At 45.9% G+C, this 235,875-nt stretch overlaps 1 protein-coding gene, 1 long non-coding RNA gene and 1 other non-coding gene across 5 annotated transcripts; all 3 read right to left on the bottom strand.

Annotated features, from left to right (window-relative positions):
- Nucleotides 1–1,884: 1,884 nt before the first annotated feature.
- On the bottom strand, nt 1,885–4,690 carry LOC137232951 (uncharacterized). The gene is made up of 3 exons (XR_010947245.1): nt 4,544–4,690; nt 3,293–3,969; nt 1,885–3,157 (listed from the first exon to the last, which is right to left on the bottom strand). It is a non-coding gene; the product is annotated as an uncharacterized lncRNA (long non-coding RNA).
- Nucleotides 4,691–10,296: 5,606 nt separating this feature from the next.
- Nucleotides 10,297–10,358, bottom strand: LOC137233167 (U7 small nuclear RNA). Its single transcript, XR_010947337.1, has one exon. It is a non-coding gene; the product is annotated as a U7 small nuclear RNA (small nuclear RNA).
- Nucleotides 10,359–34,205: 23,847 nt separating this feature from the next.
- Nucleotides 34,206–187,371, bottom strand: CDYL (chromodomain Y like). 3 transcript variants are annotated; one of them, XM_067751893.1, is made up of 9 exons: nt 186,931–187,371; nt 159,651–159,754; nt 159,409–159,520; nt 103,551–104,217; nt 46,382–46,638; nt 44,970–45,142; nt 40,344–40,554; nt 36,636–36,779; nt 34,206–35,839 (listed from the first exon to the last, which is right to left on the bottom strand). In XM_067751893.1, exons 1-9 carry the CDS (start codon nt 186,952–186,954, stop codon nt 35,681–35,683), a joined length of 1,851 nt encoding a protein of 616 aa, XP_067607994.1. In that variant the 5' UTR covers nt 186,955–187,371; the 3' UTR covers nt 34,206–35,680. The 3 variants fall into 3 exon arrangements, with proteins under 3 accessions (XP_067607994.1, XP_067607993.1, XP_067607995.1); XM_067751892.1 differs by having other exon boundaries at nt 36,609–36,779; nt 186,931–187,369; XM_067751894.1 differs by lacking the exons at nt 159,409–159,520; nt 159,651–159,754 and having other exon boundaries at nt 36,609–36,779; nt 186,931–187,369.
- Between the last annotated feature and the right edge of the window lie 48,504 nt (nt 187,372–235,875).

Raw genomic sequence — 235,875 nt, 5'->3', positions numbered from 1 at the left:
CTTTGGTAACCATAGTTTGTTTTCTATGTCTGGCCCACTAAAGACTCTTACAGCAGGTGTTACTCACATGCTGCTGATAAGGCTAGAGAAATCTTCCCTAGGCCAGGTAGCTACGTAAGCAGGGAAATCAAAGTTGTGAATTACGTTTGTGTAGCTGGAGATTTTAAACAAACTCCCTTATTCATGTTTGAGATTTGGGAGGACACAAAGGAACTGCTTCAGTTATCCATCGTGAGGTCGCAAATCTCCCCCAAACCTAGTGGCTTATAACAATAGTAATTTATTATTTCTCATGACACTGCCAGTTGACCAGGAGGTCTTGTCTCCCCTGATGGTGAGTTGGCTGGAAGGTCCAACATGGGCTCACTCCCGTGGCCGGCTGTCGGTCCTGGAGGCCAACGGGTGCTGTTAGCTGGACACCTCAGTTCTCTCCTACATGAACCTCTCATGTGGCTGCTAGGGTTTCCTCACAGCAAGGTGACTGGGCTTTAAGAAGGAACGTTCCAAGAAGACAAGCCCCATTGTGAAAGTGCTTAGGAAAACTTCACTTGCTCACGGCCCATGGGCCAAAGTTGGTCTCGTGGCCAAGCCCTGGGTCGATGTGGGAAGCTTTACAAGGACATGGATCCTGAGAGCTGGGGTTCACTGGGGTGGGGGTCATCAGTAACAGCTGGACTACAGGCATGACGGGATATTATTATTATTATTATTCTGCTTGAAAAGCATCCTTCTTTCCCCTTCAGGCTAATAGCAAAGCTCACCAATTAGCATTTCATGTTGCGTTTACAGCCCTTCGCATATAAGTTCTGAAATTTTGAGCAGTGATGTTTAGGCTGTTAAACTGACCAGTAGTTGGCTAATTCATTTATTAATTTAGTGAGAGTCTAGTGAGAGTTAACTTATTAACACACTTGATAGCTTGTGTAATAATCACAGAACCCTAGCAAGAGGTGTTATTGTCTCTGCTTTACAGGTGAGGAGGTGCAGTCACCTGGCCCAGGTCGCACACCTGGTTCTCAGCAGATCTGGTCAGAGTGTCTGCTGGGCCCCAGAGCCGCGCTCCTTGTTGTGTCCCCCCCCCGCCCCCCCCCCCACCCGTGCTGAACACACACTGGGGAGCTGAGGAATCAACAGCACAGGCCGCCTGAAGGCTGCGGGGAGGAGTAAAGATCTTTTAAAAGTGAATCGCAGTTAAGTTGAGGAGGAAGCTCATGGCAGCAAACGTCTGTAGCCTTTGGCTAATTTCTTGCTGATGTGTTAGACTCGTGGGCCTGGTCTTAACCCTTCTGCATCTCTGTTTTTAAAAACAACATATAAAAAGGGACTTCCCTGGCGGTCCAGTGGTTAAGACTCCACGCTTCCACTGCAGGGGGCGAGGGTGCAGTCCCTGGTCGGGGAACTAAGATCCCACATGCCGTGTAGTGCGGCCAAAAAAATTTGAAAAAAGAACAACTACACATAAAATATACGCAGCATAGGGCTTCCCTGGTGGCGCAGTAGTTGAGAGTCCGCCTGCTGATGCAGGGGACACGGGTTCGTGCCCCGGTCCAGGAAGATCCCACATGCCACGGAGCGGCTGGGCCCGTGAGCCATGGCCGCTGAGCCAGCGCGTCCGGAGCCTGTGCTCCGCAACGGGAGAGGCCACAACAGTGAGAGGCCCGCGTACAGCAAAAATATACATATATATATATATATATATGTATATATATATATACGCAGCATAAAATGTACCAGCTTAACCAGTGATAGGCATCCAGCTCAGGGCATTACGTACACGGGCACTGTTGTGTGACCACCACCACTGATCCGCGAACTCTTTCATCATCCCAGATGGAAACGCCTGGCCCTCCAAGACTTCTGAGCAGAAGAATTATTGGTGGCTTTTGAGACTTTATTTGGAAGGGAAGTGCTGGGTAAGTGCCCTTCGTCTGGGTGTCCTGGGCTGGTCAGGAATGGGCACCTCAAAATCCCATCAGGTTGCCTCTGGAAGTCTTCCTAAAGTTCAGAGGTGCCCCGTGGGGTTCAAGGTCAGTGAAAAGGAAGCCACGGTCGGGGGTGTCAGGAGGTCGCTGGAGGGAGGTGCTCGTTATGGGCCGAATGGCGTCTCCCAAAATTCACATGTTGAAGTCCTAACTCACCAACTCCACTACCACCACCTGCACCTCAGAAGGTGCATGTGCTTGGAGATTAGGCCTTTAAAGAGGTGATTAAGGTAAAATGATGTCACGTGGGTGGCACCTAAAGCCAGTGTAACTGGCATCCTCGTTAAAAAGGGAAATTAGGACTGACATACACAGAGGGAGGACCCTGTGAGGACACAGGAGACGGCCGTGTCCTGTGACAAGCCCAGGAGAGAGGCCTCAGAGAAACCAGCCCTGTGACACCTTGATCTTGGACGTCCGGGCTCCAGAACTGTGAGCACGTAAATTCTGTGGATTGAGCCACGCCGTCTGGTGGTGCTTTGTTTTGGTCCACGCAGACTAACGTAGTGGGGAAGGACCCGGAGGCTTGGGGGCCGGCAAAGCCGTGGACCTCAGTCCTAAGAGGGGCCGAGGGGGAGGCACCTGGTGGTCACTTGGTGAGCAGTGGTTTCAGGGAAAGCGGTGGAGGTCATTCTTAAACTCTCCTACTGCGTGGTTCACTTGCTCTCGGTCAAAAGACCAGGATGTGATTCCAAAACCTGGATGCAGACCCGGCGGGCCATGGATTTCTGAGAGAGGCAAACTCTGAACTGTGGTCCCCCCGACAAGGACAGAAAGACGGAGCAGTGACTGTCAGCCCCGAGTCCACCAGCTGGGCTGCAGCCCCTCGGATTTTTTAAAAATAATTTTAAATTGTGGCAAAAAAACACAGCATAAAATCTACCTTCTTAACCATTTTCAAGTGTACAGTTCAGTTACGTTAGCTACGTTCACATTGCTGGGCAGCACATCTCCAGGAAGTCGTCATCTTGCAAAACGGAAACTCTGTACCCACTGAACAACAGCTGTCCTTCCCCTCCCACAGCCCCTCAGGTTTTAAAGGGCGAACCCGTTGAGCGTGGAATTCTGCCAGCCTGGAGAGGCTTGGCTTCGGGGCTGCTGAGTGTCCTGGACTTTTCTTCTGTACGTCGTGCGGGTCCACGTGTGATATCTAAGGACCGAATTCTGACCAGTGCCTGCAGTGAGGGAGATTAAAATCACAGTGGTTTACCTGCAGGCGTCGCTCACTTGGTTCCCAGCGACCCCCTGCGTAGAGACAGGAATGGGGTCCCTGTTCAGCAAGTCTGTGCATCGACTGAGCTTCTCTTTACCTGTCATCCCGAGGCCGCAGGCCCCAGGCCCTCGCCCTCGCCGGAACCGGAGGCACATCGCGCTGCCTTCCTGACTCCCAGGAACCTGCCTCGGTGTCAGTGAGACAGAACCTGGCAGCGGCCGAGCGCGGGGCTTGGTCCTTAGCTCAAGATGCAATCACGCACGCCCGTGTGATGGGGTAAAAAAAAAAACAAAACGGGGGTCACTTCCCTGGCAATAAATGAAGCAGAGACCCAGTGGCCGCAGGTCTCCGCTTCCCACTCCTGAGGGAAGCACAATGTGCAGGAGGATGGGGGAGAAAGGAGCGTGTTGGGGATCAGAGCTCCTGGATCAGAGCCCCTCGAAGGGTCGTCTGGCCAGGCCCGTCGTGGGAGGGGTCTCCAGTCCTCAGCGGGGCAATAGGGGAGCAGCTGGGATGGCGGGAGCGAGGGGACCACTGGGCCCTTCTTGGATGCCATCCCAGAAGTCCCACCTGCTCTTTCAGGGCTGGGCTTTGGCCATCGGGCTCCTGGGATTCGTGGGAGGGAAGTGGACGAATCCACACCTGCCCGGGGATGCACTTCCATCGGCCACTTGTCCATGGTGTTGGCAGCAACTGGCCGGAACAGACACTCGCGGTGCAGGCCCAGATGCCAGGACGGGTTGTGGGGAAAGCAGCTTCACGTTTCTCGACCCTCTGTAGGTAAAGCAGAGGGCGGAAGGGGAGCCACTTGAAACACCTGAAATATCTGAGGTAGGTTTATGGGTAAAAGTTTCTTTCACAAGATGCAGTTTTTCAAGAGGAAGCAGTTTCTATTCTCACCACGAGGGAGACTTCCCAGCACTTGGGGAAGGTCGTGGTCACCTCCTTGCTGTCCTTTAGCCTAGGAAACTGACAAAGGGGCAGAAGGGGATTGTCGGCCGCCTCCTTCCCTAGAGACAGCAAGTTGCCACTTGGCCTGAACCCAAGGCCTGTGTGACCAACAGCTTAGACCCAAGCGAAGCCGGCAGGACAAGAATTGTTCCTGCACGAGTTCGCTTTCAGCCGTGGGGTCGGGGGCTGCACCCCCCTTCTCTGGGGCCTTTCAAAGCAGCTACCTTCCTGCCTCAGGCACTTTCGGGAGGAAAGAAATGCATATTTAAAGGAGGCTGAATTTCATGCAAAAACAAGGCACAGGCCCAGCTGTGAGGGCCCAGCCGGAGAGGGAAAACATCCATTTAAATATTTGGTTTGCATCCAAAATCCACTCCATCGGAGACCTGGCACTCACCACAGCCTGCTGACCTGCCTGAGAAATAACGCAGACGTTTCTGGAGTGCCTGAGAGGAAGCCTCGACTCCTCGGGACCCCAGAGCCAGAAGAACCCGTCCGGCCCAGGATCCGGTCAGCCAAGTTCAGCCGAAGCCAGAGCTACCCCAGCCGGCGCTTTCGCTGCTCTGTGGCCGGAGCTTCCTCGGTCACAGCCAAGTAGGGCCCTGAGGCTTCAGGGGGTGGGGCAGAGCTTCCCCATTGTTTTCTGATGCTCCCTTTGGATCCCCGAGCAGCAGATTTCTGAGTTTTCCTGCCCAAACCCAAGACCACCCGTGAAGAATCAGCCGCAGTGTGCAAAGCCATTCCATTTTGCAACTGCTGTTTTCATTCAGAGTTTTCTGGAATTCCAGCGGCTGCCGCCAGTAGGTTCGTGCCTTTTGTCCTCAGGCTTGAAGGGCACTGGGACCTCTGAGGTGAGGATATGGGGGAGAAGGGCCTGACTGTATCAGAGATCAGGGCAGCACCCCAAAGTGGAGCCTCCCAGACACTCAGCTGCCCCTCAGGGGCCAAGGTACCATTTGTGAAAAAGCAAAGCACGAGAACTGCAGATAATACAAACCTCCTCCCTCCTCCCGTGCCTGGCAATAACAGGTGCCCAGTAAATGGCAGCTGAACTGAATTTTTTGTTGGAAAGAACCGCTTCACCGACTGCAAACTCCTTCCCCCTCCCTGCAGGGTTCAGGAAGGCCAGGTCACTCTCGCCTCCTAGACTGAGCGCTACCAAGTCCCTGCCACGTGCATTTTAAGAAACATTTTGCTAATCAAGAGTGCTGGAGACATTTTGTCCCCGATATTCAAATATGCGTGTCAAGGAGGAAAACAAACTCTACAGAAGTCTTTTTAAACTATTTATTTATTTTCATTGTGGTAAAATACACAACATAAGACTTTCCATCTTAACCAATTTCAGGTGCACAGTTCAGTGGCATTAGGTACATTCACACTGCTGTGCACACGTCACCACCATCCACGTGCAGAACTTTTTTCTTCTGGCAAAACTGGAATTCTGTCCCCATTAAACCACACACGCCCTCCTCCCCCAGCCCCCCGCCACCACCCTTCTTCTTTCTTCTCAGTGAATCTAATGGCTCTGGCAATGTCATATACGCGGAAAGAAAACTTTTTTTTTAATTTAGAAAAGATCTTGAGGCTAAGGAGAGGATAATCTTTTCAGGCACAAAATCAAAATTTCTGTTAAATCACAGTGACGGAGTCCTGTGGTGCGCCTCCCAGGCGCCAGCCTTTCTCTTGGTCACAGGAGAGGCGGGAGTGAGGGTGACCGTGGTCTGTGTTTCTGGGGCCTCTGGGCCCTTGTCTCAGAGCCTGAGTCTCTCCGCTGGAGTGCTCTCACCCAGTCCACCTGCTCCACACACGGTGACCCCGTGGCCCTGACCTTTCGCTCCCTCCCTCCCTCCCTCCCTCCCTCCCTCCGGCCCGCATACTGCAAAAACAAAACAAAACAAATCCCATCCGTGTTTCCCTGTCACAGGATGGAACTCTAGCTCATTAACTTGGTGCCAAGGCCCTCCAAGACCCCACTGCATGTCCCTTCACCTCAGCTCCAAGCTCCACACTCCAGCCCCTCCTGGGACCCTGGGGGCTGCCCGCTCCTCCTGCGCTGTCTCACAGTCCTGGGACTCTCTTGTCTGTCCCGACTGCTCTTCTGCTTTTCTGTCATATCCTTTTTTTTTTTTTTTTTTTTGCGGTACGCAGGCCTCTAACTGCTGTGGCCTCTCCCGTTGCGGAGCACAGGCTCCGGATGCGCAGGCTCAGCGGCCATGGCTCACGGTCCTAGCCACTCCGTGGCATGTAGGATCTTCCCGGACCGGGGCATGAACCCGTGTCCCCTGCATTGGCAGGCGGACTCTCAACCACTGCGCCACCAGGGAAGCCCCCAGACTGGGTCTTGATGCCTCCATCGCATCCTGGGCGCTCTGGTTACAGTCATGCAGCAGAGCCGTGTACTGAGCAGTTCCTCAGTGCTGGGCGCCTGGCTGACTGGCTGGTCTCATTTCATCCTTACAACCCTGGGAGGCGGGTACTGTCTTTGCCCCCAGGTCACAGATGAGGAACTGGAGGGCTATTTGAAGCATTGTCCAGAGCGTTCGTATCATCACCTTGTATTCTAATCTGTTGCTGTAGCGTCCTGCCTTGAGAATAGGAGCCGTATCTAATTTATTTTCGGATTCCCAAGGCTTAGCATTGACCCTGATAAGAAGTAGTTGCTGCATAGAACAGAGCAGAATAGAACAGGACATCTCACCAGGCCAACTGGCCCAGCAAAAGCAGACATCTCAGCCTCCGGGCCTGCATTCTGCCCTTGTCCTGCCCAGGGCTGGCCCTAGGGGTAAACTCAGAACTGGGGTCCGTATGGGGTCAGTTCTGGCTCTACTAAAGGAACCCTCCCACGATACAAAGCATCTTTCCTATCGTCTCTAGCAAGCTTTACAGCTATCTCTTTAACTGGATGAACACCTTCATTCCATGAGTAAAAGTAAAGATTTAAAAGAAAATATAACCATGTCCCCCCTTTCTCTGCTTGGTATTTCCCAATTTTACCCACTGTTGAATTTGTTGATTTGGAGACTGACCCTTCCCTTTACCCATGTATTCCAGAATCCATAGTGCTCTGGGTTTGTTTTAAAGCCACGAAGAAAGCGTATATCTTTGAAAGATGTGTGTATACACACTACCTGGGGACCAGCGTACTGAAAGCATTTTATTATTTTATTATTTTATATGGTGCACGAAGAGGCAGTGAGGCTAATTACGAGGGTTTGTTTTACATACAGTGCTTCTTAGTAAGAAGCACTATAGGAGTAGGAGGTTTTTACAATAAACTTAAAAAGTGGAAGTGTAATGTACATACAGAAAAGCCCCAGATAGAGTACAGCCTGATGTCTTGTACGAAGTGAGCATATCTGGATCACCGGCACCTAGGTCAGGAGATGGAGTATTACCACAGCCCCTCCCCCCAGGCACCCACCTCCAAGCACTAAGGTAATCGCTCTGCTGACTTCTAACACCATAGGTTCGTTTTGCCTGGTTTGAACGTCCTGTAAATGGAATCATGCAGTATATGCATTCCTCTGACTCTGGCTTCTTTTGCTCAACATTATGCTGGTGAGAGTCATCAGCTATGCACAGCTGTTGTTAATCCGTTTCCATTACTGTAAGAATCCCTTTCATAGATATATTATGATGTATGCATCCACCATTCTGTCGATGGACATTTGAGGCTATTGGAAAGAGCGCTGCTGTAGATGTCCTAGTACACATCATTGGTGGCAGTCCGTACACACTCCTGTTGGGTCTATGCCCAGGAGTGGGTTTCTGGGTAGGAGGGTGTGCCCGGCCTTACTGGATACTGCCAAAGAGTTTTCCAAAGTGGTTGTGCTATTTTACATTCCCACCAGCAGTGGATGAGCGTTTCGGTTACTCCAGATTCTCCCCAGCACTTGGCATGAACGGTCTTTTTCATTTTAGCCATTCTGGTAGGTGTGCATTGATTTCTGGCTGTGGTTTAAATTTGTCTGATGACTTGTGAGGTTGGGCATTTTTTGTATATTTCTTGGCCATTTGTATTTCTTTCTTTTTTGGTGAATTCCCTGCTCTTTTCTTTCTTTAATTAACTTGACTATGTTACTTTACTGTGGTAACATATACATAACATCAAGTTTGTCACTGCTAAGCGTACAGTTCAGTGGTATTAGTATATTCATATTATGCTGTAACCATCACCACCATCCGTTTCCAGCTGTTTGTCTCTTATGCCCTTTTTTCAACTGGGTTACCAGCCTTTTTCTTATTAATTTGTAGGAATCCTTTACATATCCTGGATACCAGTTCTTTGTCTGTTTTATATATATTATGAATATGCTTCTTCCTCTGAATCACCTTTTCACTCTCTTATGGATGAAAAGAATTCCTAATTTTACAATTGGAAAGCTTCTGCACAGCAAAAGAAATGATCAACCAATGAAAAGGCAACCTATGGAATGGGAGAAAATATCTGCAAAACACACATCTGATAAGGGACTAATATCCAAAATATATAAGGAGGACTTCCCTGGTGGCACAGTGGTTAAGACTCTGCCTGCCAATGCAGGGGACACGGGTTCGAGCCCTGGTCCAGGAAGATCCCACATGCTGGGGAGCAACTAAGCCCGTGCGCCACAACTACTGAACCTGCGCTCTAGACCCCACGAGCCACAACTACTGAGCCTGCGTGCCACAACTACTGAAGCCCGTGCGCCTAGAGCCTGTGCTCCGCAACAAGAGAAGCCACTGCAAAGAGAAGCCCACACACCGCAACACAGTAGCCCCCGCTCACCACAACCAGAGAAAGCCTGCAAATAGCAATGAAGACCCAACACAGCCAAAAATAAATTAATTAAAAAATATATAAGGAACTCATACAACTCAACAGCAGAAGGACAAATAATTCATTTAAAAAATGGGCAGAGAATCTGAATAGACTTTTTTTTTCAAAGAAAACATACAGATTCCAACAGGTACAGGGGAAAGGGTGCTCAACATCACTCATTGTCAGGAAATGCAAATTAAAACCACAATGAACTATCACCTCACACCTGTTAGAATGGCTATTATCAAAAGACAAGAGATAACAAGTGCTGGAGAGGGTGTGGAGAAAAGGGAACCCTCCCGCACTGCTGGTGGGAATGTAAATTGGTGTAGCCAATATGGAGAACAGTATGGAGGTTCCTCAAAAAATTTAAATAGAACTACCATATCATCTAGCAATTCTACTTCTCAGTATTTATCTTAAGGAAATAAAAACACTAACTGAAAAAGATATCTGCACCCCCATGTTCATTGCAGCATTATTTACAATAGCCAAGACATGGAAACAACCTAAGTGTCCATCAGTGAATTAATGTGTAAAGAAGATGTCATAAACAAACAAACATACAATGGAATATCATTCAGTCATAAAAAAGAAGAAACCCTGCCATTTGTAACAACATGGATGGACCCTGCGGGCATGCTAAGTGAAAGATGTCAGACAGAGAAAGACAAATACTGCATGATCTCTCTTATACGTGGAATCTAAAAAAAAACAAAACAGCAAAGCCAAGTTCATAGCTACAAGGAACAGATTGGTGGTTGCTAGAGGTGAGGGAGGTGGGTAGTGTGTGGGGAGGAGAAAGGGGTAAAGAGATTCAAAAGGTGCATGTTTCCAGTATAAAATAACTAACTCCTGGGGATGTAATGTGCGGCATGGTGACTATAGTTAACAGTACTGTATTGCATATATGAAAGTTGCTAAGAGACTAGATCTTTAAAATTCTCATCACAAGGAAAAAAATAACTGTGGTGACGGATGTTAACTTAACGTGGTGATCATTTCATAACGTGCATATATCAAATCATTACGCTGTGTACCATAAGCTTATACAATGTTATATCTCAATCATATCTCAATCAAACTGGGGGAAAAAAGAAATTTTTATTGATCTTTTCCTTTTGGGTTAGTCTTTTTTGTGTCCTGTTGAAGAAATCCTTACCTGTCTCCTAAGGAGTTTTTAAAATCTGCACATGCCTATTAAGCCCTACTTTGTTTCTTTCTTTTCTTTTCTAAGTGAAAGCAGGTTTATTGAGAGAGATACCCATTCCATAGGCAGAATGTTGTCCGTCTAAGAAGGTGACAGCCGTCAAACCCTACTTTTCTGATGCTTTTTTTTTTCCCCCTTGGGTTTCCCAGTGTGGACCAGGAAACCTGCTTGACATCTTCTAAAAGAGCTGTAACGCTCTGATGCTTATTTGTGTCAGAAGCGAACTAGGCCTTTCACAGGTGTAATTTCTTATTTTGCGGGAAAACACTATGTTCCTCATCATTAGCCCAAACCCGGGCACGAACCATATGCTGGACCATTTCCACGGCCACCACACGTCCGGACAGGCTTCCTGCATTGGAGGGGACGGGCCTGGGTACAGCAGGGAGAGAGCCAGGCGGTACCCGTTCCCGGCCCCACCTGCATCCTGCAAGCGTGGGGCGCCGGTGGGAACAGGCGTGATGTCCTCGGGACACAGCCAAGCCAGAGACATCCTTGTGCAAACAGATTGAGGGTGGAGAAGAATCTGTTTACGCTGACCTGGAGCTCCAGGGGCCGCGTGGACTGGAAAAGGGGTGAAACCGCAGGTGATGAGTCAAACCCATTTCACCTGCCGCCGTTGCTAATCAAGGTCGCTTGAAGACTTGCGTGTTCTCCACGCAGCACGTAGCCTTAAAAAAAAAGATGTTGGCCTGAGTTTTCCAGAATCTTGGAGTCACCTGTGTCTAGTTTGAGCTCAGCTGGTTAAGGCTGGATGGGACCACCGGCCCTCCAGGTGGGCATGCGCGAGTGTCCGCTCGATGACCTCTTGAACGTGCAGAGGCCTGTAGCTTAGTTACGCCTGCGCAGAACCTCGGTTCCGCAGCTCTTTCCAATCACCTTTCCCCACGCTCCCCGCCCTCTACCGCCCGGGCTTCTTTATTCCGCATCCCATAAATACCCCAGCCGCTAGCCCTTCAGGAGGCGCGTTTGAGGTTTGTCCTGCTGTCTCCTCGCTCGGCTGCTGTGTGAGTGAATCCTCGCTTTGCTGCAGGCCTCGGCGTCTCAGCGTCTTGCCTTGCTGCGCCTCGGGCCAGGCGGACTTGGTGCGGTAACAGGGGCAGATGGAGGGAAAGGTCCAGCAAGTGGAGGGGCAGAGCTGCCAGGATTGAAGCTCTGGGGGAGAAGGGAATGGACGTCCTGTTAAGCAGCTAAGTGATGTAGGAGCGAGAGGCAGGTTGCAGCGGCGGCTCCCAGCGTCCTCTCGCTGAGGTTGGTTGGTTGGGTGCCAGAACCGGCCGGGAGTCCCACGCGGCCGGGAGCCTGCTGGGAAAGGAGGGGAGGGTTGCCGCCACGTGGGTAGAGGCTGGTCGGGCTGGCCTGCAGATAGGGCTGTTCTGGGGGGGAGACTCCCGGGAGCCTGGCCCCACCTGCATCCTGCAAGCGTGGGGCGCCGGGGGGAACAGGCGTGATGTCCTCGGGACAGAGGCAAGCTAGAGACATCCTCGTGCAAACAGATTGAGGGTGGAGAAGAATCTGTTTACGCTGACCTGGAGCTCCAGGGGCCGCATCGTGGACTGGGAAAGGGGTGAAACCGCGGGTGACGAGTCAAACCCATTTCACCTGCCGCCGTTGCTAATCAAGGTCGCTTGAAGACTTGCGTGTTCTCCACGCAGCACGTAGCCTAAAAAAAAAAAAGTTGGCCTGAGTTGTTTTCCAGAATCTTGGAGTCACCTGTGTCTAGTTTGAGCTCAGCTGGTTAAGGCTGGCTGGGACCACCGGCCCTCCAGGTGGGCATGCACGAGTGTCCGCTCGATGACCTCTTGAACGTGCAGAGGCCTGTAGCTTAGTTACGCCTGCGCAGAACCTCGGTTCCGCAGCTCTTTCCAATCACCTTTCCCCACGCTCCCCGCCCTCTACCGCCCGGGCTTCTTTATTCCGCATCCCATAAATACCCCAGCCGCTAGCCTTTCGGGAGGCGCGTTTGAGGTTTGTCCTGCTGTCTCCTCGCTCGGCTGCTGTGTGAGTGAATCCTCGCTTTGCTGCAGGCCTCGGCGTCTCAGCGTCTTGCCTTGCTGCGCCTCGGGCCAGACGGACTTGGTGCAGTAACGGGGGCAGATGGAGGAAAAGGTCCAGCAAGTGGAGGGGCAGAGCTGCCAGGATTGAAGCTCTGGGGGAGAAGGGAATGGACGTCCTGTTAAGCAGCTAAGTGATGCAGGAGCGAGAGGCAGGTTGCAGCGGCGGCTCCTAGCGTCCTCTTGCTGCGGTTGGTTGTTTGGGTGCCAGAACCGGCCAGGAGCCCCACGCGGCCGGGAGCCTGCCGGGAAAGGAGGGGAGGGTTGCCGCCACGTGGGCAGAGGCTGGTCGGGCTGGCCTGCAGGTAGGGCTGTTCTGGGGGAGACTTCCGGGAGGTGGCCCCGCACTAGCCTTTCACCTGCATCTGTCTCTTGTTTCTGTCGCTCTCCGGGAATTGAGAATTTTAAACACGCCACGCAAGGCCCAACCTACAAAGAGAAAGTACGTATTTGCTCGCTGGGCTGGGAACTGGTATGAGACGTGGTTGCAAATCTTATTTGTGATAAAAAGCGCATCGGTGGCTTCTGGGGGAGAGGTAGGGTGGGGAGGGGCAGGAGGGTGGGTTACAAGGAGGCTCGAGGAAACTTTGCGGTGATGGAGACGGTCACACTTGATTAAGGTGATGTCGTCCCTGGCGTACATGCTGAGGGAAATATGTCAGAGAAAGACGAATACTGTATGATCTCACTTATTTGTGGAATCTAAAAGAAAAACAACAAACCAAAGCTGGTGTGAAAACGTATCAAGTCGTACACTTGAAAGGTGCTGTTTATTGCGTGTAAATTACCCCTTGAAGCTGGTAAACCTCCTAACACAGGTGTGGGTAGTTTGCGATGAAGTGGTTCAAGTTACAGTTCAGTCACTTGGGTACACGCTTTTCTCCCCAAACCTGCTCCCTTCCAGGAGCTGTAGGTTCTTCCAAGTGTCCTGGTCACAAGAGACCAACACCTAGAGGCTGATTCAGGCGCTTCAGTGTGATTGCCGACACCTGCCGACACCGCTTTTATGTGTTAGGATTCCAGGAAGGTCCGAGTTAAGGCGAGGCCTTGCCGGACGTACATGGTAGGAAAGACACAATCCCGCGTCTCCCGCGCACCTCCAGCTACTACGCACGCAGTCGCCGGAGCCTGTGGCTTGAACTTTAAAATCTGTAGGGCCCACGACCAGCATTTCCGTCCTCCTCACAGGTAATGGGATGGTCTTTCCTCCTTCCTGGGAAAATTGGAAATTGAGAGATGGGGGATGGGAGTGAAAACCCTATGGAACGAAGCACACCTGAGTCCCTGGGCAGCTGAGGGCTGGTGCTGTGATAACCACACACTTTGACTGAATAAGAATTACAGGTCATTTCTCCTCTCCAAACTGTGTTTATATGATAGTTTCTCACTCCAGGATGCTGTAAACTCCAGAGTAATAAAGCTTTCTAGTAACAAAGGAAGTAAGTGGTAACTGTCGCAACTAACAGACTGCTCCTAACAAAAATTTACAGCAAAGTGTAAATCAACGGACTTTTTTTCTTTTTACCCAAATTGTGTGGGTCTGGGAGAGTGCTTGGGAGGGTCCCTGATGGGCTGAACTGCTGCCGTGGGGGGTTTGCCCCAGTCTATTTGAGCTGTGCTCTCCATCTTTCTGTTGATTAACAGTTGCTACCAGGCAGCCGGCCCAGGCCTTTGGCAAAGGCTCAGAGGCAGGCAGACGGGTCCCCACGTCAGGATCAGAGCCTCATCAGCGCAGCCCTCAACCATCTGAGCTTCACCCCCAGAGCAAAAGGAGGGAGAATGCTGAGCCCCCAAGCAAGACACTAGAAAGGTCCCCCCCATCCCCAAACACCCAGCGGTGAACTCCAGCTGACCAAGAGCCTGAGGTGTGAACTGTCTGCTTCACAGTGAAATCTGAAAAGGTTACGTGGTATGCCGGTGGCTCATGCCCCAACATGAGGACGTCTAGCCCAGCAAACTGGAGGCCGTTCTAAGGAAGGACCCACTGGAGCCGTGAGTAGGAACGAGGCTGGTACTCGTATTTCTGAGGGCATGGGTTTCCAAATATTCAGGCAGGTGCCCTTTGGGAATCTGGGTGACGTTTCTCAAGATGGGGACAAAAGGGGCATTCCACCAGCAGGTGTATTTTATAAGAACAGGTTATATACACACTCCTGTAAAATTGAAACCACTTAACGCTAATTTGAGAAGTAAGTTTCTCAGTGGCACCTACTAGAGATAACAAGTGACAGCAAAACCAAAAGGTTGTATGTTCTGTGCTTTTGTTGTGGGTTTTTCTGGCTGCACCGCGTGGCATGTGGGATCTTAGTTCCCTGCCCAGGGATTGAACCACAGCCCTTGGTAGTGAAAGCGCGGAGTCCTAGCCCCTGGAGCGCCGGGGAATTCCCTTGTGCATTTGTAACTATCCCTCACCCCCCACATCGCCTTGGTTCTTGGTTTGGGTAATGGGAGTGAGATGCCAGGCTGGAGTCAGGAGGGAGGGTGCATATTCCAAATGAGCTTGGTTCCTGAGTTTAAGACGGTGAGTAGCAGAAGTTTATGTAACAAAAGATCTAAAAACTGACTGGCTTCTGAGCTCTTGAGAGCAAGGACACCTGTAACGGCATATGAGTAACACATGTACAAACGCTTTTAAATTCAAGAGGCAACATCACGTTCACATCTGTTTCCAGGTAGAATCAAGTCTAGTTCTCAGCTGCTTGTTTGCAGAGGGCGTGAAAGTGCAGGTGCTCCTGGCTCCTTCCCCAGCTACATGCACCTGGCCCCTGGGGTGTGCGGAGCCCAGGAGACAGTGTGGGGCAGAGGACCCTGGGGTATCTGGAGCCCAGGCGACAGTGCGGGGCAGAGCTACGCTCCTGGGTGTGATTTGGTTGCTGTCAAATATCTGCTCCAACCCTTACTAGGCGGTGACTTTAGGGAAATCACGTAACCTCCCTAAGCCTGTTTTCTCACCTGAAAAATGGAATAGGTTGATTCTAATATAATTAGAGATGGCTGAATGATTCCTACTGTAAGTAGTAAACACTCATTATATGAATATACACTATATCACTGTCACTGATAACATCTCGAGTTGCACCAATGTCCGTTGTACAGGCATAAAACCATCTATGTATCCAGTCCCTTATAAAGTGATGTGTGGTTTTTTGGTTTTTTTTTTTTTGCTTGCTTTTTGGGGTTTTTTTTGGCCGTGCAGCATGGCTTGCAGGATCTTAATTCCCCGACCAGGGATCGAACCTGTGCCCCGTGCAGTGGAAGCACCGAGTCCTAACTACTGGACCGCCTGGGAATTCCCCAAAGTGATGTTAAAATGCAGAGAATAAACAGGGCCTCTCTCCTCACTGGCTCCAGTGGTGAACGACCCTCAGTTCCCTGGTTCGTGGGTGGCTCTTCAGGGCCACCACAGCTCGGCAGCAGGCTTCCCCAGAGTGAGCAGGGACAGGCAGAAAGAGCAAGTCCCAGTATCTCAGTCTGATCTCAGGAGCGACACCCTTTCACTTCTGCCGTTTTCCACTTGTCTTAAAAAGTCGTTGGGTCCAGTTGCCACGGAAGAGGAGGGTGCGAGTCCCCAGAGGCGCGATCAGTAGGAGGAAATTTAGGAGTTTCCGTATTCACACTTAGAAACTCGAAAAAATAAAACACAAAACCAGTTACGTGACTGAATATCCCACCTCCGTTGAAAACGCAAGAAGGTCAGATGCTATCCATTGCGGAGACGTGCCAGCATCTCCCTTGATGGTTTTGCACTTGTCTGTTTTCTGGAGTAGCAACGTCAGTTTTTGCTTTATGTGTTGAGGATAGATGAGTAGGTACACACTTGGAATTGTTTTGTCTTTTAGTAGAACTCAGCTGTCATTTCGCAGTAAAGCTTTTTTTCTAACATGCTTTTTTAACAGATATTTTGGTGTTAATGCGGCTACACCAGTTGTTTTGGGGTTTTTTGGTTAGTATTTACACAGTATATATTTTCCACGTTACCTTCAACTCTTCAGTTGTAGATGTTTGTAAAGAGCGTGTACGTATATCTAGACTTCTTCACACAAGCATTTAGGCTCCCTTCACTTAACATATTGATACTTTGAGCTAAAAGCCACATCAACTATGTTTATTATTTGTCCATTTTCATTATTTTGGATCAATTAAATATTTTCCCACTTTTTCCCTATGTTGAGAGGATGTGTACATTTTAAAAAAGAGAGGGTTTCCCTGGTGGTGCAGTGGTTGAGGGTCCGCCTGCCGCTTCAGGGGACACGGGTTTGTGCCCCGGTTCGGGAGGATCCCACATGCTGTGGAGCGGCTGGGCCCGTGAGCCATGGCCGCTGAGCCTGCGTGTCTGGAGCCTGTGTTCTGCAACGGGAGAGGCCACAGCAGTGAGAGGCCTGCTTACTGCAAAAAATAAATAAAAATAAATAAAATAAAAAATGGAGAATCCAAATACCATAAAATTAACTATTTTAAAGTGTAATATTCAATGGTTTTTAGTGTATTCATAAGGTTGTGCAAAAATCGCTAATTTCAGAACGTTTTCACTCCCCAGTTAAAACCCTGTACTTGCTAGTAGTCACCCCTCTTGCTCTCGCCCGCTTCGGTCCCTGGCAACTACCAATCTTCTGTCTGTTTCTATGGACTTGTCTGTTCGGGCATCTCATCTAAGTGGAGTCATGTAACACGTGGCCTCTTGTGTCTGCTTTTTCCATTTAGCATGATGCTTTTGAGGCTCAGCCACATCGTGGCGTGTATCAATACTTCATTCCTTTTTATTGCCAACTAGCTTTCCATTACTTGGCTATACCGTATTCTGTTTATCCATTCATCTGTTAATGGACATCTCAGTTGTTTCTACTTTTTGACTAATGAATAATGGTGCTAAGAACATTTGTGAACAAGTATTTGAGTATTTGTTTTTAGTTTTCTTGGTTATATAATTGGGAATGGAATTGCAGAATTATATAGTAACTGTGTTTAACTTTTTTTGTGGAACTATTGAGCTATTTTTCCACAGTGGCTGCACCATTTTATATTCCTGCGAGCAGTATGGGTTTCCAGTTTTTCCACATTTTCATCAATGTTGGGTATTTTCCATTATAGCTATCCTAGTATATTGAAGTGGTATGTGATTATGGTTTTTTTAAAAGATGTTTATTTATTTGGCTGTGCTGGGTCTTTAGTTGCAGCATGCAGGATCTTTGGTTGCGACATGCAGATCTAGTTTCCTGACCACGGATCGAACTTGGGCCCCCTGCGTTGGGAGCATGGAGTCTTAACTGCTGGACCACCAGGGAAGTCCCTCATTAAGGTTTTGATTCGCATTTCCCTAATGATTAATGATACATTGAATATCTTTTCATGTGCTTACTGGCCATTTGTTGTATATCCTTGGAGAAATGTCTACTTAGATCCTTTGCCCATTTTTAAATTGTGTTGTCTCCTTACTGTTGAATTGTAAGAGTTCTTCATATAATCTGGACACTAGACCCTCGTAACATAATTTGCAAAAACTTTCTCTAGTCTGTGAGTTGTCTTTTCACTTTCTTGGTAGTGTTATTTGAAGTACAAAGTTAAAAAAAATTTTTTTTGACGAAGTCCAACTTACTTTTTTCTTTGGTTTTGCTTTTAGTGTCATACCTAAAAAATTATTGCCTAATCCAAGATCATGAGAAGTTATACCTATGTCTTCTGAAAGTTTTATATTTGTAGGTCTTAGATTTAGTTTTGTTTTTAATCCATTTTGAGTTTTGTTTATGGTGAGTCCAGTTGATGCTTTTGCATGTAGATATCCAGTTGTCCCAGAATCATTTCTGAAAAAGACTATTCTATCCCCATCGAGTGATCTTGGCATCCTTGTTGAAAATCAATTGATTATAGATGTAAGGGTTTACTTCTGGACTCTGTTTTATTCCATTGATCCATATGTCTTTCCTTATGCTAGTACCACACTGTCTTGATTGCTGTAGCCCTGCAGTTAAGTTTTGAAATTGGGAAGTGTGAGACCTCCAACTTTGTCTTCACTTTCAAGATTGAATTGGCTCTCCTGGATCCCTTGCACTTTCATATGAATTTTAGGACTAGCGCATCCATTTCTGCAAAAAAAAGGCAGTTGGAATTTTGATAGGGATTTCACTGAATCTGTAGACAAATTTAGTTTTGCCAGTTTAACAATGTTAAGTCTCCCACTCCATGTGAATGTCTATTTATTTAGGTCGCCTTTAATTCTTTCAGCAGTGTTTTGTAGTTTCCAGTGTATAGGTCTTGCACTTCTTTGGTTTATTCCTAATAATTTTATTATTTTTGATTCTTTTGTAGATGGAATTGTTTTCTTAATTTCATTTTCAGATTTATTGCTAGTGTATACAATAGTTAGCGATACAATTGATTTTTGTATATTGATCTCGTATCCTGCAACCTTATCTACTCTCTTGGCAACTTACAGATGTACAACATAGCATTAACTATAAGTTGTTGCTGTACATCACATCCCCGTGACTTATTTATTTTATAACTGAAATTCATACCTCTTGATCCCTTTCATCCATTTCACCCACCCCTCCCACCCCCATCTCTGGCAACCACCCATCTGTTTTCTGTATCTGTGAGCTTGGTGGGTTTGTTTTATTTTGAATTTCACACGTAAGTGAGATCATACAGTGTTTGTCTTTCTCTGACTCATCTCACTTAGCATAATGCTCTCAAGGTTTATCCAAATTGTCACAAATGGCAAGATCTCATTGTTTTTTCTGGCTGAGTAATATTCCATTTTTCTTGTGTAATTGTCCTGGCTAGAACCTTCAATAAAATGTTGGATAGAAGTGGCAAGAGCAAACATCTTTCTCTTGTTCCTGATTTTCGGGTGAAAGTTATCACACTGTTAAGTATGATGTTAGCTATGGGTTGTTCATAGATGCCCTTTATAAAGTTAAGGATATCCCTTATATCCCTGTTATTTTTTTTTAATTTTATTTTTTTGGCTGTGTTGGGTCTTTGTTGCTATGCGCGGGCTTTCTCTAGTTGCAGCGAGCAGGGGGCTACTCTTTGTTGTGGTGCACGGGCTTCTCATTGTGGTGGCTTCTCTTGTTTTGGACCACAGGCTCTAGTGAGTGGGCTTCAGTAGTTGTGGTACGTGGGCTCAGTAGTTGTGGCTCGCGGGCTCTAGAGCGCAGCAGGCTCGGTAGTTGTGGCGCACAGGCTTAGTTGCTTCACGGCATGTGGGATCTTCCCAGACCAGGGCTCGAACCCATGTCCCCTGCATTGGCAAGGAGGATTCTTAACCACTGAGCCACCAGGGAAGTCCCTATCCCTGTTTGCTGAGTGTTCTTTATTGTGATGACTGTCAGATTTTTCAAGTGCTTTTTCTGCATTTGAGATGATCATGTAGTTCTGTCCTTCATTTTTATCAATATTGTATATCGATTTGTGTGTGTGTGTGTTGAACTGAGCTTGCATTCATGAAATAAATCACACTTGGTCATGGTGTGTGATTTTTATATGGTGCCAGATAATTTTGTAGAGAATTTTTGCTCTTATATTAATGTTGATTTGTAGTTTCCTTCTCTTGTGATGTCTTTGTGTGATTTTGGTATTAGGATAATATTGGCCTCATAGAATAAGTTAAAAAGTGTTCTATTTCTTGGAAGCATTTACAAAGGAACTGATTCCTCCTTTTTCTTTAATTTTATTTTTTATATAGCAGGTTCTTATTACTTAATCTATTTCATACATATTAGACAATACATGTCAATCCCAACCTCCCAATTCATCCCACCACCACCCCCCCGCACCCCACTTTCCCTCCTTGCTGTCAATACGTTGGTCCTCTACATCTGTGTCTCTATCTCTGCCTTGCAAACCGGTTCATCTGTACCATTTTTCTAGATTCCACATATATACGTTAATGTACGATATTTGTTTTTCTCTTTCTGACTTACTTCACTCTGTATGACAGTCTTTAGGTCAGTCCATGTCTCAATAAATGACTCAATTTCGTTCCTCCTTATGGCTGAGTAATATTCCATTGTATATATGTGCCACATCTTCTTTATCCATTCATCTGTCGAGGGGTATTTAGGCTGCTTCCATGACCTGGCTATTGTAAATAGTGCTGCAACGAACATTGGGGTGCATGTGTCTTTTTGAATTGCGGTTTTCTCTGGGTTTATGCCCAGTAGTGGGATTGCTGGGTCATATGATAATTCTATTTTTAGTTTAGTTTTTTTTTTTTTTTTTTTCCAGTATGCGGGTCTCTCACTGTTGTGGCCTCTCCCATTGCGGAGCACAGGCTCCGGACGCGCAGGCTCAGCGGCCATGGCCCACGGGCCCAGCTGCTCTGCGGCACGTGGGATCTTCCCGGACTGGGGCATGAACCCGTGTCCCCTGCATCGGCAGGCGGACTCTCAACCACTGCGCCACCAGGGAAGCCCTATTTTTAGTTTTTTAAGGAACCTCCATACTGTGCTCCATTGTGGCTGTATCAATTTACATTCCCACCAACAGTGCAAGAGGGTTCCCTTTTCTCCACACCCTCTCCAGCATTTGTTGTTGGTAGGTTTTCTGATGATGCCCATTCTAACTGGTGTGAGGTGAAACCTCATTGTAGTTTTGATTTGCATTTTTCTAATAATTAGTGATGTTGAGTAGGTTTTCATGTGCCTCTTGGCCATCTGTATGTCTTCTTTGGAGAAATGGCTATTTAGATCTTCTGCCCATCTTTGCATTGGGTTGTTTGTTTCTTTAATATTGAGCTGCATGAACTTCCTTGTATATTTGGAGATTAATCCTTTGTCCGTTGATTTGTTTGCAAATATTTTCTCTTATTCTGAGGGTTGTCTTTTCGTCTTGTTTGTGTTTTCCTTTGCTGTGCAAAAACTTTGAAGTTTCATTAGGTCCTATTTGATTATTTTTATTTCCATTACTCTAGGAGGTGGATCAAAAAAGATCTTGCTGTGATTTCTATCACAGTGTTCTTCCTATGTTTTCCTCTAAGAGTTTTATAGTGTCCAGTCTTACATTTAGGTCTCGAATCCATTTTGAGTTTATTTTTGTGTATGGTGTTAGGGAGTATTCTAATTTCATTCTTTTACATGTAGCTGTCCAGTTTTCCCATCCCAGCACCACTTATTGAAGAGACTGTCTTTTCTCCATTGTATATCTTTGCTTCCTTTGTCATAGATTAGTTGACCATAGGTGCATGGGTTTATCTCTGGGCTTTCTATCTTGCTCCATTGATCTATGTTTCTGTTTTTGAGCCAGTACCATATTGTCTTGATTACTGTAGCTTTGTAGTATACTCTGAAGTCAGGGAGTCTGATTCCTCCAGCTCTGTTTTTGTCCCTCAAGACTGCTTTGGCTCTTCGGGTTCTTTTGTGTCTCCATACAAATTTTAAGATGATTTGTTCTAGTCCCGTAAAAAAATGCCATTGGTAATTTGATAGGAATTGCATTGAATCTGTAGATTGCTTTGGGTAGTATAGTCATTTTCACAATATTGATTCTTCCAATCCAAGAACATGGTATATCACTCCATCTGTTGGTATCAACTTTAATTTCTTTCATCAGTGTCTTATAGTTTTCTGCATACAGGTCTTTTGTTGCCCTAGGTAGGTTTATTCCTAGGTATTTTATTCTTTTTGTTGCAATGGTAAATGGGAGTGTTTCCCTAATTTCTCTATCAGATTTTTCATCATTAGTGTATAGGAATGCATGAGATCTCTGTGCATTAATTTTGTCTCCTGCTACTTTACCAAATTCATTGATTAGCTCTAGTGGTTTTCTGGTAGCAGAATCTTTAGGATTCTCTATGTGTAGTATCATGTCATCTGCAGACAGTGACAATTTTACTTCTTCTTTTCCAATTTGTATTCCTTTTACTTTTTTTTCTCTGATTGCCATGGCTAGGACTTCCAAAACTATGTTGAATAACAGTGGTGAGAGTGGACATCCTTGTCTTGTTCCTGATCTTAGAGGAAATGCATTCAGTTTTTCACCACTGAGAATGATGTTTGCTGTGGGTTTGTCATATATGGCCTTTATTATGTTGAGGTAGGTTCCCTCTATGCCCACTTTCTGGAGAGTTTTTTTTTTTTTTATCATAAGTGGGTGTTGAATTTTGTCAAAAGCTTTTTCTGCATCTGTTGAGATGATCATATGGTTTTTATTCTTCAATTTGTTAATATGGTGTATCACATTGATTTGCGTATGTTGAAGAATCCTTGCATCCCTGGGATAAATCCCACTTGATCGTGGTGTATGATCCTTTTAATGTGTTGTTGGATTTTGTTTGCTAGTATTTTGTTGAGGATTTCTGCATCTATATTCATCAGTGATATTGGTCTGTAATTTTCTTTTTTTGTACTATCTTTGTCTAGCTTTGGTATCAGGGTGATGGTGGCCTTATAGAATGAATTTGGGAGTGTTCCTTCCTCTGCAATTTTTTGGGATAGTTTGAGAAGGATGGGTATTAGCTCTTCTCTAAATGTTTGATAGAATTCACCTGTGAAGCCATCTGGTCCTGGACTTTTGTTTGTTGGAAGATTTTTAATCACACTTTCAATTTCATTACTTGTGATTGCTCTGTTCATATTTTGTTTCTTCCTGGTTCAGTCTGGGAAGGTTATACCTTTTAAGAATTTGTCCATCTCTTCTAGATTGTCCATTTTATTGGCATAGAGATGCTTGTAGTAGTCTCTTAGGATGCAATTCTACAAATACAAATACAGATTCTACAAATACAGATTCTACAAATACAGATTCTACAAATACAGATTCTGTGGTGTCTGGTGTAACTTCTTTTTCATTTCTAATTTTATTGATTTGAGTCCTCTCCCTCTTTTTCTTGATGAGTCTGGCTAATGGTTTATCAATTTTATCTTAAAGAACCAGCTTTTAGTTTTATTGATCTTTGCTATTGTTTTCTTTGTTTCTCTTTTATTTCTGCTCTGATCTTTAGGATTTCTTTGCTTCTGCTAACCTTGGGTTTTGTTTGTTCTTCTTTCTCTAGTTCCTTTAGGTGTAAGGTTAGATTGTTTACTTGAGATTTTTCTTGTTTCTTGAGGTAGGCTTGTATAGCTATAAACTTCCCTCTTAGAACTGCTTTTGCTGCATCCCATAGGTTTTGGATTGTCGTGTTTTCATTGTCATTTGTCTGTAGGTATTTTCTGATTTCCTCTTTGACTTCTTCAGTGATCTCTTAGTTATTTAGTAACATGTTGTTTAGCCTCCACGTGTTTGTGGTTTTTACATTTTTTTCCCTGTAATGCATTTCTAATCTCATAGCATTGTGGTCAGAAAGATGCTTGATGTGATTTCAATTTTCTTAAAGTTACTGAGGCTTGATTTGTCACCCAAGACGTGATCTATCCTGGAGAATGTTCCATGTGCACTTGAGAAGAAAGTGTAATCTGCTGTTTTTGGATGGAATGTCCTATCAATATCAATTAAATCTCTGGTCTATTGTGTCATTTAAAGCTTCTGTTTCCTTATTTATTTTCATTTTGGATGATCTGTCCATTGGTGTGAGGTGTTAAAGTTCTCCACTATTATTGTGTTACTGTCAATTTCCTTTTTTATAGCTGTTAGCAGTTGCTTTATGTATTGAGGTGCTCCTATGTTGGGTGCATATATATTTATAATTGTTATATCTTCTTCTTGGATTGATCCCTAGATCATTATGTAGTGTTCTTCCTTGTCTCTTGTAACATTCTTTATTGGAAAGTCTATTTTATCTGATATGAGTATAGCTACTCCAGCTTTCTTTTGATTTCCATTTGCATGGAATATCTTTCCATCCCCTCACTTTCAGTCTGTATGTGTCCCTAGGTCTGAAGTGGGTCTCTTGTAGTCAGTATATATATGGGTCTTGTTTTTGTATCCATTCAGCAAGCCTGTGTCTTTTGGTTGGAGCATTTAATGCATTCACGTTTAAGGTAATTATTGATATGTATGTTCTTATGGCCATTTTCTTAATTGTTTTGGGTTTGTTTTTGTAGGTCCTTTTCTTCTCTTGTGTTTCCCACTTAGAGAAGTTCCTTTAAATTTGTTGTAGAGCTGGTTGGTGGTGCTGAATTCTCTTAGCTTTTGCTTGTCTGTGAAGCTTTTGATTTCTCCATCGAATCTAAATGAGATCCTTGCTGGGTAGAGTAATCTTGGTTGTAGGTTCTTCCCTTTCATCACTTTAAGGATTATCATGCCACTCCCTTCTGGCTTGTAGAGTTTCTGCTGAGAAATCAGCTGTTTAACCTTATGGGAGTTCCCTTGTATGTTATTTGTCATTTTTCCCTTTGCTGCTTTCAGTAATTTTTCTTTCTTTAATTTTTGCCAGTTTGATTACTATGTGTCTCGGCGTATTTTTCCTTGGGTTTATCCTGTATGGGACTCTCTGCGCTTCTTGGACCTGGGTGGCTATTTCCTTTCCCATGTTAGGGAAGTTTTCAACTATAATCTCTTCATATATTTTCTCGGGTCCTTTCTCTCTCTCTTCTCCTTCTGGGACCCCTATAATGCGAATGTTGTTGCATTTAATGTTGTTCCAGAGGTCTCTTAGTCTGTCTTCATTTCTTTTCATTCTTTTTACTTTAGTCTGTTCCGCAGCAGTAAATTCCACCATTCTGTCTTTAGGTCACTTATCTGTTCTTCTGCCTCAGTTATTCTGCTATTGATTCCTTCTAGTGTAGTTTCCATTTCAGTTATTGTATTGTTCATGTCTGTTTGTTCTTTAATTCTTCTAGGTCTTTGTTAAACATTTCTTGCAACTTCTTGATCTTTGCCTCCATTCTTTTTCCGAGCTCCTGGCTCATCTTCACTATCATTATTCTGAGTTCTTTTTCTGGAAGGTTGCCTGTCTCCACTTCATTAGGTTTTCTGGGGTTTTATCTTGTTTCTTCTTCTGGTACATAGGTCTCTGCCTTTTCATTTTGTCTGTCTTTCTGTGAATGTGGTACTGATTCCTCCTTGAGTGTTTGATAGAATTCATGAGTGGAGCCATTTGGTCCAGGGCTTTTCTTTGTGGGAAGTTTTTGATTACTGACTCAGTCTCTTTACTTGTTACAGGTGTATTCAAGTTGTCTATTGCTTGAGTCAGTTTCAGTAGTTTCTTTCTAGGAATTAGCCCGTCTCATGTCACTTACCTAGTTTGTTGGCATACAATTGCTCATAGTGCTGCCTTATGTTTTTATTTCTGTAAGTTAGGTAGTACTGTTCTCTCTCTCCTGCTATTAGTAATTTGAGTATTTTTTCCTTAATCAGTCTAATTTTTTCTAAGAACTAACATTTGGTTTCCTTGATTTTTCTCTACTATTTTTATATTCTCCATTTTACTTATTTCTGCTCTAATCTTTTTTTCATTTCCTTCCTTCTGCTTCCTATGGGTTTAGTATGCTCTTTTTTCTAGTTTCTTAAGGTCTAATGTTATTAACTTAATATCTGTTTACTTTTCTTTTTAACAGGTGTTTTGTTATATAATTTATTGAATGTGTTTTTCACTTTCATTTATCTCTGAATATTTTCTAATTTCTCTTGTAAAAGTTTATTCTTTGTTTAGGAATTTAATCTTTTAATGTCCTCATATATTTTACTTTCCTAAATTTGTTATTGATATCTAATTTCATTCCATTGTGGTTGAAGGACATAGTTTGTATGACTTCAATCCTTTTAAGTTCAGTTTTAGAATATGACATAAAATTTAGGGAAATAGGAATTAATGTTAAAACTCATTAGACCTTAGCCTTTGTTTAGTACAGGCATTTGTTAAAAAAAAAAAAGAAAAAGTCACCTAAGGACATAATATGGCTCTAAGATCAGAAAGTCAACTTTTAGAACAGTTTAGTCTTTCAATCACAGCAAAAAGTAACTTTTAAACCAATGTTCAAATCACCCACTGCCATTGTTACCAAGCAGATATTTGTCTGCATCTTCAGAGACACCATCATAATGTTCCCTGGAGGACAGGGAGTTTTCTGGAATGTTGCCAGCCCTTCCTCTGTTGCCAAGCAGTGAAGCTGTTTATTTTTTTTTATAGAGGGGTGATTTTTTAAAAAATTAATGAATTTTTTTTTTTTTTTTGGCTGTGTTGGGTCTTTGTGTGTGATCTTCCTCTAATTGTGACAAGCGGGGGCTACTCTTTGTCACGGTGCGTGGGCTTCTCATTGCAGTGGCTTCTCTTTTTTTTTAACATCTTTATTGGGGTATAATTGCTTTACAGTGGTGTGTTAGTTTCTGCTTTATAACAAAGTGAATCAGTCATACATAAACATATGTTCCCATATGTCTTCCCTCTTGCGTCTCCCTCCCTCCCACCCTCCCTATCCCACCCCTCCAGGCTGTCACAAAGCACGGAGCCAATCCCTGTGCCATGCGGCTGCTTCCAATTAGCTATCTACCTTACTATGTTTGTTAGTGTGTATATGCCCATGACACTCTCTCGCCCTGTCACAGCTCACCCTTCCCCCTCCCCATAACCTGAAGTCCGTTCTCTAGGAGGTCTGCGTCTTTATTCCTGCCTTACCCCAGGTACTTCATGACATTTTTTTTCTTAAATTCCATATATATATGTTAGCATACGGTATTTGTCTTTTTCTTTCTGACTTACTTCACTCTGTATATGACAGACTCTAGGTCTATCCACCTCATTACAAATAGCTCAATTTCGTTTCTTTTTATGGCTAAGTAATATTCCATTGTATATATGTGCCACATCTTCTTTATCCATTCATCCGATGATGGACACTTAGGTTGTTTCCATCTCCGGGCTATTGTAAATAGAGCTGCAATGAACATTTTGGTACATGACTCTTTGAATTTTGGTTTTCTCAGGGTATATGCCCAGTAGTGGGATTGCTGGGTCATATGGTAGTTCTATTTGTAGTTTTTTAAGGAACCTCCATACTGTTCTCCATAGTGGCTGAACCAATTCACATTCCCACCAGCAGTGCAAGAGGGTTCCCTTTTCTCCACACCCTCTCCAGCATTTATTGTTTCTAGATTTTTTGATGATGGCCATTCTGACTGGTGTGAGATGATATCTCATTGTACTTTTGATTTGCATTTCTCTAATGATTAATGATGTTGAGCATTCTTTCATGTGTTTGTTGGCACTCTGTATATCTTCTTTGGAGAAATGTCTATTTAGGTCTTCTGCCCATTTTTGGATTGGGTTGTTTGTTTTTTTGTTATTGAGCTGCATGAGCTGCTTGTAAATTTTGGAGATTAGTCCTTTGTCGGTTGCTTCATTTGCAAATATTTTCTCCCATTCTGAGGGTTGTCTTTTGGTCTTGTTTATGGTTTCCTTTGCTGTGCAAAAGCTTTGAAGTTTCATTAGGTCCCATTTGTTTATTTTTGTTTTTATTTCCATTTCTCTAGGAGGTGGGTCAAAAAGGATCTTGCTCTGATTTATGTCATAGAGTGTTCTGCCTATGTTTTCCTCTAAGAGTTTGATAGTTTCTGGCCTTACATTTAGGTCTTTAATCCATTTTGAGCTTATTTTTGTGTATGGTGTTAGGGAGTGATCTAATCTCATACTTCTACATGTACCTGTCCAGTTTTCCCAGCAGCAGTGGCTTCTCTTGTGGAGCACGGGCTCTAGGCATGTGGGCTCAGTAGTTGTGGCTCATGGGCTCTAGAGCGCAGGCTCAGTAGTTGTGGCGCATGGGCTTAGTTGCTTCATGGCATGTGGGATCTTGCTGGACCAGTGCTCGAACCCGTGTCCCCTGCATTGGCAGGTGGATTCTTAACCACGGTGCCACCAGGGAAGCCCCGAGGGGTGATATTTTATTTTCATTTTTTAAATTGAGGTATAGTTGATTTACAGTATCATATAAGTTTCATGTATACGACATAGTTATTCACAAATTTTAAACCTTTAAATAACTTCACTTATAGTTATTATAAAATATTGGCTATATTCCCTGCACTGTACAATATATCCTTGTAGTTTATTTTATACATAATTTGTGCCTCTTAATCCCCTACTCCTATCTTGCCCCTCTCCACACTGGTAACCGCTAGTTCTCTACATGTGTGAGTTTGTTTCTTTTGATATATTAACTAATTTGTTTTATTTTTTAGATTCCACATATAAGTGATATCCTATAGCATTTGTCTTTCTGTCTTATTTCACTAAGCATAATGATCTCCAAGTTGTTGCAAATGGCAAAATTTCATTCTTTTTATGGCTGAGTAGTATTCCATTATATGCTGCTACCACATCTTCTTTATCCATTCACCTGTTGATGGACACTTAAGTTGCTTTCATATCTTGGCTATTATAAACAATACTGCTGTGAACATTGGAGTGCATGTGTCTTTTCCAGTTAGTGTTTTCATTTTCTTTGGATCTATACCCAGGAGTGGAATTGCTAGATCATATGGTGGTTCTATTTTTAGTTATTTGAGGAACCTCCATACTTTTTTCTGTGGTGGCTGTACCAATTTACATTCCCACCAGCAGTGTACCAGGGTTCCCTTTTCTCCACATCTTCACCAACATTTTTTATTAGTCTTTTTTTATTTTTGGTTGTGCCACGCGGCATGTGAGATCTTAGTTCCCCGACCAAGGATTGTGCCCTCTGCAGTGGAAGTGTGGAGTCTTTTAACCACTGGACTGCCAGGGAAATCCCTTAATGGTCTTTTTGATGATAGCCATTCTGACAGGTGTGAGATAGCTCATTATGGTTTTGATTTGCATTTTTCTGATTAACAATATTGAGCATCTTATGTGCCTGTTGGTCATCTGTATGTCTTCTTTGGAAAAATGTCTACTCAGGTCTTCTGCCTATGTTTTAAGTTGTTCATATATATATATATATATATATATATATATATTTTGCGTGTGTGGTACACGGGCCTCTCACTGTTGTGGCCTCTCCTATTGCGGAGCTCAGGCTCCGGACGCGCAGGCTCAGCGGCCATGGCTCACGGGCCCAGCCGCTCCATGGCATGTAGGATCTTCCCAGACAGGGGCATGAACCCGTGTCCCCTGCATCGGCAGGCGGACTCTCAACCACTGTGCCACCAGGGAAGCCCTAAGTTGTTTATATTTTTGATGTTGAGTTGTATGAACTTTTTATGTATTTTGGACATTAACCCTTTATCGATCATATCATTTACAATTAATTTCTCTCATTCCTTTAGGTTGTCTTTTCATTTTGTCAGTGGTTTCCTTTGCTCTGCAAAAGCTTTTAAGTTTATTTAGGTTCCATTTGTTTACTTTTGCTTTTGTTTCCTTTGCCTTAGGAGACAGATCCAAAAAATATATTGCTATGATTTATGTCAGTGTTCTGCCTGTGTTTTCTTCTAAGAGCTTTATGGTTTGTGATCTTACATTTAGGTCTTCAATCCATTTTGAGTTTATTTTTGTATATGGTGTTAGGAAATGTACTAATTTCATTCTTTTACGTGTAGCTGTCCAGTTTTCCCTGCACCAGTTATGGAAGAGACTGTCTTTTCTCCACTGTATATTGTCTCCTTTGTCATAGGTTAATTGACTGTAAGTGCATGGGTTTATTTCTGGGCTCTCTGTTCTGCTCCATTGATCTAGGTGTCTGTTTCTGTGCCAGTACCATACTGTTTTGATTACTACAGCACTGTATAGTCTTAAGTCTATACAATTCTTCCAATTCTGTTCTTTCTCAAGATCGTTTGGGCTATTCAGGGTCTCTTGTGTTTCTGTACAAATTTTAAAATTATTTGTTCTAGTTCTGTGAAAAATACCATTGGTATTTTGATAGGGATAGCATTGAATATGTAGATTGCCTTGGGTAATTGGTCATTATAACAATATTAATGCTTTAAATCCATGAATATGATGTATCTTTCCATACGTTTGTGTCATCTGCAGTTTTTTCATCAGTGTCTTATAGTTTTCTGAGTACAGGTCTTTAGCTTCCTTAGGTAGGTTTATTACTAGGTATTTTATTCTTTCCTGATGCAATTGTACATGGAATTATTTCCTTAATTTCTCTTCCTGAGTGTATAGAAATTCAACAGATTTCTGTATATTAATTTTGTATTACAAATTTACTGAATCATTGATGAGTGCTAGTAGTTTTCTGGTGGTGTCCTTAGGATTTTCTGTGTATAGTATCATGTCATCTGCAAACAATGACAATTTAACTCCTTCCTTTCCAGTTTGGATTCCTTTTACTTTTTCTTTCTTGTGTGAGTGCTGTGGCTAGGACTTCCAATACTGTGTTGAATAAAAGTGGCAAGAGTGGGCATCCTTGTCTTGTTCCTGATCTTAGAGAAAATGCTTTCAACATTTTACCACTGAATATAATGTTAGCTGTGGGCTTATCATATATGGCCTTTATTATGTTGAGGTATGTTCCCTCTATACCCACTTCTGGAGAGTTTTTATCATAAATGGATGTTGAATTGTATCAAGTGCTTTTTCTGCATCTATTGAGATGATCATATGGTTTTTATTCTTTAGCTTAATGTGGTGCATAACATTGATTAATTTGTGGATATCGAAAAATACTCGTATCCCTGGGTTAAATCCCACTTGATCATGGTATGATCCTTTTTTTGTGTGTGTGTGTGTGTGTGTGTGCGGTACGCGGGCCTCTCACTGCTGCGGCCCCTCCCGCCGTGGAGCACAGGCTCTGGACGCGCAGGCCCAGCGGCTCCGCGGCATGTGGGATCCTCGTGGACCGGGGCACGAACCCGTGTCCCCTGCATCCGGACTCTCAACCACTGCGCCACCAGGGAAGCCCGGTATGATCCTTTTAATGTAGTTGCGTTTGGTTTGCTAATATTTTGTTTAGGATTTTTCCATGTATGTTAATCAGTGATATTGGCATGTAATTTTTTTTGTGGTATCTTTGTCTGGTTTTGGTATCAAGGTGATGCTGGACTCACAGAATGAGTTCAAAAGTGTTCCTTCCTCTGCAGTTGTTTTGGAATAGTAGGAGGATGGGTGTTAAGTGTTTTTCAATGTGGAAGAATTCGCCTGTGAGGCCATTTGGTCCTGGACTTCTGTTTGGGAGGCTTTTTAAAAGTTACTGATTCAGTTTCATTACTGGTAATTGGTCTGTTCATATTTTCTATTTCTTCCTGGTTCAGTCTTGGGAGGTTGTACATTTCTAGGAATTTGTCAATTTCCTCAAGGTTGTCCATTTTATTGGGATATAACTATACAGTATAGTATATACTATAGTTTGTAGTAGTCTCTTATCCTTTATTGAAGGGCAGCAGGGCTGCCCTTTACGGTGTAGGTTTACGGTTTCTGTTGTAACTTCTCCTTTTTCATATCTGATCTTCTTGATTTGGGCCCTGTCTTTTTTTTCTTAATGAGTCTGCCTAAAGGTTTATGAATTTTCTTTTCAAAGAACTAGCTCTTAGTTTCACTGATCTTTTCTATTGTTTTTTTCTGTACTTCATTTATTTTTGCTCTGATCTTTATGATTTCTTTCCTTCTGCTAACTTTGGGTCTTCTTTGTTCTTTTTCTAGTTCCTTTAGGTGTAAGGTTTGGCTGTTTGAGATTTCTCGTTTCCTGATGTAAGGTTGTATTACTGTGAACTTCCCTCTTAGAGCTGTGACCCATAGATTTTTGGATCATTGTTATTTTCATTTGCTAGTGGGCAGAACCGGGGCCCAGCTGGTCCCAGGACAGGTGCTGGTCTGCTGGTTGAGGGGCTTTGGATGTCCTGTGGCTGGGTCTGCCTGCCAGTGGGTGGTCCTGAGGCTTGCTGGTGCGCGGGGCTGGGGATTCTGGGGCTGGTACCCACTGATGGGTAGAGATGGGCCGAGATGGGCCTTGGGGTCTCTGGCCGCAGGGCCCTGGGTGTCCGTGGTGTAGTGCATGTGTGCTGGTGTGTGGGGCTGGGTCCTGGGCCCTCTGGAGGGGCAGGACCATGTCCAGGGATGGCTGTGGGCTCAGGGGGGTCTTAAGGCAGCTTGTGTGTGCACCCAGTTAGTCGCGTGGCCTGACACACCTCAGTCCTGGTGCCTACAGGCTGGTGGGGGGGGGAGGGGCTGGGTCCTGAGGCCAGTAAGCTGGAGGGAGATCCAAAGTGTCACTTGCCGTCACCAGGGTCCTCGTGAGGTTTCGTGTGTTCCGTTAAAAGAGTGAAGTCTATTTCCCCCCACCCCGGGACTCCTGAGAGCCCTGCTGCCCTTCAAAGCCAAATGTCCTGGGGGCTTGTGTTCCCGCCACAGACTCGCAGAGTGAGGAGTCTGACGTGGGGCTCAGACCCTGTGTCCTCTGGGAGTCTCTGCAGTTGCAGTGACTCTCACGTCTGTGGGTTGCCCACCTGGGTGATGGGACTCGGCTACGTTGCGGCTCTGCCCTTCCTACCCACGTCGCTCGTTCTTTGTATCTTTAGTTGTAGAAGATACTTTCTGGTAGATTCCGGGCTTTTTCATGGACGGTGGTTCTGCAAATAGTGTTGATTTTAGGCCTGCCTGTGAGAGGTGAGCTCAGGGTCTCTCTACTCCACTGCCCTGGCTGACCTCCTTGAAGATGTTTACTTCTGTGTGTTAGCATAGAGATCGCTTGTTGGACTGGTCCAGCTCCTGCAGATGCAGAAGAGTTTGTAGACCATCAAAATTCTAGGGTGGTAGGTCCAGCCTCTGCTTGAAAAAGCCCTAAATCCCGAGCTGCCAGGCAGCCTCAATCAACACCCCCCGCCCCCGCCTCCACCCACCACTTCCATGCACAGGACTGTGGGCTCACAGGGTGCAGAATGGACTGGATTCTCCAGGCCACCCTCTGCCCATCCGCACTCCAGGCGTAGAAAAGCCAAGCTACTTGTCCTGGGCCAAATACCCTAGATGTTTGAGTCTCAGCCCTGAGGTGCTGATTTAAATGGTTTTGTGGGCATCCAGAGTTTTCCAGGCTCTCCAGATGATTCTAATACGCAACAAAGTCCAGCAACCACCGCTTTGCACTCCCCATGGCCAGTTTCTATCTGTTTGGTTTTGGTGAGTCAGGGTGCTGGGGGGAGGAGCGGTGGCATCTGGGGAGCATAACTGCTCCTGGGCCCAGACACTCACAGGCTCTGTGATGATGAGCAGGCCCTTGGCCCCTCTGAGCCTGTTTCCTCACGTATAAAGCTGAACAAGTGGGCTTCCCTGGTGGCGCAGTGGTTGGGAGTCCGCCTGCCGATGCAGGGGACACGGGTTCGAGCCCTGGTCCGGGAAGATCCCACAGGCTGCGGAGCAACTAAGCCCGTGTGCCACAACTACTGAGCCCATGTGTCACAACTACTGAAGCCCATGTGCTTAGAGCCCATGCTCTGCAACAAGGGAAGCCACTGCAATGAGAGGCCCACGCACTGCAATGAAGACCCAATGCAGCCCAAAATAAATTAAAAAAAAAAAAAAGCTAAACAGGTACATGCAATGTCACAGTCACGATGTCACTCAAGTTCCGGGCTTTGCTCCAGGGCCTAAAGGCACTTGGAGGACTGTTTAATCTGCCTGGAGTCTCTCCCTTACCGTGGAGGGTAGGGCCCCCCTGGCACGTTCTGGAGGTCACCAGAGCATCTAGGACAGTAAGGGCAGGGCTGGGGAAAGCCAGTTGCGGAAGGGACAGAAAGGTCAGTGACAAGAGGCCACCAGAGGGGCTGAAGCAGATGAGGGCAGTGACAGACCCAGCAGCCAGGAGCCCCATGCCATGCATTGTCTCTCTCGTGATGTGTCACTACTTGGTAGAGCCAGTTCTCTAACACAGTTTCTGTCTTTTGCATCCATTTGTTCGTATTAGTATAAGCCAACTGAAGGACGAGGAGGTTGGACCCCTGAGGTGGCCGGGAGGCGAGCCCCTGGCCCTGGCCCTCTGGGCTCCTGCCGGGCCCAGAGGCTTTCCCCTTTTTCCGCTCTCTGGCCAAGAGGGGCAGTGGGGTGGTCCTAGTCGGCTGCCTTCCACCTGCTTCTGGTTACATTGTGGGTGTGGGTTTCCCTTAAGCTGTCAAATGTGATATGCCCGTGTGTATATTTCACACAAAATGTAAACGTCTCATGAGGAACTAGAGAAGTGAAGAATTATCAGAGAAACATTTCGAATGTGTTAAGAAATATTAGTTTTATTTAACCAGTTTTCACAGCTGAATATTTATTCTATAAAAACTTTACAGATTGTACAGTTTATATATAGTTCAAACTACTGAACGAAAAAAGTAGGTCCCACAGATGCAAAAATACTGCACCAGCCAATCCATGGTAAAGGCAGATTTACACGCTGTACAGCTCTCCACGAGGCCGGGAGGTGGTCGGTTCTAAGTATAAACTTCAAAACTGTACAAAAATAAGGTTTTGATTTTATTTCATTCTTCATACATTCAATATGATTGCAAGCTCAGAAGCCTACCGAATGATAGGCGTCTGGAATCAGGAATCAGTCCTCACTCCTGGCGGGAATGCGGACGTCTATTTACACAGGGCACTCTTGGACAGCATCCTGTACTTGGTATATTGTGTAGACATGAAAGCAGAGACCAAGAACATTAAACGTCGATATAAGGTAGTTCTTTCTCTTAAAAAGGAGTTTCTGCATTTAATAGTGTGCCAAAAGAATTTTAACTTATTAAATAAAATATATTCTAAGTGAACCTAAAAATTACACTTTATAAACATAAAAATACTTTATTTTTGGTGTAATACATCAATCATATCTGCAAATAGAAAACCAAACCTGTATATAAAGGAGTTTTCACCCAGTAACAAGAAGCGCTTACACAGTTATTTTTTCAAATGGGTCAGAAAAATTAATTATAAACCCCTGTAACTTAGAGATCATACTTAGCTATTCAGTGATTCGCTAACTGCAACACAAGCTTTCCCCTAGAGAGAGTGGTTTCTTTCTGTTAACTGGGTAAGAATCGGACATATTTAAGAAAGAGGGCAGAATTAACTGATTTCTCAGCGTGAATCCTAGGCGTGTTTTAGTCTGAGGGTATATTCAGCAGTGGGTGTTTAATCAGAAATACTTATTCTTTTAGGATAAGTCTTCCTTTTGATTGAGAATTTTCCATCTCTGAGGTTTTGTACCTTCCTGGAGACAAGGGCATGCCTCGGATCTTTCCGTATTTCTATTTGGGGTGGGGTGGGGGTGAGGCGGGCTAACACCTCTTTAGATTCTGTTTTCTAGAAGGAAAAAACAAGGAAAACAAACAATATTCCAGACTTTTCTGACACCCAAACCAGGAAAACACACTTCTTTTTTATACAGTACTAGCCAAAGATAACAAAAAGTAGAGCCTCAAAGAGCAGCCCAGAGCTCACAATTTATACTTTTATACTTGTGTGTGTATTAAGTATAAAATAATGACGTTTGGACAAAGGAGCTTTGTAGTTATTTATTTTAAAGTTACAGTACTTAAAAACTCCTTGGTAATAAATAGCTTGGCTGTTTCAAGTCCTGCTCCCAAGCGTGAGCTCCACGTGAACCTGTTTCAGGCTGTGAGGGTGGGTCCGCGCCCCGGGGAGCCCCAGCCGGCCTGCGCGATGCGACTCCAGGGTCGTCTGGGGCAGCCCGGCCGTCAGAACTCGTCGATCTTCCTCTGCAGGTACTTGAGCATGGAGTCCATGCCCTGGGCCGAGCCCCAGATCTTCTTCAGCACCTCGCACTCCCGCTCGTTGGCCTGCTCCAGCTCCAGCTTCATGTTGCAGCGCACCAGGGCCTTGGATTCCTCGAGCACCTGTGCCAGACAATGAGCTGTGATTAGCGGGGACTGTGGCTGCAAGCGCTGGCTCCTCGCTGCCCCCAAGCTTACGGAGGCAGTTAGCAAACCCGACAAGCCACCTGGTAAGAAGGTGACCAAACATCTCACGATACGTGTCAGGCCGGATATAGGTATAATGTGTATCTCATTCACTGTGGATACTGGACAAATTGTTCACTTCAAAGGGCTGTTAAGCTAATTCACAACAGAGCTGTGCTGCTTTCCATGCCCTGGTCCTGCCCCAGCAGTGTGACCAGGCTCGGGCCTGAGCTACGGCTGTGGGGCCCCTGCCCCCAGCGTGGACCCTGTCCACGCCTGTGATACTCACTGAGAATACCCGCCCCGGGAGTTTTCTAACCGGAATTTAATTTCGGTAACGAGTTGTGGGAGGCCTGGGACAGCCTAGATGGGAGTTGTGTCAGTTAGTATTGAAATAACATTTCACCCAATGCAGTTTTGTTATAAGACTGTTACCCAGCACACTTACTAAACAAAAACCAAAGTCCACTGAGGGAGAAGTAAGTGCGGTTGTGCGAAAAGGGCTTTGGAAACAGTAAAGAACTTTAGAAACGTTGCTTTTTGCAGACTTGCACAGGACACTGAGGTGACTGACTCTCAGCTTGACCTGCACTCCTCGGCTCCCGGGTATCTGCAGAGGGAGGGCAAGGTCAGCAGCGGCCCGAGCCCAGCCTCCGGTGCCCCCTGTGCGTGCCCTGCAGGGAAAGGTCGCGGTGAGAGCACTGACACGCGGAAGAGAAGGAACTGGACGTACGACCGGGTTACAGGAGGCGAGCTCCTTAATGCGGACCATGACTTCCTGGGTGAAGGTCCCGGGCCAGAACACCTGGGAGACGAGGCCTTTGCCGCATGCCTCCTGCGCCGTCAGCTTCCGTCCACTGAGCAGCATTTCGTTCGCCTGAAGGAAGAAAGAGCAGAGGGCGCGTGAGACGCGGGAGGGCACGGCAGGGAGGACACAGCCCGAAAACTCAGCCCTGAAATTTCAGACTGTGCGCGAGTAACACACGGGAGATGCCATCAACGGGGGACGCAACTACCGGCCGGAGAGTTTCAAGATGTAAAAGGCTTATTTTGTGACGTAGAACAGAACCAAGGAATCTAAATTAAAGAAGGTCTCTCTGCTATAGATCTGAAGTTACTGGCATGTCCCTCCCCGCCTGCCGCCGCCCAGTGCCAGCCATTCCCACGTGTGGACTCATTCAGCACACGAACCGGTTTCCCAGGCAACAGGCGTAAGCAAGGCTAATGGCAATTGGTGGTTTTAAGGATTTGCACCAGGCACAGAACTGCTACCCAACGTTTTCTATGTCAGAGAGGCCAACGGTCAGAGCAAGGTTCTAAGGGCAGGGATGTTTCTGCTGCAGGGTAACTCGGCAGCCATGGTTAACATCCACACGGTAAAAATAAACTCTGTGGGACCTGGATGACCACTTAGTCTGCTTAAGAGGGTCTGATCACAGTTACTTCATGGAAGAAGTTCACATCTGCAGATGTGAAAATCAATTTCATACACACTTTTTTTTAAAACTTGGTCCTGGACTTAGGTCACTTTTCAGGTCTCAACACAAGTATGGGTTTTATCTCATTCGAACGACAGGCTCAGGTACTCCAATAAGGAGAAAGGAGAGAATCTATCTGACAAAGAAACCTCACCCTATTCTGCTGTGACAATTTCCTCTCCGTAGTTTATCCTGAAGACTCATGAAGACTTGACAACGAGCTTCTAGGCTCCGGTAAAACATACTTTTTTCCAAAAGAGGTAAAACCCTTGTTACGAAAGGCCCTGCTGGTACTGAGACGTCTCAGCTGACAGACCTGTGCACCTCCTGGAACCCACCGGTGCGGCTGGAAAGCAGATGCCTGCGCATCTACTGGCCTTTCAGCGTAGGGCGGGGAGCCAGGTCCCGTCTCCTAGCTCGTGTTTCTATGCATTCCACTGCATCGTGCAGACAGGACCACAAGCCAGGCACTGAGCGTGGAGCACGTTCTCAAGACCGACGTGAACGCCAGGGTCTGAGCTCGGATGGTGGACGTAGACACTGCCGGCCCTGGGCCGTCTGGAGTGCGAGTGACGGGGCAGGCGTCCTCAGCCCCTCGCCGTCACTTCCTTGAACATCGTTTTCTGCCACGTGGAGGTCACTTACTGCTCCCCCTACCCCGTCTCTCCTTCCCTTTTCTGGATGCTGAGGCCTGGGGCCAGTGACGGCCAGTCGTGAGCTGTCCTTGCTGCCTGGCTTCCTTCACGAGAACCGGCTCGCCCCTACCTGCTGTTACGGGAAAGCCGGCCCCTACTCGGCCTTCCTACTCCAGGTGGGGGGATGCACAGGGCAACGCGGGGCAGGTCTGCACAGACCCCAGAAAGTGCAGTGCCTGGCTGTACGCGGCTCCCCCGGGCAGGCCTGGTATGGGGGGGGCGGCAGGGGGCATCCACCACGTGAACCTAGTGGCCGGTGCAGCTGCTGTCTCTCTGCAGCTCCAGCCGGACACCAGGGCCAAGCTGGCAGGTCCTGAGGAGCCCAGCCGCTGGCCACGCTGCTCCTCACTCCGGCCTCGGACTGTGCCCTGCCTGCAGGGCCCCGGGGTCCCCGGCCCAGAGACCCTTCCCGTGCTGGCCTGCGGAGCAGCGGGTGGACACGCACCCTGGGAGGATGGGCGCTGGCCTCTGCGTCCCTGCGGGCTGGGAAACAAGGGGCAGAGGCCAGCACGGCCCCGGCAACCCTCCTTCCCCCTGATCCGAAGGGGTGCTGTCTCCCCTCCTCACAGCTCCGGGCGTGGCGGTCCCAGAGGGGCCACAGCTGCCAGCAAGGGTCCCACTGGCCTTCAAGCCACGACTGCTGCCTGGGCAGGCCAGGGGGGCAGGGGGCCCCCAGAGCCATGCAGTCCTCCCGCCTGACTGCAGCCATCCACGGACCAGGGCAGCTGGCAGGGGGCTACAGCAGGAAGGGAGACGAGGGGGAGCGGCCCTGAGACCAGATGCGGCCACGGGCGCTGCGGCTTGTCCCACGTCACTCCTTTTACGTTTCTTTAAACCCTTTAAACGTTCTGTTTGGGAGTGAGTAGACTTACGGAGAGATGATAAAAGCAGCACAGAGAGCTCCTGGGCCCCGTCCCCCAGCTGGCCCTCACGGTAACACCTTACGGAACACCTCGCGATGACCCAAACCAGAAAATCAACATGATGCTCTTACGACTGAGCCGCGAACTGTCTGCCAATCTTGCCAGGTTTCCCAGCGACGTCCTTTCTCTGACCCAGGCCCCCTGCCCTGAGCCGTCAGGCCCCCTCCAGGCCGCGATGGTTCCTCGGCCTTTCGGTGAGTCGTCCGACCGGGTGCCCTAGAGGGCGCTGTGCGGTGTTTGCGGGCAGTGCCAGCCGCCAGGGCTGCTCCAGTGTTACCTGGGTGCCCAGGACGCCTACTTCTCTCAACTGCACTTACTCTTTTTCCACCATCAATAACGAGCGCATGCAAACATCCTTTTCCTCGTGAGCTGGGGGCCCCCGCCTGAGGCAGCACCCTCTGTCTTGTTGTCCTCTGTGTCTCCCCCAGGAACGGGGGGGGGGGGGGAGTCCTGCACCCAGGTGCGCGGCCCCACACACGGGCAGGAGGAGGTGGCGCCCACGGGACAAGGGCGACGGCTGGACACGGCTGTGCCGCCCAGATCTAGCTGCCCGGCCGCTGGAGACGGTCAGCACAGACGCCAGGAGCCCTGGGGACCCTCTGCTGCGGGGTGACACCACAGCCCGAGCTGAGACGACAGCCATGGCAGCCAGCCACTCCAGCCCACGGCAGGGTGCGTGTCCCAGGCCACAGGTGCCCCAGGGCTCCCCGCGGGGGCGGGGGTGAAGCTCCACAGGGCCTGCCATACAGCTCGGCTCCTGCCGCCGCGTGCCGGCCTCCCCTTCAGCGTCTGTGCCTGCAGCCCCAGGCCAGGACCCCAGCCCGTACCAGATTACGGCTCAAGGAGTGAGGAACGTCAACGTGAACTTTCTACAACCCACAAGCTGCAACACAAACAGACTCTCGTTACGGGTGGATTTAACAGGTAAGACGAAAGCCCCCCAATCCTGGGGGGAAAGGCCCAGCTTTGCTCCTTAGTGCTTTCCCCTAAAAGGGCAGCTTTCAGGTTATGAGGGCAAGAATCTGTTGATTGCAAACTCTGGTTCGTTTGGGTCACACTGGGTGTTTACTACTCGTGGGCGTCGGTGTTAATCACGCAGAGACAGAGATTCCTCATGGCAGGAGGGCCTCTTCCCTAAACAGTCTATGAACCAAACCGTGAAAACCTTCCACGAGCTCCTGAACTAAGAGTGTGATTCATGATTTAAGAACAAGAACTGAATTACAAGTGCATTTGATGCAAAGTCCCCCCAGAATGACACCTTGTCTGTATTTAGAAAAACACTAACTAAACTAGACTTCTGCAGGACGTTTTCTAAGATGATTTTTTAAAAAGAGGTACTCACAGATGCTCCTCCCATAATCCTGGGAAACATCACGGTGGAACAGCCATCTGGACTCTGTCCGAAGGTAGTGTAGGGTGTTTGGAACCAAGCCTTCTCATTGGCCCAAACCACGTCACAGAGAGGCAGGATGGACGCTCCTAGCCCAATGGCTGGGCCATTTACGGCTACAATAATAGGCTTCTTAAACTGAATGAAAGTATTCACGAAGTTTCTAAAATGGAAAATAAATGAGGGAGTTACTCAAAACACTGCATGGTTGAGCAACAGAAAAATCTACTCCTACGGAATTCAATACACCAAGATGTGATCTCTGGGGGCATCACCGTGACTTGGAATTCGCTAATGGCCTTCTCCCCACTGCCAGGGGCCCTGGCTTTATGTACCGTGTGCTGCAAAGGCTTAATGGTGCCTTGGACACCAGGCCAGGGTGGCTGTCGCCACAGGACCTGTGAATTCTGCGGGAACAACACAGCGGAAGGTGCTCTCGGCTTGGGCTCCAGGGCCAACCTGTCTTCCCCTGACGGCAGGAGGAGCCCAGGAACCACGATGGGCTTCGGAGGGCCAGTCCCGCAGCTCTCCCGGAGGAGGCCTGGCGTCACTGCGGTAGCCTGTGCTGGGCAGGGACATGGGGCCTGGGGTCAGGAACCCCAGGGTTCCAGTCCCTAGGTCTGGACTTGGTCTGTGATTTCAGACGGCTTACTGATTAACTCGAAACACAGAAATTTCCTGAGTTTATATAGAACTAGATGGAATGAGTTGGGGGACATAGGGACAAGAAGCTCACAGGCTCGTGTGAGATGTGAGACCTGACGAGAGCATCACACCGCTGGGACCTGCTGGAGGGTCAGGCTGGGAAGGCGGGCTGCTCTGCTCTTCGGTTCAGGGCCAGATGGTGCATCTCCCTCCCCTGCACGGTGAAGCTAACGATGATCAGAGGTCGCGTCGTGTGAAGACTTAACGTGGTGAAGAAAAGGACAAACCCACCCAAAATGAATATAAGATAATGCCTTTAAGGCCAGCTATGTTCTCGATCAGAAGTCCAGAACTCCAAATTCTCAACCTGACGCCCCCCAGCTTTGGGGCCAAAAATACCAGTCTGGGTCCTGCTCCCTACAATTCAGCAATTTAAAAATAAGGCAAATCTGTGCAGATCGTCTCTATCATCTAGTCTCTCCTCCTCCCCAAATACTGACAGGAAGGGTTGTGTCTTCTTTGGATGGTGGGGGGGGGGGTTTTGGAGGGAGGGAGTGTGTGTAGGGTGTGTGTGTGCGTGTGGGGGGGAGGGGACCCTAGAGTTTGGCAGCCTGCAGGCCTCACTCTGGGAACTCTTCTCAAAAGCCCCTGTAGTCAGCACAGACCTCAGCCTGCCCCGGGGTCCCCAAAGGTTGGGGGGATTGAGAATTAGGTCACTCGAATGAGCTGCAGAGACTTTTAAATGAGAGCCTGGGGCACTGTTAGGAAGATCACACTGGGTTTTAAGGACGCAGAGAGCCAGACACCCTTTACAATAGGTCCTTGAAATAATCCTAGACCAGTACGTGAAGCTACTTCAGTTCCGCCACTGTTTGAGGATTCTGGGTCAACGAGTCGTGACGGAAATGCATTTTCTATGCTCAGTTACCAACGACCCTTGAGAAGGTAACTGCTGTCTCCCTGGTTTAAAGCAGACGTTTTCCCCGAGTAGCCCCACATTCATCTGCTCACGTGAACAGGGGCAAAGTGGAAGCTCTTTCAGTGCTGACATCTGGAAACCATGGATGGGATGGTAGCTTAACATGAAAGAGGTGATCAAAACAGTGTAATAAAGGGATTCTATAGAGAAACGGTACAAGGAATGAATCCTTCTCATATGTCAGTATAAAAGAAAAAAAATCTGCTTCTAAAGTACATATTGCAAAATCAGGCTGGAGAAATTGGAACTGAATTTTTCCCCCCTAAGAAGATTTTTATTTTTGCTTGGATTGATCATCTAAACCCGGGGCTCTTTCTGGGCGGAGTATGAATTAACCGACTCCCTCTGGAGTGAAGGCCATCGCCCCTTCTTGGAGGACTCCACCACGCCATCTGATGAGCTCTGAGACGCCAGAGCGAGCACGGTCCACAGAGAAACCCCTCTCGTGTGAAAATTAAAAAAAAACAAAACCCCCCAAAAACCCCCAACGGAAGTTCACAAAACCGCTTTTCTGTTTTGCAGGAACTTCCCCGAGCCAAGCAGGCTTAGCCACACGGCAGCCAGAGGCGGGAGGTGCCTTCGGGCCCCGGGATGGCTCTCGGGGGCCTGGCAGCCAGGGACTGTCTGTCCACTGCTTTGCGGGACGTAAAGTAAGTGTAGTTTAGAACTTACAATGCATGAACGTTCAAATGTGCTCAGTGCAACATACTGAACTTAAACTTCGCTTTCCTCTGGATTGCCTGTGAAGTGAGTGAGAGGCTGTGCTGGGAACAGCAGGGAAGGAAAGAGATCATATTTGCCACAAAAAGACTTAAAACCGAAATTCTCTCCATTCTTTTGAAGTACATTTACTACCCCACAGACCTCACCAAGGTAGAAAATCACCTAAGAACAACAGTCCAGGAATTGTTTGGGGGAAACCAATAACTGACCTGTTAAGGGCCAGTTCACTGCCATTTCTCAACTGATCTCCCCCTTCACGAGAGTGCCTGGAACGGGAGTGAATGCGGAAGAGGTCAGGTTCCAGGGGACGTTTCCTCTCTGGCTTTGCTCCCTCCCCAAATCTCTGCTCCTCTCGCCTCCTTTTGGGGGGAGGAGGCTCCTGGTCCTTCAGACACAAAGCAGCAGCTACTGGTCCCCACAGACTGCAAAAGCCTAACGTTATAAATTGATCCCTAATAACTGTTTTTATCACTAATGTGCTGAGTATTTTTATTACAATTAATCTGCAAACTGGTTACTGCCATCCCAGCAACGGAATTAGCCCCTACAGATACTTAAGAAGCTAACAGTTCAGACCTGACCTTCCTATTTCCCACCTTTCTTTCGGAAACTTGCTGCGATTGATGTTCGTTGCCCAAAGTTTTAAGGAATTTGAGACGAGACACCACAGAAACAAAAGATACACGTAGTAATAGCTTTATGTGTATAAGCCAACCTTACACACATAAACATGAATTTCAATGCAAATGAGCAAAAGTAAAGGTTAAGTCAATCTGGTGGAACTATTTTTGGATCCTGCCTGAGTGCATTCACAAAAATTCACATTGACAAAAACATATCATTTAAAGAAGAACTGATTTCCTAAAGCAAGATTCGGCTTTCCCCTAGGATACCAATTCGGCCTTTTGTGGGGAGTGAGGAGAGCCTGGAGTTTCTGAAATGGAGCGGGTGGCTGAAGAAAATTAGCATTTAAAATTACCCAGAAGTTCCAACACATGAGATAGCGCTTGATCTATCCTTCCTCTACTTTGTCTAATCCCAACAATACGAGCCTTTGCGCCCGTCAAGGGCAAACCCACCCTGGAGAAGCGGCCCAGAACGTTCATTGGTGGAACTCAGGGAACCGTCTACGGGGGAGTGAGCCAGAACCCTGGCTTCTCACTCAGCAGAGCCCCCAGATCACACAGGTGGAAAGTCAGTGTGATCTTACAGAGAATACACAGTCACCACCTGAGGCATAAGCATCTGTATTTTAAAAATGAACATTAAGTCCCTATAATTCATCCTGAAAGGGTGGGATGGGTCAATAATTAGGAATATCTACAAGTTATCCTAAAGTTACTGATGACTTGTCAAGGAATTACGTGCATTGATCAAGCAGTTTACTTTGAATAACAAGATGGTCCCGTCTAGTACACTGCAAGTTTGAAATTATTTAGGAAGCCAGAAGCAATGCTTAATAAAATCAGATTATAAAATTTCAAACTAGTTTTGGAGAAACAACTACCCTACGATAGCCTAAAAAATAGTAATGTTCGAAAAGATCAACGAACAGATAATGCCTTGTATACATGCACACGTGTATATAGTGTGAGAAAACATTAATTGAGAATTATTAAAAATATTCTGAAAGGCCAAGGCAATGCCCGATAGTCCCAAGGTGTGGGGTTCCAGGGCTCCTCTGACGGGCTGTTTGGGGCTGTGCCCATCGGAACCACCTGGGGAGATCTTTTGGAGAGAGATGCCCTGCCTACTCCAGGCCAAGACAGGAAAAAGGCTTCCACCATCCTGCTGTGTGGCTGGAACTCAGGATGAACTTGTGTGTACTGCTTGTACTGAAAAAACCTGCTCGTGTGATGTTACGGAACTAGTGTGTCATGAAGTCCAGCCGATTTAGAGTCAAGCAAACGGTAAGTTACCACATGAAAAAGTGTCTTTATCCCAGGGCTGGCGGCAGAGCACACGGAGCGTGGACGGCCGAAGCCCCCGCCACGTGCTACCCTGCGCTCTGCCCCTGGAGTGCCCCCCATCGAGCGTGCTGGGCTCCAGCCAACCTTGACATGCGTCATCTGCTCAAGGCAAGTGGCCCACAGCAGAGACAGAAGGTCCGATCAACTCTGCTACCAGCGAGTCTCAGGGGCGGAGACGCACGCCCTGCTCGCAGGCCCGTCCAGACCCGCCCCGCGGGGCCTGGGTCACGCCGGCGTTCACGGCGGACCAGGTGTGCGTACCTGATGGCCTCGGCCATCTTCGTGCTCTCTCTCTTCCGGTCATCCGTCAGGCGCCGGATGAAGTAGATGAAGTCAAGGCCGCAGCAGAAGACGCTGCCCACGGCGCTGAAGAGCACCAGCTTGCTGTCGTCGGCGGCGGCCGTGCTCAGGGCGCTCTGCACTTCCTTCATCACCTGAAAGGCACCGGGAGTCACGGGCGCGAAGGGAACGCTAAGAGCATCTCATTACTGGACCATCTCGATCCACGCAAAGTGAATTTACAGCCTGATACTGTTGCCTGTACCTACCAAGTAACTCACAAGTTTCTTATTTTGTGAAACCAGGGATTGGGAATAATGGGGACAGAGTCTCATCACATAACAAATTACGAACAGAGTATCATAACTAGAGAGATGTGTGAATCTGAGTTACTCAACGGTCCCGTCCTTGCGGCTCTCGGTGGGTGAGTTACGTATTATATCCCCTTGGCATTTCTACAGTGTGGACAGCAGGTGGCGCGTGCAACCAGTCCAAACAAACTACTAGTCTGGTTTCATTTGACACCAGCCTCCGTCCTTGGGACAGAAACCCCAAGTTTAGTGCGTACGGGTAACGAGTACAAGCACATCAGCATGGAGGCATTTTAGAAGGGCACAAACTACTTAAAATGGTCTCTCTGAAGGACTTACAAATAACCAACGGTCTAACGATGTACCGGGGACCAGCCGCCCTGAGCTGGTCTGTCCCGTGATCCTGGCCAGACACACTAGCTTTCTGTGGTTTTCTCGTCCAGAAAAGGCGTGACCTAGCTGTTCACAAGCAGGAAACAAGAGTGCAGGTTCAAACACTTCCGATTTTAGATACTTCACAGAACTAAGTTTCGAGCCTTTGCGAGCACCAGTCTCCCTCGATCCTGGGAAGCTACCTTTACCGGGTACGATCAGTAACAACTGCACTGGCATCACTGCAGCTGTAAGTTCCACTACGTGGAGTGCTGGGACCGACTGGGAAGGATGGTGAGATATTCAGAAGGCTGGACCTGGGGCTCTTTAATCTTGTCTGAACAGAGAGCTCTGGGACCTGACGAAAGCTACAGGATGGCGTGTGCACACGCTTTACGTGCGACTTCAGGGAGGCCCTCCGTCCCCCCCGGTGGATGAAGAGCTCCTGGCCGGGAGATGGAAGCACAGGGGCACCACCGCCACCTCCCTGTTCACAGCCAGAGCCCCGAGCAGGAAGCCGGGTCCTCGCCGGACCACACTGTCCCCACGTATAACGGGGAGCAGGCCTGCCGTGCTGCGCTGGCTTCCACCGTCGGGTGAAACAGCCCGGGGTGGGGATGGGGGATGAGAAAGGGCGCAGGAGAGCAGGGACCGGGCCCCGCAGGCCCAGAGAGACAGGCGGCCCCGAGCAGCCCCAGGGACGGTGCTCACCTCTGGGTTGAGAGAGTTGTTCTCGGACGACTTCGTAGACAGCAGGATGTGGGTGAAGCCGTCCTGCTTCCGGACGACGATATCCCTGTACCTGTAGGCACTTTCCGTCTGCCTCACGCTGAAACGCAGCCGCTTGTCAAAGGGCTGGTCTCGTCTGTCATCGATGAATTTCCTCTTCCCGGCCGTCACGCCCGTGACTGACGTCTGCAGGTTGGTCGTCCCGTTGGCCGTCAGCGCATCCATGAATGGAGAGGAACCTGCCAGGGGTCCGAAAGCACAGCAGTCGGTGAGGTCTTGCCATCAACTCGCCTTTGAATTAGGGAAAAATGCTTGCGACAGACCCAGGATCGACTGTGTTAATTTAAGAAGCTTAAAAAGTAGAACCTTTGGAGAGGATAGGCGTTTGTTTGCCTCCCAAGTCTGACGGGGAAATCGCCCTCGCACTGATCCCGCCTAATAAAACGAGAGATGGGAAGGAACGTGCTGAAAGGAAACTGCGAAATTTGAGACTTTTGAGGAACGGAACTGAACTAGAACGGGTCTCATGAAGAGGACATATTCCGGGCTTGAGAAGTTGAAAGAAAAATGGAAACTGATTCAAAGAAATGTTATTAGAGCCGAGCTATCTGCCGTTTTAGCCGAAATTTCTTCTGGATGAAGAGCCGCTCACACAGGCTCACGAAGCAGCCCCGCCCCGTTTCTGCGGGTCCGCCACGCCCTCGGGCCACTCTGCCCCCTGGTCCCAGTTCTACTACATTTTCAAACAGCCTTTTCAATGGCTGGAGACGGCGCTCTCTCCTGCCACCGAAAGTTAGTCCCGCTGATTCTCCCTTCTCTGTCGGCTGTTCTGTGTCAGGCTAGCTGCTGTGTTTCACTCAGCCTTAAAGACACGGCCTTCCGAACTTGGTGTTTCTTACTACGATAAAGTCAAGAGTTTGATACTTTCTTAGAGTTACCAGGAAATGTCAGGCTAAGGGTTCAAGTGTTAAAGCAAATAATTATGCTCCTATGGGTGTGAACTGTCTAAATATCATCTAACCTGGTAATGAATGTATAGAGCCTTTGGGTGGAGGAAGAAAGGGAAAGAAATGCAAGGAACTGGATCGGGCTTTACTGATAAAATGAGCAAGGAGAGAAGTTCCCTGAGGAGAAGAGCTGGAGGAATTACGAGTCAGAACTGCTTCCTGCAAAGTGAAAGAAGATGAGCTGAAGCCGCTGGAGACGACTTGTGAAGGGACGTTTAGAGAAGTCAGATCGTCTCCCTGGTTAAACAGGTTGACTTCCATTCAGTTAGTAGAACTACTTTGGAGGTTTTTAGAATTGAAAATTCATTTTTGGGAAAATCTGGGAGAGGTTCTAATACATAAATGGTACAAGACTCTGAGACTATAAAAAGGTCCATGGTACAAGGCCTCCCCCATCAGCCCACGACCCCCTGCCCTCCACAGCCAGTGTGTCTGGTTTCCAGGTGTCTTACAGCGTGCCCTATGTGTATATCAGCAAATATGAATTTAAATGCTTCTCTCTCACCCGCCTTTAACAAACACACATGGCAGCACATTAGACACAGCGTTGTGGATTTCTATAATGCATTTTACCAGCAATTTTTGATACTACAAATGATGCTGCAACGCATAACCTTGGCTTGTGTTGTCCCTTCCAATGTGTGTTGTCCCTTCCAATGTGCTGGCCAACCTGTAGGATAAGTTTCTAAAGGATCTGTAATGGAAAGAGCATTTGATAAGCTGTTACCAATGAGACAGGGCACTGCTGAATCTTTCTGAGGAAGCCAGCAGGGATCCTCGCACTGCCCTCTCTTCTCAGGCCTGTCACAGGCCCGCCTGGGCTGTCCTTGCTGTCCCCACTTCTCCCTCTGCCCATCGTTCCTCCACCCATCTGCCCTGAGCTGGAGTCTACGCGAACGGACAACTTCTCGGGTGCAGGGAGGAACGGGCCATGGATGAGGCTAAGCCACTGAGCCTGGTGCCCAGGAGACGGGGCATCTGCAGGGGAGTGTCACAGGGAACTGTGGTTTTCTCCAGTCACTGCTGAAGTGAAGAGTGAAGAGGCTCCGGAGCCCAGAAGCGGGGCCTGTGGTAAGCGGAGTGGGTGTCCAGAAACGACAGCAGAGCTGAGAAGTAGAAGCAGTGAAGGAGAGGGGGAGCCGCGAGCCTGCCTGGGTGCGGGGAGGGTCACGCGCAGGGCCAGGGGGCTGCCCAAGGGAGGGAGCGGAGCCACGCAACGAGGCTGTGTCAACAGTGGCGTGTGCCACAGAGAGGAGGGGAATGGAGAGGTCGTGGGGCGGGGGGGTGGGGCACGAGGGGCCGCTCTTAAACCCGGGAAGTTGTCTCACTGGAGGGCAGAAGCCAGAATGGAGAATTCAATGTACGACCGACAAAAACTGTCACATGCAAAAAACATACATGTTCAAACCAGGAATCTCTTAAAATGTGGCGGTAAGGGCCCCAGAAGAGCAACTGCAGCTGAGCGGGACCGGTATTTACGGGACTGACAATGATTCCCCTGCCTAAAAAGAGGTCCCGTCAGAAATAAGCCCACGCAGAGGCAGGCAGGGAGGCCGCCCGCCCCGGGTGAAGGGGGAGGGCGATGAAGGGCCACGGGCGGCCCGGCTGGGGCTCCGGCACATTCCGGAGGAGCAGGTTCTCGGGGAGGCGCTTGCTGGTGTGTCTGGACCTTGATGTTACCAACCCTGAGTGAGTTAACAGGTGCTGTGTCAAAGCAGCAGAAATTACTCTGGTGACACGGGGAAGCCCTCTGCGTGCTGGGTGCCCGCCGCCCACCAGGGTGAAGTCGCCGGCTTCGGATCAGCCCTTCCACCCGACCTGCTCCTGCTTCGCAGGGTAAGTAAAGCCACACATTCCTCAACGCTCCAGGAGTTTCCCTGGTGGCTTCCTTCCGCAAAGGCAGAGGGTTTCTAGGCTATGTAGAAGCCTAGATACGTACGTATCTACGTAGCCTTGATACGTGAGCTCTGGAAGCAGCTCAGCCTACTGGAGGCAGCGCGTCCCCCGGAGCTCTCCGTGGTTCTGCAAATGTAGCCGTGGATTTCTGTTGCCTCACGCCAACCAGCACTGCTGGCTTTGGCCTTCGCGTCCCTGTTAGAGCTCTGCTGATTGCAGAGCCTGTGATCTTGCCAGTGGCTCAACCCCCAAGCCCAATATGAGCCCCACCTGCAGGACCCTGTTCAGGTGGAGAAGTGCTCACGGCGGGACTGCCCTCAGACTCGCAGGCGCCAGCGCTGGGCCACGCCCCTCGTGACGTGCGTCCCCCCGTTCAGGTCTGTGCTCCCCCAGGGCCTCTGGACTCGCCGTTCCCTCTGCCTAGAACGTTCTGGCCCTAGAGCTCCAGACGGCTGCTTGTTTCTGCTCATCTGAGCGGCAGCTCCTCGGGAAGCCTCGGTCCCCACGCGTGCGGCCCTCCCGGCAGCACCCACGCGGCCCAGTCTGTCTCCCTCGCAGCGTGCCTCACCCGGCTCACCCTGTCCCACCCGACTTTTACTTACGCTCCGTGGCTGGACGTCACCAAGCTCCCCGTCTGTCTCATTCACTGCCGCACCCCCAGTGCTTGGAACACGCGGTCGCCACTGACCAAGCAGATGAGGGGCGGGGATCCCAACGCCCCTTCAGCCCAGCCCCCTGCACCCAGAGGAGGAGGCCTGCAGCCCACCCAGCCTCGTGACAATCGGGGGCAGCAGTGCCACACTTCAGAGCAGAAGCCACTGCTAAGGACTCAACTAAAAGGCAAACACTGAGATTCAGGAAAAGACGTCCTCCACGATGGAAACCATCGTGCGACACGCAGTGTGACCCAGGCTCTGAGGGAAACACAGGAGGCAAAAGCTCCAGGGAACCGGTATGAAATCCAGCTAGGAAAACCTCACTCAGCGTCTCCGAAAAACGGTTTTCTTTTAAAACATTCTAAGAGCAAAAAAGTTACTCTCAGGGGCCTCCCTGGTGGCGCAGTAGTTAAGAGTCGCCTGCCAATGCAGGGGGACACGGGTTCAAGCCCTGGTCCGGGAAGATCCCACATTCTGTGGAGCAACTAAGCCCGTGCGCCACAACTACTAAGCCTGCGCTCTAGAGCCTGTGTGCTGCAACTACTGAAGCCCACGCTCCGCAACAAGGGAAGCCACCACAATGAGAAGCCCGCGCACCGCAACGAAGAGTAGCCCCCGCTCGCCACAACTAGAGAAAGCCCGCGTGCAGCAACGAAGACCCAACGCAGCCCCCCCCCCAAAAAAAAGATACCCTCAAACATGTACTGCTAACCTGTTAAAATTCACGGCTTCAAGGGACTTCCCTGGTGGTGCAGTGGTTAAGACTCTGTGCTCCCAATGCAGGGGGCCTGGGTTCGATCCCCGGTCAGGGAACTAGATCCCACATGCATGCCGCCACTAAGAGTTTGCATGCTGCAACTAAGGAGCCTGTGAGCCGCAACTAAGACCCGGTGCAACCAAATAAACAAAATTTAAAAATTCACTGCTTCAAAAAGCATGTCTCTAACGTGAAATGTGCTTCCAACCATGATAGAGAAACGGTGTCTGGATTTCCTCATTGGCCAGTGAGACCCAGAAAACAGAACAAACCACCACATGACCATTTCAGACACCAGACAACAGGCAGGGCACGACCGTGTTGCCAGCATGAAGGGGGCAGGTGAGCCCAATGACACACTGGGCGTTCTGCCTGGAGGTGACTTCCACGCTGTGGGGAAATGCTGACCTGGGAACGAAGACTGAAGGTGAGGAGGCCCAGGAGGCTGGAAGAAGAAAAGGACCCGGGCCTCCTGGATGTTCATGGCCATTACTTTCTTTAGTCTGAAGTCAGAGCGCAAGCACTACAGTGTCTACAGAATCATCCGTCCTCCTTTATGGAGTCTAACGTTTCAAAACGCTGTCATCCACACTCACTGAACCTAATCCTGTTTAATGATATAAAAGCCGACCATTTTATTCAGATTATATAATCTGCAAACTGAATTCATTAACAGAAAACTCTTCAAATGAACGTGGAACTAAAGGTAGGCTTTAAACATTAGCATCCCTGGTTTCCATAACACATTCAATGACTCCTCTGTAAGTCATTATAAAAGTCTCTGCTGCAACTCCTTCAATTACACTTCCCTGTCCATGGGGATCTCTGGATTTAAAGTTTATAGGCTCACTCTTGGCTGTCTCCATAAGAGACATTAACATATCATCGGTGCTCCTATAATGCTTTGCTCCAACACGACTGATACGTCAGGAACGATCTGAGCACCTGTGCACGCAGCGCCCACTGTGAGAAAGCGTGGGCTGTGCCTCTGGGCCCCAACCCGGACTTGGTCCCCCCCTTCACCCCCGCTGAGCCCCCTGGACGCTCGCCACCTTGGGATGTAAGACGTGACTCCCCAGAGCAGGAGGGCACCCAGCACTGCCTCTGACACTTGGGATACACCTGACCCAATAAATAAGCCTGAGATTCGAGCCCTCGCCACCCGGTCAGCATGCCTCCTGCTTTCTCAGCAGCATCAGCAGGGTGTCCCTCGCTGGCTGGTGCCACCCTGGGAGGTGGGTGGCTGGAGAGGAGAGCAGGCTGCCGGGTCACTGTCCTGACTCTTGGCTGAAGACCTGTGGGGTGGGAGCGGGCAGGGACAGACCCGTGATCACTGCCCTGCACGCTCACGTCACGTCCGGTCCCTGGCCCCTCCCTGCCCTGCTTTCTCCACCAGCCCGCTTTCCAGTCTTTCACCTCTAGCTTGACCTCCATCAGCCTCACTGCTTCTCTGCCTTCTAGTTTTGACAACACACTGGCTGTGACCAAGGCCACAACCACAAAAGCTCTCCTCTAACCTTTCATGAAAGTATTTTCCCTACAAAACAAGAACCAAAAACAACAACCCCCCCCCCCCAACTTAAATAAAAATGCATCAGGTGAATAACCAAGATTTTCCATAGTTGGGTCTCTTTCATGTCTCTGACATCCCCTCTTGGGAATCAATCAGGTACCACCATCTGCTCCAGGATCCAGGCAGGACCACCTGCATCCCAGCTTCCTAAGCTGAGCTGGAGCCTCACTGAGCCAGGGCCAGGGCGCTCCACAACTCTGTACCGAGTAGCCACTGGCACAGAATCTGCACTGGGGAAAACATACTGCGAACAACTCATTCTTTAAAGAGCAAAAGAATGCCTAAGGATGGAGGGTGTATAAAAGCCATTTTAGTGCATGAAGCCCACACAGAGTTCCTTGACACCACGAAACAGCTCATGAACGCTAGAAGTATACTGAAAGCAGATGAGTGGAAAATAGTGAAATGAATTAGTTAACAAATCTAAGAGTACCTAGAATTAGGAAGCATTCTGAAAACTGACCAAAAAACGGACACAAGCTATGATTTCTTCATTTGAAATCATTCTGTTAAATAACTAAGTTTCCAGAGGGAACCAATCTAGGAATATTAAGTATGAAAAAGCAATGAGGAGACTTAAAAAGAAAAATAACATTTTGAGATAAAAGTGGCAATTAATGAGACTATGCAATTTAAAATAAAGTTTAGCTAATTAATTATAATTTCCTAAAACCTATGTAAGATTAGCCCCCCCAATTAAACCAAAGATTATGAACCAAGAGGTATACAGTAGTGTAATATCTGACACGATAAGTGCAATGTTCTGCCGTCCACAGATTCTCAAACTGACTCACAACAGCATCACTGAGCAGCTTAAAAACAAATGCTCCTGGGGCTACATTCCCAGCCACCTGGGGTTTCCGGGGTTTCTGGGAGGGGAGCGGGGCCCCTCTCACGCGACTCTGTTGCGCACTGACAGATGCAGCACAACTGCTGTCTGAAAAGAATGCTCACGATTCCCAGAGGGAAAAGCTTAGGTCAGAGGACCAAGACCCGGTCAGCAGGAACAGTTCCTCCCAAGCAGAAGAGGGTCCTTAAAGTCCAAATGACTGAAAGAGACAAATAAGGAAATGAAAAGAAGAGAAAGAATACGTGATACAAGAAGTGATGACCACTGGAGAGATGACAGGGAGATGCTAGAACAGTCAATCAGGGTATCAGAAATGCAGAGAAACTCGAAATACTCAAAGACAGTCAACACGATTGCTTTTCTCCATTAACAAATTTAGCGAGTGAATCAAAGGAGACAGCAGGGACGTCCCTGGTGGCGCAGTGGTTAAGACTCTGTGCTCCCAATACAGGGGACTGGGGTTCGATCCCTGGTCGGGGAACTAGATCCCACATGCATGCTGCAACTAAGGAGCCCACATGCCGCAACTGAGACCCGGCGCGGCCAAATAAATAAATATTTGGCGGGGGGGGGGGGGGGGGGAAGAGGAGACAGCAAAGGCTCAAGGTCTGGGAACCTGCAGGGAGTCTGGAAGTTAAGACGGATGAGATCTCACCGCTGACCTTGTTAAGAGCTGCATTACATTAGAGGAGACAGGCCCACACGTTCACAGCTAAGTAGCCCAATGGTTGTGTTTATAATTTTGTAACTGTTTGCAGTTAGTATCATTAAGGAGAGTAAATACTTCCACATCCTGAAGATTTCCACACCTCCCCTCAGAAGGGCTTCCCATTCAGTGACAACCCTCCCTCACTTTTTCCCTTATTCTTCCCCCAAAGCAAGGGGGTAGATGCCAGCGAGCAATCATACTGGTTTCTGAGGAGGCGCTCAGAGGTTGGGACGCGGAGGCCAAGGCAGGACAACGGACACCACAGGCGCATCGGCACTTGGGGTCCTGGCATCTCACTGAATCTGTTCCACAAGATGAAAGCCGAGGTCCAGAGCTCAGCTGCCCTCCTGGGGTCATGGAGCCCCCAACCAGCAGGCCAGGGGGCCGCTTGCAACTCCCCTCCCCCACCTGCCTGTCCTATGAAAACAAACCACAGAGCTATCTGTCACCTCGTAACTCCTGCCACCAGGCCAGGCATGGGGAAGGGGCAGTCTAGTACCCCCGAAACTGCTTCAGCTTAGCTTTGCTTCACACACACACATGCATGTATTTTGCGGGGGGAACAAAAGTCCTAAATAAAACATTAGCAAACAGATTTGGGAACATAATTTTTATTATGGTAAAAACACATAAAACTTGCCATTTTAACCACTTCTAAGTGTCCAGTTCAGTGGCGTTAAGCACATCCACACTGCTGTGCAAACATCACCACCATCCATCCACAGAGCTTTCCACCTTCCGACCTGCAACGCCGACCCCGTGAAACACTAACTCCTCATTCGCTTGGCAACCACCCTTCTACTTTCTGTGTCCGTGAATTTGATGACTCTAGCAACCTCATGTAAGTAGAATCATATGACATCTGTCCTTCTGTGTCTGGTTTATTTCATTTAGCGTAATGCCTGAGGTTCACCCATGTTGTATGTACCCTGTGCAAGAACGTCATTCTTTTTTAAAGGTGAATAATATTCCATTCCAGTATTTTTTTTTAAAAACACCACTTTTGTTTATCCATTCATTCCCCAATGGACATTTGGGTTATTTCCACCTTTTGGGTGTTGTGAATAATGCTGTATGGACATTCGTATTCACATGAGCGTACAAATACCTGAGTCCCTACTTTCAATTCTTTGGATGTATACCTAGAAGTGGAATTGGTAATTCTGTGGATTCTATACAAACCTGTACATATACAAGTCTGTATCTGTTGATATAGAAAGGGATCATATGGTAATTCTATGTTTAATTTTTTGAAGTTATATTTAGTATTTTCCCAAATTAGCTAGAATGTGTTTAGTTAGAAATTATAATCAAACTCTTGGAGAAGATCTGAATCATGGCCTGGACTGTGATTACTTCCATCTTCTTGCTAAATTTCTTTGGTTTTCCTGGGATACGGAAGCAGAGGAGACAAATGTTGGATGAGTTAATACAATCAAGACGAATTGCACAAGGATTTGTAGCTGATTCCGAGGCTTAGTCTAGAGATAAAATCTTCATCAAACACATTATTTGTTTCTCTTTTTATTGCTGGGAATCGCTTTCTCCTGGCCAGTCTTCCAGCTTGAAGATACACGTGAGGCCACAGGCTTCCCCAACGGTGGGACCCAGGCCTCCCCAAGCCTGTGCCTTTGGCCCTGAGAACTAGCCTTTTTTTTTTTTTTGGGCTGTGTCTCATGGCATGTGGGATCCTATTTCCCTGACCCGGGATCGAACTCGTGCCCCCTGCAGTGGAAGCAGCGCAGAGTCCCAACCACTGGACCGCCAGGGAATTCCCTAGCCTTGCTTTTACTCAGAGGGTTTCCTGATGACATTTTGACAGGAGGAGAGTAAAAGGAGCTTAAAGATTTTTGTTCTTTGGAATAAAAACACTCCAATTAGCAACGTCACCATAAACTATGCAAACGTCTACAGTCAGTTCAAGGCACAACCAGAAACCACTGAGAGTCCCTGCCTGTGTTGTGAAGTTTCCTGGTACAAAGGTCATTCCTCCACATCCCCGTCATGTATAGAAGAGCCCTCTGTCAGCTCCAATCTTCACTGTGAGTTGAGCTGAGCTCCTCAGGAAGCACTAATCCCTAAGGGGATTTGGATTCCTAGATCCAGAAAAGCACAGGAGTCCTCAGTAGACTAAAGGAAATTTAAGCGTCATCTTTACTGAGTTCAACAGAATTGGCAGTAAAGCAGGTGCAAAGCTATTGGCACCAACAATTCAGAATCAAAGTTAGGAACACGGAGGAAATGGAAACCCTTACAAGTGAAGTGTATTCTTTGAAGAGGTTAATGGAAAACTTTCAAGTGTGATTCAAGATTTAGTTATAGATGCAAATTCAAGCTATTAAGTTTAGTTTTACTTATGACAAACTAAAATAAAAAATTACTAGCGATATAAATCCTATCATTCTAAATAAGCATATCAGGATAAGTTCCCAAAGTAAATCTAATAAGACAGGTGATGCTTTAAATGTAGTGCATTTTATTTCCTCACTAACAGCCTTGAAACTAAGTCAAATATTGGAGAGAAAAAAACCTAGCAAAAACCTTTATACTATGTCACTTTAAGAACAAAAAAAAGGAACAGAAAATGATCAGACCCACATTCCTCTTTAGTGCTGAGAAGAAGGATTAACACAAATATATACATATAAGAAGGATAACAATAACTACCTACATGGTATGATTCCTCAGCAGTGGAATCTTATTATTCATCTACAAAAATTTTATTTCCCTCAAAAATGATTCTACCTTATTTGACACAGGACTGAATTCTCTCAACATTTTCCTTTTTCTTTTTTAAAGTAATTTTATTTAATTAATTAAGTTGTTTGGTTATTTTTTTGGCTGTGTTGGGTCTTCGTTGCTACGCACAGGCTTTCTCTAGTTGCGGCGAGCAGGTTTCTCATTGTGGTGGCTTCTCTTGTTGCAGAGCACAGGCTCTAGGCGCGCAGGCTCCAGTAGTTGTAGCACATGGGCTCAGTAGCTGTGGCTCGTGGGCTCCAAGGTGCATGGGCTTCAGCAGTTGTGGTGTGCAGGCTCAGTAGTTGTGGTGCATGGGGTTAGTTACTCCGCGTCATGTGGGATCTTCCCGGATCGGGAAACAAACCCAATCCCCTGCACTGGCAGACAGATTCTTAACCACTGCACCACCAGGGAAGTCCCTCAACACTTTTCTTTATAATGCTTATTTTGACTTTTAGAACCAACCAGTTTTTGCAACTATTGCTTTAGTAAGAGAACTAATCAATTACAAGCTGATTTCCCCATTTCATTTTAACAGTGCATGCCCATTAATTTCAAGTCCTCCATATTACAGGAAGACACGCTCGTGGTTAGGTACATGTAGAGTACAACCAAACTTCTACTCCAAATAAAATTAATTCACAGTCTATATTTATTGTGCGTAGCACAGTCTAGGCTAAAATGTTCAAGTGCTAATTTCCTAGCGCTGGTGCAGGGGCGCCTCACAGAGCGCAAGACTTCAAACCCCTTCTTGGGACGCACATTATCACCCAGAGTAAGGATAAGTTCAAGGTGTTTGCTGATATTCACAGTGAGGTCTTCTTCGGTCTTCCATCTGCAATGTCAACAGCAACAGGCCAGGGATGAAAACCTGTCATCTAAACTTTTAATCTTTTCCACGTGCTCCCAGCACAGTCAGTGTCTTACGTATTCAAACGTCAGAGCACTGCAGAGGAGAGTACTCTTAACTTCTTCATGTGAACCGTCACTGTAAAGCAGCCCTCCTTTCCACGCCTCACCTCATCTCTAAATGAGCGACAGCTTCAACCAGAAGAGCACCTGTGTTCATTCTAACTGTGTTCTCAAATGCTGCCATGACTCTCTAGGTTCGTAGTTCCACACCAGCGTATGTTCTAGACCCTGACTGGCAGGAGAGACCACTAGAGCCACGAAGGCAAGGTCTGCTGGAAGCACACCGTTCGCCCTCAACAAGATGAAGCCGAGGTGACAGCACCGCAGGAAAAAGGAGGTCCTGCGGCCGGTCACTAAAAGCGGAACACAGACTTCGTTCTGGCTTTCTGGAGGCCAGAGCAAGGCTGGAAACCCCAGTAAAAGAAGATTCTAAATAAAAAAAACAAACTTACCGCTTAAGACGACAACCTGCTACTTCTAAGACGCAAGAGAAGTTACTCCCTGAGGGTCTTTGAAAGACCAAGAGACCCACACACACAGACACTCGGCCTCCCCAAACCAGAAGCAACGAAAACAATAAAGGCAAAGGACAACACACACAGAACAGACTGCGAACTCAGCGGGGCCCCCCAGTGCATAAAGGCCACGGCTTTCCTAACATTTCCCCACGCACGGATTGCCTTCCCTACCTAAACGAGATCTAACATGGAGCCTAAAACGCAAAGCTGATCAAAGCAGAGGTGCTCAGTGGGGAGGGGTGGGGGGCACTCACTGGCCCCTTATCAGCCCTCAGACCAGCCTGGTGCAGACGTGGGGCTGGACGTCCATCCAGACAGCTCACCCAGCAGACGGAGAAACACCAAGCTTCCTTGCATTCAGGAAGCGCCATAAGAAAATGAGAAAAAATGATTTTATTTTAAAAGGAAAGAGGCTGTGAGGACTTGAGAGGCGCCTGTCCTCAGAGCTCAGCCGCTGGCCTAGAATGAAGCCAGAGGAAGGTGAGGTCAGACTGGCGGCAGGAGCAGAGGCTGGCCTGGGGAAAAGAGACGGCCACCTAGAGCTCGTCATCCGCCCTTCCAGACACGCTTTAACTGGACTTTCAGTTAGTTTTCAGACCATGAGAACAAGGTCAAAATTCAACCCAGAGTGAACTTCCAGGAACTGTTCTAAGTATTTGTGATGCTCACTCAGAATTACGTTTAGGGGCTTCCCTGGTGGTGCAGTGGTTGGGAGTCCGCCTGCCGATGCAGGGGACGCGGGTTCGTGCCCCGGTCCGGGAAGATCCCACATGCCGCGGAGCGGCTGGGCCCGTGAGCCATGGCCGCTGAGCCTGCGCGTCCGGGCCTGTGCTCCGCAACGGGAGAGGCCACAACAGTGAGAGGCCCGCGTACCGCAAAAAAAAAAAAAAAAGAATTACGTTTAGTTCTTTTTGGTCAAAATTTCTTTATCTCACGACTACTTAAAGGAAATTTACTCACAGGAACATAGAGTAGCTTTAAAGTTCAAAAAATCTGGTGTGAAGAATCACCTCCTCAGAGAAAAGTACGCAGTTTGTGCTAAAAAGGCAGTTACCCCAAACACGTCTGTGGTTTTATTTTCTCAACAGAATTTAAAATTAATGTCCACACATTGGAAATTTGAAGCAATCAAGTTAAGCATTCTAATATGAAGAGAAACACATGAGACTAACTTCCAAAATAGCAAAACCCCTACCATCAGGCCCACACAAAGCATGTCCTCTTGAGAGCAGAGTGGTAACATGCTTTCGCAAGGCAGTTTGACAGCTTGTATCAAAAACATTAAAACCTCTGATGAACCCAAATCTAGGAATTAATCTTAGAAAAGTAATCATCGATATCCATTAGAATTTGACCAAATGCAAGTTCTTCAAAAAGAAGTAGGGAGTTTGCTGTAATTAAGGACGGTGTGATTATGCCCCATGACACGGAAAGGTACGCGTGACCTATGAGGAACCAGGCCTGGCACACGGAACAGGGAGGTGTGTTCTTACACACCACACGCAGAGCCCATGTAGCATCTTCTTGACCTCTCACCTCCTGACCCCTTTCCTGGTCTCCCAGCTACAAGGTCGATCTGCCCTCTTCCCACTCTGGATGCAGTGGTTCAGCTGCCGGGCTTCAGTGCTGCAGTGAAACGCTTCTACACCTGAGCAGGCGCTGACCGTCCCGGGAAGGTCAGTGGACCACGTGGCTGGTGGTACGGCCCGGCTCGGGCTCAGCACGGGCGGGGCCCTCTGTGGACCTTGCTCTAAGAAAGCACGTCAGAACCCGCTCCCGTTAAGCACCAACTCTGCAAACGCTGCGCTCTATCATACACAAAAGCCAATGGGGAAAAGAGATCAACAGCTCAGAACGAAGAACGACCTGTCCGCGGCTGAAAGGTTGGTTAAAGAGCTGGACAAACTACACAGTGGCAACTTTCCTTGAGCTCATCAGAGACCTGAGGTTGTAACTGGCAACCAAATACACTGAAATTCTAGGAAAGACAAGCCTGTCAGGGGAAAGATGGGGTGCGCGGGCTGCGTCATTTGCGGCAGGGGAAGGCAGGGCCTCTAGAAACGAGTCAGAAGCCATCAGCTGAAACTCTCAAGAACTGCTGACAGCTGAGCGTGAGCTCGCAGGACAGTACAGCAGCTCATTCGTGAGACAGACCCAGGCGAAGCGGGAGGTCAGACACAGCCTCGCTCACAGCAACACAGGCACAGAGCAAGAGGTCTGCCACCCCCAGGGGAAAGGTATGGAGACTGACCTGCCTGCCCTGACCTCTCAGGCTTCTGGAGAGGGGCAGCAAACACTGTGGGCCCTTAGACCTGAGGGAAGGAGGGTGTGGGGAGAAAACCCCTTTTTACCCCTTGGGTAGGAGAAAGAATCCTGAGAAAGCTCCACCCCCAGGGCTGAGGCACATGGGGCCCAAGGCGGAGGTGACACGGGAACCAAGAACACCCTGACCCCACTCCCCTTGCAGCTTCCCCACTTCCCACGACCCCAGCCTAGAAAAGAACTAAAAAGTCACCAGCACTCTGCTCCTAGGGGAGGGGCAACAGCACGTGAGAGAGGTCCTCCCTGACTCAGGCATGGGGACAGCTGAAAGCTGGTAGCAGAGCACACACACTGAGAAGAACCTTCCAGTAACCACAGCAAAGGAAAAGCCACACCCAGCTCAACCACTGACAAGCACGACTCAACCTCTGACACCAGCTGCCTGAGAAAAACCACGCCCATTTCTAGGCACAAATATTACTTTTCTTAGACTCTCGTGTTCCATACAAGATGTCTGGCAGTCAATCAAAAATTATGAAATACAGAAAAGATCAAGAAAATAGAATACAACTCATTGTCAAGAAACAAGGCGATCAACGGAATGAGACTCAGAGATGACCCAGGAACGACACTATCATACAGGGACATTAAAATAACCATGACACATGTAAAAGGAACTAACAGAAAAGGTGACCAACCTGCACTACTAGATGGGGCATTTAGGCAAAGACCCAGAAACTATGAAAAGTCAAATGGTAGAGCTAGAAATAACAAAAAACCCTGGGGAGGGGAAGAATCTGATTCCTAGAGTTGCCACATTTTTCTAAAAAGTCCTGTTTTCAATAAAAATAACGAATCAGAAGACAGGCAAAGACACAAGAAGGAATGACCCCACACATGGGGGAAAAAGTAGTCAACAGAAACTGTCACTGAGGAGGCCCAGACAAGAATGCACTTTCCTACGGTCTTTAATCAGCTATTTCAAATACGTTCAAGAATTAAAGGAAATAATGTCAAAAGAACTAAAGAGAAGTATGAGAACAACATGCCTCACTAAATACTATCAATAGCAACAGACTACTTAAAGAAACAGAAGTCTCTGAGTTGAAAAGTGTAATAACTGAAACGAAAATTTCCCTACAGCAGTTCAGCCGCTGTAGACTGGCGAAAGAAACGATCACCAACCATGAAGAGAAGTCAGTTGAAATTACCCAGCCTGAGGAACAGAGAAGGAAGGAAAAAAGTAAAACAGAACTTCAGAGACCTCTGGGCCACCATTAAGAACACCAACACACCGTGTGGGAGTCCCAAAAGGAGAGGAGATAAAGGGAGAAGAATATTTGAAGAAATAATGACCAAAAACTTGCAAAATTTGATGGACAACATGAATCTTCATATCCAAGAAGCTCAAGGGACTCCAAACAAAACAAATGTAAAGAGAGCCTCATGGAGGCACATCATAAGCAAAATGCTGACAGCCAAAGACAAAGAGAAGCTTGAAAGCAGCAAGAAGGACCAACACGTCATGTTCCAGGACCCCTGGTAAGATTAACAGCTTATTTCTCAGCAGAAACCGTGCAGGTAAGAAGGCAGCGGAATGACATATTTAAAGTGCTAAAAGAAAGACTACAGCCAAGAATTCTAAATCCAGCATAACTATCCCTTGACAATGAAGGAGAAATTAAGACATTCCCAAGTCAAACAAACAAAAAACCAAGGAATCGGTGGCGAGTTGACTTACTTTACAATAAATACTAAAGAGAATCCTTTAGGCTAAAATGAGAGGACACATTAGATAGTAACTTAAGTCCACATGAAGAAATAAAAGACACTGGTAAAGGTAAGTACATAGCTAATTATAAACAACAGAGTAGAGGGGAAGATGGCGGAGGAGTAAGATGCGGAGATCACCTTCCTCCCCACAGATACACCAGAAATACATCTACACGGGGAACAACTCCTACAGAACACCCACTGAACGCTGGCAGAAGACCTCAGACCTCCCAAAAGGCAAGAAAGTCCTCACGTACCTGGGTAGGGCAAAAGAAAAAAGAATAAACAGAGACAAAAGCACAGGGACGGGACCTGCACCAGTGGGAGGGAGCCGTGAAGGAGGAAAAGTTTCCACACGCTAGGAAGCCCCTTCGCGGGCGGAGACTGCGGGTGGCGGCGGAGGGGAGCTTCGAAGCCGCGGAGGAGAGCACAGCAACGGGTGCGGAGGGCAAAGCGGGGAGATTCCCGCACAGAGGATCAGGGCCGACCGGCACTCACCAGCCCGAGATGCTTGTCTGCTCACCCGCCGGGGCGGGCGGGGCTGCGAGCTGAGGCTCGGGCTTCGGTCGGAGGCAGGGAGAGGACTGGGGTTGGCGGCGTGAATACAGCCTGCAGGGGCTAGTGCGCCACGGCTGGCCGGGAGGGAGTCGGGGGAAAGTCTGGACCTGCCGAAGAGGCAGGAGACTTTTTCTTCCCTCTTTGTTTCCTGGTGCGCGAGGAGAGGGGATTGAGAGCGCTGCTTAAAGGAGCTCCAGAGACGGGGGCGAGCCGCGGCTAACAGCGCGGACCCCAGAGACGGGCAGGAGACGCTAAGGCTGCTTGGTGCCGCCACCAAGAAGCCTGTGTGCGAGCACAGGTCACTCTCCACACCTCCCTTCCGGGAAGCCTGTGCAGCCCGCCACCGCCAGGGTCCCGGGATCCAGGGACAACTTCCCCGGGAGAACGCACGGCGCGCCTCAGGCTGGTGCAACGTCACGCCGGCCTCTGCCGCCGCAGGCCCGCCCCGCACTCCGTGCCCCTCCCTCCCCCAGCCTGAGTGAGCCAGAGCCTCCGAATCAGCGGCTCCTTTAACCTTATCCTGTGTGAGTGAAGAACAGACGCCCTCCTGCGACCTAAACGCAGAGGCGGGGCCAGACCCAAAGCTGGACACCGGGAGCTGTGCGAACAAAGAGGAGAATGGAAATCTATCGCAGCAGCCTCAGAAGCAGCGGATTAAAGCACCACAATCAACCTGATGTACCTGCATCTGTGGAATACCTGAATAGATAACGAATCATCCCAAATTGAGGAGGTGGACTTTGAGAGCAAGATTTATTATCTTTCCCTCTTTTCCTCTTTTTGTGAGTGTATAAATGTATGCTTCTGTGTGAGACATTGTCTGTATAGCTTTGCTTCCACCATTTCTCCTAGGGTTCTATCCGTCCGTTTTTTTTCTTAAAAATTATTTTTTATTCTAAGAACTTTATTATATTTTATCTTATTTTATATTACTTTTTTTCTTTCTTCCTTTCTTTTTTCCTTCCTCCCTCCCTCCCTCCTTCCTTTCTTCCTTCTTCTAAATCTTTCTTTCTACTTTTGCTCCCTTTTATTCTGAGCCGTGTGGATGAAAGGCTCTTGGTGCTGCAGCCAGGAGTCAGTGCTCTGCCTCTGAGCTGGGAGAGCCAACTACAGGACACTGGTCCACAAGAGACCTCCCAGCTCCACATAATATAAAACAGCGAAAATCTCCCAGAGATCCCCATCTCAACACCAGCACCCAGCTTCACTCAACGACCAGCAAGCTACAGTGCTGGACACCCTATGCCAAAAAACTAGCAAGACAGGAACACAACCCCACCCATTAGCAGAGAGGCTGCCTAAAATCATAATAAGTCCACAGACACCCCAAAACATACCACCAGACATGGACCTGCCCATCAGAAAGACAAGATCCAGCCTCATCCACCAGAACACAGGCATTAGTCCCCATCCACCAGGAAGCCTACACAACCCACTGAACCAACCTTAGCCACTGGGGACAGACACCAAAAACAATGGGAACTACGAACCTGCAGGCTGCAAAAAGGAGACCCCAAACACAGTAAGATAAGCAAAATGAGAGGACAGAAAAACACACAGCAGACGAAGGAGCAAGATAAAAACCCACCAGACCTAACAAATGAAGAGGAAACAGGCAGTCTACCTGAAAAAGAATTCAGAGTAATGATAGTAAAGATGATCCAAAATCATGGAAATAGAACAGAGAAAATGCAAGACACATTTAACAAGGACCTAGAAGAACTAAAGATGAAACAAGCCATGATGAACAACACAATAAATGAAATTAAAAATACTCTAGATGGGCTCAATAGCAGAATAACTGAGGCAGAAGAACGGATAAGTGATCTGGAAGATAAAATAGTGGAAATAACTACTGCAGAGCAGAATAAAGAAAAAAGAATGAAAAGAACTGAGGACAGTCTCAGAGACCTCTGGGACAACATTAAATGCACCAACATTCGAATTATAGGGGTTCCAGAAGAGAAGAGAAAAAGAAAGGGACTGAGAAAATATTTGAAGAGATCATAGTTGAAAACTTCCCTAATATGGGAAAGGAAATAGTTAATCAAGTCCAGGAAGCACAGAGAGTCCCATACAGGATAAATCCAAGGAGAAATACGCCAAGACACATATTAATCAAACTGTCAAAAATTAAATACAAAGAAAACATATTAAAAGCAGCAAGGGAAAAACAACAAATAACACACAAGGGAATCCCCATAAGGTTAACAGCTGATCTTTCAGCAGAAACTCTGCAAGCCAGAAGGGACTGGCAGGACATATATAAAGTGATGAAGGAGAAACACCTGCAACCAAGATTACTCTACCCAGCAAGGATCTCATTCAGATTTGACAGAGAAATTAAAACCTTTACAAACAAGCAAAAGCTGAGAAATTTCAGCACCACCAAACCAGCGTTACAACAAATGCTAAAGGAACTTCTCTAGGCAAGAAACACAAGAGAAGGAAAAGACCTACAATAACAAACCCAAAACCATTAGGAAAATGGGAACAGGAACATACATATCAATAATTACCTTAAATGTAAATGGACTAAATGCTCCCACCAAAAGACACAGATTGGCTGAATGGATACAAAAACAAGACCCATGTATATGCTGTCTACAAGAGACCCACTTCAGACCTAGAGACACATACAGACTGAAAGTAAGGGGATGAAAAAAGATATTCCATGCAAATGGAAACCAGAAGAAAGCTGGAGTAGCAATTCTCATATCAGACAAAACAGACTTTAAAATAAAGACTATTACAAGGGACAAAGAAGGACACTACATAATGATCAAGGGATCGATCCAAGAAGAAGATATAACAATTGTAAATATTTATGCACCCAACATAGGAGCACCTCAATACATAAGGCAAATACTAACAGCCATAAAAGGGGAAATCGACAGTAACACATTCATAGTAGGGGACTTTAACACCCCACTTTCACCAATGGACAGATCATCCAAAATGAAAATAAATAAGGAAACACAAGCTTTAAATGATACATTAAACAAGATGGACTTAATTGATAGTTATAGGACATTCCATCCAAAAACAACAGAATACACATTTTTCTCAAGTGCTCATGGAACATTCTCCAGGATAGATCATATCTTGGGTCACAAATCAAGCCTTGGTAAATTTAAGAAATTTGAAATTGTATCAAGTATCTTTTCTGACCACAACGCTATGAGACCAGATATCAATTACAGGAAAAGATCTGTAAAAAATACAAACACATGGAGGTTAAACCACTACTTAATAACGAAGTGATCACTGAAGAAATCCAAGAGGAAATTAAAAAATACCTGGAAACAAATGACAATGGAGACACGATGACCCAAAACCTATGGGATGCAGCAAAAGCAGCTCTAAGAGGGAAGCTTACAGCAATACAATCCTACCTTAAGAAACAGGAAATATCTCGAATAAACCACCTAACCTTGCACCTAAAGCAATTAGAGAAAGAAGAACAAAAAAACCCCAAAGTTAGCAGAAGGAAAGAAATCATAAAAATCAGATCAGAAATAAATGAAAAAGAAATGAAGGAAACGATAGCAAAGATCAATAAAAGTAAAAGCCGGTTCTTCGAGAAGATAAACAAAATTGATAAACCACTAGCCAGACTCATCAAGAAAAAAAGGGAGAAGACTCAAATCAATAGAATCAGAAATGAAAAAGGAGAAGTAACAACTGACACTGCAGAAATACAAAAGATCATGAGAGATTACTACAAGCAACTCTATGCCAATAAAATGGACAACCTGGAAGAAATGGACAAATTCTTAGAAATGCACAACCTGCCAAGACAGAATCAGGAAGAAATAGAAACTATGAACAGACCAATCACAAGCACTGAAATTGAAACTGTGATTAAAAACCTTCCAACAAACAAAAGCCCAGGATCAGATGGCTTCACAGGCGAATTCTATCAAACATTTAGAGAAGAGCTAACACCTATCCTTCTCAAACTCTTCCAAAATATAGCAGAGGGAGGAACACTCCCAAACTCATTCTACGAGGCCACCATCACGTTGATACCAAAACCAGACAAGGATGTCACAAAGAAAGAAAACTACCAATATCACTGATGAACATAGATGCAAAAATCCTCAACAAAATACTAGCAAACAGAATCCAACAGCACATTAAAAGGATCACACACCACGATCAAGTGGGGTTTACTCCAGGAATGCAAGGATTCTACAACATATGCAAATCAATCAACGTGATAAACCATATTAACAAACTGAAGGAGAAAAACCATATGATCATCTCAATAGATGCAGAGAAAGCTTTCAACAAAATTCAACACCCATTTATGATAAAAACCCTGCAGAAAGTAGGCACAGAGGGAACTTTCCTCAACATAATAAAGGCCATATATGACAAACCCACAGCCAACATCATCCTCAATGGTGAAAAACTGAAAGCATTTCCACTAAGATCAGAAACAAGACAAGGTTGCCCACTCTCACCACTCTTACTCAACATAGTTTTGGAAGTTTTAGCCACAGCAATCAGAGAAGAGAAGGAAATGAAAGGAATCCAAATCGGAAAAGAAGAAGTAAAGCTGTCACTGTTTGCAGATGACATGATCCTATACACAGAGAATCCTAAAGATGCTACCAGAAAACTACTAGAGCTAAGCAATGAATCTGGTAAAGTAGCAGGATACAAAATTAATGCACAGAAATCTCTGGCATTCCTATACACTAATGATGAAAAATCTGAAAGTGAAATCAAGAAAACACTCCCATTTACCACTGCAACAAAAAGAATTAAAATATCTAGGAATAAACCTACCTAAGGAGACAAAAGACCTGTATGTAGAAAATTATAAGACACTGATGAAAGAAATTAAAGATGATACAAATAGATGGAGAGATATACCATGTTCTTGGATTGGAAGAATCAACATTGTGAAAATGACTCTACTACCCAAAGCAATCTACAGATTCAATGCAATCCCTATCAAACTACCACTGGCATTTTTCACAGAACTAGAACAAAAAATTTCACAATTTGTATGGAAACACAGAAGACTCCGAATAGACAAAGCAATCTTGAGAACGAAAAACGGAGCCGGAGGAATCAGGCTCCCTGACTTCAGACTATACTACAAAGCTACAGTAATCAAGACAGTATGGTACTGGCACAAAAACAGAAAGATAGATCAATGGAACAGGATAGAAAGCCCAGAGATAAACCCATGCACATATGGTCACCTTATCTTTGATAAAGGAGGCAGGAATGTACAGTGGAGAAAGGACAGCCTCTTCAATAAGTGGTGCTGGGAAAACTGGACAGGTACATGTAAAAGTACGAGATTAGATCACTCCCTAACACCATACACAAAAATAAGCTCAAAATGGATTAAAGACCTAAATTTAAGGCCAGAAACTATCAAACTCTTAGAGGAAAACATAGGCAGAACACTCTATGACATAAATCACAGCAAGATCCTTTTTGACCCACCTCCTAGAGAAATGGAAATAAAAATAAACAAATCGGACCTAATGAAACTTCAAAGCTTTTGCACAGCAAAGGAAACCATAAACAGGACCAGAAGACAACCCTGAGAATGGGAGAAAATATTTGCAAATGAAGCAACTGACAAAGGATTAATCTCCAAAATTTATAAGCAGCTCATGCAGCTCAATAACAACCCAATAACAACCCAATCTAAAAATGGGCAGAAGACCTAAATAGACATTTCTCCAAAGAAGATATACAGACTGCCAACAAACACATGAAAGAATGCTCAACATCATTAATCATTAGAGAAATGCAAATCAAAAGTACAATGAGATATCATCTCACACCAGTCAGAATGGCCATCATCAAAAAATCTAGAAACAATAAATGCTGGAGAAGGTGTGGAGAAAAGGGTACACTCTTGTACTGCTGGTGGGAATGTGAACTGGTACAGCCACTATGGAGAACAGTATGGAGGTTCCTTAAAAAACTACAAGTAGAACTACCATATGACCCAGCAATCCCACTACTGGGCATATACCCTGAGAAAACTGTAATTCAAAAAGAGTCATGTACCAAAATGTTCATTGCAGCTCTATTTACAATAGCCCGGAGATGGAAACAACCCAAGTGTCCATCATCGGATGAATGGATAAAGAAGATGTGGCACATATATACAATGGAATATTACTCAGCCATAAAAAGAAACAAAATTGAGCTATTTGTAATGAGGTGGATGGACCTAGAGTCTGTCATACAGAGTGAAGTAAGTCAGAAAGAGAAAGACAAATACCGTATGCTAACACATATATATGGAACTTAAGAAAAAAAATGTCATGAAGAACCTGGGGTAAGACAGGAATAAAGACACAGACCTACTAGAGAATGGACTTGAGGATATGGGGAGGGGGAACGGTAAGCTGTGACAAAGCGAGAGAGTGGCATGGACATATATACACTACCAAACGTAAGGTATACAGCTAGTGGGAAGCAGCCGCATAGCACAGGGAGATCAGCTCGGTGCTTTGTGACCGCCTGGAGGGGTGGGATAGGGAGGGTGGGAGGGAGGGAGATGCAAGAGGGAAGAGATATGGGAACATATGTATATGTATAACTGATTCACTTTGTTATAAAGCAGAAACTAACACACCATTGTAAAGCAATTATACTCCAATAAAGCTGTAAAAAAACAAAACAAAAAGAGTAAATTTATTTTGGTTCACAATTCTCTTCTCTTGTCCGATTTAAAAAGATAACTATGCAGTGCAATAATTATAAATCTGTTGATGGGTACATAAAACAAAATGACTGTGTATGACAACAACTGCACAAAGAGGGGGGAGGGAATAAAGTTACATAAGAGCAAATTGCATAATACTGAACTTAACATTTTCATAGATAAAATGTGAATTGTAATCCCTGGGACAACAACTAAGAGCTAAAATTATATAGCAAAAAGAAACAACAAAGGAATTAAAATGGAACATTAGGAAATACCTATTTAACCTGAATGACAGAAGGCAGTAACAGAGTAATGGAGTGGGTGGGTGGGGGAGGGATAAGGTATCAGTGATTACAAACACTCCGTTTAAAAGGCAGAGATGGGCAGAAGGAATAAAAAGACCTAGTTCAACTGTATTTTGTCTATAAGAGAAACACTTTGGATATAAAGATACAAACAGGGTGAAAGTAAAAGATCAGAAAAGATAGATGGTTCATAAACCACCACCAAAAGAGACCTGGAACAGTTACACCATATGAGGCAAAACAGACTTTAAAACAAAAGTTACCAGAGAAAAAGAACGTTTTATAATAGTAAAAGTGCTAAATCATGAGGAAGACATGACAATTATAAATATACATGTACCTAACGGGACAGCCCTAAAATGAAGCAAATCAGATAGAACTGAAAGGAGAAACAGGCAATTCAACAGTAATGGTTGAAGGCTTCAATATCCAACTTCCAATGTGGATGCTGTGCTAGAGCGAATGGATAGGACTAGGCAGAAGATCGGCACCAAGGGAAGCCCTGAACAGCACTGCAAACCAACTAGACCTAAAAGACATCTCCAGAACAACCTACTGCACAACACTGTGACCTCTGAACACAGTGGAATGAAATTAGAAATCAATAACAAAAGGAAATCTCACATTAAAAAAGAAGATCTCAAATTATTAGCCTAAGCATCCTCCCTAAGAAACTGGAAATCAAAAAGTAAACTACACTCAAAGCAAGCAGAAAGAAGGAAACAATAAAAATGAGAGCAAAAAATCAATGAAGTAGAGACTAGGAAAACAATAGCAAAAATCCAAGCAATCAAAAGTTGCTTCTTTGAAAAAATCCACCAACCTTTCAGACTGACCAGGAAAAAAGAGAACAGTCAAGTAATTGGGAATGAAAATGGGAACAGCGTCAATGACCTTACAGAAATGAAAGGACTATAAGGGGATCCTGTGCCGACAAATTAGATAACCTACATGAAATGCACACATTCCCAGAACGATATAAATTCATGAAACTAAACCCCCCCAAAATAAAAAATACAAATAGACTTATGATAAGAGATTAAATTAGTAATCAAAACACTTCCTGCAAAGAAAAGTTGAGGACCAGAGGGCTTCACTGGTGAATTCTCCCGAACATTTAAAGACTTAAAACTAATACTTTAGGGCTTCCCTGGTGGTGCAGTGGTTAAGAATCCACCTGCCAATGCAGGGGACATGGGTTCGAGCCCTGGTCGGGGAAGATCTCACATGCCGCGAAGCAACTAAGCCCGTGCACTACAACTACTGAGCCTGTGCTCTAGAGCCTGCGAGCCACAACTACTGAGCCCGCGCTCTGCAACAAGAGAAGCCACCGCAGTGAGAAGCCTGCTCTCTGCAACTAGAGAAAGCCCACTTGCAGCAACGAAGACCCAACACAGCCAAAAATAAAATAAATAAATTTATCAAAAAACAAAAGAACTAATACTTTACAAAGTCTTACAACAGGAAGGGAGAAAACACCTCCACACTCATTCTATGAGACTGCTCTTACCCTGATGCCAAAACCACATGAAGGTATCACAAGAAAACTACAGACCAATATCGCTTATGAACGTAGGTCCAAAATTCCTAACAAAATGTTAGCAAAATGAATCCAACGGCTTATACAGTGGATTTCCAGGCCACGGCCAAGTGGGATTTCTCTCAGGAGGCAAGGCTGGGTTGGCATATAAAAATAAATCCACATAATAAACCACATGAGAAGAATGCAGGATAAACCACATAATCATCTCAATAAATACAGAACATGTATATGATGAAACCCAACAGCCTTTCAGGATAAAAACACTCAAAAACCTAGGAATAGAGGGGAACTTCCTCTATCTGATTTTTCTATGAAAACTCCTCAGCAAGTATCACACTTAATAGCGAAAGACTGAAAACTTTCCCTCGAAGATCAGGAACAAGACAAAGATGTTCACTCTAGTCACTTCTATTCAACACTGATTGCAGGTTCTAGCCAGGGCTATTAGGAAAAAATGAAACAAAACATTAGAAAGGAAGAAGTAAACGATCTATTTGCAGATGACATAACTGCAATTATAGAAAACCTTAAGGAATATCACAAATATAAACACATTAGAATGAATGAATGAGTTCAGCAAGGTAGCAGGATACAAGATCAATATAGAGAAATCAGTTGTATTTCTATAAAGCAGCAACAAGAAACTGAAATGAAATTAAGAAAAGCTACATTTACAATAGCATGAAAAAGAATAAAACATGTAGGAATAAATTTAGCCAAAGCGTAAGCTCTGTACACTGAAAATAACAAAACCTCATTGAAGAAATTAAAGACCTAAATAAATGGAGAGAGAGTCCATGTTCGTGTATTGAAAGACTTAATATTGTTACGGTGGCAGTTTTCTCAAAATTGATTTTCTTTTTAAACATCTTTATTGGAGTATAATTGCTTTACAATGTTGTTAGTTTCTGCTGTATAACAAAGTGAATCAGCTATATGTATACGTATATCCCCATATCCCCTCCCTCTTGCGTCTCCCTCCCACCCTCCCTATCCCACCCCTCTAAGTGGTCACAAAGCACTGAGTTGATCTCCCTGTGCTATGCAGCTGCTTCCCACTAGCTAGTGTATATATGTCCATGCCACTCTCTCACTTTGTCCCAGCTTACCCTTTCCCCTCCCACTGTCCTCAAGTCCATCCTCTACATCTGCGTCTTTATTCCTGTCCTGCCCTTAGGTTCATCAGAACCTTTTTTTCTTTGTTTTTTTTTTTAGATTCCATACATATATGTAAGCATACGGTATTTGTTTTTCTCTTTCTGACTTACTTCACTCTGTATGACAGAATGTAGGTCCATCCGCCTCACTACAAATAACTCAATTTCATTTCTTTTTATGGCTGAGTAATATTCCATTGTATATATGTGCCACATCTTCTTTATCCATTCATCTGTCGATGGACACTTAGGTTGGTTCCATGTCCTGGCTATTGTAAATAGAGCTGCAATGAACATTGTGGTACATGACTCTTTTTGAATTATGGCTTTCTCAGGGTATATACCCAGTAGTGGGATTGCTGGGTCGTATGGTAGTTCTATTTGTAGTTTTTTAAGGAACCTCCATACTGTTCTCCATAGTGGCTGTATCAATTTACATTCCCACCAACAGTGCGAGAGGGTTCCCTTTTCTCCACACCCTCTCCAGAATTTACTGTCTGTAGATTTTTTGATGATGGCCATTCTGACTGGTGTGAGGTGATACCTCATTGTGGTTTTGATCTGCGTTTCTCTAATGATTAGTGATGTTGAGCAACCTTTCATGTGTTTGTTGGCAATCTGTATGTCTTCAAATGTCTGTTTAGGTCTTCCGCCCATTTCTGGATTGGGGTGTTTGTTTTTTTGATATTGAGCTGCATGGGCGGCTTGTATATTTTGGAGATTAATCCTCTGTCAGCTGCTTTGTTTGCAAATATTTTCTCCCATCCTGAGGGTTGCCTTTTCGTCTTGTTTATGGTTCCCTTTGCTGTGCAAAAGCTTTCAAGTTTCATTAGGTCCCATTTGTTTATTTTTCCAAAATTGATTAACACAACGTTTATCAGAATCCCAGCTCATGTTTTATAGAAATGGACAAGCTGATTCTACAATTCATCTGGAACTGCAAAGAACCCAGACTAGCAAAACCACCTTGAAAAATAAGAACAAAGTAGGACTCACATGTCCTGATTTCAAAACTTACTACAAAGCTTCAGTCATCAAGGCAATGTGGCACTGGCACGTGAAGAGACATAGAGACCAAGGGGAACAGATTCAAGAACCCAGAAATAAACGCATGTCTATGGCAACTGATCTCTGAAAAGGGTACCAAGACCATTCAACGTGGGAAAGACGACTCTTCCATAAATGGTGTTGGGACATCAGGATATCCATATGCAAAAGATTGAAGCTTGATACCTACTGTATACCAGACATAAAAATTAACTCAAAATGGATCGATGACCTAAATGTAAAGGAAAAAACTACAAAATTCTTAGAAGAAAGACAGGCAGAAATCTTAGTGACCATGGATTAAGGCACGGGTTTCTTAGTTATGACACTAAGAGCACAATAAACCAAAAATAAATAAATAAATACATTAAATATCACTGAAATTAAAAACTTTTTTGCCTCAAAGGACCCTATCAAGAAGGTAAAAAGACAACCAACAGAATGCGAGGAAATGCTTGGAAATCCCGTTTTAGAAGGGTGTAATATCCAAAATATACAATGAGCTCGCACAACTCAACAATAAAAAACAATGCAACTTAAAAATGGGCAGGGGGCTTCCCTGGTGGCGCAGTGGCTGAGAGTCCGCCTGCCGATGCAGGGGACGCGGGTTCGTGCCCCGGTCCGGGAAGATCCCACATGCCGCGGGGCGGCTGGGCCCGTAAGCCACAACTACTGAGCCTGCGCGTCTGGAGCCTGTGCTCCGCAACGAGAGGCGGTGACAGTGAGAGGCCTGCGCACCGTGATGAACAGTGGCCCCTGCTCGCCGCATCTGGAGAAAGCCCTCGCACAGAAACGAGGACCCAACACAGCCAAAAATAATAAATTAAAAAAAAAGCTGACGCAGCCACAGATAAAATAAAAATAAATTTTAAAAAATGGGCAAAGGATCTGAATAAACGTATCTAGAAAGATATGCAGATGGAAAACAGGCACATGAAAAGATGCTCAACATCATTAGTCATTAGGGAAACACAAACCAAAACCACAACGAGATACTACTTCACACCCACTACGATGGCAATAATGAAAAGGACAGCCTTAATAACAATGACGAGTGTTGGTGAGAATGTGGAGAACCTGGAACGCTCCTACAGTGCTGGTGGGGTACAGAATGGTATAGACGCTTTGGAAAAGCTTTGCAGTTTCTCAAATATTAAACAAAGAGTTACTATATGACCCAGCAATTCCACTCCGAGGGATATAACCAAGAACACTGAAAACACGTCCACACGAGAGCAGGTACGCAAATGTTCACAGCAGCATTGCTCTTAGTAGCTAAATGTGGAAGTAACCCAAACGCCCATCAACTTTGGGATGAATAAATAAAATGTGGTATATTCATACAATGGAGTATTATTCAGTCATAAAAAGGGATGAAGTACTCATTCATGCTATAACATGGATGAACTTTGAAAACATGCTAAGTAAAAAACGGAGACACAAAAGCTGCACATTTATATGAACTTATATGAATTGTTTAGAATAGGCAAATCCATAGAGAAAAGAAGTAAAATTTTTAGTTGCCAGGGGCTGGGAGGAAGGTGGAGAGGAGAGTGACTGCAGTGGGTACAGGGTTTCCTTTGGAAGTGAAGACAATGCTCTGGAATTAAACAAATATAAAATATAAAATCTGAATTGTACAACACTTTCAAAGGGTGAATTTTATGGTATGAGATGTAGATCTCATTTATATTCAATGCAAAAAAAGTACCTACCAAATAATAGAACCTCAGGAGATAGCTGTTGATACAAATAATTAATATAAATGTTTACATTCAAATTATATAAGGTATCACCAGATTAAAAACAGTGAAATTAAAAAAAATTTAATAGTCAGATTACTATTACAAGAAGGGAACATTACAGGTCAATGTCTACAGTACGTTAGGCTCTTGTGTCTACAGCACAATTTAGGGAAGCAAGTCCAGCCATGTATAAAAAGCATAAAACATCACCAGTAAGTTGGGTGTATTCCAGGAATGCAAGGCTGACTTGGTGTTTGGGGGGAGGGGGTGAGGAAGGAAGAGAACCCAGTGTAACTGAGCTGCTTAAAGAAATAAATAAGAAAGAAAAATCTCAGTAGATGTAAGTAATTCAATATTAACAAATGATAAAATACTTTGCAACACATTAGGAATAGAGTGAAACTCCCTTAACTAGCCATGGTCCTAATTCTTAACTTCTTTGTACCCACACCCTTTGCTGTGGAACTTTACATTTTCCTCCCATTGTGGACTGGCAGACTCTTGCAGCCCTTGAATCCGGAAATAGAGGTTTGAGATGGGCTTTGGACAGGAGCTTGCCCTCTGTGTCCCTGACATCGCTAAAAGAATGCAATCAGATTGGCCGGCTGCAGGAAGAAAGAACCAATCCGAGTCAGTCGGGCTGTTCCAGCTGAGGCCATTCCAGACCCGATGGAGATTTTAAATATTTACCCTCATCTGAAGCACTTATAGGTCAGGCTCCTGAGTCCTTTTCTGGCCCGGCTGCTCACTAGTAGCTACCCCACAGGGCTATCGTGGGGTCAAGTGACTAACGTGTAGAGCACTTACAACAGGTCCGACGTGCCTCGGACACTCGATGGATTCACGCTACAGTTACTACACACACGACATTTCAGCCTGCTCCCTTCAAACCTCCCTTGGAACTGGTGTTATTTCTCATCTTCTCAACTATCTTTCAGTAACAAGTATGTTCGTCTTTTCTAATTCTAGAATTAGAAAAAAGAATAACTTTAAAAAGACTGTTACTGTGGGTTTTTTGTTTGTTTGTTTTGCGGTACGCGGGCCTCTCACCGTTGTGGCCTCTCCCGTTGCGGAGCACAGGCTCCGGACGCGCAGGCTCAGCGGCCATGGCTCACGGGCCCAGCCGCTCCGCGGCACGTGGGATCCTCCCGGACCAGGGCACGGACCCGTGTCCCCTGCATTGGCAGGCGGACTCCCAAACACTGAGCCACCAGGGAAGCCCTCTCACCTTTTTGATAAGAGCCCATTCATGAGGTGGTATCTCACTGTCGTTTTAATTTGCATTTCCCTAGTAATTAGTGATGTTGAACATCTTTTCATGTATCACTTTAATTTTTACCCTTGGGTTACACCTTTTAAAATAAGGATCAACCACCCCTGCTAGAGAAATGGAAATAAAAACAAACAGAAAAAAATGGGACCAAATGAAACTTAAAAGCTTTTGCACAGCAAAGGAAACCATAAACAAGACGAAAAGACAACCCTCAGAATGGGAGAAAATATTTGCAAGTGAAGCAACTGACAAAGAATTAATCTCCAAAATACACAAGCAGCTCAGTATCAAAAAAACAAACAACCCAAATCCAAAAATGGGCAGAAGACCTAAATAGACATTTCTCCAAAGAAGATATACAGACTGCCAACAAACACATGAAAGAATGCTCAACATCACTAATCATTAGAGAAATGCAAATCAAAACTACAATGAGGTATCACCTCACACCAGTCAGAATGGCCATCATCAAAAAATCTACAAACAATAAATGCTGGAGAGGGTGTGGAGAAAAGGGTACACTCTTGTACTGCTGGTGGGAATGTAAACTGATATAGCCACTATGGAGAACAGTATGGAGGTTCCTTAAAAAACTACAAATAGAACTACCATATGACCCAGCAATCCCACTACTGGGCATATACCCTGAGAAAACCATAATTCAAAGAGTCATGTACCACAATGTTCACTGCAGCTCTATGTACAATAGCCAGGAGGTGGAAACCTAAGTGTCCATCAACAGATGAATGGATAAAGAAGATGTGGTACATATATACAATGGAATATTACTCAGCCATAAAAAGAAACGAAATTGAGTTATTTGTAGTGAGGTGGATGGACCGACAGTCTGTCATACAGAGTGAAGTAAGTCAGAAAGAGAAAAACAAATACTGTATGCTAACACATATATATGGAATCTGAAAAAAAAAAAAAGGTTCTGATGAACCTAAGGGCAGGACAGGAATAAAGATGCAGGTGTAGAGTATGGACTTGAGGACAGTGGGAGGGGGAAGGGTAAGCTGGGACAAAGCGAGAGGGTGGCATGGACATATATACACTACCAAACCTAAAAGAGATAGCTAGTGGGAAGCAGCTGCATAGCACAGGCAGATCAGCTTGGTGCTCTGTGACCACCTAGAGGGGTGGGATAGGGAAGGTGGAAGGGAGACGCAAGAGGGAGGGGATATGGGGATATACGTATACATATAGCTGATTCACTTTGTTATACAGCAGAAACTAACACACCATTGTAAAGCAATTATACTCCAATAAAGATGCTTAAAAAATAAATAAGGGTCAAATTTAATACTAATATGTCCCTCTATAAAAGAGGCAGGTGCTAAGAGAATAGGTCCCGTGGAAGTGTGCAGTGCTTCACAGACTTGTGGATCTTAGACAGGCAGGCAAACCTAGACCTGGAAGGAAGCCCACTCAAGACCACAACTGCCCACCCAACAACCCCAGATGCGTAAACAATAAACGCTATACGCCATGAGGTTGTGAGCTCGCTTTTTACAGCAGTATATGGTGATAACGGATAATGGATACGTCCGATACACAGTACTTTTAAACGCTACAGCAACCATTCTTAATGGTGAAATCTTGAAATTTTTCTTCAGAAGATTAGGACAAAGAGAACAACAAACAGAACGTGAAAACAAAAATTTAAATGATACCAATTATAATTTAAACCCCCAAAGGAATCAACTAATGAAAGACATGCAAGGTCTCTACTCAGAAAATCGTAAAACACATGTACTAACTGTAAAGATGCCAATTTCCCTAAACGGTCAGAGTGAATGCAATCTCAATCCAGATCCCAGTGGGGTTCTGTTCTCCTGGGGAGTGAAAACTGAAAGCTGACTCTATACTCTATGTGGACATGGACGTGCAAAGGGCCAAGGGTAAACGAGGCAACTCCTGAACAAGAACAAGGGGGAGGACTTTCTCTACCAGATACCAGGACTTCAAGTCACTGCAATTAAGACAATGTGTGACTGGCAGGATAACAGAACAGAAACCTGGAGACTGACCTGTATAGAGACAGTCCCTGGGCTTACACCAAAGGCGGTTATGCAGCAGGCGTGGAAGTGGTATAGAACTTGACAGTTACACATCCTCCGAGGCAAATTAGAGATGTCAACATGAAAGCTTCTAGAAGATAACATAAGGGCATGGGGTTGGAGATCAAGAAAAGATTTGTTAAACAGCACAAAAAGCAAAAGCAAGAAAAGATGGATAAATTGGAGTACATTAACAGCTTCTGATCATCAAAACACCATCAGAGAAAAAAAAAATCAATCACAGATTGGGAAAAGGCCTTTCCAACACCCCTGACAGAGGGACTGTCTCAGGGGCTGTGTACAGAGCACGCAGGGCTTGTACGTAGAATACAGAGAGAATTTTTCAAATCACTAAGAATAAGCCATTGGAATATCACTACATGTCCTGTTCCTACAGATGAGAGACTGCAGGGGAAGTGAGGGCAGGGGTCAGAGGTGAGGGCCCTCGTTCTATGACACCAGACTGCACCCCTCCAGGTGAAGGGGTGGTGAGGACACAGGAGGAAAGGACTTGGCGACCAGCCCACGGGCAAGACCAGGGACCTGCAAACAGTGTCCAAGGGCCAAAATCTGGATCAGAACCCAGCTACAATGCCTGATCCCTGCTGTTGGTGGCAACTTTCATGCTCAACGGTACAGCTGGGCATTGTAGCAGAGACTGTCTGGCCCCAAAGCCTACAATACCATCTGGCTCTTTCCAGAAAAAAATGTGCTGACCCCGAAGCTGGAGTGCCCTCCTCTGTCCCTGTATTCGCCTAGTGAGGAACTGAAGAGAGAATTCCCTGGAAGACTTGAAGGGGATCATTGTTCAGCATCAGGCATATTTCAGAGCCGAGAATTATTTTTCAAAGTGTAAATCTGTTTTGTCAGTTGTGCAACCAGACTTTGTGTTCTCTGTTAAAAGCAAGAAGTATGGCAATGTCACAGAATCACCAAAGCAAACTACTTAAGACACAGAATCATGGCTTGTGTTTAAAAACTCTTCGCTGCTTGAAAGAAACCACATTTGCTCCGAAACAGATGCCTGTAACTGATCTCTTTTCTTAATCAAAGCAGAGCCAACAAAGTCAGGTGCCGGCAAGGTTGAGGGATGAAGCACCTCCAGCTCGGCAGGTAATTCGGTGGTGTGTACCTTGACATGATGCTGGCTATACTCTGCACACACGCCTATCTGAGGGCAGGTATAAAGTTCTCGTTAAGAACAGTCCCCAGTCTCCTCCACAGCCCCGCACCAAGGAAGTCATTCCTTCTGACGCCCCCCACCGCTATTCCTCATTCTTTTTTTAAAAAAAACAATCCAGGCTCCCCTCTGAGTTGTCTCTTTCTTGATTGTATTTGAAACTTCAAAATTAATATCATGATTAAAAACTAATGAAAGCAATGGTAAACTTAGGAGAAAAAAATGTATCTTGAAAACCATGTAATTTTGACTTTGATCATTATCAGTGCCAATACTGGGTCTGCTTATTTTCCACAAACTTAGACAAAAAGAAAAACACAAAACAAACAAACAAAAAACCTGGCTCATGGGCAGCATTACACAGGCAGTTTTCGAAATCAAATACAATTTTGCTGCTTCTCCCCAACAAGATTCTGATGTCTCCTGGGAATGGAATAACTTCTATGCACTCAAATGATGAAAACTAACTTCATACTCCTCAAGACTCCTATACATCTTCTGGAAAGCTTCTTCTTGTATTTCAGCTTTCTACCCACACTGTATGTATCTTCAGAGCCCTCAGCACCCAGATGTCCACTCCAGCAATCTTACGACACGTCATACCTTCCAAAACACACTGCAGAAGAGCCAGCCTTCCTTTTTGTACACATGGAAGTGAGACAAATCAAATCAGTGATTGCTTACCTCTTGATATTAACAGGCATGTAATCTTTGAAGATACAAAACCACTTCCTGAAAACTGAAACTATGAGTCTGTTTGATGCTTAGAAGAGGCTCTCCCACACTGATTACTAATAAGGACTTCTAAGAAATTAGGTACATGTCAACATACTTTATATAGGTGGCTCTAAAGCCCACTATGACTGGATCCTTTGATGGCAGAGTTCTAAAATCAACAACTTTGATAGATAGACATGGCCACTATGGAAAACCACACGGAGGTTCCTCAAAAATTTTAAAACACAACTACCATATGATCCAGCAATTCCACTTCTAGGTATTTACCTGAAGAAAATAAAAACACTAACTCAAAAAGATACATGCACCCTTGTGTTCACAGCAGCATGGTTTACAATAGCCAAGACAGGGAAACAACCTAAGAGTCTACGGATGAATGGATAAAGAAGATGTGGTACATATATAAAATGGAATACTACTCAGCCATAAAAAGGAGGGAAATCTTGCTGTTTTCAACAACATGGATGGACCTTGAGGGCACTATGCTCACGAAATAAGAGAAGGACAAATACCATACGATCTCTCTTATATGTGGAATCTAAAAATAAACACATACATACATAACCCAGCTCACAGGTACAGAGAACTGATTGGTGGTTACCAGAGACCACGGGTAGAAGGTGGAAGAAACGGGTGAACTGTTTTTGTTTTGTTAAGTTTAAATAAATTGGCTTAAAAAAATACAGATGACCCTTGAACAACATGGGTTTGAACTGCTCTGGTCCACTTAGATGCAGACTTTTTTTTTTTTTTTTTTGCGGTACGTGGGCCTCTCACTGTTGTGGCCTCTCCCGTTGCGGAGCACAGGCTCCGGACGCGCAGGCTCAGCGGCCATGGCTCACGGGCCCAGCCGCTCCGCGGCATGTGGGATCTTCCCGGACCGGGGCACGAACCCACGTCCCCTGCATTGGCAGGCAGTCGACTCTCAACCACTGCGCCACCAGGGAAGCCCAGATGCAGACTGTTTTCAATAGTAAAGTCTACAGTATTACACTATCTGCAGTGTAATCCTGTAGAATTTACTATTCGCAGATACAGAAGAATCGCGAATATGGAGGAACTGTGGACACAGAGGGCCGAGTACAAGCTACAGGTGGATTTTCAACTGTGCAGAGGGTCGGCGCCCCTAACCCCCATGTTGTTCAAGGATCAACTGTGAATAAAAATAAATATCAACCACCTTGAGATACAAATGCGTCTCTGTCATTGTTAGATTTGAAAAGGTGATTTAAATTTTTACGTAAGATGTTTTTATGTTAAAAGCACACATCTAAACAATATCTTTAAAACTAGCCAACTTTAGGCCGAGGAGCATGGCAGGCAGCCACCCAGCATTTGTTACTTGATTCCACAGCCCCCCAGGTCTCACGGTTCCCTCCCCCACACATTTACTCTCCCCCAATTTCACGCCACGCCACGTTTTTGGAAGGGATTATATCGTTTCTACTTTATGGTTTCCAAAACCCCACCAAGTCCTGTACTAAAGGGAAATGCCTGCAGTTGAGCCAACTTTTCATTCATAAAACAGAGCAGCACAGTTAACGTGTCATCCTCCGTGGCAACAGGAATCAGGCATAATGCTGAGAGCCTGGAAACGGGGAAACAAAGATAAGCCTCGCTCCTGCCCCACTTCCCTTCTCCTTTACTCCGTCATGGTTTCGTGAAGGCCAGTGCCAGCTGGACTCCGGTGGTGCCCCGTGTGTATAAACGCCGTGTTGACTGTCGCAGTCTGGCCACCCATGTGTGACATGCTCCTGCTTCTTGTATTTCTTGGCTCCCAGGACCAGGGTCTGCTCTGAAACGCGGGCTTCCTGTTTGGGTCGGGGAGGCTCCTGGTGAACCCCGACCCACCGAGGCAGGCGGACCCCTGCCGTCTTACTCAGAGCGCTTTGGCCCTGGTGGCGGAGGACCTGGCCTCAAGCCTAGTTCTGTCATTTACCAGCTCTGTGACCTCAGACACCTAAGGGGCAGTAGCATTTATAACATTTGCATCACAGGGAAACTAAGAGTTAAACAACAAAACAAAAGTGATTGAAACCATACAAACGTCAGTAACTATCACCAATATTATTAATAGATGCGCTCTTCCACAGAACAAGGCCAAGGGCAGAGACGTGGTGATACAGGTCTGCATGGGCACAACGGACCCCAGCCCACCCCGCCCGTCACTCTGCACGCTCCCCACGTGCACAGCATTTCTAGTCCACCTTCCTGTGTGACACAAAGACACTGAAGAGCTGCGTGAGAATCCTTGAAACCACGGACTTATGTACAAACGTGACAGTCCGCCGAGAGACACGCTCACTCCTCTTAAAAACCACCCACAGCAACGAACACAAAACCTGCCACCCTGCCGGGCTCGGCTCAAGCTCCTTTGCCACCATGGGAAACTGCTCTGGTTGGGACTTAGGACCTGCTTCTTCCCAACACAGTGACTTCCTTTCGTCACATCAGTGAAATGGAACCTGGGTGCAGCTGTCGCTTGGTTTTTCAAAACGTGAAATCACGAAAAAGGCCGGGCTGGACACCGGCCCTTCGCGCAGGTTCAGGCCAACCTGAAGTGTCCTCAGATCCTCCCAGCAGCGCAGACGCTGACGCGGGCCGCTCCCGCCCCCGCCCCCAGCTGCAGGGCCAGCGCTGCTTCCGTCGCGGTGGGGCTTCATGTCTCGCCGGGGGCTCCCCAGAGGGTGTGGGCTGGCCCGGCGTGCACCTGCGCTAAAGCTCAGGGACCTACGGTCTACGTACAGAAAACCCTGGGGGGCGAGGCTCTCTCCTTGGGAAGGCAGATACCGGAGGCACACCACCGCTGAAAGAAGAGAATTCACTTCACCACCCTTCCACCCAAGACCACAATGACCCTGCAGGGTCTTTTGATGACACAGAATACGGCTGTCAATTTGTATTATTTGCATAATGAACACTGTACTTCTGCATATGTCATCCGTGAGACGTCTTACCTGGCGCTTTGCTCAACAGAAAGCTTCACAAGACGGCACTTGAGAACAGCTCTCAAATAAACAACCCTAATTAACAAATGAGGAAACGTGTCAGGGACTGCAGCCACAGTGAAGAGACTTATTCACTCAGAGGTGTCTGAAGCTCTGGGGGCGACAGGCCTCCAAAGACACGACCAGGGCTCTCCCAAGTCACTCTCGAGGACAGGCAGAAACGTCTTTCCTCTCGGATGGCCCATGACGCCTGTCCCCATGTCCAGCCACCACTGTCAACAGCCCGGGCCCTGCTGGCCCACCTCCTCCGCAGTCACTGTCCTTGGGGCAGTCAGCGATCAAGGTCAAGATGTGAGACAGTCCACAGGCTTCCGCTCCAACCCCCACTGGAAAGGGGAGGATCCAGCCTCCCCGCCCTGCCCGTCAAAGCCGCACCGGATCCAACTTCAGCTCCTCCGCCGGCACCCCCGGTCCCTTTCTGGGTCAGCAGGATGCTACCCGCCCTCCCTCCCAAGTGGAGCTGCAGATGAGAGAAGACCCTCAAGGCCACATGTGGGTGATGACGGCGTGGAGCTGTCTGAACAAACGAGGAGTGGCCCTGCTATCATCCACCCCAGAAAGGATGGGCTGGATAAAATTCACCCAAACCAAAGCCAACACTTTTTCCTAACGGTCAGGGGAAAAAAAAATCTCCAACTTGGAAACAGGCTAAAGGATGCCCACGTACCATCCCCAAAGCCACAGTGGAGCTCTGTGGGGTGTACCCGAGGGTGCTGGCACTCATGACCTACTATCCAGCAATGATTAAGTATCTTATCACTCCATCAGGGCAGATGTCAGCTTTAGAAAACTGAGAGCAACAAAAAGGAATAGCGTTGTGGCTCTATGTACAAATGAGGCCTGTTCAGGACAAGAGGCGACAGTCTCGCGGCCCGGGGGACGTTAACCAGCCCTGTAATTTCCCTCTATTCCGGCGCTCCTCCAGTGCCTCCACGTACTCAATCTCTTGAATTTTCTTTGAATCAACTTGACCATCCTTTGATTGCTTGACTGAGTTAAATATCTGACATGTATTCATTCTGTATTTATGATTTTACTTTTTGAAAATGGTAACTTGACGGGAGACGTCCTGTAGCACCCACCAGTTTAAAGCTAACAACCCTGCACGGTAAATCACTGCAGCTGGGAAGCTGCTTAGACATCACCTAACGCTAAACGGATTCTTCCCTAAGACTGTATTTATGTCTGAGGTGGGCTTTTAGGGGCACCGTCCTCTATGACACAGAACTTTGCTGCCTTGAGCTCTCGTGTATCTTACGTGTCCAGGCACAAACAAACAGCCCCATGACCCTCACATTTATTGTGAAGAAGGTGGTATGGAGAGATTTTGTTGACTTAGCCAAAATTAAGGATTTTGATGACAATCCAGGGGAAAATTCCCTTTTATGTCTCATCACTGTGGCTACCTGCCCTTTTACCGGGCAACGTGTGTGTGCGTGTACACGCGTGTGCCGTCACCGTGGATCTGACTCATTGGTTCCTAGGATGTGCTAAGAGCCTGACGCCAACCTTGTGGTCCAGCGGCATCACTGACGTCACGGTGGGCACCCTCTGCATCACCACACCCGTGGCTTCATCAAGCTTCAGTTTCCACGTGTCTTGATGTCTTCACTTGGGAAAAACCAACCAACCCACCAACTCTGTAGTTCCAGACTGTAATCTGCCTCCAGTCCTTGGTCACGTAAGGTCTGAGAGCGTACAACCCATGAGGAACGGTCCGCTGTTGCCTCCTGGACCTCTGCTCTGCTCTTTCCACCCAGACCATCTCCTGCGGCTGCCGAGCCAATCCTGCTAAGCCTCCAGGCCCACGGAGACGCTGTCTCGCTCTTCACAAAGCCAGATGTGCTCTCCCCTAGACCCTCTGGGCCCCTGCGCTAAGCCGCTCGAGGCACTGCACATCACTGCGCGTTCCAGCTTCTTCTGTAACTGGGTTGTCCTCATCCTGGCAAACACCAGGCCTTGCGGAACGGAGACTAGCCACATGTGTATGTGTCACCGGCTGGACCTCCTGACACTCAGCACACAGTGTGCAGTGTGCTTATCAATCAAACTGAAGGAAGAAAGGATAAAGGTAAATGGTCATTAAATGCCAAGCATCTGTTCATCACTGAGCAGCTCCTCTGACCAGGAGCACAGAGACAGAACCATGGAGTCTGCCCTAAAGGTACTTCATCTGGGAGGAAGATGGAAAGTCAGAAGCACCATTTAACAAACCTGAGTGCAGGTGGCCACAGCCGGGCACTGTCCAGGTGCTGAAGACACAGGGGTGAATAAACATATGTGGTGCCTGACCCCCTGCAACTTACATTAATAAACACACTGAGTGTGCAACTAGGCCAGGGCGTGTGCTGGAAAGTCAGAGAACAGACTGTATTTCAGATGGTGGGGGAAGGAGCGGGGAGGAACTGCCATGTAGGTTGAGACCAGGCAGATAAGGAATCAACCAGGTAAAACATAGAAGTACACGTGCAAAACCCTGCGAAAGGAGAGAACTTGGCAAATTCTAGCAACTGGAAGAACCCCCTGTGTCTGAAACAGAGTAATGAAGAGCCGGCCCTGCAGGTCACAGTTGAGAAGTCTGAATCTCATCTCAACCTTCAGAAGGACGGTACTATATGGATTACAACATCTACAAAAAAAACCCGGTAGCCAAGTGAAAATGAACTGAGAAAAGACAATAAAGACGACGTGGGGTGCTTGGTCTAGGTGGTGGCATGGCCAGAGGCTGGGGAGCAGAGGGACACGGGCACACTTCGGAGTGGAATGAAGGGCCTGGCGGCATGCTGGATGGTCAGGGTGAGGGAGGGGCGGGCCCAGACGACGCTTAGAGGCAACACTCACTGGGGTGGGGAGCCTGGAGCCCCTGCCAGGATGGAGGGGGCGATGATGAACCCGGAGTCCGCAATGCCCATGACGAAAATGACCACTTTAAGAAGTCCAGGGTTTCCCTGGTGGCGCAGTGGTTGAGAATCTGCCTGCCAATGGAGGGGACACGGGTTCGAGCCCTGGTCTGGGAAGATCCCACATGCCGCGGAGCAACTGGGCCCGTGAGCCACAACTACTGAGCCTGCGCGTCTGGAGCCTGTGCTCCGCCACAAGAGAGGCCGTGATAGTGAGAGGCTCGCGTACCGTGATGAAGGGTGGCCCCGGCTTGCCACAACTAGAGAAAGCCCTGGCACGGAAACGAAGACCCAACACAGCCAAAAATAAATAAATAAAGCAAACTGTCAACAAGTAAAAATAAATAAACACTATTATATTAAAAAAAAAAATTCCAGTCCAAGGACAGAGGCGACGACGTGACAAATGACCTTCTCTCCCACTCGTGCACTCGCGTCCCCTCTTTCTCGGCAGCTTCCTTGAAAAGGTTTCTCTGTCTCACGGAACCACAACACAAACGTTTTCAGATGGCAGAGGGCACCAGCTCCCAGCTGGGAATCACGAGGAGCGCAGCCTGCGTCTGGGAGGGCGATGCTCCTGCATGCTCGAACCCTGTACCTCTGTGCACGGGCGGGGACACTCAAACCCACATCTAGCCTAAGCACAGAACCTTTTGTACATTAACCAGGGAAGCAGAACCCAGCAAAGAATAGAGCATCTAGACAGACACAGGATGGGACCACGTGCCCTGAAGGTGACCTCCAGTTAGTACGTGTCACGGTCTTAATGATGCGCAGCACACTTCTACGTGGATGTAAAAAGCTGCTGGTTGGAGGATTTATAGTGAGTCAAAATGTCAAAGGACTACGTGTGGGCTACCTGGAGACCGTGATGGGAGTTAAAGTTTCATTTTTTCAAGGATTGAGGGGAGAAAATGAGGAAAGACAGTGGTAACCCCACAGGCCAGGCACTGTCATAACAATACTTATAAGTAGCACAAGGTTTTGTGCTTAAGAAAACACAGCCCAGGGACTTCCCTGGTGGCGCAGTGGTTAAGAATCCACCTGCCAATGCAGGGGACACGGGTTCGAGCCCTGGTCCGGGAAGATCCCACATGCCACAGAACAACTAAGCCTGTGCGCCACAACTACTGAGCCCGTGCTCTAGAGCCCGCGAGCCACAACTACTGAAGCCCACGCGCCTAGAGCCCTCACGCCACAACTACAGAACCTCGTGTGCCACAACTACTGAAGCTCACGCACCTAGAGCCCGCGCTCTGCAACGAGAAGCCACCACACCGCAACGAAGAGTAGCCCCTGCTCGCCTCAAGGAGAGAAAGCCCGTGCAGCAACAAAGACCCAACGCAGCCAAAAATAAATAAATAAATAAATTTATTAAAAAAAAAAAAGAGGGGCTTCCCTGGTGGTGCAGTGGTTGAGAGTCCGCCTGCCGATGCAGGGGACGCGGGTTCGTGCCCCGGTCTGGGAGGATCCCACGTGCCGCGGAGCGGCTGGGCCCGTGGGCCATGGCCGCTGAGCCTGCGCGTCTGGAGCCTGTGCCCCGCAACGGGAGAGGCCACAAAAGTGAGAGGCCCGCGTACCGGAAAAAACAAAAACAAACAAAAAAAAGAAAACACAGCCCAGATCCTTGGAGAGCCAGGGCTGAAGGCCAGCTGACCCGTCACTCCGGCCTGCCGTTAGCAGACTACCTCGGGGAGAGAAGCCCCAAAGCCGTGTGAGGCTGGGCCACAGGAGGACAGCTGTTGGGAGCCCCGGGGCCGGCCCGCAGTCACCGAGCAGCCAGCTTGGGCTGCAGAGCTGCAGGCTGAGCAAGCCAGCATCTCCTAGAGCACGCTTCTAAGGCAGAGGTCTAGCTTTGGCCAGGCACTAGATGAGTGCTTCTCAAACTAGGGTCCAAGGCCGCACTATTCGAGTCTGTGAGGTGAAAGCCGAGCTGTGAATCCTGTGCTTTCACCCCGGTGACCACCTGCAGGGCCGATGGCCTGCCTGCCGTGGGGCTCACAGGCCCCTTTCCCATCCGGCTGGATCAGGCTGTTGCCAAGGAGCCCCTCTGGCTGCGATGCTTAACCCGCTTCCAGGGCAATGCCGGAGGCGGGACCACACCCACCTTTGCGAGAGACCCAGGTATTCACCGCGCGTGGCTGGGCACGCGCCTGCCCTTTAGAGGGGGCCGCCGGTGCACACTGAAGAGGGCGGCCCAGAGCCCCTGACTGCGGGCAGGCGTGTGCATCTCTTCACTGTGGACCCCCAGGAGGGAGGCCTGGAACACGGAACTCAAGGGCGAGCCAGACTCAGAACTGCGTGCTCACCTTACACAGACCAGAACCACAGGCTGAAAAGCAAGAGATCAAGAGAGAAGGTTTAACCTGACACATCATTTCACAGATGAGGACAAGAGCTACTCAAGGGTCAAGAAGGAAAACTGACCTCAGCACAACAGACTCAAAATACAAAGCAAACACCTGCTCAGTTACATAAACACTGTATAAAAAATAACAGCAATTTCAGAGTCCAGCTTTGAACATTAAGACTACGTACTTCGAAACTGTACTAGGGCCAAACTCCCACAGTCAGCTTTTCTCTCCGTTCTCCCCCGAATCGGGGAAACAGACACCACAACTGCCGTGGCTTGTTCTGCATTTTCCAGCGGCTCCTCTTTTTGCAGCAGGACATCTGGGCAACATCCCAGCTCTCGGGCGGCACCCACCTGACCCACTAGAGCCCCGGGTTCTAACGTGGACCGGATACGCGGTCATGGCTGTGGCTCTGAAGACCCTGCCAGCATCTCCCCAGCCGGCCCAGGACCACCCAGGGGCAGACCCCAGGACACCCAGTGTCCCCCTGCTCGTGAAACGCACAGCAGGGGCCCCCCGTGAAAACTGGATTACTCTGCAAGCGGGGAATTTACTGGGGTAACTCCTCCTTCCCCACAGGAAGCCAACAAAGCAAAACTCAGATGCAGACTGTTCACGCCACTCCCGCTCGCGGCTGCCGGCAAGCTGGGGCGACTGGGGCCCATCAGGTGAGGCTGGGCTGCAAAAGCGAAGCACGGAAGTCAACCTTCTGACAGCAGGACGGAATGCTTCCACTCTCCCTCTGAAGTCCACAAGGTAGTGTGAGCGCCAGGCAACGGAAACGCTGCAGCTGCAGTCACACCCCGCGTAAGACGTCACCCGTCCCAAGGCTGGTGTGGGCTGTGGGCTGTCCTCTTCCTACAACCTTTACACTCGTGCTGTGGCCGGTGAGACCAGAAGCCATGTGAGCAGAGTACTGGCGACACGTTAATTAAACAGCATGCGCTTCCGTAATCCCCCGATCATGTTCACGTTATCATAGGATTCCCTCAAAACCAAGATGTCGTGTAACCTTCAGAGCTAATGCCAAGTACAGGAAACAGCTGTCCAGCTTTGCTGAAAGTGTTGTCCGGAGAAGAAACGCTACAATCAGGATGCTGATTTAACTGTACCAGCAAGATCGCAGTGCAGCGCGAGAGCTTCAGGTGGTAACGTGTTACATTTCATGAAAATCACATCATACGTCCGTGGGACGGGTGGACCCACTGGATGAAAGGCGAAACCTTCACCCCCCGTTACCAACATGAAACTTAATTAAAACTGTGGGCAGGCCTCCTCACATACCACATCTTGTTACTTTGACTTTAAGATTTAATTAGAACCAGCGACTTTTTTTTAAGGCTCCAACCCCTGTAGAGTTGCAGGAATTGCCACGAGAATGACCTAGAAATGGTCCTGTGGGCTGGAGAGGAAAGGTCTCCATCGTAAGGGGCCCAGCACTTGAGCTGCCAGCCCTGGGGAAGTGAGGGGCTTCCAGACACGAGACGTGGTTCAGGCTCCAGGGTCTTTGCCCCCAACCCAGACGGAGCCAAAGCCTTCACTGATTTAATTCTCGAAAACAAACCTTATGACTCCCTTTATTACCTCCAGATAATACAGCGGTTCACCCTCCCACAGGTGGCTCCCAACTGCACGTGCCCTGGATGAAGCACGTGCTGAGATTCTGTCCTCCTTGGTGACAAATCCTGTTTTTCAAAATCGGCGACTAGTTTAGGAGACAATCCAGGCTCGTCTCGGGCAACGGGGGAGGCCAGCACCCACACTGGCATCAGATCCCAAGGACTAAGACCTGGGACCGACGCTGACACACGGGCAGGGAGCTGCCAGAGACCAATCAGGACGGTGCCGTCCAGCAGCAAGGATGCCTCAGTGGGCTTCACATTCCTCGTCTGGTCTTGGGGTTGCAGAGGACGAGCCCACCACGCAGACTCAGGGTAGTCAATCTCCTAATCATGTGAGCCCAGAGTCAGCGAGACCGGGATGCACCAGCATTTCCACAACTGTCCTCACAGGGGCGCACTATCTGCTTGACCCCGTTTGACTTCTGGAATTCAGGTGAGGCTGGCGGTGGGCTGGGCTGGGACAGTGGTAAAGCCTTAAAAGTGCAGCTGAGGACGGGGTGGGCCCTGACCTCCTGGTGCAGCGGACGACACAGGGACTGTGAGGTCCGCTGGGGACCCAACGTCTCGCTTCTCGCGTGTGGACTTTGTGATGGTGACCTCAGCACGGAGCTGGGAGAGCTGCGTTTCGCAGTGGCTGACGTGGCCCTAAGGCATCTACCTCTTTTCTCCTGACGTAAGAAAGAACTGCCCTCCCCTGGCCCTCCTCGTGTCACCCACACGTAAAAAAGAACTTGAACTGCAGACAGAAATGAGAGATAACTGTGACTGAGATAACCGGCCAGAAAGGGGGTTGTTTTAAGGTATTCTGAGAACTTACTATGTCCCCACTAGAAAATATTTTTAAGCACAAACAACTCTTCACGAATGAAGCAGGGGAGGCAGACGAGACGTTATCATAAAGAAACCTGATTATGACATGCATCTTCCCAAAGGCGGGGGCTGGAGGCTGGGGGAGTTGTGCCCGGTGAACAGAGGAAGGGCTAACAAAGCCCCTTGCCTTGAGGAGCACGTACACAGTTCAGAACACAACCTGGAACAAAAAAATCTTTCCGACGTCTCGGCAGGTCCCGTTTATGGTTCTAGACTGAGAGGCAGTTACATTAGCTCCTTATCACTAGGGGAGATGGGTATTTGCTATAGGAGGGTAACTGCTTTTTTTTTGCGGTACGCGGGCCTCTCACTGTTGCGGCCTCTCCCGCTGCAGAGCACAGGCTCCAGATACGCAGGCTCAGCGGCCATGGCTCACGGGCCCAGCCGCTCCGCGGCATGTGGGATCTTCCCGGACCGGGGCACGAACCCATGTCCCCTGCATCGGCAGGCGGACTCTCATCCACTGCGCCACCACGGAAGCCCGGTAACTGCTTTTTAAACAGAGACAGTTTATCTCATTAGGTGTCATCATTTCAGCAAGAGCAGGTCTGCACAAGGGTAAGTTTATTACCATCTCCTTATCGATAGTCTGGTTTACTGCTCTTGCCTTGAGGAACACCGCCTAGACCCCAGGGCTCAACTTTGAACACTGCGGCCTGGAGGTGGCCGTGCTCTGGCTCCATCCGTCCTGGACCAGGGACGGAGCTACTTTCTCTGTCAACCACCGCGCCATTCAACGGAGCCCCGTAGTCAGAAACGAGGGCTCTTTCACCAACAACTGTCCCTCCGGGCTACGCGCCCCTGGAAGTCAGGGGCTGTGTTTTATTGAGCTCTGTGAACTCCCAGCATCCAGCACGGAGTCTGCACACGGGAGACGCTCGCCACGCGTGTGATGAGGACGCACGGAGCTTCCAGGACCCCCTGCCCCCCGCCCCCGTGTGGAGACAGCTGACCGTCAGCACGGAACACCTTCAACCAGAAACCATGTCTGAAGCCTAGTGAGACGAACCCAGCACAGCCAGCTCCAGCTTCAGGGCCCACAGCAGCCACGGAGAGGGGGAGGGGCAGGCGAGCCAGGAGCCCCCGGAACCAGGCCCCGGGAGAAAGCACGCAGAAGCCTTCTTCTCCCCGGAGCACCCAGATGATGGCAAGCACTTTACAGCTAGAGGGAGTGCTCTGTCCTCACTGCGTTTGTTTGCTGAAGTTGAATGAATTCTTTAATTAGATTTTTGCCCAGACAAAACAATACTCTATTAATATTCAGTAAAACGCTAGTAATGAGAAGCCATGTTAAGATGAACCAGGAAAGAAAATGCTTTTATCCACTCCACACATTCAGCTCCCACCATGAGGCCAGGCAGGTGGTAGAAAAAGTAGGACGGGAGTCTTGGTTCTTACTCCCCAGAAGGCCCCTGTCCACCGGGTACACCTATGAAGAGGAGGGTGTCACCTCCATCTCAGGGGACCGGAGCTCGGCCTGCTACCTTGGCCCCTGAGTGTGCAGGCAGCAGGGAGTGCCCAGGCATCGGAACCCGAAGCAATGCTCCCAGCACCAGCAGCTGCTCCGCGAGGGTCACCTTGACGGCCCGGCACACCAAACATCCCTCTGCGAACAGGTGCCACGGCGAACAGCCCCGGGGACCGTGCCACTCAAGGGGGGCAGAAGAAGAGCACGAAGCAACCGAAAAGAGAACGAGAGGTAAAAGGCGAACGGGGAACAGCAGCGCTCCAGAACAAGTGTTTTAAAAACAAAGATGCAACAAGCGTTGGCAAGGACGTGGAGAAATGGAAACCCTTGTGCACTGCTGGTGGGATGTCAAATGCTGTGGTCCTCAAAAAATCAAAACCAGAATCACCACGTGAGGCGGCAATCCCACCTCTGGGTATTTAGCCAAAAGAATTCAAAGCAGGGTCTTGAAGAGATGTCTGTACATCCATGTTCACCGTAGCACCATTCACAACAGCCAAGAGGTGGAAGCACCCAAGCGTCCATCGACAGATGAATGAAGGAAAAAACACATACATACCATGGAATAGTACGCAGTCTTAAAAAAGGAGGAAATTCTGACAGGCTATAACACGGATGAACTTGAGGACATTACGCTCAGTGAAATAGGCAGACGCAAAAGGACAAATGCTGTGTGACTGCACTATATGAGGTCCCTAAAGCAGTCAGTATCATAGAAACAGACAGTAGGATGGTGTTGCCAAAGGCTGGGGGGAGGGGCATCCGTGTTTAGTGGGGACAGAGCGTCACTCTGTAAGAGGAAGAAGTTCTAGAGCTCCGCTGTGTGACAAGGTGAACGCACTTAACGTTTCTGAACTACACGCTTAACGATGTCTCAGATGGTAAACTTAGTGTTTGTTACCACACCTGAAAATGAAAACAAAACTAAAAGACGTGATAAGCCATACGAAACATGTCCTCCGCTCCACATAAAACACTAAAAGGCTGGAGCCCCGACTCCGTGGCTGGGGTGGCCAGAGGTCCGGGTGCCGAGAGCCAGACCGAGGGCAGAGGAGGAAAGGAGAGGACCAAGAAGGTGGCCCAAGAGGGAAGCGAGGATCAGGGTGGCAACAAGATCGTTTTTAAGAGATCAAACCCCGAGGAAAAGGGGTTGTGAATCCTGACGTTCTCCATCAGTCCAACGCTGGGACAAGTGCCAGCCACTGCGTCGTGAGGACCAGTGACGGGTGGGTGGGATGAAGCGGGGGACTGGCCGCAGAACGCCGGGCCGGTGCTCTCCCGGGGTCAGAAGTGAGATGTCAGGCCGAGTCCTAGGGTGGGAATAAAGGTGTGAAGCCCGTCTCTGAGGGATGCTGGAGCACCACCGGGAGGTCGGAGCATCAGTCAGTGACAGGGGAGAAGACACAGACCCGGAGGAAGCTGCCTGGCACCACGGGCCCCAGAGCCTGGGGGTCAGCACCTCCACCCCAGAGCCGAGGGCAGGAGGCCCGGGGGCAGGAAGGCGGGCGGGACATCCCCTCCCAGGAGGTTGAGGACATCGGGGAATCTGACGAGGACACAGCAATGAACGCTGCTAAGCTGGGGGCAGATGAGAAGGGAGAAGCCAGCTCCACGGCGGAAACGCACAGAACTGAACGCCGAGGTCATTTCCACCTCGAAAGGACCTGGGCCCGAGGCCCGGGACAGGCTCCACTGGTCTGAAGCTCATTCTGGCGACCCGGGGTTCTGGAAGTGGGTGCATCTCGGGAGAGGCCCGAGTCATTACCTATCAAGTTGCCTCCTGCACGCTGTCATACAAAGTGAAATTATTCACTGGTGTTTTAAAAAAGATGTTCTACACCACATTAACCTACAGATGTTTTCTTCCGCTTTTCCAGCTCGAAGAATCACCTCTCACTCCATATTTGCACGCGGGCTCCAAACCTGCCCTGGCTCTCACTTCCTTGGCAATCTCTCCCATCTCCCCCGACAGATCTGCTGTTGCTTTTTCACCCACACTCTTTTTAGAAGACAAACACTAAGGGTGAAAGCAGAAGAGACAAAAATTCCTCCGGCAACTCGTCCACTCATACAAATGTTCATCAAGCACCTACTCTAAGTAAACAACCGGACTGGACGATACAGAAGGTTCCAGAGGAGACTGAAATGCTTTCACATCCCACCGTCTACGGTGTTATCGAATTCGTCCACCTGTTCTGGATCTTCCCCACCAGACTTTCCTCTCAGAGATTCCTCTAGGGAATCGGCTCTCCTCCACCCAGTCCAGGTTCCCGGGCCACTGCAGACCTCTCCGCCCACAGCGAGGGCATCCTGGGGAACTCGACTCCTAATAAGGGTCTTCCTTCAGGTGGTACCTGATAACCTGACTTATGAAAATCACCTTCTCTCATGTGTAATTAAAAATGTGACCGACTTTTAAAAGGTGACATCAAATTAGGAGGAGATAAACACAGTGGCAGCCCCCAAGACAGGACCGCGAGGGCCACAGCAGGCAGAAGAGCACCCAAGTTACGCACAAAGCTAGGAAGTGAAAGGGCAGCTCAGGTCCACTTTCACGGCGAGCACCGTGGCGGCCGACGGGGCGAGGAGGACCATGTCCGCGCGAGAGGGCCACCCAGAGGCCGGAACGGGACAGTCACTGGAGCTGTTATTATTCAATGATCAATATTTAACACACACGATTTTCTGTAACTGAGGAGAGCAGAGTTATATTTTAAATGTACTCAGTAACCTTAAATGTGTCGAGACTCTCGGGGGCTCAGCCCAGCTCCCATTTCTACTGCTCGTCGGCTGGGGTGTTCCCTGGGGAGCCAGACTCTGGGTGAGCTGTTCTCACCCACTGGAACTTCTGGGAAGGAGGAGACTCTTCTCTGCCCGGTTTGCTGAGAGGGTCGGCACGCCAGCCCTCACCCTCTGAACGAAGCAGAGACAGCCTGTGGCGGGGAGACGGGGTTCTGGGGGTGGCTGGATCCAACTCTGACCCAATGGAGGCATTTTTGTTTGCTCGTTTAAACCAATTTGAGTCATTTCACTCACTAGAGACAGAAAAAAGTCTCGACTATTATAGTACGGTCAGTATTGTGAACCATGCTTATAAAAAGTCCCTTGTCGCCCGTGTGACACAGAAGAACCAAACAGGAGTCAGGAGCAGGTTCTACCATGGACCCTCCTGTCCCACCAACTCTACCAAATCACCTTCTCTTTCAGAACCAGCCTCGTCTGTAACACGAGATGCTCTGGAAGCAGCAGCAGCAGCAGGTTGGAGAACTTACGACAGAACAAAGGCAACAGAAGGGCAGGCTCGGAGGTGAGACTGGGTGGGTGTCCACACACAGCTGTGGACAGCTGTCTATCAAGGATGTCACTGGTGGCATATCCCAGAAGCCCAGCCTCCCGCTGCAGGTGACAGCAATAAGAATACAAGATACAGAAGATGCGTGGGGTTTGGAACAGGTGTTCAGCCCCACTAGTCGGCAGCAACAGGAGCAAACGTTAAAAAAAAAAAAGGAATTTCACCTGAATATGTGGTTGTTCTTCTGCCCGTGTACCACTCAGTTACAAAGTTCAAAAGGAGCAGGAACTGTAGTCGGAAAGGTTCTTTCTTTGCATATGACGACCTAAGGAATCCAAATTCTTTTAAAATTATAAAATTCAAAGTTAATAAAATAACACACTTCGGCATATTCAAACCTGGGCAAGAACCATAAAATTAATGCAAATTAATTTGGGCTGTTCTCTTTAAACTGCTGTAAATATCCCTTAAGGCAGAGACCAGACAGGCCCGTTCACTCCACCCCCTGGCGTGGGAGCCAGGAGGACGGGCACACACGGTGGCTCAGACACGAGACGAGTGTGGCCCCCGGGGAAGGGTGACATGCACGTTCATGAAGTCTTCACACTTTGGAAGAGCTGAACCGCCCACCCCTCCCTCCACACACGGCCAACACCCCCCCTCCCCGCCCACTGCAAAATAGGCAAGGGCTATATAAAGGGGACTAAGAAAAATAAATGCAAACCAGCAATTATAACCTGTAAAAACAGAGTTTTCATGTTTTAAAATTAAAACAATGATACCATTTTCTACCTTCTCGTTGGGCAGATTTTTTTTTTTTTTTTTTTTTTGCGGTACGCGGGCCTCTCACTGTTGTGGCCTCTCCCGTTGCGGAGCACAGGCTCCGGACGCGCAGGCTCAGCGGCCTTGGCTCCGCGGCATGTGGGATCTTCCCGGACCGGGGCACGAACCCAGTGGACTCTCAACCACTGCACCACCAGGGAAGCCCCTGGGCAGATACTTAAAGGTTGATTAAGAACAGATCGATGGGCACCCAGCCTTCAAGCTTGTTTAGAGAGCAATTTGCTAACATCTGAATCTTAGGTCAGTCGTAGCCCTTGCATTTACTCTTGTTCACAGCAGCAAGCGTGCCGCCTCAAATGATGCAGGATAACAGCAGTGTCTATGCACGCACGTACGTGCGGGTATAAATACACACGTGCACGGGGCGGAGGGGGGAGAGAGCAAATGAGGCAAAACGCAGACCGTCGGTGAACATGGATACAACGGTAGACGGGTTTTTCTTGTACTGTCCCCCAACCTCTCCATAAGTTTGAAATAGTATCAAAAAAAAAAATCAAGTTTATGACTTCAAAAGAAGTGAGGTAGAGATGTGAGTCTTAAAATACAAAGTTCTCCAAGACAGGATGTCAAATGAAAAAGACAAATCCAAGAACATTTATGGAGTATGATTCCATACCGAAGAGTACAGACACCCAGAAAAACGTCTGAAATGACACACGTCAAACTATTGATGTTCCCTCTGGGGAAGGAAATGGTATTCTGAGGGGAGGTGGCGATGGTCAACTTTCCTGTTTCACTCGATGTACCTGAAAATTACTTGTGCCAAAAATCACAGTATTTCTGGATTACCTGTGTTTAAGGCAGGAGGTACGTTACCATGTCTGCTGCTGTAGCATCAATTAAATGTATTCATTTACGGGGAAAAACTCACAGTGCCTATTGTGGTTCTCACCTAAAGGATGAGGCCAGACACAGGCCCCTGCGGGAACACGACACACTATGCCTGAGGCCACTCTAGCGCCTTAAGGGCAGGACCAGGGACACTAAACGAGGGGAGCACCCAGGCCCAGGCGCCACAGTGCCCCCTGCTGAGAAGCACTGACATGAAGTCACTGAGGCCGTGCGATAAGTAACCACGACATCTCTGAAAGAATGGAGGAGGGCTGTTCATGTGCATCTGAAACGTACATCCAAGACGCATCATGAAAGTAAAAAAGAAACCTAGCTGGCAGAGCCACACGACAAGTATGAGCCCACGGATGTACTGAAAAGATGTACTGTTTGTACAATTTCTGGAAGGAAAGAACTGTCAGCAGCAGCTCTCTCTGGGGCGGGCGGGCTTTTACTTTTCTTTTTGTTCTTTTTTTTTTTCTTTTCGGTACACGGGCCTCTCACTGCTGTGGCCTCTCCCGTTGCGGAGCACACGCTCCGGACGCGCAGGCCCAGCGGCCATGGCTCACGGGCCCAGCCGCTCCGCGGCATGTGGGATCTTCCCGGACCGGGGCACGAACCCGTGTCCGCCACATCGGCAGGAGGACTCTCAACCACTGCGCCACCAGGGAAGTCTTTTTGTTCTTTGAGATGTTTTAATTATTTTATGTTTTCCTGTCATTAAAAATGTTGAATTATTAAAGTATTTATTTAAAAATAATTTACAAATGCCTAAAGACAATTTCAAATCAAGATCTCAAGAGCGAATAGGAACTAAATCTGTCTAACTGTAAGAACGTAAAATATACTACAAACAGAAGGATTTAGTAGCAGATAGTTCGTTCACATCTTGCTCTACAAAACCACAAACTTACAAGGGAACACAGCACAGGATGGCCTGAGAACCACCTGGAGGGTGTGCTGAGAGAGAGTCCGGCTCGAGAGGCGGGATGGGGCCCAGGGGTGTGCGTTCCTAGCAGGTGCCCGGGTGCTGACGCTGCTCTGGGCACCGCACTCCGAGAACCACTGGAATAGACAGAGACACCAAGACAGTGGAAACGAAGAGAGAAAACCAAACAGTCACAAGGGCTCTGAAGTGGGCTCACTGGGTTAAGGCTGCCCCGAGTCCCAAGCACTCCTGAGCGTCCCTAAAACCTCGCAGAGGAGCGAGGAGGCGAGTCTCCCAGAAGCAGAGGTCGGAGCTCGGCAGTCAGGTCGGGTTCCTCCTGCTGGGACTCGGGCTGGTCCAGAGCTGGCTGGGTGACTCCCTAAAATGTCTTAGGCCCGTTGAATGTGTCATGATCACACTTAGTTCATTTTACACAGGATAGGAGATGTGATTACAAACGGTGAGCTGATGCTTCAAAGAGAACAGTGATGCTCTGGAAAGTATACACAGCGCACGGGTGAAAGGATGGTCAGATCAGGTGTCAGTGAGAAAGTGGAAAGAAAGAAAAATGCTAGGGCTGTGCACCCAGGCAGACTGCTAAGTACCTAAGATCGTGTCCACTTTAATGAAGTCCAAACTGGAAACAGGAGAAGAGGGTTTAAGGGTGTGCGCCACACAAAACCAGTGGGTCCACGTGTAAAGAAAGAGGCTCGCTCTTCAAACAAGTGGCGAGTGAAAGCACCCCTTTAAAGGCCTGGGCTCCCCATCGGGGACTGGCAAAGAGCCGCCCATTTGTAAGTTTTCAAGTAAAATGATGACGGTCTGTATGTTTTCAGAGACTCCTGGGGGTGACCGACTTCACCCCACAGGCTGCTGCCGCAGGGCAAAAACCTCTTCTCCGTGGGGCCTTGTGCCTAAAACTCCACTGGAATCTGAAGCACATCCAGATTTGGGGGCCGCCGAGCTCAGCTCAGGAAGGAAACGGGGCGACTGCACCGGTCTGCGGGGCCATCTACCGTGTGCTCAGGGCGGGCAAAGCTGAGTGCCCACGAGCCGCTGGCAGGTCATCTCCCCCCGGGAGACTACGACAAATGACAAACGCTTGTTGGTTTCAAATGGAAATCCTTCGTGGTGAGCCCTCGTACACACATTTAACTGACGGTCTGCTACAGTGCGGCTTCAAATGTCCTCTTGTCCAGTGGACACTTCCTGCTGGGGCCCCGCTGACCGGCGACTGCCTCTGGGCACTGGTCTCCTGGCCTCCTAACCTTCCCTGGAGGTAAGTTCCGATGTCAGCGCCTACACAGCAAGTGGCCCCAGGGCTCCTCCTGCAGAGGAGCCCTGGACCGGGATCCCCGGCATCATCTGCTTCTTATTCTTACTGGGAGGAACTTATGCTGCAGCTTCTCCAAAGAAGCAGCCCACTTTTCCTGAAAATTTCTCCCGGGAGCTTCCTTCAACTGAAATGCTCACGGGGTGGAAGACATGTGGTGTGTTAAGGTATTTCCTCCATCATTTTCCTCCTAAATCTGTTAGCTTTGACTTAAAATCCAGCAGCCAACCCTACATGGTAACACTGATAAGGTTTAGACCTCATTTCAAAAAACGTTTGCTACTAGTATTTTCTCAAATGTCATACTTGTGGAATGGTGATCAACTATATATTTGAATTCACGAAAGAACAAAGTAACAATGATACAGTTTTTAAAAGCAATTGCTTCTTTTGTAGGATTAGTTCATCAGGCAATTAAAAGAGCATGAAAACAGTAACGTATTAATAAAAAAAGAGTGGAAACACAGCTGCATTGCCTACATTTAAAATTTTTTCTATTTCTGAGTGAAGCAATATATCATCTTTTAAACCTGTGTCATACTTAAAACAGTCAAAAACCAAACACACATATGGTTAGTCTGTAAAAGTCACTGTGTGTGTGTGTTAAAATTCTCCAGAAACATTTACTCTTTTGGGTAACAGGCATTTAAGTATCTGCCGTGCTTGGTGGCAAAAATATACCCCCTACTCGATTAATGTTTTGAATAGGAGACCGTTCATTTCCCGATGACTCCGCAAGTATCTGCTCCAATTAGTTTTAGAAAAACAAATCAGGGTTCTGGTGCGGCTCTAAAATTACCGTGGAAGGTAGAAACAAACATCTGTGTTAAGAATGTACGAACGTGGACCAACCACCCAAGAGGGCCTCGGTCCTGCTCGTCAGGAAAGAGACACGCTGAAGGCGAGGATGTGGTTTTCCGGAAGGTTCCATGCTCTGGACCACAGACCTTGTCTTTCCAACAGCACCCCCTCTCGTTTAGTGTGACCCAGCGACAGGGCGAAAAGGATGTGTCACACAGCCTCTTCTCCAGCGAGCACTGTCCTACCCATATCACTCCCGCCACACGCAGGCCCTGCTCTGGCCGCGGGGAGGCTCAGCCCTGCAAGACAACATCCCTCCCGCAGCCCACAGTCCAGTGGCAGCAAGAACGAAGGCATCTTCCATGCAGGAGGGTGACACGAAGCAAAGGCACCCAGTGACCCTGACAAGCGTCTGGGACACCACTGCAAGCCTGGTTCACCACGGCCTTAGAGACATTCCCGAGGGGCTGCCAGACTTGCCGCCATCTAAGTGGCGAGGAGATTCCGACCTGTATGGGACCGGGGTGGGCAGAAGAGAAGGGCGGTCACAGGGGCCTTGGAAACGCATGTTACCCGCACCCCAATCAACTACCTCCGCAGAACAAGATAAAATAATTTAAGATTTTACGCTCACACGCCCCCTGTGGTTTTAACCACAGACACCCTTTATAGACACTGAAAAAATTCTGAAATGGCTACGAGTGATAAAAAAAAGGAAGTCACCCACTTTTTATTTGAATAGAAGCCACAACCCTCCTTATATACGAAATTGAGGGCTTCTGCTGCGGGCAGCCAACCCTGCAGGACTGTGCTGAGAGCAGAATGTGGGAACTTAAGAGTCAATAGTTTTGAAAATTAGGGGTCCCCTCTGGCCAGAAAACGTACGTACACACAAGCTCTGTGCACAATCAAAGGGGAGCCCCAGGACCTGAGGCCCCTGTGCCCGACTCCCAGGACCAAGGCTTCCCAGAGCAGGTGAGCAAACTTCTTCTGTTAAAAGCCAAGCGGCCCACCTTCAGCCGGCAGGCTACACAGTCTCGTCACAGTGATTCAACTCTGTCCCTGCAGCTGGAAAGCAGCCAGACCGTAGGTGAACGAACGAACGTGCCTGGGTTCCAGTAACCCTCTGTGGAACAGAAATCTGAATTTCTTCTATTGTCACGGATCGTGAAATATTATTCCTCTTGATTTTTTCAAACATCAGAAAATGCGACAACCATTCTTAGCTCCTGGGCCACACAGGGCTGGGCCCGCGGGCTGTAGTATGGCAGCTCGGGCCCAGGCCTCGTCTGCAGCACCAGAGCCCAGGCGGCACCTGGCCCAAGTGAGCGGTGAAGCAGGAGACGTTTCTTTCCCTGGTGAAGGTGGCCGGCAGTGGCGAGGAGAACACAGGGTGGGAACTAAGAGACGTGCTGATTCCCGCCCGGCCCGAGCACCCAGCCTCTCCGGACCTGACCCCCGTCTGCAGAGTGGAGCCTCCTATCAGCGGGCTGTCGGGCCTCGTCTGCCTCCGAGCCTCTACGCTCCTTCCTTGCGCCGAGGTCAGAGGGCTGTGTCTGTGGGCAAGTCAGCCACACGAGAGGTCAGCTCTGCGGACGCGCTCCAGGCGAAGGCCAAAGGCAGGGCAGGGCAGCGGCGTCGGGGCGAAGCGCGTGTCTGGGAAACACTGGCGAGAGGCCCCTTTACTGTGCGAAGGGGACCCTGACTTCAGTCACATCCCCCCAAGCCTGCGGGACGCACCACAGCAAGATGGCAGAGCGCTGTCTCAGGGGAACACGTCTCTGGAGGAAAAGGGCGCCCCAGACAAACCAACAGCACTTCTCCTCGTTTTGTATTATTCTAAGCGTGGGCTGAGGGAGATGCGCACAGGTACAGAGACCGTCCCACTCCTGCAACACGGAGGGCGAGGGCGCACGAGGGACAAAGGGACATGGGAGCGGGTGGCTCTTGGACCAGAGGAAGAGCAGTGTCCACGAGGTGGAGAAGGAGCAGGGCAGAGAAGAGCAGGCGCCCCGACGTGGAGAAAGAGCTGGACAGGCAGGGGAGGGCCGCGGAGAGACTGGGGGCTGCCTGCCCACGAGGTGCAGCAGCTGGCGACCAGGGATAGCGCCCCCGTCCAAGAATCACAGTGAATGGACAGGAGCTGCCAAGAGGCGGTGGAGCGGGGGGCCGGTAAGACAGCAGGCAGGTACCGTGAGGTGAGGCATATGTTAGAGAAGATGTAACAGAATATTCTAGAAGAAGTGGCGGCTCGCCAGGCACACGAAAAGGGCAGGGAAGGTAGCTGTCCGTGCTGATCCCCAGGTGTGCTGTCCTGGGGTCGGGGAGGCCACAGGATGACCACCCAAGCTGCAGCGTCCGGCTCAGGAACAGGGTAAAAGCGGAACAGAAAAGAGCACCCACGCTGAACGGCCTCCTGCTCTGAAAAAGGGACCCGAACAGCGGACTGTCTTAGACCAGTCGAGGTCCCGAAGGCTCTTAGGTCATCAATATCCTCCTTGAAAGGCACTTCCGGTTACTTAGATGGGTTAGCACAACAAGAACCATGACTTCTCATCAATACCGGTCACACTAAGAGAATTCAGATGGATTCCTAACATGAGACCCGGTGCCTAAGAGATGCGTAAAGTAGAAACTAGCTGCAAAAAACCCACCAACCAACCGACCGAACAAAAAACCCAGCCATCACCTACTCAGAGTGGGACACTGTCTAAATCAAGTCAACGTGGGGGTCCAGTCTGCGGACGGCCAATGAAACAGAGACAGCCAGTGCTGACTTCAGACGTCACTGTCAAAGGCTTCAAGGAAAGAAAGCGGGGGCTGGCGAAACCTCTCCAGGGTTCCCGCAGACAGACATCTGTCAGAAGCGGAGCCCGCAGGAGCCCCCGGGCCCACACCAGACTGCCCTCCGGGGCAGGGACCCCACGCCCCTCCAAGACCATCACTCACCTTTCCCGTTCACGGCCAGCCCCGTGGCCATGGTCGCGGTCACGGGGCTGGACACCTGCGGCACCAGCGGGTGTATCCGGGGCCGGCTCCCCATCCGTGCCCGCTCGGCTCCGGGGCCCAGCAGGGCTCCGACCGGCTTTTCGGCCGCCACCTCCGGCGCCACCGTGTCCTCCTGCCCCTGCTCGACGGGGTCCAGCTTCTCGGGGCTCTCGCTCTGAAAGCCGTCCACCGCGGTCCTGCTCTTGATGGGACTCTTGGGCACGAGGATCTTTATACCTGACTTGGCCAGGTCCATGTTCTTCCGGTTCGAGAGCGACGGGGCTGGGTTCTTCCTGAACTTCTGGCTGGCGGCAAACAGCGGGCTGGCCTTGGGCTCGTGCTCTTTGCCGACCACTAGCGATTTAGGAGAGGCCTTGGAAAAGCTGCTGTTGGTGGACCTGGAAATCTGCTTCCTAGCGTTGTTCGGGGAGGCCCGGTTGGCCCTGGTGAAGGGGCCCTCCCGCTGCTTCTCGGTGTGGCGCCTGTTGAAGTCGTGGATGTACTCCTCGCAGTTTACCAGGTGCTGCTCCGGTTCCCAGGTGTCGTCCTCGCTGTCGTAGCCCTTCCACCGGACCAAATATTCCGTCTTCCCTTTTTTGTTCTTCCTTTTGTCAACGATTCTTTCAACCTGATTATAGGGGAAAAGAGAAAAGTATAAACGCACTATCTGAAAAATAAGGTGCAAGTGTAGTAATAATGGATCATCGAAAATAATAAAAACCGCAACAGGTGATGCACGCGATCGTCTCTTCCCGAGCCAAACGGTCTGAAAACAGAACAGTAACAGAGCATTCGGGGTTTTAGCGATTTCCTTGAAATTAAGTCAAACAAAATGCTAAAATTTCATGCTCAGAATATATGGACGTGTTAGGTAGCTTGTTTTTTTGTGATTCAAGAGGGGCTCTCCTTCTATTTTTTATACTGAACGCCGACCACCTGAGCTGGTTTTCACGGTCACAACTGGACCACAGTGCTGGGCATCTCCAGCCTTCTGCCTGGTGATCCTGTCACCAACAGCAGGCGCCCAAGAAACAGCACGGCTGTGGTCCAGGCACCAAGGAAACAGGGTCGGTACCGACAGCGTCACTTAGAAGCACTCGGTTAAAATGAAAAAGGTCAGCAGAGGACTTAACGCTTTATTGGTAATAAGATGGTGTAGAATGGTCAGGTTATTTACGTTTAAAACTTGGTTTTAACTAGTGCGAACCAACATCTTTAAAGGAAGATGCTGTCAGTCTTTGAATTTGATGATCAACACATCCCGTATCAAATTTATGAATTTACACAACCTTGGCATGAAACGTACTGTTATTACCGTGACAAATTCCACTGCCTTAATTGACATCCTAAGTGTAGGTGGGAGAGCGTCTATGACTCGTGGGAACGAACCTGTTTCACATAATGTCCCCCAAGTTATTGGGGAAATACAATCTGTGGCTACCTCTCCAGTCAACAGAGAAACCACCAGCCTGCTTCCCCAGTGGCAGCAGGTACCTCGTCCCTCGTACGCAGAGGCCTGGGCCCCACGGCAGGCAGCTCTTTAACTAAGGAGACAGGGTCTCCTAGGCCGTTATCAGGGTCTTCAGCAAACTTCTGGCAAAGCTACAGGTTAGGCCAGCTGACACAACGGTGTACCTAGTTCCCTAACATGCCAAAGTAGCAGAAGCCGAGTACAGCTGCAGACACTGGAGGGGAGTGGGGAACACCCTACACCCCAGCATCTGCCCTACTGTCGAAATACCCCCCAAACTCGCCAGTATACCTACCTGGGGTGTAGAGAACGAAAGCCCTGAACTACAGAAAAGCCTAAAGTTAAATGCACATGACTGCCTCTGGGCGACAAGGATTAGGGGAAGGAAAGCCAGGTTTCAGCAGAAGGCGGGTCTCACGCCAGGCAGACCCCGCATCACAGCGGCGTCAGGCCTGCACGGTGGGCCCCTGTGGCCCAGGCTACAGCGCGGGGAGCTTTCAAAGTGATTTCCTCCCATTCCTCTGCTTGTGAAGAGCTGCGTTTAAGGGTGTGAGTATTTCCATTTAAAACACATGTGTCTGGACAATTCCACGCCACTCAATTTCATGGCGGAAATAACTTAAAAGTTTTAGATACAAGCGGTAAAGAGATTCTCTCTTGACAGCTAACAATGTTGTTTAATAGTTGGTTTCTTTCTAAATCAACTTCCACCCCAGCAGCATAAGGGAGGCTGGACCAGGGCGGCCCATCTTCCTTTCGCCTGTTTCCTTCAAGCTGCACAGGGCTCTGGTCAGGGAGGACAGGTCTCCTCCCCCGACCCCCGTGAACGGCTGGCGCTCCCTGCAGGCCGGCCCCCCAAGGGCTGCACCGCGTGTGCACCTGGCGGCCACACTCCGCTCGGACACTGAGAGGGGCGGGGACAGGGCACGCACAGGAGACCGGGGCTCGGAAGGAGCCACGTGGGGCCCGACCACGCCACTACACCGCTGGGCACGAGAGCAGCCACAGGCGCCACGGAAACAATACTTCCGCGCCCTGAAGTGAGGGTTTTGTCATTTTCACGTGTTCTAAAATAGGGAACTTCCGATTTTCTTCAACTATTTAAAACCTGTGGAAACCATTCTTCCGGCTGGCCTGCAGGTCCCAGCTCACAACCCCACAGTAGACGGGGAAGGAGCAGTGGGCCCTCGGGGCGCACGTGCTGCTCTAACTCTCGCGGGGACGTGACTGCAAGCTGACAACACGTGTGGCTGACACGGGGACACAGACACGAAGTGGCGGGTCTACGCGAGCCACACCGGGCATGGGACACACAGCGTGGGAGGTTCAGGCCCCTAACACCAACCTCACACCATTATACTGGACACCCTAAACTTACAGCGCTAGAGCCACCTACCCTGCTGTACCAAGTCCCCACTCACCTCCCAGGGGAACCACTCAAGTTCCTAACAACCTGCCTGCCTTCTGCCCAAGGGAGTTGTGACCTTCCTCCTTTCACCCTGAGAAACACCGGGCCACGTGCCACCAAACTGGGGAGCACACCCTCCTGCCCAGAGAAGAGTCGGCCATCAAGGGGGCCGTGTCTGGCAGATGAGTCCACACAGGACCGCGTGGTGAGCAGTCAGTCTGTAACCATCTCCATTTCTCCTCGTCGTCAGGCCACAAAGCGGGGAACCATTTACTGCCAGGCCCATGAGCTGGTCAACACAGCGAGCCATCGATCTCCACGGATTTTCCTCCTATCTCACCAAGCGACCCGTGAGGCTTTCATCCTCTCCTCTGAGAAAACCACATCCTTGTCAGTTTCCCATCATCCTAAGCGAAACTCAAGAACCGAGACGTGTCTGTGATTTCACCCCATCTGCAAGCGATCACGCGAGTCTGCACTGTTTCATAGATGTGGCAAAGGCAAGACCCCTGATCACAGACAGAGGACTCTGTTCCTCAGCAGCTGCAGCAGCCAGAGGACCAGCATCTCCTTGCTCCAGTCCCCACAGGATGACACAGACGGCCAGGTGAGACCCATGCACACAATGGGTGATGTTACAGGACAGGAAGCCAGTCTTTTATGATGGGCCGTGAGCACGCCTGCCCCGACCTCTGGCAGGAGAAACTATGGCTGTCTTCTAAACAAACATCCTTGGACAGCCCTGAAAGATGTTCAAGGGTGGGGGAGCGGGGGCAGAGGGAAGGAGCAACTGGATGAAGGTGATCAAAGGGCACAGACTTCCAGTTATAAAATGAATAAGTTCCGGCGACGTACGGCATGGCAACTGTAGTTAACGCTGCCCTATGGTATATCTGAAGTTGCTAAGAAAGCAGACCCTAAACGTTCTCATCACAAGGAAAAAACACTTCTCTCTCTTTTAGTCGTATGAGATGGTGGATGTGAACTAAACTCATTATGTGAGCATCTGGCAACGTATGTTAAGTCAAGTCATTACACTGTGCACCCTAAACTTACATGGTGCTGTGTGTCCATCATATATGATAAACCTTGAAGGAAAAAACCATGTTCATGAATTCAGAGTAAATGCTGTTAAAAATGAAAATTTCCCAAATGTACTATAGATACAAGACAATCCCAATAATCATCCCAGCACGATTTTATGTGGAAACTGCTGAGATCTGATCGTTTACGTGGAAAGGCAACAAACCTGAAGAGCAACCCAGAGCAATCCTGAAGAAGAACTCACTGGAAGACTCAGAGCCGTACTTCAAGACCCTCTCCCAAGAACCAAGAGATTCCCAACAGTGTGGTACTCACACAGGACGTACAAGGGCATCAGTGGAATAGAGGAGACAGCGAGCCCAGAAGTAGACCCTCACTTAAACTGGCCACATGATTGAGTGAGTGACTGATTTTTGGTGACAAAGGCTTCCAAAGCAATCCACTTGCCTTTTCAATAAATACTGCTGGAATACTGGCTATCCATACGTAAAAAAAGTGAACCACAACCTTATCCCAACCTTTACACACAGAAATTAATTCAAGATGTATTTTAGGCCCAATTATAAAAGTTTTTATATGAAGCTTCCACAGCAAAACACAGGACATCATCTTTGTGACTTAGGGGCAGGCAAAGGTTCTTTAGGTCACAAAAAGCAATAACCATGAAAGAAAGAAAATTAATAAATGAGACTTCATCAAAAAACAATGTCGAGAAAACGTATAAACACACCACAGATTGGGAGATAATATCCATAAAAAATATCTTCAAGGACTGGTCCCTAAGACTGATAAAGAATTCCTAGAATTCAATAATGAAAGGACCAAAATGTAATTTAAAAGCAGGCAAAGGATTTAAGCACACAGTCCCAAAAGAAGATAGACAAACGGCCAGTACACACATTAAAAAGTGATGAACATCATTGCTCAGGAGGAAATAAATACACAATGAGATACTACTACATACCCATTAGAATGGCTAAAATGAAAACACACCAGGGATGTACAACGGGCATATTCATACAGTGTTGGTAGGATTTTCAAATGGTACAGCCATTTTGGTAAAAGGTCTGACAGCATTTCATAAAACTAAACAAATAACTACACTATGACGCAGCAATTCCAACCTCATTACTTACCCAAAAGGAATGAAAACATACATCTACAAAAAGACTTGCACAAAACTATTTATAGCAACTCTGTTCATAATGGACCCAAACTAGAAACAGTCCAAGTTTCTGGGCGACTGGACAAACTGTAGTACGTACGTATAGTAATCTCAACAAGAAGTCAACTGGTGATACATACAAACACATGGGTGAGTCTCAAAACATCACACTGAATGAAAAAGCCCTACTCCAAAGACTACTCATTGTATGATTCTATTTAAATGAAAATTCTTGAACAAGCAAAAAAAAAAAAAAAAAAAAACCCACCCCGAACTATTATTGAAAAAATACCCAAAAGCAAAGGTTGGTAGGGAATTAACTGGGAGGGGCATCAGTGAACTTTCTAGCTCAATAAGCCTTTGGGTTGCAAAGGTACATGCTTTTGTTAAGGCTGGCAACCTGTATAGTACTTAAGACCTGTGCAGTGCATCGTTAGAAAATGTTACATCATTAACAAATGATGTATAAACAAACATGGAATTCAAGTTCATGAACTGCATGCTAAATGAAGTTTACTAGGGGGAAGTGTCCTGATGTGGCCACTTACTATAAACTGTGTCAACAAGCGAGATGGATGGATGGATGGATGGATGGATGGATGGCAGGACGACAAACGGAAGAATCTGCGGGGGCCTGCGAATGCTCACTGTAAAATCCTTCCGACTTAGACGTTTAAAATTTTCCATAATTAAAAAATGTTGAGGAAAAGTCAATATTTATTCTTGATTTTAAAAACTCAGAAATAAAGGAAGCTACAATAACTACTAGGAAAAATAAGCAAGTTCAGTAAAGTCACAGGATTAATAGTAGTATTAAATAATTAAAATGAAAAATTTTAAATCTCCATTTACAGTATAATCAAAAAGCAAAATATTAGCGATAAATTTAAGCAAAATGTCTAAAACATCTATGCTGAAAATGACAAAACATGGCTGAGAGAAATTAAAGAATACCTATAAACCGAAACACCATGTTTATAAATCGGCGCTCAGTTTTATTTAGTTGTCAATTTTTCCTCAGTTGATACATAGATGCAACAGAATCCCAATCAAAAATCCCAAAGCTCTTTTTTATAAATTGACAAATTAACTCTAAGGTTTTGTATGTCAAAGTTAAGAATCTAGAATAGCCAAAACAACACTGAAAGAGAAGCACAAAGTTGGAGGGCTTATATTACCTAACTTTAAGACTTACTATAATGGCTAAAATTCAGACAACAAGAGTAAATGCTGACGAGGATGCAGGACTAGTGGAACTCTCATACACGCTGGTGTAAAACATTACTGAACAGAAACCCCAATTAAACAGAAGACCAGCAGGGGGAGCTCTCACCCCTGTGACAACAGCCAAGCCCAACAGGAAGAAGAAAGACTCCCGTTCTTTCCTGCCAGGACTCAGCCAATGAAAAGTCAGGCTCTGTTTACTAAGCCCGCCCCCTCCCCTGTCCCCTCTATAAAAGCGTCTCCTTCCCTTGCAGTGGGGGGACTTGCACATGGTTGCTTCGTATGAGACCCTGAATTGCAATTCTCTGCTGATCCCGAATAAACCCATCTCTGCTGGAGAAAACCTGGCCGTCTATTTGCTTCAGGTCAACACTGGCGAGTATGGAAAATTGTGTGACAGTTCCTTAAACATACACCTACCTCAGCAATTCTACTCCTAGGTATTTACCCAAGACAACCGGGAACAAACGTCCACAGAAAGACCTGTACGAGAATGTTCACGGCAGCTTTACCCTAACGGTCAGAGACTGAGTCGGCCCAGGTGTCCATCAACAGGAAAGCAGATGAAGTATATTCACACCCTGAACTGCTGCCCACAATGAGACAGCACCAGGACTGACCCCTGCAACATGAGTGAATGTTCATCATCACGGCGCTGAGTCAGTGGAACGAGACACAGACCGTACACTACGTGACTCCACTTGTTGGAGGGCCCACCAGAGGCAAAACCAACCTGTGGTGAGAAATCAGAGCGGGGAGTCTGTGGATGGGGTTGGGGGGCACAAGGAGACTGAAGCGGTGAAAATGCCCCATCTCTGTCAAGATGGTAGTTACAGAACTGAACACATTTGTCAAAACTACCGCACACTTAACATCTATGCACTTTCTGTATGTAAGTCACACCTCACTCAGCAAACTCAACAGAAAAACTCCTAAGCAGCTCTGAGGCTGGAATGAACCAGGGGATGAAGAGATGCTCCTGGCAGATGACATCTAAACCGGAGCTGGGTCCTCAGAGACCTGCGTCCTCCCTGAGGGCCAAGCTCCCTGCAGCACACGACCCAGCGGTTCCCCTGGCCACAGTGCTGGGGAGCCGAGTGCCAAAGCCGAGCGAGGTGGGCTGGAATGGAAACACAGAGAACGTGTGATAAATGTAAAAACAGGACCAGCACAAAGGAAGACTGACAAGCTGTGGAAAGTATGGACCAAGAGGCTACTCGTCTTACCACATTAAAACCTCTTTTAAAGGTACAACAGAGCAGGGCAAGAACTGTGAGTAAGCAATTCATGATAGAAAGTACAAGCCACCACCACCCCATGAATAAGGTTTAACTCACCAAAGGGAGACACCACTTTCCATCTGGAAGGCTCATGAGGGTGAGGAAACAGCCTGACTACTGAAGGTGGGAGCTGTGTTATGTTATGGAGGGCGATTCAACAAAGAACATCGAAAGGTTTAAAACACTCTTACTCTGTATTCGAGAATTCAGCTGAGGAATAAACTCAAGGAAATAACCGAGTGGATGCTCAAAGACGGTGGCAGGTGCAAATGGAGAGACGGTGCGGAGAAATCCAGGAGCCTGGAGAAGGCACCCGCTCCACTGCTCGGAGCCTCGCTCCCCCTCACACGCGTAACCACAGGCACAGAGTATCAGTTCTGAATCCCTTCAGTAGTGACTGAATTCTGCCCTATTATATGTTCATCAATTTATTCTTGAAGCAGGCTGGTAAAATGAAAGGATAACAAGTTTCAATGGCCATGTTTTCCAAAGTGTTAAACGCTAAGTGAACTTTCTAACCCAAAACAAAAGAGAAATGTTATGATTTAGGTTATCAGCAAATGTGGATTTCCATCTGTCCCATGAAAAATGCACAGAACGGTACCATCGTTATTCCCGTTTCCTCCTTCCATGAGACCGCCAGCTACTCGAGCAGTGATATGCCTCTCGGTATATATGCAGGAAGGTAGGGAGACTGTATATATTGTTACTGCCTCCCTTCTCAGTATGTGACCAGAAATTCTATATGCATACACATTAAATGGATCCTGTTTGCTACAAGTCCTAACACTCACCCTCTCCATCCACTTTCTCTTACATGACTTAAACAAGTAAAAATGGATTCAAGCTGTTTAAAGGGTAAAAGGCGCTTAGAAATTTCACCAGTAAGTCACATTTCTGGCATTTCGTTCTGAATAAGAGTAGGATGGTATCTGGTACCAATGAAACCACTTGCTTCTTGCATACTTGACAGACAAATCGCAAACAGTCGAATCTATGTATGTGTATTGTATAAACAAGGGTGAATCAGAACTTTTCCCGCACAGCTGCTACAACTGAAAAACTACAAAAACATATTTCATAACAACTATATTTTTCTTTAGATACCTCAAAATAGAAAAAAGCATTTGTTACTTTTCATTGACAACACAAACCAAAAATGCCAAATAGAGAGCTTGAAGAAATAATAAATTCCTGTTCTGAGTCAGAATGCTTTACTGTCTGGCTTTATTAAATGGATGGAGACAAAGATGGAATTGTTCAGGAAGTGAGAACAGATAAACTAGGATTTCTGACTTTGAGAATTTTCTTTTTAGCTCTATTTTCATAACAAAATAGCAAAGTTAGAAGCTACGGTCCTACAGGCAAGGTTCCATATATCTACAATTATAAAAACTTGGCCAACGTATTCACTTTTAAACCTCAGTGTTCCACAAAGAAAGCCAAACCTAAATACCAAGACACGCCAAAATTAAGTTAAACAAGAACGTACCATACCAGGCGCACACGAAAGACGCGGTAAAGTGACGTTTGTGACAGACTTCACCGATGCCGTTTGATGAGAATCCTTCTCATGAATGACAAGCTGACTCATGCAGAGAGTACCTTTGTGTGGAAAACCCCCCAAGTGCTCTGCGAACAGGAATGAGTACATCCACCAGGGGAGTAACACCCACTCTGGGGTGAAATGTGGCTGTTCTACAGCCCATGCAAATGCACTTGCACACACAGACTCAGACCGATGGCAAACAAATCATTTAGGAGCCAGGATACAATTGCTTTTGGCCAGAAAATCAAATCTCAGCTCCTGCGTGGAGATGCGGGATTGAGGCCACGAAGGTGATCCTCCACCGTCATCTGTCCCAACTCCACGGAGGGACGCTAGGGGGCAGCGCAGAGGCGGAACGGGAACCCATTTCTTCCATGGAAACAGGAACCTTAGGGACAGTGGGAGCCCGAGCAGCGGTGCAGAGTAGTCTTTGTGGGAAAGCGCCCCTCTCTATTTCCTCCAGATGCCATCTCGGGGAGAACGCTTAGGGCGGAGAGGCACTGCCAAATGCGATTTCTACACAGAGCCCCGGCGACATGGAGACGGCCATGGAAGTGCTAAGTGGGGTCAGTATGTGCAGACTCTAAGTCTGACGAACCAGCTCGGAGATCTGCCAGGTAGGAAGCTCTGATAGAGACCCTCAGGGTCTCTAAGATGCACCCTGAGAATCCATCTGAAGCAGATGGATGCTAAAACCCAGTTCTGCTAAGCACACTCACCAACTCCACCAATACGTGCCAAGTCCCTGTGACATGTCAGGTCTCTGCTTTTTCTGAGGTTATAGGAAGAAACAAAAACAGTATTGCTTTCCTCTATTTTGGAAGTTATACTCAAGTGAAAGGAGTCAGACAAATTAATAAATGTGAAATACATTAAATATATGTGATTGCTAAGAAGAGAAAAACCCCAGGAAGAGGACAGGGTAACGGCAGAGAGCTTGGTCAGGAGGAGCTGAGCAAGGACACCCAGAAGGACGTCCAGCCAGAGCGCACGGCTGATCCAAACCCAGAGGGCAGGGGTGAGCCTGGAGTGCGAGAGGAACAGGAGGCAGGCGGGGGCTCGAGTGGAGGTGACAGGGGAAAACGGAAAAGACGAGGTCAAGGAGGCCGGGGGCAGGGGGAGAGTTAAACTGAGTGCCTGTAGCCAAGCTTTATTCGGGGTTTGCTCTCAGTAAGACGGAAGCCGGGCAACGGCTCTGGGCACAAGAATGGTGTCTGCTTTGCATTTCAGAATCACAACTCCAGCGACTCTGTGGAATTAAGAACGGGCAGGCGACTGTGACGACCTCAGCAAGAGGAGGTGTGACTTGGACTCTAGGGTGGTGGAGGTGGAAGACATGCTGAGAAGTGGCTGGATTTGGGGTCTATTTTAACGGGGTGCTGATAAGATTTCCTGATGGACTGAATGCAGGATAGGAGAGAAAAATGAAGAATGAAAGCTAACCAAGATATTTGGCCTGAGTAACTGGAAAGATGGAGTTGACATTTACTGGGATGTGAGAAGATACAAGAGTTCAGTTTCAAACACATTAAGAGGAGACGTGGAAGAGGCCATGTGACTCACACATCTGGAATTTGGGCTAAAGATAGAAATTTGGAATTTGTAGGCATTATAAGTGATTAAATCCATGAGATCATGAAGGGAGTTAAGTATGGATAAAGAGAAGGAGTTTGGGGACTGGGCCCTGAGAGACACAAACATTTAGAAGAGGGAACGAACAGGAGAACCCAGCAGAGACTGCAAAGAGCAGGAGTGACACTGGAGGAGGCCTCGGAAGCAGCGCCCAGAAGCCAGGTGCCCTAAAGGGGGCTCAGTCATTACGTCCAATGATCCTACTAGATCAAATTAGACCCGGAAGAGAGGAAAGAAGAGGCTGACAAATCCTTTCCACTGAAAAAACAACTATAAAACTTGGCAAAGTTGAAGAACAACTACTTCAGGGCCCCAGAATTCCGACAAAAGGCAACCAATAGATGGACAAGCATTTACTCGTGAAAACCCACTGAATTCTGAGTAAGAAGAGAGGAAGCTGGTGACCTTGCTGCCTGGGGCTGTCTCCCACCACGGCTCTGACACACTGGTGGCTCTACCGTTGTGGGGCTGGCCTGGAAGCCTGCAGCTTAGCCGTCAAGGGGACTGACTTGATCTGAAGCAGAGGGCAGAAAGCCCATGCTGGGAACGGGCTGCAGCTCTCCCAGCCAGAGGTTGAGGTCCCAGCAGTGGTGACTGACAGTGGAGGAAACAGGCAGAAATTTATAGGGAGAGCCTGGAAATGAGACAGCCATTGAGGGGAGAGATGACCGCTCCACACACCCCACATACAGTGGACACTCAAGGGGGCTAGCACAGAGCAAACCCACTGCAGCCCTGAAAGCTGTCTGAGCTTTGAATGCAACAGAAACACAAACCCAGTGCAGAGACTGGAAGCCTTATGGGCTCAGGGTGTCTGACCATGACCTCTGACCAAAACTTGACTCACAAACTACACAGACACAGGAGTGACCTCTAGCAAGTCAGGCCGAAAATCAAGGTAAAAACTGGGATGGAGGGAGCTGAGCAGAGCAATCCGCGGCCACACACCTAGGGCCACGAGGTTCCTTGGATTACATCCGGGCAAGTGACTTAAAACACGCACACGCTTGCAAAACAAAAGCAACAACAAAAAACTCAGGGAAAAAGTTAAAATTCTGAAATACACATAAAACACCAGGAAAGTATGAGTCATACTCAGGAAATAAAACAATGAAAACTGTCTCTCAGTTTACTCATAGCTTGGATTCAGCAGAAAAAGACTTCAGGTCAACCCTTACAAATACATTCAAAGAAACTGGATAAAAAAAAGACTCCATGTTTAAAGAATTCAAGGAAAACATGATGAAAATTATTCAAATAGGAAATAACAAAGAAATAGACCCTACCAAAATAGAACAAAAACTCTAGAGGTGAAAAACACAGTAAGTGAAATTAAAAATTCACTAGATGGACTCAACAGCAGATTTGGGAAGGGAGAAGAATCAGTGAAATTTTCGAGAGACTGATAGACTTTACCCAAACTGAACAACAGCGAGAAAAAATATTAAGAGGACATATATAATAAAGAGGACATAAAGAGAGAGAAGGCAGAAAAAAAGATACTTTAAGAAATATGGCTGAAAACATTCCAAATATGATGAAAAGCAATTATTGACAGATTCAAGAAGCTCGACAAAGCCCAATTAATATAAATCCAAGGAGATCCTTAGTTAGAGATACAGTTGTTAAACCTTTGGAAGCTAAAGACAGAGAAAATCTTGAAACCAGTAGAAAAATAACAAGTTAACATATACAGGGGAACAACAATACAATTAATGGTTGCCTTTTCATCAGAAACAATGGAAAGTAAAAAGCAGGAGAATGACATATTCAAAGCACTGAAAGAAAACCAACCAAGAATTCTATATCCAGCTAAACTATCCTTTAAAAATGAAGGTAAAATAAAAACATTCCCAAATAAATGATACTGAGAAAACACATGGCCAGCAAAGCTGCCCAATAAAAAACACGAAAGGAAGTTCTCAAGTTAAAAGAAAATGATTCCAGGCAGTAAATGCAAAAGCAGGGGAAGAAAGGAAGAGCAGTGGGGGCAGTAAATATGTGGGTACACATAAAGACTGGTTGAATATTGTTTCTTTTTCCTTCTCAATTTCTTAAATGAAACAAGATTATACACAGCAAAAATTATAGCACTGTACATGCTTGACAATTTAGATATAATGTGTATAACTATATCACAAAGAAAGGGGGAGAAAAGAGAGATATACTGGAGTAAAGGTGATACATTGACTTGAATTAAGGTAATATTAACCTGAAGTACATTGTGATAAATTAAAATGCCTATCATAATCCTTAGAGCAATCACTAAGAAAATAATTCAAATATATCATTTTAAAAAATCACAGAAATTAATATGATAAAGGCAAAAAATGTTTAACATAAAAGAAAGCAGGAAAGAAGAAACAAGAACAAAAACAATGAGATAAACAGAAAACAACTAGCAAACTGACAAAGCAAAACTATTCCAATAATTACATGAGAAATGAAAGAACTAAATACTCCCAACGAAGAGCAGAGAATGGCAGAACAGATTTAACAAAGCAGCTATATGCTCTACAAGAGACTCAAGTTTAGATTCAAAGATACAAATAGGATAAGAGTAGAAGGACAGAAAAGATACACCATGCCCAGAGTAACCACTTGAGAGTGACTATATTCATATTAGACAAGACAGACTTTCAGCCAACAAATATCATTAGAGACAGAGAGGAACACTCCATAATGATAAAAAGGTCAGTATTTCAGGAAGATACAATGACTATAAATGTATGCATATACCTAAGAGTCCCAATATATGAAGCAAAGTCTGACAGAAATGAAAGGTGAAATAGACAAGCCTACATTTACAGTTGAAGATTTCAAAATAATACTATCAATAACTGATAGAATAAAACAGAAAATCAGCAATGATATAGAAAACTTGATGGCTATCATCCAACTCACCCTCCCTGACATTTACAGAACACTCCATCCTGTAACAGCAGAATACACATTCTTTTCAAGTGTACACACAACATTTACCACCACAGACCATATTCTAGGCCATAAAACAAGTTTCAGTTAATTTGAAAGGATTCAAGACATACAAAGAGATCCTGACCTAGACACATCATAGTCAAACTATCAAAACCTGAGGACAAAGAGAAAACTTGTTCAATGACCACAAGGAATTAAATTAGAAACCAACAATTTTGAAAAATTTCCAAAACTTGCCATTAAACCACACATTTCTAAATATTTCCCACTGGAATTCCCTGGCGATCCAGTGGTTAAGACTCCACGCTTCCACTGCAGGGGGCACGGGCTCGATCCCTGATCAGGGAAGTTCGGCATGCCGTGTGGTTTGACCAAAAAAAAAAAAAAGTTAAATATTTCCCACTGGTCAAAGAAAAAAAGTACAGGAGAAATTAGAAAGCATTTGGAAGTAAATGAAAATGAAAACGTATCAAAATTTATGGGATGCAGTCGAAGTAGTGCTTAGAGGAAATTTTATAGCATTAAACACGTATTCAGAAAAGAAGTTAAAAAAAATCAATAATCTAAGCTTTCCACCTTGGGAAACACGAACATAAGAGCAAATTAAACCCAAAGCAAGCAGAAGGTAGTAAGTAATGAAGATCTGAGCAGAAATCAATGCAACAGCAAAACAACAAAACCACCCAGAAAAATAATAAAACCAAAAGTTGGTTCTTTGAAAAGATCAACAAACCTGATAAACCGTTAGCTAGCCTGACCACAAGAAGAAGAGAGAGCACACAAATTATCAACAACAGAAATCAAAGGGGGACATCGCTATCCATGTGGCAGAAACGTAAAGGACACGGGAACGGTACGTAACATGAACAACCCTACGCTAACAAATCAGGCAACTCTGATGAAATGGAGACATGCCTAGGAAAATATCAGTTATCACAATGGACCCCAGAAGACACGGAAAATCTATACAGATTTACAAGTAAACAAATACACTCGGTCATTTAAAGTCCTCCCACAAAGAAAAGTACAGGCTCAGACGGCTTCGCTCATGAAATGTACAAAACACTTAATGAAGAAAAAAACAATACTATACAAACACTGTCAGAGAATAGGAAAGACCACTTCTCAAATCATTCTGTGAGGCCAGTATTACTCTGACAGCAAAGCCAAACAAGGACATCCTAAAAAAATTTTAAAAAACCCTACAGAACAGTATTTCCCGTAAGCACAGACACAAAAATCCCAAGCCAAGTTCACCAACATGTAAACAGGGTTATACCCCATGTCCAAGTAGGATCTCTCCCAAAAATGCAAGGTCGGTGTCACATCTGAAAATCAATTAATGTAACACCTTATTAATATAGACCAAAAGCTACACGATCATCTTGATGGTCACAGATAAAGCATTTGACAAAATATAAATTTATGGCCAAAACTCTTAAACTAGAAATAGAAACTTTCTCAACTGGATAAGGAAATCTACAAAACCCTACAGCTACTATCACACTTAATGTGAAAGGCTGAAGACATTCCCCTAAATATCCTAGAAACTATAAGCAAGATGTTAGTGCTCAGCACCCCTACTGACCATCACACTATAGGTTCTACATAGCCCCAAAAGGCAAACACATATAGATCGGAAAGAAAGAAAAACTGTCTTTATTTGCAAATGATATGATGCAGGGAAAAACTAAGGAATCAAAAAGTAACTGTGAGAACTAATAGGTGGGTTTAGCTAGCTTGAAAGATACAAGACCAACATACAAAAATCTTGTATTTCTATATAAGAGCAATGGATAATCCAAAAGTGAAAATAAGAAATAAGAAAGCAATTCCATTCAACATATCAAGAAGAATAACATACTTGGGAATCAACTTAATGAAAGAAGTTCAAGAGTTTTACACCGAAAACTTCAAAATGTTACTGGATGAAATTAAAGCTGTAAATAAATAGGGCCCATGGGCTTCTGTTTGCAGGAACTGGGTAGATCTGTGAAGTGGTGGGTCCTGACATGCCTGGCTGGGGAGACAACTGGTACTCAGGGTGTGTCCCCACAGGGTAGGCGCTGGGAGAGGAGAGTTTAAGGCTGGGGATTAAGGTGATATGAAAGACTCTCTAATACTTTATATGCACATACAATGTGGTGTGGGGTTATGGTGCTGCTTGAAATGTGTGACTAGTTGCTAAGTGCAGGGCTACTGATTCTGGAAGAGCAAGCCACGGTGCTCTGCGTCCTTAAATGTTTCTTCAGACCCTTTGTCTCCAGATGTCTTCTCACGGATCAGATCCACAAGTAACACTCTGGGGCAGAAGAACGCCCCACATCAGTACCAACAGTTAGGGTCACTCAGAAGACAAGCGTAAAGCACGCAAGCACAAGTCTGGCGGTAAAACTGGGGAATAACGTCATTCGATTTTATAAAACCAGCATGCTGACACAGGCGCAGAACCTGTCCATTCACCAGCCTTCAATTTTCTCTTTGAGGTGAATTCATCTGAGTTTGCTTACTTAGTTTGCCAACTTCAGGACCGAAGCCAACAGCACCGTAAGACTGGCTCTTGCTCTAATAGCACAGAGGATATATTCTCAAAGGGACCAAAAGAGAGTCTGAGTATTTTCATTTTCGCTTACGTCCAGGAACCATTCCTAGCTGTGGAACCCTGCTTTCCCATTATCCGCCCCTTAGCCCTCGTACCAACGACGTACTGGCGTATAACTTTCCGGTTGCAAACAGACTTATACGCCCAGCGCTTGCTTTTCAATAATGTTTTAAAGTCTGTATTTCATAAGGAGTATTTTCTACCAGAGAGATTGTCCTTGCTTCATGTGAAAGCAATGCTTTCTCTGGCCTCCCCAACAGAAACATTTCAATTACACAAAAAAGTAGGGGAAAAAAGAGAGAATTATCTGTATTCTGCTTGACCACCTAGCTAATCAACCCTAACATACTGCCATAACTGATTTGGGTATTTCTAAATAAAAAAGCAGTAAGATACAGTTGAAACCCACTGAGTACCCCCAGTCTTCAGAGGTAACCACTACTCCAAATCTGATGTTTATCGTTCTCACATGTCTTTGAAAAAGTGTACTACTTAACATGTGTGCATATCTAAGTAACACAGAGTATCATCTTGCATGGTTTCAAACTCTATAAATTTTCATCAATGTTTTTGAAAGAAATCCATCTTCATACATGTAGATCTAGCTCACTCATTTTAAAGGCTATATAATATTCCACAGCATAAATGATATACTCATCCACTTATCCATTCTCATGCTGATGGACATGAGTTGCTCCCAATTTTTCTCTATTAGAAACAATAATGCTGCAAAGATCCCTGTTACTTTGGCTAAATTTTTTTCTTTATGGCTTTTGGTCTTAATGTCTTGCTTTAAAAAAATCATTCCCTTCCCCAGAATCATATAGTCTTTTACTACACATAGAAATGACTTCTGTACAGTGTGTGTAGGGAATTTAATTTTGTTTCTTTCTCACATGGATAACCAAATATCCTAACACCATGACCTAAAGAGCCAATCCTTTCCGTACTAATTTGTAACCTTAATTGTCAATGAACAAGTTTCTACATATGACTCACACTTTTATGTTCTATTTGCTCCCAACAGCAATATCATACTGTCTATAATTGTTGGCACACAACTGTCTGTAGTTTTCTTATTTTTAAAACACTTTTTGTACCTGTAGATAAGCCATCCTGTTCACTCCAGCTGCTATTGGTCTTAATCACCTTTTCTCATTCTTCATAAATTCTGCCACATTTTGTGTCTTTTCAAAGGATTAACCTTGGGACTTGCATCCTTGCTGGGGGGTTACTTTCTACTCTTGTCTTTATCATCCCTTGTTTTTCTTTGACTTGATTCTGCTGCTTTTAACTTCTACGTTGGGTACTTCACTCGTTCCAAAATTTTTGATAACCATTCATTTCTAGGTGCTCTCTTAATTCCATTATGAGTCCTTCATTAAACTATAAGTTATTTAGAAATTCTTCAAATTTTCAAAAAGCACAAAATCAGAAATTCAGCTTCTAATTTAATAAGTTATGATCATAGTAATGACATACCAACAACACCAAGTTATTTGCTGCTTTGTGGCTTACAGTGTGGGTAGTGCTGAACTACGCCTCTTATGTTTCAGAAGAACATATCTTCTTATTAAAGGCAGGGTTTTTAAAGTTCGTGGGCTCAGATAAAACTCTAGCTATGCAAATCTTACCTTCTAATTTATCTTTGTTCAATCTACTAGTTACTTACGGAGGAGTCATTTAACAGTTCTCACTGCCTCTAGACCTGAAATTACATCAGCTTTGTCTTACATATGTTGAAGCTATGTTACCAAAAGCAAACAAGTTTAAGATGACTTTAACTTCACGGAGAATTGTTCTTTTTATCACTATATAATGACCATATTTTGCCTTAAAATTATATATGTATTCAATCTGACAATCTCTGACTTTTAACTGACACATAATCCTTTTTTAATTTATCGTGATTGCAAATATATTTGTACTTACATTTATTTTGACCATGTCATTCTATTTACCCTTGCTTTTTCTTGCTTGTTCTTTTCCCCTTCTCTGATAATTTGTGTATTTTAGTGGTTACCCTTACAGCTTTAACATGCTTACCTGTTTTATTAAAATCTAAAGTGATTTCCTCCCTCCCCAAAAATAAAAGGACAGAAGATTACTCCTGATTGCCTATCTTCTTGTTGTTGCTACGGATTTTAGGTGTATGTAATTTATTATGACCAAATTTCTCAACATGACTATTACTGCTTTATACAACGGACATGTGTTTACCCATTTCCAGTTTCTTTGCTGACCAATCTTTTTTACTTCATGTCTTTCTGGGTTCAATGTCTTCTTTTTGAAGATTTTTTTTTTTTTTTTTTTTTTTTTTTGTGGTACGCGGGCCTCTCACTGTTGTGGCCTCTCCCGTTGCGGAGCACAGGCTCCGGACGCGCAGGCTCAGCGGCCATGGCTCACGGGACCAGCCGCTCCGCGGCATGTGGGATCTTCCCGGACCGGGGCACGAACCCGCGTCCCCTGCATCGGCAGGCGGACTCTCATCCACTGCGCCACCAGGGAAGCCCTGAAGAGCTCCTTTTGATGGCTCTTAGCAACAGTCTCCCATTGGTAAGCATCTCAGCTCCTGTCTGAAAGCGGCCATTTCGCTTCGTCTCTTGAACGCGATTTCGCATTAGGAGAGATTCGAGGTTGGCAGCCACTTCCTCAGCTCCGTCTCCTGCCTTCAGTGACACTGCCAGAGCCAGCTGTCGGTGTCACCACGGGGCTGTCTTAGGTCACCTGTCTTTGTCCCACTGTGCTTTTAAGACCTTCTCCTTGGCCTTCACTGTTCCACAGTTTATTTCTATGTCTGGACTCAGTTTCGCTCAGGTTTTAGTGAGCTTCGATCTGGGGACTTTTTTAAAATCAATAATGATACTTTCTAGCCATTAGCTTTTCCAATACTCCTTTCTCCAGTCTCTCTGTTCTATCTTCTGACTTAAGTTGGACCTTCTCCGGCGGGAGACAAAGCCTTGGGGGCCCACATGAGGCAATGTCCCAACACAGACATTAAAAACCAAGTCAGTCTGAGATCAGCTTCTGCATTAAACATTTGTTTTACATACCCATAACGACTTGCAAAAGCATACTATTCTCCTGACTAATTCACGGGTTTGTGACACAAAACGGCTTTCTGGGAACGGCTCTGCTTAACCTCACACCCGTGGGAAATACCACTTGCATCAGGAAAGGGCCTCACGAAAGCCGGGCTCACCTGTGGAAGTTGCCACTAAAAGGAACATCGAGCCATGCCCGGTGCTGCTACGTCCTCTGGGAAGCTCATCTTGGTGAGTGTGAAGCTGAGTGACGTTTGCTAATTCAAAAACAACGAGGAAGCGCTTGGCTCTGCTCTTCCTATTTTCGCCAAGAAGTAGGGGAAGATGTTCTTAATAAAGCAGTCCATCTGAAAAGATCTCGTGCTCAAACCGTCAGCTGCTGATGAGCTGGGAGGAGCGGCCAGGTCTTTAGCACCAAGTCAAACCAGAGAGCTGCCGCAGATGATCTCAAAAATTACTGCTGCAGAATTTCTCTTTGAAGCTATAAATGATGAAATGGTCTAGGAATTATAAACTAAGGATGAGCACATTAAACAACTGTCCTGAAGGGAAAACTCTGCATACGGAGCGTGCTGCGGGATGGCAGACACTCGAATGTATTAACAGAATGCCTGGGGGGCAGGGTAGGAGACACTTTGGGATCCTTGTTCATTAGACCATGTTTACAGCTCTAAGCTGACTTTGTTGCACGGCATACTGTTTTAATGGATATAACACTTATTATTTACTGTGTTTTTTTTTTTTTTCCTTTTTGCGGTACGCAGGCCTCTCACTGCTGCGGCCTCTCCCGTTGCGGAGCACAGGCTCCGGACGTGCAGGCTCAGCGGCCATGGCTCACGGGCCCAGCCGCTCCGCGGCATGTGGGATCTTCCCGGACCGGGGCACGAACCCGTGTCCCCTGCATCGGCAGGCAGACTCTCAACCACTGCGCCACCAGGGAAGCCCTTACTGTGGGTTTTATGTTTATGTGGCTATAGAGTAAAATAATTAGGGCGAGCTGTCACCAGGAGGAGCTGGTGTCTTATTCATGGACCGGCTTAAGGCCTGCTGTACAGGCTTAAATCAAAGTCAGAGTCAACTCCTCCTCAAAAGCCCCAACACATCAACACTTAACATTTCTTTCAAAGCTAGTACATACGGACCGTACCAGTGGATCAGATGTAATTACAGAGGAGGGGGACTTTCTACTTTTCACCCTGTACTGCTTTGTTTGTTTAACACGAGATGTTGGGCTTCCCTGGTGGCGCAGTGGTTAAGAGTCCGCCTGCCAAGGCAGGGGACATGGGTTCGAGCCCTGGTGCGGGAAGATCCCACATACCGCGGAGCAACGAAGCCCCTGCGCCACAACTACTGAGCCTGCGCTCTAGAGCCCGCAAGCCACAACTACTGAAGCCCGCGCGCCTAGAGCCCGTGCTCCGCAACAAGAGAAGCCACCGCAGTGAGAAGCCCCTGCTCACCGCAACTAGAGAAAGCCCGTGCACGGCAACAAAGACCCAACACAGCCAGAAAAAAAAAAAAAAATTAAAATGAACATGAGATGCTAAAACAACAAAAGACCAGGCACACACAGACCTGCCTGGTAACTCACTGAGGGCTGGCGACACACCAACCCTCAATAAGGAGTTCTGGGGCCACCTCCTCCCCAGCACTAGCCTGGCCCTGAGACGACTACCCCAGGCCAGCCCCATGTGCACCTCTGTGCCTCACTGAGGGCTGGCTATTCGGCACTCTGATCGTTTCTTGCTCCTGGTTACTTTCTTGTTTATTACCAGGGCTATGAATTTCTAAGAATGCTGTTGTGATTTAACAGCGAATATATACTTTGTGTTGGCTGCTGGATTTGAAGGAGATGGTCAAGATAACCAGATTCGCAGGGCCTTGCGACCCAGGTGCTTAAAAGTGTGTAAGTACAGAAGTAGAACTGCTTGGGGATGAATCAGCACCAGGGAGCCACTCTGTGCTCAGCAGACCAAACCCAACTTCACAGTTCTCGAGGACACCAAGTTTTCAAGAAGCACCCCTATAAAATTTAAAATACCTTCATAATATATTAATATATTACTGCCATAATATAGCAGTATAATATATTACTAGCATAATATATTACTGCCATAATATAGCAGTAGGTCTACTAATGAAAACATATCTTTAGACATCACATTACACAAAGCATGGGCTATGTCTTAAAGTGTAGGTGTCCACTTCCTACCCTCCAAGTCTCCTCCCATGACTCGAGAAGAGCTAGGCCTGATGCACTGGTCCTCGAAGGCATCTGAAGTAGGGGAGAAGAGCTCAGCTCCGTTACACGGGTGACCACAAAACCCACCTAGGGCTGGCCACGCACCAACCCTCAGTAAGGAGTTCTGGGGCCGCCTCCTCCCCCCGGCACAGCCTGGCCCTGAGACCACCAGGCCAGCGCCACGTGCACCTCTGTGCCTCTCAGGCCCAGCGCACACCTTGAGGATGCCCATCAACGTATCACTGGACAAGCTGTAAACAGAACTAGAAGGAATACGCACGTGCTCCCAGAACACTTCGCTAACAGCGCTGCATTTTCCACGAGTACTTGTATGTTTTAAGTTGTTTTATATTTTTAGATCCTCTGCATCAGAGAAACAAAAAACTGCTGTTAATGAATCAGTCCCCCTCTCTCTACTATTCCGATTCTCGGTAACAAGCTCCTAGCTGGAAACTCAGGACCCATATGCTAACACCTGCATGCTACAGTACCATGAGCCACTAACATAGGCCCCAACACAGCACTGGGGGGAACGGGGGGCGGGGGCCGGAAGAGGGAGGTCAAGAGAGGCGATGAAAATCGTAAGCCATCACACACGAAAGCTGTGGTCCCAAAGAAGAAGAAACAGGAAGCGTGAACTTGTTTACGAAGCTTCTTATAAATTACGTCTGTGTCCACAGAAGTTCTCCCGTCAGCCTGGCCCCGAGCTGGCCATCCAGAACTTGTTTGCTACCCACAGTCAGCGTGCGGTGTTGAGAGGAACAGGGAAGCTGGACACGGAAGGAGTGGTGCTCACGGCGGTCACTCTTATTCAGCAAACTTACATTTTAAAAGCTCTGGAACTGGGGGGCAGCTAACAAAACTCTCTCCTGAACAAGGCGGAGAGGCCCTACAATGCAAGTTTGCAGAACCAGCGCTAATCAAAGTAACCTTATTATCTGATAGCGACATCCACAGTAAAACTGTCCTTTTTGTAATAATCCCAGAACAGGCGGCCACCATGAAATCAAGCTCCCCTTCCAGGAAGCATGAGTGTGGTAAAGGGGCAGGAGAGCTCTGGCGACCAGCACCGGCTCTGCTAGGGACGGTGGCAGGTACGTGACCCCACCCGTGTCCTCATCTGCAACGCGACTGAGGGGCTGAGAAGGGTAAACCGAGTGTATCCCACAGCGAGCAAGGCGCCCAGAGCACTGCAGACCTGCGATACACGACAGCCAGGGACCCAGGGGGACCAGAACCCGGGAAAGACTGAAGTGGAAGCACTCAGCTCACAGGACTGAGCTCACATCTGCAAGAGAAGCACTCTGATATTATAAAAGGGAATAGGTTTGCTCCAGAAACAGACTCACAGACACAGAAAACAAAATTATGGGTACCAAAGGGGAGGGGTGGGGGCAGGGTAAATGAAGACTTTGGGATTAACAGATACACACTATTGTACATAAAACAGATACTCAACAAGGACCTACCGTATAGCACAGGGAACTATATTTAATGTCTTGTAGTAACCTTTAATGGAAAGGAATCTGAAAAAAATCTATGTATGTGTAACTGACTCACTTTGCTGTACGCCTGAAACTAACATTGTAAATCAACAATACTTCAATTAAAAAAAAAAAGTTTGTTCCACTGAACACGCTTTCTACTGTGAGACTCACTGCAAACATCATGAAACGGACACCATTAAAAGTATAACAAGACACTACAGCAGCCATCAAACCAAACAAAAACCTTACCACAAAGGACGCTTGAGGAGACGCTTGAGGAAACAACGTTATCAGTAAAGTGTGTACAAATGGACTCTAACTGGAGGACTGCTCTGAAGGTCGTGTAACAGATGATGACTCGGGAACATGCCCAGAAGGGTCTAAGGACAGCAAGTAACTGACAGGTAACACACTATTAATACATAGTTGGGAATTAGCACGTACCCAGTGCTTCTTTGGCAATGGCTATTCAAGTTCTTTACACGTATTAACTCATTTAAGTCTTCCAAAATGCTGCAGGATAAATCGTATCTATTACCCCTTTTTACAGAGGCAGTGAGCAATCCTAATTCAAACCCAGGCAGCCAGTCTAAACTCCCCACCTTCATGCTGACTTCAGTCTATATATAAACGCTGAGAGAATTACTGCATATCCTTGAATTTAAAACAAAAGAAAACAAAAAAAAGCAGGTCACAGAAAAACATGCATGTTTACACACTCCAACAAGGGGGGTGGTCCACAGACGGTGGCGTGCACCCCTTGGGCTCCAGGTGGTCTTGGCGGCCTACTCGGTCCTCAGGCTCAGCAGGGTAGCTGGCAACAGTGGCACCTGCCCCCAAGGGTCGCTGAGAGAGGGAACTGATGTGCGTGGGTATGAAGCATGTTGGTGCCTAGACTTATATTAGCCATTATTACATACAAAAGGAGATAATAGGGAAGAAGGATCGATGAAACAAACAGTGGTTTGGGTCTGACTCAGGTTTTATTGAGTTTCCCATCCTCAATGTAACTTACTCACTGCTTGAATTTCCTATGTAAGCATGGTTTTTCTTTTTCTGTTTATTTATTTTATTTTATTTGGTTGCACTGGGCCTTAGCTGCAGCTTGCTGGCTCCTTAGTTACAGCACGTGGGCTCCTTAGTTGTGGCTCACCAGCTCCTTAGTTGTGGCATGAGAACTCTTAGTTGCGGCATGCATGTGGGATCTAGTTCCCTGACCAGGGATCCCCTGCATTGGGAGCTCGGAGTCTTATCCACTGCGCCACCAGGGAAGTCCCAAGCATGGTTTTCTTAAATACAAAAATCAAAGCTATTTCTATCTGAGGGAAGAATAAAGTCTCACTTTGGACAAGAAGCTTATTTTGAGATAACAGGAGTCAGCAAAGACAGTGAAGGAGGGTCCCAGTTGAAATTTCTGCACTAAAAATCAGCACAGTTTAGACGGTCAGGAAGAGCAGTGAAAGATGCGAGGAACCTTGACCTGCCGCAAAATGCACGAGAGGTAAGTAGTCGGGACGAGATGACTCGGGAAGTGGGCGAGGCTCCGGGGTGGACGGGTACCAATCCACACCTTTGGGTCACACTGCTTCACCGGACAGGTGGGCTCTCTTCTAAACAGGCATGATGAGAAGTAGCGACAGAAGCCAACGGACTCTCTTCGGAGAGATTCAAGTTCAAGGGGAAGCAGCAACTCAGACTTGCCGTGGAGTCAGAGGAAGGGCTCGGGACAACCTCAATTCAACAGGACTTTCTGAGAAGCAAACGGCAAGAAAGAAAATGCTTGAATCCAATGACAGATTCTACTGAAATGGATGGAAGGCATCAATAAATAAGTGAAACTTGGCACACAAGTCACCCCCCAGGATTTACCAATCATGAGACTTCGAGAGCATTCACCCGTATCAAACGGGCAACACAAGATGTCTGAACGTGCTGCCCTGTTTTAAAGGAACTTCAAGGGCCAACAACGCCGCAGAGAAGGTCCAAGGTTTGCTAAAGGGAGAGTTAGCAGCGAAGGGCGGGGACCACAAAGAGTTAAAAGTCCACTGGGCCTGTTTTTCAAGCATCTTTAGCCCAAGTAAATAAGTCCTCCCCGGAGTAAGATTTACAACAGCTTTTAAATTAAGTATCTAGATTCATATATGTGTAACTACTTTATACATACAAAATTTTACCATGATAAATTTGAATACTTCTTAGATACTACTGGGGAGAAGAATGTTTCTTTTTGAGTATGAAATTTTACTTTTCTAAAGTTCTGGAGATGGATGGTAGCGATGGCTGCATAACAACGTGAATGTACTTAAGGTCACTGAACCGTACGCTTAAAAATGGTCAAGATGGGGCTTCCCTGGTGGCGCAGTGGTTGAGAGTCCGCCTGCCGATGCAGGGGACGCGGGTTCGTGCCCCGGTCCAGGAAGATCCCACATGCCGCGGAGCGGCTGGGCCCGTGAGCCATGGCCGCTGAGCCTGCGCATCCGGAGCCCATGCGCCGCAACGGGAGAGGCCACAGCAGTGAGAGGCCCACGTACCGCAAAAAAAAAAAAAAAAAAAAAAACCAACTATGTCTGAACAGGACACACTCCAATACTGAACCTGACCACGATAAAGCAAGCGTTCTAAATCCTGGCGACTCTGCACGCTGGGAGTTCTATTTTTTTAATTGCAGGTGGAGACTCATTACTGCGTCGTAAAGTCAATTCCGCTAGATGACCTTCTATAACATAAAACAGAACAGACAGTGTTGCCTATAGTAGGGTTAATGTTCTTTGAAACTTTATGTTTTATATACTTAAATATGTGGAAGTAGGTTGTAACGTAAAATATATTTCTACTAACTCTGGGTTGTGGTCAAGAAAACCTTTGAGAAAAAGGGTCCACAAAGAGCTTTCAGGAGGCTCTGTGACTCCCCTGGCCCTCCCCCTGCCCCAAGGGAAAAGCAGCTTTGTGGAGAAATTCTGGGGGCACACGTGTATCATCTTCTCGGGGGAGAGCCCATGGCTTTTTGGTACATTCCAGAAGGGATCCATGGCTTAAATAGGTTAAAAACTGCTGACATAAGAGGGCACTGATAGAGAAAAAGGTAAATTCTCTTTTACTTTACATCAAAGGGTTCGATATTGGGCTTTCAGTGGTACTTTCTTGAGAATCCATTACGAATCAATTAATTTATATAAACCATTCTTCAATCTATGTAGTTAATCCAAAATCCTAAGCTTCATATCCATGAAATAATTACTTTCTTTCATTTAATCTTAAACCAACCTTGCCTGGACACAGACTAGGTCTAGAATTCCAGTATTTGGTCAATAAGCTCCCATTTACCCTCTCTACGTATTTTATTGTTGCCACCAGGTCTGGTCAAGTTCCTGTCCATTACCGAGGGCCTCACTGAACTTACCCGTCCCTTAATCTTCGCTAGCTCTTAAGACAAGGGACCAAGAGTATGGGCCAAACGTAAGTCAGTGTAGGGGAGCTTCAGGCTTACATCCCTCCCTGCTCCCGACACCCGGAGGTCATGCGGACCGGGGCTGGGGGGAAGGGAAGGGGCGTTGACAGTCTGCCTGGTGCTGTCGCCGACGGCGCAGAACTTCAGTGCATAAATGCTACAGGGGACAAGCCCCCACCTGCCGGTCCTGGAACCTCTTTCTACTCACAGCCGGCCACGAGACTATCCAGCCTTTTAGCCCCAGTGCTTAGCCGCTCACCGTTAGACAACACTGACCACATCGGAAGACGTGGCGGACTTATTCCGCCTCCATCAATGCTTCTAAAATGACAGCACGTGCGGGCAACTCCCAGCCAAGGGCCCCCGCACCCACCTTCACCAGCTGAAACGATTCATTAGGGGCCTACGGGGCGTGCAGCTCTTTGTATCAGGAAGAACCTTCGAGTTAAAACTATGAGATCTGGTGGAGTAAATAGACAAGCAGCAAAGCTATATAAAATCACATAAATAGGATGAGGGAACCGGGGATGCCGACTTTTTAGGAAAACTGGGATGACAAAGAAAACTGGCTTGAAGATGAGCCCTGAGCTATGCCCTGCAGGATGGCCATCACCTGAACTGAATCAGAGCCCAAGCGACCACCCCAGTGAGGAGAACCAGAGATTAATGTGCTCACACGTGTGTCGAGGGCCTTATGTGCGGAGCACCGGTGCTGGGGGTGAATAACACCTTATTTGCTGGTTGGAAGAACTGGGCCACAGAGACGGGCTTCAGCCTGGGGGATACTTCAGGCGTCAGGGACACCTTGCACCGGGAACCAGGAACCAGTCCCAGGAGATGCCCATCTGTGCAGAGTTTAAAAAAAATAAAAACAAAAGTGGGAGGGGGATTCCAGGGAACAGAAACAAGGCACGCGAGTGAGTGTCACACGGGGGCTCTGAGCACTGCTAGCTGTTCAGTTCTGCACCCACAGAGCTGGGGTCGGGGGAGGCCGAGGGCCGGCTCGTGGGACAAACCGTGAAGGGCCAGCATGACATGCACAAGGGGCTGGACTTCACCCTGTACGCAACAGTGGTATTTACCTCTTTTTCTCTCTCCCCCTCCCTCTCTCCTCTCCCTCTCTTATTTAGGAAAGATCCCTCAGGCAGGAACACGGATCCTGGAAAGAGAAAGGCAGGAGGCAGAGTCAACGCAGCAGCGTAGAAGGGCCTGGAGCAAGGAGGTGGTCAGCTGATCAGAAACCCGGCTCAAGGGACACTGCAGAGCCTTCCCTGGTGCTATGGGTGGGACGGGCACACTGACCGACTCGATTAGTAACACGCACTCCAGCGCTGGAAGCCTGGATTCCGACGCAGGCTCTGTCATGTACCAGGGGCTCTGGAGAAGGCACGTTACCGTCTATTAACCTCTCTGAGCTTTGGTGCTCATTCCACAGAGGAAAATGAAAGTACCCATCCTCGGGGCTGGATGAAGTTTGGATGTGGTAACACTTTTAAAGTATGAAGCAGCATCTGACAGTGAGGGCGCAGTGATGCTCGTCCATACGTAGTACTGCTGTCAGTTATACGGGGAAGGACAGGGTGGGCCTGGGCCACCTTACTGAGCCAAAATGCAAAGAACTCAAATGCGGGGGTGTGGGCAGATGTCAAAAGAACAACGGAACCCACAAGAAATGTGCCCACTGGCTAAAAACTGAACAATCCAAACAAAAAGAATGACTGCCTTGGAATCGTTCAGTAGGAAATCAAAAGCCCACAATGATACACACAAAAACATATAAACCCTCACTTGTCATCAAGGAAAGTAACTTTCACACCAAACCTAAACTTTGAAAATTGCTGCAAAGAATTAAGCCCTGCCTTTCTAGGAGGAACTGTAGTTCACCCCAGTTGATGAGAGCAAGCTCTTCTTTACAAAATAATTCAACTTACTAAATATGGAAGAAATGACAGAAAAATCATCATATTGCAACGCCCACTGAAGATTCAGCAAGGACCATCAGTGAACGTTGAATTCTCATGTTGAAACGTGGAAACAGGATTTCCGCGTGTGCCGTGTCGCCCGCCAGGTTCCCTACTAAGAGAGGCGAATGCATCATCCCTTCACGGCGAAGACACCACAAGCCACGCCGTGCAGCTCAGCACCACCAGTGGGACCACCTGCCACCGGGGGCCGGTGACAGGACGCAAGACCACAGAGCAGCGAGCCTTCAACCCAAACCTCCAACTCCCAGGAAGTGCAAGGAACGATTAGATTAATCCAGGATGTGAGACATTCAACAAGACGTTGAGCCGGTCACTTCGAAACATCGAATTAGGATGCATAGAGTAGGGGCTCTCCAGGGAAGGGCATCAGGCAGCACCTGGTGACCATCAGAGTCAGTGTCACCATCGCCAGAGCTCATCTCAGTCACTGGCGCTTTCAGACCCTCTGCCCTGGAGTCGGATCATTCCCCGCCCCCACCCCCCAGCCATTTGACTGTTGGTCTCTCGTGGTTAAATATGAAGAATGACGGCCACAGGCTTGTGTTGAAACAAGGCTGAGGAGGCCTGACTACGGGCAGAAACACAACCACAGGCCTGTCGGTACCAGCGACACCCGGAGGGTCTTTCACCGAGAGGCGGGCGGGTGCACATCCGTGAAGGCAGCGAAGAGTTACAGGGGACCGCTGCCCCCTGCTGGGTCCTAGGGGCGGGTGTGCACATGATCTCTGTGCTCCTACCACCCCAAAGACCCTTAACCAAAGATGACCCCCCAGACCCTAGCTTCTTGCGCCCACTAAGCAGGAGGAAGTGCATGGGTCTTAGCTGCCACAGTGAAGACAGTACGAGGGCCTACTCCTCCCACCCCAGCTCACCCCACCCCACCCCAGGGAGAACCAAACCCTCCCAGAGCAGGGACTCTCCAGTACAATAAAGCGCTTGTGCGTCGTCTTAAGAAACCTTCAGCTAATTCATCCACGTCAGTGGCGACAGCTAATGATAACCAGGCCCTGCGGGTGTCTGTGTGCCGAGCAATGGGTTAGGTCTTCACATCAGTCACCTCACTTGAGCCCCACACCCTACGCTATGATACCCATTTCACAGATGAGAAAAGTAAAGGCACCCGGAACCGAGCGACTTGCCCAAGGTTATGGAATTAGCGGCAGAGCTCGCAGCGCGGGGGCCCACATCACGTTCCAACAAGGATGATGTCCTCCGTTTCAAGTCACCCTGCAAGAGCTGTGCCCACCCAAGTGGGTGCCGTCACTGTCCCCACGGGTGACCTCCTCAAACGGAAGGTCAACATTAGCTTGTGTCAGTGAGTGGACAGCGCCTGTGGCCCAAAGATGAAACCACAAACCCCAGTCACTCTTAACCAGCCACAGACCCCAGGACTCAGTTTAACTAGTCATGGTGACAACGCTTGAGACAAATTACTTTCCCCCAATAATCAGAAGCTTTTGTTTTCTAAATCTGCAGGATTGTCTGCTCATTAGTTCAATTAAGACTCTGCTTATTAATGCAAATTACTCCTTTTTTTATTAAATATCCAAATATTGGTATCCCTCTCGCTCCACGCTCCCAAACGGAGGACCACGCACATCATTCACCAGTCAGCATTCCCCCAACTTAGCTAAACCCCAGTGTGTGGTTTTCACAGTCTAACTGCTCTCAGTTATCAAATGACATGTTTCTATTTCCGGATCTGTACAGCCGTCGCAGGATTTATTGTGTTCAGTGGTCTCACTGAACACCATTATAAATTTAGAGCTGCAGGCTCTTTATAAGGAATTCCACGGATACTTTAAGAACTGATACAGGGCAAAAGAAACGACTATTTCAAGTGGTCCTGAGACCACTAATGAGGAAATCAAACCACACTGAGCTTCCTATCACAACCTTTACTAAAACACAAACTTTCTTACTAAAATACAAACCTTTCTGGTTAACTGACCAAAGGCCACCAAACCCAGTTTTTAAATAAAACATAGAGCACTTGTAAGAGGTACTGAGCTACATCTTCAATTACACCGCGACCAGGAGGGCAGAGCTGGTTCTGTTTAAAACCCAGATACCTCCCTCGGGCCCAGCACGACACATTCAGTAAGTGTCTCCTGAGTTCCATCGAGGCACAGCTCAAAATGATGGCATTCAGCTGCAGCCTGACTGTGAAGGTTCAAGGAGCTAAAACTAAAAAAAGCTAATACTCATCACTGTATGCACTACTTATAAGGCCTTTTTACTAGTAATATTCCTGTTACCCACACAACCCTGTGAAGCAGTCTGAACGTGTGTTATGTTCACCAACTTATTCATGAGAACACAGGTTCCAGAATTAAACCACTGACCTGAAGTCACCCAGCTGACATGCTCCGTGCAGCGGCCGAGCTGGGACAGGCCCTGTCTCCCCACCTCCCAGTCCTGGGCCCTCTCCCTGCTCCTGTTTTCTCCTGCGCCCGCAGCACCGGCTCCCGCCTGTCGTGCCATGTTTTTTTCCTTCTTGATCTTGTTGAGTCTACACGTGAGCTTCACCAGGGCGAGGAGTGCATGTGTTTTGTTTCCTGCTGCATCTGCTGAACCGTTCAGGCCTGGCACACAGCAAGTACAAAATAAATAGGAATTATCTAACCACTTAAACTTGGGGCGGGAGGGACTCTGTTCTGACATGACTAATTTTACCACTTCGGGGAAATTTTATATGAAAAATAAAAAATAAATTAAATGGACGAAGTCCTTTGAACAGTGAAGTTTACGTTCAGAAGCACTGAAGGGAGAAAGAAAATAAGTTCCCTTAAGAAGAAAAAATAACAGTTATTTAAATGATTGCCACAAATCAACTAATAAGTAACATACCAAGCAGAGAGCACTTAAGATTAAGAATCTTTGAAAAAAACATACTACATAAATATTATGCTGTTTAGTACTGACCTTACTTTCTGTAACTTCTGTTTATAATTCTGTTAACCTCAAAAAGCACCTGGCAGATAATCACTAATGTATGCTTCCATAAAGACTCGTTTTGCCAAAAATTAGTATTAACCTGTTTTAGTAACTGGCCAGTCACTACACACTTTTAACAAGCTTCAATACCATGACGAAGCCCCCTTGCCCACAACTGTTGTTTCTAAGAAACACTAACACTTGACTACGGGAATTTAAAGGACAGATTGTGGACTAAAGCAAAAAGTTTTATACAGATGTCCCCAAATAATCAGGACACTCTTAAATAAGACCGATTTTCTAAGGGAAACATGATTAAATCTAAAATTTATTAATAAAAAGTACTGACGCAAATTAATGACAACTGGAGCCTGATAAAGTACTGACTTTTAAAATCTTTGCTATTACACAAGAAATGTTTAGGAAAATTAGTCAAATATTATTAACAAAGTAAACAATAAGCTTCAAATATCCCATATATGCAATCATCTTCTGCCCTTTGCCTCTATCACCTTCAAAAAGAACAGACCATCGCAGTTCTGGGCACATATCCTGAGAAACTTCGACTATGAAAGCACCCCAATGTTCATATCAGCACTATTTACAATAGCAAGACATGGATACAACCTAAATGTCCATCAACAGATGAATGGATAAAGATGCAGTTTATACAAACAATGGAATATTATTCAGCCATAAAAAAGAATGAAATAATGCCATTTTTAGCAACATGCATGGACCCAGAGATAGTCATACGAAGTAAGTCAGACAGAGAAAGACAAATACTACATGATATGACTTACATGTGGAATCTAAAATATGACACAAATGAACTTACCTATGAAACAGAAACCAACTCACAGACATAGAGAACAGACTTATGGCTGCCAAGGGGGAGGGGTGGAGAAATGGATTGAGAGTTGGGGATGAGCAGATGTAAACTATTATATATAGGACAGATAAACAAGGTCCTACTGTATAGCGCAGAGAACTATATTCAATATCCTGTAATAAATCATAATGGAAAGGAATATGAAAAAGAATATATATGTATAAATGAATCACTATCCTGTACAGCAGACATTAATACATTGTAAATCAACTATATTTCAGCAGGATAAATTAAAAAAAAAAAGGCAGACCGACCTGCACCGGTGGCCTAAGGGGCTTCACAGGGAAGCCTTAAAGAGACCATCTCAAACTGTCATCCATGCAGTTAAGGCTTAAGACCCTCAACACTGAGCACATCCTAAAGAATCAAGTAAAGACTAAGACACACATCCCATCGGGAAGCTATAAACAGCCACACAACTAAAACTGTCCTGTTCTATGACTTCTCCAAGAATTCTTTTCCTGATCAAAACATCTGCTTTTTCACTGAATTCAAAGAAAAATGCAGGTCAGCTGCTCACGATGTAGATTCCTTCCTGCCTGTAAGACCTTCACTGTCATCATTTTAAACAAGAAAGCGGTGATTTGTTCTTACATGCTTGCTCATTCATGTATCTGTCAAAACCAGAACATTTCCAGATCCTAACAGGGGGCATAAATCTGGCTCTGGGTACTAGCAACCGATTTGAAATTGACTGTCTGGTAAAGGATATCAAAGGTAATTCTGACTATGTTAAAGTTATCACAAACGCTCCAATTTCTGTAAAAATCTGTTACAGGAAAAATGTAAAGCATCAAAGAACCAATCTGCTGTACTTGAGCTTCACCCTAAAGTTCACTCATTCATTCATTAAACGAACACTGAGGGCCTACTATTTGTCAGGCACTGTTCTAGCCTTGGGGGTGTTACATGTGGGCTCCCCTGCCCCCCACCCCCCAAATCCTACCTTACAGAGGTTACTTTCTTCTGGAAAAAGCCTGCCAAATTTCAAAGAATCATAGGTGATTACAGTTAAATTTTATTAAACTTCATTATTTATAAACAAAAGAATTAAACAAGTAACAGAATTTTTAACACTGGTCATTAACCAGACCTCTCCCAGGTCTTAAAGTGTGAGGCATGTCCACAGGCAAGAACTCTCAGAAAAGCTTTAGCAGATCTTTCTAAACATCCTTACAGCAATCCCGACCTGCAGAAAAAACCTGAGAACTCCTGCCGACAGTTCCCGATTCCACCCCCAGAGAGCTGGAGGTTCCCGTATCTTCCAGGTTATAGAAAGATACAGTTACTATTTTATTCTACCGGAGTAAAATTGCTTTACAACGTTGTGTTAGTTTCTGCTGTACAATGAAGTGAATCAGCTATATGTACACCTATATCCCCTCCCTCTTGGACCTCCCTCCCACCTCCCCAATCCCACACATCTGGGTCATCACAGAGCACCGAGCTGCACTCCCTGTGCTATACAGCAGGTTCCCACTAGCTATCTATTTGACACATGGTAGTGTATCTATGTCAAACCTAATCCCAACTCGTCCCACCCTCCCCTTCCCCCCAAGTCCACATATCCGTTCTCTACATCTACGTTCCTGCCCTACAAATAGGTTCATCTCTACCATTTTTCTAGATTCCACGTATATACGTTAACATACGGTATTTGTTTTTCTCTTCCTACCTTACTTCACTCTGTATGACAGATTCTAGGTCCATCCACATCTCTATAAATGACCCAATTTCGTTCCTTTATATAGCCGAGTAATATTCCACTGTATATATGTACCACATCTTCTTTATCTATTCATCTATCATTGGAAATTTAGGTTGTTTCCACTCCCTGGCTATTGTAAATAGTGCTGCAATGAACACTGGGGTACATGTGTCCTTATGAACTATGGCTTTCTCAGGGTATATGCCCAGTAGTGGGATTGCTGGGTCATATGGTAGGTTCTATTTTTAGTTTTTTAAGGAACCTCCATACTGTTCTCCATAGTGGCTATATCAATTTACATTCCCACCAGCAGTGCAAGAGGGTTCCCTTTTCTCCACACCCCCTCCAGCATTTATTGTTTGTAGATTTTTTGATGACGGACATTCTGACTGGTGTGAGGTGATACCTCACTGTAGTTTTGATTTGCATTTCTCTAATGATTAGTGATGTTGAGCATTCTTTCATGTGTTTGTTGGCAATATGTATATCTTCTTTGGAGAAATGTCTATTTAGGTCTTCTGCCCATTTTTGGATTGGGTTGTTTGTTTTATTGATATTGAGCTGCATGAGCTGCTTGTAAATTTTGGAGATTAATTCTTCGTCAGTTGCTTTGTTTGCAAATATTTTCTCCCATTCTGAGGTTTGTCTTTTCGTCTTGTTTATAGTTTCCTTTGCTGGGCAGAAGCTTTTAAGTTTCATTAGGACCCATTTGTTTATTTTTATTTCCATTCCTCTAGGAGGTGGGTCAAAAAGGATCTTGCTGTGATTTATGTCATAGAGTGTTCTGCCTATGTTTTCCTCTAAGAGTTTTATAGTGTCCAGTCTTACATTTAGGTCTTTAATCCATTTTGAGTTTATTTTTGTGTATGGTGTTAGGGAGTGTTCTAATTTCATTCTTTTACATGTAGCTGTCCAGTTTTCCCAGCATCACTTATTGAAGAGGCTGTCTTTTGTCCATTGTATATTCTTGCCTCCTTTATCAAAGATAAGGTGACCATATGTGCGTGGGTCTATCTCTGGGCTTTCTATCCTGTTCCGTTGATCTATATTTCTGTTTCTGTGCCAGTACCATACTGTCTTGATTACTGTAGCTTTGTAGTATGGTTTGAAGTCGGGGAGCCTGTTTCCTCCAGCTCTGTTTTCCTTTCTCAAGATTGCTTTGTCTATTTGGGGTCTTTTGTGTTTCCTGCCACTCTTATTCAACATAGTTGAGCTATTCAACATAGTTTTGGAAGTTCTAGCCACAGCTACTGTATTTTAAAATAAAGCAGTGGCTGTGAATGTTTAAGGGGGTGTTTTTTGGTCTGCTCTAAAGCACAATTTTTAAGACTGAAATTAAAAATCACCACACTGATTAATCTTGGGGAAAAGAAGTTTTAAAGGCAGAACTTGATGTATACAATGAACTTCATATAGTGACCACACAAATCCCACTTTCACTCTTAACTTTTTCAGCTCATGACAAGAGGAAAATGGAAAGATCCTTACCTTGAATTTTCTACCTATAAGCATCACTAAATAGTCGCCATGAGTTTCAGTGTCAGGTTAAGAACACAAAAGTGATTTGAGACCTAGACCCCACTATCACAAGATGCTCAGTCTATAACAGCCTCTTGGCTGATGGAAGAATGTGGAAAAAAGACATTCTGGTCCACTCAACAGGACGTGCAAAAGCTGGGTGGCATCAGACTGTGAAACTGGAGAGGGAATGGTACCTAATGAACTAATGAGATGGGTATTTCCATGTGCTAGTGTCTTCCCAAGACTTACTGACTCTCCATCTCTGGAACAGGAACCAGAAATCTGCCAACTGCCCTCACACACAGAGGATGCTGCTGCACACGGTCACTGAAGGACCACTAGTGATTCATGGGTAGTCAAGGCTGGGTTTCAAGCACGGGATGGACGTGACAGACTAGGGTCTTATCAGCTCGCCAGGCAGGGTTGTGTACAAGTAGAGCGGGGAGTGGAAATGAGGAGAGTAATCTACGTGGATGTGAGCCGTGGCTAAAACCTATTAGGAAGCTACTCTGCTGACCAAACTGGGAAATGGAAAGGGAAGTTACAGAAAAGCTTAATTTTGTGTATTTAAGGGGATAAGCACTGTCCTGGTTTGCCTAAGACAGTCTTGACTCACACCTGCTGTCTCAATGTCCAATCTGGTCTCACGCACGTCCTTTTCTCTCTCTTTTTTTTTTTTTTTTTTTTTTTACGTACGCGGGCCTCTCACCGCTGTGGCCCCTCCCGTTGTGGAGCACAGGCTCCGGACGCGCAGGCTCAGCGGCCATGGCTCATGGGCCCAGCAGCTCCGTGGCATGTGGGATCCTCCCGGACCGGGGCACGAACCCATGTCCCCTGCATCGGCAGGCGGACTCTCAACCACTGCACCACCAGGGAAGCCTCCCTTTTCTCATTTTTAACTAAGTATTATGGTTCACCATCACATTAACATAAGCCAGTTTCAGTTTGATAAACTTCTACTTTGTATATCTTGCTTCTGCCACAATTCACTGTCGTGTGCAAGACACATGTGCAGTGAACAGAGTTCTCGTTTTAACCGTGTGGTTAAATCGGAAAGTCAACCAGCAATAAACCACCAATTTTCCAGACCCTTTCCATTGCTGAATTCTATCAAACATTAAAAGTAGAATTTGCAGGACTTGCCTGGTGGTGCAGTGGTTAAGAATCCACCTCCCAATGCAGGGGACATGGGTTCGAGCCCTGGTCCAGGAAGATCCCACATGACACGGAGCAACTAAGCCCGTGCACCACAACTACTGAGCCTGCACTCTAGAGCCCTCGAGCCACAACTACTGAGCCCACGCGCTGCAACTACTGAAGCCTGCACACCTAGAGCCCGTGCTCTGCAATGAGAGAAGCCACCGCAATGAGAAGCCCGCGCACCACAATGAAGAGTAGCCCCTGCTCACTGCAACCAGAGAAAGCCCTCACGTAGCAACGGAGACCCAACGCAGCCAAAAATCAACCAATTTATATATTTATATATATATATATATATATATAAAAGAAAAGTAGAATTAGCTCCAAACCTTCTCCAATTCTTCCCCCAAACATAAGAGGAATACTTCCTAATTCATTCTGTGAGGCATGAGCTATCAAAGCCAGATAAAGATGTCACAACAGAACTACCCACCTGTATCTCTTACAAATACTGAAGCAAAAATCCTCAACAAAATACAGTAGATTCTCAATAATCACAGCAGCTATGTTTTGCAGAGGTGCTGTAAATACTGAGTTAGTGAGTTCTGAACCACTGCCCTACAGGAAGCATATGCACAACCCCCACCCCTCACAGAGATTACAGTGTGCAATCCTAAAACAACCTATCCTGATAGATTTTGTTCTCTTTATAACAGAGGAAGTGGGGTCCAGAAGTGTTAGGGACTTGCCCGAAACGACCCCACCAAGTGCCAGAGTTGAGATGCGAAGCGGCTCCGCAGTCCCAGCTTCCTGCACAGTGTTGCGCTGGCCCCTGCGTTTCCACCCTTGGTCATCTCTGCGTGAGCGCTGAAACGAGAAGGCAGCGTCTCCTGGGTCGACTTCAGCTGGGAAGGTGCGTGTCAGGTGACACCACTCTCAGCACGTCCATGAATAACCATGAAAGCACCACAGTGTTCACTTGGGGGTTACAGATAAATTTCAGCATGTAGGACAATTTACAAACATGGAATCCACAAATGAGGATCAACTGTGATACCAAACTGAACCCAGCAGCATATTAAAGGGATTGCGTATCATGACCAAGCATGATTTATCCCAGAAACGCAAGGGTGGTTCCACATAAGAAAATCAATGTAAAAACAGAACTACCATATGATCCAGCAATCCCACTCCTGAGCATATATCCAGAGAAAACCATAATCTGAAAAGACACGTGCACCACAATGTTCGCTGCAGCACTATTTACAACAGCCAAGGCACGGAAGCAACCTAAGTGTCCATCGACAGAGGAATGGATAAAGAAGATGTGGTACATATATATACAATGGAACATTACTCAGCCATAAAAAAGAATGAAATAATGCCATTTGCAGCAACATGGATGGACCCAGAGATTATCATACTAACTGAAGTCAGTCAAACAGAGAAAGACAAATATCAAGATATCACTCATATGTGGGATCTAAGTTTTGAAAAATGATGCAAATGAACTTATTTACAAAACAGAAACAGACTTACAGATATCAAAAACAAACTTATGGTTACCAAAGGGGAAACGTGGAGGGGAGGGACAAATCAGGAACTTTGGATGAACATACACACACTACTATGTATAAGATAGATAACCAACAAGGACCTACAGTATAGAGCAGGGAACGCTCCTCAATATTGTGATAACCTATATGAGAAAAGAATCTAAAAAAGAATGAACATATGTATATGTATAACCAAATCACTCTGCTATACACCTGAAACTAACACAACATTGTAAATCAACTATACGCCAATAAAATTAAACAAGCACAAAAAGAAAATCAATGTAATACACCACACTAACAAAACAAAGGAAAAACAAGATCATCGCAATCAGCGCAGAAAAGGCACTGATAAAATCCAATACCCTTTCATGATGAAAACACTGAACAAACTAGGAACAGAACTTCCGCAACACGATACAAGGCATTTATGAAAAACCCACAGTTAGCATCATACTTAATGGTGAAAGACAGAAGGTTTCAGGGACGAGACAAGGATGCCCCACTTTCACCACTGCTATTCAACGTTGCGCTGAAGTTCTAGCCAGAACAGCTGGACAATAAAAATAAATAAAAAGCATCCAAATTAAAAGGAATTAGTAAAGCTAACACTAGTCACAGATGACATGATCTTGTATATAGAAAATATATATAAAGAATTCACAAGAAAGCTACTAATGCAAACAAGTTCAACAAAGTTTCAGGACAAAGGATAAACACACAAATATCAGTGTGTTTCTATACACCCAGCAATGGATACTAGCCACACTGCATTAATCTACAGATGCAATGTAATCTCTATCAAAATTCTAAAAGCACTTTTTGCGGAAATGGAAAAGCTGATTCTCAAATTCATGTGGAACTGCAAGGGCCCCGAGAGAGTCAAAACAATCTTGAAATAGAACAAAGTTAGAAGGCTCATGCTTCCCAATTTCAAAACTTAATACAATGCTGTGATAATCAAAACGCTGTGGTACTGGCCTAAGGGTAAACATACAGACCAACAGAGTCCAACTGAGACTCCAGAAATAAACCTATATGTCTATGACCAACTGATTTTTGACAAAGATGCCCAAGTCCAATCAATGGGGAAAGAACAGTCTCTTCAACAAATGGTTCTGGGACAGCTGGATATCCACAAGAAAAAGAATGAAATTGGAAACTCATCTCACACCATATACAAAACTCAACTCAAAATGGATCAACAATCAATATAAGAATGAAAACCATAAAACTCTTAAAAGAAAACCTAGGAATAAATCTTTCTGACATTGGACTCAGTAATGGATTTTTAGCCATGACACCAAACACACAGGCACCAGAAGGAAAAAATGATAAACTGGACTTCAATTTTACAACTGTCTTTCAAAGGACACCGTCAAGAGAATGAAAAGACAGCCTACAGAACAGGAGAAAATATCTGCAAATCATGTATGTGATAAGGGTTTAATATCCAGAATACATAAAGAACGCTTACAACTCAACAACAGCCCAATGAAAAAAAATGGGCAAAGGACTAGCCGTTTCTCCAAAAATATACAAATGGCTAATAAACACATGAAGAGATGCTTAACATCATTAGTCATTAAGAAAATGCAAATCAAAACCACAGGATACCACTTCACACCTACGAGGATGACTATGCTTTAAAAAAAAAAAAAGGGAAAGTAAGTGTTGGTGAATGTTGCTGACTGGAATGTAAAATGGAGTAACTTCTATGTAAAACAGTTTGGTGGTTAAACATAGTTAAACACAGAAGTACCATATGACCCAACAACGGCCCACCTTACAATCCGTACCATCCACTCCTAGATATACAGGTTCCCCCCGCTCTCCGAAAACAGAGCATTCCTAGGAAACCCTTCATAAGCTGAAATGGTGTAAGGTGAAGAAGCAATTGTCTTAGGATGCGTCTTGCTAACAGATGCACAAAATAAATCGAGATGAAGCACAGATGCTCAAAGACACAGTCCAAAGCTTTGGTGGTCTGACGCTGAGTGCAGTTCTGGGGGAAGGAGTTTGCGGGGCCACTCCTGCTGCTGGGGTGCCCACTGCCTCTATGGCAGCTCGCTGCAAGACACACACGCGAACACTTTGCTTTTCACCTTTTTTCAGAAAAGCAAAAATCCTCTTCCAATTTCTCTCAGCTAGTGAAAACAGATACTAATGTAGGTCTTTTGTAAAAGCAAACAGGCGTAAGGGAAACTTTTGAAAAGTGGGGGATGGCTGTATACCCAAAATAATTGAAAAGAGGGACTCACACAGACCCTTATATGTTAATGTTCACCGTGGCATTATTTACAGTAGCCAAAATGTGGAAATAACCCACATGCCCACTAACAGACGAATGGATGAATAAAATATACGCTGGAGTATTATTCAGCCCTGAAAAGGAACACAGTTCTTACACACACCACAACGTGGATAAACCTTGGAAACTATGCTAAGAGAAGGAAGTCAGACACAAAAGGACAAAGATTATATGATTCCACTTATATAAATACCCAGAATAGGAAAAGTCACTGAGACAAAAAGTAGAACAGTGGTTTCCGGGGGCTGGGGGAAGACAAGAATGAGGTGTTATTCTTAACCATTACAGAGTTTCTGTTTGGGGTGATGAAAAGTTTTGGTAATAGACAGTGGTGGCGGTTGTACAACACTGAACTAACGCCACTGAGTTGCACACTCAAAATGGCTATAAGAGCAAATTTTATGTTCCACGTATTTTATCAGTATAAAGAAAGAAAAGTATAGACAGACTGGATACGATGCCCAATCAAGATTCCTGAACCTGGAATCTCCACACTCTCAGTGCACTCTCAGCAGCGATAGACCAAAAGTTACTCCTAGAAGTTGGCAGCATACATGTGCTATGTACATATACGTATTATGTACACGTGTACATAACTGGGAAATGGCATTGGGACTGCTCTCTGAATATTCTTTCTGTTAAACTTATCACGGATAAGATTAAGTGATTAAGAATCTTAAAGGTAAAGGTCATCATACAAATATGAATACTAGTGGGAACTTATGAAATCTACTCCGTTTATACAGAAGAGTAAACTCAAAATGTTAACATTTATTAAGGACAGATGCTGAATCCTTCTGTCTCTACTTTCTACAGAGATGGGGAAGGACTCCAGCTGTCCATAATCCTGAAACTCCAAAGCCTACACTATCATCTTCATTGCAGGAAGAGCTTCTCACATGTGAACACAGATGTCCACGTCAGGGCACAGGCATGGTGAGGCACAGCTTCATGGACTGTCATGTTCTGCAAGGACATTGGCTCGTTTAAGCCATCCAGGTTCATCCTTCCACTGCAGCTTTCCACAGGTAAGACGAAACGAACTCCCTTGAGTGCACAAAAGTAGAGCTTTGGGGCTACAGATTGGTGAAAGTATGTGGGAGTCTTTTTGTTATCTGAGTGATCTGGATATCATTTGAAAGATGAAAATATTTTTGCACATTAAGAGAACTTGAACGACATGAAACAGGTTTTGTTTTCCACACTGGACAGCAGCAATGAGCAGCTAAGGGACGCCCCGCACTGTCTGAATACCACCCAAATAACTGGACACGTTCTGAACAGTTTGTGGAGAAGGGCTTCTGGTGCTTCCTTGAAACCGAAGTCACTTTCATCACCTAAACTAGGAATTCCTGACATTCAACCTTATCAAGTGAAATGGTGAAATATATCTTTTCCACTTTCAACTATGTGCATGTGAACTGACTCTGTTCACATAAAATTATAAAACTATTAATCAACCACCCAACCAACCAATCAATCAGTAGTGTTACTGGCACAAACTCATTCTAGCTCACTAAGGAGCATAAAGCATCCTTATCCCTTTATTACTGACTGATTAGAAACAACTATATTCCCACTGACGAACATTCAGGTATACATTTTTGTAAATCAATTTGCTACAGTTATTGCATTCTTTTCCCCAAACTAATACTGTTGCTATACTGTTTAAGCTAAACGAGCCTTCCATTTATGGCAGTAATAGTTTACTTTTAAAAGAGAAGGTAAGCTAATTTAAAGAAAACATTAACAGTATGGGCGATACTGTTCTTGATATTGCAAAAATCAAGAACTTAAGTTTGGGAATTTATGGTATGGCAGTGATTACCTAATAGAAAAGGGAGATGCGTATTTTAATCTATATAATCCCAAAGGAGTGTGCTTTATTAAGTTTTGTAAAATTTTAAGAACACATGGAACCCCAAGGAATGCTTTTACATAAAGAATTCCTCTGTGACAGTGTTCATCACCTCCCCTCCGATGTGCACGCTGCACTTCCGGAACCTTCACTCGGCGCATGGAGGCACCAGAACCCACTGGATGAAAAGGTGAGACAGAGGTCAACAGTGATAAAGAAATGAGAATCTACATGACATCGTTAATGAGATAAGAAAAATCAAAAGTGAGATGAGAACAAATGAACTTATTTACAAAAGCAGAAACACTCTCAGACATAGAAAGCAAATTTATGGTTACCAAAGGGGAAAGGGGGGAGGGATAAATTAGGAGTTTGGGATTAACAGGTGCACACTACCATGTATAAAATAGATAAACAACAAGGACCTACCGTTTAGCATAGGGAACTATATTCATTATCTTGTAACAACCTATAAGGGAAGAGAATATGAAGAAGGATATATATAACTGAATCACTTTGCTGTACACCTGAAACTAACACAACGTTGTAAATCAACTATACTTCAATAAAATAATTTTTAGATTGTTTTAAAAGTGAGATAAGAAAATTTAAAAACTGCTTCTACTGCTATTGATACTACTCTGTGCTAAGAGCTGAAGAAGATGTATATAAAACAGTTCTCAGGGACTTCCCTGGTGGTGCAGCGGTTAAGACTGCGCTCCCAATGCAGGGGGCCCGGGTTTGATCCCTGGTCAGGAAACTGGATCCCACATGCATGCCGCAACTAAGAGTTCTCATGCCACAACTAAGGAGCCCGTGAGCCGCAACTAAGGAGCCCGCCTGCTGCAAATAAGACCCGGCACAACCAAATAAATAAACATTAAAACAAAACAAACAAACAAAAAAGACAGTTCTCACTGTGGGCTTCACATTCCAGCAGTGAGGCAAGGCCTTGCGGATTATTTATTTACTTCTACAGATTTCAAGCTGTTCTGTTACTCCAGTTCCTCAGTATATTCCAAGCCTGCCTCTGTATCCTACTGTTTACCAAACTTTTATGCTCACAGGTGTCTGGAGGACGGTTTCCATCCATGCAGGTAAGGTACGCAGCCATCCCGTGGACCTGGGTCCCAGTCCCTGCCAATGCCACCCCGCCACCCCAGGAACTGGTGGTTTAACTGATCTTGTCTTCCTGCATGTAGCTCCTCAAAGCTTCCCTGCCTACGCAGCCTCTCCTTAAACACGGCCTGATGGGGGAGAACAGAACGCACGTGCTCGAGAGGGGATGGCAACGAAGGTCAGATTCCCTCCTTTCCCTCACCAGCTGAACCTCAGGACCCGGGAAGGCTGATGCCACCAGAGAGGGTTCAGCAGAGCACACCCGCCAGAGGAACCTGTCACCCGGGGCGCAGGCTGGGTGTAGAACACTGACTTAGTAACTGAATCACAGCCAAGTCACAGGGCTCTGAGAAGGGAACACCTCGGCTTTGGGGTCGTCCTCTGGCGATACTCCGTCCTTAACATCTTCTGTTTGACCCTCCAAAGAGTAAACTGGGTAAATTTAGTCACCACTTTCAAGTCATGGAGCTGCACTCAGGGCCCCGAAACAGCAGGGAAAGCGCTGCGGCTTGGCAACTTCTGACCTACCGACACTTGCTGGGGGCGTTTCCGCACTGCTGGGGAACCTACCACAGGGTCTTTACACAGACCGTGGGGCTCCAAGAGCTTTCTGAGCACCTGTACGACTGCAAGGACCAACCACCAGGGGGCGCAAGAGGGGCGTGGATTGTGATCAGTCTACCCCCCACCCCCAACTCTTCATCTAGGCAGCCCCTTCCTCCCCCGTCTCTTTGCTGCTCAGCCTTCCTTAATGCCCCGGTCCTGCCCAATCACCACCACACCTTCCCCCACCAGCAGCTGGTCCCTTCCCGTAACCTGGGTTTCTCAACTGTAGCACTGTTGGCTTCTTGGGCTGGAGGACTCGTCACGTGGTGATGCCCGTCCTGGCCACTGCAGGACGTTTAGCAGCATCTCTGGCTTCCACCCACGAGATGCTGGGAGCACAGCCCCCAACCCGGGCACGACAATCAACAGTGTCTCCATACGTTACCAAATGTCCCCTGGAGAGCAAACCTGATCCACCTCCCTCCCGGAAAACCACTGCCTTAAATACCCGACACCCGATTGTACGGCAAAAAGAGAAATAAGCAGCAGAGATCAAGGAAGAAACGGCATCAGAAGTAAATTCTGACACGCAGGTTGTTATCTGTAAGTTTCGGCCACCTCAACCCCTCGTGACGTCGTCGTGAAGATACCTGTAAAGTGATGAACCAGGTCCAGCAAACAGCAAGTTCCCACCACCTGCAGGTTATTGATAAATCAGAGAGAAATGGGGCAGAAGCCACAACCATCTGCTAGACACCTTGGTTAAGTGGACGTCCCAGGAGCCGGGCTCGGGTCCCCGCCTGACCAGCGTGACTCTGGGCAAACCCCTCGACCTCCCTGCTTCAGAGTCAGCCATGTGTCCGACGGTGAACAGGGAGAAGATGAGGTCATCTTCCAGCCTGCACACTGAGGTTGTCTAAAGTCATCTTTGCAAAGGATGCTCTAGGTGATTAAAAGTTATAAGTACTTCTATGTATTTCTATGACTCGACTATAAACAAAGCACTACCAAATCTCAAAATACGACTGAGATTTACTGTAAAACACTAAATCCAACACACACAAATAACACCTCTGCTTAAACAAAATTCTGTAGAGCTATACACAAAAAAACCAGAAAACCCTAAAAAAATCATCCAGGTAGTACTTGGTTATCAAGGTATACATAGATTTAGATTTAAGGACAATACTCAAACTCCCAGCACTGCTTTTCCTAGGGGTTTGGGGGAAGCGTTCCCAATTCGTAGGGACCGACACAGAGAATGCGGCAGCCACACAGCACGCTCGGTAACCGTCACCACAATGTGGGACTTAAAGGCAGGAGGAGATCAGTCCCTTGGGAAAAATAAAAATAAAAACAAACATAGTCCCCGAGCCTCTGTTCCCGCCACCTGGTGAGAGGATGACAGTCAAGGTAACATGGTTTTCAAACCTGTGATTGCAATGCTAACAGCCTGTGGTAAGAGTTGGCTCTGATACCTTCCCAGCTAAGTGTTTTTACTAAGGACTACAAGTCCTTCAGGAGGAAGAAGGAAAGTGAGTGTGGCGATAAAAGCCCCCAGATAAAGTAGGAGAAACAGGGAGCCAGTGAAAGAAAGATCCGCTTACTCATGGAAGACAAACAAATTAGTGCTCAGGGTCCGTAAACCCGCTGGGTCTCGCAAACATGCCTCCAACCTTCAGTTTATGCTGGAGAAAGAGAGATTCCCCCACCAGAGCCCCGCAAGGACAGACACGGCCGCCCAGCTCAGATGCACACCGTACACACATCAATACGGTGCACAGGAGCATGGTCTCACACCTCCTTCAAAGGCTTCAGAAATCCCTCCATTCCTAGGAACAAATGATCTTTCTTAGAAAGGTTTATCGATATCATTTATATCACCCCCTCCTTTTCTTGGTGTTTTCTATTTTCAATGTGAATTTTTAGCTACTACACTACTCAAGGAGATAAAGGCTGAGAAAATGGAACTTCAGGAGTAGGCTTCAAGTTACCGATACTTAAACAAACATTGTTAATATAAAGAAGATACTCTTTCAAAGCTCCTTTCGAGGAACGCTTTGTCCCAGGAAATGGGACACAGATAAATCCGCCTCGGGTTGGTTTAGCACAGCGGTCCAGAAGAGACCCTAGTACACACGGTCCAGAAGAGACCCTGGTACGCACGGAAATTTAAACTTCGGTAAATGGGCACGACGAGTCATAAATAATCCTGGAAATACCGCCTAACTGACTGTGAGATTCAGACTGTGAAGAAACAACACAGGGCAAAATAATTCCCCACACATAAATTATACATTTAAAGGCTTAAAATGATAAAAATGCTAACTCTGTATTTGGGAATGCACTGTTCAAATTGTAAAGAGAAAAGACCAACGGACCCGATTACATTTTAAAAAGTAAAACTCAGATAAATAAAAAGCACAGAGGTACAAAGAAAATAAACAAAGAAATAAATAAATACATTTGCCACAAAGGGTGAAAAATACATTTGCCACATTAATATAAAGAGTTTAAAAAGAGTTAACAGAAAGTGATTTTTTGAAATCTAACTACAACAGGGCTAACAAACATTTCAAAGCCACTTAGCTACGAAACTCAAATTAAAAGATAACACTTTTCCATCTGTGAGCTATGTTTCTAATTTTCTTTGGTGTATAACACCCCATGCAGGGAAGGAAACACTGGGGTGACCTTGGTGGGAGTGAATAGTTGACTCCAATAAAAGCTAAATTGTTCATTGCTTCTGATCCAGTAATTTCACCGTATATAAAAGTTTTTAAAAACCCTCTTAATAGGGGGAGGGTGATCAGAGAGTGGGTCATGATATTATTATAACTGTGTAACTGTAATTAGATATCTTTAGGGAAAGAGCACACAGTTCTATGCTTGAGTATTAGAAAGGTTCTTATCTTGTAATAACCTATAATGGAAAAGCATCAAAAAAAAGGAATAGAGATGTATACATATATATATATGTATACATGTAAAACCGAATCACTGTGCTGTACACCTGAAACTAACACGGTATTGTAAATCACCTATACTTCAGTTAAAAAAAAAAAGGCTCTAGTTGAAACTGGGTGGTTCTCATGGACTCCTGGTTACACCATATGTGACATCCTCTTTTTTATGTACCGCTACGCCCGTGGTTTGTAAAAAGCAGGACACAAATCTGTAACGCCAGCCATACTGAACGTGGATGTATGCGACCTGGGTGTGGGCACGGCGGGGATGAATGCCACCTGGGTGTGCGCGTGTCGCGTGGTGGGAACCCTGAGCGGTCCATCCCAGATCTACGCTGTCTCTGCTGGTTACTGCTTTCTCACCACAGTCATGCGGGCAGGCTAACTTTTTGCTCACTGAGAAATGAAGGTGTAACTGCTTCTCCCGTAACAATATTTGCAAAGCACTTGAAACAGTAAGTAGCACACGAAATAATAAATCTTGGGTAAGTATTAATTTCTCAGGGATCTTCATATTTTTACCTTTGTGAAATGTAAAACACAGCCCCTTTACTACGTACAAAATCCAAAATAAAACTCTTAAAAGGAACCGACATACCCAAAAATACCCCAGAGAATTTAGACCGAAAAGAACCAAGTTGAGGGAGACCTGCCCACCAGATTATCACGACATACCACACCTCGATCATCATGAAAACCCTGTGATGCTGCTGCAGAACAGATCAAGTATTCAGTGGAGCTCAACAGAAAGTTCAGAAATTTATGGAAATTTTCTATATGCTACTTGGCAGCATTTTCAAGTGGGAAATTCAATAGTGTTGGGACAACCGGCTATTTCATAGGAAAAAAATTTCAAGTTCAATCTCTACGTCCCCAATCTGTAAACAATAATATTCCTGGCTATTTCACAAGAAAAGAATTTCAAGTTCAATCTCTACGTCCCCAATCTGTAAACGATAATATTCCCCAATAGGATAAACTAAATAAAACGATAAAATTTCTAGAAAAAATATAGGAGGGTGTTTATAATGTCAACGTACAAAAGGACTTCTTAACCAAGACACAGAAGTCAGCAGTCATTAAAAAAAAATAAAAGAGAGAGAGAGCGAGCTATCAAAATAAAAACATCCTGTAGAGCAAAAGACACGTATTTTTAAAAGTTACAACTGGTAGCAGACAAGGGCAAAGCACTGTTAACACAGGACTGCTACTTACAGCACGAAGAGCGCCTACGGACTGATAAAACATTAGCACGAGCATGCCTCGAAAAGAAAAAGAATTAAAATGACCAAAGAAAGAAGAAAAACACGGTCGATCTCACTATGAAGACAAGTGTGTACCAATTTTCGTCCGTTAGATTAGCAAAACTGAAAGGCTGATAATGACCAGTGTCGATACAAATACAGGAACAGACATTCCATCCGAATGCAAACAAGCAGATTATCTGGAAGGCAGTCTAGTCATGCACACGAGTGTTAAATGTGTCAACTCTCTGCCCAGTAGTCTACCTGAAAAACTGTAAATAACTAAATGCCCACAAAGAAACGGCTAAATAAGTTACAGTCTATCCACACTAAGGACTAAACCCAGAAGCCCGCAAAAGAGATCGGGCAGGTGACCACGTAACCATACACAAAACATACTTAAATTCAAGAAGAAAAAGCAACATAGCCAGATTTATATGAACTTCTAGTGAACATTTAAAAGTCCTACCTCTCCAATACATACAGAGGCACATACGTGTGCACGTATGTTCCGAAAGGTCACGTGGAGGCTGAAGAAACAAGAGCCCCTCTTTCCCAGGTGTGATTATGTGTTATTACTGGGATCTCAGTGGGCACTACCAAAACTCGAGTCCCTCCTGACAGGCTACAAACTGACCTTGAGATTGAGGACGCGGTGCGCCGAGTCACAGCAGGAAAACTGGGAACGCTGGTGACGCGCGGGGCTGAGAGCGGCCACCAAGCCTGGCTGGATCCCTTCTCCACACGCGTTCACGCCAACTCCACACGCCGACAGGAGCCCGCAGGGCTGACCTGTGGGACCTCTTCTCAACCCCAAATCTGCCTGTTAACTGTAAACCCCCGCAGCTGTCTGAGGTAGAAGCCCCTCAAGTTACAAGTCCCCGTGCCTACCTTGGTTAGCTGTGCACATAGCAACACGGCAGTCAAACCTCCGGCCAGTTTCCTTTTCTGAGAGGTCCAAGTCATTTACTTAAAGCTTGTTTCTTCCCTCAGGATTTCGACTCTAAAATAATTTACTAAATATAAAAACAGTTGTTTACACAAAGTTTAAGAAAACTTATTACTCCAACATTTTCGGGAAATATGTTTTGTTCCCAAAAGTTTGCTAAGAATAATTTTAACTAAAAGTGGAAATGAAAATAATGTGAGTGCTGCACAGACCTGCCAGAAGTTACTGCTCATTGCTACTAGAAATAAAAAAATACATCACAGGGTTTCCCTGGTGGCGCAGTGGTTGGGAGTCCGCCTGCCGATGCAGGGGACACGGGTTCGTGTCCCGGTCCGGGAGGATCCCACATGGGGCAGAGCGGCTGGGCCCGTGAGCCATGGCCGCTGAGCCTGCGCGTCCGGAGTCTGTGCTCCGCAACGGGAGAGGCCACAGCAGTGAGAGGCCCGCGTACCGCAAAAAAAAAATACATCACAGCACCAACAATTCTGAGAGGGAAACTTTAAGACAAACTCCACCAACAAAAAATCAAGAAACAAATAAATACATTCTAAAAACAACTGATACCCAAACCAAACCAGAACAGCCCAAAGCGGGTGGGGGGAAAGGTGGGTTAATCTCACTTACAGAAGATATTTACACTTCCTAAACAAATAAGGGAGCAAACTGAATCCATCAGGGGCAGAAGAATAAGGGTGACCAAGGGGAGAGGGGTGTCCCAAGAGCAGCAGGAGAACTTGGTATGAGAACATCCGTCCCTGCCATCAGATACAGGAGAAGCAGGACGATATGACAGATGCTGGAAAAGCACGCCAGCAAATTAGAGCTCGTTCACGATTTTAGCGAGTAATAAAGACCTCTTAGCCTAAAAAATTGCACAGGAGAATATCTGCTGCAAGGTATTTCCATAAACCATCATACTCTAACAGCGACGTATTAGAAGCACTCCCGGTGAGCAAAGAGGACGACAGCAGTTGTTACCTGTCCCGCTGCCACTACTCAGCACTGCCCAGGAAGCCCTCAGCCCACCTTAGATGAGAAAATGAAATCCATGTATAAATACTAGGGGGGGAAGTATAAAAGTGTAACTACTCAGAAAATCCGGGTGATCTGATAATTAAAACGATTAGTGTCTAGCAAAAAAGCCAGGCACAAGATTAGCATACCACGGAACGCCGGTGGTTTTCCTACAGGCTGTCCATCGACGAAAAAACAACGTTCTAAGACATCCCATTCATATTAGCAAGAAACATGACCTAAGAATAAGCCTAACAGAAAATAAACAAAACCACCACACACACATAAATGCACGTACACGAACAACTGTAAAGCTTTACTGAAGGACTTATGGCTAAAATAAAGAGAAACACCATGTTCAGGAACAGACAGCAGAAGACTCCAACTTCTAATCCAAATTAATCTAGACGCTCAATACAATCTCCCGCCATGAAAACTCCAACAGAACTTTTCACAAAACTCGACAGGCTGACTTTCAATTTCCTATAGAAGACAAGTGTGAAATTTCTTCAAAAGCCATTGTAATTTTGAATCCCAAGAAAGATGGGACTTGAGGTGAAAACATATAAAGCTGCAGTAATTAAAACAATGTTACAAAAAATAAAGGACATGCAAATTGGCCCCCAAAACAACATCAAATTGATACGACTACTCTGGAGGGCAATTTTAAATTAAAAATGCGCACACCCTTCCATCCAGTTGTTTTCCAGGTGCGCGTACATACGACACGGCACCCTGGGGAGTACATACGACACGGCACCCTGGGGAGTTCACTGCGAAGCCGGGTGTCTCAGAAGAACGAAGAGCTGCAAACAAGCTCAGGGCTCCTCAAGGAGGAAATGATGGGTGACCCGAAGGGCGGCAGAGAGGGAAGGTTAGGGAGACGGGCCTACCGGACACCACGGCGGAGAGACCGTTCGGAGCTTCTAGGGCATCTTGCTGATGGACAAAAGTGACAGCATTAGACCCCTGGTGCACATGTTAAGCACACACTGGCAGCGTTTTCTACACTCATCATCGTTACATATACAAAATCGCACGGTACAACAACCTGAGGGTCCTGTTAAAAGGCAGGTTCTGGCTCCAGGGTCGAGGTGTCTGCATCTCTAACGGGCTCCACGAGATGCTGACGCTGTGAGTCCGTGGACCACTGAGCGGAGCGAGGGCACACGGATGCTCTGAACGTTCCCGAGGACGCTGATGCCAGGGGTTACTGAGCTGGGAAGGGGGCGGGGATGGGGAACCAGGAACGAGATTGTGAGCAGGGGTAAAAGGGGGCTTCGGCCTTATTAATAATGTGGTCATTTACTGTCTGAGAACAATGAGGTTAAGTGCTGTGTAATTAAAAGCTGGGTTTAAAACACCCACACAGACCACTTCAGCATGTACAGTTACTGGATCCTAGGGACCTCGCGGTGGTAAGTTCACAGGGCAGGTCAACACTGGCCGCTCTGCTCCTCGGACGATGCTCGTAACTGGCCAGATGAGCAGCCGGCGAGGGAAGTTAACTGTTAAGCGGATGGTGACAGCCCATCCCTACCGCAGAGGCGCTCCTCCAAACGTTATTGTAAATCAGGTGTTCTGTAGTGAGGTGGATGGACCTAGAGTCTGTCATACAGAGTGAAGTAAGTCAGACAGAGAAAGACAAATACCGTACGCTAACACATATATATGAATTTAAGAAAAAACAAATGGTCATGGAGGACCTAGGGGTAAGACAGCAATAAAGACGCAGACCCACTAGAGAATGGACTTGAGGACATGGGGAGGGGGAAGGGTAAGCTGGGACGAAGTGAGAGAGTGGCATGGACATATACACACTACCAAACGTAAAACAGATAGCTAGTGGGAAGCAGCCGCATAGCACAGGGAGATCAGCTCGGTGCTCTGTGACCACCTAGAGGGGTGGGATAGGGAGGGTGGGAGGGAGGGAGACGTAAGAGGGGAGAGATATGGGGACATATGTATATGTATAACTGATTCACTTTGTTATGAAGCAGAAACTAACACACCATTGTAAAGCAATTATACTCCAGTCAAGATGTTAAAAAGATAAATAAATCAGGTGTTCTGTTTCTTTTGAAATTTTTTTAAGTCTAGTCAGCTTATTAAAAATAAACAACTGCTATTTTTATCTGAAGTAGCATCTACGCAACAGAATTCAGGCGTTTTTCGCATGGCCTACCGTGCTTCGTCTCTACTGAATATTCCTGCTCCTTAATCCTTCCAGAGGAAATCCTCCGTAACTACGGAAGAGTGAACGAGCACGCAGCAAAGCCCCTTCTATAATGACAACAGGAAAATGTCTCCAGGCCCGGCCCTGGCAAGTGAGGGGACCTGAACCCGAAGCTCCACGAACGCCAGGTAAACCGGCCTCTCCGGCCGGCCTCTCGGGAAACGGTGTGGGGCAGCCACCGCCCCACTGTGCGCCGAGGAGCCACCTCACTGCTCACTGGAGGAGCTCTCTGCACAACCAGAGGTACGCAAGTGGCCACTCAGGTTAGCACTGGGACTTGTCGATTTCATTCCACACTAGGGCCAAGAGAGACTTTGGTGGAAATGTATTCGTGAACTCGTAATAAATTAACTGGGAAAAAGTCTCAAGTCTAGTGGTGAATCACCCTGTACAGACACGGCAATGATGAAATCTGAAAGAAACTCTGACTTACTCAACTGGCCCTGGTCGCAGTCACAGTCATTAAAGGGTGCTATGAGGATCGAACTTAAAAAGCAGCACCTCTGAAAAGGTAGAAGATACTTTCTTTCTTTAAACTTACTCATCCTAGCGGAGAAATCATCTGGGAACTGACCCTTGAGCTGAGCGTTGCTGAGTAGTTGTTAGAAAGTGTTCGCTGCCAACAGGGTACGGCAGAGGGTGAGCAACTGTGTGTGTGTGTGTGTGTGTCTGTGTGTGAGAGAGAATGAGAGCATCAGCCCGGGGGGCAAGAGGGAGTCATGAAGCAGAAACAAACCCCACAAAGTCAAGACAGGGAGGGGGGCATGCAACTAAGTATCACCGGGCATGACAGCCCCACCCCACAAAAACCTCTTAAGAATTGAAGGACACAGAACCCAAATCTGATAGAAGAGTGGGAAAAGTAATCTGAACAGGCAATTCACACAAAAAGATATAAAAATATCAAGATGTCACGAAAAGACACAAAACAGATCAAACATACGAAAACATACTGAAACTCACTATTAGAGAAATTCAAGTTAAAAACAGAGATAAATCTATCAAACTAGGGGAAAGGATGACAACAGGTACACTCAGTTGGTGAGACTGTGGGGAATCGGCCATTCTCATACCCTGACCCTGGGGGTGCAAACTGGGACAACCTTCCTGAGAGTCCGGCCAGAGCTGACGAAACTATGCCTGCGCTCCTGAGCCAGCAACACCCCACCTCCAGGGGCCCCCCGCTGAAGGCAGACCCCGAACAGCGTAAACCCACACACGCGCACGGTTACTCGCTGCAGCACTGACTTTGGGTGCGAAATGCTGGACGCATTCTAAACGCCACACAGGACAGTGGTTTTATAAACTACGGTGCACCCACGGTGTTGCTCCCGTGCAGCTATTTCTAAAACGAGGATGACCTGTATGATTCGCGGTGATTCCCTAGACTGACTGGTAAGTGAAAAACGCAAGGCAGAGCGTGGATAACATGTTAGTCTTCTGGCAAGAAAGAAAAGGATGCAGGAAAATACACAGGTATCTGATTTGTACCAAAAACAAAAAACAAAAAAAAACCCTGAAGGACAAACCAGAAACTAAAGAGACTGGCCACCCACAGAGGGTGGGGGGAAAGGAGTGGAGAGCGTGATGTGGGAACGGGGCAGTGGGGATGAGGTGCGACGGACGCTGTGTGGGCACCTCTCTGTACAGCCCTCACTGCTAGAGCCTAATGTTTTACACGTCCCCCAAACAGACAATGAACTACTGATGGGATGTGGGGTAACCCAAATGGAACACAAGCTGTAACAAGTGAACCTACCTGTACTACAAATGATCAACCACCCAGGCGGAGGCGGAAGGAAAAGGTAACTTTGGAACACACTGTTTTACTGGGACTCCGAACGGCGAAAGACAAAAAGAACCGTACACAAAAACTACGGAGTCTAGGAGTCGGCAAACTACTTCTACAAAGGGCCAGACAGTCAATATCTTCAGCTCTGCTGGCCATATGGTCTCTGTTGCAACTACTGAAGTCTGCCACTGAACTGAGCAAGGACCACAGGCAACACAGAAACAAATGGGCAGGTGTGTTCCAATAAAACTTTATTCACAAAAACAGGAAGTGGGCCAGATTTGGCCCGTAGGCCAGAGTCCACTGGTGCCTGACCTGGTTTAGTAAAGCTGTTCTCAGAGGGTTCCCGTTAGCAATTCTGAAACCACACGTATGTGCACACAAGAGTTGAGTAGACGTATAACAGACAATGAGGACCAGATTTCTCACCGTTGGAGACAGAAGTTGCAAATAAGGAAAGAAGCAGTTAGAACGAATAGCATGCTGTTGGGCTGGAAATGGAGGTTATCACATGAACCCTTGTTCTGTCAGTACAGACACAGAACGACATAAAGATGTGTAGGTATGCGCGGGCAAGTACACGAACACACATGTATTTCCACAGCTGTCCACGAGGAGGGTCCAGATGCAATGACACGTCGGTGGCAATGAGCACGCCCAGTGGCCAGATCTGGGCTTCTAACTGCCATGCTCCAATGACACTAAGCGGGGCTCTTTGGAGAGGTGGCTGATTCCACGGCTGGGGCAGGGAAAATTCAAGATGAGCCCTGAGCCTCCTGTGGTGGCTGAAAATAAAGACATGCTCCAAAGAGGGGGTGGGGAACTTCACAAAAGGACACGGGAGTTTCCAGTGGCCAAAGCTAGAGCCACCTGATTAACAAAATAAGGGTATGAGATTATAACCCACTGAATTTTCTTAAACTGTGATTCCATAAAGATATAAATCACTGAATGAGTGAATATACAGGGAAGAAGCGACAGCTCTTCCTTACAGAAAAACTCCAATAAAGAAATGGAAGAAAAGGAGAAGCCACTATCAGGTAAACTCCTGCAGACAAGACTCACCAATGGAATGTTAGAGTGACTGGGAGAAACCTGAAGGAGAAAAAATGTATTTGGATTGTCTAAAAGTCATCTCCCCCGAGATACATATTAATTACAAAGCGGGGAAACCCGGCAGACACGGCTTCAACCAAGTGATGGAGATTATGTCAGCAACAGTGAGGTAACATCCCACACCCCTCCTCCTGGTGTGATGCCTTGAGAAGGTGTTACGGGCTGAACTGTGTCCTCCAAAACCCGTATGTTGAAGTCCTAAGCCCCAACACCTCAGAAAGTGACTGTATTTGGAAACGGGGCCTTTAAAGACGTAATTAAGTTAAAATGAGGGTGTTGGAGTGGTCCTGATGCAATGTGACTGGGGTCATTACAGGAGGAGGAAATCTGGACAGACACCGGGATGTGCGTGCACAGAGGGATGACCCTGTGAGGACACAGGGTGGAGGCGGCACCTACCGGCCAAGGAGAGAGGCCTCGGGAGAACCAGCCCTGCCGCCATCTTGATCTTGGACATCCAGCCTCCAGGCTGGGAGGGAATAAAGGTCTGCGGCACTCTGTTACGGCGGTCCTGGCAGATTAACACAGAAGGCCACTGCATCACTTCCATGGAATTCTTGCCCAAAGGGGTACTAACCTGAATCTCATCATGAAAAAACACAGGAAAGTCCAACTTAGGGCCATTCTAGAAAACAACTCACAGATGCTCTTCAGAAGTGTCTGGGTGATACAAGGAAAAGACGGAGGATCTGTCACAGATCAGAGGAGACGCCGGCGACGTGACCACTGAATGCAGCGCTGCACCCTGAACAGAAAAGGACATGAGTGGGGACACGTACGGCCTGAGGAGGGTCTGCACTTTGTCCCCACGGTAATTCCCTGATGTTGACAACAGTGCTGCGGTGACAAAGTCGGGTGGAGGGCAAACAAGAACTCTTTCCCATTTCTGCAACTTTCCTGTATCATTTCCTTTATTCTTCCCAAATAAAAAAGTTAGAAGCTTTGGTGTTTTAATTGTGACAGCCACTGAGCTATTTCAGTAGGGGAACGCTGGAACAGTTTTAAATTTTACAACGATCACCCTGGGAGCAACACGAACTGTCTCTCAGTTACAAACGACTTGGTCCCCTTTTGTGACCCTAGAGCTGGACCACCGCCCTACCCCGGCCGACCTGAGGTCAGGCTTTGCCAGCAGAGGGCGCTGGAGGGTCGCCGCCAGGAGCGTTCCTTCCTTCTCCCTCCTCCTGGAGTGTGGCCGGGTCAGCGTGCCCGGCAGGTCGGCCCCACCTCTTGTCCCTCCCGTGCAACCTGAGGGCTGGTGTGTGCAGCTGCTGCTTTGTGTGCAGGAGTCTTCACTGAGCCCACCAGCTCGCACTTCCTGACACCTCTTGATGTGAAACGCCCCCGGCCCCCAACAACCGGCGGGTGGCTCTTCGCGGCACAGTGACCCAGCCCGACGCACACACGTCCCGCCTCGCCTTCCTGGCTGGTCACACCCACCACCGTCCAGTCGCCTTTAACCAACCAGACACCGTCACTGCCAAGAGAGCGAGATGAACACGAGCTATTACGCTCAGGGTGGGGAATTTCCAAAAGTAAAGCAAACTTTACTCATCAGGTTAGAGGAAAAGAAGCTAATTCACTCGCTGATTATTCCCATTCAAAAGCACCGTCTAGTCTAGCCTAATTTTTTGTCCAGTGTGCAAATTTAATTTAACCCTTATTCTAGCACTGTTAACCGTGGAGCTCCTAGGAACAATTCCTCCCTCTTTTATCGGATTCAGAACAAATGTAACTAAACTCAATGCGCAAAACTGTGTCAGATGTGCAGAAACTAACTGCAGAATGAAGAGGAAACAAGGGGAAAAAAGTAGAAAAAGTACAAGAATGGAGAGTAACCTGGAATACACAAGATAAAGGTACAGAAATGCAACAAATATTTATACTAAACGGGCCAACAGTTCTACAGAATTTTCTGATTTTGTGTTTTCATTTAAGTGATGAACTAAAAAAAATAATCCAATCATTAAGTCTAATTACTACTCTTCTTAAGGGTTAATTTGCCACTGAAAGACATCGTCTACAACTGGTGTGGGATGGAGAATGTATTTAGGGAGGAGCCGAAGATCTTTCCCCCTTTCAACAGCCACTTGTGTGAGTGTCAAGTCTAAGAAACACGCTAGAAAAAGACCAGAGGGAGGGCTATTTTGCTGTTCACAGGGGCGGGGAGAGAGTAACGCTAAGACTAATCATGGAGAAAACATAAAAACCTGAGCAGATGCAACAGCCTGAGCCATCGCTTCCTCCCGGGAGGGGGCGGCAGGTGTCAGGGACCAGAGCCCTCGGACCGCTGACCAGGAGAAGCATGACGGGGTGACCAAGGTCTGTGTTTGCAACACGAATTGCTCTTAAAGGGGGTGATTACCACCCGCCTTGCAGGGATGGGAGGAGAGCTGAGCGAAGGTCCTAGAGTCTTGCACTTCGTCATAATTCAACAGTAGCCTCTCTTAGTCTCACCTACTGTATCCTCGTGTGTAGAATCGGAAGAGGGTGGATCAGGCAATATTACTGCCCAGGACCTTTCTCGCTGTAATAGTCTATGAGTCTATGAAATGTAGGGAGCGACCTGTGTTCTCCTAGGACTAACAACACGAGTGTTACACTGTTTTCTCTCCCCTTTATCTAAACCTGACAGTCTCTAAGTGACTGAAAACCCAAGCTCCACAAAAATTATGCGGCTTACTTATGCTGGTTTCCTAAGGAGATGACGGCAAACTCTTAGAACATGCACAGAGAACAAAGGCATTTCAAACACCAAAAAGGTTAAGAGAGCAAAGAAAGCATGCTAAGCAACAAGAAAGACAAGTCATGGAAAAAGAGACAAGTTTCAAGAAAAAGAAATGAAATTTTCATTTTCACCAGTATGGTGGACAAAATACAGTAACAAGTCCTTCTAGTACAATAAACATAGAAACACAAAGCTAAGTTATTTTTAAAATACTTTTTAAAATGCATCACTCACAAGCTGGCAAGTAGGAAAATCTTGAAGAATATAAAGATGAAAACCCAACAACGGAGCAAGAGAAGCACCATCTGAAGCCAGATGATGCCCTACTGATGCTCTCAAGGTCAGGGGACAAAGCCCGTGAGGTGGGACGTGAGGACAGAGACCCACACGTACGGACGAGATGCCAGGCTTCACTCTCAAGCAGAGGGGTGATCAGGGAACAGAGTAAGGAAACGCGTCTGTCTTCACTGACCTTGGTTGTAGGAGGGAGCTGGCGAGAGAACGGGAGAGAATCCTCACCCACATTCCAGCCTTAGAAGCAGAATAAAGGCCCTGCCTCCTCTCAAGACCGGAGGAACTAAGGGAGCACAGGGACAGCAGGAGGTTGTCAACTTCCCCAATGCCCTAAAAATATCAGAATCTTCAGCAGGAGCCAAGAAACCCCAAACCACAGGAAAAGTCACCAAAAGCCGCAAGACTCAGATGTACCAGGATCTGTGCAGGAGGGAAGCCATGGGGCATCTGACGGATGGAAGCAGGAGAACGCCAACACCATCGGCGGGTCCCACCGGAGAACAGAGCAGGCCCGCGAGAGCGTCTGCCAGAAGCAGCAGGAACCTCTGCACACTCAACCCACAGGTGGGCATGGAGTCCAGAGTCGGGTCTCAGTGGTCTGGAGCTGTCTAGGCCTTAAGAGTTCTTGAGACCAACCAGGCAAAGCTCCTTTCCGCTCACGAAAAATGCTGGAAGTAGACTACAAATTGAGCAGGAGACGACAGCTGGGGCAATGGACAGAGGAGCTTTCAGCCAGGTGAAAGCTGAAGGGTGAGGATGGCAGGACAGAGCCACGAAGGACAAGGCCATGTGTCAAAACGACAGAAGAGGGAGCTCTGGAGCTGTGCCCTGAGAAAACCTCTCCTGACCCGCCCCCTTCCTAATGAACAGAGACTAATTTCAAATAAAAACGAACAACAGAACAACAGAAAAAGGATGGTGGTTGAATCTCATACAAACGTATTGCAAAAAAAAAAAAGGTGAATAGGACGATCCTACAAGCAATGAAAGCACACAGGAAGACATGCCCTTGAAACAGGTACGCTGCTCCCTAATACTTCAAAACACAAGCCAAGAGTCAATTCTCTGTAATGGCGGGAAGACTGAACGGGTCATGAGAACACACACAGATAGCATTCATGAAAAATGAATTGAAAAAAAAACTGCCTAAACACAGCGCTTACAAAAGCCAGGGAAAGGGTTAAATCTCAAAAACTACAACCCTAAGGTGTAAGAACTGCTTCCTGGCTTGAGGGCACTGCCCAACCCCCAAAGCTATGGCTGCAAAATTAGTGGCTGGAAAAAACAGAGCCTTACCAGCTAAAGGTGCCGGGTATCAGAGTTCAGAGCTGGGGAAGCAACCAGAAATTTAGAGTTTTCAGACAGCTCCAGAACTGCACAAGAAGCGACACTCCAATTCAGAGCACAAAATGCTGATACCCCTGGCTGACAGCTGAACCACATATGCTCAAAGGAAACCACCAGCGGCCTGGGGAAAACGCAGTCAGTGAGAAATCTTTTGAAAGAGGAACATGAAGCCAAATCTATGAATGTGATGCCCTTTCGCAGCTGTGCTCGGGACGCACAGGGACGCAGAAGGCTCTAAACGTCAGAGTGCAAAGCCCAAGGCTGGCAGATCAGCTAGAACCCAGAGAAATCCTCAGAAGAGACAAGAACAGGGAGAAGGAAAGTCCATTTCTACTGAGATGCTTGGCCAACTTCCAAATCTTACAGGCACAGGGCGCCAGAGTAAAGAAACATCAGTGGAAAGACAAAAGAACAGAGCAGATATATATAAGCAGACACCTATCACAGTAAAAACGAAATTTATAGTTTGACTCCAAGCATTTAACTGTCTGCTACAATAAAACCCCAATAATCCTCAGAAGAACACAAGAGTCCAGGGTCATTACAACATGTCCAGTTTTCAACCAGACAAGCAAAACCACAGTAAAGTCTGACCCGTACGCAAGTAAGAAGACAGTCAACAGAAGCTGACTCCAGGTGAGCTCGGATGCTGGATTTAAGAGACTTCAAAGCAGCCAACAAACAGTTCAACGAATTTGGAAAATATGCTCAAACGATTGAGAGAAAATATGATAGCAGTGAGTAAACACATACAGCAATGTCAACAGAGAAACAAATGAACAAACAGTAAAATGAACTCAGTAGATTAGCTAAACAACAAATTGATGCTTTCTTCTAACAGCTGTAATGAACTTGAATATAGAAGAATCTGAAAAAAAGAAAGAAAAAGAGACGGTCGAAAGATGAATAGAATTTTCAATGATGTGTGACAACAGGAAGCAGCACACTAACTGGAATCCCAGAAGAGAAAGGAAAAAATTTTCTGAAGACACAACATCTGAAAAATCCCCCAATGCTCAACATACCTTAAGCAGAATAAAAACAAATAAAACGACTAACACACATCTTAGTCACACTGCTAAAAGCCAAAGATAAAATCTTGAAATCAGCCAAAGAAAAATGATGTATTATACACAGGAAAACAAAAACAATAATGATAAGAACATAAACTGACTTCTCATTAGGAAACTATGGAAGTCTGAAGACACTGGGACCAAATATTCAAATTGCTGAAGAAGGAAAACAAAACAAAACAAAAACCCTGTCAACCAAGAATTCTAGTATCCAGCAAAACTATTCTTTAAAATTGAGGGTGAAATGAGGACATTTTCAAATAGAAAACCATTTATCTATCACCAGCGGATCTGACTACAGGAAATGCTCAAGAAAGTTCTTGAGTCTGAATGGAAATCACACGACATGGCAACTTAAGTTTACAGGAAGAAATAAAGCCAGAAACAGTCATTATGTAGGTACAGTAGGTCCTCTGTATTCGCAGGTTCCACATCCATGGATTCAACCAATAGTGGATTGAAAATATTCAGGGAAAAAAATTTCCAGAAAGTTCCAAAAGGTAAAACTTAAATTTGCCACACACTGGCCACCATTTACATAGCATTTACACTGTATTAGATATAAGTCATCTAAGAGATGATTTAAAGAGGATGTGCACAGGTTATATGCAAGTACTACACCATTTTATATGAGAAACTTGAGCATATGCAGATTTGGGTATCCACATGGGGTCCTGCAACCAATCCCATGTGGATACTAAGGGATGACTATATATGTAATATACAATTTCTTAGCCATTATAAAAGATGACAGCTTAAAGCAAAAATTACAACACTACTGATGAGTTTACAAGGTATATCAATGTAATACTGAAGATAAGAGAGAGAAATGAAAATATACTACAGAACAAACTATTTAGATGAAATACATATGACAATACTACTAAAGGTAAAAGGCGGGAAACTGAAATATACTATTGAAGAAATTCTGGGTTTTACCTGAGGTGATTCAATACCAATGCTAAGTAGATTGGGATAAAGCTAAAATGCATCTTGCAATTCCTAGAGAGCAACCGCCCTCCCCCTGCCCCCAAAAAAGCAAAGCAATATAGCTAGAAAACCAACATCAAAATTAAAGTGAGAATTTTAAACTTTGACTAACATGAAAACCAAAATAAGGAAGAATAAAGACAAACAAAAATCTCTTCCTAAAAAAGTGCAAAATGGTAGACCTAAAATACAACCATACCAATAATTACTTTAAATGTAAACAGACTAAACTTTCTAATCAAAAGGCAAAGACTGGTAATTTTTTTTTTTTTAAGCAAGAACCAACTACATTCTAGTTTCAAAAGCAGCACTTTATAAAGACAGAAACAAACTAAAAGGCTGAATAAATACATACCAAGGCTGGAATGGATATATTAATATAAAACAAAATAGACTTCAAGAAGTATTACTACAGACAAAAAGGGACATTTCACAATGATGTTAAAAGATCAACAGAACACTATATTGGTATACTTATACCAATATAATAAATACACACACGTAATGACAGTGCATCAAAATGTGTGAAACAAAAACAGAAGAGAGACAAATGCATTTTCATAGTTGGATATCCTAACATACCCCTCAATAATCGTTCAAACCAGATTTTTAGAAACAGTACAAATACAGGAGACCCAAATAACAGCATTAACCCTAACTTAGCTGATATTTATGAAACATTCCACTGATAACTGAAGAATTATATAAACTTTTTAAGTGCACAGAGAACATTCACCAAGATGGATCAAATACTGTGCCACAAAACATGTCTAAAGAGATTCCAAAAAAAATAAATCTAGAGAAAATGTTTTGACTACAATGGAATTTAAAGATCAAAATTAAAACATCTAGTGAAACCTAACATACCTGAAAAGTAAACAACCTAATTCTAAACAACCCATGGGTCAAAGAAATCACAAGGGAAATTAAAAAATATTTTGAACTAGATTAAAATGAAAGCATATCGGGCTTCCCTGGTGGCGCAGTGGTTGAGAGCCCGCCTGCCGATGCAGGGGACACGGGTTCGTGCCCCGGTGCGGGAAGATCCCACATGCCGCGGAGCGGCTGGGCCCGTGAGCCATGGCCGCTGAGCCTGCACGTCCGGAGCCTGTGCTCCGCAACAGGAGAGGCCACAGCAGTGAGAGGCCCGCGTACTGCAAAAAAATAAAAAATAAATAAAATGAAAGCATATCAAATTTTGCAGGATATACCAAAGAAGGGCTTGAAGGAAATTTATAGCATTACATGTTCTTATTAGGAAGCAAGAAAACTCTTAAATCAATGACCTAAACTTCCACCTTATAAAACTAAAAAGAAAAGCAAATTAAATCAAAATGAGATGAATAATAAACAATTATCTGCCAATGAATCCAACACTTTAAAGTAAATTCCTTTAAAGACACAACACCAAAACTCAAGAAGAAATACCAATTCTGAATAACTTCATATCCATTAAAGATAGTGAATTCATAACCTAACTCAACAGAAGAAAATTTCAGTACCAGATGGCTTCACTGATAAATTCTAGTAAACATTCATGAAGGAATCAAAACCAATTTCAGAAAGTGAGAGAGGGGAATGCTTCCTAACTCCTTTTATGAGACCAGCATAATTCTTGACAGGAAACAGAAGAGAAAATTATAGACCCATTTACCTTATGAACACAGAGACAACAATTCCTCAAGGCATTAACATAGATCAAAAGGACCAAACATCCTCAGATCAAAAGTACATCATATCCACACTTAGACCCACTGTAGTAAAACTGCAGAACTGTCAAGGGTAAGAAATCTTAAACTACCAGAAACTCAGATGACTTATAAAGAGGGGCGGATTTTTTTCATCAGCTGCAAAGCTAATAAATCTTAATTGTCAACCAATAAAATGTATACCCAGCTAAAAAGCCATTAACAATATAATAGTAAGATTACCTTTAGACATATAAATATCAAGAATTTATTATCTCAAATCCTAACTAAAATAATCAAAGATGTAATGAAATCTACTCCTAAATATATACTCAAGAGAATTGAAAGTATATGCACACATAAACACTTCTGTATAAATGTTCTATATAAATGTCCTATAAATGTTCTATATAAATGCAACATTACTCATAACACACACCAAAATAGAAACAACTCAAATATCCATCAATCAATGAATAGTCAAAATGTGGTCTAGTCACAAAATGGAATATTATTCAGCCATAAAAAGAAGTAATGCACTGACACACTCTACAACGTGGATGATCCCTGAAAACAGGCTAAATTATTAGCATATCAGAAAAGAAGTCGGACACAAAGACCACATACTGTATAATTCCATGTCAGTGAAATGTGCAGTTCAGACAAACTCACAGAGAAAGTAGATTTAGCGCTTGCCAGGGCTGCAGGCTTACAGGGGCGGGGACTGACAGTCAGCGGGTAAGGAGTTTCTTTCTGAGGTGCGGAAATGTTCCAAAATTAGATAACGGTAAAAGTACAATTTTGTAAACATATTAAAAACCACGGAACTGTATCCTTTAAAAAGAGGAATTCTAGGCCTTCCCTGGTGGCGCAGTGGTTGAGAGTCTGCCTGCCGATGCAGGGGACACGGGGTCGTGCCCCGGTCCGGGAGGATCCCACATGCCGCGGAGCGGCTGGGCCCGTGAGCCACGGCCGCTGAGCCTGCGCGTCCGGAGCCTGTGCTCCGCAACGGGAGAGGCCACAGCAGTGAGAGGCCCGCGTACCGCAAAAAAAAAAAAAAAAAAAAAAAAGAGGAATTCTATGGTATCCAAGTCATATCTCAAAAAAGAAAATAGAAAAGCAAAGAAAGTAAGGTGCAATTCAGGAGCAAAAGTCAGCCCACATAGAATGAAAGGGATAAGTGAAATGGCGTTCAAATGTAAAGTTAGAAAATTTAAATAACCTGTGATTTAAAAAAAATTGTTGGTTTATTTCTGAAAGATAAAACAAATACTAGAAAATAATCTTGACCTAGTGGAGGTGAGGTTGGAGATTTCAGTGAAGAATTAATAGTGACTATGCCCTTGTTATGTCCTCAAGGAAGACATATAAAAATTAACTATTAAATACATATCCCATTTCTGGTACATTAAAAAGAATAGAAATATTCTCAATGAGCATAAGACACAGGGAGTAGATACACTCAAAAGGTAAATAACACATACGTCCCTGTCACATTTCAGAAGAAATCACTGAATGATTTGATCACTCAGATTAATAGTTAAGCAGAATCTAAAGAAATTAATGGCAACCACAAGGTCAGACAAAGAATCTATATCATCCAACCAGCAAAAGAATACCCAATCCATACAGAAAAATCTCTCAGACCAACAGACAATTGAAAAATAAATAAGAAAAGGATAAACAGCAAAGATGAACTCTAAATCCCAAAATAAACCCTTTTACAAGATCACAAGAGAAAACCTCCAGAATTAAGGTTTCATGAAGACCATTCTCTGGCCATGGGATAACTCAATTAGAAGATACATAGTAAAGAAAAAGATTTTCACCTTAAAAATATTTAAATTTAAGTACTCAAAAACAAAAAGACAAAATCCTTGTGGCTGTAAATTTTTTTAATACATTTTGGATTTTAAAACATATGAATAAATATCCTAAACAAAAAAATAAGTGAATTTATTTTTAATAAACAGAGAAAAATCTAAAGATAGTTTTAAAAAATAAAGCAAACGTATACGATGTGGCTAAAGCTGTACTTACAAGGTAATTGTACAGCCTTCACTAAAGAACAAGATGAGCTGTTCAACTCAGTAAGCTCGGAAAAGAGCCAGATAACGTCAAGAGGGCGGAAGGAAATAAAGAGCAAGAAATAAAGTAGAAAGCAAAGATATAAAGCATCAGTAAAATAAAAAAAACTGATTCTGACAAAGAATCAAATGAGATAAAATATCTGTAAGGAAAAAGGCACAAAAAACCAAAAGGCGGGCTTCCCTGGTGGCGCAGTGGATGAGAGTCCGCCTGCCGATGCAGGGGACACGGGTTCATGCCCCGGTCCGGGAAGATCCCACATGCCGTGGAGCGGCTGGGCCCGTGAGCCATGGCCGCTGAGCCTGCGCGTCCAGAGCCTGTTGCTCCGCAAGGGGAGAGGCCACAGCAGTGAGAGGCCCACGTACCGCAAAAAAAAAAAAAAAAAAAAAGAAAACCAAAAGGCATGTTAAAGGTATATAATCATAGATCCAGTACAGGTTTTTAAATATCCTAAAATACTCTAATATAAAAAACTTTAGGCCACAATTGACTTAAGAAATAGAAAACACCGATAAAGAAACACAAGGTAATTCTCTAATGAGTAATCAAATAGCTCCTCTCCTATCTTAAAAGGAAACAGAAGTCCAGAAGATTTTATAGGCAGGTGAAACAAAATCTTCAAAAACAGAAAATCAAAACACAGAAAATCCAGGGATTCTGCAACTGTTCCAGAGTAGGAAAAAATATTAAGTTGGTTACCTTTTCAAGTGACTATTATAAGCCTGATTATGAAAAGAATTTAACAATGTACGTAATAACACACTGTGACTAAGTAGGGTTTATCCCAGAAATGCAAGGATGGCTTAACATCAGATGATATATTAATATACTACATTAAAATATTAAAAGGAAAGAGGGGGTCAAATGACAATCTCTAATGAATGCAGAAAGCACATCCCATACAATTCGTTAACCGTTCAGGATTAAGAACTCCTCACATGCTAGAAATAAGAGAACTTTAACCAGAAATAACAGAACTTTAACTTTAAAACAGTATCTTAGCAGGACTTCCCTGGTGGTCCAGTGGGTAAGACTCTGCGCTCCCAATGCAGGGGCCCAGGTTCGATCCCTGGTCAGGGAACTAGGTCCCACATGCTGCAACTAAGGCGTGGCACAGCCAAAAATAAATATTTTTTAAACAAAGGTACTTTAGCAACTATCTACAACTTTTACTTAATAATAAAATTTTATAGAACTTTCAGAATTAAAAATAAAATAAGAATGCCTGGGGGCTTCCCTGGTGGCGCAGTGGTTAAGAACCCGCCTGCCAATGCAGGAGACATGGGTTCGAGCCCTGGTCCGCGAAGATCCCACATGCCGCGGAGCAGCTAAGCCCGTGTGCCACAACTACTGAGCCTGCGCTCTGGAGCCCACGAGCCACAACTACTGAGCCCGTGTGCCACAACTACTGAAGCCTGCGCGCCTATAGTCTGTGCTCCACAACAAGAGAAGCCACCACAACGAAGAGGAGCCCTCGCTCGCCACAACTACGGAAAACCCGCGCACAGCAACGAAGACCTAACGCAGCCAAAAAATAGATAAAATAAATAAATTTTTTTAAAAAATCCTTGTTGTTAGTAACTGATATTCAACATCGTACCAAATGGTCCCAGCCAAAGTGATAAAGTAACAGGTACGAATTTGAAGAGGAAGAAAAATATAATCTCCCCTATTTGCACAAGATATAGTTATCTACATATAAACCCAAAAGAATCTATGAATTTTCAACCAAGATAGTTTGACAAGGTTGTTAGATATAGACATGAAGCATAAACAGCCTTCCTGTGCACAAGTATTAACTAGTTAGAAAATATAACTTTAAAGAGATCTCTCTAACAAGAGCAACAAGAAACTATAGTTTCTAGGAATAAATCTAAGAAAGACTGAAAAACTTTAAAAAAAGTGCGTAGCAAAACATACCGAAGAACCAAAAGGTGGGGAGAGGGGGAGAGGATCCCATTCGAGCTCCTGCCCGGCCTCCCTCTCTCTCCTGATTCATTAATTTCCCCTTCCTATTAGCTTTCTCCCAGCGTCACACAACATACTATAATTTCCCCTATCTTAAAGCAAACAAACTTTAGAGCCTACCTCGCCCTCCTGGTTCCCTTTTCGAAAAAACCGGTCCTGGGAACTGCCTACAGTCATCGCCCCCAATTCCTCTTTTCCCATGCTCTCACGAGCCCACGTCCGGTGGAGCCCCTGGACGCCCCCAAGCAGCTGCTGCCATATCTAGTGGTCAATTCTAGGTCCCCACGACAGCACCGAACACTGAGTCGTTCCCCCCTTGAAATGTTCTTCACCTGCTTCCAGCGCACCACTCTCCCTTGCTATTTTCCTGGCCACGCCTCTTCTTTTACTGCATCTTCATCTCAGGTTCTATAATAAGAACGTCCCCACGATCTAACCTTCACATCTCTTCTCTACCTACACTCAGTCCCTGGATGACTCCCTCCTTCCCCGGCTTTAGAAACCATGCACATACAGACATCTCCTGCCGAAGCATATGCCCTAAACTCTGAACTTTTAGACCCTGCCTGCCCACACCGCCACCTGATGTCTAAAAGGCATCTCGAACTTAACACGTCTAAAGCCCAACTCCTACTTATCCACCCCCTCAGCCCTCCCCCGCGATAAAAACCAAAGCTGAGCCCTAAGCAGCTACACCTGTCTGAATAATTGGCCAATCCCATTCTTCTAGTGACTCGAGCCTGAAAACCCCACGTTCTTTCCATTTCTTCTCCTTCCGTCACCTCCAATATCCAATCTACACGTAAATCCTGCCCAGCCCCACCTTCAAAACAGACCCCAAGTGCAGTCACTCCTCACTACTCCATCATCCCGCCACCAGGGGTTTCAAACACCAACACCTTTTGCCCGAGTTATTCTGCCAGCCTCCTGACCAATCTCCCAGCTTCCTTCCTAGTCCTGCCACGGTTTGTTCTCCATATAGCATCCAGCACAACCCTTTAAAAATTTTAATTTGATTATGTCACTCCTCCAATGGCTTTCCATCTCAGTAAAAATACAACTCAGAGTATTCAGCACATCTACAAAGGGCCTGCCTAGATCCCACTACCACCCTGACCTCAGGTACCATCCCTCTCTGTTTCCAGATGCACCAGCCTCCTTGCTGCTGCCCAAACTCGCTAAGAACATGCCAACCTCTGGGGGCATTCCTTTGCTTTCAAGTCCCAAATGTCACCTTATCAATGAGGCTTTCTCTGACAATTTATATAAAACTAACCCACACCCCAAGCCACTAGCTGTATCCCACTTAGCCTGCTGCCACCGCTAGAATCTAAGCTCCTTGGGCAGGACTTTTATCTGTCAGCTCCACTGCTGCATCTCCAGTGCCCCAGAGTAACCCATGAATGCAATATAGCATCAACCCAAGCCCAATGTGGAAGCAGAAGAACGCACCCCCAAGAACAGCTGAGCCATCTTTCAGAAAAAGAGAACAAGATCGAGATACCTGGCAGGGCACTTATTACAAAGCCATACTGATGACAACAGTGTGTGCTGCGTGACCAAGAAAAGACAAACAGACAAACACCAGGTGAGAAGAAGAAACTGACCCACACGCGTAAACGAAAACTTCACGTATGGCAGAGGGGCAAACGGGAAGGGGAGAGGGCGACTAGTTTAATAAATGGTGACGGCAGATTATCCAGTGGAAAAACAAGTCAGATCCCAACTTCATACCAGAAAAACAAACGGCAGGTTTTTGCTACCATTAGAAGCAAAACTTTTGGATGAAAAGATAGAAGATAATGATCTTGGTGTAGGAAGGACTTCCTCAACGAGAAACAAAATGAGGAAAATAAGACTGCACTAGGGCTTCCCTGGTGGCGCAGTGGTTGAGAGTCCGCCTGCCGATGCAGGGACACGGGTTCGTGCCCCGGTTTGGGAAGATCCCACATGCCGCGGAGCGGCTGGGCCCGTGAGCCATGGCCGCTGAGCCTGCACGTCCGGAGCCTGTGCTCCGCAGCGGGAGAGGCCACAGCAGTGAGAGGCCCGCGTACCACAAAAAAAAAAAAAAAAAAAAAGACTGCACTAAAAGGTAAATTTTCATTAATTTGGTGGGTGAAATATGTAATTGTGTTACAGATTTTAAAATCTTTAATGAAGAATGAGGACACCACACAGATGAGAAAACATTTGCAAGATGAATAACAAAGACTAGCATCGATTACAAAGAACTCCAAAAATCAAGAAAAAAAGCAAAAGAAAAATGGACCAATAAATAAAAAAGGTTTTTATAGGACACTCCACAATTCCTTCAGTGCTAACTTCTATGTGTCTTCTGTGAAACAGCATGGATATAATTCTATTTTTATGAAATAACTGTGAGCTGTATAATCCACTCTTCTACCATTATTTATGCACAAAGCTGTCCCGAATGATGGGCCTTGGCTTGTGGTGGCTAATCTGGGTGCTAGAGCAGTGGATGACTTCCTGTTCTTTTCTGACTTCCATTTTCTTTCCTCGATAAACATGCATATAGGGCCTTCACATACAAAACGCGAGTAAGGTGATGAGACCATGAAATTCAAAGCACTTGCCTGCCAAGCGGACGTCAGCTGGTTCAAGGAGTGACATTAAAAGGCTGAACTCTTTACTTCAATGAGGCTGCTGAAAACAAAACATTCTCAGAACTTTCTCCTCTCTCAGGATTGCGCGCACAGTCTTTTTTTGAATATCCCCCATGGTGCCAAAAATTCACAAAAATGAATTTGGGAATGAACCAGGGTAATTCAAAACTATACAGTCTAGTGAGTTGATGATACGGTTGTACATCAAATATGGTTTCCCACAAACAAAACGAAGTGTCCTGATAAAGAGCCCATCAACAGGCCTCGGGTTTGCTCCCTCTGCATCTCACTGATTCTCAAACTTCCTACTTTCTACTTGCTAAATCTACTCGACCCTGAGAAATCAGTTATATGATGAACGATGCTACTGGTGACAACAACAACAGGCTGGTTTCTTTGACACTGACGCTTCCTTGGTTCTTTAGAATGGTAATGCTGGCTACTGCAAGTCAGACTTTTAATGTTTGTACTGGACACGTCTTTCCCTTTAATATATTCTCCAAACATGTTTTTTTTGGTTTTATTTTTGGTTTTTATTTATTTTTGGCTGTGTGGGGTCTTCGTTGCTGCGCGCTGGCTGTCTCTAGTTGCAGCGAGCGCGGGGCTACTCTTCGTTGCGGTGCGCGGGCTTCTCGTTGCGGTGGGCGGGCTTCTCGTTGCGGTGGCTTCTCTTGTTGCGAAGCACAGGCTGTAGGCGTGCGGGCTTCAGTAGTTGTGGCACACGGGCTCAGGAGTTGTGGCTCACGGGCTTAGTTGCTCCATGGCATGTGGGATCTTCCCAGACCAGGGCTCGAACCCGTGTCCCCTGCATTGGCAGGCGGATGCTTAACCACTGCGCCACCAGGGAAGCTCCCAAACATGTTTTAGTTTGTTCTATTTCTTAAAGAAAAAAAATCATAGTAAATGTCAAATCATCATTTATATTCATCATCTTTGTGGAAACTTTCCAAATCTCTTTTGGATGAAATTTTGACAAATGGAATCTCTGATCTTTCTTCTCTTTTCATCAATGTTTTGTGCTTCATTATAGCCACCTGTGTAACCTAAAGCCTTTGGTGACAGTCAAAAACTGTTATCTGTGTTGACGCATTAAGTTCACGGTTCCTTGCGAACTTGCCTGATCTCAGACGAAGCTGATTCATTTTCTACCCTGTAATTAGTCACTCATTTTTAGGTTCATACAAAAGATTTCTAGGCTGCTGTGCACAGGAAACCTACTGGCTACCTGAAAATTACAGGGAATTACTGTGAGCTCCCACAAGCTACAGGAGAAAATGTCACTGTTTTAGTCACATCTTCTCTATGTCTGCTTAGTGATCCCAAGGATGGAGACCATGGAAGAAAAGGCAGATGAGGATCCTGCTTGTTTCTGTAACTGAACTACCATCATCTGTTAACTTACACTACGAAGAGCTTAAGAAACCCTTCTAACTCTAGCAAGAACAATCGGGGGGGGGTTTTTTCTTTTCCTCTGGTTAAGGTGTTAGTGTGCGTCTTTTAGAAGAGCATCTTGAACCCCTGAGCATTAACCCTAACCCACCGAGGTAATGCCTCCTGGACTCTGAGGACGCTTTATAAAGCATGTGAAAGGTCACCTACATATACTCAAATACACTATTGTCACATCATTACTCATTGCTCCCCAAAACTTAAAAAGGTGTTTTTAAGGTTTAAGCAACCTTCATGTTTAAAAGGTATGGTCACAAACTTGCTGCAGGAAATTTTTCTAACGCCATGTTTAACAGACTCATAAATCACTTGAGGACGTTTACTAAATAGCTCCTCAGTAACTCTTGCTAACATATATGCTAACAGAAATCGAAAACAGGAGGAGAGTAAATCTTCCTACATGTTTGTTGCTCTTTTGTATCACTACTAACGTCTTACATATAATATACAAGCAAACACCCGACTGGACGATGTGTCCGTCCTAAACTGATGATGAAGTTCAGCAGGGGTGAGAAATCCATTTTCTACCAAAGACAAACGAGCTACAGGGAAAGGGGAGGGAGGACAAATACAAGAGTAGCTTAGTTTATAGATAGAAAGTTGATTTGTTTTGGAAAGACAGAAGGATTCTACTGTTTGCTTGGTTTTTTTCATTAAACTTTTGAGAATAGTTCAATTCCATATCATATGACGGAGGGCATCAAACAGGCGGTGGGGGTGGGATGAGACGAGCAGCAGAGGAGCGCGAGGTGGAAAAGACAGCAACAGAATCTCACTTCCCCAGCCCAGAGTTAGAGAGGAACGAAAATGCGAGACAGATAGAGAAAACAAACAAAACTTTTCGATCATTAACCCTACAACCATCTTAGGGGCCGGAAGCCTGTGATACACACATCTCCTCAGAGGCCGACAAGCCCCTGCACGCGGCTCTCAAGACCCTTTCTCCATAGGCAGCAGGTGCTTTAGTTTGAATCTCTGGAGTTCGTGCCCCGGGGATTCAGAGGTGCCCAAGGCCGGCCAGGTCACAGAGCTGGGCCAGCAAGAAAGCCTGCAGGGAGGTGTGGCCTCCGGCATCTTCCCCGACCCGGGATGCTACTAAGGCTAGAAGCCTAACTGAAAACCAAAGGAGCTTCCGACAAGGGGTGATGCCTCACTATTCCTGCAGCAAAAGGGAAAGCAGCCTTCACTTCCGCTGGGCCTCCACATGGCTTCAGAGAGCACCCAGGGCTCTAGCTGACCTCACGTGGCCCGGCGATGGCGCCCGGCACGGGGCAGCTCCTCCAGGAGGGTGGAGGGCACAGCCAGATCCCTCCTCCCCGAGAGTGGTCCTCACAGGTGGGCGTGGGAGCGGCGCCCGGTAGGATGGCAGGATCCCGGAGAAACACGGTCACACTGCAGAGAGGTGGAAGTGGCGCAAACACTGAAGGGATGGGAATTTCCACCTCGGTTTTGTTCCCAACCCCGTCCCCCGGCTGGGGAATGAGATGCGAGTCAGGGGGCAGCAAGAGCTCTCAGCTGCCTGCGGGGCCACACAAGCATCCTGACTCTCTCCAGGGTCCCTCCTCCAGCACTCAGGGGGCACGCTTCCCCGAGGGGAGCTCCACTCTAGAGAAAGCTTCTTAAAAAGTTAACTGAACTCCAAGACACGACCCTCTACTGCAGCAGAAATCAGCCAAGCAAAGGGCTCGAGGGCTTAGCTTTCCTTTCTGTGGGATCGGGCCCGCGACACTTGTACTTGGGAACAGCCCTTCCCGCACCCCACCCAGCCACGGGTGGTTCCGGCCTTTTTCTCTCCCAGGTCATCCTCTGGACAGAGCTCGGGGGGCGCTGCTGTGAAGCTGCCCACTCACCACCACAGCCTCTCTCCTGTCGACCTTGAGCCGGTTCCTGGGTTAGCGGAACCTCCCACCAAGGTGAACGCACACGCACACCCACACACATGCGCACGCGCAGTGACAAGATCGCATTTCCACCATCTTTCGCTCTTCCTACAAAATCATCGCAGCCTCATCATGTGTAATCGGAGCCAACCTGGACCTACTCAGGAGGTACTGTTTCCCCTGGGAATACACTTTTCAATCTGTGCCTGTCAATTTAATAAAAACGTTCTCAGAAAGCTCATTTATGAGCTGAAGCCAGTGGTGCCAAATGGTGGCACGTAAAATAATTCTGGAGACTTCTTCTGGAAGAGGCGATACACGTCCTGTTCTAGGTAGCACCCCTGCCACTACACACACGCCTCTCCTTCCTTAAAAATGATCACAAAATAGCCCTTTACCTGGTGCTCTGAGTTCAAAAGCACACCTGCACGAGGGAGGGAAGTCAGAGGACAAAGCCAGGGGCCCATTACGCTGGCTGAGAGCTGGAGAGCAGGCTGAGCGCCACCGCAGGTGTCGGAGGTGTCAGGCAGCCCGGGGAGTTCCCTCTGAAACGTACAGATGAAAGGCAAGGTGAGCCAACGGGGCAGCCGGACGCTCCTTCCCAGAGCTTTGAGCACCAGAGCAACAAGCCAGCAGAGAAGCCGGGTCCAGAGACCAAATGGGATGAAGGAAGAAGCCTCGGCTCAAAGGGCACCTGGCGGAGGACAGAAATCAAGTTGGAGGGACCAAGCTGGATGAGGGGACAGGAAATCCGGGAGGGAGAGAGGAATGAAGGATGGAGATGCCCGGAAGACAGGACGTTTTCTAGGGGCTCTGGCCCAGCCCGTGGGTCAGGAGGAGCGGGAAGCAGACAGGCCCCTCCACGTGTTCCCATGACCGACCAAGGACCAGTACCACCGCTCTGCTAAGCAGAGAAGCAGGCGGCAGACCCGGGATAAAAACAGCTCCTGCACCTTCTCTTCAACTCCCAGCAGTGAGACGCCTTCAGCTAGAAAATAAATCTCTTTCAACTTCAATGGTAAAAACAACGACTGAAACAAGGTTTTTCAAAATTTTTCATCCATAACACAATTCAAATATTCTCATTTACATTTCGGCAAATCACCTAATCCTTCCTTTACCCGGCGTCATCATGGAAGATGACAGGGCAAGTCCCTGCTCTTAACCCGGCAGGGGGAGGGGGACATACCCAGCAGTGGATGAAGAATTGTACGAAGACACCAACTTCCTGAAGCATCAACCTGACCCAAAGATTCACGGAGAAGTGTTAACTGGTAGTCACTCTTAAAACACTGCGTGTCAAACCAAAGATCATTCTCTGCAGTACACGGTTAGCTCCACAGAGGTTTTAGGGTACCAGGAGGATTCAGAAACAGGCCAGGCTGTAACCGCCCCCACTCCCCCCTCCATCCCACTACAAGTACACTTGCTCTCTCTCCTCTGGAAACTCTGGAAAACCATAAAATTAAACTGAGCTTTGCCACTTACATCCTAAAACTTTTTACAAATCATTTTTGATAGCTCTTCTCAACATACTGGTTTCCACTTTGTGAACATGCCCTGCCCTTCACAAGCCTGAGGGGGCTCAGGAGCCCCCATTCTCCATGACCTGGAGGTGCCGTCCCCAGCTTCCCAGCTCAGCTCATCTCACAAGCAAACTTACTAATGTCAGCTCACCTCCCTGCGGCGGCTCCCTTTCCCTTACCAGATATCTGCTTCTAACAAGCTAAGTAAGGAAGCCGTATACTCCAAGCACGTCATGCCGAAAATACAGGCAAACGGTCTCCAAGAGAGACCCAGAGTGTTCAGTGCGTATGGGGTGTGACAACTTTTTACAGCCAAGAGGACTTTTTCTGTCTTGGTTCTCACATATTCTGAACAGCTGAAGCTTCCAGATCAGTTACATGCTAAGATAAGACATGCTTCTGCCTGCAACTCTGGGATGCGCTGAAATCCTAAACAGTAACCTACTGATGAAAAATGTTAACATTGTAACCAGAGACATTCATGACCTGCAACCAACACTGGGGGGCTTCATCCAACAGACACTGGAAACTACCAACCTCCTGAGGATGTCCCATGGCAGAGACTGTTATAAATGGAGAGAGACAAAGAGTAAAGACATTTCCTAAGTATACTGAGCTGACTTCTCCAACTAGAGAACACTATTGTTAGACATCCCCCCCACCTCACTTTTCACCAGCGGGTAAACGTAAAAAATGCTGCGGCCAACAGTTCAAATACTCTTTCCAGGAACACAATTTTCCTCCAAATTATTTGTATCAAGTTTAGAAATAACTTTCCTCCAAAACACCATATGGCTTTTCAAACAAGATACCTAAATGCACAATTCTCACATATATGGTATAATTTCAAATAATGCAACTCCAGTCACTATAATATTTGTATTTCAGCTGAAAGTCAGCAATTACTGACTGCTCACCACATTCACGTCCTCAGATTAGGCACTTACAACCAACCAAAAAATAGGTAGCCAACCTTTCCAGGAGAAAATATATGTCATATTATTTAATACCTACAAAAAGTAATAAAGAAGCAAGTACAAATTATTATAATGCAAAACAAAGAGGAAATTAGTCACATGGAGTTTGAAGGGGAGGATTCCTGCTAACAGTGAACTCTGATGAGGTCCTGAATGAGGACCGACACTGAGGCTGGCAAGCTGGGGAAACCACCATGTACTGAAAAAACGGCAACACAAAGGGACAGAGGAGGGATGGGGTGTGTAGGTGTGGACCAAGCTAGGCCAACAACTATGGCTTCACTAGCCCAGACCAACAGGCCAACCTCAGGCAAAGGCAAAGGCCAACCTCAGGCAAAGGGAAGTGAGACAAGATATGCCTATATATCAGGGCGGGCAGAACGAAGATGTGGAACATTCTGCTTCAGAAGCATTTGTTTTAACTATTATATCCATTTTCATCAACAGTTCCCTTGACATCTAGTTTACACTCTCAGTATCTTTAGGTAAATCTCAAGCGTCGGCTCAAGCCCTTGATCCCTAGTCACGATACCACAAATTCCAATTCAATACGTTTCTTCAGATTCTGGCAAGAAAAAAGCAAACAAGGTTCCAAAGGGCACTGTCACTGCAAAATAACAGATCTTCAGTAAAATGTAATTCTTAGCACATCGTCGGGCTTGCAGGAAGCAAGGAAAATACACAAATGTCCCAGTAACTCCTCCAATCCAACCATAATGAATGAGACGATCATAAAAACAGACAAACATCAAAGATGAAGAAAGCAAGCCACAGACTAACAGGCTGGGGGCAGGGGTACCCAGAATACTTAGAAGTAAAAAAATACAATTGTTGAAATTAAGAACTCAATGGATGAATTAAAGAGTGGATTAGACACAGCTCGTTAGCGAACTAGAAGTGAGATCCAAGGAAATACCCAGAACGCAAACAAAACAGGAACAAGGAAAGGGCAACAAGAGGGCGAGGAGGAGGAGACGGAATAAGCGCCTCCTTGGAATTCCCGAGGGAGAGCGCAGAAGCACAGCGGGATCTGATGGTGGTAAGATGGCCAGCAGTCCTTTACGACTGGCAAGGCACAAACCCACAAGAGAAGCACAACATATACCAAGATTATTAATAAAAAGAAAGCCACACAGAGATACACTGTAACAGGACTAGAGGACACCAAAGTCAAAGAGAGGATCCCAAGGCCGCCAGAGACAGAAGACAGACCTCCACACGGACAGCGTCCCCAAGAATAACGGGGAAGCCAGAGGACAACGGAGCGATAGCTTCAAAATGCCGAACAGAAATAACCAAGTAACTACTTTTATTTGGAATCAAGTCTATTTTTCAAAAATGAGGGCAAAAGAAAGGCATTTCCAGGTAATCAAAAAACTAGAGACCTTTCCCCCAACAACCCCTCCCTAAAGAAATCTCTAAAGGATATACTTAAGGAAAAAAAAAAGAATCCCAGAAGGAAGTTCTGAGATAGAAGACTGATGATCAAAGAAACTGGTAAAGACACAGGCAAAGCTAAAGAAACACTGTCCGTATGCAACAACAACGCTCTACTTCGCGAGGGTTTTGCACGGATGATGATTAACACTGGAAAATAACAGCATGTAAATTCAGGGGTGGATCAGGTTCAAAGTATCTCAAGTCCTTGCACTGTCAGAAGCGGAGCTAAAGTATTAACTTCAGGCTTTATGTATGTAAAATCTCAAGAGCAGCCACTTAAAAGACTACAATTAGCATCTTCCAAACCCGATCGGCGAGGTCTGAACACAGTTTCACCGTAGGCCCTGGCTGAAGCAGAACTGAGTTCGGCAAAAACAATGTCAAAGTCATCAATGAAGGGTGGTGAAACCCAAGTCTTAGCTCAAAGGTCTCAAGAACAAGTTTAATACTTTGGGGGGGGTCATAGATTCCCCCTGAGAAACAGAGGAAAGCTGCTGGTCCTCTCCCCCCCCAAAAAAACACTCTTATTACTTGAACAAATTTTCACACCAAAGCAAAAGACTTTTCCCAGACTCCCCAGAGAACACGGGCCTCCCAGGCCTTGACCAGCTTAAAAAGCTGGAGAGAATTAAGTTGGTGTGGGAAACAGTACAGTTGGAAGTTCCCCCATCCTCGCATTAAAACCACATATGTGGATCAAGGACTAAGTGTTGGGCGTCATGTTTGGGGGAGGGGAAACCGGAAGTAAGTCATTCATTTAATTCACTCTTTCATTAAAATGTATTGAATAATTCAACAATTATGCAACTATTGAAAATGTGAACTGTAGAAAAAAGGTCCTAGTTTTAAAAACTGTACGCGCCAATCTTACAATCTGGTGGACAAATACGCCATACGATGAAGACAGCAAACAGACATTCCAGAAACAGCCCTTATACCTAACTACCGGGTGTTTTTAATGCTCCCTTCCTGGAATGACTCAGTTAAACACCGGCAACGGTCAACGGGCCGCAAAGGACTTGTCTGGTCCACCCGGAGCTCAACTTCTTCAAAGGCACATCCCGACCCTCTCAGTGTTGTCGCAAACAGACCAGTGCAATCCAGAGCCTCCTAACTCCACCCACATTCCAGAAAGAAGCTTTCTGAAGCGGAGATCCCTGTCTCCAACCAAACACTGAAAACTACAAGCTCGTGGTCTGGGCCCCAGAATCTGCATGTATTCTATCTTAACAGAACCCGCAATGATGCTACGTGCCTATAGATACACACAATATACAAACGATGACTCCTTATTCGCAGAAACTCGACTTAGACCGGCTCTGTGCAGCTCAAATACTCAGAACTGAATGAAGTATTTCCAATACACCATGAAAATACATTCAATAGTTAAAATCATTATAGAGCACGAGAAAAAGATTAAATGATTCTTAGGTATCACAGCAAGAAGAGAAAAACTTATTCGAGTACACAGGACCTGGAAGCAAATTCAAAGGAAAAGCACAGGTGATGTCTCCACACTCCTGCTCAGGCAGGAGTATTCTCCACAATTCACATTTAAGAGAGTGTGTTAATGTTCGACACACACACACACACACACGTGACTATTACCACACAATCAATCCCAGCAGTCAAATAACGCTTTCTGCTTTCTTATTTGGGGGGATCTCAACCTCAAGAGCCAGCTAACCACACACGGCAGATGCTGGTCCGTCTTGACCCAACAGTCACGGGGTCTCCTCATCTTCGTGACCAGCATCTGGACCACATGTGCGGATCTGACTTACAACTAAAATTCCTGCGGTGCGCGGGAGAGGCGCAATCTCGTCCCAAAGTAAAGGAGAAAGATTCAAAAGACTTAACTTTCCCCCAAATCCCGATTATCCTTCCAAACCAATCAACTTGAAGACACGTTTTATGAGCCAGGTATCATTTCATTCTTAAAAGCTCACTTCCATTTTTGATTGCCTGAAACATGCATGTGTTGGATAAATATTTTCTCAGAAGGCCAAGACGAGAGCACTGGGATCTTCCTGAATTTTAAATTAAGCGACTACAGTAGTTCTCAGGGGGGAAAAAAACCCACCCCCGCTGAGAAAAAGGAATGATTAAGATAAACAAGAACGCTGCTTTCATTGTTATTAGATTCCTTTCTCAAAGCACATGGACTCACTCTTCTGGTGGTTATTTGGCCACTAGATAAATTAAGATCCTTTTGATCTTTTCTCTCCTTCGGTGATATAATCAATATAATCAAAGGAAAAAAGGTTTGGTTTCAGGGTTTGAGCGCGGTGTGGTTTTTTCTTTTCCTTTAAGAATGGAAAATAAAGATGTTTCATAGGGTAAACGTAACCACTTAACACCTGGCTATAGCGTTTTATCAACTCTAAACTGCTTTGACATGCTAATGTCATTCAGGCTTCACAATTCTTTGAAGCAGTGATTATCATTCCCATTGTACAGATGAGGGAGTTCAGAAGAGACAGTTACTTAAGACTTACAGCTCTTCCCTTCCCAACATAGAAGGGGAAGAGTGCAATCCCCAACGTCTGGCTCTAAGTCTAGAGCTAGGATTGGAGCTAGAAGGCCTTTAACTACTGCACGTCCCACCGCCATGCGCCCAAAACCCCAGGAGAAAACTCAGGTCCAGAACAGCTGGTCATCTAAAGCAGAGGCTAGCAAACGAAGACCTGGAGGACAAATCCAGCCCACTGCCTGCTTTTGTGGAATCCATGGGCTAAGACGTTTTTCACATTTTTAAGTGATTTTTTTTAAAAGAGGAAGACTATTTTATCACATGTAAAAATGACATGGAATTTGAATTTCACCGTCCATAAACAGTTCTACTGGAGCATGGCGCTCGCTCCTCTAGGGCATGGCCGATGGCTGCTTCTGGGCGACAAAAGCAAAGCTCAGCAGTGGTAACAGACTGCCTGGCCTGGGAGGTCTCAAGTATTAATAACTATTTGGTCCCTTACGTAAAGTTCGTGGACCCCTGATGTAAAGGATGCGTGTCTTTTTGCGAAGACTAGAAAGTTCATAGCATGGGTAAATTTAAAAAACCTGTCTTCCCTGACCCCAGCTGCTGGAGATGCAGGGGGTAAACCAATCCTGTCCTTCAACGAACAGTAGTTCTTCCAATTTGGGAGGGTGACGCTCCAGCCCGTCTTCTCTAGGCTCTGTTCCCTTATTTTTTTATTCACAAGGCACAGTTACAATAAGCACTTAAACATTTACTATCACCACATACCAGGAACCATGCTAAGCGTTGGAGATCTCATTTCTTTTTAGGTGAGAAAACAAAGGCTTCGCAGTCAGGTAACTCGCCCAAGTTCACGGGGCTGAGGCAGACCCGTGCTCTTACCATGCCAAGTTACTTCAAAAAGCAAAACTTTGAACCTCCTCCTCTGCCAGTATATCCCTCTGGAATTGTGGAGTTGGAGGCCAAACATGAAACTTCTCCTTCGATTTAGGCAGAACTGGACGAAACCAGGCAACTCATGCCCCAGGACCTGGCTACTAACCTACCTTAGTGTTCCCGCCCCCCAGACAGGCTGCCAGTCAGTGCTTACTGACAACTACTATCATTTCTGCCTCACAAGTAATACCGCCTTGATTACAACAGTACAATTCCGTACCTTTAGAAGCAAAACCAGGCCTCCAGGAGGCATGTTAGATCAGGTAGAACACAATAATAACCACCACTTTCTAAGCGTTCTCTCTGGGAACCACAGGTATGCTTTACATGTTTTTTTCATTTAAACTTCACAGCTCTATGAGGTTAGCTTTGATCCCAATTTTACAGGTGAGGACACTGAGCTTTCAACGTTAATTTGCTCAAGGTGGCAGGGTTGGATTTCAATACCTAGGTTTCCTGACTCCAAATCCAGGCTCTCAATCGCTATGCAGAACTTTCAAATATCAACTTTCAATCCTCATATATAGTCACAGTGTTGCCTACAAGTAAAGGATAAGTGAGAAAATTCACCTTGAAATATACTGACCACACTATTTACTGTCACCTCAACTCTACTAACACTTTTTTCCAAAACTAAAACTCAGAATCAAGAGTTCAATTGTGCAGGTGTGTCATTTTTCTGCAATGTACTTAGTTCTTCCAACAGATGCTCTTTGAGGGCATGCACCATTCCCGTCCCTCATCCCTCCCTAGCTCCCGACAGAACCTCCATAGGGTAGGCATTCAATAACACACTGAATGAACACAAACTTTGTACAAAATGTGACTTATAAATGGATGCTGCCGGGAGAAGGGAAAACCTGAAGATATACAGTAAGCAGAGAAAGAACTAAATTTAGTTCATAATGCACTGGTGGTAAAAGTGTTGTCTTCAGAATTTTTTACACATGAGATACAACCTATGTATAAGGTGCTACCCTCACCCATACACTAATGGAACAAGTTGACTTATTATGTATTTATAATCACAAAAATGAATGACGAGTGAATACTCAAGCCTCAACTCTCAAAAAGTAGTCTAATGTAGAAACCAAAATCCCTCATGCTCTCACACTATGTACTTTCCCAACTGCGTGCCTTAGCCTCTACTTCTGGGCCTTTCCCAAACACAACACTTTCCTTCCTAGACGGGAAGCTTCTTGAGAACAGGGGGTGTTTTTTTTTCCCTTTAGTACCCAAATGACCCAAGATAGTATCTTGAATACAGTAGGGCACAGCTAATGTGTGAAATGGTTGAACAGAATGGAACATTCTCAGGGCCAGCTAAGGTACACTGACCACGTACAATGTAAGGGCAGGCCAACAACCTTACCACTGATTCTCCAGAAGGCGGCCTCCTCCTGAGAACTTTTGCGAACACTTGCTTTTAAAACAACAGAAACTTGCTTTATAAAAAAGCAACAAGAAGTTGCTAGAAGGCTATGACTGTTGGCAACAGAGCTCCATTCTGTGCCAACGGCGATAACATATCCACAAGAGAAGACCCCTCAGAAGGCTCACCTGGTCCTTATTAAGGGTTCACAGGGGCCAAGGGGCTCTACTCTTTACAGACGCTTCCTTAAGACCTAAACACCCAGGTCCCTAAACGCATCCAAAAGGTAAATCAAGAGTATGCAGAAGTTTTAGTCTCTTACGAAGATCTATTTACAAATACTTATACGCAACAGAAGAACCATTTGTCCAAAAGAACAGAGAGCCTTCCAAGCTTCTCTACTCCCAGGAAGTCGACTTCGCAACACGTCAAGAAGTTCCATCGAGGCGCACAAAATGTGCCTCAAAACCCAAACTGATATTCGCACCACTTGAAGTCGAAGCTGGCGGACCGATAGCCCACAACTCAGAGTTCCGAGGGTGCCCTTTCTCACTCGCACCGCTGCGGCGCAAATGAATGACGGTGTATCAGCGTTAAATTTAAATTTCCTGGCTCCGGCCACAATGCTAACCTAATTAAAGCATGTGGTCAACGCTTAGCCTTCTCGGTGCGATGTTGTGCATCGCTCAGACCAGCAGCAGAGTCGGGAGACAGTTGCACCCTTCCTCTCGCCCCCCCCAAAACCGGAGGTAAACCCTCCCCAGAGCGCTCCGCCGAACGGCCAGGAAAGCGCCCCCGCGCCGCCCACGGACCCCGCCCGGCGGCGCCGCGGGCTCCGCACCCACCGCCTCGCCGCGGGCACTTTGGCTCCGTCCGAGCAAGTCGCTCGCGTCAGCGCTCCTGCCCCGCGGCCGGGACCCCCGGCCCCGCAACTCGGGCGCCGCCGCCGGGCCGGGGCGCACGCGCTTCCGTCCAGTAAACTGCGGCCGGGGGGGAGGGGGCGGCGGGCCGGCCGTCGGGCGGGGGCCGGGCGGGGCGGCGGGCCGGGGGGAGGGGAGGTACCTCGTACAGCTCCTCGGAGGCCATGGTGGGCGGTGGAGCGGGGGGCGCGGGGCAGGGCCGGCGAGACGCCGCGCAGCCGGCGGCCGACACTTTGTTTCAGTTGGGTCCCTGCGTGGCCTGCGCTTCCTGCTCCGCTCGGCTCCGGCGCCGGTCGGGCGCGGACCGGCGCTCACTCCTGCCGGTGCGGGCCGCCGGCCGGGTTGTGCGCAGGAGCAGCTGCGCAACGCGCCCTCCGCGCCGCGCTCACTCCCCGGCGGGCCGGCTCGGGCTCAGGCTCATCGCGCCGCCGCGGGGCCGGGCCGGGCTGGGGCGGGCGCGGCGGCGGTGCACGGCGGCGCGCTGGCTCCGCGGCTCCCCCTCTCCGGTGTAGTGCAAAAAGCTTCCTACTTGCGACCGAAAAACCTGCCCCGGCTACTGAGCATGCCCAGTGCGGCCGCCCGGCCCGGCCGAGCCGCGCTCCCGCGCTCCGGGTTTTCGTGCCGCCCGCGCGGGGGGGCGGGGCGGCCGGCGGGCGGGACAGCCGAGGGGAGCGGTGGGCCGCGCTCCGGGCGCGGCGGGCGGCCGCGGGGAGCCGGCCGGCAGGAAGGGGAGGAGCCTGGGCTGTGGGCGGGGCCGCGGGAGGCGGGGCCGGGGCTGTGGGCGGGGCCCGGCTCGCCCCAGTGTCCTCCGGAGGTACGGCCGCGCCGCGCCGCCGCCCGCGCGCCCGCCTCGACGTGGGGACCGGGCCCGGGGCGGGAGGGCGGAGGACGGCGACGCGCACAGGGGCAGCCACCGGCAGGCCCGACGTTGGGCAGTGGGCTGCGGGGGCCGCGCCGGCCCGCGTCCGCAGCCCGCCGCCCCGACGGCAGCGATGCGCAGCCTCCTTGCGGAGCGCGCGGAGCCCCCGCCTCCGCGCGCCCGCCGCGTCGCCTGTCCGGGCCCGGCCAGCCAGCGGAGGGCCGGCGGCGTGGCCAGGTGGAGCCCCCGCCGCACCACGTGCCCGCCTCCCCCGCGGCCGCCGCCAAGACCCGGAGCCGGAGCGCGCGCCCGCGTGGGGCCCGGCGCGCTCGGCACGCGAGCTCGGCGGCAGGCTGGGGGTGGGAGCCGGGGCGGGAGCCCGGCGCAGTCGAGGGCGGCGCGAGGGCGCGGCCGCCTCCGCTCGGCCCGCAGTTTCCCCCGCGCTGGGCCTCCCTGTTCCTCTCGGAGCGTCCGCCTCCTCCGAAGAGCAGCTGGGAGGAGGGGCCGGAATCCGGGCTCCAGGGAGGTCTGGGTTCCAATGCAACGAAGCTGTCAGTGGTGGTTCTCCTTGGGGAGGAACGGCGTGGACAAGCAGGCGACCGGCCCTCCCGGGGCCACAGCGATGGTCAGGCCCTTCCTTCGCTTGGCAGGGCAGAGGGGCAATATGGGGCCGGCCCGCATGGCTAGTTCGCGGGGCACACCTGCCAGGACACTGGACGTTTACCCATCCGTGCGGAATGAGGAAGGGGCTGCCTGGCCCGACCGCCCCAAACAGCCGGCAACTCCGAACCTTCCTGCGCACAGAGCGGACCTTCTCTGCGGGGCACTGCAGAGACCCTGTCTCACGTTGTCCCCCACCCCTAGGCCTGGAAGCCCCCGCCAAACCCTCATGTCTCCCGGAGCATCCTCCGCTGCCACCCCGTTCCTGGTGCTCCCTCTGGCTCCAATTCGAAACCGAGCCCCTAGAAACCAGGCTCCTCCCACCAGTTTTCTTCCGAAAACCCAATTCGATGGTGCCCCGTACGCACAGTTTAGTAACCACGAGGCTTTTCACCCACCCCGCTGAGCTTCCTGCCCTCTCCAGGCCCACGAACAAGCGCAATCCTTGCCCTTAAGTCACTTCAAGTCGAATCACCATTGTCTTCACGCCGGCGCTTCTGCCTGCGATTCCCTCTGCCTGGAATGCCCCCTTTCTACTCTAAACTCCTGCTCCGACGTCACCTCCAAAGCAAAGCCTCCTGACTTCCAGGGCAAAATTAGTCACTCCCTCCCCAGCCACTGAGGCGCGCTCCACTGCGGAGCTTTCCTCGGTATACTCAGTTCTCTACACTCTTCCCTCCCATTTCTACGCGATGACCTTCCCCAGATCTCGTCTTCCAATTCGACTCTCCAGCCCGCCACACCACTCTCTACCTACGAAATAAGGTTTCATTCAGTGAGTTGGAATTCCGGTGTCCACAGCAAAGCCCCTGACGCATGATATACCTCCGATTCCCAGATGCTTCGACAAGAGAATCACAAAATAAAGTCCTCACCTCCTCAACCCGTCCAGGCGCCCTCTCTGATGGCCCAGCCAGTTCTCTCTGCCCTCCTCCAAACATTAGCGCTTCTTAACACATTATTTGCTGCATCTGCTTCTCGTCTCTCTGCCACACAAATTCATCAGCCTAAGTTGTAAGCTCCTTGAAGGCAAGGACTAGAAGTTTGTATAACCTACAAGTCTCAAAGCAATGACTGCTCAGTACTGCAAGTGCTCACAGGCTTGCAAGAGGTGGTTCAAAGTCACACAAGCACAATACAACATGAGTAAGAAAAAAGGGATCCTCAGTATAAAACGAACAGACACATCTCACCTAGAAATCTATATACAACCCTAGACGGATGTAAATATAAAGTCCCCACTGTTACCAAGGGGAGGGGAGGAAAACAGGAGGATGTAAAGACAACCACAGCTCTACTCAGACACTGAGCTAGTACATTGGCTATATATACAATCCTAACCTAAGGAGACTTCCCTCATTGTGGAAAAAAAGGGAGGGGGTATTACAGCATAAAAAAAGGTAACTCCAAAAAGTCAATGTACACGGACCTTTAATCCTGATGACCTGGGTTATCCATGCTGCTGTGATTAGCTGTCACCATCAGGAGGAACGGCGGGGTAGAAGTCAGCTGCGTAACAAAGCAGGGGCAAGCCATTCTCCCAAGCACAGGTCTACCTTCTCCTCCAGTGATTAGTCGGTTTCCATCTTAATTAAGAACAAGGCAGAGGAGACCTGTACTAAGGTACTCAACTAGTGACTGAGAACTTGAGGTCAGCTGTCCGCTGTGTTCCTCTCATCCCCCCTCTGCACCTAAAACACCCACTGGTTTATTTAATGCTGTTTTGCTTATGTATATATTTCACCTCGTTAGTTCGATTTGTCTTACTTTTAAGCAAATTCCACTCTCTTCCCTCACTTTTTAAATATAAACAACGTTTTATCAGTGCTCAGAAGCAAATTATGTCCAAGATTGATTAATGGCTTTGAATTTATACCACTTTTTATGAAATAGTGAAGTTTTGCAGTAGTTACCATGACCACGTGTGTGGGTGCTGTGAAAGTACTTTGAGAATAAAAGTGCAATCACATCCCCTAAACACATCAAGGAAGACATCTTTCAGCACAACAGTTTGTACTAGTAAAATATACAAATCTTAAAGATTATAGAAATGGTTGAGAAGCAAGATGATGGACACATGCGATTAAAATACACATATACTCGTTCTAAGCTTCGGTTCTTACCTGATCTGAGTTAGTGGCGGAGACCAACGTGCACCAGTTTACTCCTTTTCCAAATGTATTTGAACGATTGGTATTCGACAATCGGTACCACTCAAGATAAGACTCTTCAGATCAGGAGTTAGAGCCATTCCACGTCTCGGCAGAACAATGACTAATATCTTAAATTAAAGGTTCTTTCCTTTCCCCACTCAACAGCCCAACCAATCACTTCTTCAATGTTCCCAAGAATCTGCATTTCATCTACATTTGAATCCCAAGGCTCCTGAAAGGAGATGGGGGATGGGACTGGAAAGACAAAAGAAACGGAAAATCTAGCAACTCCTGCTCGCAGAGTCAAAGGCATTTTAAGGTTGGGTGACTGTGGAAAAGGGCCGATAACAATCCCCTCCAGCAGTTCTGCGCCCCAAAGCGTAATCTGTCTTGGCTACCTCCACCAAAACCTAAAATTTAACTGCAGTTTTTATCAAGAAGTAACCCGTTTGTTTCTTTGTGCACACTTGAGGCCAAAGAAAAGTTAAATACCATTCTTGTTATAGAGCGGTCACTTCATAAATCTTGGGGAAATTGCTATCTTAATCACTTACTCAAAAGAAAGTAAGAAAAATTCAGGCGTGACAAAGCAAAAGAGAGAAGCACAGAAAGCCAGTCGTAAGGTGAATTCGGGTGCTAGGCCCTTCTCCAAATTAGGAGCCAAACAGTTCTTCCTTCCCTGAAAGCTTGAATTGGATACCAATACCCCCTTCTTTTCAAGACAACCAACAACCTCTGATTCATTTCAGCTGCTGCTTCCTTCCCCGGCCAAATCGTCAATTTCCCCATTTCAACAGGCAACCTCTCCCTGCCTGCATCCATCTTGGTCCCAGGTATTATTCTCTCTTTTGTGTGGAAGCAAGTACCTAATCCAGCTGCCACACTGCTGTTTCCTGGCCAAACACTATGACGATTTAATCTCTTTGCCCTAGTGATAGCAGTTCTGAGACTTCTTCACATTCGAGTTCACCAATTTCCTCTTAGGCTGAGGGAGGTTCCACCACTGGCAAAACCTCATCAATTTACAATTAAGGATAATTTTCTTTCTCAACTAGATTTAGTGTTTAACTGCAACTCCTTTTTCTCTTTAGCTGACGGTGATTCTACCCAAAGAATCCTTGTAATATGTCTCTGTTGTACCTTCCTTTGACAGAAACAATCAAGACTAATGGAATTTTTCATTTGTAACTTTATACATTGTTCCACCTTCTGGAAGGAGAAAAATAACCAAAATTCATAAAGAGTAAATAGCCTTGAGACACTGCCATGACAGTCGGTTGACTTTATACCAGGGCAGTAACTACTTCATTGTGGATTCCTGAAAAAAACATCAGATGTAAATGTCCCTTGAATTACTGTAATGGGTCATTATGTGTGTCACTCGAGTGAGACCATCCCAGTAACCTCATTACCTTCTGGACTTTTCTAGAGAGAAAGAGATTATCAATCAGAGCAAGTGGGCAGGAGATGAGAGCAGACATTCTGGCTGGTAGCACCAGGTGCACAGAAATCAATGGAACCCAGAATATGCCCAGGACCACAGCAGGTGGAGGTTGAAACCTAAAGCAAAGAATAAATGAATCTGAAAATAAAGCTTGAACCACACCAGCATATGGAAACAGGTACTGGGGTTTGATTGTTTTCAATCGCTAGTATTGCTCAGTGCAGAGGTTCTTAAGTTGTGGCCCCCAGACCAGTAGCAACAGCTTCACCTTGAAACTTATTAGGAGCACAAATTCTCTACCCCCACCCACCTACTAGCGCCCAACAGTCTGTTTAACAAGTTCACCAGGTGATTCTGATGCACACTGAAGTTTGAGAAGCACAGGTTTAGAAGAGTTTTGTTTCTTTGTGGTGGTGGTTTATTTTTTTAATTGAGTTACAGATTTCAAACCAGTAGTGGATCTTTACATTATTTTAGTAGCTCTTGATTAGCATTTTTTAAGTGAGACAGGGTGGAATGGATAGAATGGAATGAACTTGGGAAAAAAATCAGAGTGCCTCCATCACTCCACTAGCGTGGAACTACTGCTTCCATTAAATACACACATATTTTTTAATATATATATATGTATATATATACACACACATGCATATATATACACACACACATACATACACATGCATATTATTATACACTAGGTCGTAATGTAAAAGACATTTCTTACATTTTGATCAAGACCAAAAAATTTGAAAACCACTGATTGGGAGATGGGTAACAAACCCCTGCAAAGTTGGATTGCTAATTATATATGAATGGTATTGCCAAAGTGCTCTAAAACCATTTTCTTAAATGGCTTAATGATCCTTTTTTTTGCAGTACAAATTATTTCTCCATAAATGCTACAAACGTGTTTAGACCAGGCTCCTTTCTGAATTATCACATATTCTAGATTAATCTATTTTGAACCAAAGAGGATTTATAGTATATATTTTAGACCTTTTCTTTCCGAAGAATGTAAAAGCTTTTCCAAAGAATATCTGTAACTGACTGTGCAAAGGGAATGCAGTTTAATTTGATAAACAGCAACATTTAAAAAATGAATAAACAAATAAAAAGTACTTGCCCTGTGCCAGGAACTGTTATAAGCACTTTACAAATATTAGCCTCTTTAATTCAACAGCACCTAATAAAAATTATAGCTAACATTTACAAAGAACCCTCAGTAATCACATCTATCCATAAATCACCTTTTGGAATAGGCACAATGATTGTCCCACTCCTAGTAAGTGGGGACGCTAAAATTTACACTCAGGTCCAGGTAACTCTAGGGTCTGAGCTCTGAACTATTGTTATAGTCCTTCATTCATTCGTTCATTCAATAAATATTTATTGACCACTTATTGTGTGCCAGGCTCCTTGCTAATTAATGTATATACAATCATCCCTGGTCTCAGGCAGCTAATAATCTATTGCAATAGACAGGCATTAAATTATCAGGTAAAAAGTCACAGTTATAAGTCAAATCAAGGAAAATTGCAGGCAGCTGTGAGCACATGTGACCTGGCCATGAGTCTGATCTGCTGCTTCCCCAAAGACAGTGTCCATCACCCCATGGACACTCTAGACATGTTTGGGCACTAGCAGAGCAGGATCATTGAAAAATTATTTTCAAATAATTCAATATCCAAAAAAAAACATCGAAATAGCCATCATGGGAGAAAGCAACATTTTGACTTCCCTGCAATTGCTTTATAGTTTAGCATTTAAAAAATGAAATATTAGACATTCTAAATGATATCAAGAATAATAAAACAAAAGCCTGTGTACCCACTCCCCAGCTTAAGAATATTTCCATATGCTAGCCAATACTTGAAGACACTGGAATAATTTATGGAAGGTGGGGAAGATACCATATTCTGTTAGTATTTAGGGCTTGTTTAGTTGTTGCTTTTTATAATGAATTTAGATTTACAGAAAAATCGCAAAGATAGTATAGAGATGCCCATATATCCCTCAGAATTTCCCCTAGTATTAATGCCTCACGTTAGCATGGTACACTTGTCACAATTAATGAGCCAACACGGATACATTATTATTAACTAGTCTTCATTTCGATCTCCTTAGTTTTTACCTAATGTCCATTTTCTGTTCCAGGATCTCATTCAGGACACTGCGTTACATTTAGTGATTATATTCCCTTAGGTTCCTCTCCGCTGTGACAATTTCTCAGATTTTCCTTGTTTTTGATGATCTTGGTAGTTTTGAAGAGTATTGGTGGGAGATTTTGTAGAATGTCCCTCAAATGGGATTTGTCTGTGGTTCTTCTCACCATTAGTTTGGAGAGGAAGACCGCAGAAGTAAAGCGCCTTTCTCATCACATCAAAGGTACTGACTACCCATATGGCTGTCACTGCTAATGCTAACCTTGAAGGCCTGGCTGAAGGAGCACTTGGCAGGCTTCTCCACTGAAGTTACTACCCCCAGACCGCCCTTTCTATTCTAGACTGTTTGGGAAGTTGTGTTGTGCAAAACACACTTAAGGTGTGAGGACCTGTACTCCTGTTCTTTGAGGACAGAGTATCTACAAAAATTGTTTGGAATTTTGCACAGATTTGTCTCTTCTCCCACACTTATTAATTATTCAATCATTTCTATTAATATGAACTCACAGATATTTATCTTGTATTTCGGATTATAATCCATGCTTCTTTACTTATTGTGTTACTCTGATTGTTCCAGCTTTGGCCACTGGGAGCTCTTTTGGGCTCCTGTACCTGAGCATTGTGGGGGGCGGGTGGGGCGGATGTGTACGTGTGTGTGTGAGTACTTCTTTACTTTCTGACATTATTAGCTGCTCCAGGCTCATCTTGTATACGTTCTGCCCCAGTTCTAGAACCAGCCAGGTCTCCAAGTAGCCCTGCCTCCTCTTATTTAAAAATCATATTAAAAGCGAGTTCTGGGTACTAGTTGTGCTTGTTGTTACTGGGACTTCTTTGGTTTTTGATTAGGTCGTAACTAAGCTAGTGAGCTAAAATCTAAAGGATGAACTAGGTAAGAGGATGATGGAGATGGTCCCAGGCTGAGGGACGAATGTGTGCAAAGCCCTAGATGTGGAAGGAGCACATCTCTGAGAACCTGAAAGGAGCTAGTGGGGCTGGAATGCAGAGAACAGGAAGAGGGACATAAAATGGAATTAGGAGACAGGCAAGTTTGGTGGGTCATGAAAATGTCCTGGGTTTCTTGAGCAATGATCTGATCTGTATTTTCAAAAAGCTTGACTCTATGAAGAACAGATGGTTGGGGCAAAGTAGTGAGAGAATTATTACACTATTGCCTTAACTTCAATGCTTATTTTTTAGATATCAAATTATTTCCAAATAAATTTTTGGTGCATACTTTGCTGACGTCAAGCATACTCAGCATGCCCGTGAGGTGATGGACAACGCCTTTAGGACCTCCAATGCAACCCTGAGTAGAAGTGGTGATAGTGGACATCTTTTCTTGATTTTAATTACAAAAGGAAACTTTCACTATTAAGAATGCTATTTGCTAAAGAAATTTTATAGGCATCTTTAATCTTTAATCAGATTAGGGAAATTCCTTTCTAATACTAATTTTCTAAACTTTTAAAATTAAATTGTGAATGGATATTGAATTTTGTCATCTATTGAAGTGACCATATGATTTCATTCCTTCATTTTGTAAATATGTTGGCTTACATTCATTATTTTAATTTTAAATCAATTTTCCCTTTCTGGAATAAACCAAAATTTTGGTTTGGTTGCATTGTGCTCTTTATAGATTGCTAAATTTGTTATGCTAATAATGTGTTTAGGATTTTGAATCTATGTTCATGAGAAAGATTGGCCTGAAATTGTCTTTTCACATGTTCTTGTCAGGTTTTGATATCCAGGTTATACATATCTCATAAGAGGAGCTGGCATACACTTCCTCCTTTCCAATTTTTAGTTTGTGTATAAATGCCATTATTTCTTCCTTTGTTATCTGTATGTATTTGCTTGTAAAGTCATCTGGTCCTGGATCATTCTTGTTGAAAGGCTTTAAGCTATAGATTCAAATTTATTAATGAAGGAATATTCAGGTTTTCTATTTCTTCCTATGTCAATTTATCCATTTTATTGAAATTTTCAAATTTAATGGAACAAAGTTGTTCAGAAAATTTTAATATTGGTAGGGTCTGTAGTAGTGCCCCATTTTTCATGTTTCAAATTTTGTGTGACTTCTCTCCTTTTATCAGCCTTGCCAGGGCTATATTAATTTATTAGTCTTTTGAAAATACCAACTTTGGAATTTGTTGATTCTCTGTTTTGGAAATGTCTACTCTATTTCATTATGCTCTTACATTATTATCTCCTTTTCACTTTGGGTTTTATTTGTTGTTATTTTTCTAATTTCTTTAAATGCCTTTGTTCATTGACTTTTAGTCTTTCCAAATGATATATATTTAAACCTATAAATTCCTCTGCATCCCAAAAGTCTTGGTATTTTACATTTTCATTATCATCTAGTTCAAAATAAATTTCCATTTCCATTGTGGTTTCTTCTTTGACATATGAATTATTAGAAATATGTTTTTAATCTCAAAATATAGAATTTTTCTACTCTTTTTGTTGTTTTTATTTGATTTCTGGTTTAATGGCATTGTAGTCAAAGAACATAATCTGTAGAATTTCAATTCTTTGAAATTGGTTGAGACTTATGTCCCAAACATGCTCAAATTTTATTAATATTCTATATGGTACTTCAAAAGATTGTGTATTTTGCAGATTGTGTATGCAGTGTTATTTATATATATAATTTATATTATATGATTTATTATATGAATCATATACTAATATATAAATTATATTTTATCTTAATTATAAACAATAAATTTGGATATATTAATATGTTATAATAAAGTTTATATATAAATATATATATATATTCAAGTTTAGTATTTATGTTATTCAAATCATCTCTCAGGATAGGTGTGTTAAAATTTCCGAATATGATTGTGAATTTGTTTATGTCTTTTTAGTCTAGTTAGTTTTTGCTTTACATGTTTCAAAGCTATTTATTAGGTACATACAAGTTTAAAGTGTTATATCTACCAGCTAAATGAAGCATTTTGTCATTATAAAGATACTAATCATGCTTTTGACTTTACATCTACTTTGGCTGGTATTAAGATACCTATAACCAACTTTTAAAAAATTTATGTTTGTATGATAGATAAATCTTTCTCCATCTTTGTATTTTTAAACTTTCTTGATCCTTATGTTTTAAATATGTCTCTTATAAGTAGCAATTTTGTCTTTAAATTCAGTATGACAATCTTTGTCTTTTAATTGGGGTATTTAGTCCATTTACATTTACGGTAATTAATAATATGTGTAGTTTTGATTCTACCATATTATTTAGTTTCTCTATTTATCCTGCCTATTCTATGTTTTTTTTAATTGATTTGTTTCAGATTGAGAACTTTAAAAATAATTATTCTATCTTTTTTCTCTTTCTTACCTTGCAAGTCATATGTCCTTTTACAAATTATATAGTGGTAACCCTAGAAATTATAACATACGTCTTTCTCTTAAATAAGTATAATGTTAATAATTTTAGTTTTTTCCTGGACAACACAATAACCTAAGAAAACTTTACACATTTATTCCATGACCTACTGAGCCATGTCCCAATACTATTTATTCCATGTTAATCCTTATTGTTGTTTTGTATCTTAATTCTCTATCTTACATGCCAAAAGTCATTATAATTATTGATTTATATAGCCAACATTTATTTAGATTCACCCAACATATTTAACCTTTTTTACTGCCCTTCATTTTTTACTGTATTTCTAATCTTCTGTCTGGAATCATTTTCCTTCTGCTTGAAGAACAATTAATATTTTATTTATTGAAGACTGCTGCTGATGAATTCTCTCATTTTTGTTTGTCTGAAAATGTCTATTTTACCTTTTTATGGAAGGCTATGTCACTTAGTATAGAATTCCAGGTTGGCAATTTTCTTTTTAATTAAATCATCAAGCTTTCCCCACAGCATTATTAAGATATAATTGACAGGGACTTACCTGGTGGTCCAGTGGTTAACACTCCATGCTCCCAATGCAGGGGGCCCGGGTCTGATCCCTGGTCAGGGAACTAGATCCCACACGCTGCAGCTAAAGATCCCACATGTGGCAACTGAAAGATCCTGCATGCTGCAACTAAAGATCCCGGACGTGGCGATGAAGATCCTGCGTGCCACAACTAAGACCCGGTGCAGCCAAATAAATCAATAAAATAAATATTTTTTAAAAAGATATAATTGACATATAATATTGTATAGATTTAAGGTGTACGACGTGGTGATTTGATACATACATATTGCAAAGTGATTACCACTATAAGGTTAGTTGACACTTCCATCGCCTCTCATAAATACAATTTTTTTGTGTTTAGAACATTTAAGATCTACTCTTAGCAACTTTAAGGTATATATTACAGTACTGTTAACTACAGTTGCCATGCTGTATATTAAAGCCCCAGAACTTTTTCCTCTTATAACTGGAAGTTTAAATCATTAAGATTAATTGGTTCTGGTGAGGTCCCAGTTTAGGTTGAAAAGGAAAGAGTACAAACACTTGGCCATTCATCAATATATGAGGTTCATAAACCATATGTGTTAGGCATGTATAAGCCTAATGTCTGTAATTCATGTGTATTCAGTATTAAGAATATACAAAATATAAACTGGTCTAACTATTGTTACATAGTTGAGCTCTTTAGAGGACTTAATTCATCCGAAGCATTAGGATGTATAATTAGTATATCAATTGTCTCAAATGCTTCCCTTCCTGTCAGGCTTCTTCTTGGTCCCTTTATGCTAATTTCCCCATAGCTCAGGTTCGGATTTTTCACGCTGAATAGATCAGTTTCACATATGCTTTCCTCTATGCTGGAAATGGGTGGGCTGTCCCCTACTTTCCTGAGTCTTCTTTTTCTTTCCCTATTCATTGCCAGCTCCATGAATATTTCCCTAAATGAAGGAAGCTTTTTTCTGACCGATCTGTAAAGAACCAACGCCATCCGCATTTAGCACTAAACCCACCAACACTGCACAGCATAAACATTTATTCTTGGGTAGGTTTACTACTTGGATCATCATCTTTTCTTTTTAAATTGCCATGCTGTTTTTTGTCTTTGTCCTTGTGTATGTTTGATGCATCTCCACTCTCTGCTTTAGAGAAAGAGAGAGAGAGCTCCAAAAGAAACTAGCCAACAACACTGTGAACCCATAAGCTCCCGCTATATAGGGTTCAGAGATGATGGTGAGGTTAAAATACCATCAACTCTACCAGCACATTCTCTCTGGTTTTTAAAATTTCAGCTTTACTGAGTTATAACTGACAAAATTGTAAGATATTTAAAGTGTATATCACGTGATTCGATATATTGGTACATACACATTATGAAAGGATTTTTCTTCAACTAGTGAACACATCCATCGCTTCACGTATTTTCTAATTCTCCTCTCCCCTCCCCCTCTCCCTTCTTCTTCTTCTACTTCCTCGTCTCTCCTTCTTCTCCTTCTTCTTTGTGAGACCATTTAGTTTCTACTCATTTAGCAAATTTCAATTACACAATACAGAGTTAGCAACTATAGTCACCATGTTTTACATTAGATCCTCAGACCTTATTCATCTTACGTGGAAAGTTTGTTCTGCCAGTGCTTCCTTACAATAACCTTTCATGGAGCACGTAGCAGGGGGTATTCCTTCTTGAGTATAGAGGATATAAGGTATCCAGCTGAGGTCATTTCCTGTAGATAAAAGATTATTTCAACGCCAGGTTGACTAACTTCAGCAGAAGAAGTAACATTTGCTTTTGGGAATAGAGGTAAAATGAAACCAATCTATTCAAGGAAAGTTATTGTCAAAGTCTTAGAATTTCTAAAAGAAAAAGAGCAATGCATTCTTTTAGTTTAAGCACTAGGATATACAAAGTTACTAAAAAGCTGAGAACAATTTTAATGTCTAATATATAAACATGACTAAATAAATTGTGGTACCTTTACATAATAAAATATTATGTGCCTCTTAAAAATAAGATTTTTAAAAAGATTGGGAAATGCATATGTCTTAATATTAAGCAAAAGAACCTGAACACCATGCATAAAATATATCTGCAAGGATACAAATATCAAAAATTTAAAAAACTGGAAATATTAATTTTTGTTAGGGAGGAGAACAGGGTGATGGAGGGACAGAGGTCAAAGAAGACTCTTCACTCAGCTTTAAATTATGTGAATGTATCACTTACTTCTTAAAAATTAAAATGAGTAAAATGAAGAACCAGGAAATATAAAGCCAATGCAATATAATTTCAACTATGCAAAGATGGACATAGAAAAATATCTAGCAGGAATTATACTAAAATATCAATATGATTCTCTCTGGAATTACAGGGTTTTATGTCTGTATTTTCTAGAGATTTTGGTTAAAAATGTTATTTTTAATGAAATTAAATTTTGTTGGAAAATATGAAAAATTTTAAATGTAGGAAACCTATTTTAAAAATCTTTTAAAGAACTATAGCTTGGGACTTCCCTGGTGATCCAGTGGGTAAGACTCTGCACTCCCAATGCAGGGGGCCTGGGTTCGACTCCTGATTGGGGAATTAAGATCCCACATGCCACGGGACAACTAAGCCCGCGCTCTGCAACTACTGAGCCCAAGTGCTCTGCAGCCCACACGTGACACAGCTAGAGAGCCCATGCACGGCAATTAAGACCCAACGCAGCCAAAAAAAAAAAAAAGTTTTCCTTATTTTGTTGCAGAGCTGTGCTTGGGAATCATTGGTTTAGATGAGGATCATTTCAACTCTAAAATTGTATGATTCTAAGTATAGAAATAGGCAACAAACTTAAATAGTCTGAACTTATAGTCTATACATTTATTCATGTCAATCAGTTATGGATACGGTGGTGGTCCAAAGCAGTCATTTATGCTCACGTAGAGCTCACAAAGATGGTGACTCTCTTCAGTTATCAAATAAGCATCGTAGTTTCATTTTTCGGTGCACACTGATGCCACTTATTGGCCTTCATGCTCTGTATGTCACTGAAAAGCATGATAAGCTATGAGGCAGACAAAAGTAACTCCATTTTATCAAAGAATTTGAAAGTGAATTCACACAGTTGATTGGACTGGAAATCAGGTATTCTTAACTGCAAAATCCATGATCTTTTCATTTCCTTTATCAGAGTAATTTGCTTCCTTTTAATATTATATTGTTTGTAGATGATTTACATGATAACTCATTCCAAACCTCTGAGGGACATAAAAGATGTTTGAAATCAATCTTTGCCCTCCAGGAATTTAAAATCCGGCCAAGGAGGCAAGACACACACACACACACACACACACACACACACACACACACACACACACAGGAATTTTCCTTACAACAAAGGCAACATACAATTGAGCTGAATGGGTAATGCGAATAATAAACACAGTAGTTGAACTTTAGAGGAAGGTAAAAACCACAGAACCAAATCAGAAGCTTGAGTTGGGCATTTCAAGGGCAAGAGGTGGGAGAAAATATTATTTCAAGCAAGGAAAGACTATGAACAAATGCTTCGAAGGAAAGTAAAATGCCTTTTCCAGGGAGCACGAAGACGGCTGGGCTGCCCGGGCTGATAAAATTGGACAAATAGGTTGGGGTCGAATCGTGGAAGCTTAGACCGTTAGGCTAACGACCTGAAGACCGTGTGGTCAGCTAAAGGACAGGCAAGTGGTGCTCTCTGGAAGGTTCATCAGTGGTGATTCCGGGAAGGAGGGCGTGCACAGAAGTTAGAGGCAGGGAGAGAGCAGACAGTGGTTTTCTGGAGACTCTAATGAGTGTGTGAACTAGAGGAAGGAAGAAAGGAAAATTAGGAAGAAGCAACATGATAGGACCTGGTGATGGATTCAGTATGAAGGGTAATGAGGAGGGAGGACAAAACAGGTACCCAAAGTTGTAAGCTTCCATATTTAGTAGGAGAATTGTGGTACCATAGGCAAAAATAGGGACAGAGCAAAAGTTTGTTTGGGAGAAAATAAAGAAAATTTAACTTTAGGTATAAGGTTTGGAAGGCAGCTTAGCCTGACAGGCGTGAGTTCACATTTTATTATTGTAATGTTGAAAAAAGCCCCGCTGAAGTCAGGGCAAGTTTCAGTGCCCCCTCATTCCTAGTTTCCTAATATGTAAAATGAAGGTGGGGAAACCCACCTATACGATGGTTCAGAGGGTTAAAAATGAGACCTGTCTTCAAAGAACCTGTTGTAGCCTGCAGTGTCTATAATCAATAAAATGACTTTTTTGTTGTTGTTGAGCCTTATTATAGTGCTAATGAATAAAGTTGACAGTAATTATTAATGGCTGACATGACGGATTGGATGTGTCAGTGGAAGTATCTGGTAGGTCATCTGAGTGGAGAGGTTGGAACTAAACGCATATTCAGACTGGAGAGTCATCTGTTAAAAGTGATAGTTGATGCTTGAAGGAGGATTAGTTAACCTAGCAAGGGAGAAGGGAGAAGTGGCCTGAGTGCGGAACTTGGGAGATGCCCAGAGTCAGAGGCAGTGAGGGGGAAGAGAAAACCTTTGTTAAGACAAAGGCTTAATCAGAGAGGGAGTGAGAGAAGAAAGAAGTTGCAATATTACAGCATTCAAGAGAGGGGTGACTTCAACAAAGTAGGTGTGAACATTTCCAAATGTCACTGAAAAGGCAAGTAAATATGGCTTAAATTTTGGAGCCATTTCAAGAATTGGCATGACTGTCAAGATCATACATGTTATATACGGCAAAGAATCTGAAGAAGCATGGATATATGTCTATGTATAACTGAGTCACTTTCCTGTACACCTGAAACGAACACAACATTGTAAATCAGCTGTACTCCAATATAAAATAAAAATTAAATTAAAAAATAAAAAACGTGTGTGTTAAATTTTAGGCATAACCACTAATATAGTGGAAATAAAATATATTATTTCTAACTCAGTGATGAATCAAAAGAGAATAAAGATCAAATAATCTAACAGAAGATGGAAGAAAGGAGGGGCAAGTAAAAATGACGGCAAATAGAATAAAAAGAAGATCATACATGTTACAAATGATTTGAATAATATATTTTTCAAGAGTACATATTTATCACCTTCAAGGATAGACTTTCTAATTAGAGTAATCAGATATTAATTTAAAAAACAGGAAGGGTTTGGGCTTCCCTGGTGATGCAGTGGTTGAGAGTCCGCCTGCTGATGCAGGGGACACGGGTTCGTGCCCCGGTCCGGGAAGATCCCACGTGCCGCGGAGCGGCTGGGCCCGTGAGCCGTGGCTGCTGAGCCTGCGCGTCCGGAGCCTGTGCTCCGCAGCGGGAGAGGCCACAGCAGTGAGAGGCCCTCGTACCGCAAAAAAAAAAAAAAAAAAAAAAAAAAAAAGGAAGGGTTTGTAATCAGTGTATTAAAGTACGAGCCAAAACAGTGCTGTTTATGAAGATAATCTAATGACACTGTAATAAACACATAAGGATAAAAATTGTTGGGAAATAACTCTTCAATATTCAGCTACTCCTTCTCACAAATTACACTCTTCATTTGTTTAATATACCCAGAGAACAAAGAGGCGACTTCAACCGTTCTTTGTCCAAATTGTCACAAATTCCAAATGATACAGTCAGACTGATTGGGATTTTACTGTTTTGCCTGTTGATGAGTCCAAGAGCTAAATGTCAAAGATCAAGTGCCTTATCTACCCTTCAATATCTGTCTATAAGTTTAAGAGACCTTATGGAGCTAAATACACCTTCCGAAGTGAAGACCTGTCAACTTTGTGGACTTAGAAATATGATTGGTTTACATTCCTGGTGCCCATATGTCTCAGAAAAATCACAGCTGGGCATCCTCCTCAAAGCCCAGCTGCCACAAGTACTTGGCGTGAAGACTTTGAGTAGCGGCTTCACGGACAAATGATGCCAGGGACTCCATTCAATTCAGCTGAAATTTATGAAGTTAATACAACTGATTTATAAAAACGAGCTGATTTACAAAACAGGCAATACAAAGAGGTAGAAGAAACTGTCAGAGGGAAAAAGGGGTAAGAAGAGACAGCAAGGATAAGATTAGTACAGAGTACTATATTCCATTTGCTGAGCAAATGTGGCTCAAGTCTCCCAGTGGCCAGAGCAAACAGGAAAGAGGAAACCTTCCAGTTAGCAGGCTAGTGCTGTTGTTCAGAAGATTAAACGGTTGTTTAGTAAAAGTCACAGTTCTCCTGTACCCCCAGGGGAAGTTCTCCTGTGGGTCCTCATAAAGAGGGATCTGGCGACATAGCAGATTGGGCTATCAATAAAATCCCTAAGTTAAAGGTAACGACACATTTCCTAGGGTTGGGTCTGATAGCACGCCTCTCTGTACGTACAGCTTAGTCAAGTCCATTCTGCAAGGAGGCAAATACCTGTGATGTAAACACACAGCGCTCTGATGCCCAGATTTCATCCAAAGTTAAAGTTTAGGGTACGCAGCAGAATGGATAATTTGCATACCCTTCAGGGAATTCTCACAAACGTTATTTCTCAAAAAATCAGTGTTTGCTAGAGGACTGGCCAGCAGAGAGCTCAAGGTTGCATTCTCCAGTGAGAGCCCGGAGCGCAGGTCTTCTATATGAGAGGGGAGGCATGCGTGCCTGGACCACTGAAGACTGAAGGGAAGGACCAGGTTCTCTCACGAAGGTGACCTAGTCCAGCTGGGCTCGCAGACGGGCAGCACATGGTCTAGTGACTGTGGACAAGTCACCATCTGACTCCTTTGAACCTGTTTTCTCAGTTTAAAATAATAATGATCTTTAAAAATATACATTCTTTCGGTTTACACTCATGTAAGCCAGACCTATAAGGGTTTTCAAATACTGTCTCTCATTTTGTCTGATTTGGTCCTTACTGCAATATGATGAGACAGGGCGGGATTAATCCTCACTTTATAGACAGTGGCCAAAAAAGGAAGAGGGGACATCTAAGGGTCTCTTTGAGGGCTAAGATTCCACGATTTTCACTATGAAACATCTCATCTCTCTGGTCTTCCAGGATCACAGCCTCGATTGTTGTAGCATTCACCTGTGCTTCTTGGAATAGGAACCCCTAGGAGGCAGGGTCATGGCATTTGTTAGGAGAGCACCACGCAGGTGCTGAATATTATCCTGAGCTCAGCCCACACTGTGCACTTAAATCTTCCCGGTTCTGATGCTTCCTCCCCGAAGTTAGGATGAAAGCCTGTTGTCCGGACATGTAAATGTTTAAAGTTGTCATGCCAGCAGGCAAAAGAGACTCTGAACGCCTCACAGCTTTAAAGAGCTGTGCAGACCTGTGTTTGGAGGCACTTAGGAACCCCGCATTGCCTTTCATGACATTCACCTTGGGAAGGATGGTCTGCTGACGTCTATCCTCTTGGTTCCCAGTCTCGGGGACAGTCATGGGGCGTTAGCGGATGTCTCAGGACCCCCCTCCCCCCCTCCCCTGAGGATATTAACACGGGGGAGAGGCTGCCAGGAAGCCCGGCGTCCCGTCTAATTGCCCCCACACGTCAGTGTGCTTTCATTCTGCAGGGGATTCGTCGGGTCACGGGTGCAGTAGCACATGCTGGGGCCTAGAGGAGCTGTTTAATGGCCGCAGAAATAGAGATGCCAGGCGGGCCGGCGGGCCGCTGTGGCCTTGCCCGGCGTTAGCAAATTCGTACCGGCCGAGGCAGCCAAACGGTCGCAGGAAACCTGGGCGGGGCACCCCCATAGCGTGTTTACAGTCCTGCAACTTGGAAGAGATAGAGACTTTTGTTCAGCATCTACAATGAGTGAAAGTGGAGACTTCCTGGATTAATTTGCATTTCCAAGTATGGTTTCTTCTTCTGTCATTTTGTTGTTTTTCCTGCCCACTGGGAGAAGTTTTAAAACCAAAACTGGCTGGATAGAGTTAAAAGCTGGTCTGTACCAGAAAGGAGCCGCTTATCGTGTGAATTTGAGTTTATTTTCTATCCTCGCCCCTGAGTGCAGAGTGCGTTTTGTGGGAATATCGGGGTATTTCGTCCCCATTTTCGCTGATCTCTTGGTAAACAACAGTCATCGTCTTTGTCATCATTACAGTTCTAGATGTTGAAATGGCCTAAAAGCCAAAGGAAGCAACACTCTGAATACATTTTAAAAAGGGGAGGAAGAGCAAAATAGGAAAAGTATATTTAAGTGTTTAAATAAATGTTGCTCTTTTGGAAGAAGTAGCGTGGCATGGAACAATGCTTCGCTTCCCAAACTTGGATGTTTCTGCAAAGCACCCGAGGACCTCATTAACAGGCAGATTCTGACTCTGTAGGTCTGGAATGGGGCCTGAGAGCCTGTGTTTCTAGCGCATTCCCAAGTGATGCAGACACTGCTGGTCTGTGGACTTCACTTTATATAGGAAGTATAAACCGACCCTTCTTAGCAACATTTCTAGCTTTTAAAAGAATTTCTGGATTACCCTCATCAGATCATTAAAAGAGATATTTTGCTCAAAACCAAATATCTGTCATTAAAAACTCTAGAAGGACATGTCTGATTTGTGTGTGTGTAAGATAGCAAACTCATCTCTACAAACTTAAAACATGTACAGAATCTTTTAAAAATTATTTCTCTAGCCTGTATCATTTACACACACTTTTCGTACCCATTTAGTATTATTAATCATACTTATTAATTTAAGAAGAGTAAGTAGTCGCTACCTAATTAGAAATGAGAACACAACTGTTCCGAATTGCGGGGAGTGGCATATGCAAAGGGCCAGAGGCTCCCCCCACAGAGAATTTGTTCTCTCAAATGAACTCCCTTATACCTACCTTGACCATACGGTCTAGTTGGTTCCTGCTCTCTCAGTTTATCTTCAAAAGTCACAGAATCACTCTCGATAGAGCCCATACTGCTTGTATAGTCATCCGGCATTTAACACGTTGCTGTCCTGGGTTGCTAAGTACTTCTACTGTGTCCATGTCTTAGGTGTCCAATGAAATTATAATTTATTTTAGAGTATCAATAATCTCATTCATTCAGTTGATCAATATGTATGGAGTGTTCTTGAAAACAACCTGAAGGTATTGTCCATATGCAATTGCAAGTTGGCGTCCGAGTGCTTAAAATCAGAAAACACAAGTCTGTTCAATAATATCTGGGTAGCAGTGGCGGCCCTGGTAGAACAAATGTATCCATCCATCCACTCACCCACACATCCACTCATCCACCAACCACCCATCCCTCCATTCACCCACTCACCCACCCGCCCACCTGTCTGTCCATCCACCCTTCCACCCACCCACCCATCTATCCATCTGTCTGTCCATCCATCCAAAAAGAACCGTATTGAGAACCACTCTGTGCCAGGCTTCGGACTAGGTCCTAGAAGTACAACAGCAATCAAAGCCCAGCTCCTGCCTCCCAGGCTTCTTGTTCCTTCACACAGAAATGTTTATTGACTTATTTTTTTAGATAAACTTTTTTTTTTTTTTTCAGTTCTGTTTGGAGAAATGGGAACAGGAAATGAGTATCTACTGTGAATGAGCGCAGATCTGGAAATACAGAGACCATGAATTTGGCTCAGGCTCCAGAATGACAGAACAGTGTGCCGACAAGGAAGTCACTCCATCCTCTGCCTCAATTTCCTCTTCTGTAAGATGAAGGCGCTTCACGATTGCTAGGATTCCTTCTAGTCTTACAATTCTGTTACAGGAGTTAAGACGTTTTCTCTTCTCCCACTAAAGATTTCTGGGAAGAGGGTTTTAGGAAAGTTTTGAATAGCAGAGGGAATAAAATTGTAGAGCCCTCGGGGATGGTTAATTACTTAGCTTTTGCACATTTTCCTTTTTTATCTTTCTCAACTCTGTCATCAGTTTTACAGTTTACCAAGATTTCCATTTTTGTTTCATGAAAATTTGTTTTTCATTTCTTTGACATCAATCTCTCTGTCCAACCACATACTTTTTCCTTTCCCGGTTCCCCCGTCCTGTGTCTCTCTGTCCTCTTGGCTTTCTTCCCTCACATCTCCCAATGCCATCAGACCTCAGTTTTGCTCCCATCTCAATTCTCGCTTTCTGTTACTCAGAATTCTCGTTCTCATGCGCCGTGGGAAGCCAAGTAGACATTTGCTACACAACCTGTATTATTAATACACATTCTTTATGTCTTTTCTCAGGGGAAGATGGAGCGGCAGGAACCTTACATCTCTCGGAAAAGCTGCCCAGGTGACCTGGTGTGTCAAGAAGTTACCTGACCCACCCTGTGAATGGCATATATCTCTGCAGATTTGCTTAACAGATACTGATTAAACATCTGCTGTACACAGCATTGTGTCAACGCACAGGAACAGGGAATCAAAAGAAGGGTAAGATATATTTCTCTTCTTGGAACTTAAAAAAAAAAGAATTAGGATGCAGTGTGACATGCCATACTGCTGTGGGAACATGAGGTAAGAGCCTCTAATGATTCCTGGGGGAAAGCTCCTCTGGGGTGATACATCTGACTTCCCAATCACAGTGGCTTCTTCTCTGCCAGCTGCTGCCGGTGCTCCTGACTTAGGGGCCTTGCATTGGTGGGAAAGAGACACACGTTCCAATTCTGTTTTGTCTGTGTCAGGCGCTAAAATCACCCCAATCTGAGGTTTCCATTTTGCAAATAAATGCACCGAGTGCTGGTACAGGTTCTTTAGACAAATGAGGATCAGGGTACGGAAAACCAGTTTACACCTATGCTTTCAAAGCAAGAAATCCAATGCTTGACTTTGGGGAAAATCCGTGGTTGAGGAAATGGGAGTTATAGTGGCAGGGGTGGGGCCTTAAGGGGCAGTTCGCCTCAGTAAAAATCGCCTACCCAAAAATAAATGAAGGAAGAAAGTGAGGAAGGGAGGGAGGGAGGAAGAAGAGCAAAAAAGAGAAGGAAAGAAGGAGGGCTTCCCTGGTGGCGCAGTGGTTGAGAGTCCGCCTGCCAATGCAGGGGACACGGGTTCGTGCCCGGTCCGGGAGGATCCCACATGCCGCGGAGCGGCTGGGCCTGTGAGCCATGGCCGCTGAGCCTGCACGTCCGGAGCCTGTGCTCCACAATGGGGGAGGCTGCAACAGTGAGAGACCCGTGTACTGCAAAAAAAAAAAAAAAAAAAGAGAGAGAGAAAGAAAGAAGGAACAAAAGAGGAAAATTTGAGATCGGTATGGATTTAAATCCTATTGACTCTCTTCAGTCAAAATTCAGAAGCGTTTTAGGTAATAATCTGTTAATGTCTATGAAGTTTTAACATTAAATCATTCGTCTGAGTATCTAGTATCTGAGTATCCAATTTTGGACAGGGATCAGGGCAACTATCGAAGAAGCGGGTAAGACCCTGAAGAGAGTAGCCTGGGTAGGGGCCACCCTGGTAGGAAGGTGTGGCCTGTGTGGCGCAGCGCAAGGTGAGGACGGCTGGGACCCCGTGCAGGGGAGAAGGTCCACCTTCCGCCCCCGGACACGCTCACGCCTTCCCTGGCTCCAGTTCCTCTGGAAGGCAACAGCCGCGCACCTTCCTTCGCAGGCCGGGTCTCCGGTGAACTCCTAGGACCTGGCCCCACACCTGCTTGTTTCCTGCCTGCTCGCTTCCCCACTGACCTTTCCAAACCACAAACCAGGGTGTTGGGCTGGGCCCCTCCTCCTCCTCCCTCATCTGCCGTCCTTAAGCAGGCAGCAAGCTTGCCAGTCCATCCACTGCTGTCCAGTCCTGTTTTTGGACCTCAGCTCTGGCCAGACCATCTCAAGACTGCATTAGTGAGAGAGACCCTTCACTGGGTTCTCTACTGAAAGTCATCTTTCCAACCATCTTCCATCCTGGAGCTAGAGCGAGCTCTCCAAGCACAGATCTGAGGTGTTCCTCTCGTGTTATCCTCGGGATAAACTCCAAACTGGTTAGCGTGCCACACAAGGACCTCTGGGATTTGAACGCAGCCTTCGGGCCAGCTCTTGTCACACCCCTACCACGGCCCCCAGAGATGCCCACAGCGTCCTGAACGCACACGTGCTCTGCTCCTGGGCTTTTGCACAAGTTGCATCCTCGTCTGCATGGCCTTCCTGCCTGCCTGCCTGCGCTTGGCTAACTTCTATTTATCCTTCTTGGTCTCTGCTGGGCATCAGCTCCCTAAAGGAAGCCTTTTCTTCCCACCATTTCCCCACAAGACGGGTGTGACATGCCTGGTATGTGCTCACACAGCACCTGACCTCACCCCCACGAGCGCCACCGTCCTGATCTAGGAGTGCAGAGCTGGCTTTGAGTCCTGTGACGCTTCCGGTAACTGACACAGTAACTGACACAGAGCAGACGCTGTGTTTGCTGAAGGAAGGAAGGAAGGAGCGAGGGAAGGAAAGGGGTTCCTGAGAGTAGGATGATACTTGGTCTCTTTACTCATTTTCCTAAACGCTAACGTCTTCTTCCTCTCCCCTGCCCCTTTTCTGCTCATTAACACTGTAATACGTGGTTTAAAAATACTGATTAATAATCTAGAGCTGGAGTGACCTTCCTCCTGATGAGACCAGACTGATCATGCAGGTGATGAATGATTGTCTAGTACTGAATACTTAACATGACGGAGTCATTCCTTTGAGGAAAAGACCAAAACCAGAAATCTGTCGCTATGAACAATATACCAGAGCGCTTAAGAGATTAGCTTTGGTCTCTGAGACACCTGAGTTCAAGTCTCAGCTCTGCCACTTGCTATGACCTTGGGTATTATCTGACCTCTTTAGGTCTTAGTTTCCTTATCTGTAAAGTGGTGTATACTAAGGAATGTAGAGAATTTAGCTCTAAAGTTCTGAGTAAGGATTTGATTGACATAATCATGAAATCTTTGGAGCTCTTCTTGTCAGAAACATCATCTCAAATCCTGTTCTAACTTGAGAAAGGCTTACAAACTATATAAGAAAAGACACTTTTATCATACTCACTTATGGGCGTTTTATCTAAGTCATAAACTCTCAGGTTTACATGATCACTAAGAACTGTTATAGTTAATAAACACTCACGTGTTTCTTATCATTCTATCATCTGACTAGTCACATCTTTGGGTATCACACCTTGTTCTATGTTTAAACCACTATTATTTTGCATTTTCGTAGTTGATGCAGCTAAACCTCATCCTAATCAATATGAAAATGTGACACCTGGGAGTGGGGTGATGCAAGTAATAAAATCCAAGAGCGGCATTGGCTTAGTGGAGAAAGCCAGGATTTGAACAGTCACGAAATAGAGATCGTTGGGAAGTTAGTGACCTCTGTGATGCTGTAGCAGAACATTTGTTCCAACTGTCACCTGCTGAAGCGGCCAAAGAAAACGTGCAAACCGAGGGAGTAGCCAAGGGAAAAGGGAGCACGTGTAAAATTTTGATCTGTATTGGTTGCTTCTTGTGACTTTTAGCCAAGATATGAACTTGGGCTGGAACTATCCCTCCTGCCGGCACAGATGGGTGGAAAAACGCCTTTGCTATGGGATGTCTCTGCCTGTGATCTAAATCGACTGAGTCATAATTGAGAGTCTTGCAGGAGTGAAAAATCCAACCACATTGTCCCTCAATATCCTCGCAGGGATTGGTTCCAGGATGCCCCGTGGACACCAAAATCTCAGATGCTCGAGTTCCTTCTATTGTACAAAATGGCGTAGTATTTGCATATAACCCACGCACATCCTCCATGCACTTTAAATCAACTCTAGGTTACTTACAACAACTAATACAATGTAAATACTATGTAAATAGTTGTCAGGTGTGCCAAATTCAAGGTTTTGCTTTACTTTCTGGAATTAAAAAAAAAAAAAGAAAATTTCCACCAGAGGTTGGTTGAATCCATGATCCAGAACCTGTGGGTATGGAGGGCTGACAGTACTTTACCCAGACTGAAGCAGGAGTAAGAAGTGGCTACAAGCCCATCCTGCCTTGGCAGGAGAGAAGAAGGTGGCCCCAAGCCCTTCTCAACCATCTTCCCTGGGATTCGCTGCCAGACAATGGAAACAAGCCCAGCCATAAAGATCAGATGAGAGGTGTTGCCTGCCATCCCACCCAGCGTTTCCTTTTAGTTTCAGATGGTCTCAAGGAGAGCCAATGTCAATTTGAGAGGGAAGGGATGGGCAGAGCCTAAAGAGCTCTAAATAAGAGATGCGACTTCAGGCTGAAAGGGTGTTTCTAGACACAGTTTCAGGCTGAGGTAACTCATGCTTGGAACTAACTGGAAGCAAATGGGTTGGTGGCTTACTATATTTGGATAGAAACCTCCAGCTTGGCCAGCAACATCTTATGATTATTCAGCTCGCCAAAGAATCCCTGGGTCTCTGCACCTGCACAAGCAAGAAGTTGGCTGTGGAAACCAAGCAGCTCCAAAGAAGATCACATCCTCCAACACCCATGGCTCAGAGACAGCCGTGCAGGCAAATGGACAAGGCAGAACCTCCTAGAGGGCAAAGGCCAAAGGTCTGGGAGGAGTTCCCCCAAGGCAGCAGCTGCCAGAGGGCTGATCAAGGAAGGCACTCCCTGCCGGGAAAGGGGGTCTTTGCCCCTCCTGTCCTCCCGCAGGATTTGATCCGTGCTGTAGCCCATACTCGCAGTATTTCCCTTTCCTCCTTTTGACGACAGGAGTTTATCATGGTTATTCTCCTCCTACTTCAGCGATTCTATTGCATGTAAATGCAGATAACTTTTTTTTTTAATTACCAGACCGTGAGGAACCACATCTGAATGTGATGGAGATGACCTCACATCATCTAGAGATGCTGAACTTTGAGTGAGGTGCAATCATTGGATGAGACTTTGAGGTCACCTCCTCTGCATACGGAAAGGCATGAGTCTAGGTAGGTGTGCCTGGATATTTGGGGAGCCAAAGGGGCAGACTAGAGCAGAAACTGATAGCTGCATCCCAACTCTTCTCTTTTCCTTTAATATAAGAATCCTGACTTTAAAATTGGATCGCCTACCTCTAGATGTCTTTGAACTGAGAAATGAATAAGGTTCCATCTTACTTACACCTCTATAGTTCAGGGTTTTGTGATAGGAAGCTGAATCTCATCACAGTTGATACACTCTCTGTGATTTGGCCAATTGAACATTAAGAACGTGCAGCAGGTGATCAGTGGTGTGGATTTGAGGTCTGGTCCACTGATGAACGGAACTATTTATTGCCTGGGAGGTTGAAAAGAATTACCTCTGTTGCTTCCTTTAGCTCTGGAAACAGTCAGACTTAGACTGAATTAGGATGTAAGCCTGATACATTTTCAGGATTGGAAAAGATTCCATAGTGTTTTGCCAATTTAAAGCGATTACAGAGTGGACACCCTGTCTGGCAGATGGCATCCTGCCTGGGAGACCAAGGGAAGAACCAGGGGTTATGGTTTCGAAGGGAGCAGCTCTGTCACCCACACTCTCTGATCCGGCCCCAGTGTCCCGTGTTAGCAAGAAGGGGTGGTTTCTCATGTCTGGTAATTTAGAAGAAGGACTCATTAGAAAAGTAGTCAAATTTGGCATATTAAATTCAGTTCAATAATTTTATTTTACTTTCTATGGGCTTTACATAGGGTTTCTCAAGCTCACACTATTGACAGTTTCTACCAGACAGTCCTCCACTGTGGGGCTGCCCTGTGCATTGTAGGATGTTCAGAAGCGTCCCCGGCCCGACCCTCTACATTTAGTAACATTGCCCCCTGCCCAGAGGGGACAACCAAAAATGTCTCCAGACATTGCCAGGTGTCCCTTGGAGGTCCAAAGTGCCCCCAGTTGAGAACCATTGGCCTAACATGATGCTCAACACTAATTTCATGTTGTTTTACAATATACAGAGCCTGCTGTGAGCTGATGTGCTGGGCGGGGAGAAGCTATCAGCTGGTGTAATCGGAACACAGGACCAAAATAGATTTTAGTCACCTATACTTGATAGAAAGCTTCAATAATAGCTATAATTTAACAAGACCTAATAAAGGCCATGCACTCTCCTCAGTACTTCACAGTCACTACTTTTTGGAAAAGTTCTTTAAAAGTGTATTATAGGGAAGTGGGGCAGGGATAAGTTAGTAGTTTGGGATTCACATGTATACACTACTGTATGTAAAATAGATAACCAGCAAGGGCCTACTGTATAGCACAGGCAACTCTACTCAATATTTTGTAATAACCTATAAGGGAAAAGAATCCGAAAAGCAATCTATACCTATATCTATATATCTGAATCACTGTGCTATACACCTGAAACTAACACATTGTAAATCAACTATATTTCAATAAAAAATGATTAATGTTTTCTATAAAAAGTATATCAAAGTACAATAACAATTCTCCTATATTTCCTTCCCATCTGAACTTTGGTATATATCCAGGCCTTGATTTTATACTTTTACTGCAAAGATACGCATCTGTAAACAACATTCAATGTCGCTTTGGACACTTCAGAACATTTACATAAATGGCATCATATTGTATGAGCCATCTGCAACATATCTTTTACTCAAAATTATGTACTTTTGTGATTCCACCATGTTGCAACACATAAATCTGGTTAATTTATTTTGACTTGTGAGTGGTATTCATTCTATAAGTGTGCTGTGATTTTATTTACCCATCCTTGTACAGATGGACATTTGGGCCGGTTGCAGTTAATTTCTGTTATGAAGTAATGCCACAGAAAACATCTTTATATGTGTCTTTGCACCATGTACAAGTTTTTCTTCAGAAGTAGAATTGTTGGATCAGAAATTGGGCCTATTTTTAACTTTTCTGCATGATGCCAAATTTTCTCCAAAGTGATTGAATCAATTTACATTGAATCAATCTACACGAGAATCTCTGATTCCCCCAAATCCTCTCCAACACTTGGTATTGTTAAAATTTTGAAGTTTTTCTAATCTTATGGGAGTGAAACATCTCACTCTGGATTTATGTGCATTTCTATACTTTTGGTGAAGTTGCACATCTTCTCCTATATTTGTTGGCTATAGTGGTTTCTTCTGTGAATTATTCAGACTCTTTGCTCATTTTTCGAATGGGTTTTCATTAAAATGTTTGAAAGAATTTTAGCATGTTCCAGACTAATGCTTTGTTTATTTTATATGTTACGAATATCTTCTTCTAGGTTTTTGTTTGTCTTCCCTTTTTAAAGTTGTCTGTTACTTTGATGTAGTCTAATTGATATATATTTTCTTTTATCATTTGTCCTTTTTGGGCCTTACTTAAGAAATCCTTTTCTATTCCAAGGTCATAAAGATATTATCCTATATTTCTAAAAGTTTTAGTGTTTTTTTAAGAGATTAAAAATTAATTAATTAATTAATTCTTGGCTGCCTTGGGTCTTTGTTGCTGTGTGTGGGCTTTCTCTAGTTGCAGAGAGTGGGGGCTACTCTTCATTGTGGTGCGTGGTCTTCTCATTGTGGTGGTTTCTCTTGTGAAGCACGGGCTCTAGGTGTGCAGGCTTCAGTAATTGTGGCTCGCGGGCTCAGTAGCTGTGGCTCGTGGGCTCTAGAGCACAGGCTCAGTAGTCACGGCACCCGGGCTTAGTTGCTCCACGGCATGTGGGATCTTCCCGGACCAGGGCTCGAACCCATGTCCCCTGCATCGGCAGGCGGATTCTTAACCACTGCGCCACCAGGGAAATCCCAAGTTTTAGTGTTTTATTTAAACATTTATTTGTTTGAAACTTCTGGAGTCTTTTTAGGTGTATGGTGTGAGGTAAGGATCTCGTATATTGTCTCTCAACTTCACAACATCCTTACGAGCTCGGCATTATTCCCATTTCACAGATGGGAAAACCAAGATTTAGATAAGTGACTTGCCCATGTTTCATAGATAGTAAAAGGCAGCAGAGCCAGAAGTTGAATTCAAGTTTGTTTGGTCTCCAAAATCCATGCTGTTTCCCACGTGGCATGACACCATTCCAGAAGGCCAGGTGCAAGTGAGCATATAATATTTTATTTTTCAAAAAAAATGTCCTGTCTCCTTATTGTGAGGGTATCACTTATCTCTAAGGATAGCCTAGAATGGAGATTCTGAGGTTAACTCACTTTTCTTTCAGTATAGAATTTCTGGTCCTCTTTGATCCAGGACCCTCTAAGCCTTATCTGCCCTGAAGCAACAGTGGTCAGTCACTGAACCTTGGATCGAACTGGGAATAAAAATGAAGTTGAAGTAGCCTCAGCCATCACTGATTCCTGGGATTTCATCTGTATCTTTAGGATTCTCTCTCTCTCTCTTGCTGCCCAGCTGTTCTCTGGAGGTGGGTATGGTAGACTCAAGGACAAAACGAATAAAGAGGAGGTGCTGAACAGTCCAAAAGAGCTGTTTGAAGTGTGTTACTGTTTTTCTTATAGATTTATAAGGTTGCTTCATCATAGAGGATTATTAGCTCCTTTTCTGTAATATTTGTTGCAAATATTTCTTCTTCATGTCTGTTATTTTTCTCTTTTAGCTTTGGCTGTGATGTCATTATGTTCTGATATATATTTTTGCATATTCAAATCTATCCATCTTCCCCATCATTTCTTATATTACTTTTATGCTTAGAGAGCCCTCACTAGCCTTAGATCAGTTAAAATCACATATAGTTTCCTTTAGAAAAACTTTCAGTTTTCTTTAAAATTTGTTTTCATTATATAAACAAAATCTATTTTATTATTATGATTATTTTTCAGATCATACAAAAGAATTTAACACGAATAGTAATTCCCCTCCTCTCTTCCCAGCCTCCATCTCCACTCCCCAGAGCTAATCACTGTCAACAATTTCTTGGGTATTGATTCTAGTATATTTTCATGAATGTAGAAGAGAAAATGAATTCACAGCAGCAGGTCGTTCAGTGCATGTCCCAGAGCTGAAGACTCTTGGTTTTAGTTTTCTCCAGTCTGAAGGGAGCTAGAAGCTTCAGAGGCTACCAGGGAATTCCCTGGAGACCCAGTGGTTAGGCCTCCACGCTTCCACAGCCAAGGGCCCGGGTTCGATCCCTGGTTGGGGAACTAGGATCGCACAAGCCTTCTGGCACAGCCAAAAAAATAAAGAGGCCACTACACTGGCCGTGCAGCCCTCTCCCCTGGCTGACATATAAGCAGAGACAGAAAGGCTGTGGACGAGAGTTCCCTGGAGCAGGGAATCCTCCATCTAGGGCAGGGGTTCTTGATCTGGAGTCTTCAGGGATTTGTGGATGGAATTCAGGGGGTCCGTGAACATGCATGGGAAAAACAGTCCATCTTTATTTTCGCGATCTTCTAGCTGAAATTTAGCATCTCCTTCCATTATGAATGTAGGCAGCAAATCAGCTTAGTATTTGCAACAACTGTAACTTTGTCACCGATAGAAACCACAGGTGTTCCCATATCACATCCAGTTAGAAATATCTCCAAATGTCATTTAGACTCATCACTACTTAGAAATTACTGCTAGAACTTGTATTAAGTGTCAATAAGATAGCACACATATTAGAGAGCACATTTAAAAAAATGCTTTTGAGAGCTGTACTTCAATATAATGTTTCCACATCACATATTTTATTTTATCATTTAAAAACATTACCCTGAGAAGGGATTGCCTAAGCTTCGCCAAACTGCCAAAGGGTCCACGCATAAGAGAGATCTCGGGAGTGGGTGCGTGGTTTGGGGAGCCCCTCCTGTGGCCCCTCAAGGCCAAATGAGGGGCTCCAAGATTGTCACAAGTAGTCTGGCCATCCTTCTGATGCGCCACCCAGAGTGGCTGGTTGGTGAGGAACCCCTTACCCTTACCCCCGACCCTCACGCTGTAATGAATGTAGGTGAGGGGGGCTATGAGACGAGGTTACCTCGAGTGCATCTCCTGGGTCAGACAATAGGGCAACAGTGACACCCTCCAGGGTCTCCGGAAGAACCAGCACGTGTGAACTCTCTAGGCGCAGGCGCACAAAGCAGGATGCTGCAGGACTTAAGAAAAAGTACTTTTGCTTTGCTCTTTCGCCCTCCTTGCCACCCAAGCCCAGAGGGGCAAGAAGCAGCAGAGGGGGATGGGGTGGGGACTAGAACCCCAGGCAAAAGTAACATTGCTCTCCTTCCCAGAGGACCCTCGGGTCACAAGTCCTGCTGGAGATGGATGGAGGGGAAATGTCTTTGAATGGATGTGAAATTAATCTTCAGCTTAGCGTGGCCTAACTTTTTAAAACCTGAAGTAGAGTTGTAATGACCAGAATGAGGCTGCTCTTACAACCAGGGGACTGCAGAACTGTGTGCTCAGCCCAAGAGGTCAGGAAGAGACCGGGAAGGAAGATTTGAAGGCAGAGGTTGAAAAAAAAAAGCCATTTTGTGGTATATTCCGCCCAGTGTAGACCACCCACTGTACTGGTCTTCTGTACTTGTTAATCCTTTTTTTTTTTTAAACACAACTCTTAGTTTTTACTTTACTTCTCTGAGTCACATATATTTTTATGGTTTCATTTTTAAAAAATGTCACTCTTTAACACAAGCGGAATGTTGCCATGCTGTGTGTGTGTGGGGAGAGGGCAGCACGCCTACTCCCCCAAGTCAGGGACCCCCGAGTGGCCACGAAAGGCCGGGACAGTCACTGCACACCTGCCTTGCAGATTTCACCGGCAGGGTGTTGCTTTTCCGTCGGAGGCTGGTAGGGCCCTTGTGGGTTGTAGTTAGGCAGGAGGCTGCTGAGGCCCTGGGGGAGGGAAGGAAGGGCAGCTGAGTCACATGGGGACACACACTGTTTATGGAGAATCTGTACCAGAGCTGAAACAGGAGGGAAGGGGGCAGGGCACAACCTTTAAAAGAATGACACAGCCATTGTGGACAAGACAAAAACATGCTTAGAACCGACTAGGTCCAAGATGGTGGAAGATTCGACTTCCAGTGGACCTTGGGCCTCATTACACACTCACTATAATACATTAGCTAAATGACACGCCCACTGGCGCCATGACAGTTCCAAGGCTGGAAATGGGCCAAGGAGTGCGTGGTGGCCCAAGTCCTGGGAATCCCCGCCCCTTCCCCAAAATAGTTGGAATAATCCTCCCATTCATTAGCCTATGAAATTACCCAGCCCATAAAAACTAACCACCCCATATTTCAGGGCCTCCCGACTTCTGAGATGGCCCACGCTCCGTCTGTGGAGTGTGTTTCTCCCAGGGCCGCTCTCGCCTTTTGAGACGGACTGCATTCTGTCTATGGAGTGTGTATTTCTCTAAATAAACCCACTTCTTACATATCACTTTGTCTCTCACTGAATTCTTTCTGTGACGAGACATAAAGAACCTGAGCTTCATTAAGTCCTGAGACCAGGTATGTGATCTCAATTAAAAGACAGTAGGTTCGGGCTTCCCTGGTGGCGCAGTGGTTGAGAGTCCGCCTGCCGATGCAGCGGACGTGGGTTTGTGCCCCGGTCCGGGAAGATCCCACATGCTGCAGAGTGGCTGGGCCCGTGAGCCATGGCCACTGAGCCTGCGCGTCCGGAGCCTGTGCTCCGCAACAGGAGAGGCCACAACCGTGAGAGGCCCGCGTACCGCAAAAAAAAAAAAAAAGGTATACTACATGTTGATCTATTTATATGCTATAATATGATTGCCGTTGTCTGGGTTTTAGATAGACAAGAAGTCTGAGAGGAGAGATGGTCTGGAAATGTGGATATGGGTTCTGTATCCTCAGCATGGCTTATTGATCCTGGTGTGTGTGTGTGTGTGTGTGTGTACACACCCGTGTGTGTATGCGTGTGTGTGCAAAGTGAGGTTTCAGAGAAAGTAGATTCAAACAAGACTTGAAGGAGGCCGAGTAGAAGAGACAGCAGGATCTTTTTCTGACCTTCGGTCTAGGCTGTGTGCCAGCAGGAGAGAAAGTCTGGTTTGGAGAGGTTCTGGGGGCGGGACTGCCGCAGAGGGGGGTGGGTGTGTTTGGAGAAGAGGACATTTTATCCCACCTCTACTGTTGTCCTCATCCCTCTGTGTTGTAAGTGGCAGGCGTGCATGGCTGACCGTCAGGCTGGACTGAGTAGACACACTGTAGGCATCACATAAAGTTTGATTTGAATTGACTTGATACGAAGAGGGAGACTGGGGCCTCAGAGGAAAGGAGAGCTCTGGGAAGGCAGCTGCTAGGACCGGGCTTGGGAAACAGAACTGAGACCGGGTCACAGCCCAGATACGTGCATTTGTACTAAATTAATGGAATAGCGTGGAACTGTGCAAATAGTTTAACTTGCCTGTTGATTATACCCCAAAGTATTCTAGATTGAAGAAAAATCGTTTTTCCACTTCAAATGGTACCTGCCTTTTTGAACTGGAGCTGACAAGATACAAAGCGCACCGAAAGGGCCGTGACGTCTCTTTGAAGGAGAAATGCTCTCAGATCTCTCTGCAGCTGGCAGCAGAAAGCTACCTCAGCACCAGAAGCCTCTGTCCAGGGTCTTGCTAGAATTCCTTGACAAGTCTCCAGGGACACTGGCGTCCTTCCCCTTTCATAAGCAGCAGTCTGGGACTTCTCATCAGGAGTGGAGTGGAGACAGTCCTTTCTCAGGACCTTTGGACAGTTCAGTTAAATGGCCTCTCTGCCAGCTCCCCTTACTTTTCCATTTTGTAGTTTAGCCAATAATCAGCCCAGGAAATGATTGGAAGTGTTCTAGAGCCAAGAGGGATGGGGGTGGAAGGCTGTGCACAGAGGGGAAGTGGGCAGGGGCACCTCCAGAGCTGCGGCCAAGGTGGGAGGCCAAGAAGTGTGTGTCACTGAATCACTGTGCTGTACACCTGAAATGACCACAACATTGTAAATCAACTATGCTTCAATTAAAAAAAAAAACCAACATTAAATGACATCTTGGAACAATTTGGAGAATTCTGTTGTGTTTGGCACATTAAGTGATAGAGTCAGTGGAGAATTGGCTTAAGTGTGTGGGGAAAAAAAACAAAGAAGTGACTCCAAGTTGGGAGGGTGACTGCTAGGGACGGAGCCTGAGGCTAAGTGCCGTCACCCCGTGAAGCCCACCGGGATGTCTGGAGAGTAAACAGGGCTCAGCTGCAGACCGGTCTGTGGTGAATCATGTGTCAGCAAGTCTAGTTTGACCGGGTGTGACCAGAGATAAATGAAGCAACCGCCTAGGTAATTTCATGTCAGTGGAGTGATAACAACTTAAGAAAAATTATTTTGCTAGTTGAAAAAAAAAAAAAAAAGAACTTCAGAAAATAAACATAAATTCCAAAGCGTGGAATAACTGTAAAATCAGTACTTGCCAGGAGTCTAAACAATGAACCTTCTAACCAACAAATGGCTTCTGTTGACAGCACCAAGCTTGCTGCCATAACCCGGCTGGAGAGGCAGGAACCGACTTTAAATGTGGAAAAGATTGGTAACCCAGAAAAAAGAGCCAGCAAGATTGAAACCAACTAGTCCTAAACCACAGACACGAGGAAAAAAAGCCAGCATACCATTTGTCACCATTTCACCACCAGCCTTGCTAAATGGCGTTCACTGAGAACCCTGAGCCCCCAGGTGGCAGCTGGAATCCTCAGCAAACACTGCATTTTATTGTGGTGGCGTCCCACCCGAGAGGGCAGCTGGAAGCCGTTTGTCAGTGAAAATTCAAGGAAGAGAATCCAGGACCACTCAGGGCTTATGTTAAACACAATCTCAAAAGGAGGCACTTGAAAATGTTAGTTTCTTTTGGTGGGGTGGCGCTAGGGAGGATTGGAGAGAGGGAAGGAGGAAAGAAACGCCGGGCTTTGGAAAAGCAAATCGGACTCGGTTAGATTGTGCAAAGAGGGATGACTTGGTCGCTGTCGCCATTGTTCTGTCCTAATTCACGCTCCCCGCAAGAGGTGGGCGGGACAAGGCTGCCCATAGGAAGGCAAGTCCCCCCACATGCGGGCAAGAAGTGCTTCCTGCCGGGTCTGAGAAGAGCCCTTAGGTTTCCTCTGTAAACATGGAAGGGTCGACCTTCTCCCTCGCCCGAGTGCATGTGTCTGCGGTAAACCTCATTCTGTACCGATTTGGATTACAAGTGGGTTGAAACGAAGAAAACTCACACTTCTCTGGAAACCCTCTGTTCAACGGATGTCATGTTTGCCTCTCCTCATGTGTTTGTGGACGGCTACTCAGTGACAAAGAGCGGACATGAGCAGATACATTTGGAGATTCTGTGACATACGTTCCTTAAGTTACTACGACTATGTATCTAAGTGTATATATACACTAGGGTGAGTGTATATATGGGTGAGTGGGTAGAAAACAACATTACTTTAGGGCTTACTTAGTGTCAGGTGGTTTTTGAAATTATATTACTTAAAACACTCACTGAGTTATCCGTTATTACCCTCATTTTACAAAGGAAGGAATGGAGCCTCAGAGTAACTCATTCAGAATCACTTTCTAGATAATAAGCACCCTTCCCGTGAACACTTGCGGTCTTTTCAGGAGACATTAGCTGCCGTGATGCTGCAGTTGTGTGAGGAATTTCAGCAGTTTGAACGCTATCAGAATGAAACCTAATTGTATGATACGTTGATTGGGATATTAACCTATAAAAATTGGACTAATGGTGGCAGGGGACAACACTAGGGAACTATTTTGGGGATCACATGGGGGTTGATTTCCTCTAATGTTTCTTCTGTCAACTTGAGTTGCCACTTAACAAATCAGAATTTGTAAACAGGATATAAATGCTTGCATTACTTGGTAATTCGTGCGTTTGTTTCTGGCTTAGACAAGAATGGACACACTTTGGAAAAGCGTGAGGACACTCCCCTTCAACATGAGCAGAATACTGCAGGGTAAATCCAGCAATGGAACGCCTTAGTGCCACCGGAAAGATGCCCTCCCATGGTTTTGTTGGAATTATAAAGGGAACGAATAGATGCACACCAAGGCTCAATCATGACACTAGTGCAGGTAATACTTTCATATACTTTAACCCTCAGAGTTCCTTCATTTCAAGTTAACTAAAGGTAACCAGGTCAAGAAGCATAAAGGACTAATAACTTGATTCTCTTCTGCACGGACCAGTTGGAGCTGAGCACTTAGTTTTGGGGACTGCCAAGTTGTCTCGGGGAAATGTTATCTATGTGCCTAAAATGACTCTTCAAAAGTTCTCCTATTTTTAAAATTAAGTCCCTTTGGGCCCCTCCAGACTTACTCTCTGCTCTGCCCTATGGCCAGGGTGCTGACGGATGACGACTTCTGCCCACAGGCCCCCTTCCTTTGCCTTCCAGTTGGATTCAGCCACCGGTACTGCAGGGTAAATCCCACCCAGGGTGGGAGGAGGGAGGTGTGGGCTCCCTGCTGGCTGGCTTGTGGGGAATCCGGGTGTCTTCTCCAGGTTCTGATTCCCACCCCCACCTCTCCAGGGGCTAGTGTCTCCCGCCATTGCTAGCCCACAATACTAGACGGCATCTGGTAGGTTTCCCTAACTCCGCCCACACCTCTGTGGATAGCCTTTTTATGAAACTGTCCTCAAATTACTCAGTTTGGCTGTGCTGTCTTTCTTCCGCCTGGACCCTGACTGATGCCTGCTCAGCTCCCTGCTTTATACATAGCAGGGCATTGAATAAAGGCTTTTTATTTTTTAATTTTATTTTTTAACATCTTTATTGGAGTATAATTGCTTTACAATGGTGTGTTAGTTTCTGCTAATAAAGGCTTTTTAATTTAATTAAATAGAGCAGTCTGACTTTTGTGATATTTTCATTCAAAGATAGCTTAGAGTAGGGTGACCAATTGTCCTTGTTTGTTTGGGCCTGAGGGGACTTGGGACTTTTTGTTTTCAAATCAGGACAGCTCCGGGAAAACCAGATGAGGCGGTCACAGTAGCGTGTACTCTTTTAACGTTGTGTCATGGTTTTTTGAAGAACATATCTTTCAAAAGATTTCTATGATCATATTTAAGCTAAAGGTGTCTTACTAAACAGTAACAGACTATTTCCCACTTGTGAGAAAATCTGTGTCTGAAATGCTTTTCTTAAAGGTACATTGTGTAATGTGAATAGACCATGTTGCATTATTGTGTTTTGTCTGATCAAGTCTGTTTACTCTCCAGGGGAAGTCACCCAAGGAACTAGTAAGACATCAAGAAGTGATGTGTAAGTGCTTATTAGGAATTTTGGAGTGAATGGAGTGGTAAAGTGCATCGCAGTGAAAAATGGGGCTGCTTGAGTGTGGTTCCTGATTTAAAAGGTACTTTCAGGCCTTTGAATGGATAGTTTCTTGTTTTCATGTCCTTCCAGTGCACTGTTATCCTGAGAACATAGGAAGATATTTACACGTTATGAAGAGCGTATTTTATTTCTTTGTGTTACTAATTCTATTTACTGGTATATTTTAATTCCTAAGAGATAGATCAGTTGGGAGAAAAAAACCAGCAACTACAAAGCTAACATTTTGAGAAGAAATCTTTATTTACATGTTGGAATGTAGTTTGGTTATTTTATCTTTTTCCATTAGAGATATGTTAATTAAATGACAATATTAACAGCTATCACACTGCTCTAGTAAATAGGCTACCTGGGAGGAGAAAATTTAATTGGGTTAAAAATTTACCATGATTTGAATGCTTCTCAATTCAAGATATTATTTTCTGGTAGGAGAGCTTTTGACTATTCACTGCAGAAAGCCAGAATTTCAAATATGTATCTTTTTACCCCTGCCATTTAATATCAATTTTCTTGATCTACCCTTGCTCCCAAATCATCGTTCCCTTCTAAGAGCTGGATGAGTTATTATAAATTGGTAATATTGGTTGTGGTAAAATTAGAATTTAATAACTCACCTCAGGTATCTCAGGATAGCTCCCTTTGGTATTATCTCTACATTGAAATGGTTGTTGTTAATATTGTTTTCCAACTATAAACTACCGCAAGGAAGGCATGAGAGATATTGACCTAAGTGTATTAAATTTAGTTCCCTGTAATAAACATTTATTGAATACCTACTACGTGTAAGAGGATAATAGAAAATCAAATTTCACATTGGGAAGGTACTAATTCAAGCATCAAACTAATGGAAAGAAAAAATCAGTAACCACTCATTTTGGCTAGGGTGTAAAACAATTACATTACGTATATTCATATATTTTTTTAGACTGAATTTCCAAGACTCGATTCCCCTTTTCTTTTGTACCCTTGTGAAATTTGTAAGAATTTGACTCAATGTTTAAGAGTAGCAAATCTTTTTTTCTTCCGTGAACTGCGAGGGCATGAAACAAGATCTCAGGGTCCCAAAGTAAACTCTCCCTGCCCTCTGCAGCTAGCCCACAGATGTACTTTTCTAGGGTAGTGTGTGATGTTTGTGGATGACAACGTAATAGCCTTTGAGTTCAATGGACTTAGTAATTTGGGGGTCATAGTCCTGAGTTGCTACTACCACTGAAATGGGCTATAGAAAGGAATACAGAGGCCAAAGGACCTGTGGCTTGGTTGACCACAGTGAGCAGAATTTGATCCAAATCTAAGTTTTCTTTGGTGGCAGAGACTGTTTTCTTTCGCCGTAATGGCAAAAGAAGGTGTACTGGGGAAAGCAGCCGTAGATCTTCAACGAAAATTCTGGGGACCTTTTTAATGAAGACATTATGCCGATAAAAGATCAAGAATAGTTCACACTGCACATGGCCAGATGAACTAATCTTGACTCAAAATGCCTCATCCTGGGTAGAAACGGGCTGCCTTGAGGTCCGGCAGTCGGGGATCACCCTGGAACAGTTCCCTGCCTTTGTTTTCTTTGGTACAGCGTCCTTCCTGTGGCTCCAGACGTTACTCTAATGTTCATGAAAATGGGTCACTGAAAACCAGGAAAAGTGAGTCTCTTATTGATTAAAGAGATCGGCCAATGGTCTGCTCAGTCCCTGCAAGAATGTGGGTCAAGACGGGTGTATGGATGTGGCGGGGGGGTGGGGGGGGGAGCCACGCGATCAGTGAGAAGTATTTAAAAGGGAGGCAAGATGAGGCCAACAGTTAAACCACTGGATGTTAAATTCTGTCTAAGGACCGTATAGATTAATACAGTGAAACCCAGCTTTAATTCTCTTAGTTTTGTTTTAATACTCTTCATTAAAGGTGGGTTTCACCCTATTAAAAACATTTGTGTGATACAGATAAAACAGATCTGTGTTCTCTTGGACCCTGTAATTCCACTTCTGAAAGTTTATATTAAGGACAAATACCCAGATACATGCATAAGGGCGTACATAAAAGGATGCTTGTCACAACACTATCTAAAAGCAGCATAAAAGTGGAAATAATCTGAATATCTATGAACAAGGGGTGACATCCGCTTCAGAAACCCAGAATGATGCTGTAGATGTGTATGTCAAAGAAGGCCATGGTATATTATTTAGTTAAAGAGAAAATAATACCAAAAGTCATGTCTACCATTGCCCAATGGTTGTTTTTAAAAAATATGCAAGTAACAAAAAAATCAGTATGCAGGTATTAATTGGAATTAATTGCATTAATTAAATAGAGAAGTTTGGTACTCTATATTGTCTCTGGGCAGTAGGAATATAGATGGCTTTCTAAAAGAAATTTTATACTTTTAAGATTAAGAAGAAACCGTACAGGTATTACCTTACAAATCCAAAATAAACAAGAACAAACAAACAAAAAAACCCTTTCATTTTAAAAACTGCGATGCACATTTGCCTAAGCAGAAGTCCTTGCTCTCAGCTGCACCTGGGCTGTGGAAGCTGCGGCAGCACAAGCATCCCAGGAGCTCCGAACAGGAGTCGGGGAACTGAGAACAAACGCTTTCAGACGCGGCTTTGGACTCTGTACTTCCCAGACACACCCTGCTCTTCCTGATTTCTGGCTCACGTCCCTACTGCCGCTAGTGCTTGCACTTGAATGCCCCACTGATTGCAAGATCGTCATTCCCCAAACTGACTGGGACCTCCACGAAGCCTTTCCTGATGGGATGGAATCTCTCTCTCATTCCATCTTCTGTAACTCTTTCTGCCTCTCTTGGGGCACCCACCTCCTGCTACCTGTATCTTGTATTGATTGGAGCACCTGTCTTATTCCCCTTGCAGAATGAGAGCTCCTTGAGGCAGTGTCTTTGTCTTACTCATGGCTATCCATCCTGAGGCACCTCACCCCATGTTTTTCTGATGGGAGGCACCCAAGAACATATACAGGAGATAAATGAAACAAGGGACAGCTGACTTCTGTAGGTCGCGAGCTCTCACGACATCTGGACTTGCTTGTTATTTCTCAGCAAGGAGGGAAACCACTTTCCCATTCTATTTTGCCCCGTCAAGAATCCACGCATGCCTTGGTGAAGAAAAGGAGAAAGAATTAGGGCTGCCTTCTCTGCTATTTGTACACACAGGGTGTAGGATGTGTCATCATTTGACTTGGAGGAAGTGGAAAATGGAACCCAGCCAGCTATTTCTTAGGTCATTAAAAGTTATTAAAGTTGGCAATAAGCGACACCAAAGTAGCCATTGCAATATAATGGAAGCTCTGGCTACAACAACAAAAAATAATTTAGAGAAGCCAGATGGGAGAAGATTGAAAGAGAACGGGAGAGGAGAGCCAGCAAGTGAGACGGTGTCGTCAGACAGCCGCGGGGTGACGACTGCGGATTCCAGCACTCCCACGCTGAGCATCTGAAGTCAGACCAGTGAAATCATTGTTCTTAAATAACAGGCGCCCCTCTAAGCATCCTGCCCTCCCGCATCAGGACCAGTTCAGTTCCCGAAGGTCTTACCGTTGCTTCTCCTCAGGAATAATTTCCGGCAGCCCTCCCTGTATGGCCAGGTGTCATTCCTGCTTTTCCTCCAGGTGGGTTTGTGTCATGTCTGGAAGACCATAAAATTCTTCCGGGGTCTCTGCGTTCCCTGATCACCACCTGCAACTACAATCCCAACCCAAGGAACTGAGTTACTGAAGTCAACGGGAGAACGGAGGCTCAAGGTATTTACCTCTTTCCCGAGGGCCCGGATGGAGGCTGACAGCCAGCCAGCCCTCTGTGCTCCGGCAGGGGAAGCAACAGCATCACTAAACACTGCGTCATCAGGCGCATCGCATGTAAAATGATAAAGAAGAAAAGACAGTGTTTAACGTCGTCCAACCTGCTCTTCTTCTCCACGACAGGTGTCAAAATCTTGCTTTCCTGCCACGTGCGATGAAGTATTACAACACATTAGGGAGTAAGTAAGCCAAGGGCCCAGTCTTCAGCAGGACGGTGGAAGGCTGTCATTTGTGGTCATGGAAACGTGTCTGCATCACACCTTAATGACCATCTCCATTCTTCTCTTTCTTTACCTTTTCTAACAGGCCGGGGGACGTAAAGATGACAAGGAGGCAGTCCTTCTCCTCGGGTGACCTGCGCTCTGTTAGAGGGACACACCCATAACATCTTATACAAAAGTTCCGAAAAAGGAAGAAGCAGTAACGAGATATTCAGAGGGAGCCTGGGGCGGGGTCCGTTCTGAGGCTGGGAAGCAGCAGCGGAGGCACGGAGGCGTGGAGAGCGTGCTGTGTTTTCAGGGCCGGGAGTGGAGGGTGGCGGTTTGTGGAAACACGTAGTCGCAGGTGGTGCTGCAAAGACTACCTCTTTTGGAATTTGTTTTGGGTGAATCAAAAAACCTGAGGTCATTTCCCTTGGCTTATAAGACACTTACCTTGAAAACTGCTGTAACTCATGTCCTATACTGCTAAGCAGAGGGTACACCAAGGTCACTGCTGCCATCTCGGGGGACAGGGACAACGGGGGCCTCCGTGAACCCATCAGGACGTGTGTGGGGCTGGGCAGAAGCCAGCGCGCCTGTCCTCCTGCCGGGGGCTCAGGGTTGTTGGGGAACGTGGGACGTGACCCTAGAGGGCTGACACCCTCCCACTTGTCCATGCGGCCTCACTGGCAGCCCACCTTCTGTGTCATAGTTTAAGTTGAGACCAAATGTGCATTTCTTGGAAACTGCTTTTCTGCTTTAAGGCAGGGAACGCTCAGGGCAGCTGAAAAGGAGGACGTCAGTGGCCGGGAGAGCCTGACCCTGCTCTCCAGGGCTGACCTGCCGCAGTGCTGTGAAGGGCCCAGGCTGGTCTTTGACCTCCTGAATCATACTTTAATATCTTGTGTTTATTGGGAGCTCATTATGCACCAGGTTTTGCACGGAGCATTGTACATGTGCGCACTAATTTAATCTCCATAACAACGCTGTGAGACAGGTGAGGACTTACGGTTCATAGAAGGTAACTTCCCTGAAGAAGCTGTAAGGGCTGAAGCTGGGCCTTGAACCAGGCACTCTGGTGTTCTTACTCTCTCATCCCCCTTCCTTTGTCGAAACCTAATTTCAGAAGAGGCCTTAGGGCAGGGGTGCCCAACCCCCGGTCCGCTGACCAGCACTGTTGCACAGCCTGTTAGGAACCGGGCCTCACAGCATGTGAGCGGCAGGCGAGTGAGCGGAACTTCATCTGCAGCCCCCCGTCGTTGCTCCCCATTGCTCGCCATTGCTCGCCTTACCACCTGAACCATCGCTCGCCTTACCTCCTGAAACATCCTCACCCTCCCCCTGCCCCTGCCCGTGGAAAAATTCGCTTCCACGAAACTGGTCCCTGGTGTCAAAAAAGTTGGGGACCACTGCCTTAGAGGACTTCCCTGGTGGCACAGTGGTTAAGAATCCGACTGCCAATGCAGGGGACACGGGTTCGAGCCCTGGTCTGGGAAGATCCCACATGTCAAGGAGCAACTAAGCCCATGTGCCACAACTACTGAGCCTGTGCACCTAGAGCTCGTGCTCCGCAACAAGAGAAGCCACTGCAATGAGAAGCCTGTGCACTGCAACGATGAGTAGCCCCCGCTCACCACAACCAGAGAAAGCCCGCGCATAGCAACGAAGACCCAACGCAGCCACAAAAGAAAAGACCTTGGAGACATATTGAGGCCAGTATACATACCCGCAGAGAGCCAGTGTGGTGTAGGGTTAGGACCATGGGGATGGTCTGGCTTGAGCTTGTGTCCTGGCTCCACACTGTCCCTGTGTGACCTGACGGATGGCCTAACTCTCCAGCCTTCAGGGTCTGCATCTGTGAGATGCTGCCGACAGCCACACAGACTCACGATGGTCCTAAGTGTGAAGTGAGAGGATACATACAGGCCCCCGGCACGTGGTGTGCTGTCCGTGAACGTGAGCTGTGATTGATCTCCACTAGGAGCTGTGTGTGCATTCTCCACCACTGGGATATCCGCGTTTTACCAATCAACAGTACTTCAGCCAAGAGAAATGAATCTAACCGTCGAATTTTTAAGAATCTGCAGTCAATTAATTTTAATTAAGTAATATGCAAATACCTACTCGCTTGCCAGGGGCTCAAATAATACAGATAGTCAAGTTGCCTTTAATCACCCACACGGTAGAACTGGACTCATTGTCAGATCTGTTAAAGAGCAGAGGGGTCCTTTCCTGGCATCGGGAGGTGACCAGGCGGGCAACCGTCTCGGGGGCCAGCTCTGCTCGGACCTTGTAGTTCAAGGATCCTGCTCTCACTTGTGTTAAAAGCACGGCTGGGATGGAGGTGCCCGGTGGGCAGAGACGCAGCAGATCTGGGGAGGTGGGTCCCAGCCCTGCTCTGCCTCTACGTGGCTGTGTGAACGTGGCCCTCGCTTCCTCACTGTAAACTAAGGGTTTGACGCTAGAGGATGGTCAGGCCCTTGTTCACGGGTCACTCCTCTCAATCCCCTCACGTGACAGATGTGGAAATGATGATACACATCCACCTAAGCGAGCGGCCGAAGGTCACGTAAGTAAGTGGTGGAGCTAAGACCCAAAAGACCCCACCCCTCGTCCTCATGGCCTGGATAGCCATAGCACACCAGCTGTGAAGGCATCTCTTTGCTCTTTCATCCAATGTCTCGTAACTGGGAGCCGTTCTAAGCTCTCACATTCTCTGGCTCCACTGCTGTAGCCCTCTCCCTCTCAGGGGCTGGCAGCGTTGTCCCAGGCATGAGTGAGGGTATAACTAGACGGAGGGGTCTCTTTACGCCCTGCCTTGGAGGTTCCCAGTGTGATGGGATGCAGGGCAGGAGAGAACCCACAGCTGACAGCTGTCCTGGCCGCAAGTGCCAGAGAGGGTGGCCCTCCCCGCCCGCGGCTGCCTGGGCCTCTAGTCAAAGCCACCAGCCACTGGGAATGGGGACAGAAGCCACCCTTTCTGTCTCCTTCCCTCTCCAGGTCACTGTCTCCATTTTTACCTTCTCTCAAGACCCTGCCCTCAGTCTTGCCCAGGAGGAAATTCAGGGTGATTTGGGGCATGTCTCCACCCTGCAGGGATGGAAGTTACTTCAGAGCCTCCCAGTGACTTGGGGTAACAGAGTTATGATTGCAGAATTCGGATTCTCTCGCTGCCACACGCTCCTGGCCTGAATCCCCCCCAAGCTGGTGGCAGCAGGGCCTGCTCTCACTCAACGCTTGTTATTGTTTTCATACTGCGGTGATCGCCTGCCCTCCGGCAGCTTCATTTGAAGCCTCTCATTGGCCAATTTAGATGCACACTTCCTCTGTCCAACCTAGAGGACAAACTCACATCCACACCAAGGATGATCACCCAAGGCAGATTTTCAGAAGACAAGCCCGATGTCTGAACCGCCCTGAGCACTGCGGTTCTGTGCCATCCCTTGGGCTCCGTCACCAAAGACACCAAGAGAAACACACAGCTCCCAGGGCAAAGTCAGAGAGGTGACTTCGGGAGAAATCTGAAGAGAGAACAGGGGAATGGCCCACCGTGATTCAGCGACCAGACCACAAGCGCTTCGGGGCTCAGTAGAGTCGAATGGTTTCTAATCTCAGCCCGGCCGTTTACCGGGTATGCGGCCTCCCCAGAGTCACTTCAATGTTTCCTCATCTGCAAGAGGAGAGGGTTGGGGTCAAGGGCCCTTTCTGGAGCGTGCCTTAGCCCACCATCTCTTCTCCGCACAGGCTAGGACCCGGGGTCCAGGGAGGGGGGTCTTTGCTCCCCGGGAATGTGTGATCTTGTTGGGCAGAGTGCTTCCTGGACTCACCGTGTGGTGATGAGTTCACGGTGTGGGCTTTTGTGCTGAATCACAGGGCCTGTTTCAGCCACAGGGCTTTAGGAAGGGCGAGTGCAGAGGTCTGGAAAGCTTCAAGGAAGTGGGAAAACACGGGAAGGGCCCTGAAGGATAGTTAGAATGTAAGGAGGGGAGAGGAGGGAGAGCGCTTCCCGGTGAGAGGAGCGAAGAATAGAGACCGGGACTGGTCGGGGCCTGCGGAGGGGAGCCGACCTGCCTGGGGCGAGAAGCGGCTGAGGAACCGCCCAGATGGGGCCCATTATGCAGCCCCAGGGTTCCTTCCTTCTTCCCTTCCTCCACTGATTTATCGTTTTGAGTAGCTGCTGTGTAAGTCATCTAGCGTTTTTGGCTGAAAAGTTTTGTTTTGTTTTTTGCGGTACGCGGGCCTCTCACTGCCGCGGCCTCTCCCGTTGCGGAGCACAGGCTCCGGACGCGCAGGCTCAGCGGCCATGGCTCACGGGCCCAGCCGCTCCGCGGCATGTGGGATCTTCCCGGACCGGGGCACGAACCCGCGTCCCCTGCGTCGGCAGGCGGACTCTCAACCACTGCGCCACCAGGGAAGCCCCCGGCTGAAGAGTCTTAAGAGTGAAGTGTGCGCTGAAAGTTTTGTTTTAGAAAGATCTGTTTGTGGTATTAAGGTTCAGAGGTAAAATTGATTAAATGAAGAGGGACCGACCAGACGGTGGTTCTCACCCCTGGTGGTACACTGAAAACGTATGGATCCTTGGCCTTTGCTCTAGAAATTCTCATTTAACTGGTCTGGGAAGGGTTCTGAGCACAGTCCCTTCCTTTCCTTTTTCTCCCTCCTTCCCTCCCGCCTCCCTTCCTTCCTTCCCGCCCCCGCTACCCACACTCTTCTCTCTTTCCTCCTGCAGTTTGGGTGGGAGGTGATGAAGCCCTGAAATAAAATCGCAGCGATCACAGTGGAGAAGAAATTAAGATACAGGGACATTTGTAAAGGAGAAGCTGCCAGCTGCCTGGCCGATGAAACACAGGGCGTTAGACAGAGTCTAGGCGTTGCCTCGAATATTGCTTGAGCGCTTGCCACAGGCCTCATACAGAATCCGAAGCGATGGAGATGCAGACGGCAAGACCCTGGTCCTGCCTTCAGGGAGCCTGTGTGTGCAGATGACAAAGAAAATAACTACAGTACGGGGAGCATACAGACCCTGGGTGAAGGGTAGTTTTATTTTACGGGGTAGAGACACAGACAGGAGAAGGGGAAGAGGCTCCCGCCCGCAGAAGCAATGAAGGAAGTTCTCCGTGGAGGGACCATTTAGAGGCAGCTTGAAGCCTGGGCAGGTTTTCAGCAGGTGGGGATGGGGGAAGGGGCCCCCCAGGGGGCGTCACAGTGAAAGGTCAGGTGTGGAGATGGCCAGGTGTCAGGAATGGCAGAGAACACATGGCGAGGAGCGGCCTGACCCCTAAGATGCACGTGTGTGTGGAAGGCTTAGTGGGGAAGGTGATGGGTGCGTTGAAGTCATCAGAAAACAAAGGAAGTGCTGTGAGGGTAACATTAACCTTTAAATTAAGGCGTCATTTTATACAATACAATGCACCCATTTAAGAAGTCAGATTTTCTAAGGTCTTGAATGCTCAGGTAAGGAATTTGGATGACCAGAGATCATGCGAAACAATAAAAAATCAATAGGTTTGGTATCATTTACTAACTATGCGATCTTGGACAAATTACTCAAGTCTCAGGGCCTCATTTCCTCGTCGTCAGATGTGATAGGACTGGGCTTCCCTGGTGGCACAGTGGTTAAGAATCCGCCTGCTAATGCAGGGGACACGGGTTCGAGCCCTGATCCAGGAAGTTCCTACATGCCACGGAGACACTAAGCCCATGTGCCACAGATGCTGAGCCTGCACTCTAGAGCCTGCGAGCCACAACTACTGAGCCCGCGTGCCACAACTGCTGAAGCCTGCGTGCCTAGAGCCCGTGCTCCGCAACAAGAGAAGCCACCACAATAAGCCACGCACTGCAATGAAGAGTAGCCCCCGCTCGCTGCAACTAGAGAAAGCCCGCGCACAGCAACGAAGACCCAACGCAGCCAAAAATAAATAAATTTATTTAAAAAAAGGTGATAGAACTGTACCTCCAGGGGAATGTGGGAAGATCAGATAAAGTATTCAATATAAAATGCTTGGCACGTAAGAGGGATGTAAGGCTTATTAGTTCTCTTTCCATTTTACTCACCAGAATCCTCCAGGGTGGGACCACAGTCTCACCACATTTGAGAAGCACCCTGGTGGTTCTGAGGCCCAGCTAATGTTTCAGGTCACCTGCGTAGGCAGTGGGGGCCACGCGGGCTTTGGATCAGGGAGACGGCATGGTCAGAGCTGTACATCAGGACCGGGCCTGGCAGCCTGGGAGAAGGAGGGAAAGCAGAGTGCGGGGAGCAGGTGGACGACCTGAGGTGGAGGGGACAGTGGTGAGACTGGTTTTAGTTGATCTTTGTTTATTCATCTCCAGGAAAACATTGGTTCGGGCCTACTTTGAGGAGGCCCTGTGTTCCGTACAGAGCTCAACGCGCCCTCAGTGCCCGGACGCATCTCGTAAGCAACGACTCTTGGAAGGCTTTCTGTGACCTCCTTCTGGCTGACCCAGTGGGCGTGCCTGGCGCCGCGGTTCAGGAAAGCGTAGGGGCTTCCAGCTGACCACGGGGTACAGAGCGCCCAGCACAGGGGCTGCACTAGGGCGGCAGCTGGGGAAGCGTTCTTCTTGGCCTTTATTTTCCCTTTGGATCTTCCACCCTGAGCCCCACAACCACTTCCCAGTCTAGATCTCCTTCCTAACACAGATGCCAAAGGAGGCGAAATCAGTTAGATTCTCATTCTGAAAAGATCGTGTGGCTTCTGTGCAAGGATGAGTTACTGAAGGACCAGCCGTTCAGGTGAGAGATGACCGTAGCTTGGTCCATGTGATGTACTAAAGACAGACATGAGCCGGAGGTTGAGGCAGCCGACTCGAGAGTCCTTGATGATGAAGTAGGAATGATGATGGGAATCAGTGGACTGATTCACTGCCTAGAAGCGGTGCCTCTTGTGTCCTGCCGTTAACTCCACAGGCCTAAAGTGGAATTCCTCACTGTTCTCCACATCTCTCTCTCTGGCTTCCTAGAGATGAATATTTGTGTCCCCCCAAGTTCATATGTTGAAGCGTGATGCCCAGTGCAGTGGTATTAGGAGGCGGGGCCTTTGGGAGGTGATTAGGTCATGAGGTGGAGCCCTCATGGATGGGATTAGTGTCCTTAAAAAAGGGACCCCCGAGAGCTCCTTCCCCACTCCTGCCAGGTGAGGACACGGTCTATGAACCAGGAAGTGAACCCATATCCCAGACACCAGATCTGTCAGGGTCTTGATCTTGGACTTCCCAGCCTCCAGAACCGTGAGAGGTAAACGTTTATTGTTTAAGTCTGTGTTATTCTATTATAGTAACTCTGTCTGCTCATGACACAATCATTTTCCAGTATTCTATCTAAAATCTGGACCTAATTTTGGACTTCTACTTTACTTCTATCCCCAAATCGAATTAGTCACAAAGTCCGGAATTTTCTCCTTTTGAAATGTCACTTGCGTCATTTTCTTTCTTTTTATTCTAACTCAGTCCCTTATTATATATAATACCTGAGGCATTCGGTGCTTCCGTTTTTTTCTCCCACTTCTGGTCCCCACCCCAAGCACTGTAACCAAGACTTAGTCTCTCTGAAACACCGTGTTCACCATTCTAGGCCTTCCGCAGGAACCTGCAGTGATTCCACGTTGAGCGGACATGAAAACCTGCACTGCTCGGTTTAGAATCAAGGCCTTCTGCGGTCTCTCTCCCAACTACTTTTCACTCTCTGCTCACCTATAATAGTAGTTCTAAAACTCTTTTCAAGTTACAGAACTTTTGTTCAAATGGAAACTTTCGTTCAAAAACAT

The sequence above is a fragment of the Pseudorca crassidens genome, chromosome 10 (genome assembly GCF_039906515.1).
Source record: "Pseudorca crassidens isolate mPseCra1 chromosome 10, mPseCra1.hap1, whole genome shotgun sequence".
NCBI classification, from domain to species: Eukaryota; Metazoa; Chordata; class Mammalia; order Artiodactyla; family Delphinidae; genus Pseudorca; species Pseudorca crassidens.
The sequence above is the reverse complement of the archived record's forward strand: the minus strand, read 5'-3'. Positions and strand labels throughout refer to the sequence as shown.

Excerpts from the sequence above, each read along its gene's own strand:
- CDYL (XM_067751892.1), bottom strand. The coding sequence starts at position 186,954 with ATGGCCTCCGAGGAGCTGTACGAG. Across the intron at positions 46,639-103,550 it reads GCTGGCCGTGAACGGGAAAG|GTTCCTCTCCATTCATGGAT; the intron begins GTGAGTGATGGT and ends GACCCCTGGCAG. Across the intron at positions 45,143-46,381 it reads ACAACTCTCTCAACCCAGAG|GTGATGAAGGAAGTGCAGAG; the intron begins GTGAGCACCGTC and ends GGTGCCTTTCAG.